The 262,612-nt window shown below is 38.0% G+C and overlaps 23 protein-coding genes, 4 long non-coding RNA genes and 1 pseudogene across 34 annotated transcripts; 10 read left to right on the forward strand and 18 right to left on the reverse strand.

Moving 5' to 3' along the window:
• Positions 1-23,061: 23,061 nt before the first annotated feature.
• LOC138128216 (dehydrogenase/reductase SDR family member 11-like) lies at positions 23,062-23,733 on the reverse strand. The gene is made up of 3 exons (XM_069044405.1): positions 23,638-23,733; positions 23,379-23,583; positions 23,062-23,333 (listed from the first exon to the last, which is right to left on the reverse strand). Exons 1-3 carry the CDS (start codon positions 23,731-23,733, stop codon positions 23,062-23,064), a joined length of 573 nt encoding a protein of 190 aa, XP_068900506.1.
• On the reverse strand, positions 23,453-25,570 carry LOC138127836 (gustatory receptor for sugar taste 43a-like). Its single transcript, XM_069043911.1, has 5 exons — positions 25,371-25,570; positions 24,611-25,320; positions 24,183-24,560; positions 23,638-24,132; positions 23,453-23,583 (listed from the first exon to the last, which is right to left on the reverse strand). The coding sequence occupies exons 1-4, from the start codon at positions 25,561-25,563 to the stop codon at positions 24,049-24,051; spliced, it is 1,365 nt and encodes a 454-aa protein (XP_068900012.1). The 5' UTR covers positions 25,564-25,570; the 3' UTR covers positions 23,453-23,583; positions 23,638-24,048.
• A 690-nt stretch (positions 25,571-26,260) lies between these two features.
• On the reverse strand, positions 26,261-28,089 carry LOC138127834 (gustatory receptor for sugar taste 43a-like; annotated as a pseudogene).
• Positions 28,090-31,414: 3,325 nt separating this feature from the next.
• Positions 31,415-33,602, forward strand: LOC138127835 (gustatory receptor for sugar taste 43a-like). The gene is made up of 6 exons (XM_069043910.1): positions 31,415-32,597; positions 32,648-32,745; positions 32,794-32,964; positions 33,011-33,079; positions 33,131-33,220; positions 33,273-33,602. The coding sequence occupies exons 1-6, from the start codon at positions 32,057-32,059 to the stop codon at positions 33,354-33,356; spliced, it is 1,053 nt and encodes a 350-aa protein (XP_068900011.1). The 5' UTR covers positions 31,415-32,056; the 3' UTR covers positions 33,357-33,602.
• A 7-nt stretch (positions 33,603-33,609) lies between these two features.
• LOC138128217 (gustatory receptor for sugar taste 43a-like) lies at positions 33,610-35,532 on the reverse strand. Its single transcript, XM_069044406.1, has 4 exons — positions 35,355-35,532; positions 34,842-35,309; positions 34,527-34,795; positions 33,610-34,232 (listed from the first exon to the last, which is right to left on the reverse strand). Exons 1-4 carry the CDS (start codon positions 35,530-35,532, stop codon positions 34,074-34,076), a joined length of 1,074 nt encoding a protein of 357 aa, XP_068900507.1. The 3' UTR covers positions 33,610-34,073.
• A 1,421-nt stretch (positions 35,533-36,953) lies between these two features.
• LOC138128219 (gustatory receptor for sugar taste 43a-like) lies at positions 36,954-46,689 on the reverse strand. Its single transcript, XM_069044409.1, has 8 exons — positions 46,090-46,689; positions 42,843-42,943; positions 42,541-42,763; positions 42,217-42,491; positions 41,952-42,159; positions 38,375-41,892; positions 38,236-38,325; positions 36,954-38,175 (listed from the first exon to the last, which is right to left on the reverse strand). Exons 1-6 carry the CDS (start codon positions 46,547-46,549, stop codon positions 41,846-41,848), a joined length of 1,314 nt encoding a protein of 437 aa, XP_068900510.1. The 5' UTR covers positions 46,550-46,689; the 3' UTR covers positions 36,954-38,175; positions 38,236-38,325; positions 38,375-41,845.
• Positions 39,036-39,482, reverse strand: LOC138128218 (uncharacterized). The gene has a single exon (XM_069044408.1). It carries the CDS (start codon positions 39,480-39,482, stop codon positions 39,036-39,038), a length of 447 nt encoding a protein of 148 aa, XP_068900509.1.
• A 3,359-nt stretch (positions 46,690-50,048) lies between the features above and the next one.
• Positions 50,049-50,495, reverse strand: LOC138128220 (uncharacterized). Its single transcript, XM_069044410.1, has one exon. The coding sequence runs from the start codon at positions 50,493-50,495 to the stop codon at positions 50,049-50,051; it is 447 nt and encodes a 148-aa protein (XP_068900511.1).
• Positions 50,496-51,565: 1,070 nt separating this feature from the next.
• On the forward strand, positions 51,566-52,546 carry LOC138127855 (uncharacterized). The gene is made up of 2 exons (XR_011158452.1): positions 51,566-51,879; positions 51,936-52,546. It is a non-coding gene; the product is annotated as an uncharacterized lncRNA (long non-coding RNA).
• A 4,528-nt stretch (positions 52,547-57,074) lies between these two features.
• LOC138127845 (gustatory receptor for sugar taste 43a-like) lies at positions 57,075-67,096 on the reverse strand. 4 transcript variants are annotated; one of them, XM_069043925.1, is made up of 10 exons: positions 66,785-67,096; positions 60,670-60,767; positions 60,182-60,613; positions 58,575-60,127; positions 58,069-58,524; positions 57,917-58,014; positions 57,552-57,722; positions 57,432-57,500; positions 57,291-57,380; positions 57,075-57,236 (listed from the first exon to the last, which is right to left on the reverse strand). In XM_069043925.1, the coding sequence occupies exons 4-10, from the start codon at positions 58,735-58,737 to the stop codon at positions 57,168-57,170; spliced, it is 1,116 nt and encodes a 371-aa protein (XP_068900026.1). In that variant the 5' UTR covers positions 58,738-60,127; positions 60,182-60,613; positions 60,670-60,767; positions 66,785-67,096; the 3' UTR covers positions 57,075-57,167. The 4 variants fall into 4 exon arrangements, with proteins under 4 accessions (XP_068900026.1, XP_068900025.1, XP_068900024.1 ...); XM_069043924.1 differs by having other exon boundaries at positions 66,743-67,096; XM_069043923.1 differs by having other exon boundaries at positions 62,632-67,096.
• Positions 67,097-67,292: 196 nt separating this feature from the next.
• Positions 67,293-72,941, forward strand: LOC138127851 (GILT-like protein 1). Its single transcript, XM_069043933.1, has 4 exons — positions 67,293-67,526; positions 67,967-68,101; positions 72,080-72,356; positions 72,408-72,941. The coding sequence occupies exons 1-4, from the start codon at positions 67,440-67,442 to the stop codon at positions 72,659-72,661; spliced, it is 753 nt and encodes a 250-aa protein (XP_068900034.1). The 5' UTR covers positions 67,293-67,439; the 3' UTR covers positions 72,662-72,941.
• Spt5 (Transcription elongation factor subunit Spt5) lies at positions 72,927-77,025 on the reverse strand. The gene is made up of 8 exons (XM_069043912.1): positions 76,744-77,025; positions 76,022-76,327; positions 75,832-75,969; positions 75,331-75,781; positions 74,556-75,282; positions 73,922-74,506; positions 73,471-73,815; positions 72,927-73,420 (listed from the first exon to the last, which is right to left on the reverse strand). The coding sequence occupies exons 1-8, from the start codon at positions 76,899-76,901 to the stop codon at positions 72,942-72,944; spliced, it is 3,189 nt and encodes a 1,062-aa protein (XP_068900013.1). The 5' UTR covers positions 76,902-77,025; the 3' UTR covers positions 72,927-72,941.
• A 93-nt stretch (positions 77,026-77,118) lies between these two features.
• Positions 77,119-78,501, forward strand: LOC138127846 (E3 ubiquitin-protein ligase CHFR-like). Its single transcript, XM_069043927.1, has 3 exons — positions 77,119-77,370; positions 77,420-77,530; positions 77,585-78,501. The coding sequence occupies exons 1-3, from the start codon at positions 77,305-77,307 to the stop codon at positions 78,446-78,448; spliced, it is 1,041 nt and encodes a 346-aa protein (XP_068900028.1). The 5' UTR covers positions 77,119-77,304; the 3' UTR covers positions 78,449-78,501.
• LOC138127841 (neutral amino acid transporter 9-like) lies at positions 78,455-82,650 on the reverse strand. The gene is made up of 10 exons (XM_069043917.1): positions 82,290-82,650; positions 82,006-82,237; positions 81,678-81,786; positions 81,451-81,530; positions 80,297-80,622; positions 80,026-80,244; positions 79,774-79,970; positions 79,617-79,721; positions 79,310-79,566; positions 78,455-78,708 (listed from the first exon to the last, which is right to left on the reverse strand). The coding sequence occupies exons 1-10, from the start codon at positions 82,294-82,296 to the stop codon at positions 78,534-78,536; spliced, it is 1,707 nt and encodes a 568-aa protein (XP_068900018.1). The 5' UTR covers positions 82,297-82,650; the 3' UTR covers positions 78,455-78,533.
• Positions 82,651-83,469: 819 nt separating this feature from the next.
• LOC138127847 (putative tricarboxylate transport protein, mitochondrial) lies at positions 83,470-90,804 on the forward strand. 2 transcript variants are annotated; one of them, XM_069043928.1, is made up of 4 exons: positions 83,470-83,686; positions 84,126-84,312; positions 89,398-89,605; positions 89,923-90,804. In XM_069043928.1, the coding sequence occupies exons 2-4, from the start codon at positions 84,201-84,203 to the stop codon at positions 90,548-90,550; spliced, it is 948 nt and encodes a 315-aa protein (XP_068900029.1). In that variant the 5' UTR covers positions 83,470-83,686; positions 84,126-84,200; the 3' UTR covers positions 90,551-90,804. The 2 variants fall into 2 exon arrangements, with proteins under 2 accessions (XP_068900029.1, XP_068900030.1); XM_069043929.1 differs by lacking the exon at positions 83,470-83,686 and having other exon boundaries at positions 83,755-84,312.
• On the reverse strand, positions 90,663-92,133 carry Snr1 (SWI/SNF related, matrix associated, actin dependent regulator of chromatin, subfamily b, member 1). Its single transcript, XM_069043922.1, has 3 exons — positions 91,452-92,133; positions 91,190-91,401; positions 90,663-91,139 (listed from the first exon to the last, which is right to left on the reverse strand). The coding sequence occupies exons 1-3, from the start codon at positions 92,029-92,031 to the stop codon at positions 90,816-90,818; spliced, it is 1,116 nt and encodes a 371-aa protein (XP_068900023.1). The 5' UTR covers positions 92,032-92,133; the 3' UTR covers positions 90,663-90,815.
• A 12-nt stretch (positions 92,134-92,145) lies between these two features.
• On the forward strand, positions 92,146-93,531 carry PIG-L (phosphatidylinositol glycan anchor biosynthesis class L). Its single transcript, XM_069043931.1, has 4 exons — positions 92,146-92,612; positions 92,662-92,952; positions 93,005-93,098; positions 93,175-93,531. Exons 1-4 carry the CDS (start codon positions 92,294-92,296, stop codon positions 93,347-93,349), a joined length of 879 nt encoding a protein of 292 aa, XP_068900032.1. The 5' UTR covers positions 92,146-92,293; the 3' UTR covers positions 93,350-93,531.
• Positions 93,532-93,541: 10 nt separating this feature from the next.
• CHOp24 (transmembrane p24 trafficking protein CHOp24) lies at positions 93,542-94,407 on the reverse strand. Its single transcript, XM_069043936.1, has 3 exons — positions 94,188-94,407; positions 93,856-94,137; positions 93,542-93,804 (listed from the first exon to the last, which is right to left on the reverse strand). Exons 1-3 carry the CDS (start codon positions 94,312-94,314, stop codon positions 93,614-93,616), a joined length of 600 nt encoding a protein of 199 aa, XP_068900037.1. The 5' UTR covers positions 94,315-94,407; the 3' UTR covers positions 93,542-93,613.
• On the forward strand, positions 94,405-95,752 carry unc-119 (unc-119 lipid binding chaperone). Its single transcript, XM_069043934.1, has 3 exons — positions 94,405-94,844; positions 94,894-95,066; positions 95,115-95,752. Exons 1-3 carry the CDS (start codon positions 94,495-94,497, stop codon positions 95,231-95,233), a joined length of 642 nt encoding a protein of 213 aa, XP_068900035.1. The 5' UTR covers positions 94,405-94,494; the 3' UTR covers positions 95,234-95,752.
• LOC138127849 (sn-1-specific diacylglycerol lipase ABHD11) lies at positions 95,682-96,928 on the reverse strand. The gene is made up of 4 exons (XM_069043930.1): positions 96,386-96,928; positions 96,115-96,344; positions 95,939-96,070; positions 95,682-95,886 (listed from the first exon to the last, which is right to left on the reverse strand). The coding sequence occupies exons 1-4, from the start codon at positions 96,788-96,790 to the stop codon at positions 95,745-95,747; spliced, it is 909 nt and encodes a 302-aa protein (XP_068900031.1). The 5' UTR covers positions 96,791-96,928; the 3' UTR covers positions 95,682-95,744.
• A 70-nt stretch (positions 96,929-96,998) lies between these two features.
• Positions 96,999-98,517, forward strand: Rab35 (RAS oncogene family member Rab35). Its single transcript, XM_069043935.1, has 4 exons — positions 96,999-97,204; positions 97,269-97,443; positions 97,496-97,620; positions 97,675-98,517. Exons 1-4 carry the CDS (start codon positions 97,153-97,155, stop codon positions 97,926-97,928), a joined length of 606 nt encoding a protein of 201 aa, XP_068900036.1. The 5' UTR covers positions 96,999-97,152; the 3' UTR covers positions 97,929-98,517.
• A 47-nt stretch (positions 98,518-98,564) lies between these two features.
• LOC138127838 (PHD finger protein 12) lies at positions 98,565-102,475 on the reverse strand. 2 transcript variants are annotated; one of them, XM_069043913.1, is made up of 7 exons: positions 102,174-102,475; positions 101,931-102,115; positions 101,622-101,878; positions 100,820-101,067; positions 100,194-100,764; positions 99,514-100,058; positions 98,565-98,993 (listed from the first exon to the last, which is right to left on the reverse strand). In XM_069043913.1, the coding sequence occupies exons 1-7, from the start codon at positions 102,219-102,221 to the stop codon at positions 98,634-98,636; spliced, it is 2,214 nt and encodes a 737-aa protein (XP_068900014.1). In that variant the 5' UTR covers positions 102,222-102,475; the 3' UTR covers positions 98,565-98,633. The 2 variants fall into 2 exon arrangements, with proteins under 2 accessions (XP_068900014.1, XP_068900015.1); XM_069043914.1 differs by having other exon boundaries at positions 99,514-100,016; positions 102,174-102,473.
• A 72-nt stretch (positions 102,476-102,547) lies between these two features.
• LOC138127842 (bleomycin hydrolase) lies at positions 102,548-105,189 on the reverse strand. Its single transcript, XM_069043918.1, has 6 exons — positions 105,028-105,189; positions 104,100-104,500; positions 103,913-104,050; positions 103,384-103,859; positions 103,213-103,333; positions 102,548-102,846 (listed from the first exon to the last, which is right to left on the reverse strand). The coding sequence occupies exons 1-6, from the start codon at positions 105,035-105,037 to the stop codon at positions 102,622-102,624; spliced, it is 1,371 nt and encodes a 456-aa protein (XP_068900019.1). The 5' UTR covers positions 105,038-105,189; the 3' UTR covers positions 102,548-102,621.
• Positions 105,190-106,639, forward strand: LOC138127843 (WD repeat-containing protein 18). Its single transcript, XM_069043921.1, has one exon. The coding sequence runs from the start codon at positions 105,396-105,398 to the stop codon at positions 106,620-106,622; it is 1,227 nt and encodes a 408-aa protein (XP_068900022.1). The 5' UTR covers positions 105,190-105,395; the 3' UTR covers positions 106,623-106,639.
• Positions 106,640-107,529: 890 nt separating this feature from the next.
• On the reverse strand, positions 107,530-220,049 carry LOC138127840 (uncharacterized). 2 transcript variants are annotated; one of them, XM_069043916.1, is made up of 11 exons: positions 219,695-220,049; positions 198,476-198,603; positions 111,969-112,110; positions 111,846-111,913; positions 111,530-111,790; positions 110,930-111,473; positions 110,734-110,876; positions 110,590-110,685; positions 110,413-110,538; positions 110,104-110,364; positions 107,530-108,903 (listed from the first exon to the last, which is right to left on the reverse strand). In XM_069043916.1, exons 2-11 carry the CDS (start codon positions 198,552-198,554, stop codon positions 108,806-108,808), a joined length of 1,818 nt encoding a protein of 605 aa, XP_068900017.1. In that variant the 5' UTR covers positions 198,555-198,603; positions 219,695-220,049; the 3' UTR covers positions 107,530-108,805. The 2 variants fall into 2 exon arrangements, with proteins under 2 accessions (XP_068900017.1, XP_068900016.1); XM_069043915.1 differs by having other exon boundaries at positions 110,413-110,541; positions 219,695-220,048.
• LOC138127857 (uncharacterized) lies at positions 112,753-121,500 on the reverse strand. The gene is made up of 2 exons (XR_011158455.1): positions 112,927-121,500; positions 112,753-112,876 (listed from the first exon to the last, which is right to left on the reverse strand). It is a non-coding gene; the product is annotated as an uncharacterized lncRNA (long non-coding RNA).
• LOC138127856 (uncharacterized) lies at positions 121,670-122,835 on the forward strand. Of its 2 annotated transcripts, none has more exons than XR_011158453.1 (3): positions 121,670-121,805; positions 122,365-122,634; positions 122,695-122,835. It is a non-coding gene; the product is annotated as an uncharacterized lncRNA (long non-coding RNA). The 2 variants fall into 2 exon arrangements; XR_011158454.1 differs by having other exon boundaries at positions 121,686-121,810.
• Positions 220,050-241,394: 21,345 nt separating the features above from the next.
• LOC138128744 (uncharacterized) lies at positions 241,395-245,184 on the reverse strand. Its single transcript, XR_011158895.1, has 2 exons — positions 244,229-245,184; positions 241,395-243,879 (listed from the first exon to the last, which is right to left on the reverse strand). It is a non-coding gene; the product is annotated as an uncharacterized lncRNA (long non-coding RNA).
• Between the last annotated feature and the right edge of the window lie 17,428 nt (positions 245,185-262,612).

The raw sequence follows: 262,612 nt of genomic DNA on the forward strand, positions 1-262,612 counted from the left end.
TCCGGAATTCCAACAGCAGTTGGGAGACCTTCTCTCCTACGTATATATGATAGATAGCCGTGGCGTAGTAGGAAAAGGCCAACAACACACGTGGAAATACGAGCCCGGGAATTTCTATTTGCAATATGTAATTGAGTTAGGCTCTCCACATTCATTTGATCATAAGACTCGGAAATATCGGGTAAGCAATCTCCTTGAAGCATACGTCGAATCATCTCGTTGACCTCATCATTTTTGAAAAGATTATCGAGACATTGAACATTACCACTTTCTTGCCAATAATTTTGTAAACTGGCATCTCCCCGCATGTGGTTTTCCAGAAACCTGACAATTGCATATGGATTAAAGATCCCATGATCTCCACGTTTGGTATAGTAACAATTATACTTGGTGATTGCCTTCGTTCTTAAACCTTCATCTACAGAAAAGATTTCAAAAAGCTTTTCCACTTCTTCCAAATTGAATCCATAATACTTCAAGCACGGGTCATCATCTCCAAATCTGACTCGATCCATGTTACTCAGCAAGGATAAAGAGAAGGAGTCAAACAAGTCCAATATTCCTGTAATTAAGATTCCAGCAAGGTTGTCTTCATTACCTTTCACAGTCCCGCCAATAGCACCCATAATAACCCCAACAATCTTTCTTAGCTCATCTTTATCAGCCACAGTGTCAACTGCTTTTGAAACAATTGAATCAAATTCATCAATGAGGAGGAAAACTTTCCTCCCATGGAACTTTTTCAAATATTCAGACAAATGTCTCAAGCCGTTAATTACATCTATAGGTTCAAACTGCTGGTAATTGCGATTTCCATCACTTCCCTCTTCTGTACACCATTGCTGACACACACATCTCGCATCAACTTCCAATTTTGAGTCTGGACTTTTATATAGGTAGGGGTGTTTTTTAAATGCCTCATGTATACTCTTTTTACAAAGATTCACAGCATCAGTTTTGCTTGTGACGTCTTCAGAACACAGGAAACTGACATTGATGATCGGATATTTTCCAAAATGAGTTTTCACAAACTTATCATGTGCCATGATCTGTAAATGTATTTCTTCTGAATTTTGGTTTACAGTAAACAATTTGTAATTTGGTGTATCACAAACAGTCTCACTTTCCAGATTAACTGTAGTTATCTGCTTTCCTGTCTCCTTATCCACTTCCAACTCTATAAAACGGCGGAACATGTCCAAGTTGACACTTTTCCCAAATTTTCGAGGTGCTGTTATCATTACTTTTGGTCTAAGAAGTCTAACGAAAACTTCTTTTATGAACAGCGTTTTGTCCACAAACGTAGATGCTTTCAAAATGCTTTCAAACGATGAGCCAGTGCTAACTGTTAAATTCTCGTTTGTCCCCTGTAATCGCAGAAAATTTGGTAAGTGACCACCCAGAAAAGTCACACTATGACTGAAAGAAGAATATAAGGAAACTCACTTTCTTATGTGTAGCAGACAGACCTTTTTCCATTTTTGATTTTTTCGATTTTGGTTCGCTCTGAAAATTTTTTTTTAATTAGGTATGCATCATTAATTGAAATAACATAATAGTAATTAGTAATACACATCCGATTCAAACCTTCCACTGTTTAGTAACTGTTACATACAGAGAATTGAATTCACTAACAGAGCTAAAGTATTTCAAGGAAGGCAACAAAAGCAGTAATTTGCAGTTGAAAAAATTGAGTAAATACATTTGCAATTATAAAGCTAGTGTGACACGGCACTAATTTTCACAGAAAATTTACCAGTAAATGTTTGAGAAAATTTAGTATGTACAAAATTTATCAGAAACTGGCAAGTAGTCTGTTTGCAACGTGTTCTAAAATTTTGAGTAAAAATGTCAGAAAATCTGCGCAGAAGCTACAAATTGGTACGGGCATCAGCTGATCGTTATGACTACACAATGCGAAAGACCCAATAAAATCGAACGAATCTAAAGTTTCAAAGGCAACGCATGCGTTCTGGCTCAACTGTTGTCAATTTGTGGCTTCTGCGCAAATTTTCGCTTATTGAAGTGAAAACTTCTTTAGGCGCGCCACATTACATTTTATTCCCGGGCAGTGAATTAGTTTCATGCGACACGGTAAAATCGTCCGCAGCACAAGCGAAAATCGTTCGCAGAACAACACGACAAGCTAAAATCAAGGGAGTCGAGTTTTTTAGCGGAGCGAGCGAAAAACAATCAACTGTGCGTCACTTGTCAATTTTAAATTTGCATTGTACGCTGTGTTGGGACCTGACTGTAAAAAATTGTGTAGCAAAATGTGAAGAGGAAAATGGACAAATTATTATAATACGGGGTATTGCTATGAAAACTTATGTTGTGTTCAATATCATCGTCAAGAAAATAAAACTTAAACATCCAAACCTAACCTCACAAATTTTGCCAGAGCGTACCTCTAAAAGCGGACGTATTTGCAGTTTCTATTGAAAAATACAGATTTTTGATGTTTATTTAAAAACAGCATTGGATTTAAATAATATTAATTATTTATGCCTTGCTCCTTATTCCTCCAAGTACCGTGCGATCATTTAAATTATAAATTAGAGTAGGCGGGATTTTTTTTATACGATTGCCCAGAATGCCAATTGACTGATTAAATAAATGTGAGGTTATGGTTAACTTTATAGCGTTTATGGTTCCCATATTCAATCGTTTTAATTTAAAGGAAATGAAAGCAATAAAGAATAATGTAGTTTTATTGAGAATTACAGAAAGTGTTCAAAGTGTTCTCCCCCAGCTTCAATGCAACTGTTAACCCTCCGTTGCATATTTTCAAATGCATTACAGAAAGTGTTCAAAGTGTTCTCTCCAAGCTTCAATGCAACTGTTAACCCCCCCTTGCATATTTTCAAATGCATTTTCCAACATCTGAACGGTTATAGCGTTGTATGCCTTAAATAGTGCCTAGAAATAATCTAAATTAGAAATTTAGATGATTCAAAAACCACTGACTGTATCTTATTCGCGTAGGAAAATCTCGTGGGAATAGCTCTTAAACGACGGTCATTTTATAGTAATGAAGATTTAAATCTTGTTTTAATATTTTGTGACGAGTTCCATTTCAGAGGTCCATCTCTTGGGCTAACCTGCGGTGAGGCTTTTTTAGGAGACTGCTTCATTCTTGCTGAAACATCTGCCACAATCTCAGGAATTCTTTTTTTGGGCGCTCCGCTATCGGCTTTTTGACCAACAGTCCCAACATTACGAAATTTCGCCACACATTTATAAATTTGTTGGACCAATTTTTGGTAATCTACAGGAAAATTAGGGAATGTGTTTTGAAAACCATTAACGCAGTGCTCTACAGAATACTTCCATTCGCCATTCTCTCGTTGTTCAACGTTTATAAAATAATTCTCAGTAAGAAAAATGTTCTGTTCGAAATAAAAAATTTTGAAACGTCACTTTGACAATTCAAATTTTAAATCATATTTACAACAGTTAATAATGCCAACCTTATTTAAAATTCACAGCCCGCTCTAATTTATAATTTAAATGATCGCACGGTACTATCATCCATAATGATGTATTTTTTATAGAATAGATACATATTCATATTACTTGAAATCAGTAACGAGCATCATATGTAGAAGTTTTCACTTCTGTCGTGCGGTCTTAAGCACACACTCTTTTTTTTTACTATTTGGATTTAGAACACGCAGTGGTAAATTTATTTAGTTGTTTTGTGTATGACACGGTGTTGTAAATTTTCGGTTGTAATTCCACGAGAGCTCTGAAATGATCGATTTTTAACACGAAAGCTCTCCTATAGTCCATTTTTTTATTATAGTCCGATGAGCTTAGTCCGAATCAAGAAATCGACATGACCTGCGTCTGCTTTCGACATTTGACAGCAGTGCTTGGTGCTACCAATATTTGATAACTATTTATCAACTAATAGGTAAAATATATTAAAAGTTGTTGAAAACAACACTAAAACAACTTAAACAACTAGGTTTGGACTGTCTTTCTTTCTTTCTAGATTTTGTTTCGGCATTGCCACGTAAGGTCAATGACCTTACACGCTAATAAGAAATTTGTTAATGTATTTTACACGGGAACGAGATAATAATGGTCCGCTTCTGCCAGTGGGTGCTGTTCAGGAAAGAGTTGCGCAGCTTTTCCTTGGCATCATACGGCGAAAATTTCAAGCAAAATTAAACAAAATTATCACAAATGTAGTTACGACCTAACCTAAAAATTTGACGTCGCTAGTGGAATAAACGTACAATTCGCGTCTTGTTCTAATCGCACATGTCAAAGCGAGATGCATAGTGGGACGGACTTAATAAAATACGTACAAAAATCCAATAGCTTGTTTTACATTATGTTGAAAAGAGATAGCAGTATAACAGTTGCTCTGCTTATTAATTGATCCATCGGACTATAATTAAAAAATGGACTATAGGTAACAACGAGTGTCACTTTGACAGTATAAATTATGTCAAAGTGACACGAGTGGTTACCTTTTGAGAGCTTGAGTGTTAAAACCACGGCCTCCTAGATTCATAAGAGACTCGTCTCTTATCCGGCCTGTCGCATTCGATAAATGTCCCGTATAGTATGTCCATCTAGCGACTTTAATGTGACCCATATATTAGTATATGCAACTAAAAATACGTATGAATAATGACATTTTATATAATAAATTGTCAATTGGAAAAACTAAGTGCAGTCGAAACATTAAAAAATGCCACAAACAAAGAAAAAATGTTGTATTAGTTCACGACATACAGTTAACATTTCTTATCATAATCTACCCAATGATATCACTTTAAATGCGGCATGGAAGATAGGACTGAGAGATCACACTGGTAATATCATGACTGCCCCAGAATATGCAAGTAGTAAAATTTTACCAAGATTCCTAAATTTAAGGACCAATGTAAATATTTCAGGCCCCTTGCAAGATAGTTCTCTGGAAAAACTAGAAAAATTGTCTTCTTTTACTTATTCGCCAAGTACCAATTTTCAAATTGAGACGGCGGCAACAGCTTTTTTATGTGGCTACTTAATTATGAAAATAACGGAGCCAATCCATGGATGTGATTATTGCTTGTCACATTTACAAGATTCAAATTCGAAAAAGAAAATCCACTTACTGGAATTAATTTATTACTAAGATAGAGGAAGGCTAAGTTACCCCAATGATCAATTTGTGGGTCTTGTATGGTTTGGGAATGACAAATTGGAATTTTAGCTTCTTCACTTGCAATGGGTTTTGGGAAGGTTGAACATTATAGATTATAGATAATAATGAAGATTTACTACTATGAGCAGTTTATTCCAGGAGAGACAAACAATCTGCATTTTGCCGATATTCGGCATCCCTTTTTAGTAACTAGCAGGTAGATAAACTTACCACTTTATAAATCTTCATTATTATAATCTTTATAATCTACCCTAAACCCATTGCAAGTGAAGAAGCTAAAATTTCAAATTCCTTCACAAACTATACAATTTACAATATGTAATTTCAATAATAGTAGAAATTCAACCAAGCATTCCAAAGGAAAATATAAATTTTGTTTTGAAGAATATCTTGGCCTCATATCTTTCGGGAAATCCACTAATTCATTGTCCTGTTCGTGGTAAAATGTGAGTGAGACACTTATTTAAAAATTAGAACTTCCTGTCATTGTAAATTTTTGTAACTTGCACTCACAGACAAATAAAAAAAAAATAATAAAAAAGAAAATTGTTGAAATTAAATTTACCGTTTATAAAAAATGTTTTTGATTTGAGATTTAGAAAAAGTGTCAGATGTATGTGTGCGTTAAAACTGTTGAAAAATGTTGAAAACACGTCTATAAAACAATAATTTCCTGCAAGGCAGGCAACCAGTACAACACATAAGCCCCGTATTGTGGCGCACCCTATAAAACAAAAATAATGCTTAGAACTACGAATGCGGCAGGCCGGATAAGAGACGAGTCTCTTATGAATCTAGGAGGCCGTGGTTAAAACAGATCATTTCAAGAGCTAGAGTGTAATTCGGTTGATTATTTCATGAATTAAACAGTACCATTATTTTGACAACAGTATTTATTTTATTACTTTAGCAATAGGATTGAAAACATCTGGGAAACCTACTTGACGAATTATCGAATTACCACTATAATCCAAAAAATAAAGCCTTACGATCGGTCGAAAACGATGATGAATAAAATAATCTCAAAAATTTACTACTAAATTTTCTGTGAAATTTTTTAGTACTAGCTTAAGAGTGTATGTCAGAAATGACAGAATGTTAGCATCCGTAGAAAGTTGTTTTCAAATTAAAAGATGTGGACTTACTGCTATTTCATCACTACTGGTAGATGCAACTGCCAGGGCAGATGGCTCCTCCTCTTTCTTGGCTGATGATATTTTCTGTTTGCGTTCTTCTTCTTTATCCTTGTGTGTTTCTCCTTTTTTGTTGCATGGATTCATTATGTTTTATGCTAAAAAAGAGATTCCAAGAGTCAGACATAAATTACATGACGTAACACTATTGCTAACAATCACTAAAGAAACTAACACAGCCAAAAATATTGTTTTTGGTACAAGCACAAAGTGGTTTTAACAAAAATTATTTATCCATTTCACAGGAATCGCATGAATCGTCTGCTCGATTTGATTACCACAACAAAGCTAGAAAACGCACGAATGTAAAACTTTGCAGAGGACCATTTGAAGGTTCCTTTTAAAATAAAATGACAGAATTATGGCAATGGCAAGGTTGGTAGAACTGACTAATTTGTCTTTGCCAAAACCAAATAACCACCAACATTGCATTCTACCCAGAAAATCAAAAGGCAACGTTGTGTACTTATACAGGGTGTTTGAAAATTGCTAGTACAAAAAAAAACTGTGAAGCCCTAAGAAATCCAAAAAACCAATTTTTAATTTTTTTAAACAAAAGGGATAAAGTAACCCTATCCCAGCATATTTTCCGCTTTAGGCGGGGAAGTATTTTTTAAACCTTGGTAACCAAGCGTGATAATGAAGGACTATACAACAATATGAAAAATAAATATTTTTTTGCAAGATTTTGGCAACTATCAATGGTACTAACAATTTTAACCCAATTTTTAGTAATTTTTATCTCGAAAACTAGAGGACTTTTATTAAAAAAAATTTTTGCCGATGACTTTAACTCACCATCACCAATTACCAGTATTTTTTTGTACTAGCAATTTTCAAACACCCTGTATACATTTGATTGGTCTAGCATCCTAGTAATATCAAAAATTGCCATTATACATTTAGTGTAATTTTGTTATCACCAACCGAATTCAACAGGTGGTGGTTATTTGGGTTTGACACAGCCTATAGGTTGCCTCGTTGAAAATTGGGAGGCGGAGGAAAAAGAAAGTCGCGACGTGAAATCGACCCAGAAATTATTTCGGTATATATACAGTGCGTCTCAATATTATAAAAACACTAAAGTTATGTTTTTTTAAACGGAACCTACCCAGTTTGATTTTATTTTTAAATTCTATGCTAAATTAGGAATCAAATTTATACAGGTCGTTTTTACTTATCTGCCATCGTTTTTGATCAGTGGCGTTTTTTTTACCAGAATTTCGAATTGCAGGGGCCCCTTCGAAAATTGGTACCTTCCAAATCGTTGCACATAAATTAAAATGATTGACGCTGTTTGATTTCTGAATGTTTGCCGCATCTGCTGACTGTTTACTCAACAACCTGCTCAGTCGCATATGCCTACTGCGATTTTTTAAACATAACGAATTAAAAATGTTAAAAACTCATTTTTTTCAAATGGCACCCCGTATTTATTATTGCACTGGTCGAAAGCTTTTTTGACAAGCTTTTGAACAATGTAAGGTTTGTATAGTTGAGTTTGAAAATCTAGGGTGCTATCCTAAAATCGCTAAATTTTTCCGTTAAAAAGACAATACAAAAATCTAATAGGCCTAACAAAAGATAATCACACAATATAGTCACTCCATAAAGATGAATTAACCAACAAAACAGTGTTTAACAATTAAACATTTAATTATTTTAGTGATTTTAAGATAGCATCCTAGATTTTCACATTCGACTGTACAAACCCTATAGGTACAGTTGGAAAGCTTGTCAAAAAAGCTTTCGACCAGTGCAATAATAAATGCGGCGTGCCATTTGAAAAAAATTAATTTTTGACATTTTTAATTTGTTATATTTAAAAAATCGCAGTAGGCATATGCGACTGAGCACGTTATTGAGTAAACACTTAACAGATGCGGCAAACATTCAAGAATCAAACAGCGTCAATTATTTTAATTTATGTGCAATTATTTGGAAGGTATGAATTTTCGAAGGGACCCCTCCAATTCGGAATTCTGGTAAAAAAAGCGCCACTGATAAAAAAGAATGGCAGATAAGTAAAAACGACCTGTGTAGATTTGATTCACAATTTAACGTAGAATCCAAAAATGAAATCAAACTGGGTAGGTTCTATTTAAAAACATAATTTTAGTGTTTTTATAATATTGAGACACCTGTATTTATATCGGAATATTTTCCGAATATGCGGTAGAAGCGTAGCTATCATCTAGAAAAAAGAAAAAGTTGATATATTTAATATCAAACAAGTTATGGAGCTTTTTCGCATCTCTGGGACACCTGTATGTTATATCTTATATCATATCCCAGTGCAGTGATAAGTTAATTTCTCACGGGCACCATCCCGGCCGAGCAGTAACTGACTGACCCAGTGAACCCAATAATTCAAGTTGATTTATCTCTTTGCTTTTAATGTATCGCACTTGATCTTCTTTACTCTAATTTTCTTTGGTTTAGCAAATATATCGTCATCAAACTTAAATATTTGGTAATTGTTCACTTTAACTACTTCTGGAATTTTCGCGGTTTTTCTGGCTAGCATCCTCAGGGCGTCCTCCTAGATCGTGTCCCACCATTCAAACCTTGTGCAAATGCCTTTTTTCTTTCTTGTTGTGTTTCAAGGTCGCGTCAAGGTCGCGCCAAGTCTTAGTAGAACTAAAGGGTAAGGAAAATTTTCATTTGCACAAGGTTTGAGTGGTGGAAAACGATGTAGGAGGACGCCCTAAGGCTGTCTAGCCAGAAAAATCGGGAAAATTCCAGAAGTAGTTAAAGTGAACAATGACCAAATATTTTTAGGCTCTTTTTGTTCTCTTTCTCTTTATGTAATTGCATTCGAGTGTTTTTGACATATTTTCCACATATGTAACACTTGATTTTTTTAAGTCTCTTTTTCTTTTATTTAGCAAATAAATCATCATCAAATGAAAATATTTCTAAATTCCGCGAAGCGCACTCCTTCATTTTAACCCCCTTTAATTATTCCGAGTGAACGCTTTTGTGTACTAAGTATCGGGTGTTTTTTTAAATTTCATCTCGTAGTAGGCGTTGAAGATTCGATTATGAACGCACAACGCACCACACCACTCGTGTAAAATGTAAGATTTAAACAGCTAATCCGTGATCCGTAACCTGTATAGTGCATTCACAATCGACTCTTCAACACCTACTATGAGGTGAAATTTAAGAAAACACCCGACACTTAGTACACAAAAGCGTTTACTCGGAATAAGTAAAGGGGGTTAAAATGAAGGAGTGCGCTTACTAAACGTGAAAAGCCACAGACCAACTCTAAAACTTAGTGCCCCTTTTCTTTTTCTTTAGGAAAGCTAGTGAATTGATAAACCAAAGGCACTGATTTGACATAATAACCTGGTTCGTACTAGTGGTTGGCCAAGCAATGGTAAAGCGCGCTAAACGGATTCTAATTATTTTTCCACAGTTTTATGTTTGAAGCTATGGTGACTATATTTTTTGTTAAACATTAACGTATCTCACCGGGCTACTGTCTCAGTTTTTTGAAAAATCGCTTCATTCTTTATAAAAAAAATTAATAATGTTTTTCAGTAATTCTAGTTATTTTTGCTCAATTTTTCATTTAGAGACTATTTAAAAAGTGCATTGGATTCAGAAGAACGTATCTCATGGGGCTTGTCTTTGACCACCCACATTTTCTTCATATTTCGCACAGATGGGGGGTTTATGACCGCTACCAACCGCTACCCTTGCAGCTTCTTTAGGGGCTGCGCAAAACTTGTACGTCACTTCTACTTGAGCAGCTAAACGTTCAAGACGCCTTGTAGTTGTCACCAATCCGTAAATAAATTCATTCCTTGTTAAGTTTAAATCCGTTTTTATTTTATTTAATAACAACATTCATATAATCGTACCGACCAAGCGTACGATACAACACATTGGTCCTTCGAGCCGGATTTAAACCGAATTATTATAAAAAAGTGATAAAGTTCTCGAGTGAGTGTCGTCATCGATAATTCCGACCCTTGGTTCAAGAAGCGTGGCAGCATCCAGAAGCTCGGTAAACAAACCCAACGCCATAGTCTCCACCCAGGAAACCAACAGGCAGTCAAGGACAGCGAGACGTACACCCTCATCGTGGACAACGAATCCAGGTCAGAGATATCTGTTTCCTTTTATCAACCATCCTCACCCGTTATTACCATATTGTTCTTTTTGTATTGTCATTACGCGGCGTGAGAAGTTTGAGTTGCAAGTTCGAAATCAGATTTAATAATGCCGGAAATGGAAAATCCAAAAACTAGTCGTCCCACGGCAAAAGGTAAATTAACGCGAATGGAAAAATACGTAAACGATGACACAATCGATAAAAAGATAAACGACCTAACCGTAGGTTTAAAATTTTTAGACGAAATTCTAAAAGATTTCGACAAAGCACAACTCCGTGTTGAAATGATGCCCGGTAATGTTTTAACAGACGAAGAGAACGACAACGAACGTGATTCCTTCGAAGGGCGTTATTGCGATGTTGCTTCAAAAATTCTCAGTTTGATTCAAAAAATTCAAAATGAGGAACAGGAGATCATTGCCGCTACAAATTTCCGTTCCCGAGCAGAGTCAAATTCAATCGACGACAATAAAACATCTGTATTCCATTTCTCGCAACAAAAGCTCGACCTTCATGAGCAGGTAGACCAAGTTGTCACCATTGAAAGTGTAATTTCGGTCGAAGACGAACTTTCACCGGAAGAAAGGGAACGTAAAACGCACTTTTTTGACACCATAAAACGGGACGCCCAAGGGCCGGTTATTACAAATCTACCACCTCAAAATAACCCAACGGATTTGGGAGATTTTCACGCCGGTATTGTAAAACCTTTCCGGTCATTGGAAAGCGAGCCCAATAAACAACAACAATTCAAAGAACAAAATTCGAATTTTATGACGGAAGATCTTCAATCGAACCAGACGGAATTTGTAAAAGATCCAAAATTAAAACTTGAAAATTCGTATTACCTGCCGCACGACGCGGTTCTTAATAAGCAATCAAATACTCGTAGCGCGATGTTCGACGTTTCGTTAATTACAATGAGCGATAGTTTACTTGGGGGTCCAGCTGATGATCTTTTACCAGGAAGCATTATCGCGACGCGTTGTCCCGTCGAATTGGTCACGCAAAATCAAAACGTCAAATCGGTAAAAAATCACAGGAAAAGAAGCATCGGACTTGCAACTCCAACGTGCGAAGAGATGTACACGCTCCTCACGCGAATCGAGGCAATTTTAAATTCTCGCCCCCTTACACCAATAAGTAACGACCCCAATGACCTCGAACCAATGACCCCCGGACATTTCCTTTCCCCAGGTGAATCTCTGACCGCAGTCCACGAGGGCGACATCACCGAAGTTAAAACCAACCGACTGTCCCGTTGGCAACTCATCGAAAGGATGCGCCAACTCTTTTGGCGAAGATGGACTCGGGAATATCTCTCGCGACTCCAGGCGAGATCTAAGTGGAGAAATCCCGACACCACACCTGCCGTCGGCTCCCTGGTGTTGATTGCCGACGACGATCTACCTCCATTGCGGTGGAATCTGGCGCGCATCACCGAGCTGCACTTGGGAAAGGACGGGTTACCAAGAGTGGCGTCGTTAAAAACAAAAAACGGTGCTACGAAACGTTCAGTGCACAAACTGTGTGTGTTACCCCTAGAACGCGAGGACGTTCACGTGTTGACTCATTACGAGTAAAAAACTGTAAATTGTTCCCCCGTCTTTTGTGTAATTATGTATTTTGATTTTTTTTATGTACATATTTAGATTTAGTTTGATTTTTTTTAGAGTTAGATTTATGTATTACATATATTAGGTTTCTCATATTCGTCTTTTGATGTATAAAAATTTTATCTTATTTTTATGTTTGTACCATTTTTTCTTATCTCTAGTTTTATATCATCTTACTTATGTTCACTTAATTTCATTTTTCTTATTTTTTATATTTTATCATTTTTTTTTTCTCTCTTGTACTTAATTTGCCTTATTTTATTCATTTGAAATTTATCATTTGATTTTGTTCATTAATTGTGTTAATACGAAATTGATTCAATTTAGTGTTGAACCCTGGAAGGCTTCAAGGCCGGCGGCATGTCTTTGACCACCCACATTTTCTTCATATTTCGCACAGATGGGGGGTTTATGACCGCTACCCTTGCAGCTTCTTTAGGGGCTGCGCAAAACTTGTACGTCACTTCTACTTGAGCGGCTAAACGTTCAAGACGCCTTGTAGTTGTCACCAATCCGTAAATAAATTCATTCCTTGTTAAGTTTAAATCCGTTTTTATTTTATTTAATAACAACATTCATATAATCGTACCGACCAAGCGTACGATACAACACAGGGCTACTGTCTCAGTTTTTGGAAAAACAAATTAGATTGGAAGCAAAAAAATAAACAAAAGCCTCAACAACATAATCACTACTTAAGGCTGTTGCCTAGTGGTTGGCCAAGCAATGGTAAAGCGCGCTAAACGGATTCTAATTATTTTTCCACAGTTTTATGTTTGAAGCTATGGTGACTATATTTTTTGTTAAACATTAACGTATCTCACCGGGCTACTGTCTCAGTTTTTTGAAAAATCGCTTCATTCTTTATAAAAAAAATTAATAATGTTTTTCAGTAATTCTAGTTATTTTTGCTCAATTTTTCATTTAGAGACTATTTAAAAAGTGCATTGGATTCAGAAGAACGTATCTCATGGGGCTACTGTCTCAGTTTTTGGAAAAACAAATTAGATTGGAAGCAAAAAAATAAACAAAAGCCTCAACAAAACGCGTAAAATTCGGTTATTAGGCAGTCCACTATACTTCTGAACTACCTGCAGCCCCTGGAGGTCGTAAACTTGGGTTGACATAATCACTACTTAACGCCCGCAATGCAACTTTTGTTGGGAAGATAAAGTACTTGCACTGAGCTCACGGGAACACCCTCGGGGCAGGCCCGGCGTGCCGCGATGGTCAACTTATGAATCCCATTTTAAAAATATACCTGAAAGGAGATGGCCGGATTGCCGCGGTGCGGTATCATAACCTTTTTATCTTTTTAACAAAGTAAACCAATCACTAATTCTAATAATAGCGAGTAATTAAAATACCTAATACCTACATATAACACTTTTTTTGATCGAGCACCAATTATACAGATGTCCCAAAAAAAAAGACGAGTCCATAGCTCCCTTATTTATCGGACGATTTTAATTATCTATACACCAAATTAATTTGTTGTGAGTAGGCTACAAAATGGCCTACTAAATTCACGTAAAGCCCTAACGACTTCAAGGTTAAACTGTCAAATATTTTTTGTCTTTTTCACTTTTCAATATCAGATTTGATGTATAAAAATAAAACAGCCCGTTAGGTGTTGCTTAGTGACACTTTCCGGCTCTGATATTGTTATTATAACTTACTTACCGGACTCAAATTAATGATGCAATTGAACATCCACCGGATAGTATGAAATAAAAATTTAAACTATGTACCGGGTGTCCCATCACTTATGACAAGCACGAAAATGACTTTAAAATTAAATTATATTTATATGAAAGTATTATAGATGCATAAATACTGTTCACCGCCACAAAAATTGGGTATTACTTTTTTGTTAAAATTAATTACCTAGGTACAGCAGTCAAAAAACTATCACTTTAAAAACTAAATTTTGTTCGATGCAGTTCAAATTTGGTACACGTTATGAAACCATAATACATAGAGAAATAAAATCCGTGATTAGAATTTAATGAAAATGTTTTGATGTAAAGATATTTGGTTTATTTAATTTGGGGCGTTTTACTTTATGAAAATGGATTTAAAAAAATTAAATTAAGAAACCTAAGTTAAAATAGGTATATCATCTAATTATTATTAACCTAAAAACTAAATACATAATCTCAGAATGTGACACTCAAACTTTTCTGTTCCCATCCATTGACACGTGTCAACATGTGAAGCGAGGTTATTCGTTCCTAAAGGTCGCTTTATAGCATATGTGAGTGGAATGACAGTGGACGAAATTTTTTGTCCGCCATTGCACGGCTATTTTGTTTTTTACTCTTTCTGTCGTTTCAATAGAGAGAAAGCGAGGAAGGAAATCGTGACGTCACCTCAAAAGGGTAAAAATTGGACTATATACTCCATTCTTTATCTTGGTGAGTGGTCGATGCGATCAAGCAAGCCATGGGTAGCTTTGTAAGTTTTACTTTTTCCACCAAATTTGTGTGTCGTGTAAATCAAATATTAACTGTCATCGCTGTCATTCGAATTCAGAATCTTCGTCAAGCATTCATCTCCAAATCTGACAATCTTATGTCGCGAAATGTAAATATATAAGCCGTACACATCGATTCTTAAATTTAACCGTTCCCGATATGAAAATTATCGGCGCCCGTCGTCGGTCAATCCGACCGTCGACCGAACATTATTCCCGTCCCGTGCCGGGCAATATTGCAAAGAAGTTTGGGTGTGAGAAATTAACCGAATTCTTAAACCATAAACCGGACCAAATTTGACCGGAAAGTGTGTGGGCGGTCTAGAACATTTTGAAATTCCCAAGCAAGTTATTAAAATTTTAGAAAACGATGCGATATGAAGATGACACGTTTGAGGTTATGTGTCGGTGGTCTCGGTCCATATGAATCATGAGCAATTTAACCAGGAAAATAATAAATAGAAAGACTTTGCGGCGTCTCTGTAAGTACATTATTGTAATATTTGAATATTTTTCAACAACTACCAACGCACTTTTCCATTGGAACTTTTAAAAATCCCTAAATTCAACTTGACGGCTGAAAATTTCCCAACGACCACTCACCAAGATAAAGAATGGAGTATAGTTCAAACATATAATTGATTTCATATAAATGTTCATCAAGTGAGCTGTGCATTTGTACCTTTAATTTAGTTACATTACAAAAGTCACATTTATGAAGGTCATGTCCAATAAATCTTTACTTGGTAAAAATACAAAGACAAAAACAAATAAGAATTACTTTAATTTAATCAGTAAAAAGACGTAACGTTGCTTTTGAAATCAGCGATGTTAAAATGGACAAAAACTGAAAAATTAGTCAAATCGGGTTCGCGCAGAGCAAGCAACTTTGAAAGTAGAAGTCACTAGCTTTAGCTTTAATACCAACAGAAAATCAGATTTTCATGGCTTGCTTAGAATTAAAAATTAAAGGTGCTTTTACAAATGCACAGCTCACTTGATGAACATTTATATGAAATCAATTATAAACATAGCAGAGATACGAAAAATCTGACACTGTCAAAGTCATAGCCTTTACATTTGTATTAATCATTGTCCGTTATTTTCTTCAAAAGAATTTTCTGCAAGTAAAAGATTCAATCACTAAAGTGCACAGATAAATACATCCAAACTACAAGAAATAAGAAAATCTAAAATTTGTTCACAATACGAAGATTTAATGCTCTTGTAAAATGCTAATTTTATGACTGACGGGTCTCGAGAGGGTACCTGCTGCAGTGTTTGACCGATCCAAGAATTCTGAATACTTCTGCAACTTAAACTACACCTCGCCCAAAAGTTTTATTACTGTGCAACAGCCTTAAGGGTGCTGTGAAGTAAAATAAAATTCTGGTTTCGTGCAATGTGGGTTGCATACTCTGCAAACGCTGGATCTACCATGACGTCTGTCAAGAATGGGTTTGCCGGGACCCTTCTCAGCGGGAGTTATTGTCACAAAATGCACGTAATAAATACAGCGGCACTTCGTATTTTTACAAGGGTAATCTCCAAGCCTTACTGTTCAACGCCTGAATTTTGCTCAACGTAGGACTGTAATGGCAGTAAAATTAGAATAGGATGCAGTTTATGCTAATCTGAATACCTACCTGCCGGAGAAGAGGATTATAAACCTCTTTTGTTGAATTCAAGAAAAGTATATTTTTGCACAGTACACAAGTTTTCTGGCAAAAATATTGTTCAATGTTGAACCCACATTACCCTCGAAAAATAAAATTGTTGTATTGAACATGATTGTACCTATAATTCCTTAGTTTATTTATCTGCACGTTAATAAGTAATATTTGTACTAGTAAATGATCCATACAAAACTCCTTCAATTTTGATAACATTTTTAAATAAAATTCTTCATCTTGATATATAATTGTTCCTGTACAACTTACAGTCAATTGGAAAAAAATCGAGTACATCAAATTTCCTAAAGTTTAATTCATCCTTTTTGTTGTTAATTTTGATGTTAGCGAGACAAGCAATAGTATAAAAAAAAGCAAATGCAGGCATATGAAATGTCATACCAATGTCAACTATACCACACGCACACAGTTGCCACATAAAATTTCGTACATCATCACTCAATAGTCAATAGTATGAATCGTTTCTTTTGAGTGAAAACTGGTTGTTTTTCAGCTCACAATATTTAATTTTCATATTCAAAATTACTTCCTTCGGTATGAAATTTTTATTTTTTATTTAATTTCCACTATGAATTTATAATACTAGGCACACAAAAAATTTCAATGAAGCAATAGGTATAATGTATTTCAACTTTAAAAAAACGATGCTTGGCCATGACAATCTGTATATCTGAAGAAAAGTTTGGTTAGGAATTCTGAAAATTTTGAAGTCACGATGTTGCCATACTTATGTTACGTTTTTTTACGAATCGATTAAAAGAAATTAATAGAGAACCAAAGTGTGTCCGAATTGTCGAAGTTAAACTGTATACAGTTTAGAATTTAATCGAATACAAATTCATTGTTCTCGCATTGAAAATGTCCATCAATCGCATCGCTACTTAGAATTTACAGTTCCAGTAACCATCACCGAAGTTTCCACGAATTATTAATTCATATTTAGTCAGTGTAAGTGCTTTCCGACAAATTTATGACATTATACCTAGTTACCGTTCCCTTGCCCCTTACGAAGCGGTGCCGGTGGTCGTTGAACAGAAACAGCTGGACTGTAGGACGAAGATACGATGTGATCAAGAATGACTGAATCTGTTGGTAACAATAAAAGTTGGCAAATTTGATATTTACCAAGAAAGGTTCATTTTTGTAATAGCAAAAATATAACTGACATAACCAAAAATGTTCTTAATGTCGTCTCAAGTTACAAAATCCTGTCAGTGCCAACTACGAGACAAAAAACCCGGTACTTTTCAATTGTTTCATTGCCAACAGACTCAGTCATTGTTGATCAGTGATCACGCTGTAGTATACTCCGTACGCTGATAAATTGCACGTTTTTAAATTCTAGTTCCAAAACATCCATTCGAACAAAGTTTCAGGAAACGTATTTTGTTATAAACTGTTGTTGAAATTATGTACTGATTCTTCGAGGAAGAATGTTATAATAAATGTTTTTCTATTTGCGTCGGTGACAGATCTGTTACAATACCAAAAACAGAATCGTAACACCTGAAAGCGGTTCTATAATAGGGGTAGTACAATTTACTAAAGTCTAGAGGATTCTGGCAGCATCAGCAAATACGCGCTAATATCCCAAAGCCGACAAAGGTTTCAATTGTTTTTTGCCAACCATCATAAAATTTTCCAGAATTTTAAAATTCTTACTTTTGATTTAAAAACGGCTCGAAAGGTGCAAAATAGAAAAAATAGTATTAAAAAACCCGTTTCATGAGGCGTTTATTCCATTCGTCCTTTATAAAACTCGCGTTTTGCGACTCGTTTTATAAACTTGGACTCATGAAATAAACACTTCCTTATGAAACTCGTTTTTTAATATAGGTACTATTTTTGGGCGCTATTCTACTTTTGACTGCATTGAATTTATTTGTGTCTCATACCATCATTATCAGAATAATAACTTTGTAATTCGTCGAGGAAACGAGGCTTTCACGACCGATCTGTTCCAAAATGAGAGTTTAGCTTCTGGATATTTTCTGTCAGGTAGAAATGCAAATAGACGGTCAACAATCTTGGAAACCAGCGGAATCTTATAATTCAATTCTAAATAAATTTGTTGGGGGTAAAAGAATAAATTTTTCTTTAAAAGGATCTTATGAAGGTAGATGCTATGCTGCAACAATTAGTTATCACACAAAAGGTCATTTTATTTCTACGATATCTCAGGAATTAAATAATGGTAATATAGGAAAATATACAATGGAATCTAGTGAGAAAGTAAATAAATTACGTCAAAACAGAAAGGTAACGGGTCGAAAAGTTAAAAATCGTGCTTGCAGCACCGATTCAGATTATAGTCAAAACTGTGAGGCATTTAGTGCGATTCTGTTTCAAAATTTAGCAAGATTGTTATTGAACAATATTGATTTTGCACAGATCCAACCAATCAACAGCTTCATATCATAGCAACTGCAACATTGTTATATAGCAATATTGGTAAATTTTAAAACAGAATCGTACCAATTACCAGAATTTCCAGACATGTCTACGGATAAATATGAAAATGCCAAGATTAAATTTTTGAATGAGGTTTCTAGCGTCAACATTTCTGATATAGAACAAAAAACTCGAGGGCAAAATTCAAATCCTGAATGGTATAGAGAACAATCATTTCGACTTATGGTTAGTAAATTCGGGAAAATTTGTAAAATGCGTTTAAATACTGACACTGCAAATACGGTAAATGAAATTTTATATTCAGAAAAATCATCCACTCGAAATTCTGTACCTAAACCACTGTTACATGGAATGCAAAATGAAGAAAAAGTGAAAGAAAAATTCCGCACGTGAAATAATAATTGAAGAAGGTATAAAAAATACTATTATCAAGTACAAGGTCAATTGCACGTCACCAATCGCAATATTTGTTACTTCGTTGTTTACACTCCAACGAAAGAGAAATTCAATTCGGATTTAAAATACTGCATAATTAAAAAAGACGATAGATTCTGGTGTGAAAATATGGAAAATCACTTGGAAGAATTTTATTTTGGGGCTTTACTTCCGGAATTAGTAGATCCTAGACATAAAAGAACACAGCCGATTAGAAGAATACTAAAAAAAGAGTTATAATTTTCCATGGTTTAATCTTCTAAATTTAATTCAATTCTAATTTCTAGTCATTTAGATAAGGAATAAATAAATTTATTAAAATTTTTATATCAGTTTTTGAAAAACAGATTTTTGTTAAAATAATAATACATTTTTTATAATTAAAGAAAGTTGATAAGTCGCACTAATTTAATGGAGATAGGGCTATTGCTGAGGCCTTCATAAGAGCCAACCCATCAATTAGAGTACCTCTGAGGTGGTGCGGAAAACCCTTGTGAAATTATTTTATCATATTGACCAATACCTCCTACTGCGTGCTGTTAGTAGCCGACCAAATTCTAGTAATAACGACATGGATATTATGTACCTCCTTGTTTACGCGCCTTACTTACCGCAAACATTTGGAAGAGTCGTTTCACTTATTACCTGCTGAGACCCTCATAAATCTTCCCTCTTATTGTAAGTTGTGTTGCCTATTTCTTATTTTATTTTAAAATTCGTTATCTATAAATTCTATCTTTGCTTACAAAATATCACCTTAAACAAAAATCTACGATTGTAGCTGAATAGATAACATTAACAGCTACATATTGAGTGTAATTTCAATATAAAAATCTTATTTTCGAGGGAGTTATGACGATTCCCGTTTTTAGCATTGATACGGTTTTTTTCAAATATACAAATATTTAAAAAAATCTGTCAACGTAGCGTCACTGATACAGATATTATCAATATGTAGACACATCGACCGCTTTTTCAGAATTAAAAATGTGGGCTGAAACACGATCCGCGTTTGCACCATTTTCCTCGATTTTGCCTAGTAGTTCACAGCACCCTTAACGAAACTAGAACCAGGCTGCCATACGCTCCTTCGAAGCTTACAAATGTTAAACGCGTGATACATGGGGATGATCGAGATAACTGTGGATTTTATAAATCATGGTAGGAACATCACCAACCCACGTGCGACCCATTAGCGTCTTGTTATTATTGTTACAAATACATTTCGCGCGAAACATAAGTAATTTTAGTCCCGCAAACACATACCTGGTTCAAAAACAAAAAGGCTGGACAACAACAACGTCTAGTACAGTTCAGAAAGCACCGAAAATCACACAATTAGAGCACATAAAAACAGACAGTACTTCTGGCTTCTGCACTCCTCTTTATCTATGGGAAAAGTGTCCCTCAAAAAAAAAACATGGCCGTTCATCCCCTGTCGGCTTCCATCCCGCCTCTAGCGGTTGCTGGTGGTACCGACATCGTTACTATCACGGCTTCCTAGATTAACAAAGAGTCCAAGCCTCTAATACGGCTGGTCGAATTCCTTGAACTATCTGTTCTTTCAAAAGCATGGATTTATTAGTACTAATAAATCCATGTTCCAAAGCAAAAGTATAGAGTGCCAACACTTTAAGGAGAACACACCAATAAAGTTGCGCCGCAGACGCAACTACGTTGGTCGAGTCCATTCTTCGATTTTTAGGGAGGGAAGGTAGAACCGCTTCGCTTACCGGCGTCAGAGGCGTACGTTCATTCGTGATCTGCTTTGCCAGTGTTCGTTTCATTGTTTCGTGATTTCAGGGTTGTTTTCTATTGCAATAAAATCAGTTCTTTTCAGAACTAAATCATTTTTATTTCTTTATTTGAACGAGGTTAGTATTGATAAAAACGGTATCACAATAATTCAAATAAAAACGTATGCCCCCATTTCTGAACGCAAGTGATACGCCACTGGACAAAACTTCACGGACAGATTTGGATGACTCAACGTGTGCGGACTCTAGTAGCGCCGTCTACCAAAAAACGAAAATTATTTAATTAAAATAAATTTTCAAAATTTTGCCCATTTGCGTCTAAACATGCATTGGCTCTTTTAACGATGTTGTCGTGAATGCACTCAAGCATTTCAGGAGTCACCGTATCGTAGAAGTAGATATTGGATTTTTTAAACAATTTTTCAGTATTCCATAACACTTCTAGATGACGCACCTTCAAGGAAACGCGGTACTTTTGGGACACCTGTAATAACATAAGTACATAACATTTTAGTTTTACAATACAAAAATGTCCGATAATAAAATAATGCGGAATCTGGAAAAGTGCCCCGAATGTTTGCAGCGTTTCCACGTTGAATCGAAGGAAAATCGTCTCGAAAAGGAATTTCTTTGATTTTAAATCGTCTGATTCCGCGATAAGTCGGTTTTAGATGACATTAATGAAATCGATGGCTTCTTTGCACCAAGAGCCTAAGGTTTCAAAAGCTAAACCTTTAAATATGTAATTTGACGAAATAATTAAACTATATTTGCTATGTTTGCGTTTGCAAGCCATCTCAGCGGCAAAACCTGAAACTTCAGAAGTTTTTAAAACGTATAACTAAAGTCCATTTAAAAATCAAAAAACCACCATCTGTTGCTTTAGGTTGGTAAAATTTAAAAAACCCTAGGTAGATATTTTTTCATACTACCGGGTGATCAAGAAGGACTGTTTAAGTTGGCAGTACAATTAAGAAATTTTTTAAATTCGGTTATTTATAACACTGCAACCGGATATGTTTTGCTGGTTTATTTGACAAATATCTGATGTAGGTATAGCATTAACAACAGTAAGCCATCAACAACCGAAAGTTACTCGAGTTACACGATTTAAAATACAATTCAGTGTTACCAACTTAAACAGTCCTTCTTGATCACTCCGTATAATAGTAACTATAAATTATCACATTTATTTGATTCAAAATTAAATTCAACTGCTTTGAATTCCGTTCATATTGTTTTATTAGCAGCACGTTTCATTTATTTATTGATTCTTATTATTTTTACTTAAACATGCCCAGAAAAACAAGACATTTAATAAACAATTAACCTCAAAATTACAATTCTCACCAAATTTTACACTAAACAGCGTTGCCGATAGTAATTACATATTGAGGAAAATGCAACGTTGGTGGTTTTTTGATTTTTGAATGGACTTTATCTGCAAGTGTATCTACAGTAGTAAAAATAATATTTTAAAATTGTACCTAATTTTAGGTTAATACAACGTGTTACAACTTCACAGTAACAGTATAATAAAGATAATTATTCTCTTAATTATTACCATGTTTTGGAAATGCAAAACGGAAAAAATGTTCAATATTCGAGCGGATTTACCTACTGTAGAATCTATAAAATAACCACGTTATCTTGCAAATGTATTGTGGGTTGCATTTTCAATTTCGTCATTCAATTAGAAGTTTAGCACATTTATTCAGTAAGTTTTAACAAATTCAAATTAAAACATGTGTTTATTAATGTGTTATAAAATAACTTAAAAGTAAAACCCCCGGTTTTAAATCAGCTCCCCCAAAGGATGTATGAAAATATCATGTACCTTAAACAATGAGTTCATTATTAAAATAAATAATTGAAAACATCTCTTCAGTTTACTTGAACATGTGGTGGAGTCGACAACGTGTAGACAATGGATTCTGCTATATCTTCCGGAAATAGAATCGGACCACCTCTCATAGCTTCCAAGGTACCATCTTTGCAAAAACCTTCTTGAAATTCCGAAATAACCACTCCTGGACAAATACACTGCAAAAACAATTCATACTCAGTCTTCTAAGAGATGCATCACATTCCTTGTTTTATTCGTCAAATTATATTAATCAGAAATGGTTCTAAACCAGGTGTTTTTTTGACATACACATCAACGACCAAAACAATCTTCTACGTTACGTTACGTTACCGTCACTTTAATTCCTGTGTTGTGGTATCTCAACTCCTGCCTCATGTTCTCGGTAAGCGCCGTAACCGCATACTTAGAAGCAGGATAAACATTGAGGTTAGGAGTAGGCAAGCACACAGGATACCTTCCTACGATCGACCCCAAATTAATGACATGTCCAGCGATGCCGTTTTCCCTCATGACCTTGACCGCTTCTCTGGTACAAATGCACATAGCGATTACGTTTACGTCGAAAGTGAACCGCCAGTCCTCAGTGGAGCCCTCTACGACATAACGTAACCACAACATAACTAGTCAAGTGGACTCACCTAGCAGATCCGTGGGTCTTATGAATCCGGCATTGTTGACCAAAATATGCACAGGTCCTACATTTTCTTTGACCCAAGCGAAAGCCTCGAGAATTTCCTCCTCTTTACTGAGATCGCACTTAAGTGCGTAGAGCTCGCCAGGGGCGTCCGTCAAGCTGCACGTCAGTTCTTCAATAAGCTCGACGCGTCTCGCAAGACCCACCACCTAATTGTTTTTTGCAAATTGATTGGAATTAGGTTGAGAAGAGTTGGTACTTACTTTGACGCCTTTTTGTACCAAGAGTTTGGCAGTGGCGGCGCCGATTCCCACACTAGCACCGGTCACGATGGCAACCTTACCTTCCCAACGCTCCATCGTGAATGGGATGATGATCATTCTCCTGTTTATTTTATATAGATTTATGAAAGAATCAATTTTGTCGTAGCAACAGAACCAAAACAGAATTTTAAGCGTGTGAAAAATACACTTTACCACTTTAGGGGTTTTACATAATTTAATATGTTATTGACAGACGATGCGAGGATACCAAGGTGGTAATAATAGGTTCAGTGGAGGTTTAATATTAGAACTAAGTCAAGGTCAGCGTCAGGATCGAAACAGTAAATCTGTAAAAGTTTTTGCAAGAAAAAGTGTCAAGTTAGAGAATTTATTGTACAAGGAGCAACTTTGTTAATCTCTGGAATAGTACACGTCACTTCCGACGCTCCCAAATTGGAACAAGATCACCAAAAACGTAGTGATGGAGCCGCCAATCTTCAAAGTGTCACTTTAAAAATCGTCGTTTGTTAGGTTAGGTTTCTTACCGCTGTCAGTAGCGACCTGTTAATCTTCATCATCGAAAACGACGAGAACTTTACTTTTCTCCCGGACAACTGCAAAGCGAAGACTTTCAGTTGATCCTTCACCTCTTCTGGTAGCTCACAGGACAAGAGTTTGAACACCAGATCCACAGTTTTCTGGTGCTGGAACACACGAGTCAGTGCTCTGAGGAGGTACTTGTGGAGTCCCACCTCGTCTAGGCAGTACTGGCAAGTCTCCACGATGACCATGAGCCGGCCGCAGTGCAGCATCGTCCAAGAGAACTGCAGAAAGATGAAGATGAAGTAGCCGTTGTTGGCAACTTCCACTAGGAGGAAGTACGGAGTTACGACTAGGTGTAGAAGGCAACTGAACATTATGAACTGAAAGAGGTTAAATAGAATTGATTGTAGTGTGGGGGTTGGGAACTGACCAAGATGCTGACGTTGCAGAAGTCGTTTGTTGCGTCGACGGAGTCACCGATTAGTTCGTACATCTTCATCAAGTTGACGACGCGGTCGTAGCTAAGAACTGCACAAATGGGTGAAAAATGGAACAAAATGAAGGGTAAGGTAAGTGTTTTACCACCAAAACTCTCCGAGCTTCTTTTATTCCTGTCTTTGGTCTTGACGGGAGTGATCCAGAGCTTTGTCAAGTTCTTGAAAACTTCCAGTCCCGACTCGAGGCACTGATTCAGTCCTTCGATCCTCTTCCTGATTAGACTGGCGAAGTTCCAGTACGGCATCTCCTGGATGAAAACCATGAAGTACGTCGAGAACAGAATGAAGTACCGCTTCATAAACACCCACAACAATCCACTTTTATCCGAGATTTCTCCCCACAAATACAACTCGTAGGTCAACACGAACAGCACACAAGAAATCGCTATCAAAATAGAAACAATCGTGCGTCTTCTCTCCTTCTTGACAGATTTCTGCGGTACCACAGCATCGATTTTGTGAAAACACTCCAGGATCCTCCACAAGTGCTTGAGCTTGAAAGGGGTGACCAGGATCCCGATGTAGACCGTCACGATTATCTCCCCTAGATCGATCAGAGTCACGTACTTGACAGTGGAGTTGCCCATTCTGACAGAATCTGCAGAATGCAAGTCCTCGTGGAGTCCGTTCATAGAGACCATCACTACAAAATAGTGAAGAGAGACGAGAAGAAACACAAGGATTGTCAATTACTCATGAATGATCCCAGAATGTAACTGTAAACTGTGTAGAAGAGAGACCAACGGAGCTTGTAATCTGAGCCAGATTTCTTGCAGATTATCGGCAGGAATCCGAAGGTCCTGGTTACGAAAATAAATGGCTGAAGGACTTGGTACAACTCGGCCGTCACCAAAACCTCGCCTTTCGTGCCACCTTTGGTGACCATTTTGACGGAAATGACAGCCGTTTTGTTCGTTATTTATTAATAAGAGTTTTTAATAGTAAACACGTGAATTGTTTATGAAGGTCTACGAAATAAAGGAAGCGGTCATTAGTCAATATTAATTCAGAAGATAAACAGTTTCAACCTCAAAATCCGACAATAATAAAATCAACATTAAAATGATAAATGCGATCGTAGTGTTTGCTTTCATTCGTTTAACATGTTCGCCATAATTGCTTTTTTTCTTGGCGTTATCACAAATCAAATTGTGCTCAATTAGGTGGGAGTAATGAGGACGGTTGGAATAATAACTGTGTGGCGCGGTTTTCACATAAACATTTATTTACAAAGTATGTACAAAGTTATACATATGGAGCAAACTAAATTCTGAGACCGGATGGACCGAAACAGTGCTGAGGTCAGGTCAGGTCAGGTGCTGGGGGTAGATTCAGGAGAGACCAAGTGAACCGTCTTCAGTGCCGTTCAGTGCTCCTGACCTTTCGTTAGGGTGCGGGTGGCGCACTGTCAAGGTCGAGTGCGTGGTCACTGTACCAGCATTTGGTTCCTTGTGGATGAGTCCACAGGACTAGAGAGGAAAACTTGTGAAAAAAACCCAGAGTCTTGCCAGGGATTTGAACCCCGGACCTCTCGAACACAAACCGGGCGCGCTTCACACACACCCACGGTGCTCGGTTCTGGTCTTTCCTCGCGGGATGGTTTTAAATGACATTGATAAATCTGTACTTTTGCGTGTTTGTAATGTTCAATAAATGAGTTTTTCACTTCTAACTGGCGCTGAACTGAATGAAAATAATCAGAAAAGTCGTAATGGAACTGATAACCTAAAATGAAACATTTTGACAACAGGTTAATTGAAAGAAAGTCGCTACCGTAGTCAAAAGAGATCGATTGATTCGAGGAATGGCAAACGATGAGAATTTTATCTTTTTCTGGGTCAACTCCAGAGCAAAATTGCTTAGCTGAAATGAAAAACTTATTGGACAAAGTACACCAGAACGTCACTGTTATGTACCTCTTTTTTGATCTTTTCGTGAGTAAAACACGTGATCAAGCTCAACACTAAATTAAAAGTTTTCTGATTCTGAAACAAATGGTAAGACTTTTTTGATCGAGTTTGGTCATGATCTTCACCTGGTTCTCACACATCTGGCAGACTTCTAGAATAATGAGGAGTCTACAGAAATGGATAAATATCCAAGCTAGTTGCACCAAGATTAAAACCAAATCTTCTCCACCTGTCAGAGTAACATATAACATATACAAGTCGAGAACCAGTCTTAAGAAGCAACTCAAGATGATAAGCTGGAAGTAAATGGTTTCAGGATTGTGACAACAGCGATTTGTGTTAGTCTTACGGAAACGTGTACGTTAAATAGATTGTTGAGGGTGTTGATGGCGTCATAAATGCACTCATAAGCTCTGATTGCATTTAGAATGGTCGCGTGGTTCTGCACTGCAAAGAAATTATAAGTTATGGTACAATGTTTTAAGGGTCAAAATGGTTTCTACCTTGCAAGTCGTTCACATTTTTCTCCAACTCTCTGTTGACCAATCTCATTCGCCTCTCAATAAGATACACCAACTGCCAGTACTGAATTTCAAAAACGATCACCACGAAGTAGATTATATAGAAGGGGTAGTCCTTGAGTCCCAGTTCTGAACCCGAGACGTTGCTCCAGATCACGACCCCATCAAAAACCACAACCAACGAGAAGACCAACAGAACGACACATCCGAAAATAATTGTCCATCTCCGGTCATCCTCGCTTTCGCTGGGAGCCACCAGCGAATCAATTTGATCGAACCCGTGGAGAAGTGTCGACATCTTCCCGAAACCGAATGGTTGCGAGATCACGAAATAGAATCCAAACATTTCCAGTTCACCGAAGTCCAGAATTGCGAAATAGTTGCTTTTGGAGACGCTCGACCAGATGAAACCTTGCGCGTTTTCTTTGAGGAATGTGTAGAGACCCCAGAAACCCAAAATTGCTAAAAGATAAGGTGAGTTGGGGTCAAGTTTTGAGAGGCGCTTACTCAGTGCTGTGATTGCGACGTGGTTGCAAATGCAGAGGGGCCAAGACCATTGGAAGGAATACATCGATTTGGTGATTTTCTTGTAAGTCAGTGGGCTTAAGCCCACTAGTCTGGATATCTGGAAAATGGGTTGGTAGGAGTGGAAGAATTTTTCGTTGACGGTTACGGTGCGTTGAAACATTTTGATGGAACGAAGTGAGGAAATGTGATGTAACCAGTAAATCACAAAATCGATTGTGTTTAAAAGGAGTAATTATTATGCTGTATCCTGATTGGTAGGTACTAAATTATTCACTGTTAGTTGATTTGACAGGAAACGATTTCATAAGAAGAGATTGTAATTTATTTTCTTTTATTCTCGTCTTTAACTTATTCATTTCTCATTACTTTAAATACATCCTTAAAGGGCGATGAATCCTTAACAAATAAGTCGAATGACACCTTTCTTTTTTATTCTTCCCGAAATTATTCCAGGCGCTACCAAGAGATTCCATGAATATTCGGGAGGGATAAATTTAACAGAGGAAACAATTTAAATCTTAAAATAAAATAGCGACAAATGAGTGAGAGGTGATAAGCAGGAGGCAGCGGCCAAGAAAGAGAGGGCATGCCGAAATCGCCGAAAGTAAGGAAAGAAAGCAGCAAGAGAAAAAGAGAAGAGGGTAGGACGTCTGAAGAAGGCATGAACCCATTCAGAAAGAGTTCCAGAACGGGAAGATCCCCAAGAAGAAACGAAGTAGGAAATAAAAGCAAGGAAATGGATAAGGAAATGAAAACCATGATTAGAGAGATAAGAGAGGATACTGCGGGAATAAGAGAGGAGAACAAAGTACTAAGAAAGGAATTAGCGGCAGTGAGAGAGGAAAATGGGGAGCTAAGAAAAGAATTAGCGACAGTGAGAGAGGAAATGAGAGGAAGAGAAGAAAAATGGCAGACGGAGGAGGTAGATTGGATTGAAAGAGGAAAAGATGGAGCAAAGAGAAAAGATGGAGAGGAAGAATAATGTTATAATAACCGGAATAAGGGGAATGAGAGGAAATATAGAGAGGAGGGTGGAAGAATGGTTGGAGGGGGAGATACGGGTGAAAGTGAACGTAAAGGAAGTATTTTAAATAAATAAGGATAAGATGATGCTGGCAAAAATAGAAAGTTGGGAGCAGAAGAATAGCATAATGCTAAATAAGAGTAAATTAATGTTGTCCATTGAACTTAAAATAGTTTGAAAATGATTCAAAACTTCTGTGTAGACGATGTTTTTTTGTAAAAACTTTTTCATCGTTTGCTAAATGCCTTTGACCGTTATGACCATGTGTAAAAATTGCGGCTGCCTCAATGAAATTCCAATTTTTCGAATGTTGTCATCGCAAATGCAGGTATAATTGGAAATTGCGTTCTTTGAAAGTTAAATGGTAAAATAGGAATATGTTAAATTGATACGTGGAATCAAATTTCTCTTATTGCGTGCGGTTCCAGTTAAAACTTCGCAATCAATAGCATTACGATGAATAAACTTGATGCGCATTCTTGTTCCATTGTCTAACGCTTCCTTTGTATTTACGTTTCTGATCAGTAAAACGATGGAATTAACTTTCAACACTAACTTATGTCGTGGCAAACCACTAATAGTCAAAGAATTTTGTATTTCACTCCAAAGATTTTTTTTTATATAGGGTGTCTCAGCTGAGACTTTCGAACCTAATATCTCGGTTTTTTGCCAACGGATTTTTACGAAATTTAAAATGCAGATATATTTTAGACCGTGAAGGTTCAATTAGTAATAATAAAATTACCTCAAGTTAACAAATGTAATTTTAACACATGTTTCCTTTATCGAAAATTATGCGCGATTATTATTAGATTGGTAAACATTAAAAAATAGGGTTCTACGCAAACAATTAAGTAAATCACTTGTCTGATTCAACGAAAAGATTAGATTTTGTCGTTAAAAATTTAATGTAAAATTTGAAAGTATTTGAGCAGTTACCTTTTGAAACAATTGATGATTAATTACCAAGCAACATTTTGTACACCCTTTAAAGTCTGTCAAAATTGGGCGCGCTTTATTAGAAACGTCAAATTCTGAAAATTTATTGAAAATACTCTAAAAATAGACAGCGGCAGAAATTTCAATATTGTTAAAAAAGGAAAAAAAAATTGCCTGTGGAGAGTGTCGTAAGAACTTCAATGACGCAGTTCGTTTTCTCGTGGAACACTATCGAAATGTAGGCTTTACAAAATGTAAGGTTAAGAGAGTCGTCAATTTATTTGAAGACACAGGAAGCGTACGTGAACTAAATTACCATGCTAGAATATCCCGATCGTGTTTTAGTCCTTTATGGAAGAATTAAAGCATCCAGTATAATAAATTACGTCCAAATGTTGTCTTTAACTTCGTAAGTGTTTGTAAGGTTAGCAAGATAAACGTCAAATATGTCACCTGCGCTTCTGCGAAAAGGGATGACCAAAATTCTGCAAAATTGCGCGTTTGTTTCATACGCGTCTACGTTTTTGCATTTGCAGCCACGTTTAACACAGTTTTTTGCTTTTTTCTTGCAAACCAGAAGTCTTTCTAGGATGAGTTTTTCCCTACAGCATTTGTTATTGACTTTCAATTTTTTATGTAAATCTTAATTGATTCAACATTTTTAAAAGGCATGTAAAAATTATGTTTTTAAGACTTGGATGATTTTATTCTTCACCGTCTAAAATATCTGCATTTTAAATTTCACAAAAATCCGCTGGAAAATAATTGAGTTATTAGGTTCGAAAATCTTAGCTTAGACACACCCTGTATAAATAATCTAAATAAACTCCCTAGCGTTTTTTAATTTTTTTTTTGTATTTTTGGTATGTAAGTGTATACTTGTGATACATTATTCTTTTTACAATAAAAATCTCTATCAGAAAAAAATTTTGTGTTCTCATATTAGGGCCTTTTGTAGCCTATTCACGACCATTTAATTTGGTGTATAAATTATTGTAATCCTCCGATAAATAAGAGAGTTATGGACTCGTCTACTTTTTTGGGCACACCTGTATATTACAAATACTTACATTATATAAAATAAAATAAAACATTCATTGTTTACGTTTATACACTGTAAAACATTAGTGGAGTAAATGCGGAGTGAATTTGGGGCAAATGCGGAGTGGATGATTTGTAATTTATTTAAAATGCGCTTTGCGCAATCTCATTATGTTATTACATATTTGTCATTTGTTTTTCCAGCTAATTTAATTTGGTTATTACATTCTAACGTAATGAATTTTGATAGCTTCTCGCTTGGTACCCGTCATTTGTTTCAAAATGTAGTGTTATTTTTTTAAATTTTTTTCCTATTTGAGGTTATACATGTCATGCATTGTCGTTTTCAGAATAAAAATCTCTATCAGAATTACTAAAAAAAAGTATTTGAAAAACTTTTTTTTTTACAGTTTAACCTTGAAGCTCTTGGGGCTTTACGTGAATTTAGTAGGCCATTATTATCTTTCTGCACTCCTTCTCCTTATAAAATTTAACTATGCCAAATCTCACACTCAATTTGCTTAAAAAGGGGTACAAAGTTTTTCCTTCACGTATTAATACAGTCAGGAGCAAAAATAACGCAACAATTCGATAAATCATAAACTGTTGAGTTTTGAAAAAAGAACAAAAACAAGTCGATTTTAATTTCAATTTCACGTTTATTGACGTAATATTGTTTTAAGTATGACGTAATCATCTATTTTTTTAAATAGCAATCTATATTTATTTGTCATCATTTTGATATGTCTTTTAACTGTCAACATGACAGGATTTTTCTGAAGTAATTTTTTGTTCATGTTTGATTCTTGTTGAAAACCTTCAAATGATGCCGTGTGCGCCTTTTTATACCTAATTAACCCTCAAAAACTCCACTTTATAGCATAATAAACATTACCTACATTTTTTGCTCTCTTGAATTTCTTTTTTTGGTATTATTGCGTGTCCCTCTATTTGTTTTACCAAACACGACATGCTTCACACATATAATTATTGGGCCACCGTTACCTCAAACCATATAGCATTAAACGCCAAGTGTAAGAATAAAAACATATTAAACATAACATCTGTTTGTTTAACCTACACATTTATCACAAATTTATACCAAATTATAAAAACCCATTACCGCACAACAACCACTATTTTATTCGACCTGGATATCCAAATCACTCAACTATTGACCATGGACACTTTGATCGCCTCAGACCTGTTTCAAGTCATCGAGCCTGTTGTCCTCCTCGCGAGAACTTCAGGATTTTTACCGGTGACGTACGAGAAACAAGGGTGCAAGTATTTGTTCCAACGATCTCTCAAATATGTACTCTACAACTATACTCTAGCTCTCGTTTTGAGTAATTTTTTAAAATACAACACCCCAGAGCTCTACGCAAGATTTTACACTTTTCAGTGCTGACATCAATGATTGGTCTTTGTGACGACCTGGACGCCGATCGCTCCATCAGAATGCAGAATCCAAACATCAAATACATTATATTCTTTGATTTGGGAGAAATCATCGCGACAGTGTTTGTCGGGATTGTGACTGCACCCTTCAAATTAAAATATTTTTGGAAAATCTTGAACGGTCTAGGACGAATGGACCTGATCCTTGCCCCTCACTATTCAACAGTTGACGAACGAAGGCGCTGCTTGATCACAATCGCGTCTACTTTGACAGTTATCAGTTCAATTCTGATTTATGACGTGATTCTGTGGAGTCTCAACACGTCACAACTCAGTGTTTTTTTGCAAAGATTCACCACACTCTACATCACGTATTTTCTAGTTTTCGTGCAACAAATACCCTTTTGTTTTTTCGCCAGACTGATCAGGCGCAGAATAGAAGGTTTGAACTATGCCCTCGATCTGGGTCTAACCACCGTTCAAAAAAATAACGTCAACAACCAGTGGGTTTCATGTGTCAAGTCACGGAATTACAAGAACGCCAAAAGTGTCGACGGTAAAGACTTGGGAAGGATTCAAACCGTTGCTGATCGAAATCATTTTCAGTTTTCAGCTACGACCGCCTCAACGACTTCATGAAACTGGTCGAAGAAACTGATGATGTTGTCGAAGCCGTCAATGACTTCTGCAGCGTCCACACTCTGGTACTTTCGCAACACAAAACAACCAACTCTAAATCACCCCAATTCTAGTTGATTCTGTTGAGTTGTCTACTACACTTGGTGGTCACTCCGTATTTTGTGCTTTTGGAAGTAACTAATCGTGGCTACGTTCCCTTCATAATCTTGCTAATTGCTTTGGCCGTTGTGCACATTGCCAGATTAATCACAATAGTCGAGACCTGCCAACGGTGCTGTGACGAGGTTGTCAAAAACTATTTTTCTTCAAATTCATAGAAAGCTGTTTCAGTATCAGAGAACTGTCAATCTGGCACTCAAGCTACTGACGTGTGAGTTGCTTCCAGAAGTCAAGGAACAGGTGTGGGTGTAAATTCTTCTTCTTCTTTTTTTCTCACGCGATCTCTTCTAGGTCGAAATTTTAACAGTTCAGTTGTCAAGCAAGAAAATCAAATTCACGTCATTCGGGATGATAAAAATAAGCAGATCCATTTTAACAGCTGTAGAGTGTTTGTCAACTGACACTTCGCAATTTTAATGTTGTTATGTTGCAGTTTGGAGGATCTGTCACCACTTTCTTGGTGATTTTGTTGCAATATGGAGGTCTTAGGGGTAACGTGTTCAACACAGAAAAATAATTTCTTGTAGGAAAGTAATTTGGATTTGCCTCATCAAGATCAAAATATTTAATTTTTTGGCAGTGTGATTTTTACTTCGATAATATTTTAGCTGTGCATGGGCTGATTAAGTATATAACCTTGTCATGCGTAAACTGTAGAGGTTATGTTATTCGCTGTCAACAATTGAACTTGATAGGCATTTTTCAGTAATGCAATTTTCAAATTAGCTGTTAATAAAACCTTCTTTTTTCTTTCCGCCATGGTAAAATTACTCAGGAATAGAATAGGAATAAAATTTTATGAAAAAAATCTGTGTCTTTATTTCACACGTTAAACTAACATTTAAAATAAAAGTATTAAAGACGTCAAATCGGTCTAACATGATAACGTGAAAATTACTAGGAAAGGAAGGGCCGGTTTGCAATGTGACAACAACTTGACAGACAAAATCCAACGTGATTGACCTGCAAATACTGTTTGGTGCAAAAGAAACATTCACGTATTTATTTATACATATTATATAAACAAATACATACATACAAGAAATAAATTTATTCCCAAAGTAAAAAATGATAAACGAAACTCCTAACCACTGCAAACATCTTGTTTTCACTGTCAGTGATGTCTATGGTACACCATAGAGATCGGTGCTTGTTTTATTTGCAAAGTTAGTGTATTGTGGGTTGCATTTTCTCTGTTACTTCACTATATTGCATCAGAAATATCCAATATGTACTAATAGAGCCTACCATCTGCAAGTATTTCAGAATTGAACTGTACATAAAGATTTTTAACTTTACTTACGGAAAGTATGAGTTGTCTGCTAATTTTGGGCAAAGCATATGCTGAAAATACGATTTTCCTTTTAATTGCAACAAATAATAAGTTAATCATCTAAAAAAGAAATTCTAAATGCGCCCACCGTAAATACAGAGTGATTCACGAGTAATAATAACGTAACGAAATTTGTGATGCAACCAACAATACACGACCCCCATATCATTGCACATAATCACACATTTTGTTAAGCTCATTATCACTCATGAGTCACCCTATATGGTTCAATGACCTCCTTTCTCACAGCTGCAGTCCTTCTTTTGGTAACCATTCGCGAAACAATCTTAATAAAATTTTGATTCTGAAATGAACGAAAATTAGCACAGATTTGCAATGATTCCAACAACAAACTTCTCTTGTGCATCTGTGTGACACTTCTACAATCACCAGGAATCTACAAATGTGCAAAGAGATCCATATTAAATAGGCATAATTTAAGATTTGTGTTTCGTTGCTCGTCACTATCACATAGAGTTGATAAGGGCAAATTACCAAGTGAAGGTAACAACTCAAAATGATCATTGCAACATCAATAGCGAAACATTTGTTGATTCTTACTATTGCTTCTGTTACGTGCTGATAACTTTGTGTAATGGCGAAAACTTGGTCCAAGTGTACTCCTGCAGACAACGCATGAGAAGAAGAAGAAAGTGTCAGAGCTTGTACCTTTTGTTAAGTTTCTGTTCACGAACTGGTTTATTGCCAAGAGTCGAACTCGAGTCATGGTCACGAAATGCCAGTATTGCAGTTCATGCACCACCACGATAAAATACAGAATATAGAAAGCAAAATAATTGTTCACTCCTGACCAAGAGTTGTTCCCCCACATGTACAAATCGATGACGCAGATAGTCGGAAAGAAAACGAGCAAGAACCGCTGGAAAAACTTGCACAACTTTTGGATTTCCTCGTCAAGAATTGGCTCAATCGCGGCGTCAACTTGGTTCAAGTTGTCGACAGCGTCCAAAACGTGTTGCAGCTTAAAAGGAGTCGATGTGACGAAAACCAAAGCACTGAAGATGACTTCGCTGACGTCGAAAGATGCGATGACAAAGTCAATCTTTCTTGTGAAACCTAGAGCTCCGAACGAGGCCATTTGCATGTCGTTGACGAAGCCCCAAATCGACCAACTCGCTGAAAAGAGTTGTCAGGGAGTTGCAACGATTGGAGTGGACGTACCTAGAATGATTGTGACCGTGACGTTTACAATGTACGTGTTTTGTGACCACTTAATTATGTAGGAGTTCTTGTGTTGGTGATATGTTGCAGGACACAACCCTAAGATCCTGAGGAGTTTGAAGGGAGGTCGAAGAATGTCGAAGAGTTTTGGGTTTACAAGAACTTGCTGGCGAGACATGGTGAGTGTATTTACAGAATTCTCAGATTAGTTAGAACATTTCAGAAAGAATTGAGACCTGTGAGAAAATGAGGTTAAATAACTTTCAGTGGCTATTTTTATCACAAGACGACGATTAACGTCGAGAAATAATTAATACCATTTACATTTCATTACGAATTGTCTCTAAGAATTCTTTTGTAGTGAATAATTATTAAAGATGAAGATTAAGAATAATAATTTTCGACATTGTCGATGTAATTATTTACGATCATTCAACATGAACAAGTGTTACAGAAATGTTTGCAAGAAAAAGCCCTACGACTGATTCCGAGGTAAGAGGAAAAATATTTCATAGATGTTCAGAAATAGACAGAAGTGAAGAACATTCCAGTGAAAGTAATTTGTACAATTCCATGGCCCCTTCTTAGATTCTTTTCTTTTCCCTCTTATCGAATTTTCACCTCGGATAAACATTCAAACGGCCATAGCTCCCTTATTCAATTCAATTTTGCAATACTTGCAGATGGTAGGTTCATTGGATAGGTATTTCTGATGCAATACAGTGAAGTAACAGTATAATATGTGATTTATTGGTTGCCTAGTTATGGCGTTTTAGTATTGAATTTGATAGTGTGGCAAGAGTCAGTGTTGGAAACATCAAGACCTTCTGTGGTGATATTCTTTACTGTAAGTTGTGCTACTTGAATCGTTATTCTTTGAGAAAAGCTACGTGGACATCCAGAACAAGTTGCACCACCAGATCTCTTCGGAAATGTTTGTTGAAAATACTGATAATTTCTTTTACATCTTAATGTACAAAAAACAACTAAGAAATTTCGAGAAAGTCTTCCAACTAGTTTGTTTTCTTTAAAAACTCAAGTTAAGAATATACATGAGCACGACAAACCTTGAATTCATGTGAAAATATGTCAAGCTAAACATAACCTCACTAAGACTTGAAAGAATAAAACAAGGAGTAATTTGTGGTATTTTATTATAAAAGGTACTGAAAGTGTCCAACATATTCACATTTTAATGTTTTGTTTATAGATTTGCTCTTGTTAGTAACGATAAATCCAAAAAATCATTTTTTGATACTTATGTAAAAATATTAAAGTAAATTTTCTACAGCCATAAACCAAGAACAAGTTACTAATTGTGTATTTTTTTGATACATATTAGGTGGGTATCTCCGTATCCATTACTTATTAGATTCGTAATAGTTTTTTAATTATACAAATAAATTTTCTTATCTCTCAATTAATCCACAGCAAAAATAATAAAGGAGACAATTAATAATTGATGTACAACAAGCAGTAACCTGAAATTAAATGTGTAACAATAAGCTAAGCACACCTTATTTTTTTGATTTTAGAAGTATTTTTTGCTTATAATTGAATACCACAAATAGAGGGAATAGTTAAATCAATATTAATAAATAGCGACAAACAAACAACAGTTTATTATCAGTGAAATAGTAAAAAAATAAGACATAAGTAATTAATAACGAATAATGTGAAAATATAACCATATCATTTCTAATTGCTAGAAAGGAAAAATAACACTGAAATTGCGAAAGATACAGTAGGTACTATGCCGGCCAAAAAATTTTGGCCGTCATTGTCTGTCAATTCAAAAAAAAAAATTGTAATCCGTACTTTATTGTCATCATGATTACCGTCTTGATTATGAACGTTATTTTGTGGGTGGTAAATTTCAAAACTCAAAATTATTTTGTCATTTCTACTACGCAGAACGTTTACCTCAGGTTATCTATGTACGATTGCTCTAATTTTGTTAATTCATGTCGGATTTTTGGAATATCTGAGCTTCAAACAGTTTAAATTGATTGTCAAAATGACAAGAATCGAAAGTAGGGTTACGATTCCTAAAGGTTTATTTACACTTTTCTTGAATGTCAAGAAAGTGACGGCCAAAATTTTGTGGCCGCCATAGTACTACTATGGACTACTATTCCGGACACGAAATTTTGGCCAACATTTTTTAGACATTTCTAAAAAAAATATGTAAACCAATCATTAGTGTCATTAATAAATGACAATAATTATTCAAAATCACTTTGAATTTTTCCTTGTGACATAAAAAAAGTAGGGAAATGGCATTATCGAGTCAAAAGTTGGGTTATATTCAATAAAGGCCAGTTCAGACATATTTGTCAGTTAAATGTCAGTTGTGGCCAAGATTCCGTGTCCGGAATAGTACAGTTACGATCACGGAATTTCGTCAGTTATTTTACTGTCAATTCGAAAAAAGTGTGTAGCCTAAGCTTTATTGTCATTATGACTGACATTCAAAATTTTTGTCACTCATAATAAAATTAATGACAAATTGACATCCATGTCAAAAATTACAATGTGGGGTTAGAAATATGTAAAGCCTGTTTTACAGCTAATGTCAGTTGAATGACACCGACTGACGAAATTCCGTGATCGTGACTGTAACATGTAAAAAATATAATAAGAAACTGATTATTGCACCTTGAAACAGATTATAATGCAGCACATGGTAGGAATATTTTGTTTTATATCTAAAGTCCACACTTGCCTTGCACGTTCTTAAAAAATAAAAAAACTAAAAGTGAATGGTTCTTGCAGTAAACTGTAACACTACCATCCAATAAGTGCAGATCGAATCGGTAATCTGCAAATAAATGTGGATCTTACGAAATACAAAAGTGTAAGTAGTGAAACTACAACTTACAGAGAGAAAAAGCCGTCGACTTATTTTGGAAATGGCAAATGCAGAAAAACTTATTTTTCTTTTAGTCACTATAAAAAACAACGTGTTCACCTAAAAAATGCACATTTAACGTCACGTTTTAATTGTGATCGCGGAATACCTCTTTTTTCACACTTTTGTCCAATTTGCAAACCAATAATTGAAAAACGAGACTTTTCGTATTGTCGATCTAAAACCCAAGCAAAGTGCAAAAAAAAATACAACTACAAAATAATTGGGGTATCGTAGGGTGCTTGAAACGGAAAAACTAGTTTGCCACATAAATAAAAAATAAAGTGAAATGATGCTTTGGATTTAAATAAACCTAACCTCTCTTATACCTGTCATTTTGACGGTTTTTAATAGTTGATATCACTTTTCTAGTATGCGTCAAAATTCAAAACACTCAAATTGTCAAAACCTACTACGATACCGCAGTTATTTGGGGACACTTTGTAGCTAAGAAACTCACCTCTTGCTGACATTTATTGCAAGTTTCAACAATGACAAAGAGTCTGCAAGCATGCAAAACAACCCATATAAAAGAGACAAAATTTAAAGCGTTGGACTCGTTACTGGTCAATATCACAAAAAGTTCGTAAGGGCATGTCACTAGGTGAAGATAACAACTGAAAACTATGACTGCAACGCTACCACTGAAACACTTGTTAATCTCGCTGATGGATTCAGTTAAGCAATCGTAGCTTCTAACAATATTCGAAATTCGGGTGTGCGAAACCTCTGAAACTGCACAACGTTAGATGGAAGTGATGAAACACAAATCAGAACGAGTTACTTGATAAACTCTTCTTGATGAATCTGTTGATGGCCAAAATGCGAGCATGAGCGAGCGTTACAAAATTCCAGTACTGCAACTGGTGCACGTTCACGACGAAGTTGAGCACATAAAATGCAAAATAATTGTTGACACCTGGCCACGAGTCATTTCCCCACATCAGCAAGTCAAGAACGTACATAGTCGGCAAGAAAACTATTAAAAACATTTGGACAAACTTCGATCGAGTCCGCATTTCTTTCACCAGAATCGGTGCAATCACCGAATCGATTTTATTAAAATTATCTAGTATGATCCGCATGTGGTTGTATTTGAAGGGGGAGGTGAGGAGGAAAAACATAGCACTTAAGATGACTTCGCTGACGTCGGTAGCCGAGATGGCAACATCGATGGAACCTTTGAAGCCCAAAGCGGTGAAGGTGGCTATTTGCATGTCCTGGATGTATCCCCAAGCAGCCCACGAACCTGAAATTATTTTTAGAGGCATACAATAGTGGCTGTGGAAAACAAAGGGTTTGAAAACGTTTAGGTGGCTGTTATGTGCTCTGCGCCACATGTTTTCGATACTCTTGTTTTTCATAGCCGTTCTTAATCATACATATTTTACACTTGGAGTACTACTACCATAAGTCAGAAACCAAAAACAAAATAGTGAGTTTTTAAATTAAATCAATTTTTTTTGGAAAGAACATCTGCAGGCTTTGAAGCACAAATTACGCAGTGTGATGGTTTAATTGGCATTATCTGCTTCTGAAGTAAATCTGCAGTACAATGTAGATTCTGCTAAACCGTCAGAATGAGCTAGGTATTTCTTATGTGTCTATGCAAGAGCTTCTAAGAAAAAACATTATCCTAAGAGAATGCTTAAACTGTGATAGATTAATTCAGAAAAATATCTAGAATATCTAGAATCTAGAGATGTGAATTAGTACAATACAAAAACATTGGAAAAAGATATTTTATTCAACATTCCAGTGGCAAGGTAACTTTGGTGAGCTTTCTCTCGAGGAGAAAAATATTCCAAGAAGATTTTTAAAAGTTATGGAATAATTTTAAGTCATTACAAACATACCAAAAAGAAGTGTTGCTATTAAATTAAAAATGTACAAAGCCCATGACCAATTTAACACATACAAATTTCCACGAATGTAGTATCTGACAGGAAATAAACCCACTGCTCTAAAGAACTTAAATAAAGATGCAACAGTTTGGAAAAGAGCGGGGTTTAGCACAATTTGATGATGCATATTTAAAAGATCATATAACTACTACAATATGGTAACGATATTTCTAGGGAATAATTGCTTAATGCGTTTTTAATGGAAAATATAATAACAGTATGCTGAATGTCATTGTGAACTGATTTATGGAAAACGAGTCTAAATAAAAATATATTTCTCGGATACGCACAACAAAAAATTAGAAGTAGTAAAAACAACTTATTGATTGGATAATATAAGATTGAAACAAATAAAAAGTTTGACACTGTCAGAATTTGAGAATTTTCTCCTGTGTGAATGGATTTTGATAAATGTGACAACTTGTCAAAACGAAACGTCAAGCTAATTTTAAAGATTTTAAGCGATTTGGAGCTCATTAAATAAATAACTATTTTCTGCTTGATTATGTCTAGTGTCAACTAAATATCAAGTATAGGCACACTGAATTGTAAGGGTTCTTTACTGCACACAGCTCTAAGCAAAATAACTTTAAAAGCAATATGAAAAAAAATAAAAAATAAAATTGAAATGAAGAGTCATCAGGTGTTGTTATCACCTCAATTATGTCATCTGCTGTGTTGATGTAAAGTATTATAGGTATAGAACAATCTGTCTTAAAAATGAGAAATTTACTCAACCGGCTTGAAGTTTGCCACCAATGATACATCGATAATTTCCGGTATAGTTCAGCTATTGTGTAGTAGATGGCGCGCCGATTTCATAGATAAGCAAATAACATGACGTGAATAAAACTTACAAGCTCTTACGACAGGCAACAGCACCTTGTCTTGACTCCTAACGTATCTCTTTTTTTGAGTTTTTGTTGCTCAGTTTAACACAATACTCCTCTGTTAGACTTTGTTCACGACAAAAACAGTCGCTTTCGCTGTTCTCCGGCCCGAGCCTGACGGCCCGCTTTGAGCGTGACGATTTTAGCGTGTCGCGTCGCATGAAACTAATTCACTGCCCATGTGGTGCGCCTAAAGAAGTTTTCAATGCAAAAATACTAGTCTAAACAATGGAAATACATTAAAGTGCTTAAATAGGCGTTTATTAAATAATACACACAATTATTTTTGCCTTATGCAGTACTGGAATAAAATGACCCAGTAAGAACTAATGAATCTTAATATCTGCAATGAGTTTTCAGATTTTAATTTGTTTACGAGTTAACTCCTTACCTTAAGTACAAGACTTCTGTCTATTTCTTTTATTGCAAAAGAGGAAAATTTTACTTTACTTACAACTGTTAACATAAAAATTAAATACTTAACCTAAGTATGAATTTACTTTGACTTATTGTTTAATATCAGTTGACAATTTTTTAAATAGTTATTTATACAACTAGTTATGAAAGTCATACTTTTTTTCACGAATTTGCGGATTGATTAACGAGGGCGTAGCCCGAGTTAATCAAGCAAATAAGTGAAAAAAGAGACTTTCATAACGTGTTGATTATAAATGCAGCACCTGGTAGGAATATATATATATATATATTTTTTTTTAACATTTAAAGTTCACACTTGTTTTGCACGTTCTTAAAACATAACAAAACTAAAAGTGGATTGTTCTTGCACTAAACTGTAACACTACCATCCAATAATTGCAGATTGAATTGGCAATCTGCAATAAATATGGATCTTACGAAATATAAAAGTGTATGTACTGAAACTACAACTTACAGAGATAATAAGATTTCGACTTATTTTGGAAATGGCAAAAGCAGAAAAAATAGTTTTTCTTTTGGTCACTATAAAGAAAAACGTGTTCACCTAAAAATGCGCATTTAATGTCACGTTTTAATTGCCATCGAGGAATACCTCTTTTTTTCACACTTTCGTCCAATTTGCAAACCGATAATTGAAAAACGAGACTTTTAGTATTTTCGTTCTAAAACCCAAGCAAAGTGTAAAAAAAAATACAAACTAGACAAGAAACGAAACTCACCTCTTGCTGATATTTATTACAAACTTCAATAATCACAAAGGGTCTGCAAACATGCAAAGTAACCCATAGAAGATAGACAAAATTTAAGGCGTTGGACTCGTTACTGCTCAATATTACAAAAAGGTCGTAAGGGCATGTCACCAGGTGAAGATAACAACTGAACACTATGACTGCAACGCTACCACTGAAACACTTGTTAATCTGGTTGATGGATTCAGATAAGCAATCGTAGCTTCGAACAATATTCGAAATTCGGGTGTGCGAAACCTCTGAAACTGCACAACGTTAGATGGAAGTGATGAAACACAAATCAGAACGAGTTACTTGATAAACTCTTCTTGATGTACCAGTACTGCAACTCGTGCACGATCACTATGAAGCAGAGCACATAAAATGCAAAATAATTGTTGACACCTGTCCACGAGTCGTTTCCCCACATCAGCAAATCAAGAACGTATAATGTCGGCAAGAAAACTATTAAAAACATTTGGAGAAACTTCGCTCGAGTCCGCATTTCTTTCACCAGAATCGATTTTATTAAAATTATCTAGTATGATCCAGATGTGGTTGTATTTGAAGAGGGAGGTGATGACGAAAAACATGGCACTCAAGATGATTTCGCTGACGTCTATGGCCGAGATGGCAACATCGATGGTGCCTCTGAAGCCCAAAGCTGTGAAGGAAGCTATTTGCATGTCGTTGACGTATCCCCAAACAGCCCACGAACCTGAAATTATTTTTAGAGACTTACAATAGTGGCTGTGGAAAAAAAAAAGGGTTTGAAAACGTTTAGGTGGCTGTTATGTGCTCTGCGCCACATGTTTTCGATACTCTTGTTTTTCATAGCCGTTCTTAATCATACATATTTTACACTTGGAGTACTACTACCATAAGTCAGAAACCAAAAACAAGATAGTGAGTTTTTAAATTAAATCTTTTTTTTTTGGAAGAACATCTGCAGGCTTTGATTGGCATTATCTGCTTCTGAAGTAAATCTGCAGTACAATGTAGATTTTGCTAAACCGTCAGAATGAGCTAGGTATTTCTTATGGGTCTATGTAAGAGTTTCTAAGAAAAAAAAAATGCTAAGAGAATGCTTAAACTGTGATAGATTAATTCAGAAAAATATCTAGAATATCTAGAATCTAGAGATATGAATTAGTACAATACAAAAACATTGGAAAAAGATATTTTATTCAATATTCCAATGGCAAGGTAACTTTGGTGAGCTTTCTCTCGAGGAGAAAAATATTCCAAGAAGATTTGTAAAAGTTATAGAATAATTTAAGTCATTTCAAACGTACCAAAAAAAAGTGTTGCTTCTAAATTAAAAATGTACAAAGCCCATGACCAATTTATCACATACAAATTTCCACGAATGTAGTATCTGGTAGGAAATAAACCCACCGCTCTAAAGAACTTAAATAAAGATGCAACAGTTTGGAAAAGAGCGGGGTTTAGCATAATTCTTTGATGATGCATATTTAAAAAATCATATAACTACTACAATGTGGTAACGATATTTCTAGGGAATAATTGCTTAATGCATTTTTAATGGAAAGTATAATAGCAGTATGCTGAATGTCATTTGTGAACCGATTTAGGGAAAAACGAGTCTAAATAATAGCTATTTGAATAGTAAGGGAGGTAAGTAATATTTACCCAATCGAGGACTTTTTTGCACCCGAGCGTCAGCGACAGGTTTGTCGAAATAATAAAATACTGGTTATTTCCAGTTTGAACACAATAATACAGGGTCTCTATAAATGATTGTCGGGTCCAGCCAGCCATGGAAAGTTGTCAAATTTTGAATGTGCCGCTTTGTTCGGCAATTAATGAATGTCACATTTTCAGGATTTCAGGTTAGGTTGTTGGCTTTTAACCAGAGACAAGTTTCAACTGTGCTTTACTCTTGCTAACATTAATGTATTTATTATTTAATATCAACACCAACAGGGGAACAATTATTGCCCCCATCGTACCGCCACACACTGTACAGGAATTGGTATGAGAACAAATCCAAACAGATAAATATTGAGAACACCTTGTCCCCGTATACCACAATACAATACTTGGTACTGCCTTTTTGTCTGCTTTAGTGCTTTCACATTTCTTGTTTTATGCTAGTGGTAAATACGACCTAGACTGAATTGTCGAATATGGTATTGACTCCCATTTTTTCTTCCAATATAAATAACAGTGTTTTTCATAACAAATTAGTCTTACTGGTTTTTCAATAAAATCAAATGTATTGAACAACATAATTTACAACACTAAATAACGATAACAAATAGGTATTTTTTTATAAAATAGATTGAGAATGTCCCCCATTAACTTCTAAACACTTGACAATTCTTCATTTATTTTCAAAAATATTTTGCAGCATTTCTTAGTTAAGGGTACAGCAACACTGCTATCCACAGGTCCACACACCAATTTTCAAAACATGTAAAGGAGTCTCTACAAATTGGTGTGGATTCTCAGCACTCCAAATTATGAAATTGAGGTGATTTTCAAACTGAATACATTATTAAACACAACTTTGATAATCTGCAGGTTGGAGTTCTTGTACAACACTAATTTTATAAAGATGCAGTTGTAGCCTATTTTTAATGATTTTGTGACAAGTGCATCGTGGTACACCAGATTTTGAGATAAACAGGCTATGGATATCTGTAGAGTCTTTTCCACCATTTCTTTCAAATCCTCGAGTATTTCATCAGATACTGGTGCTCGTCCTAATGATTTACCCTTGCTAATTGTTCTGATTGTTAAAAATCTGTTCACAATGTTGTTCAGATATTTTGATGGAATTCATTTTTACAAACAGATAATTCCCCATTACTAAACCTTCCATTTCGAAAGTAAAAAACAACAATGAACGTGTTCTGTTCAACAGAATAAACCATTGTAAAGAAAATAAAGCTAAAATAAAACATAAAACATTAAAGCATAACCTCACAAATTTTGCCGGTGTATTTACCTCTAAAAGCGGACGTACTTGCAATTTTTATTGAAAAATACTGATTTTTGGTGTATATTAACTGTGATTAACTGCGATAAAACGAATATAAGGAAGTTAAGGAACCAAAACTCGACTGACAAGCGCAAACGAAACGTCAGTCACTAATGTCAAAAGTGACCGTGAAAACGAACTAGAATTTGGCATCAGTTTCAAAAAAGCGGAACAGTAAAATTTTTTTCCAAGGCTGGCTTGACCAGACAATCATTTATAGAGACCCTGTAGTTGAATCCAGGAAATGGAAAAATCGTTGAAACTGCTTTATCTTCAAGAACAGTAGCGATTTTAATGATTCTTTTTTAAATATTTGTTTTTATAGGTATATTATTTGAAATCAGTAACATTTTGGTTAAATATTTATATTGTTTCAACAATAATCATGCTATTGAAGAAAATGGAATGGAATGGAAAAAAATCTTTTTTGACACACACAGCACCGTTGGCAGGTTTCGATTATTGCCAATGTGCACAATGGCCAAACCAATTAGCAGAATTATAAAGGGGAAGTAGCCACGATTAGTTGCTTCCCAAAAGCTGAAAATAAGGAATGACCACCAACTCAGTAGAATCATCTGAAATTCCACTTGATTTAAAGTTGGTTGTTTTATGTATCGAAAATGCTACCAAAGTGTGAACGCTGCAGAAGTCATTGACGGCTTCCACAACATCATCAGTTTCTTCGACCAGTTTCATGAAGTCGTTGAGGCGGTCGTAGCTGAAAACAGAAAATCATTTCGATCAGCAACGGTTTGAATCCTTCCAAAATCTTTACTATCGGCACTCTTGGTGTTCTTGTAATTCCGTGACTTGACACATGAAACCCACTGGTTGTTTACGTTATTTTTTTGAACGGTGGTTAGACCCAATTCGAGGGCATAGTTCAAACCTTGTATTCTGCTCCTGATCAGTCTGGCGAAAAAAAAAGGGTATTTGTTGCACGAAAACTAGAAAATACGTGATGTAGAGTGTGGTGAATCTTTGGAAAAAAACACTGAGTTGTGACGTGTTGAGACTCCACAGAATCACGTCATAAATCAGAATTGAACTGATAACTGTCAAAGTAGACGCGATTGTGATCAAGCAGCGCCTTCGTTCGTCAACTGTTGAATAGTGAGGGGCAAGGATCAGGTCCATTCGTCCTAGACCGTTCAAGATTTTCCAAAAATATTTTAATTTGAAGGGTGCAGTCACAATCCCGACAAACACTGTCGTGATGATTTCTCCCAAATCAAAGAATATAATGTATTTGATGTTTGGATTCTGCATTCTGATGGAGCGATCGGCGTCCAGGTCGTCACAAAGACCAATCATTGATGTCCGCACTGAAAAGTGTAAAATCTTGCGTAGAGCTCTGGGTGTTGTATTTTAAAAATTTACTCAAAACGAGAGCTAGAGTATAGCTGTAGAGGACATATTTGAGAGATCGTTGGAACAAATACTTGCACCCTTGTTTCTCGTACGTCACCGGTAAAAATCCTGAAGTTCTCGCGAGGAGGACAACAGGCTCGATGACTTGAAACAGGTCTGAGGCGATCAAAGTGTCCACGGTCAATAGTCGAGTGATTTGAATATCCAGGTCGAATAAAATAGTGAATTGTGCGGTAATGCGTTTTTATAATTTGTAATAAATGTGTAGGTTAAATAATAATATATTAAAGAACAAGTTTTATAAGGGTTAATTTAGCGCACGAGTCCCAGATGTAGAAAACGAGTAGGGGAGTTTTCTATGGGACGAGTGCGCCAACGCCCTTATAAAACGAGTTTTTTTATGTTATTTTTTCGAATATGCACCTTTTTTTTATTTTTAAATAAAAAAATTAAAATTTCAAATTCTAGGCAATTTTGTATTAATTGGTAATTCAAGGTAACGGATGCAACTACATCTGCAACAGATGTTAAGAAGTAGAGTTTGAGTGTAAATGACAATAATACACTCAAATATTGATAAAAATATTCTTAGGGATCTATTAAACCTGCAACTCGAATACAATAATAGACCTATTAGAGACCCAAATTTGAAAAACACATGTTATGTTTAATACGTTTTTATTCTTACACTTGGGGTTTAATGGTATGGTTAAAGGAAACGGTAGCCCTGTAATATAACAATAATTAAATATGTGAAGTATGTAGGTACAATAAATAGAGCGATACGCAGTAATACCGAAAAAAATTTCAAGATATCAAAAATTGTTAATGATGCAATAAACTGAAGTATTTGAGGGTTGTTAATTATAAAAGGGGAGCACACGGCATCGAGGCCGGATTTTATTACACAGAGTGGTTCACGAGTAATAATGAGCCCGACGGAATTGAAAATGCAACCCACAATACACTTGCAATCTAAAATACACTTTACAAATGTACCTATTGTGGTTTAATTTATAATTTTCAATGGTAATTCCTTTGAAAGCAATGCAAAGCGATAAAAAAAAATCAGAGCAAGCGTTGCAAATATCAGTCATGTCGTAGCGGAATTCTGTGCAAATAAGCGTTCAATGCATGGGCGTAGACAATTTGTGGTCTTAAACGCTACTTTATAATAAATCATACCTCATGAATTTTAGACGTTAGAATTATAATTGTGCATTTTATTATTATTATCTGATAATGGAGAAAATTTATAAAATAAACAAGACAACAACAGCAACATTTTACATTCGTAAGTATGCGTAATTTACTAGCTTTATTACGAAACGCGACGCCACTGGTAAGCAGATTTTTCGGTGAAATGTCGAACAAACGTCTGTTTTAAAGCAACGGTAATGATGTTAACCTTGAAAACAGAAAGGCGCGTTTCGAATTTGCTGATCATCGAACAATTGATATCTAGAAGAAAGTAGTCTTCAACAAGAAAAATATCATTTTAATATGTATAATCAGTTTCAAATTCAAAAATCCACCAACATTGGATTCTACCTCGAAAATACAACCTTCAACGTCGCCAACTTTTGTTTTTAGTGTGTCTGCAAGTGTCAGAAAAAAGTGGGGTTATGAAAGAAAACTGTTGACCGTCGTTTTGGTGGTAGTTCATCGTGTTTTTTTATTCTCATTTTATTATTTCACTCAAAAGATACGATATGGTAGGTACAACCTTTCTGTATATAATTTTTTAAATTATTTTGGGTTACGTAAACAAACTCAACAATTCAATGTCAAATTTCGGCGGAATTTTGGGCCAACCCAAAAAGAGGAAGCTTATTCTAGGGATTTTTTTTCTGCCAACATAATTCAACAGGTGGTGGATTTTTGATTTCGAAACAGATTATATAAGAAAAACGATCAAGACACAGCGACACACTCTTGATTTGTTTTCTTGTTGATCACTCTGTATATTACAATTGGATTGGAAATAGTTTTTTAATTATACAAATAATTAATCCACAGCAAAAATAATAAAGGAGAAAATTAATAATTGATGTATCGTGCGTTCATTTAAATTTGTCCTCAAAGTTGGTGTTGAAAAGTCGATTGTGAACACACCATTGATTACGGATCATGGATCAGCTTTTTAAATCTTACGTTTTTACACGAGTGGTGCGTTCATAATCGACTCTCCAACGCCAACTTTGAGGATAAATTTAAATGAACGTACGAGTCAACAAGCAGTGACCTGAAATTAAATCACAATAAGCTAAACACACCTTTTTATTGCTTATAATTGAATACGACAAATAGACGTAATAATTAAATCAATACAACAAAACAAATAACAGTTTATTAATCATTGAAATAATGATGAATAAGACATAAGTAATTACCTAATAACGAATAATGAAAAAATTGAACCATTTCATTTTTAATTGTTAAAAAAAAAACACTGAAATTGTTAAAGATACAGTACATGTAAAAAATATAATAAGAAATTGGTTACTGCACCCTGAAACAGATTATAAATGCAGCACCTGATAGGAATATATTTTTTTTAAATATTTAAAGTCCACACTTGTTTTGCACGTTCTTAAAACTTATAAAACTAAAAGTGGACTGTTCTTGCACTAAACTGTAACACTACCATCCAATAAGTGCAGATCGATTTGGTAATCTGCAAATAAATATGGATCTTACGAAATATAAAAATGTACTGAAACTATCGGGTGTTCATTTAAATTTCCAGTCAAAGTTGGCGTTGAAGAGTCGATTGTGAACCCACAACTCGTGTAAAAACGTAAGATTTAGCTGATCCGTGATCCGGGTGCGTTAACAATCGACTCTTCAGCCCCAGATACAACTCACAGACACAATAAGATGTCGACTTATTTTGGAAATGGCAAATGCAGAAAAATTCATTTTTCTTTTAGTCACTATAAAGAAAAACGTCTTCACCTGAAAATGCACATTTAATGTCACGTTTTAATTGTGATCGCGGAGTACCTCTTTTTTTCACATTTTTGTCCAATTTGCAAACCAATAATTGAAAAACGAGACTTTTAGTATTTTCGTTCTAAAACTCAAAGAAAGTGTAAAAAAAAATACAAACAAGACAAGAAACGAAACTCACTTCTTGCTGACATTTATTGCAAGCTTCAATAATCACAAAGAGTCTGCAAACATGCAAAGTAATCCATAGAAGATAGACAAAATTTAAGGCGTTTAACTCGTTGCTGCTCAATATCACAAAAAGGTCGTAAGGACATATCACTAGGTGAAGATAACAACTGAAAACTATGACTGCAACGCTACCACTGAAACACTTGTTAATCTCGCTGATGGATTCAGTTAAGCAATCGTAGCTTCGAACAATATTCGAAATTTGGGTGTGCGAAACCTCTGAAACTGCATAACGTGACATGGAAGGATGAAGCACAAATCAGAACGAGTTACTTGATAAACTCTTCTTGATGACCCTGTTGATGGCCAAAATGCGAGCATGAGCAAGCGTCACAAAATACCAGTACTGTAACTCGTGCACGATCACGATGGAGTAGAGCACATAAAGTGCAAAATAATTGTTGACACCAGTCCACGAGTCGTTTCCCCACGTCAGCAAATCAAGAACGTATAGAGTCGGCAAGAAGACTATTAAAAACGTTTGAAGAAACTTCGATCGAGTCCGCATTTCTTTCACCAGAATCGGTGCAATCACAGAATCGATTTTATTAAAATTATCTAGTATGATCCAGATGTGGTTGTATTTGAAGGGGGAGGTGATGACGAAAAACATGGCACTTAAGATGATTTCGTGGACGTCGATGGCCGTGATGGCAACATCGATGGTGCCTCTGAAGCCCAAAGCTGTGAACGAAGCTATTTGCATATCGTTGACGTATCCCCAAACAGCCCACGAACCTGAAATTATTTTTAAACACATACAATAGTGGCTGTGGAAAAAAAAAAGGTTTGAAAACGTTTAGGTGGCTGTTATGTGCTCTGCGCCACACGTTTTCGATTCTCTTGTTTTTCATAGCCGCTCTTGATCATACATATTTTACACGTGGAGTACTACTACCATAAGTCAGAAACCAAAAACAAAATAGTGAGTTTTTAAATTAAATCAATTTTTCTTTGGAAGAACTCTGCAGGCTCTGAAGCACAAATTACCCAGTGTGATGGTTTAATTGGCATTATCTCCTTCTGAAGTAAATCTGCAGTACAATGGAGATTCTGCTAAACCGTCAGAATGAGCTAGGAATTTCTTATGGGTCTATGCAAGAGTTTCTAAGAAAAAAAAATGCTAAGAGATGCTTAAACTGTGATAGATTAATTCAGAAAAATATCTAGAATATCTAGAATCTAGAGATATGAATTAGTACAATACAAAAACATTGGAAAAAGATATTTTATTCAATATTCCAGTGGCAAGGTACCTTCGGTGAGCTTTCTCTCGGGGACAAAAATATTCCAAGAAGATTTTTAAAAGTTATAGAATAATTTAAGTTATTTCAAACGTACCAAAAAGAAGTGTTGCTGCTAAATTAAAAACGTACAAAGCCCATGACCAAGTTATCACATACAAATTTCCACGGATGTAGTATCTGGCAGGAAATAAACCCACCGCTCTAAAGAACTTAAATAAAGATGCAACAGTTTGGAAAAGAGCGGGGTTTAGCACAATTCTTTGATGATGCATATTTAAAAAATCATATAACTACTACAGTGTGGTAACAATATTTCTAGGGAATAATTGCTTAATGCATTTTTAATGGAAAGAATAATAGCAGTATGCTGAATGTCATTTGTGAACCGATTTATGGAAAAACGAGTCTAAATAATAGTTATTTGAATAGTAAGGGAGGTAAGTAATGTTTACCTAATTGGGGACTTTTTTGCACCTGAGCGACGGCGACAGGTTTGTCGAAAAAATAAAATACTGGTTATTTCCAGTTTGAACCATGACCAACTTCATTCATATCCGCTTCGCTTCTATATGGCCGTTTCAATTTTGAATTTTACATGCAATCAAATGTTCCCATTTGATGGACATCTACTAGCGACATCTCCTCAACAAACAACCAAACTACAAATGAATTTGACATTAACGTCAATTAATTAACGTCAAGGTCAATGGCCTCATTTTTATGTTATTACTGGTTATTACTGTTATCAGCCCATTAAAAAAAAAACAGGAAGACGAAAATGTTGGGTTTAATTTAACTAGATGACAACACCCCTGACAACACAAACAAAACACATTTTTAAAGGTAAGAGCACTATTTATAACTTCAAAACTTTTCAGCTCAGTGGTTTACTGTTCAAGCTTAGTCTTCAAAGAATCCGTTTATTCTACACAAATATTACTAAGGATTGGTTTCGCAGCCGTTTTAATAATAACATTGCATACTGCAGCTTTGTGGTCTGCACAGGAAAACGCTGAATTTTGAAGGAGGTGATCATACAGCAAGTCATGCAAATGAATACATGGTTTCTCATATTGTAGAAATGGTACCTAACAGTTTTTGTACTATATTTACAATTCTCAATAATGCCTACAAATGAATCACTGGAATACAGCAAATGACTCTGATTTTGAAGGGCTATTAATCTTAATAAAGATCCTAGTATGATGGTGGATAAAAGTGACATAAAAGATCACTTTGACAAATATGTATTGTATATGTATTGGTTTTCAGGGAAGAAGCAGGTTCATTTTCATCTGGGGACTGGGTCAGGATATGAATTCGTACAAACAACAACAGGGTTCTAAAATAACTAAAGAAAACATTTTGCATGTTGTATATTTTGGATCTGAATTCTTACAAATAGGAATGGGACAGCATCTTTAGTGAGTGTCACTTTTTTTGAAGATGATCTGTAATTTTGTTGAGATCTATAATACCATTTAATAAACTACCTACCTTCTATAAGAAATTTTATTATTCAAAAAATACTACAAGATCTTTTAAGAGACTTTAACCATTTGTTTCTCTGATCGGGATCGCTTGGAAATTGGAAAAAAGGCTTCAAATTTCCACAAATAAAACACTTTCTGCCCATTTTGTTAAAAAAACAACTAAACAGTCCCAAATTTATTTAAACTTTAGAATGAATAAGTTGTCAACTTGACGGAAGATGGCGACACATGATGCACGTTTCATGGACTACTTTGCGGGAACAAATTTTTGCTAAATTGAGACGGCCATATAGAAGCGAAGCGAATATGAATGAAGTTGGTCATGGTTTGAACACAATAATTGAATGAAGGAAATGGAAAAATCGTTGAAACTACTTAATCCTCAAGAACAGTAGCGATTTTGATTATTCTTTTTTAAATGTTTGTTTTTTTGAAATCAGTAACATTTTGGTGTGGGCATTCAACAATAATTGAAAAAAATGGAATGGAATGGAAAAAAATCTTTTTTAACAACCTCATCAAGCACCGTTGGCAGGCCTCGACTATTGTGATTAATTTGTTCTTATTTTTTAGTACAGTGATGGCATCGTCTTCCGTTTCAAAGAGAATCGCCCTCAAATGTCACATGATTAATATTGACAAATCACAACTCCGAATTGTTTGAATAGCAACCAATCACAATTTAATAATTATCATAATTTACCTAGGGAAAAATTTTTTCGGGCGATTCTCTTCCGACTATACCTCGGGACAGATATACAGGGTGTCCCAGAACTCGCGGATCAAACTTAGAGTGCGTTTTCCTTGGTGATAACTGAAAGCAATAGCGTTTAAAAAAAAGTCCAGGGTATAATAGATTATTTGTAATGAATAATTAAAGTTGACCAATCAGAAGGACGCTGTTAATTTGAATTTCAGGTAATTTTAACCAACAGTTTGAATTGCCTGCAACATAATTCTAGTAAGAATGGTATGGAATGTCCAGTAAATGTTTAGGCAACTGTGAAGATTTTGACAACGTCATGTTATAATTTAATTCGAAATTGTCAAACTTTGTATTGAAATAATGTATACAGCTGCAGAGTATGCCGAAATGCTCATACTTTATGGAGAGTGCGGCCGCAATGCACGTGAAGATGCAAGAGAATATGCAATACGTTTTCCACGACGTTTGCCATAACGTATTTCTACGGTTTGTGGATTGTGCTGGAGACACTGAGTCCTTGGTGCCTACATGACAAGAAATTGGTGGTCTCCTGCGAGAAGTTAGAACGCCAGAGACCGAAGATGCTGTTCTTCAGTCCTTTGATGACGACGGTAGAAGAAGTATATTTGAAGAACTATATTTACCGGGAACCTCTCAATATTTTAGAAGAACGGAATGACCAAATTCACGAAGCACTGGCTACCGTTATTCCTAATATGTTTAGATTGGCAAGGGAAAATTTAATAAAACGAGCTCGCCTATTCCTTCAGATGAAAGGTGGTCATTTTGAACACTTGTTATAAATTATTCTTTGTATTTTGCATTTGTTGCATTCTACATCGGATAAGTTATAAAATTTTATCTTAAATAATGATGATAGTTCAATCCAGTTTTGTCTTCTTTCTTTCAGAGCTGCCACTGTGCTTGATCTGTTGTTCAAAACGTACGTGTAACTCCAGCTTTTTGCAATGTCAAGAATGTTCCTAAAAGTCTTTTCTTTCATTTCGACGATGACGCGTCCCGCTCGTGTAGCTGCGCTAATACGTTACAGATGCAGAGTGTATGCACAGGAGTCAGGATAAATTTCTTGTTTCTTGTGATTCCAATTCACTTCACGGGCCCTGCATATTTCACTTTTTACTAAGATTTTTAAGGTAGTAATATTACTCACTTAACGCTACGTCGCCATTTTACCTTCCATCAACAAAGGTTCAATTCATCATATCCCTCCCGTCAATTTCTCATACCCCTCAAGGTTACAATTGCTCTGGAAATTTTCAATCATAAGTCATAACAAACCATATTTCACTCATAGCCGGAAGAAGAAACTTCTTGCGTTCCTTGATGAAGATTCTATACATTTGTTCGCCTGGCTTTGGCGAAATTATCCCATTTTTGGTTATTTCAAAAGTAGCTGTCACTTTTGACGTCTATTCCGACAAGTCGACCAGATAAATATTGAAAATATGTTTATTATTCATACGAATTACACGTTGCTTAGCAATTGAGAGAAGGTACTCAATTTTCTCGTAAAGGGAAAATTAGATCGAGCTCTATTAGTCAATTTGATTAATTCATAACTAAAAAGCTGTTGCACCCTGAATATTTTTCTAAACATTTTTTACCTTCATTACCATCAAGGAAAACGCACTCTAAATTTGATCCGCGAGTTCTGGGACACCCTGTATATCGCCAGAAATTTTTTCTTGCAGTCCAACACTCATGTTTGTCGCTCAAAATTACCCACGGGCTGGCGCCCTCGTGTAATTTTCTTGCTACAAACACTCGTGTGTCAGGACTGCTCGAAAAAATTTCCGGCAATACAGGGTGATTTACGAGGAATAATGAGCCCGACGGAATAGAAAATGCAACCCGCAATTCATCAGGAGAAAAACCCGGACATTTACCGCTTCGATGTCCGGCTTTTTGTTGCAATGTATTGTGGGTTGCATTTTCTATTCCGTCGGGCTCATTATTCCTCGTAAATCACCCTGTATATCTGTCCCGTGGTATATTAGTATATTACATATGATAATTTTTATAAGGCGGTTATTCTGTTTATTAAATTTTCCTAGACGATAAACTTGAATCCTGTCCATTGTAATCCTTATAGGTGAAAGTATTTTTATTAGCGTGTCTTTATCATCAGTTTTTCTTTCATGTACTACGTTCACTTTTTGCTCTCTTTAATGTTGGCTATGATAACGTTTTTACCTCGTTTGCTTCTTTCCTCAATCTCGTTTATAATATCATGATTATTTTCCATATCCTTGTTCGGATCATTTCCACGTGTCAACGATGATCCTTACAACTTCAACACCTCTTTCCTTATTTCCGAGACTGCCTTTATTACCTAATACCGGTAGATACTTCACCAAGGCCATTTTTACATGCTTCACACAAAAACAGCAGTTTTCTATTTTTTTCCTCGTATTTTAACTTTTTCGTAAATGTCTGTTGTGACAAATCAAATTATTGAAGAAAAGATATCATGGATCCATAATTTAATTTTAAAACAATACGATATTTAAAATAGCCTTTGGAAATGTATTGTGGGTTGCATTTTCAATTCCGCCGGGCTCATTATCACTCCTGAAATACCCTGTATTAGTAGAATATATAGAAACTAGGCAGTCCGCAGTAGAGCATACGTTGGCACGATTTAGGATGATCTATTGGTCCTGAAATCCTCACAGTGAGCTACCAATCCTGTCGGGTCTATGTTGGTTACGAAAGAAATAGTTTAATCACCCACTCATGCTTTTAATATTCGTACGATTCTTTTGTGTATTAGAAACAAATGAAAGGTTTAGTAAAACCTCCTTACAAACAATAGTAGTTTATTTAATGAGTTCGTGTGTAAATTGGGTTTTTTTGGCCCAACTTACACACGAACGAGTTGAATACAACGTTTTTTTGTTCGACGAACCCTTTAAAGGCTCCAAATCGCTTAAAATCTTCAAAATTAGCTAGACGTTTCATTTTGACAAGTTGTGACATTTATCAAAATCCGTTCACACAGGAAAAATTCTCTAATTCTGACAGTGTCGAACAAAAAAACAAATTTTTCTATTTTGCGTTCAGAATAAGTCTATTCTATCACCAAAATGACGTCATTTGAGTGCTTTAATAGGTCGTTGGCGTGTTAGAATAGACTAGTAAAATTTACTGTATTGATGTTGGTAGCGTGAAGTGTCAACTGACAGACGTCAAAAAATAAATTTCGCGGAGAACAAAGCAAATTAATAAATAACAATGAACAAAACGTCTAATTGTCATTCTGGGATTTGGACTTCTCCGGCAGTAAATTTTCTAACGTCTTTTGTGCAATTTGCCAAATTTGCGGCGGCGTTAGTGATAAACTTTCTTCAGCATTCATTTTCAAACATCAAATGCGAAAATAAAAAAAATCTGACGTTTTCAATTAATTTTTTTCAGAGCCGGCTAAAATTATGCCACATAAAAAATGTCACCAACCACCGCAAAATTCCCTACATTTAAAATTTTTATTTTTTTATTTATAAAATGGTATAAAGGGGCAGAATAGAAAAAATAGTATAAAAGATTCGTTGCAGAAGGTCCTTCAAGCACTCATTGTTGTAGAAAAGCATTACTGAATTATTATTGGAGCTCACATTTTTATTGGTTAAGAAAGAAAGTTATGTCATGATGCAAAATCCGTTTCAGTTTTTTGATTTGAAGCGATGTAACTATTGGTGGTGAATAAGAAGAGAAAAACTTTATGTCTGACGAATCAGGCAAACTAAATACCTGTTCTTTATACAGAATATTTCATGGAGTGATAGTGAGCCCGTCGGAATTGAAAATGCAACCCACAATACATTTGCAGATTTTATTTACATATCATCAATCAAAGTTACATTATGAAATTCTCTATGCTTTGTCAGGACTCCTCAAATCTATTCTCTCTTTCACAAATGTACAGCTCTTCTGCTAAACTGAAGCAAAATCATCCAGTACGTACTGATAGAAGCAATCATCTACAATCAATTCAGAACTAACAAAGCACCTAATAAAAATTGTTTTCTCATTACATTCGGTATTAGCAACCTACTAATCTTTGGTAAAGCGTACGACGAAAATTTGATTTTTGTTTTCGTCAACATAAAAATAAAAGTTCTCATCTGAAAACAACAATTACATTTTACAATCGTATCTACAGATTAATCAATCACCTCATTTTTGGCGTCATTGTCTTGACAACTACACAGCAATTTAAATACGAGCCTTCCAGTTTTTTTATTCTATTAAAACAGAGAATCTAGAGAAAGATTTATTTATTGTTATCACGTTACCTCCTCCGAGAAGCTATGACAAACTTCAATGATTGCCATAAGTCGAAAAATGTGTACAAAAATCCACAAAAAGTAGACGTAACTAAAAATGTTCTTGTCATTATTGCTCGCGATGACGAAAAGCATGTAAGGATTTAGAGCCAAATGGACATAACAGCTGAAAAGTATTATCTAAAAATGAAACTTCAGTTTATCAAGATTGGTAGAAGTTTTGGATTTTCTCATGGGCTATGAGTCATATCTGCGCAAACAACGAATATATATATAACGTTTTTCACTGGTTTATCGCTCCCCCTTCGCGCAGATATGTCCAAGGTCACAGCCCATGAGAGAATCCAACACCTCTACCAATGTGGTGATCGTACTGTGATACTGACACCAAAACATTTATTGATCTCGTCAACAGAATCACACACGAGATCGTAAATTTGCACAGTGCTGCCAATAGAAGTGAAGGGTACGTCTAAAAAATTATCAACTGATCAAAGAAATACGTACATTTTTGAACGCCACCTACTCCAGTCCAGTTTTGTCTTTATAGCAGAATTCATCATGTACAATCTCCTTCTGAGCAAATTGACCAGATGCCAGTACTGCACTTGATGAGCTATCACAACACAGTAGAGAATATAAAATGGACAATAATTATTAAAACCCTCCCAAGAGTTGTTACCCCACATGAACAGATCCAAAACATACAGTACCACCATAAAAACACTAAAACAAATCACTCGTTTTCGTACACAATCTACTGAAGTGTCTCCCAGTAGAAGATCGATTTTGTTAAAGTTGTCAACGATTCTGCACACAGATCTAGCCTTGAAAGGGATGGAAACGATAAAGTAGAACGCTGCTGCTACAACCTCGCTAAAATCGAAGGACGCTATGAAGAAATCGATGGAGCCTTGAAATCCCAAAGTCAAGAACGAAGCTGCTGTCATGTCCTTGACGAAACCCCAAACGGACCAACACACTACAATTGAAACAATTTTGAAGATGATGGTGTGGAAAATGATCAGGTACCGAGAAGTGATGTGAGGGATACGCCACAGATGTAAGTCTTGCGAGACCACAGCACATTGTGGATGTTGTGTTGACGGCGGTAAGTCCCCGGGCACAAGCCGAGGACTCTTGAGGTTTTAAACAACGGCGAGAGTGATTCGAAAAGTTTGTCGTTTATTAGCATTTTGCCCTGAGACTGCTTTTGATCAACAATGATTGGTTATTATAAACAATATATTATTTATGACGTAATTTTGGAAACGGTGACAAAACATGAATAAAATAGAACGTCGTCCATTACAAGCATGAAATGTTTATGATGCATCTGCATAGTGGTATCAAACAAAATTGTTTTGTTTGTCTGTTTGTTGTTTGCTCAGAACAGCACCAGCACTTATCGTACTTAACATGAATATGTCAATGTAAATAAAAATCTTATTTTCAGATTCATATTTAAATGTCTGCGTAAAAAATGTGTCAATTGAGTACATGGTCCAAAGTAAAATACAGACTGTCTATAAAAGAATGTAGGATCGTAGATTGCTCTGGAATTTAAATTTGCCACCTCGTCTAAATTCATGAAATACTAATCGCAAGCTGTCAACACAAAGTCATTTCCGCTTTCGGAGTCCTTCTTTGTTGTTTCTTGCGTTCCTGGTCCAGCTTTTTCCAAGCTGGATAATTTCTGGTGGTGTTACAAAGGTATTGTCTTTAACTGTTTTTATATTTTCATTTCATTATTTTTTTCATTTTCATTGTAAAGCACCTATTTTCTCAAACTAGCAACCAGTAAAACCAATTAGTTTTGAGGGTTGCATAGATCATATGTACTAACATTATTCGATTTCTGGTGGGAGAGTCGGCAAACTTTCAACGCCTACTAGGATCCCACATTCATTTATCGACACTGTACAAACAATTAAGCATTCGTTTATAGAAACATTATCTCTGCAGATTTGTTTGAAATATAATAGAAACAAATCGCTATAATTATTAATTATAAGTTATAGATGCTTGAAGCAAGCACCCAAGTTTCTCTGGGTGTAAAGAGGACTCAACGTACAAGTGTGGGTTTTCTGCGCTCCATGTTTGCATGTTTTGTGAATTCACATATCCTGTCTTATAAAACCAAGCTTCATCAGTAAAAAAAAATATAAATTACCTCAGTAAAAAAAAAACGCTTGTCATATTTCTTGTAAAGATTAAAATGTAAAAATAAATTAATGTTTTATGAAAAATGTATTGTTTCATTTATTATGTTTCTGTTGAAGCTGCAGTTTATTATTTATATGTAAATGCCATTGACCTGCATCAAAGCGACTAGCAGAGAGGGAGATGGAACACGTTGCAAACAGGAGAGCGAGAGAGAAAGAGAATTAGTTAACATCTAGAAGATTTTAACAGGAGTAAAAAAACTGCATAATTCAGTGACTTCAAAATAAAAAAAATATATTTCTTTTAACAAATTTATCTGAACCATTTTTTTTTTCACTTGAACCATGATTTTATAAACCAGTTTTCCTTGCACCAAACTGATATAAAATCATCCAGTACGAACTAATCGAAGTAGCAATCTGGAAAAAATGATCAATAAATGTACTTAGATTAAAAATAGCAAGTCTTATTACAGAAATCAGAATTCTCCTGTTAATTTTGGGAACGGCATACGAAGAAAATCTCACTTTGCCCCGAATCACTTTGCAAACAAACAGTTTCGTCTAAAATGATATCTTCAGCGTCACAAATGTAATAGTCATTTCAGCATCACCTCTTTCCGCACAAGTCCTTTCACTTTATCGTGCGCTATGAGTCTAAAAATTAAACGTCGCGTCTTGCCACACTGCAAGTGTAAATGTAAGAAACAACTAAACACTTTCTAGGAAAGCAACCTCATCCTCACAATTGTGACAAACTTCAGTTATCACCAACAGCCTCGAAATGTGGACAAAATTCCAAAGGAAATATACCATGTTGAGAAAGCAACCATCGTTGTTATTTGCCACAACGAACAGTATGTACGGACAGACCACTAAATGGAGATAACAACTCAGCAGTATTATCTACAATTGATAACAAATGCTCAGGAAGTGTATTTTTTCCTCAGGGGAAAAACTACCGAAATGGTATCAGCGAAACTTTTGTTGATACCATCGATGACGTCCATCACGTGCCCATGCATCTCTACAAATTTGCTCATTTCCTGCTGGCTTACATCTAAAATGTGGCAATAGAAAATGTTGCACATTACGCAACGAGTGCATAAAGTAGTACATTTTTTTGGGGCAGTATCATGACAATTCATGAGTTACAAAACACACAGAAAGTATAAGTTTTTTCTACAAAATGTTCCAAAATGATTGTGTAGGGTGCTTGGATCGAAAAAAAATTGTTTGCCGCCTTTCGACGATAAGGTCTCGCACTAGACTACGCTAAACATAACCTGCAAACCTCTGGCAAGTGTCATTCATTGCCAGTTGTCAATATTCAAAAATTTACAAGAAAGGAAAATGACGAAAACTAGTCAAAACATTGTATTATTCTAAAGCGTTGTAATTGGTTTAAAACCTTTACAAACTGATTTATAGTCCAATTTATTTTAAAATCAATTGTCAATGTCAAAATTCCCTCAAAGACCACGCTGTACCACCCTAAAACCTTTCGTTTCGGGACACCTCTATCGTAAAATCTCCCTAGATCAGGTTTGAGGTTATGTCAGTAATTTTCAAATGTCAGAAAAGTTTCAGGTGTAACCAAATTTTATACCAAAAGACAAGAAATAAAGACGATAATAACATTAAAAAGTGCAATTGAACATATACAGGAAAATGGGAATTTATTTAATGGGTTATATAAGCAGTTTACCTATTCATTTTCAGAATCTAACCCCCAATCGTTTTCCGAATATGATTCTGCGGAAGAGGAATGTCCTCAATTGGTAGATTTCCCATCAATTTTTTCCAGTCCTCTCCAATCAGTTCCTCGCAGTGACGAACCCATATATTAAAAGAAAATACCTCGAATATGATGTGTGCATCTTTACTGCAATTTAGCATGGTCGGTTTTTCTGTCTGCATTTCTTCACGTAATCTAATCATAGCCAATTTTTCTCGTTGTGTTAGATCCTTGTTTTCGGAAACTCATTTAACTTTGTATTTTTATTTAAATGTAATTGCGCCTTCAATAGCGCAAGCGCCTTTACATCAAAATGACTGACATATAGTTGACATTTTACGTTGCCAAACTAATAACTATCAAATAACCAGTGGTTTGTACCAACATGACAACACTTTGAAAATTGATTTAAAAAAAAATTGGAGTATAAAGTCCATTCAAAAATCAAAAAACCACTAACGTCGCATTTTCCTCGATAATTACTATCGGCAACGCTGTCTAGTGTAAAATTTGGTGAGAATTGAAATTTTGAGGTTAAGTGTTTATTAAGTGTCTTGTTTTTCTGGGCATGTTTAAGTAAAAATAATAAGAATTAATAAATAAATGAACTGTGCAGAGCAATAATAAAACAATTTGAATAAATTTTATCAAATAAATGTCATAATTTTTTTTTACCAACATAGTATGAAAAAATAACTACCTAGGGTTTTTAAATTTTACCAACCTAAAGCAACAGATGGTGGTTTTTTGATTTTTGAATGGATTTTATACGGGGTGATCAAATAGGACTGTTTAAGTTGGTAACACTGAATTGTATTTTAAATCGTATAACAGGAGTAACTTTCGGTTGTTGATGGCTTGTCGTTGTTAATGCTATACCTACATCAGATATTTGTCAAATAAACCAACAAAACATACCCGGTTGCAGTGTTATAAATAACCAAAATATAAAATTTTCTTAATTGTACTGCCAACTTAAACAGTCCTTTTTGATCACCCGGTAGTTAATATTGTTTGGTTGATAAACCTAACCTCTCTTCTACCTGTCATTTTGACGGTTCTTGATAGTTGGTATCATTTTGCTAGTATGCGTCAAAATTCCAAACACTCAAATTGTCAAAATTTCATCATTTTGGAACACTTTGCAGTAGATATCTTAGTAAGCCTTCTTTGATCTGCAATTTACCTGACGCTTTCTGCAAAGTTTTTTCAATATTCTTGTTGATTGCAGAAACTCTGCGGCGAGCCAGCGTGACCAGAAACCAAAATTGCATCTCATGAATTACCACAACTGAATACAAAACGTAGTACGGGAAGTCGTGCAGCAATCCAACCCACAAGTCTTCACTCCACATGACCAAATCGAATATGTACACAACAGTCATGAAAATCAACACAAAACAATTTAAACCAATCAAGCCGAGATGTCTGATCGGAGGGGACAAGATCAGTTTGTCAATTTTGTTAAAACGGTCGAGCACACCACGCGTATGCTTGAATTTGAAGGGAAGAGAAACAACGAAATAAAAACCAGTCAAGATAATTTCGTTGACATCAAAAATTCCTATGTAGAGATCTATGGAGCTCGTCAGTCCCAACGTCATAAACACAGCTATCTGCATGTCTTTGATGAAACCCCAGATACCCCAAATTGCTACAACAACAACTGAAAGATTGTAAAGCTAAAGACGTCGTTGCGCTTACTGAGAATTGTTGCGACGACGAAGTTGAAGGTGTATGATTTCCAAGACCATCGTAAAATGAAGAGATTGTCAATTTTGTCATATGTCATAGGGCAAAGACCTAATAGTCTTGACAGTTTCAGTAAAGGTTCTAGTGTTTTAAGTAGATTGGAATTGATTTCGATTTTTCTTTTATTACACATGTTGACTGGTACAGTTCTAGGAATATTCTATGGTAGGAATAGAAACCATTCTTTAAATATTTATTGATCAGTAAATTATTAGTTATTACGAGTAGATAACAATCAAGGCGATAAAATAAATAGAATGAAATAAATAAAGCTGTTTCTGGGTCAGAATAATAAAATATCAAAGCAGGAAACGTAAAAATGGATATTAAGTAAAGAGCAACCATTTTGTATACAAATACAAAGCGATCAAAAAGAAGACAAATCAGAGCAGGCGTTGCAAGTCATCGGTCATGTCGTTGCGGAATCCTACGCAAAAAAGCGTTCGATGCATGGGCGTAGACAATTTGTGGTAATTTACCAATTTTATTGCCAAACGCGACGCCACTGGCAAGCTGATTTTACGCTGAAATGTCAAAGAAACGTCAACGATGTGCTGTTGTTAATTGTAATGTAATGATCAGAAGTATCAAACGTTCAAAAAATTAGTGGGCTGTGGTTTGCCCCTTTCTTCGAAACGTAGATCGTCTTATTAATTTGTGTGCATTGACATTTCCTTCAGATACATAACCTAACTGTGATCATTAGGTTACATAATTAAATTACATGAAAACCATTGCGTCACAGCCAGGACAACACCGGCTGAATAGTTCTAAAAAGAACTAATAAGAAATAATTCACACCACTGCTTGGTCGCTCAATAAATAATGACGTTTAGTATTTAGTTATTTAGTAGGTTTTGACAATTTCAGTGTTTTGAATTTTGACGCATACTTGAAAAGTGATATCAACTATCAAGAACCGTCAAAATGACAGATATAAGAGAGGTTATGTTTATCAACCAAGCAATATTAACTAAATCATTTTGTAATGGTTTTAAACCGATTACAACTCCTTAGAATAATAAAATTTTTGACTAGTTTTCGTTGGGTAAACCCGAGGCATCGTTTCACTTTCTTGTGAATTTTTGAATATTGCCAGAAATGATATTTGACACTTGCCAGCGGCTTGGAGGTTATGTTTGGTGTAGTATCGTCGAAATGTGGCACACTATTTTTTCCGAACCAAGCACCCTACGATACCACAATCATTTTGGAACGCTGTAGTTATTTATGTTAGTAATGGGATAATGCCACTGGGTGATTCAAAATAGTTGTGGATAAACATGGCAACCATGTACGAAAATGTATGTGGCAATTGTGTGGGTAGGATAGAGTTGACATTTCTTTAACAATTCATAGTCGCGCAATCAATGTGCAAGGGTATATAAAAAAAAACAAATGCACGCATATGAAATGTCGTAGAAATGTCAACTCTACCCCACCCACACAGTTGCCACATACATTTTCACACATAGTTGCCATATTTATCCACAACCATTTTGAATCACCCAAGATAATACTGCTGTGGATTGGAAATTATTGTCAAACGCGATCTTGTCCGGCACCAATTTGTCTAATTGCAAAAAATATAATATTTATAATAATAAGTGTTTACATACACAGTGCCTTCAAAGTAATTATCATTATTTGATAAAAATATCAGTAATGATAAATACATCCGGCCTCGATGACGTGCCTCCTTTTTATTTTTGTTTTGTTTTGTTTGTAATTTTGTTTTTTTTACTTGCTTTAAATTTCAATAAGTTTTAAAACCTTTTTTCATTCTTTGAACTTCAACAATGTTATTACTTAACGCAAATGATTCTCATAATAAGACCATATGTATGCAGTCGTAGATAACACTCAATTACGATATAAGTACCGTAACGTGTCATTTTGTGATACGAAATGGGAAAATGGTCCGAGGCCGAGTCGAATAATAAACTCATCGAATATTGTAATATAAAGTTACGATAATAATTTCGTACAAGGTTTTATGGATCATTACAAAAAGAAATCATTATTAAATGAGAACAAATAGGTAATATTACATAAACCAAAATAGTTTTTTTTATTAACACTGCCAAAATGCAGACGATAATAGGCGATACAGCCAAACAACTAAGTGATACCAACAAGATCACAACAAAAGTATAAAAACTATACCTTGCTAGACGCTTTATCGCACTAGTGCGGTTAAGTAGGTCATTATGAAATTCAAATTAATGTCATAAAATTTGACATTCAGTAAAATGGTAGGTCAAAGTGTTAAATATACTACGTAAGTAGTCCAATTTTGAAAACATTTATGAACTGGAGTTTTTCTCATATTTTCTACTAGAGCATAGTTTACAATTTTTGTTTTTAATAGCTGTGCATAAAACTGTTTTAGTTCAATGATACAACCGTCACTCCACAATGCGTTGTAACTCGTTTTATTGTGATTTTTGTTTTACGTACAGTTAAAGACACGGAATTTCGGGCATCACTGTCAATATACTGTCAAAAAATTTAAAATAGGCTTTACTTTATTAACCTCAATGATTGACATACGACTGACGTGAACAGAAAATAAATTTCAAAATTTGACTTTTGAATGTCACGTTGCCAATAAAGAGTGATTTACATCGCAATTTTTTGAAGTGACAGAAAAATGATGCCCGAAATTCCGTGTCCCTAACTGTACTATTTTAAATCATAAAATACACAGTATAAAGCTCATCCATTATAGACCTGAACTGTCAAAGTGCTGTTGGGTTGACACTAGCAATACAGTCAACTGCTTTTTTGGCATTAAAAAATTCAACACTATGAACAGTTGGCAGAATTTATTATGGAAACATTGGGGGAAGTACATGGAAAATACGCCCTTCCTCTCCCTCTGATAATCATATCGTTTGTACAATCACTCACACTGTTTCGTTGTCATTATTGACAGCTGATATAAATTTCAAATTTAAACGTCTCGGTTTTTGTAATCTTTTATTGATAATTGGGAGTCATCTGGAGCAGCATCTTTAAATGAAATGCCTTTTCCTCGCTCAAACTTGTTTCTTTTAAAAACTCCTCATTTTTCAATAAACCGTTGCTTCGCATCACACATAACCTAATTTTCGGAGATCTATCAAATTTACGTCATTTCCGGTGACAAATTTAGCCAACAGGGACGCAAAAAAGTCACCATAATTTTATTGCCACGCCGTACTTATTCTGTCGTTTTTCGTTTCTCATGATTATCATAACTTCTTGGGTTGATATCGTTAAAACACTTTTTATGAACAAACCAATTATTATTAAAGGTCGCATAACCTCACATATTGACACAAACGAAATTTTGGTACCTACTAGATTATTATTACTGTCGGCAAAAGTTAAATAAAGAATTAAATAAACTACATTTTGGCCGACATGAATTTGACAATTCAGCTCTATAACGAACGAGCTGTATCTACACTATTAAAAAAATGTCATTAATTGAGCCATTAAAAATAGTGTGCTTTTGGATAACACGATTTAAAATAAAAATATTGTACAACGTATCGCACGTGGTAGACAGTCTTGAAGACTTCTTTGGTGCGTTAACTAACTCAGAACACCGAGCTGTCAAATGTCTAATTAACAAGTCCGGCAACTACCACGTTAGGAATATTTATCATAACTCTTTGTAAACGGAACACAGTCACGCCAGCTCAACAATAAAACAAACACAAATAACATAAATAACGTCTAATAAACACCAACAATTTGACAGTCTTTTAACGACCACTTCCACGGCCTACCAAGAACAAAGAAACAAAGAGTGCCCTGTTCGCTCTCGCAGGCCTACCAACATTTTCAAATTAAAATTTACACTCTACCTACATTGTCATTATGTTTTGTAATTTTCGAGGGGGTGTAATGCTAATACAGGTTATAAATAACTGTAGCGATAATCGTGTGTTGCCCCCCTACCTACTTGTCCGTCGTAAATCGAGCTTTGATGTCATTTTCAAGAGAAAAGTCCACATCGGTTGTCAACATTTTGCAAGTACTCGAACAAATTCATTCGCAATTGTGACGGTCGAATAGCCTCAAGACACTCCCACCAAGGCAGGGGTCAGAGCCGAGAGCCTCCGTTTCCAGCGGTTCAGTCGAGAGCCGAGCCGAAGCCCACTTGGAAGCGCCGCGATAGCAACAGAAGTTCCGTTACGTAGACCAAGCCAGGTCCATTCATTTTCACCACACCTAATCCGCGACACAACAATGTTGAATGTGCGACAAATTGTGCTCTTTGTGGCCTTCCTGTTTCTGGGAGTGCACACCCAACACGACAACCACGAACACCACAGGGTGAGTGATTTTTCCCGTTAAAACGAGCCGAAAGAAAAACGCAGGTGACGTCATGCACGGCTATTGGAAAGGTAAAAATAGAAAGTAGTGCAAAACAGAAAGCTGCCGAATAAGCTAGGATTTTGTCATTGTTGTTTGGGAAAAAGATTTTTCCATGGAGATCTGCGTCGCGTCGTACCGAATTATCACGGTGTGGTGGTTCAGTTCAAAGAAATTTTCCGGTAAGATAATCGGATTTTACGGCTCGGTCTGCAAATATTTTATTGGGTAATAGAGGAAAACACCTCTGCATAGACGCGACGTGTGCGTACTCGCCCGTAAATAATCCTCTTCTGCCATCAAATTTAATTGAAATTTATGCAAACCTTAATAACGGATTCGTGACTGAATCGCCCAAATTAAACCGGCGCTGATTCAAAACGCTGACGTTTCTTTTCCAGGTGAACGTGGCAGTCTATTACGAATCGCTCTGTCCCGATTCCATCAAGTTCTTCACGCAGCAGTTGTATCCGTCGCTCCAGGGGAATCTCTCCAAATACGTCAATCTGACGCTGTTGCCTTACGGAAAGTCTACGGTAAGAAGCGGCCGGAAAATTATTTCCTGCACTCGGATTTGGGTCATCCCGCACAGCGTTACATTTTCGCAATCCTGAGACAATTTCCAGTGCGCCTCTACAATTTTCGGGAGTTTTTTAACTTCAAATCATCGTCAAGCCTACAACACGAGGTAGGCTATGCTTCCAACAAGATGGAGCTTCACCCCGTAATGCTCGAAAAGAACTACTACTTGGTACGTAGGTTTGGTGAACAGGTCGTTGAAACAAACGGTCATACACGTTGACCCCCACGTTTCCCTGATCTTACGCCCACAGATATTTTCTTATGGAGCTGCGTAAAAAATCGAGTGTGTCTAAAAACTCACGAAAATTGTGCAGGCGCACTCAAAATGTGCTCAGTTTTACGAAAATGTAATAATACGAAGGTGTGTCATTTGACAATCAAAAATTACTGCTATTTCTGACGAAACCGGAAGTGTGAAAAATCAGCCAGGATATCAAAATGTAGCATCTCGCGTCTACTGTGCCGATTTTTGTTTTGATAGTTTGAAAAATGGAGGGAAAAGAGAGCGACACTAGTGATCTCGTTGACATCCTATACAGGCTGTCTCAAAAGTACCGCATGGAGTGCTGAAAAATATTTTTTTAACGTCCGTCAAAAAAAGTGCAAGTTTTTTCATTCGTTTACGTTCATAAAATATGTGATTTTTGAATCGGTCAAGAAGCGTTAAAAAAAGTGCTATAGCGGTTCATTTTTGCACGCATGTTGCGTTAAAAAAAGTGCCGTAGCGTGTCATTTTTTAACGCAATTACATATAAAATTTTTCATTCATAATTAGTAGTTTTTTTTAACGAGGGATTTTTTTGGCATGAGTGGGCCAATTTAAAACGCGAGTAAAACGAGCGTTTTAAAGGTCCACGGTTCACACAGGAAATTTTGAGTGTCGAAAAAATTGTTATTAAACCTACAGGCGCCAAAAAATTTTTGCATGCAACTCGTTAGTAAAGTATCTTTTTTTTACTCGGCGAATTTGCACACTCGCTTCGCTCGAGCGGCAAATTTTCCTTCTCGTAAAAAATTTATTTATTTTTGAAGAAGTGAGCCTCTAAAGACTTTGAAGGGTTTGAGGTAAAAAAAGAATGTTTATATTTCCGAAATAGTCAGGATTTATGTTTTTCTAGTTCTCTAAATAACGTACCTTGAAGAAAATGCGGTAGTTTTGGGACACCTATAGGTGTCGGACTTCCTCGAAGTTGAAGATCTCTCAGAAAACTTCGCGACAAAAATATGTACCGGGTGATCTTTAATGATGGAAATTATTTTTCTTTTGTTGGCAACACATTTACGATTTTATGTTGGAATGTTGGAACAGAGTGTCAGCTTCAAATATGACAGTTCGAAAGTCAAAATAAATCAAATTGTCATCACGATTTATTAATTTGCAAAAATCTTAACCTAGAAAGTTCGTGACTCTTTTTGACAAATGACCAGGCGTACCAATTATTCTGGAGTGCCAACCCACTAAATTTGTTTCAATCATTAAAAGTCACTCGGTACTTCTTACTGCCAGAATTTTTTTGGCAGAAGGTTTCCAATTTTTAAGCTGTCAACTTCGTGCGTTTTTTACTTGCTTTTGTTTCATCCTCGCTCAAAGCAGGCCACGATAAGAAGTGTCTTAAACTTGCCAAGTCCGGAAAACGGAAAATGTTTTGGGGGATTGGTATTTATTAAACATGCAAATTATAAATGCTGCACTGCAGAAAGCCTTCAGTAACAATCACAACGTTCTCGTCCATTCTTTTTGCGATTTAGTTCAACAATCGCCACAAACTTTCTCAAGCTGAGATTTTAAAATAATACTTTTTCCCACAAAGAATCAGATTAGTTTAGCTCCGATCTTTATAAAGATCTTCAAGAATACGTTGTTTTTGTGCTGAACAAGAATCTCTAAGAACCATTTTGGGAAGGGTCCGTTCTTCCACAGAAAAAAATTGTCGCAACACGTAAACAAAACCTCACTTACTCAGTATTGCACGAATTTTTTTTTTTGTTCAACACTGTCAGAATTTGAGAATTTTCTCCTGTGTGAACGGATTTTGATAAATTTGACAACTTGTCAAAACAAAACGTCAAGCTAATTTTGTAGATTTTCAGCGATTTGGAGCCTTTGGGGGCTCGTCGAACAAAAAAACGTTGTATTCAACTCGTTCTTGTGTAATTTGGTCTTTTTTTGGCACTCGTGGACCTTTAAAACTCTCGTTTCACTCGAGTTTTAAACTGGCCCACTCATGCCAAAAAAAGGCCAAATTACACACGAACTCGTTAAATAAACTACTATAATGAATACGTATTCAGGCTCGATTAATTAATACAAGGCGCCGGATAAACATTATTTCACAAACAGACATTTTAACTTTGTTTTAAGGAATGCCAACTGAAACCCTGAAAATTCAAAATTTTAATCAATGCAAAAATAAGTAAATAAGTTTTGATCATCCATGATGTCTAACTAGATGAATTACGTACTTGAAATGTCTCTGGTAGTATCAATTCGACGAAAAAATTGTTGAAAAAGATGCAATAATAATAAAACACCGACGAACTTAATTTCTTCGACAAATGACATTGAACTAAGTTTATCAGAAGTTAGGGTGATATTTTTTTACGGTTGGCACTACATTGGTTAGCTTATTAGGTGCCATTTAATTTCATTTTTGGTGTCAATATATCATTTAATCTCTTACATAATCTTTTCGCAGTAAATTCACATAAATGTTTCTTAATGAACCTACACTTTGCACAACAATTTTTTTATTGTCGATTGCTAGACATCACATTCCAAGCTCTCGCCAAAGGTTTATAACGAAGGACAATGAGGCAATCTGACGGGCGTCCTGTCTTCAACCAGCCAAATTTCACTTAAAACTCGTCACATATCTGGGATTACTGCCATCCGTCCACCCTTGCTACAAATTTCATAAAATTTGCCCCCACCGCCCACCATGCAAAATTGTGTGGTGCAAGGCGTCAATGCCAAAAACGTCAAGTGGAGTCGTAAATGTAATTGCAGTAAATTGCATAAAATTTGGTTGAAAATGTTTACAAGCAATTTCAATGTCTCAACAACAGTAACTCTGGTTTCTATTTACTACCAAAATACTTTTTAGTTTTAAACGTTACAATTTTTCACCAGTTTGTCAACTTTCCAACACCAAATTTCTTCTGATAAAGTTACCGTGCCTTCTGTTTTCTCTTTTGACCGCCAAATTGTCATCTCAGATAGGAGTTTCACGTGGTAAGTACCCACATAATGAAAGCTCGCAGGGCATAGTTATCACGCAAAGTAGGATTTTTGAGCGTTAACGCAGGATCCATCAATAAACTGCAAGATACGCCTGGAAGTTCGACTGTGCAGACAATAACCTTAGATCTAAAACCCATATTAGGAATGTCGTGAATAATCTTATGTCGCCTTAAAGCTTTTATGTTGCAATTATCACATCGTTAATTTTGAGCTGAGAAAGAAACGTTATGAAACTCTTCTATCAACTTTCACGAATTTTGCATCGCTTGTAAAATAAATATTCGTAGAACGTGGCCGGCTAAAAAATAAGTGCTACCTGGATTTTGATTTGTCACCAAATGATGAGTGGTGGTGATTGTTGTTACCACGGTAAATATTTTTCGCAACACCGAGCGATGATGCAAAAGCATAAATAATCTTGGTGATTGTTGTCTGTAGCCGTCAGTCTTTTTATGAATAATTATCGCCCCCGGAATTTATTACCACGTAATGATGAAAAAAGCATATATAATCTTGGTGATTCACACTTGTCGTTTGTCTTTTCGTGAGTAAACCTGCCGTGAACTTCTTGCACACGTTGCATCTGTTTTTTTTCCGATTAGCGCACACCGTGAATCACTTTATTGCGTCGATAATATTAATCGAACATTGTTCGGTCGTGACGCCAACCTAATAATTATCGCCGTTACAGACCACTCAAGAATTCGGTCACTACGAGTTCAGTTGCCACCACGGTCCCGGTGAGTGCCGAGGAAACAGGCTGCACGTGTGCGCCATCCGCTTGATCGACGACGGCAACAGCAGCGAAGGTTTGGGCTACAACAAAGTCACCACCGGATTCATCAACTGTCTGATGGACAGGGTGGTGCCCAACGGCAACCAGACCGACTTCCCGACGAAAGAGTGCGCCACCATCAACTACGTACCCAAGTACGCCGAGATCGAGAACTGTGCCAACGACGTTGAAGGTGAGCGTGTTTGTATTTTTTTGGTTTGTCTCGACTCACGTTTCGGTGCAGGTTCTCGATTCTTGAACGACGTGGGAGTGCAGACCGCCGCTCTGAAGCCTCCGCTGACCTCGGTGCCGACCATCGTCTTCAACAAGCAGTTCAAACAGGACGACAACGAGCTGGCCCAGACCAATTTCGTCAAGGCGCTGTGTCAGTACGTCCACGGGGAAAAACCGGCAGAGTGTTCCAGGAACTCCGCACATTCCGCCAAGCTCCATTTCGGACTTCTAGCCATAGTTGCCGCGATTATCTTCCGTAATTAAAATTATTCCCGTAGAAAACCAAAATTCCCACGATGTACCTTTGAAAAAGCCTTCAAACAACGTCGCTTCGTTGTATATTAAGTATAAAAAATGTTAATTGTTCTTAGGTAGTCGAAAAATCGGACGTAGCCAAACCGCGGGCCTAGATCCTTTTTTGGGCCACCTGGTACACAAAACCAAGCAGAGCTACTTATATTTTACCGTTCGACGATTTTTAAGTTTTCTTCAGTTTGTGTATGTGGTATTTTTAATAATAAAACGAACCTTAATTACAACACTACTAATGATCTTTCCGCATTTTACACAAATTCTGCAACGGTAACATTTTGATGTCGTTCTTCATTTTGACGACGCCTTCGTGGAGGTCGATCGAGAGCAATTCCCCTGTCGCTTCCCTCTCTTCGCCTATGATGACCTTGAAAGCGTCTCCTCGCTGCGGCCTCACCGGCTCGAGATGGTCCGACATGATGTTGACCACGCGGTCTTCTTCCGGCAGGAATATGGAGCACATCGCCCCCGAGATGCTCCGGATGATTCCGGCCTGCCCCGCCAAGCCCGGATCGTCGTGGCTGTCCCGGATCTTGACCTCGATGTCGATCGTGTGCCAGTCGGTCATCGGCAGCACGTCCAGGCCGGCTCCGGGCGTCTGCGGGTTGTACGGCATGTTGGGGCTGTACCCGGAGCTGGGCGTGTTGTAGGGGTTGTTGCTGGCCGGGGACTGGCCGTATCCGGTGGCCGGACTGGGCGTCGAGATGGCGCCTGCACAAAACAACCAACAATAGTGTAACAGCGCGGGCGACGACACTTACTCTGGTAGCCGGGACTGGCTTGGTACGGGCTGTACGTCGAGTCGTATATAGTCCCAGGGGTCTGCGGCGTGAACGGCCCGTTCATCTGGTAGCCCGGAGTGCCCGGATTGTACCCCGGAGACGGATAAGTGTTCGACACTGCCGGATCCCACTCCGAGGACGCGTTCGGCGTCCTGGAACCGTCGTGTATCGGCGTCATCGAACCGCCGTAGTGGAGCGGAGTGCGGGAACCGGAATCACACATGGGCGTCTTGTTTCCGGTGTCGCGGTACAACGGGGTCTGACTTCCGGTGTAGGCCGGAGTCCTGCCGTAACTCGAGATGCTGCCGTCTCTGCTCGGAGTACCTACAAAACACAATTCGATCAATTGACAGTTCAAATCTAGTGACATCATTTTTGACGGTTGGTAGTACGATCCGAGTGACATTAGCGACAAGTGTCACTGACTTACCGACATCCGAAATGTGACTCCTGTCGACGCTGATAGTTTGGCAGGAAGTGTGCAGCTCGATCCTGGCCGTGGATTGCGTGGCGTCCTTGACGATCCCGATGTTTCCTTTGTAAGGGCCCTTGGTGATTTTGATCGTGGTGCCGATGATGTCGCGGTCTCTTGAGATCCTCCCGCGCCCGCCTCCCCCGCCTCTGGGACTGCCGAACCCTCCCATTCCACCGCCGCCGCCTCCGCCACCACCACCGCCGCCGCTTGACGGGTGCATCGGGCTGCTTCGCCTGGGCGACATGAATTCCATCCCCGTCGAGATGTCGCTGCTGGGGACGCTCTTGTTGCCCCCGGCCAACTGGAGATGCTTCGTTTTGCAGACGAAAATTCCGCCGTTCTGGAGGAACTCGACTGAATGGAGAAACGCGAAGTTTCTGTAGAGGTGTTTTATCTCGCCGGAAAAGCCCGAATGGGGGCCGTCGATCACCTTCACCATGTCCTTGCGGTGGAGGTTGTTGCGGTAGGAGTCCAAGGCGGCGGTGAAGCGGTTCAGGCGGCGCTTTTGGAGAGATCCCGGACGACACTCCACCACTTTACCTGGGAACGAAACGTCATAAAACGAAGAGATTGACAGATGATCGGTCACCATGCATGTTGAGCACGTGGAAGTTTTCCCTTTCCAGACGCACGATCACCCCCACGGTTTCCGCGTCCAGATTGACCAAATCGCCCCACTCGAACTTCCCCAAGGAGTCGACCCCGCTGGCCATGTCCGTGCAGAGCTGCAGGTCTTTGGGGAGGATCTCCATTTCGTGCATCGTCAAGTCGGAGATCAGGACGACTCTGTTGTTTTCCACGCGGACCACCAGTCCGGTGTCGCCCTCGTACCGCCCGGCGAGAACCTTCACGTGGTCCCCCATCTTGAAGAACTTCTTCAGCTCGGACGCTTGAAACACCAGCGGCTCCTTCAAGTCCTCGTGTTTCGGCATTATCGTGATCATGGCCCCGTCGATGCTGATGATCTTGCCCTGGAGGTTGATCAGTTCGCCCTCGCACACTTCCACGTTGTCGCCGGCGCTGAACGAGTGGGTCACCGCTTTGTCCTCCTTCTCCGTCGGCAACTCCAAATCGATTCCTTCCGGCTGCTCCTCGAACCGCTCCAGCTCGGCCAGTGTCGGCTTGACCCCGTCGATGATGACGGCGCTCAGGGTGAAGTTCTTGTAGAGAAAACCCTTGCGCGAGTACCGGTTCCCTTCGAAAATGAGGAAGTCGCCGTCGGAGGTCACCTCGCCTCCGATGGAACGGATCGCTTCCGGATCAAATGGCTTGCTCGGTGGCCGACGTTTCTTCTTCCGTTTCTCCGCCTCAGATTCCTGCAACTCTCAATCACACTACAACTCTCCAACTTCCTTGAATCGTACCGATTGAGTCGTCCGCAGCGCCCCCCTCAGTCGCGTGTAGTCGATCCGCGGGAGCAGCTTCAAGTGGACCTGGTTCTGAGCCATGTCGAAATAATCCACCTGCGCGATGTCGTCCTTGTACAATCCTCGCTTCAAGCGCACCCATTGCTTCGATTTCAGACCTGTTTGTTCTTTGACAACTCGCAGAACGTCCGTCATTTCTTTGATCGGCACCATCTGCTGCTTCCAAATCCCCATTCTCAAGTTACCGACATTTTCTATCGCCGCCTTGACGTGGGGCTGCTTGTACGCCTCGATGTAGATGTACCCTTTGACACCCTCCGGTGCCACCACAGACTTGATCTGCAGAGGCTCATTCGTATTCTGGTACGCCAGGTATTTGCGCATCAGCAACAGAGCCGTCGCTTTTTCTTCGCCGATTCGGCACTTGACCATCCACAGATTGGGATCTCTGCACAAAACAACTGCGACTCGAGACAAACACCGATCGGGACAACTTACTTGACCCCCGGGAGGAGCGTCTGTTGCGTGATCTCGTCGGACATTTCTTCGCCCCCATCGCCGAAATGCTTGGCAGCCGCGCTGTCGTCGGCGTACTTCTTCCTCAAATACTCCTCGATTTCGTGCTCCTTTTGTGCGCTGGAACGGATCGCGTTCGATCGCAAATCGAAAAGGGGTGTTCAATACTCACTCCCAGAGGTTGGTGCCTCGCCTTCGTCCTTCGATCTCCCTGGCTGTCGGCCCAAATTCGTCCACTTCGTTCGGCACGATTCCGATTTCTTGGGCGCCTTCTTCCCATTCGTCTTCGTCTTCGACCTCATCATCGACTTCCGCCTCGTCGATGATGAAACCACCGTACCTGTCCTTCTTCTTCTTCTTTTTGGCGCGACCGGAGTCACTCTCGTCCTCCTCGCTGTCGTACTCGTCGAGGGAGTCACCTTCCGGTTCTTGCTCGTCCTCTACTTCTTCCTGCTCCGAAACTTCGCGTGCCTCCGAACTTGAAACACGATTCGCAAATTACTCAAACCAATTACACTTAATCTCCCTAATTTTAATTGGACGCCAAGCAAAAACCACACCTTGTGCCCAATACAGTTATCTTCACGCGAAAATCAACCACAACGTGCAAGAGCGGTGTTTTATTAAAAGAACAAAATATTTTACCAGCTGGGGATGCCGCGTGTGCATGTTTTGCAAAAAAAAAATCAACACATTTCCAAACCAAACTAATTTAATATTCAAAATCATCACAACGACGTCTGAGTTTCTTTTAGTGTCGGGAAGTCTGTTACGACGCGATAAAGAGCGAACTTTCTTCCAGATTGTCTTAATTACAAAATTACCGTCCAACAGCTGGTGGGCCGCAAAGGTGTCGAACACGTCTAAGACGTGGTAAAAATTGTCTCCACGTACCCTGAACGTGCTGAACGACTTCCAGATTTGGAACGGGACCGTGACCGGGACCTGGACCGAGACCTCGAAGGAGATCTGCTCCCTCGCGAGCTTCTGGAACGGACGGAACCGGCTTCCGAGGCATTGTCAGAAAAAACGCTTGCCTCTGAGTCTGACATGGCCGAAACTTCTACACAGTTCCTCGACCTGGTGCTTTGCGATTGATTAATAATGCACGGCCACCATCAAGCTAGATCACTGTTGACAAGACAGACGACAGGTTGCCAACTGACAAACTACGTCACCAACTAGGAAGTTTGGGGTTGTCAGGTTGCAGGCAATACCAACACTATCAATAATTTAATTATGTCAATACGTAAAATAAATACATGCGTCACTCACCGAACGAGTTATCCAGTTCTCAGAATTCTTGCTGCAGTACACGTTCTTTATTGTTGCAGTTCGATTTTAATTTTAAAGTTTTGATTGGACAGGGCGATCGAAATTTGTTGTGAGGTAGTCCTAGTAACAAAACGAAATTTCCCTGTTGCCTTCTTGTTTGTCAGTTGAAAAATCAAAATAATGGAAGATTTTCCAAAATTAGTGAATTCGCACGATGATTCCGTCATTACAATCAACAATTCATCGGTAGTATTGCCCAAATAGAGAAGTAAAGGTTTAAAAAAAATGTTTTCAGTTTTCTATCGGACGGAGTCTCAGCTGTGACCACATCATTCAGTCTTTAGGTGTTTCTCGATTCCATTGTATAATAAAGAAAATTGACGACAAATGGACACTCTTTGACAGGGTCAGTGGTCCAAAGGTGAGTTTTCCCACAGGTTTCATTGGTATTTTTTTGCAGAGTACGAATGGAACTCTTATCAATTCAACTTTGTGCAAATTCAATGAAAGTGTAGACTTAAAACATGGAGATGTAATCAAGTTGGGTACAAATAACTTAAATTTCGTCTTTATCAGTTCGAAGCAAACGTCACCGAAAGATTCCACAGTTGAAAATCCTGTAAACATAACCTCACAAATACCTCCAGATGATGAATCATCGTTAGAAACGCCTTCAATAGTGGAAGGATTTGAAGAACCTTTTGAATTGGATCATGTCAAACCTGAAACGCCAACAGAAGAAAATAAAATTCCGCCGAAAAACGACGAACAGAATCTTGAAATAATGGAAACCGAATTAACTTGCAGCATTTGTTCAGAGCTCTTCATAAAAGCCGTCACTCTAAGCTGTTCACACACTTATTGCAAATTCTGCATCGAAGAGTGGCGCAAGAACAAGTCGAGCTGTCCCATTTGCCGCAAATTCATCGCGACCGTCTCGCCGACTCTAGTTCTGGACAACTTCATCGACAAAATCATAAGCACGCAGAGCGATCAAGTGAAAGAAACCCGCCAGAACATCATCAAGCAGCGAGAAGAGATGGTCGTGAACGTGGCGAGCAGCTCGACGGTGTCGACCTCGGCTGTCGTGGAAGGTGGCCAAATCATAGAAATCTTCTCAGAGGTCGACGACGACGACGACGAGGACGAAAGCGATTACAACTACTTGTCCGACGACCACGACTATGACTCTTATGAGTGTTACTACGGCAACAGGTGGTCGTCTGGAAGGGGGAGCAGATACTACGGGGGCTACGGAAGGTGTTACATTTGCGACCAGGAGGGTCACTGGGCCAACAGTTGTCCGCTAAAAGGTCAAAACTGAACGCTCTTTAGTAAGATTTTTTTTTATATCTTTATTAAATCAGTCGAATACAATTGGCAGTCCTGATTTATAAATATCCCTAAAGCTACTTGTCGTTGATAAAAAACTGCAACAACAAATTGAAGCTGCCGAGCACTATCACGGACACGTGGAAAATCAGTTGCGCGGTTGTCAGCTTGTCCTCTTTCCTCAGACTCGCGATTTTCAGCAGACTTGGCAACATGAATATGTAGACTAGACCGCTCAAAGCTCCGGTGTATCTGTTGGTCAAAATTAATCAATAGTTGTTTACATTACAAATGCGGTAGGCTATATTTTACAGCGCGAGGTTTTTAGACTGAAACACAACTGCGAAGCGGGACAAAAACCGAGCCCTGTAAAATGTCTACCGCATTAGTAATGTATTAATCTTTTTGGCCCACGATTCATTACTCCTTTTCTCAAATTTGAAATTTGTTATAATCAATAATTTTGCAAAACCTGTCAAAGATTGACATTTGATTAATGAAATTGCAGAAAGATATCTATTATACCGACAACTGACATGCTTACAACTTACACCACAAGATGGTGCCAACAGACTTAAGACGGAAACAATTAAATCATGTTAATTTTTGAAAACTGAACGGATCAATAGTAGTGGTATCTGGTCTTAGTACAAATGGACTTCATTTTGATAAGCTAAGAGTTTTTTTGGAGGTCCTTGAAAGCGTACAATTTTCGTGTTAGTTTACACACTCCGTGCGGTAAAATGACAGATTAGTGTGTAAAAATCAAGATACCGTAGCTGTGCAAAATGTGTAAACATGTCATTTAGAGTTGAGGAGGCCAAAAAATCGATTTCCTTCGAGTTTGTAGTACCTGATCAGAGTCCCGATTCGTGGTAGAAAACACGCGAACAAGATGCACACCAGCAGAATCCCCAAATTCAGAATGATCACCCTCGGGTACGTAAATTCGCCGAATCTGTAGTTCTTGAAGATCATGTTGATGTTGTTGAAGATGTCGTTTCTCAACATGTACGAAATCAGAGGGAAAACCGTGAACAGTTGAAACAATAGCAGAATTCTTGCTATTATGGTCAGGACGTCGAACTTGTTGAAGTTGTTGAGCAGATTCTGCAAATGAGCTTGTTACGGATGTGACAAATCGAAAATGAATCGCTCACGTCTTCTATGCAGAATTTCGGTAGTGGGAAGCAAATGTAGAAGACCACCCCGATGAATAAATAAGTGAATGTTACCAAGCCGAACGCGATCGACAAATCTCGCCCCTGGAATCGTGAAATGTGAAAACAATTACAGAGATCTGGATGAAGAGTTTACGTTGTGTTCTTGGTGTCTGTTGTTCCTCATGACGGAGATGATGATGTTGTGGATGAAGTAGCTGAGCGAGAGCATGCCGCTGAGGGCGCAGAAGGTCGGTTTCATGTAGAACTCGACGTTCCAGTCCGGCATGTTTATCCCCCAAGTGCTAGCTTTGGCAGCAACGAAAATAATTAAGTACAAAACGCTGACAGTTCCTGCAATCAAAAGTATTGTAAATCGTTGCGGCACAATCTAACGCCGAGTCCATACCCATGCTGTTAAACTTCGTGAAGAACGTGATGCTCCTCCAGTTCAGCATCGGAAACATGATCAGCCCCAATATCACAGGCACCGTCGAATACAAGTCCCAGATTTTATTAAAAGTGTACCCAGACGTCGTGTCCGCACGGGTGAGATTGACGGTTTCGTTTTTGGGACACACCACCGTGGCGTTTGAGACGGGGGCATCGCCCATGTTCAGGACGATTTCTGGAAAAGACAGTGTTCGAATGGAATGCGTCGGGGGTTGCGTCGGCGTTACCGTAGAAGAACTGGACCGAGTTGTAGAAGAAATTCGACATGAGGATCCAGTAGACGATGTTGGCGCCGATCAGCACGACCAGCGAGAAGATTTTGGCCAAGATCTCGGCCCATTGGCCGATCAGGGCCTTGCACAGGTCGCACACTTCGCCGGCTTGGCCTATCACGCCGTGCTTTTCGTTCACCTTCAGTAAGGTGTAAGTCGTGTAGAGGCAGATGGCGGCGATCAGGATGTTGATCAGGACGGCCGGGAACAGACCGGTTTTCTCGATGCCCCAAGACATCGACAAGAGGGAGGTGCCCACCGTAGTGTTCCATATCGCGAATCTGGAAAACACGGAAATTTCAAGTCCCGAGAAATGGGAATCGTAAAAAAAATAATATGTAGCTTGTTCGAGCTATCCGGCTCGAAGGACCAAAATGTTCGCGTTTTCTCGAACGACCAGATTTGTTGCGGTTCGAAAATGAGTGGACTTGTTTGCTGGATGCTTGCTGGTTTATTTCTAGTAGTAACGGTTACAAGTACAGCCTATATCTACGGGTTAAAGATAGGGGGTGGTAACCCCCACCAATGGTAGGGCTAACGGCCTGACCAAAAAAAAAATCCGTAATGATTAATAAAGTCTTTCATCTCTAAAAATTCTATACCGTCCATTTCTTCGTTTCTTTCTAGTCTATGGAGTTTGCAATTGTTTAATTTTTCAATCAAGATCGCTATCGAAGAGCTGATCAATGTCATTTGAAGTCATTACACGACATGTTTCGAAAAATATTTGTCGGTATTTGGAAACCATGAAGAAGAAAAAATATTAGGCCATCACGAGTCGAGATAACGTATTTTGACACCATCTTTATGGCTATTATTGAAAAGTTGTTTTATTTTTAAGAACTCTTTGCACTTTAGCTCGAAGATTATAGTTTTGTTTACTATCGCCCAGCTGATTCAACTTCTCTGAATATTTCATCAGATTTCCTATTTTCATCATTGATAAACGCGTCGAACAAGGACGACACCACAAACAAACGAAACCGAAGCATCCTCCACTTCCCCACTACCTACGCCACTGCTATCGCGACTTAACAATAACAAACAAGAAAAAACCCAAGCGCAGACTAAACCAGATAAAGAAATATAATCAATAGACATTATCTTACATGGTGACTAGCGAGCTGTTCGTTTCCGGTAATTCCGGGTCCCGATAGTCGTAGCTCCGGGGGGGCGCATCTTTGCCACTCTGAAAAACGAAATGCAGATAATTTCGGTGTTACCAAGAGGAGAACGAGGTCGAGTTCAGAACTGACATAATAAGTTTGCGAAACAATTTCGTTTTATCGTATTGTTTGGTAACAACAAAACAGGAGATAATTTGACAGGTGCATACCAAAGTTTTTTCTCCGGTTAGAATCTCGTCCAAAGGTCTGCACGCGTTGTCGTGGGTGCCGCAGAAGTCGAATTCCGGATTTTGGTAAGCTGAGGGATGAAGCAACCTCCTGAAAAGCACCAAATAATAATTATTGTTCTTAAACGCCACCGACGCTTTAAATTTTAATAATCTAGTAGGTAGTCAGGGTGGAAGACGCTACCAACCTAATAGTAAAAAAATTACCAATGTTAAATTATTTACTTTTTAAATTTTATCTTTCAATATTTTTGAGTTATTCGTTCCAGAAAATATTGTACAGTCTTTGAATCTGCTTTGAAACCCTCACCTGTCGTGTCTCTTTTGGAGCAAATCCGGCAGCAACGGCGCCAAAACATGTCCCTTTGAAATCCTGTTGTTTTCGACGTCGGTGTCTGAGTCATTTTTAAAAATGCAAGCGTCGTTGGTGCTCCCGAAACTGTGACACGGCGACGACGAAGAGCTCATCAAAGGCTGCGACTCCGTTTCGGACTCCGTGTCCGACTTCCTCCGCACCAGCAGTTTGTAATTGCGAATTAAATCTAAAGGAAACGCAACGGTCAACACTGGAAATGTGGATCGGTCGAGACTCACCCCTCATGGTTATGTCAGAAGGAAACAACGCACAAACGAATTAATTCAACAGTTCTCACGAGACAAACACCAAAACAATTGTACCGCGAGGTGAAACTTTCAGTCATAATTACACTGTATCCGAAATAGTAATTTTCGAAAATTCACAGATCAAAGGCGGCACTAGAGGATTGAAAACTCGCTCAGAACTCGAGACCAACTGGTGGTGGACACTTCTTCACCGTCCTTTAAATATGCGGGGCGAGATAACAGAACAGATGCGTCACGACGAATTCGAAAGAGTAAAGATGATAGTGCACGGTTTTTGTTTCAGGCTTATCAGTGGTCTTGAATTTTTCAGACTCCGCTGCTAAATATAAACGTTAAAAACCCAAGAGGGAAATTTGACTAAGTACGTTGAGTAAAGATTGTTTTTGTCAGGTGCTACAGCATAAGATGCAAAATATTTTTTGTAAACAACATCAGAGCGATAAGGAATTCCAATTAAATGAGCACGATCAAAATATACTTAAGACAATTTAAAAATGATTTGGGAGAAAACCCACGCCAGAAGAATGGATGTGATCATGGTATTGTGCTTTCAGAAGGCATAGAATATTATTAGAAGCAGAGTTTTTTAAATTTAAATTACTTTATCTATATTTAGTGTAGACAACAACAACAATAACATAATTATGTGGGGCAGAGTGGTCATCCAAGCTATTTAAAATTATCTTGAATTTGAAACTTATCGTGTTGATTATCTTAAATCGTTAGACTTGTCTAGTCTAATTTCAAAACTGCTAGTTCTATCTGAGCATCCTCCCAGATAACACTAACAATTACCTAATTTTTAGAGAGTTAATCTCGTTGTGATAAGAATAAATATATTTTCAAACTGTGCATAAATTAATAACGCAATTTTAATAAAATGTTTTCAATTTCACACGAAAACATTCGAGTTTCGAGTAAATACAACAAACACTTTAATCCTCTTACGCAATTAGTCACGACATCATTGATTTCGCTTCGAACGCGTTGATATAATTTACGTCAACATGTACTGTGACTAGACCACCGACGAACAATAATTGTGAAAGATAAAAATGCAGGAAAATTGTCTGAACCAAAGATGGGGTTTTGAATTTGGCGCCGTCACAAATATTGACATAACCTTCAAATTGGGAAAAAAACAGGAAATCTGTAAAAGGTCGATCAGTCCTCGATTTCTATGTATTTTGCATGTAATGTAATGACCCATTGTTTACGATTTTTGTACATAATTAAAAATACAGGAGTCAGGGTGCTGTCAAATTCTGGTTGTAGTTTTGACGACAGAACTGTCGGGTCATGTTTACTTGATAAAAACAATTATTCTGGGTGCGATAACGTTGCATTCACGCGTTCGCCGCAAAAAGGTAAGAGTCTTATCAAGATCAAGCGTAATCCTCAACAAAACATTTAATATTTGTAGAGAATGAGCGAGGTTGTTTTAGTTGTACTCGAGATAATCACCGTGATTAATTAATTAGTGCAAAGTGCAAATAAAATAAAATACTCCCGATTTAAACGTTTCGTTTACTCGCATCGATTTGATTTCTTTGAAATGGTGAAAGTAAGATGCAAAAAGACGCCACCACGGTATTTTGTTATTCACCCTTGATTTTGTGTCCGTTGTGTTGGCAACGGTAATCGTATGTTGTAAGGCGGCGCGTTTTTCAAAACGGTCGGCGAAAAGGGGTCATCCGATGATTGCCGGCAATCGTCAGTGGACACGATGGAGCTTATCGTTTCGTCTGATAAAAACAGATTCGACGTCATGAGGTCGCGTAATGTAATAACAACCTTTGATTTTAGACTGTCCACTTCGCCCGTGCCCCTTCCAAGGTTGAGTCGCGTTCGACTCGCAAATCGTGAAGAAACCCCAGTGAGATGTTTCCGAATCGGAGAGATTTTCGCAACCCGTTCCCCAGACCTTGGATGAGGGACACGGCGGCGGCCGCCCCCGCTAGCGGCAACATCGGACTCAAGGGTATAGTCGCAGGTGAGATCACACAGCCATATGTACTTAAGTCACATCACACGCATTTATAAAATGTAAACACCTAGAAGGAGTAGGAGCTTGACCATTTTGTTGATTCTTAGCAGCACTTTAAAAGCGAGGACAATTCGAACGAAACTAAACTATTTATCGTTACGATTACTTTTTTCTCTCCATTTTGAATTATCTGTTTGCAGAGTGTTCGTGCAGTTGTTTTTACAATTCTTGTGTTTCTGAAGTGTTGACAAATGCCAACATGGCATTAACGAGTGTAGAGCGTAGTGTTTCGAGAGTGTTGCAATGTGGGGTCAAGTTATCTGGTGTCTTCCGCATTTGGCCATCTTCGAAGTACAGGACGTAAAGATCAAGGGACAGGTTTTCGATACTCAAGAGATCAGTTGAATGGTTTAAAGTTCACAATGTAGAACTTCCGTGGTGGCTGTTTATCACAGAATACGAGCTTTTGGGATTTTGAGATGCAGACCATTTCTATGGCTGCTCTTAACTCCCATATATTGTGTTCTGGAGTGGTGTTGCAAGGGAGCAAACTGGGATCATGAACAGAGGAATCAGGTGGTGTTCAATGAGGAATCCTGGTTTTTTCTTTGGGCGTACGAAAGAATGAATTTACAGAGGTGAAATAACATATTATAGCGGTCACCTTTAGTTTTTATTCGTGGATGTTTAAACGTCGGTTACGTAACAAGTACGGCAGATGGAGCCATAAAGTAGCTACTAGTCAAATATTTTTTTTCTCCTAAAATTAAATAGAACAGTCAAGGACGACTGTTTTGTGTTATTACAGTTTGGACGCGGTGCGCCGCGAAATACATAGGTACTGTAATTTCGCGTGACTTAGAGGTGCAGCGGTTCCTATCGGCTAAATTGAAAAATGAGAATTTGCCTAAAAATAAAAAACAAACTACGTTGTGTATTTTGTACAAAATAGCGGCAGACTAGCTCGGGATGCAAATGGCGGACCTGCAGGATGGGAAAAAATGTCGAAATAAAAATGCATAAATCGGTGAGAAGACGCCTGTATTTATTTTATTGATACATGAATAAATACATTCTCGTTTTCATTTACAGTGTTATTTGATCTGCCGACCGCTTGAGGAGGGTAGAAAAAACTGTTCCCCCTTTTTTTTTGTTGGAACGAAACTATACAATAAATAAAATAACAACAACGGTTGCTCAGAACCTAAACCCGTAATACAAGGACAAAGCGGCACCGTGAAACAAATGATATATCTAGAATAGACACTGTAAATGGGATGAGTAAAACCCCCAAAAATCATCCACAAACCATGGCGCACCATAATCTTTTCAATTGCCAAAGTTACACTACAGGTTAGATAAAATTGCGCAACAAGACTCTGGATTACAATAAATATCGTCCCAGCTGAATATAACGCTCCTCAAACCCTCAGCTCTTTCTGATAACAAGCGGTTTCCGATCGCGAAGTTAAACTAGCTTTCGCCCCCCTGTCTCCTAGTTCCTACCCTAGCATCGTGGTCGTCCAAGTTCCTGCGACACCTAACTCGTAGTTGGTGCAGTGCCCTCCGAATGGCCACTGCGAAGACTACATATGATGAAACCGAGGGCGGTCGAGAAGCTCTACGGTCAGGATCACACGTCATGAGAGAGCTCCGCGAAGACTACGTCGGCAATCTCACGTCCGACCCCTTTGGCAGGCACTCATTTTTCATTGCAACGTGGTAACTCTGCACCCGCGTCGACAACCTAACTTCGGCCAAACACGTGTACATGTTTTTACTTGTGGCAAATGGATAGCCGTTCCCTAAATGAACTCCCGTTTTCCCAATTTAAATGGCTGATGCAATATCGTCTGTTAACAGTTCCTACCTTCCTAGCCCTACTCTGAAAATGGACTCGCCCAACGGATTTCAACTGTTCGCCCCTAAATAACTCTGATTTTAAAGACTGGACGTGACCAACGGATTCCCACGGTTCACTCCTTACTCACTCTAACTTTGAAAATGGGCTCGTCCAACGTATTCCGACTACCGGATAACTTTATTGCAACGTTTGTCTCCAAGCGTTTTTACTTTACTACAAAAATTTCCCTACACTTACAATCCCTACCTCTTCCGAGCTTGTCAGAATAACAAAGTGAAATAATATACCTGCTAGACACTACTTGTTGGTAAGATCATACCTACTACCTGAAGTCCAACGCGCAAACTGTCGGCGACACACAAGGTTCCCCACCTGTTAGCGACCAACACGTGTCTCCTCCGCGATTGGTGAATGTTTAAGCAGCACGGCTCTGATTACATTGTGACAATACACAAGAAAATGAACGACTCGAGATTCATAACAGCCAAAACTACATTTTCAACCAAAACAATGAAAGTGACTGGTTCACCAAACACCACCGCTCACTTTGAGAGGTGAAAGTAGAGTGCCCAGAGCAGTGTTGCCAACGTAAGAAAAACTTTTGTACTAGATTTTACCAGAAATCGTAATACTAGATTGTCGACCATGGTAATAGATTTTTTCTACCGAGTGACTATAAATGATTGATAATTATTTTGTTATGTTGGTGACACATTTGAAATTTTTAGTTGGCAACATCGTTGGCATGACACACGCAATTTTTAAAATTGAAACAAACGTCAAAAAAATCTAAATCGACAATGTACTTCGTGACTTAACCTAACCTAAATAGGAATGATTGACAGATGATGCACGACAAGACTTGCACTACCAACTGCATCAGTGTTGCCAATCCACTATTTTCCTTCAATCATTTATAGTCACTCGGTATTTTGCGTTTAGAATTAGTACGGGGTGATCAATAAGGACTGTTTAAGTTGGTAACACTGAATCGTATTTTAAATCGTATAACAGGAGTAACTTCCGGTTGTTGGTGGCTTGTCGGTGTTAATGCTATACCTATTTCAGATATTTGTCAAATAAACCAACAAAACATATCCAGTTACAGTGTTATAAATAAAAATTTTCTTAATTGTATTGCCAACTTAAACAGTCCTTCTTGATCACCCGGTATATTAAAAGACAAGTTTCATAAGAGCAGTCTTGAAGCACGAATTCAAGATTAAAAAACAAGTGGCGTAGCCACGAGTTATTTTAAAGAATGAGCGTTTCAAGGTCTTATGAAACGAGTTTTTTAATACTATTTTTTGTAATTTGCTCTTTTTAAGTCGTTTTTAAACAAAAATGGCCACTTACGTCGATTTAGGGATTTTTGTGGCGGTTGGTAATGTCTTAATTTTAAAAGTGAAAATTTGATCAAGTCTTCAAAGTCGCCTTTTGTTTTATCCAAATTCTGTCACAAAACACGAATATGGAAGATAATCTTTCATGTATGCTCGCTGAAATACGTGAAATTGCCAAAAATATGGTCGCGAATTTGTTCCCTGATAAATCCTGATAAATAATTCTTCGCATATTTTGTAATTTAAACTGACACGCACGACGGATCAAGCTATGCCAACCTAAAAATTTTCGTAAAATGTTCCGTGAAATAATGGCTATAAGGACATCCCAGATGATGACGTCGCGTTCGTTAATATGTCTATTAGAGAATCAAAATGGAGGCAAATTACAAAAAAGTTTATCATAGCACCCAAACGACGTCATTTGAGTGCTTTAATAGGTCGTTGGCGTGTTAGAATAGACTAGTAAAATTTACTGTATTGATGTTGGTAGCGTGAAGTGTCAACACTGTCAACTGACAGACGTCAAAAAATAAATCTCGCAGAGAACAAAGCAAATTAATAAATAACAAAATGAACAAAACGTTTAATTTTCATTCTGGGATTTGAACTTCTTCGGCAGTAAATTTTCTAACGTCTTTTGTGCAATTTGCCTAATTTTCGGCGGCGTTAGTGATAAACTTATAAACCCATTTTGATAAACTCATTTTCAAACATCAAATCCGAAAATAAAAATATCTGACGTTTTAAATTATTTTTTTTCACAGCCGGCTAAAATTATGCCACATAAAAAATGTCACCAATCACCGTAAAATTCCCTACATTTAAAATTTTTATTTTTTTATTTATGAAATGGTATAAAAGGGCAAAATAGAAAAAACAGTATAAAAGATTCGTTGCAGAAGGTCCTTCAAGCACTCATTTCAGATTCGTGCTTCTGCAACTTATACCGAGTGACTATCAATTATTGAAAATTATTTTGTTATGTTGGTAACACATTTGAAATCTTTAGTTGGCAACATCGTTGGCATGACACACGCAATTTTCAAAATTGAAACAAACGTCAAAAAATCATTTTTTTTTCAACGCCAATGTACTTCGTGACTTAACCTAACCTAAATAGAAATGATTGACAGATGATGCACGATAAGATTTGCACTATCAACTGCATCAGTGTTGCCAATCCACTATTTTGCTTCAATCATTTATAGTCACTCGGTATTTTAATATACCGGGTGATTTTAAATGATTGTGACTTTTTTTCATAGGTTGGTAATATTATTGTTGGTTATTCTGCTTTTTAATGTGATAGTTGACATAAACATAGGCGTCCTCGCCTATTTGACATAATTTATTAATACATAAAATGTCAAAATGACGTACGTACGCCAATGTGTTGATGAAGGTATCAAGTTTGCCAAAATAATTAATGAAAAATGTTCCCAACTTAAGAAAAAAAGTCACAATCATTTAAAATCACCCGGTACTATTTAAACTGTCAGCTAGAATAGTGTAAAAAAAAATGACAATAAAGCTTGAACTACATCGAATTTTTTAAAACTGACAGAAATTTGATGTCCAACTTTTTATGCTCACAATGTCACAATCGTGTGCTCTCCAAGGTCACTGCTGTGCTGCATGCTTGCATGTTAGCAACTTCACAATAAAATCACACCCTACTCTTAATTCCTAATTTATTTGAAGGCACGGTATTTAACAACCTGACGCTGTTTTTATTTTATTCTAATGATTATTTTACTTTGAATGAACGTTCTGGAAAAAAATCAACGAAATCGGTCAACTCCTAGGTGTTTACATTTTTCATTACATAACAGATCACGAAAAACTTCTTGTAAAAACCGGTACAAACAAAATAAATTGCAGGTGGTTTAACCGGCGGTATCGAAATCTGCATTACATTCCCGACTGAATACGTGAAAACTCAACTGCAACTCGACGAAAAAGGTGGAGGGAAACAGTACAATGGTATCGTCGATTGTGTCAAAAAAACTGTCAAAGGTCACGGATTTTTCGGACTTTACAGAGGCCTCAGCGTTTTACTTTATGGCTCTATACCGAAGAGTGCTGTCAGGTAAGTGTTTTATTGTTTGTCGACCCCTCCAGTGAGTAAAGTAGGTAGCCCCTGCTTGCTATACTTCGTTCACTTGCGCCGTACACACGTATCACGTGATCTTCACCTGGTTGCTCAGTATTGGACAAGACTAAAGAGATGTAACGATAAAAGACAGACAGGAACAACTGATCGTGTAGATACTGGGTGGTGTGCACGTGATTACTACATCGCCCAAGTGAATACAGTATAGATTTTTTCTTAATCGTTTTAATTGTTCAACATTTATTGACTACTGACTACTCACGTGTGACTCTTTTTTTTTCTTCGACTCCCAGATTCGGCACTTTCGAGAAACTAAAAAAATACGCAGTCAACGAGAACGGCGCCTTGAGCCCCTCCGGCCGTCTCCTGTGCGGCCTGGGTGCGGGGGTCTGCGAGGCGATCTTCGCCGTCACCCCCATGGAGACCGTCAAGGTGAAATTCATCAACGACCAACGAAGTGCCACCCCCAGATTCAAGGGCTTCTTCCACGGCGTCGCCATGATCGTGAGAGAGGAGGGCATCGGCGGGGTCTACAAGGGCCTCCTGCCCACCATCCTGAAGCAAGGATCCAACCAGGCCATCCGCTTCTTCGTCATGGAGACGTGCAAGGACATGTACAAAGGGGGAGACCCCGACAAGAAAGTCCCCAAGGTCGTGGTGGGAGCGTTCGGCGCGCTGGCCGGGGCGGCGTCCGTTTTCGGCAACACGCCGATCGACGTCATCAAAACGAGGATGCAAGGGCTGGAGGCGGCCAAGTACAAGGGCACGTTCGATTGCTTCCTCAAGATTTGGAAGCACGAAGGGCCTGCGGCGTTCTACAAGGGCACGGTTCCCAGGCTGTCGCGGGTTTGCCTCGACGTTGCCATCACGTTCATGATCTACGACAGCATCATGGAGGTCTTCAACAAAGTGTGGCCTTGATTTTTGCAGGGACGGGGAACACACTTAGCCAACGCCAACGTGTCATGGACGAGGACGAGATTTGTATAGGTTTTAAGCGAATTCTATCCACTCGAGTGGGTGGCAGGCCCTCTACGGCTTAAATTATTTTTTTATTTATTTTTGATAACTGTACATTCCAGACAATTCCATATTTTGTGCTACACGTTATTTTCTACGAAATTTTACTGTTTAATTATGTTATTGTATCGATTATTAAATGCATTACGAGGTGACTGAAATTTATCTACCAGCCGGGAGTGGTATTGGCTAATCGCCGAATTCGCCTCGTGTTCCTGTCCTGATCCCGTATCTTCTTCTCCATTTCGGCGTCCGTCAGCGTCTCCAGGAAGGGCGCCCATTGATCGCTCTCGCTCGGCGTCCGGAACGGCACTTCGACCGTCGGTAAAGGGGCCTCGCTGTATGCGTAAGTCCTCTGGTGCCAAGACAACTGGCCCCTTATGGAATACGCAATTGCAGTGACGAACTCTCCACCTAGACCCAACTCTGAGCAAAGAATCAACGCGAACTCTTCCGGGTTGTTCTGTTTCTCCGACATGTCCCACTCCACCTGAAAACCTTCTCTTGAACCAGTCCCGAACGCAACAACCCTCAGCAAACCTGGTCGACCAACGACGTGTTCCCCACGTGGATGTTCAACTTGATTATAACCCTCTGGTCGGATCCTTCTTCGATTATCCCCGACGGTTCCGCCGGAAAAGCGTCCAACTGCTGACGTATCGCTTGCGCGATGGCCGGGACAAAAGTGAGCGGATTCAGATCGAGATCGTCGCACAGGACCTCGGCGAACTGTTCCGGCGTGATCAGACTCTCTAAAACCGAAATATTGACGCGACGGAGCGACAAGACGCAAAATTACTACCGTTTTTGTTCCAAGTGAAGGTGTCTCTCAATTTCTGCCCCTCGATTTCCATGTCCAGCCTGATCGGTACCAAGAGCTCGCCCTGAGAAGCATTCTGACTGTTGAGCTCCGGGTCTGTATCGTCGAAACACAACGGAAATGTGCGGACTTTCTTCGCCGCGACGCGGTTTCTGTTGATGGGGGTCGCTTGGGGGACGGCGTCCAGGTGGCTGGAATTCGGGAGAGAGGGGACCCACTGCATTGACTTCTTCGATTTGCTTTCGCGCGGCATGGGAGGGTCGGACGTGTGGACAGAGACGGCTTTGTATTTGTCGTCGTTGCCTTCGATTATGTCTTCGACTTGAGAGGCGCGCAGCAGGGAAACACTGCTCGCTAAGACGTGCTGACTCAGTCCTAGCTCGATCAAGCGCTTTCTCTCTTCGTTCGTGATGGAACGCCTGAACATTCCGGGGTACTTCTTGTACAGAGAGCCCCGGAACAGGCGCAAGTAGTTTCCAACCTCTGAACCGACACAGTAATATTCCCCATCTTCTTCCAGTTGGAACGTGATCGGTTTTTCGCCGAAAGTCCGCACGGCCATCGAGATTTTCTACGAAGCTCTACTAAAGAAATATGTTTCTTGATTCGGAATAATAAACACACCGCACGACACTTCGTTGACAGCTGCTGTTGCCAACCTGCGGAACAACAAATTCCCCACAAAATGGAGAGACACGGAACACAACCTCAAAATTATGTCTTGTGCTGTTTTGACATAAGAAAATCTATTTATACCGCAAATGCACGGTAAATCTATTTCTAGAGTTAATTCATGACTGCGATGTGCCAAGCTGCGCCTTGGCATGAGTCTAGGTTCCGAATCATTGGTGAGCGTCGTCGCGAACTTCTGGAAGAATTTCATTGTTCGAGTCCAAGAATATACAAGAGAAACCGTGGAGCATTTAATTTTAGCCGTTTCCGTGTACATTCTAGTATGCGTATTCCTCTACCTTTCCATATCCAGATGGAAAATAATCCGGTTCAGAAAGGACGTAAAAAACCCGACCAGAGTTCTCTTTGTGATAGCGCACCCTGACGACGAGTGCATGTTTTTCGGCCCCACAGTTTTGAATTTCACCAAGCAGAACCATTGCAGAGTTTATCTAATGTGTTTGTCTACAGGTTGGATCAGATTCCGCAATTTTCTACAGTTTCTGATGGCGATTTTTAGGGAAAAATTACGGAATGGGAACAGTGAGGAAACATGAGTTGTACAAGTCTTGTCAAATGTTGGGGATCGACCCGAGTTGCATCATTGTACATAATCACTCGAATTTACCTGATCAGATGGAGGCCAAGTGGCCCATCGAGTTGGTCGCCAGGTTGATACTGAACCACATTGAAACGTACAACATTAATACGTTAGTGACTTTTGATAAACACGGGGTCAGTTATCACTTAAATCACTGCAGTATATATTATGCCATTGCCCATCTTAGCATAGAAAAAAAGTTGCCCTGTGGTAATGTCACCAAAGCGTTAAAAACAAATCGTTACAATATATTTTTTTTAAGATTGTTCTGTATATGTACTGGAAACGGTCAACGTTTTGAGGAAATATTGGCTCCTTTTAGACATCCCAATATCCTTTTTGTTATCTAGAATCAGGTTGGTCGTTGGTCTATTTACATAACCTAAAAATATTTTGACATAACCTAAAAACTTTCAAATTCTTTTATTTTAGATACCTAGTGACAACAACAGACCGTGCCCTTATTCACAAAGCCATGAAACAGCATCGATCTCAATTAGTTTGGTTTAGGCGCCTGTACATGCTTTTCTCGAGGTATATGTTGATTAATTCTCTTCAGTTGATGGAGTTGTCCGATATAGAGTTAGATTTAGAAATAGATGACTAAATTTACATTACAATAAAATGACAAAACATTCGTTCAGTATCTTGACAGATCTCTGACAGTAATTACATTTGATATGTCACGCAATTTGTAAATACAAACTACCTCTTAATTTTGTTGTTTTTGTGCCAAAGTTTATTATATGCTGATTATGTAAAATTTTTAATAAAATTGTTTATACATTACAGTACTGACTAATTTCGACATTTTTATTAAAAAAGACAAATTAAATTACAAAACTTATTCACAACAAAAATAGGAAGTGACTTAAACAACCCTCCGTACCTCAAAAAATCGCTTTAAATAATAGACTTGTCCTAGTGTCATCGCGACTAAAATCAAAGCTTCGAAAAATGACCACATCACAACTCGCGAATTTGTGTTTTCATTTATACTCCTGTGGATGCGATCCCTGACCTGCATATACTCTTGTTCTTGTTTGACACCAGTCAGTGAAGCTTAAAAAACATATTTAGGCACTTTATCAATCAAATCCTGCTACAAAGTACCACTCAATTCTCTTATCATGTCCTCCAATTTGTTGGCATTCTCCCCTTCTGGAGCTTCAGCTTTTGGGGACTCTCCAATCGCCATGTTGAACATAACAACTTTGGGAGTCATTGTGGACATTTTGTTCGAGAAACAGTACGTGTAGGTTCCTGCAGTGTGAGCTGCAAATGTGTATTTTCCTGACGTTTCCCTGTCCCCTTGATAGATCACTCTATTGTCAGGTCCTACAATCCGCACGTCTATGTCTAGGAAGCCGCCTTCAGCTATTTCGAATGTTAGACCTGGAAACTGTGTTTCAAATATGGAACTGTTGGGTTGTTGTGAAGCTCACCCATTTTTGTGCCTGCCTCGACTTTATCGAAAAAACACTCTTCCGCATGAGCGTCCACTGTTATAAAATACGCAGAACTCGAGGCAAAGTGTAACAAGAAGATGAAAAGAATAACATTCGAACACATGTTGCGATTTTAATATAAAAAATTGACTCGTCGGCCACGTAACCTCTCTCGGTTGACAGATGATTTGTCGCCAGTGCCAACCAAACCGGCCAAAACACCCCACTCGATTTCATTACGTTTCGACTGGTGCTTTGACAGCTGTCAAAATTTGTTTATTTCTCAAAAAATATCTGTTTGAGAATGAGTGTAGTCCGCGAGAAACGCGAAAGCATCCCCAACAAACCCGTAGCGCCTTTAGAAGCATCAAAAGCGATAACACCAGAGGACGTGCTCCGATTGACGAAGATCACAGACACTTATTTATGCGACCCCGACGCCAACATCTACGACATAGACTTCACCAGGTTCAAAATAAGAGATCTGGAAAGCGGGGCCGTCCTCTTCGAGATCGCCAAACCGGTACCGGAAAATGTGGACGAAAACTCCGAGAAGAACGTCGAGATCGACGAGCCGATCGACCCCAACTCGGGCCGCTTCGTTCGGTACCAGTTCACTCCGCAATTCCTCAAACTGAAAACCGTGGGGGCCACGTGAGTACGACCCGCGCTCCAATCAGCGACACTCGTTTTAATCTTGCAGCGTGGAGTTCACCGTCGGGGGTAAGCCCGTCAACAGGTTTCGCATGATCGAGCGGCACTTCTTCAGAGACAAGCTCTTGAAAACGTTCGATTTCGAATTCGGATTTTGCATTCCTTATTCGAGGAACACGTGCGAACACATCTACGAGTTTCCCGTGTTGCCGACCGAATTAGGTGAGTCATCCTCGTACAATGCAACAGTTTAATTGTGGTGGTTTGCAGTTAACGAAATGATCGCGTCGCCTTTCGAGACTCGCTCCGACAGTTTCTATTTCGTCGACGATTTTCTAATAATGCACAACAAAGCTGATTACGCTTACAACGGCGGCATGTCAACATAACCTCAAACGGTCATACAGGGTTGTTACAATAAATTTTGGTGTATACTGATTGAATTCTCCAAGAGAGAGTCACTTTATTGTACTACACATTCTTTTTTTACGTTTGCACTTGATAGCTTTGCTGAATTGTAGCACGCTTTTCTTACGGTTTGAGAACTGTCTCAATTTGTTTGTAGAAAAGCAGTTCGAGTGAAAAATTGTTAATCAAAGTGAATATGCAATAAATTTACAGCGCAAATGCACAAATTTTGTATCTAGGTAATGAGTTTCTACTCAGACATGTTGTGCAGAGTGAAACCAAGGGATTGAGGTTATGTTGTGTCTAATTTTATTCTACTGTCCTTGGTAGCAGACTTAGAGTAGTTTTTTCATTAAACACCGTTAATTAAGAATAATTTTCCTCACTTGACACCTGTGTTTTATTAGGAATGTGATAAATATAAATGTGTTCTAAATTGTGTAATGTATTTATGTACATTAAATGCATTTATTTACAAAATATATTGACTGATTAATGTTTGTTATTGAGAAATTCAATCGTGTGTTGTAGAAACTCTGTTGGTTTTTCACTGTGCAGCCAGTGTCCAGCTCCCTCTATGTAGTAAAATTCCGCTTTAGGAAATATTTTTAAAATTTTATAATGGTCACTCTCCCTGTCATTGTAATCATGTTAACTCAAAATCGACACAGAAAAAACAATCTTACTGTATAAAATCTGACGCTCCTCCTGCTATGAACAGCACTGGTCCTTCAAACATCAAATCGTTTGTTTTAGGAAATGCAGCAATTTCTTCAAAATTAGCCATCAAAGTAGGAATATTAATCCTCCACATGTAACTACAGTACGTGAGCAAGTTAAAACTTGGAGACATTGTACTCACCTCCCATCCAGCTTTTGTACCAGATTTGTCAACAGAAAATTTCTCAGTCCCTTGTCACTGATAAATCTGGCCATCTGCAAATCTGTCTGGGTACGTGCTGCTGACATGGGCACATTTTTGGGCATGTTCATGTTCTGTAAAACATTGAACAGGCTTGGCATTGTCTTAAAATTGGGACTCGTCCTAACTGGCGATATGTCAGCCACAACCAATTTATCTACAAAATCAGGCTACAAGACATTGGTTACGCATCAAAGAATCAGACAAGTACATATTTCAAGGCAAAATACATCACAGCTCTGCCTCCCATCGAGTGCCCCAAAAACGCCGCCTTCTTGAACTTCAGCTGTGCCAAAAGCTCTTTCAGATCCAGGGCCAGGTGTTCGTACGTGTGCTGGTCGGTGTGGGGGCTGTCGCCGTGATTTCGCGCGTCCACGGCGATTATCTTTCGTTGGGTCTTGTTGTGGTACACTTTGCAAAGACTGTTCCAGTTCGATTTCGACCCGAAGAGACCGTGGATCACCACAAGGGGGGCCGGGTCGGCGTCGTTGCTCGAACTGGTGCTCTCGTACGAGGCGTACGCTAATTTAACCGGTTCGATGCTCGACAGTTTCCTTCTGATGACTTGTATTATTGTGTCCCGTTTAAAAGTGTTTGCATTTCGGAAAAGGAGCATTTTTCTCGATTTTGATGTGTCAGTTTTAGGTTGACATTTGACGTTTCCGATTCGTGCAATTTCAAGCGACTACAATTTTGCAAATTACAAGGATTGGGTTTGGGTCCTTTTACGAAGAATTATTTGATCCGTGTTTGTTAAAGAAAAAATGTAAAAAAAAATAGTGTTTAATTTAGTGGGGAATTAGCGTTCGGTATGTTGGTAGCAGTGTTTGGGGAATCGTCGTTTACGTCATTCTGTCATTTTCCTAGATTAAATAGAGGTTCGTTGTCGGTGGTGTTTTTGATGTTTTTGGAAGACAAAAATACGAAATTAATGACCTCTAGGCCAAGCTGAACTAGTACCGTTCAAAATAATTGAAAATGGCTCGTGATTACGACCACTTATTCAAATTACTTATAATCGGCGACAGCGGTGAGTGTGGGCGGGGTTAACAGTGCAATTTTTGCAACAAATTTCCAAGTAACGATAATTGCAGGCGTCGGAAAAAGTTCCCTCTTGCTGCGGTTCGCAGACAACACGTTTTCGGGAAGTTACATAACCACAATCGGCGTAGATTTCAAAATAAAAACCGTCAGCCTCGACGGCCAGAAGGTAAAGTTGCAAATCTGGGACACAGCGGGCCAAGAAAGATTCCGGACCATCACCAGCACGTAATATCGGGTCCTACTCTTGAAACAACCGGTTGCAATATGTGTATTGTAGGTACTACCGCGGCACTCACGGCGTCATAGTGGTTTATGACGTGACCAACGGAGAGTCGTTTGCCAACGTGAAGAGATGGTTGCACGAAATTGAACAAAATTGTGATGTAGTTAATAGAGTCTTAGGTGAGTTGAGATGGTGGTTGGGGCCATAAGTAACGTCAACTGAATCCGTTACAGTGGGTAACAAAAATGACACGCCCGACCGTAAAGTAGTTTTAACAGAAGACGCCCAACGCTTCGCTGATACAATGAACATTCAGCTGTTTGAGACGTCAGCCAAAGATAACATAAACGTAGAGGAAATGTTCATGGCGATAACCAGACTAGTGCTCAGGTCGAAGCAAGAGATGAAGGAGCGGCAGAATATTGGACAAAACGAAACGGTAAATTTAAGGAAAAGTAACAAACAAGGCAAAAAGAAATGTTGTTAGTAGTTGTTAAGGGGTGTTCTGAGTGAAAGTGTGCGAGTGAATGGTTTTTATGTTGCGGCTAGTTCCTAATGGCTTTAATTGGAATGTAGGTGCTTCCACAAAATTCCAAAAAGAGAGGAATCACACATGGGTGCGTGTATTATAAAATCAAAGCCAAATTTTTATGTTTTAAACGGTCGTTTCTTTCTTATGCTCAATTTATGATGATACTGTCTGATTGAATACCCTGTATATAATGTATAATATGGAGAAATTGTATTTATTTTATAATCAATTTTACGTTTTTAACTCTTCGTTCCAAAAAACACGTGTAGCGTTCAATTTTCTAAGCATATCATTGGCTTATATCTAGTTGGAGATGACAATACACACGACCAATTACTTTTAAAATAACAAGAGCTACATTTGTTAATTGTTGTGCTCTCTGAGAGAAAGGAAACGTTCCACCAACCGTAACCGATCTAGTTGTATAATTTACGATAAATTTCACCATAGCTCTGCATTTATTTAATATTTTTGTACAGATCATATATTTGTATCATGTATGTATTCTGTTTATTTTCCAAGTAAAAATGTATCTCTGTTGTGACCCTGGGTATTTTTATTCGAAGTGAAACGGAAAAAAAATCGATTCGATTATACCAAAAAATAATTTTATGCCATCACAAATTTACAGAATGAAAATCGAAATTTTTTTCAACACACTTACGCGGCACAATCGACAATCGAGAAAACGAAAGAGACGCATCCGAACCTGAGGAGGCTTCCGTGGTTGAGGATCGCCGATCCTTCCCAACCTATCCTCGAGGATTCCCCCACGTTCGTGCAACAACACTCCATCGTGTCCATGTTGTCTATCGCCGTCATCTTCGCTTCGAACGAGTTCTTTCTCTGTCTGACGACTTTCCTCCGCCGGTCGATGATTTCCCGCACTTGCACCTCCAACGGCACCATCTTGCCGTCGCTCTGCTTCGGTCGCTCCGTGTTGGCGTCGTTCGAGAACAAAACGTTGTTGACGAAGGTCCCGTGCGACGAGTAATTGATCAGTTCGAAATTTTTCGTAAACTAAGAAAAAAAATCTATAGAAAAGGGAATTGCTTATCAAAGAGCAGCTGAGGGTGCAAAGCTGTTCTACTACGCCACTGATTCAATCAATAAATTATTTGACATCTTGAAGTACCTCATCAATGCGTTTTTGTCTATAATTCTAACGTGAAACTTAAAAAATAAAGCAACATTATTGTTAATAACCATTTCACTCCTGACAGTTCTGAATTTGACATCTGACATTTGATCCATAGATATAAAAAATGAAATCATAGCCTCCTCTTATGCCAAAACATCGTGAATGGCGTATATTTTGACAGAGAAATATCTGCATATCAACGGATTGACCCTGAAAATACCTCAAAGGTCTGTTCCTGTTAAAAAACGTTCTGATCCAAATATTGTCATTTTATTGATCGAATATCGGTTGCAAGCAACTTTAGTTGTGTTCGTATCTAGTGCGTTCATCACTACTGCCACCCAACAAAGCGTTGCCAACCTGACGCCTTTCATTTCCCCAACCGTGAAAGCCACTCACCTCGTCGTAGAAAATGACGGCGTGCCGCGCCGAGATGTTATTGCAATGCCCGAACCTCTCCAGGTCGACGTCGTTCGACGACCCCTTCCCCACGTTCAATATCCTGTACCTCATGGCGACGGCTTCCGGATACCTCGCCGAAACCGTCGGTCTGAACCCCAGGAAGCTGTCGTCGTGTCTGACGTCGTTCGGACTCACTTCCGACGTGCGAACGTTGTAGAAATGTGGCGACACGACCGGACACATCATCGCTCGGGCCCGCAGCGACGATTTCGGTTTGTTCTTCTTCTTCGGACTGGAGAAGACCCGCGATATCCTCTCGATGTCGGCGGGGGTGAGGAGTTCGCTGGGCATCGGCATGTGGCGCAACTTGTTCTGCAAGTTCGACGAAAGGTACAGATTCAGATTGGTCGAGTTGGGCGGCTGGTTCAAGATGTGCTGGATGCGCTGGTAGGCCAGGAGTTTGAGGAGGCGGTCGTCCAGTTGCTTCAGCTCGACTTCCACTGGAGAAATTGCGCGATTATTGCAACGAATCCACTCGACAACTTACAACAATAAAAATGTGTCAATACGATAAATGACATTTCACCATTATTTCAGACCTACTTGATTCAATTTCATTACACAAATTCAAATCGTGTCGTGCCAAACTTAAGAAAATTAAATCCCCAGGCACTCACCTTCACTGGTTATGTCGGAAACCACGTCCGGGAGGAAAAGATTGTTGTCTTTTTGTTCGACGGACGCCCCATTCACCATCTCGTTCTTGATGCAACCGTTTCTGCACGTGAAATCTTCTTTCAGGTCGTTCTGGGTCGAACTTGAATTTCCCTTGTTTTCTCGCTCGTCTTTTTGAGTATTTTCGTCAGAACTTTTATCACACGTCTGGTCCTCAGGACCGTTACACGAATTGTTGTTATTGCTACCAGTTTGTACTTCGCTGTTTTCTTCGCATTTCAACGCGTCGACCTCTCCGTTGATTTGCTCCCGACACAATACAGTTTCCAATCTTAGGACGTCCCTCAAACTGGGCAGCAGCTTCACCGGTTTCTGGTAGTGAAACTTGACCATCGGCGGTACTTTGACTTTATTCTTTGGTGGCAACTTGACTTTGATCCGAAACGGGGGATTTTTGTTGTGGATTCGTCTAAAAAATTGTAATCTGATGGCATCTTGATCCACTGGTCCGTTGAACTTGTCCCAGAGTTTTATTCGTTCAGTGGCGGAGATCGAAGTGAGCAATTTAGAATCCTACGATCAACAAATAAATCAACGGGTTTTCTAGGGGGCGCGCGACCTCACTTACGAGGTAGTGTTCGACGTGATTCGGACACATCCATCGTCCGCTAGGTGGTGACGTCAGCGGTGGATCTAGACAGTCCATGTGGAAAAAAAGAGGACAAAAATCGCACGAAATTAAGGGAGCTATCCGGCACGACTTTCGACATTCGTTGCATTTTTTCGCAGGGAGGAGGATCGTGGCGTCCTGTTTTTTCTCGTGATCCTTCTGGATCTTCAAATTTTTCCGACCGTTACGAGAATACGGCGCTTCAACTGTTATCGGCGACAAAAAAAAATTATCCTTTTTACGACCAAAAAAGCGTGTTCGAACAAAACAAAAATGGCTGACATTGTCTCACACACCCTCAAAAGGAAAAAAATGGCATTTTAAACAAGATTTTGTGAAACAGATTTGATTTAAGCTGGTCACGGCCATTTTGTAACAATCAGGGGGCAAAATAATTTAGGAGAGGTGACAAATTCTTGTATACCTAATTCATTATAAAGGTGCATCTTAGGTGGCTATGAAAAGCTGATTTTTTTTTGGCAACCCTGGCTAAAGACCTGTATCTAGTGTTTTGTTTTGTTATGATTACCAACCATGTTGTCATCTGAAAATATGCTATAACAATTAATTTGTATTTTCCGTGGAATTGATCAACAATAAACAATTTTTGAATAAAAATGTATCATTTTAAGGTTAGAAGCCATTGTGCCATTACTGTCATTTGTCAACAGTTAGTAACTTTTCTGGTGAGGAGCTAAAGGTGCATTCACACTTCCATTGTCTCTCAGATGCACATTTATAATGTATAGAGTATACGTACCTTTGTCAGTTCCTGGAAAAATGCACGGTACGCTCATGCTGCGGGGCAACTCAAACTGTCTCGGGTTCATAGAATTGGCGGCCTGAATGAGCATGTCCATGGGGCTGATCTTGATCTTTTTGGCGGCTTTTCCTGCAGGCGTCGAGGCCGACCTCTTGTTCCTTGTCTGGGGCGTGACACTACTCTTCTTGGCATATTTACAACTGTGACAGAGCCATTCCCCTGTCGGTATGTCTTTCTCTTCTAAAGGTGGGTCACTACAAATTCAACTTTTAGTGGCACTTATTTTCGAGGCGTCGCTGAACAGACTGGCATTGTAAATGGAAACTTGAAGGACACTTGTCACAACAAATTAAATCACCCCCTTCACTGCACGCGTCACAACTGTCATGGTTATGTCCCTTGCCTGGTCTCTTGAAATATGGATGGTCGGTCGACGCTTTTTTCGATTTGTTCTCGTCAGACTGCGGCGGAGCGATCAGGGCTTGGATTTGCTACAAACAGAGTTCAGTCTGCAACCTCGCAATCCGCCATTTTAGCAACAATTCTTACGTCCATGAGGCCCCCCGAAGTGTCCAAATCGTACTCGACAGAATTCATCGTCGCCAGTTACGACCACAACATTTACGAAACGAAGCGATGAGTCGCAAATCGTCATCAATCAACACCGGATTTTTTTCTTTGTCGCTTTCATGACGATTTTCGCTGAATGAAACAGTCCCCTCTAAAACTGCGAAACTTGCCGTGTATAAAGTTAAAATGTAAATACGTGTGTCAGTCCGGGTAGATTCATTGATAATACTTGAATTTATTCGCGATTTGTCGAGGTTTTTGACAGTGTTTGCCGCGACCTGTCAAGCTGACACTCGACGTCAACAAACTGTCACTCGTTACCGACTGAGAGCGCGAAAATCAAACCACCCGCCTTGCATCAAAGGAAATATATTTGAATATAGATTGAAGTTGGTATGAGGTAAGCAAAACATAAGAATATCTAAAATTAACTGGAAACGTTGGCGAGAGTTCCCATGGGGTCCCAAGCCGGCAAGACGACGGGTTCCTGTTTGAAAACGTCCAACACGTCGACAGGGACGTACTTTTTGTCGACGACCACTTCGAACACGTACTCGTTGAACCAGTCGGTGCTCATGATGAGGTAGCCTTTCTCGCCGCGGTCTTCGCCCCACGAGTTCTCCACCCGAAGCTTGGTCACTTCGCCCTTATCCTGCAACATAACACTCAGCATGGTGACACTGACAGATCCATCTATGGTACCAACTGTTTCAGTTGGCAACAAAAAAAATTACACAACTATGAATTGTACCTATTTCTGTTTGTTTTATTGACATTATTGACAGCTGGCATACATTTAAAATTGTTAAACGCCTTGGTTGTTGTAATCTTTTATTAATAAAATGAATTTTTCGTTGGAACATGACATAAAAGTCACCAGAATTTATTGCCAACTTAAACAGTAATTGTTGCTAACAAAGCACAGATAACCCACAGTTTTTTTAAAACACTTTGTAAATGAAACAAAGAAATTCCAAACACTATAAGGATGTCACTTATTCTGAATTACAATACTCACGTTCAGACTGACCGCGGTGAAAACCATCGCGTGTGACATGGCGCTGTCGCCGTAGATCAATCGGTCAGCCTTGCTCAGAACTTTCTGAACATCGACACCAAACACTAAAGGAAAGTTGTGTCTGCAACATCGATTATCAAACCAAGAGACAATTTAAAAGACTCGACCTACACTTGCGTGTCCAGTATGCCCTGTTTCCCTGCGAAACGCTTCATGACTTCGCATCCGAACCAAACAGCTTCGCCGTCTCTGATGGACTTGGCTGTTATCTCAAGTAACAACTCGACTGGTTGGTTGTTGTATATACAAAGACGCCCCCCTACGACGTTACCTAGACAGTCCACAGTGTATACTTTACCGTACTCGTTGGAAGGCCTAGGATCGGTCACTATGCATACTTTATTGTCGACGTCGAAGACAGGCTTGACGTGTTCGGTGTAAAACGCTTTGGGGGTGATGGGGCCGATGCTGTGGTACGTTTTGTTCTTGTCGTAATAACTAAACGTGAAGGTTTCGCTAGGGACCCCCAAGCAAATCGCGACGATTCGGTAAATATGGCTCATCTGATCTTTGATAACATTTTGTACTTTTAAATCTCCTTCGCCCTTCGCGATCAGGTCTCTGATGGCTTTGGCGTACTCTCTCAGCTGCAACAAAAATTTTGCCGAGTCATCGCCGAGACCTGACACTCGCAACTCACTTTGGTCTTGAGTATCTGGTTCATCTTGGCGCTGGTTTCGCAACTGAACGATTCGGGGAAACACTTTTTCGGCATCAAACCGTGTTTGGTGATCAGGTTAACGATCATGTCCCACTGACCCCCGTCCGAGATGGGGTCCTGAAACAGCAACACCAGTGACTGGGACCCGAGACGAAGGGTTATTTACGTTCAAGAGGAAGGAAACGAGGCGGCCGTCCACCGTTTCGTTTCTTTTGGCGGTTTCCACGATGTTGTTGAGGAAATAGTTGCATCGCTCGATTTTGTCCCAGAAGAACAGGTACGCTTGAGAAAACTCGAAATCGTCGATGTTGAGGGCTTTCATGAACGGCAGGCGGATCACGTTCAGGGTCGCGAATATCCAGCAGCGCCCCGAGTTTTTTTGGTTGCTGACGGGCTTGCCCTCGTTCTCGACTTTGTACTCGTATACGTGGTGCGCCTCCTCGAGGGACTTTCGCGACAGGCAAGCGTCGAACGGGTCGATCCTCGAACACACGTTCTGAGCGAAAAGGTTTTTCTCGCTCGCGTAAAATTTTGTACGGAACTCGGTCAATATTTCTTCGTTTAGTGCTGCAAACGGCGTCACATCATCAGACAATGTTATCTGATAACAACTCGCAAAATCTATTTAATATTTAATTAAATATTACAACAATCTGATTGCATCAAATCAAATAGTACAATACGGAGATAAACGGGAATCACACTTTTTGTACTTTTTATTTTTACTCATACAAAAATAAGAAAATTCCAATCAACCAACAAACAATTACATTCAGTTTTTTTTGCGAATATCAATTATAATTGTTATGTTTATTAGGGGGAAAATATTTTCAACAAACATTTTTGCGATATCTACCCTTGCGGTTTTAAATCCGGAAAAATATGATACTGATAAATACAGAGAAACATCACAAAAGCACAAACAATTCTAACAAAAAATGTTACATCTGGTTCAGTATCTTTTTAGTCCGTCTTTGTTAAATCCAAAATAAACAATGACTTGAAATTTTGACTTCTTCAATGACTCCACCAAAAAATTACAAATATCCTTATAAAATTCATTCGATTTAATTATTCTTTTTAAATTCACTTACACGAATCCATTCTAAAGATTATTTCTAATTAAAACACTCAACAGCTGACCGACTGCAATTTGGAACACCACAAGAAGGACAACACCTGTCACTGTTGTTTGACAGATTGTGTCTGTCTCTGGTATCTAAAGTCTGCCAGGGTTGCCAATCGTCCAACTCCAACGTCACTATCATTCTTATAATTTTTTTATTTCCAATCAATTCATTTAATTGATTCGTGTGCTCGCGGAACATTCACAATAATCGTAAAACACGTGGAAAAATCTATTGCGGTCTCTTGTTCGGTTAAAACTCGAGCAGACAGCGAACGTGTCTCTGCGACCAACATAACCTCACTAATCTCTCCGCATGTGATTTAAATTTAAAGTATGGATACGCGCGAACTGTTATTAACGACGTGTCGACATGTGCAGCAGTGGTCGGCTTGTTTGTGGGACCATTCCTCAGGTAACATCCTCCACTGCTACAAAAACGGCGGAGTCGTGGCCCCCAAGACTGTAAATTTCGTGGGTAACGATTACATTGTGAGTGCGGATGACGACAAACCGATGACACACGTGTGGTTGCTTAACAGTCAAGAGCCGGTCAAGAAGTTGAGTACGATACTCCCGGAGAGTGTGACAGTGATGAGTGTGTGTCCCAAGGGGTGTTACCTCGCGGCAGGAATAGGACTCAAGTTGTATGTGTGGCACCTGTCGTCTGGAAAGTTGTTCACCATCCAGAGAAAGAACTTCCAGGCGATCACTTGCGTGAAGTTTTCCAGTGACGGTGTTTACGTGATAATTGGCGGACAAGACGGTTTGTTGGTTGTGTACGATTTGGCCAGTCTGGTCAGCTTCCACAACAATTACTTGTCCCAAAGCGATATCGGACAGGTGGAACCTCTGTACACCAAGCACGACCACAGCCTCCCCATAACAGACGTCCACGTCGGCGCCTTCGGCCACAAATCTCGCGTCGCGACAGTTTCAAGCGACAGCACTTGCAAACTGTACACCCTCTCCACCGGCACACTTCTCCTGTCTCTCGTATTCGACGAGCCCCTGTCCTCCGTTATTTTCGACGGCCCTTGTTGGAACCTGTTCGTGGGGGCGCATTCCGGAAAAATCCAACAGTTCAGTTTGAGGGAACCCCCGCGATCGTCCGAACACCACGTCGGTGGGGACCTCGTCTTTCAGGGTCATCAGAAGCGCGTCTCCTGTCTCGACTTGAGCCTGACCAGCGGAGTGTTGGTGTCCGGTTCCGACGACAACTTCGTTTTCATTTGGGAAATCGCGAGTCGCCAGATATTGCGCAGGCTGGAGCACAAAGGCGCCATCACGAACGTGAAGTGCGTGCTGAATCATGACCACTTTTTCAATCAGAATTTCAAGCCCAAGCTCGTGATGAAGAATCTCGACAGGGACCTGGCACAGACGGAGGAGTTTGTGGTTTGTGGGGTTCACGATGACGACGTGGAACTGAGTGACGAGGGAAGAAGCGACGGGGAGGACTCCTGCAACGGTGTCAATGCGGAAAATGCGAGGTTGAGGGCTGTTAATAAACAGCTGTATGATGTTGCTGTACAATTGAGTCGGAAATGTCACAGTTTTTAATAAACTATTTAAATTGACTGGTTGAGTTTATTTCAAACAAATCCCACAGCATGGGTGACCCATTTCCCTTTAAGGGTGGCGTGGCTGCATTTTGTGCTCTGCGCCGGACCCTTACCCTAGGTGGCGGAGCATTCCCGACCACGAGAGCTCAAGAAACGAAAATCAAAAATCTTTTATTAAACTGCATACGGTGGTGAAACCACACAAAGCGCTGGATTTACCTAACTTATAAGTAGAAGAGGCCACCATATTCCGAACAATACCGTAAAAGAAAAAAATGGATGTAGAAAATGACATAATAGACTGAGTATAAGAGAAAAGGTTGGTATGGTATCATACACGGTGGAAAACAGATGGTCAAAGAAAATTTGGATTTGGATTCTTACAGGAAAAGGAAGAAGATTCTTCGTTTTTTTTCTACATTGCCTGGGATTTAAAAATGTAAATTTTATCTTGCGCTGCGGGTTTTGGCGCTAGTAAAGTCCCTAGATCTAGCAACTTTGATTGTAGACAAGTCCAGTGCCCTCTGGAGTCCATTTGGTGAATCAGCGCGTGTTTGGTGACTTGTGGAGGAAATAAAAGAGACTTGCATTATTTTCACTTTATTTTCGTAGTCAAAATATAATAATTAACCCTTATAATATGGTAAGCAAAAATTGGACACACTATTATGGCGAAAATTGTTTTCCAAACGTAATAGTTTCGAAAGTAAGTCAAGCGGCAAACAAGAAAATCACAGAGAATCGAGGCCCGCATTTTTGAAACGCACAAACCGTGTAGAATCCACAAAAACTTTTCAACAGAACTGAACGACAAGGTCGTCGTCGTCGTTCGGCCAAAAAAGTGGGGTGTTGTGCGGCGAGGGCTTAATAATAAATAATAAATGTCAGGTTAAAAACAAACGAAATAGAGCGTCACAGTCTTTTTTACATTTATAAATATAAAAACAAGGATAACCACTTATAGAACACATATATACAGTAATATACAAAAAACGGGAACATATCCACAAATATGTTTGGGATGACGATGTGAGAATAGATCTTGGACACAAAGAACTAATTTGAAACGGTCTACGACAGTGTATTTATGAATATGTTTTAAAAATCGTAGCTATAATATTATCATAATATAAACATTATATTACATGAAAAATCTTGGCTTGTGAAGTAAAAAATAGTGTTTAAATACATAAAAAAATATGCAAAAACACTAAAAAACGTCTTTATAATATACCATAATCCAGTTCGTTCTTTATAACATTCTTATAAGTCTACTCTGAACTAGCTTTTTATGTACAACTTTACAATCTTTTAGTTTTTCTTTTTTAAAATATACCTCTTCCCTCTGTATACTCGAATAACGAAACTATCCATGGGTAATGTGTGCCGTCTCGTTTAAATTCGCCTAAAGAGAAATTTGATCGACGATTACCCGATTGTAATTAATTACAAGTATTGGCAGTACCAAATATATAAAATCTTAAGTTACATCTCTACTGATCAGAATACTGTGTCGTGTCCGGTATAAAATGTACGTCTAAATTTACTCTTCTAACAGACAATAGCTTGTTTAAATTCTCCTTGTTTTCCTCTATATTTAGAATTTTTCTATAAGTACGAGGGAGGCCAACATCTATCATATGTATACAACAAATTCACCGTCGAAAAGAACGTTTCTGATTTGGCTACGGTCGTAATGGCAAGAGAAACTAGGTATAAAACATCTTAATAACCACCATTTTGTTCTCAACAAGCTACTTTCCATCACAGTATTTTTCAATGTGTTTTTTTTATTATTCTTAAAACAATCGCAAAATTATATACAGGCAAGAAAATACGTAAATATACAATTTGTGCTATTAGATACCATTTTTCCAAAGTAAAACCTTCATACCGTTAATTACACAAGCACGAAACAAAAACCACAGAAAAATGAAACGTTCGTTGTACCGTTAAGCTCCATATTATTTATTATTATTATTATTATTATGATAAAGTACGTACAGCCATGCTTGTATAATTAGAGTATACACAGTCACAAACGTATAATTGAAGCCAACATTCATGTTAAAAAGAAATCCAGACCGTTGACGAAACAAAAAACAAAATCGAATTATCATACTAAGTCCCTTCGTGAAACACTTAATACTCTGATAAAGTATGCAGCACAGTCCGTCTTCATCATCTTATAGCTAGAGTGGCCAGTAGTGAAGATAGGACGATCAGAAACGTGGGAATCGCAATCGAGCAGGAATTTTCGTTGTCAACAGCGCAGGTTCCTGTAATCAAGAAATCATTAACTCGCTTTACTACGGTTAATTTCGGTTTTTCTTATCTAGATCGGGGTGATTAAGTGCAAGTTGTGCGCCTCCACGGTAAAATAGGGAAACGGCGAAGACCTGTTGTGTTTATTGAGCTGTTTTTTGTTTTCAAGTGGCTTAGTGCGTTTTTATTGCAATTTGGAAGTCTCCATGAGAGACGTCTCAGATTTTTCAAATTGAAAAAGTTTCAAAGGTCGGGGAAAATCACCGAATCGATCTGGTGACGCAAATGTTCCATTCGGTTTTCATAAATTTATTTTTATGATCCGAGAGCAAATGTGAACGTTAGCTAAGTAACGGGACATTTTCTTGACGAAAATTTGCAAGAACAAGGCATTTTTGTGATGATTACGAATTAGTAGGAGGAAACGATTTGGACAATGTTTTCTTTTTCTATTTTTTAATTTTAACTTATAATACAGATTTTGTTACATAATGGTGTACATTTATATTTCGTTTTGCAAAAATGTGAGGTTATGTCATACCATGCCAACTAAAAAGACGATTTTTTTTATTTTTTTTAGCAGTCGTTGTAGTAATTAAGTACTTGTTTTTGTTGTGATCGGTTACATGTATCAAACCATGCACTATTTTTTCTACTTTGCACCTTTTAAGCGATTTTTATGTGAAAATTAGCAATTTCCAAATTTGAGGAATTTTGTCGTAGTTGGCAACACATAATGTCATATTGTTTGGAAGATTCAAATTTCAATTGTTATTAACAAATTAAAACTGGGCACGTCTAATGCAACGATTAACGTTTACAACAATTCGTTCTGTTTTGGCGTTTATTTCGACGTCATGCCAAGATCAGGAATGCCAACATTGAAAAAGCAAATTGCCTAGTTTGTTTCAAAACTCGAATTTTTATTACATCACGCGAAATGGGTTTTGTAATAGCATTCATACAGCCGCAAAGCAGAAAAAGCACCCCTTTGCATCTTTGACAAACACAGAATACCGTAAGTGAGAAATTCCTTAGTAAGTAAGTGAGGTTATGTATGACGTTGATGTTGATAGTTCAACGTTAAAACGACTTCTCCCCCGAGTCTGCGTACAGATTCGTCTTCACCGACTAAAACACGGCCTCGTTGCAAATTTCCACCTAGATTGAGCCACTTTCCTTGGATTTTTCCTAAATTGCTAACACCCCCTTACCGTTACTGGTGAAATTGAACGCCCAATTTCCTGTAACTCCCGGTATGATGTTTCGATGGCAACTCTCCGAGACACCGGACAGGCGTAGAACCGGCGGTTCCACCTTCTTCCCCAACGACCCCTCGATCACGGTCGTTTCCGGCTGGTTCGACAACGTATAGATGAAACAATACCGCAACACGTCCGTCGACTTCCTTGCCACAGGTGACGCAATGACGTAAGAAATCCCGTTCTCTTCCCAACTTCCGTGACAGGAGTACTCTGCCAACAAAGAAATGTTCACCTGCCCCGTCCTCTCCTCGCACTTACCACTTGTGCTTTGCTGGGCGCAAGTCGACCGGAACTCGATCCCGTGCGAACCTCCGCACCCGACGGCCAGCGCTTCGTAATTGTGGGAGTGACAGTCGGTGGAGGGCTGATTGGGGGCACCGTCGCCTTCTGAAACGCACACTTGACGATTGGTGAGTTACCACAACCGGGACGTACCTGTTTGCGACCGCTTCCTGCGCTCGCCTGAGCGGTCGGGGTTGAACAAGGTGTAGCGGCCCAGCTGCGGGCACTTCTTGGTGTGCAGTGCTGTAGCTAGAGAAAGTTTTAGCACGGCGCGTCAACAACAACAACCACACTTACTGATCAGGGTCGTGTACGGCGTCGTGGTCGGATTGAAGTTGGCGCAGGCCTCGTCGGGGTTCTCGAAGTACTTTTCGGACTGCTGCAGCTCGATCACGTTCGAGTCCCGCTTGTAGAACACCATGCAGACGTAGCCGCTGTCGCTGCAAGCGGCAAACCGTCACGGTCGGAGCGACCCACACACTACAATAGTTACCAGCCGGCCGTGATGTGGGCGACGATCTGGACCTTCTTGTGCTCGTGCGACTGCAGGATCATGTGGCACACCAGGCGCATCTCGGAGTTCTGCCGCCGCTGGTCCTGCGACTCGAAGCCGAACTCCTGGAAACCGAAGGCGAAGTGTTGGTGGACCTTGTTCGGTTTGGGCGTCTCGTCGTCGAGGACCTTCAGCGTGGCGTTCCTCTGGCTGAACTTGTACGTCTTGTGGTGGTCCAGACTCAACCACGTGTGGTGGTCGGTGATCCACAGCGGGAACTTGCACCGGTTGTGGTGGTTGTCCACAGTGGTCAGCTTCATCGTCTTGCTGCCCTCGAAAGCGTTCTGTAGACCGTTGCAAGTGGCGTCGCCCGACTGGGCTATATTGTACACGCTCTTATTGTTCTCCGTGTTCCTTTGGTAGATGAAGCACCGGTACTGGTCCTCATCTGACACCAAACTCCTTCGGTTGCCTTGGGAGATGCGACCGATCAGATACCTAGTCGAGCCTTCTTTCCACGTGGCAAGACACACCAGTTCTTCCACTGCAACCAACACAACCTGGTCGAAACCCCCCACACTCTATACCCAAAACACTAACCGTTGCTCTCGGTGGAGGGAACGTCTGGACACGCCTGGTACTTCAAAACAAGACGCGAGTCGTCGGTGCAACTCTCAGCTTTGCTAGGGGGATTGTTGCAATCGCCGGTCCCTCTGTTGTAGCTGAAGGTGAAGGGGGCGCTCTTGAAGGGACACGCCACCGGCTTGGCTTCTGGATGTTTGCGGAACATGCTGTACAAAGGCGCGTCTCCCGTTATCCCGTAACAAACGTCCTGCAACGACGCTTTGCTCTCACAAAACGCTGGAAAAAAATCGTTGTCGGATTTGGGAATTTGATTTCGACTCAATTTGCTCACTCTCTTTGTACTGAAGAACGCTTTGGTGCTGCTCGTGAATGGCCAGGCACCTGTAACAGTCCTCGGATCTGGAACAAAAACGTCGTCACTCTCGTTTACTTAAAATATAAGAAGTTCTCTCACTTGTCGTAAACTAGATACTTGTCGCCTTGCTCCTCGTAGCACTCCCCTTTCGTTTCTATGTGCGTGGCGTTGATGAAGAGCGGGTTCTGTACTCCGCTCAAGAACCACCTACCGATCCAGGACTTCTTGAATTCGCACCCACCTGGAACGAAATGCAACTGTTACGTAATTTGGTATCGACTTCGTGGAGGTATTGACCGGGGGAGTGGGCGCGTTTGTGGAATAACATTTATTAATTTTTCATTTTAATTGCGTTATGTGAGCTAGGAAGGTTTTGTTTTGACATCGACGAGGCACGAAGCACCGAGCTGTATTTAGAGATAATAAAGCGTGTTTTTTTATCGTGAAATTAAATTTTCGACGTTCTCTCAGAATTGAATTATGTAATTTTAAAATATTTTACACGGGCATAATGAATAATTTATCACGGAAAAATATTTAATGTTCGTTGGCCAGGAGCAGTAAATACAAAAGCGTTTTTAAGCTTATTAGCGTATTTCGAGCAGGGGAAAACGTTGAGAACACTTCAGTTAACATTTTTGGTTCATATGGTTTTAAACGCAGCCTCTACAGATAATACGTTTATAGGGAAAATTATTTTCTTAAAGTGGCAATATTTTTGTACCGATCGAGCTACACTAAATCACCAACTGCACTTTGTAGATTTAAGTGTCGTGAATCGAATGCAACAATGTTTCGAAAAAATCGTTGTGGAGGTGCCAGGATATTTCATTCTAAAAATGACAACATTTTGTTTCTGTTGGGGTCAAATCAAATCCACAACTAGTTTTCAATTAGTTTAATTCTAACAAATCGGATGAACAAAACTGCCGATCCTATCTCAAACATTATTTAGTATTCAGTAATAATGACGCGTTGTCTTCGTTAGGGTTTGAACCAGATCCAATCTAAAAACACAGTTGGGTAAATTTAATAATGGCGAATCGAAATAAAAAACCGTGGGATTCTATCTCTGATGATGTCATTGTCGAGGGTACTGCATTTAATCACCATGCACAAATGGTGGAGTGGCTGAAGAGTCGATTGTGACCGCAGCATTCGTCAGTGTGCAGAGTAAAAACACAAACAACGCAAAAAGTGAGGTTAGATTGAAACAGCAAACAGCTGATCCGTGATCTGTAATCCACAATCGATTCTTCAACGCCTACTTTGCAGATAAATTAAATCAACACACGAAATGTATAAAAAAGGTCAAAAGGTGGAAGCTGGAGGTTGTCTTCGTTATGTTCTGAGTTAAAAGCGGGTTATATAAATTACTACATGTTACACTATCTGTAACACAGGTCGGGAAAACTACATTTGTATGGCTCGGAAAGATAATGCATTGGAAGAATATTTTTCCATTTAAAGTAATATCTCCCCTTACGGTTTAAATTAAATTAAATCTGAAAACTGTGTTTTGTAGATATATTCATAACGAACTGAATGTAAAAAACTGTATTATACAGAGTGACTTTGAAGGTTGTGCAGATATTTTAACCTGTGATAGAACCCCACAAAAGGTAACGATTGAGCCAATGATGACTTATACCAATGTTGATATTTTTCGAGAAAAAGGGGCTCAAAGTTTTTCAAAAAAAGTTTGGGAGCCATTTTATAGATAAATGGGTCAAAAATAAATCATAGCAGACCTTTTTTGTTGTCATTTAATTCAAAATTAAGTCACTTTGACAATAACATCAATCTTAACCGCAATTTAAATCACAAATGTCCTTCACCAACCTGGAGAAAACCCATATGGTCTTTGATCTATGGCGAACATTCAGAACTAGCACGGCAAATCTATGGTGAAAAGTTGCCTCAAAGGATATTTCGCAATACGCGAACCTTTGTAAACATTGCACAGGATCTTCGCGATAAAAATCAAACATAACCTCGAATGACAGAAAAACTTGTCATTTTAGGTTAGTCGTTGGTTAAAACTGCCCTCCAAATTTGAAAATTTTCAGCGTTTCCCAAACAAAGTGGTTTCTTTTAACATCTACCACGTCAGCTTAAAATATCTGTACAACCTTCAAAGTCACGCTGTATAGATCAGAAAATGGTGGATGCGCCAGGATATATTTTTTTATGATGCAAAAGATATTTCTTATGGTTTGGCGTTGATCAAATTTAATGTTTTATAGATTCAATTATGACAAATCGAATGCAAAAAACCACACTCTGCTTCTACTTAACACCAGTCAAGCAAACGCCGTTTACATATCATATAATGGTGGATGCGCCAGGATACTATTTTGATAACGATATTTATTTCATAGTTTGGACAAGATCAAATGTAACTGTTATTCATAGATTTCATTATGCCGAATCAGACGTAAAAAAACGTATGACTCTATCTCTAACAGTTCGAAAAATTGGTGAAGGTACGGAATATTGTTTTCTCCCTACCGGTTAGAAATGTAGGCTGTGGATACCTCATTTGAGGTGAGAAAATTCAACTTTCTCGCTAAGGTAAGAAAGTTAATCATGAAATGTTTATGGTAAAACTGTACCAAAATACAAATGTCAAAAGTGTCAAAAGTGAAATAAGTTATTGATAAATGAAAGCCAATTCAATGAAGTAAGTTGGTAGGTCAATCATATAATCTGGAAAATAAACAGATAAGCTAGGTAGGTAGATTACTTTACCCTGTTTATATCAAATTTTCGAACAAACCTCAAATCTTCAAATGCGATGACAAGTTAATTAAACAAATAACACAGCCTACTATTCAATTCTCAAAATTTTCGTTTTAATCGCGAATATAACCATTTTTTTTGACTTTTTTCAACAAAGTTGTGCCGGTAGGGAAAAAAATTGTATTCAAACCTTGTTAAGAAAGTGTCCTTGCAGACCTTAGGCACTTACAAACCTCGTCTACGACTCGGTTTATAATCTTTGCCTGCGGTCTGCAAGAAACCACTTTCTTACCTTGGTTTGAAATATACTATTCCATAAAAATAACAATATCTTCCTTCCGGTTTGTGTTGGATCAAATCTGAAAAGTGCGTTTTATGTATTGAGTTGTGGCGAATCGAATGCAGAAAAAAACACGTGACTGCCTCTAGCATTGGTTAAGGAAACTGCACATACATTTTACCAACATGGAGGAGTCGCTTGGATTCTCACTAGAAATCTTTCTTATTGCTTGAACAGAATCAAATCTAAAAACCGTGTTCAAAAGATTTAGTCGTCATGAGTAGAATGCATAAAACTACACTTTGAATCCTTAACATTATTTAGAAACCGGGTTTTAGATTTAAACATGACAAATCGAACGCAAAAAATTGCTTCACTCTATCTGCAGTATACGTCGAGAAAACTGCATTCACATGGCTCGGAAAATGATGTAATGATATTTTCTCCAATAAAAATACCGTTTAGCTATATAAACGAAGCTGTAAGGGAACTTCTACCGTCTGAGCTGGATGAAATCTAAAAACTGTGTTTTCGTACATTGCTTATAACTGCACAAACGGCATAATTCGGTCTCTACACAGGTTGAGAAACACGCATTTGTGTAGCTCGCAAAAATGGTGGAGGTGCCAGGATATTCTTTTCAGTAAAAATTACAATTTCTTCCTATTGTATTGTGTATTGTGGGTTGCATTTTCAATTCCGTCGGGCTCATCATCACCCGTGAAATATTCTGTATTATAAGAACGGGTAGTTTGTTTGATTCGTCAGACATAAAGTTTTTCTCTTCTTATTCAACGCCAATAGTAACGTTGCTTCAAAGCAAAAAACTGAAATCGAGTGGTCAGGACGGATTTTGCACCGTGACATAACTTTCTTTCTTAACCAATAAAAATGCGAGCAATACTTTTTTTAAGAATTCTCCAGTAATAATTGGTTTTTGAAAACCAATCAATATCGACGCTGATCTCAGTTCGGTAATGCTTTTATTAATTAGATCTACACGTTTAATACATTTGTGTTGTTTGTAAAGATGTTTTCATTCGTTTCTAATACAGTAAAGGATCGAACGAAAATTAAAACTATAAATATAACTATTTCTTTCGTAACGAAAATAGACACGAGAGGATTGGTAGCTCTGTGAGGATTTCAGTACCAATAAATCATCCCAAATCGTGCCAACGTATGCTTTTGACTCTACTGCGGGCTGCCTAGTTTCTATACTCTTTTCTGCTAATATAAAAAAAAAAAACTTTTTTCAAAATATCTCAGATATTTTTATAAGTCATACAGGGTGTCTCAGTTAACACTTTCGAGCCTCATAACTCAGTTATTTTCCAGCGGATTTTTATGAAATTTAAAATGCAGATATTTTAGACGGTGAAGAATAAAATCCCATTAATGCAATCATCCAAATCTTAAAAACGTAATTTTTACATGCCTTTTTAAAATGTTGAATCAATTAAAATTTACATAAAAAATTGATCGTCAATAAAAAATGCTGTAGGGAAAAACTCGTCCTTGAAAGACGTCTGGTTTGCAAGAAAAAAGCAAAAAACTGTGTTAAACGTGGCTGCAAATGCAAAAACGTAGACGCGTATGAAACAAACGCGCAATTTTGCAGAATTTTGGTCATCTTTTTTCGCAGAAGCGCAGGTGACATATTTGTCGTTATTCTTGCTAACCTGACAAACACTTACAAAGTTAAAGACAATATTTGGACGTAATTTATTATACTGAATGCTTTAATTCTTCCATAAAGGACTAAAACTCGATCGGGATATTTTAGCAAAGTAATTTAGTTCACGTACGCTTCCTGTGTCTTCAAATAAACTGACGACTCTCTTAACCTTACATTTTGTAAAGCCTACATTTGGATAGTGTTCCACGAGAAAACGAACTGTGTCATTGAAGTTCTTACGATACTCTCCATAGGCAATTTTTTTTCCTTTTTCAACAATATTGTAATTTCTGCCGCTGTAGTCTATTTTTAGAGTATTTTCAATAAATTTTCACAATTTGACATTTCTAATAAAGCGCGCCCAATTTTGACAGACTTTAAGGGGTGTACAAAATGTTGCTTGGCAATTAATCACCAATTGTTTCAAAAGGTAACTGCTCAAATACTTTCAAATTTTACATTTAAATTTTTAACGACAAAATCTAATTTTTTCGTTGAATCAGACAAGTGATTTACTTAATTGTTTGTGTAGACCCCTATTTTTTAATGTTTAACAATTTAATAATAATCGCGCATAATTTTCAATAAAGGAAACATGTGTTAAAATTACATTTTTTAACTTGAGGTAATTTTATTACATATTACTAATTGAACCTTCACGGTTTAAAATATCTGCATTTTAAATTTCACAAAAATCCGTTGGTAAATAACCGAGATATTAGGCTCGAAAGTCGTTAGATCGTTAGACTTGAGTTTCTTCTCAGATGAAGCATGGTTTCATGTATCAGGATACGTCAATTCACAAAATGTTCTTGCTTTTGGAGTTTTGAAAATCCTCATGAGTTTGTTGAAGCACCTTTACATCCAATGAAAGTTGGCATATGGATCGCAGTTTCGCGCAAAAACTTATTGGTCCTATATTTTTCCATGAAACTATTAATGCTCAGAGATACGGGGAATTAATTTTGGATGAATTCATTAACCAGTTAGATGACAAAGAGCTTCAACACGGTTATTTTCAGCAAGATGGTGCGACACCTCATACAACTCGTGCAAATCTCCAGTTTTTAAGTGACTTTTTCGGTGATCGCATCATAAGTGGAGGTACAAATACGGTATGGCCTCCGTGTTCGCCTGACTTAACTCCCTTAGAGACTTTTCTGTGTCACTGATATTATTTATCTTCTTCTTAAGTGTACAATAAATATGTGATTTGTTGAGTGTTGGGACCTATCAATAATTCATTTTTGTTTTCATTTCATTTTCTTTGTAAAGCACCAATTTTGTCAAGCTAGGCAACCAGTAAAACCAATGTGTTCTGAGGGTTGCATATCATAGATCATACTAACATTACATTACATTACATATTAGATTTCTGGTAAGAGTCTGCAAACTTTCAACGCCTACTATGATCCCACATTCATTTATAGACACTCCGTATATTCGTATGGCCTGGAAAATTAGTGGAGGTGTAAGGATATTGTCTTCAATAAAAATAGTAATATCTCTCAAACAGTTTAAATCAGATTAAATTTGCAAACTCTAATTTATAGATACAATTATAACGAACTGAAAGAAAAAAACAATATTACAAAAATGACGAATACGCCGGGACATTTTTCAAAAATAATGAACTCTTCCCTAGGGTTTGAGCTACACAGATCAAACATGGAAACTGTTTTTGTACATCTGATTATGACGGACCGAATGCAAAAAACTACCCAACTCTATCTGCAGCACATGCCGAAAAAACTGCTCGCAAATTATTATTCTTAAAAAAAAAAAACATCTTCGTATCGCTTTAAGTTAGATGAAATTTGACAACTGTGTTGTATAGATCCAATTACGGCGAACCCAATACCAAAAACTGCATCACTCTATTTCTGGCATTAGCTGGGAAAACTACAAATATAGGATCATTCGCATAAAATGTCAACGCTTATGTAAATATCGTGCAACCAACAATACACATTTTAATTGCTACGTTGGATTCATTTTAAATAATCAAAAGTGCAAATTACTTGAAACTATTATAGTCGGAGCGGCGACTCAATGGAGTACCTAATAAACTGGCGTGACCTTCATCCGATTTTCGGGGGATGGTTTTCTATTGGTTAAAGGGCGCGCGTTAAAAAGCATGGTGCAGCTCAATGCACGCAGCCGAAATTTCCATCCATTCTTAAAATTTTCATGACGTCGCTACGAACTATCACGTGAACACCTCGTGGCTACTCCACTGGTTCGCCGCTCCAAGTATAGCTGAAGTTGTTCAATGTCAATCTTTAAACAGCTTGAATTAAATGAAAAATGTTCACAAACACTGTACAATGTTCAAAATGCCGACCATATTTATCTTGACACGCTTGAATCCTTGAGACTTTGACAGAGACTGACAGAAATGCAAAGTGTTCAGAAAGCCATCTTGTCTGCTACTTTTAATTTTTCTTTATTGAAGTCTGGAGCCATCCAAGAAAACGTAATTTGGGTTACATCCCAAACTCCCTCGGGTCAATATTTTACGCGAATAACGTTGTAAAATGGTGGATGCGCCGGGATATTTTTCACTAAAAATGCCGATCCCTTTGTTATTGCTCTGGTTGGATCAAAGCTAAAAAATGTGCTGAACAGATTTAATTGCGTGGAATAGAACTGTATGACTCTTATTTAGTAAAAGAGTGTTTTTATTATTCTCATCGGCTAAGCACTCGTTCCTTGCACACCCTATTAACGCTTTCGCTTTGATCACTGCGCACTACACTGGCAACGTTCTGATCGCACGTCACACATTTCTGTTTTGCATTGGAGCGGTTCCACCCCCTTCCCCTACTTTAAAATTATCAAATGGGTATCTTAAGACACACGTTTAAATTTGCATGGGCCTTTGGCGAATTCTAATTGGCAAAATGTGAACGGGTGAATTCATGCATGTGAAGGTACTACCTACCGTAATCTCAACACCGTGAATTAGTAAAGGTATAAGGTCCCGGCATCTATAAGACAGTCCCTTATGATTCACTAAGCTGTTTACCGGGGATCCACCTTCAACGTCATTGATAAATTATTAGCCTCTCAGAATCCGGAACCCGGAAGAACACGTCTTTCAAATTTTTTCCTCGGAGAAATTAAACGGCGCTTCGTAAGCGCGAAAGAATGGCTTTCGAATGACCATAATAGTAAAATTCAAAAGTAAAAACACAAATACAAACATAAACATAACAATTCGGCACGGAATCACCCCGCTGAGTAAAATACCAAAGTCCGGGATATACGATAACGTTCCTCCTCTTTACGGTTCCCAAATGTGGTACATCGCAAATCGGACTTACAACTTCCGTTGCATATTGATCCGGGGGGGGGGGGCTGAAATTGGCGAAACGGTCCTGACCCGCACGGAACGAGTCAATACTTGGGCAGAATAATTGGTTTTGTAAACGCAAATTTAATTGGCAAACAACATTGTTGTAAGTAGGGAAAAGTTTGTTACTTCATCTGGGGTCGCAGCTGGTGTCGGCGCGGAGTCATTACAAAGCCAGATTAAAGCGATTTAGCAATGTTATTACCGTTTCTTGAAGGAAGAAAGAATGCGAATCGGCTTCAGAATTATTCCATCAAACATTATCCAGTCGTTCTCGTCGTTACGTCCAAACAAAACCGCTTTCTCCGGCTTAATTTTTTCTTCCAGCGTGACTGATTTTTTGCACGATCTCTGTGCGTTCTCCTTTTGATTTAGTACCGCTTTTAATTGATCCAGGCGAGGTAGCCGAAATGATCGTCGTAGTTAAGAAGATTAGCTTTAACAGTCGGCACTTTGTGCATCGATTTTCAGATTTCAAAAGAGACGAATGAAACAGAGGGGTCGGAGTGACGCACCTAATAATTCGTTGTGACTAGTAGAATCCGCTTAGACGTGTGGTTTGGTCTGTTTTTGTGAGAGTTTGAGACTACACTGCTAATCCTGCGCGATGTTGAAACATCACCGCTCCTGTAACTGAGACTTTTCATGACCTGGATGTGAAATGGAGGGGCGAATCGAGGGGAACTGGACGTCCCGAAAGGAAAATCTCTCGATCCGGACCGGCTTAAAATCACAAATCTGTCTAAAATTGCCTGGGATACAAAGCGAGCAGGGGTGAAGGTTGTGACGCGTCGACGGCACGTCCGTGCTTAATTCGTCCGGTCGGACACGATAATCTAACAAATTAAGAATTCCTCTTTTTAATAATGCGAAAGGGAATGCAAGCGAGAGCCTCAGATTCGCATCCCGGCATTTTTAAATAAAAATTTAAATGCCGACTCAAAACGGAATCCGAAACACTCCAATATTAAATTCACTCCAAACACAACAAAGAACAGTGTCAATAGCGACGAGGTAAAAATAAGTTGGCGGAGATGCCACCCCCGCCGCCCACACTATGCCAAAATCCCGCCAAACAAAGCTACGCTACAACTAATGACAGTCACTTATTCGCGACAAAAGCGCATCGTCGACAGCAATGACGTAAATTGCGTGTGAGATGGAGAGAAGAGAGGGTAGGGCGACTTTTTTACGCCGAGGCACCCTTTGATGAGGAAGATGAGGGTGATTACGTACGTACTGCTTCATTATACAGGTTACTTTTCGGATGTTGTTATGTCAACATCGAAGCCTCGACATTTAAGAGAGAGAAAAAAATCATCTTCAAAGCGAAACGACGAAATGGCGACTATTAAGCGACGCACACTTGGTTTTGTTTACGACCTATCTGACTTTTATTATCGAGTTTTCTCGTTGAAAAAACGGATTTTCCTCTCTCCACGGCGGCGACGTCATCCACTTCTCGACCACGCCCATTCTGTTAAATTTTTAAGGGATGATCCGATAACGTGAGACGTCACTTTACAAAGTTGAAGGTCGCTGTTTTACCGACGCCGTTGTGACGTCAACGGTGACGTATCGTGTTCTACGTCGTGTCGGCCGAGTGGTCCCATTAGAAATGAATTATTCGGTAGATCGTTACCAATTTACAACTATCGATTGATCAGAACCGGTCGTGGCAATGCTCTTGATATCTCCTCCGACTGAACTAGCAATGTTTAAGGGCGCATCGCATAAATCCAACTTAATGCAACGGCCGTCAAGAAATACACATAACCTCACTAAACCTTGCAAGAATTGGGAACGAAACAAGAACAATTTACGGCATTTTATTAGAAATGGTATCGAAATTGTCCAGCATCTTGATTTGAAGCAAATGCGGTGTGGTATTAATTTGTTGATATTTATTCATGACCTCCTAGATCGAAAGAGACCAAGTCCCTTATATGGCCCACCGCATTAGCTAGTTTCAGTGTTTTGAAGAGGGCAGCACATTAAGGGGCTTGGAGGGTTGCCTATCCTCAGTAACATAACCTTAAAAAATGGACACTGTAAGGTTAGAACAGTAAAAATATTAAATTTTGAGATTTCATTGTGCGAATGACAAACTTCTGTTAATTTTTTTATACATAATTATCGAAAAGTCGATCAATAAATTGTCAAATATTTTGTATTTCTCAAAATTAGGCGCCTACTGTGAGCCTCCATGATTGAAAAATAAAGGGACCATAACCTTACATTGTCCACTATTTAAGGTTATGTTACTGAAGATAGGCAACCCCCCCAAGCCCCTTAATGTGCTGCCCTCTTTAAAACACAAAAAAGGCCTGAAACTAGCTAATGCGACTGGCCTTACAAGAGACTTTGTCTCTTTCGATTTAGGAGGCCATGTATTTATTAATTATCGGTTGTCTTGAATCATCCAAATTGTATTTTTTAGGCCAAAAATACGACACAGCTTGAGGTTAAACTGGACGTTTGATGCTGCGACATACGTGACGAAAACAGCAAAGAATATCGTGATGTGTCTGATGGGTAAGACGTGGATTAGTGAGCGCTTGCTCTTAGCTCGTGGAAATAAATACAATGGTCGTCCGCATCGATTTGACTTATTTATGCAAAAATGTAGTAAACAAGAGGCGGAAACCGTCTCGTCGGAGCTAATTAGTTGGGCGATTGATGAAAAACGCTTTCCATACGTGTGTGCGAGGTAAATTAGGGTGTTCATTCAGGTGGACCCCGTCAATTAGTCGTAACAACCTCTTTCTAGATGGCAGGTTTTCCGCGCCGCCTACACGAAGAAATTAAATGTAAAGATCAAAGCAACATTTTGAAACAAGCTCATGTTAAATTCATGGAAAAAAATGCCCACGAAAAAAAAATTACGCGATATATAAAGTGTATTTATTAAGCATCTGCGTACATGTCTAAAAGCAGCAGGACGAGAGAGAGAGTCGTATTTTAAATTTTATAAGCATATTTAATTCCCATTTAAAAGCTTTCTTTTTAATACGTAAATTAGGAAGGGGAAGACGAAAAAACCTGCACGGAATACCTGGAGAGAGATAGTCATCGTGGAAAACTTTCAGACGGGGTCAAATTGAATCAATAGGAGTTGAGACAGCTCTTGCCTAGAACTTTTTACAGAATTATTAACGAGACTCCTGGTTGAGTGCTTCATTCATCCGACGATTTAATATTCGTTGGTATCAAGTACTGTCGACACCAACCCAAAAGAAAAACCGAAAAGAGAGTTCCTGGCTGCGGCTTTTAGAGCTAAACACACTCGCAAATTTTGATGTTTAAGTTTTATTTCTGCGAACGTTTCTAGCGTGATGCGAACGATTTTAGCGTGTCGCATGAAACTAATTCACTGCCCGGGACTAGAATGTACTTCAAAAACCGAAGAGAGTTCCCGGTTGCGCCTCTGCAGCTGTTATTATTTAGTCGAAAAACGGACCGGGTGGAGGCGGGAAGGGCGTCCCGACCCCGTCACGTAGATTGGTACAAAGGAATAACATAAACAAATGAATTTCGAGCAGTAGTTGTAATCATAATGGCATCAGCGATAATCAAATCTGCCGACAGCGCCGTGAGCATGGGGTGTGTGTATTAAGGGCGGTATGTGCGGCGTCCCGACGCGCGCCCCGGGCTCAAATCAGCCACGCTAAAACAATCCCCAACGTTGCGGTGGCCAGATTTTCTAATTACATCAAATGATACACCGAAACTATTTGGGAAAGGGTTGGCTGGCTGGGGGTGGAGGGACGCGGCAGGGGCGGCGCAGATGCGAAGAGATGGAATCTAAAAAATCCAGGTTGGTAGAGGCTGAAACAAATGGGCAAAGTACGAGTATTACTGTTATCAATAGTTACGATCGAGGTAACCACGAAAATCAACGAATAAGTGAATTTAGGGTCAAATCAAAACGTTGCCCTTATTGGTTGGAAAGAAATCAGGTATCCGGTCAAGATGTAACCGAGTGGAATCGATACAGAGATGAGGAATGCCTTTTAGCCATCGAGAGCTCCAAAAAGGGCAAAAAATAAGCGTTGTCGAGTATAATATTGCACATCCCGCACTGTTCAAAATTCCTTTCATGTCCACTATAGAGAATCGATCAAGGCGAAGTAGGAAAAAACCCATCTGCTTAGGCCTCCGCATGAGCAAGCTTGGTTTCTTTTATTCCATAGAGTGATGGTGCCGGTAAGACACTTGTTGTCCGCCGATGGCCGATCGAGCTATGTAAACGAGGTGTTTATATCGCGATTCGCAATCGCCTTTTTTACGACCCGGAGAAAATCTGACCGCTCCTTGAAGAGATTCCCGGATAAATCTTTCCCGTTCCGGTGTTCGCCCTCTCCTTTCTTCTTGCGGGCTCCAACCCTTGTTTGTTTTAACGGTGCGACGGAAATATCTGCTATGACGTATATTTGCAGCGGACGACCGTCTCCGGAGACCTTCTATAGCCGTGGCGGCGGTCGAAATGATCGAGAAAGGACTGTCCCCGGAGATGGCGGACTCCTTTTATATATGACCAACCTGGTGGCGATTTCCGATACGACTATCTTAGCGAATTTCTTTCTCCTCATTTTTCTAATTCCTCTCTCGACAACAAATCTGCAATTTACAGAGCAAAAATGGCGCACGCTGCTCGCTGACGAAATAAGTGTGCTAACAGTCGGCCTGAAATGCAATACAGAAAATACCACTTAATGCCCCGCTTATTGGAAATCTCGAGGCGTTCGCGTCTTTTATAGGCGGGCGGTAAACCACCGATTTTCTCCCTCTATACGTGTAGGTGTGTATATTTTTCCTCTCTGTAATTGAACTCCGGCGGAATTCTTTATGTATCTCCGAGATCCCTAACAAGGCGCTCTTCAATTTGCGTAATGGTCGAGGAATCGCCACGAGGCCTTCACGACGTTTCGATCAATCCGGACCCCGACTTGATTAAAATATCTGCAAGTGACAAAGAGAACAAATATCGCCGTCCGATCGGTTGGTTTCCTTGGGGAAATAAAGAACTGACATCGAGTTTTAAGGAAAAAGGGAATAGTGAAGGACCACCGTAACCGCCTGACACTCGATATTAAACGCCTAAGACCGTCTTAATTAGTAAAATGTCGACGGATGATTGGCCGGACGCTACAGAAATGGCCAATAAACCCGTTCCAGAAACCAGAACGGAACTATCCATAATACCGGAATTGGCCCGGGGGCAAATAATGGACATTGCATTACCGCTTCGACCGCTCCCGGCGTTGCACCGCAAACCCCGGTACGTGAAACGGATGGATGAACGATTTTCAAACGCCGCCGCCGCACAGGGGCGTCCCGCAAAAACATCTCCTTTTCTCTACGAGGTGGTCAAAAAGAAAACAAATCAAAACCATGCACAGTCGTTTTATTGGTTGCCTACACACCCCGTTTCGAAAGTAACGTTCCAATAAAAAGTTGTTTTTTAGGTTAACAACAGCACACGTTGACGTTTCTTTGACATTTCAGTGAAAACTGTTCACCAGTGGCGTCGCGTTTGGCAATAAAGCACAAATTGTCTTCCCATGCATTGAACGCTGATTTGCTCTCCTTATCTACAAGGAAAAGCTAGCTTTTAATTTTTGCCATCCTTCAGCATGATTTCTTTTAGAAGCACTTTTAAAGAAGTAATCAAGGAGGAAAAAAATCGTTGGGTTAAAATTAGCCTTATTAATATTAATGCCTTGGGAAAAACAGTGATTTGATTATGTATACGACCTATAAATTACGCGGTAACACTGACAAGGTAATGAAAAAGGTATTCCTGTAAAAGCCGGAGTAGTAAAAAAGGAGGCATAAAACAAGCTAGATTTCGAGTCTGACACAGAAGTAAGTAGAGCAAGTGAAACGGCGTGTCCTCGATACGGTGGAAATTAGGGAGAAAATCATGTATTAATTTGGAGAGATCGATTGTGGAGGGTAATAACAGCGTAATGTGGAATTGATGGAGTGATAACAGGCTACGTCGAATCGGAATGGTCAAATAAAAAATAATAATCATGGAAGAAGCGCGGGAGGATGTCGGTAAAAAATATCATGTTTTAGTCATTTGCAGTACCTCTACGTATTATCCTTCCCTTGGTGTTGTTGTTGTTGTTGTTTTTCCCTCGGCGTTATCAGAATGTATAACATCGCGCACAGCTTAAATCAAAAAACCATTAATGTTTCAAGAGCACTGAAAGATATAATCTCTATTCTCCGGGGAGAACTAGACGAGCTTCAAAGCGAAATATCGAGAAGTAGGCTTTGCGAGAGTTCGAGGGGGTGAAAGAGAGGGGGGTCGACGCGGTACGAATCAAGTTTTTTTCCCAAAATAAATTATCACTGAATTAAAATCGAACCGAGACAATTCTAAATAAAAAAAGACGCTTTCCTCCGAGAACTTTATCCTCGATCTAATTAGAAGGGATAATTAGGGTTTGGAAATAAAAGGAGACGTTTTTATATACAGAAGGAAACTGTTCTGGCATTTTACTACGGTGTAACGTCGGCTTCCATACAATTTAATAGTCAACTTGTTATTAAAACCAATTGGACCGATTTTATTTCGCCTTTTTACGGCGCACCTTACTTCCTAAGGCTTTTATTACGAAAGCGATTACGTTCGTATCGTTTTGACTTCCACTGGATTAGATTTGGAAATAAGGAATCGATGGTGATTAATAAGATGGGAGGCGGTAAGTGGATGGAGACAACTTATCCAAACGAACAGGACGAATTTAAAGAAGCACCTAAAAATAACAAGCGCGAGACAAATGCAATATCCATGAGACAAAGAAATTAATCGTTATTTGTGTACCAAGGCCAAAAAGTGCACGTTTTTCGTCCGAGGCTTGAAAAGAGGCGAGGACAAATGGCACTTTTTAACCTTGAGCACGGTCACCATATCTTGGAAATTGGCAGCTGAGTTTAAGTTTTAGCTGATGACGAAATATGATTAGTACTACTATTGTAAGATGTCATAAAATGCTGCTTGTATAATATTCCAACTCTGTTATATTATTCCAAAATTATCCTGGACAATTTTTTCTTGTTATTTACCTATTAATTTTAAACATTGTTCACCTATAGGTAGACCAGTTAATAAAAAAGCAACTGTCTTGGCTTCGTACGTGACATTAAAACTTAGGAATTAAGTACCTAGATATGCATTTGGTTATTCGCTTCATTTTACCATTTGTTATGACTAAATTATGAGTATTAAAATGCTCGTATCTCAATATCTGATACAGCTACAGATATATTCTATCCATATAGTATAATGTCTGTCTTTTTACGATATAAAATTCTTCCCGGAACATAAAATTTGTTATCTGTAACGGTCTAAGCGTTATAAACGAAAAGTAAAACATCGGTTGGCATTTTCCAAAATCGCGGTCGTAGCACAAGGTTAATCTTAGAGCACTTTTTGTATGCTCATTAGAAGGCTTAGTACTACAATTCTACCAAATAGAAGAAAACACGAAAGGAAAAATGTAATTATTTATGTGATTCGCCAGGCGAGAAAACGCAATTTTCAGAGAGCAAAAATATCAAAACCTTTATCAGAAAATTTGATTTAATTGCTGCATATAATAAACACACATTTGAATCATTTATAACCCTTCAGACAAGGTAGGTATGAATAATTTATGTGGACATTTTTTCCTGGAGCATTGACCATTTTTGCAAATTATAATTCAAACATATTTCTGATCAATACGAGAGAAATGTGATTTTCCTCGCCGGGGAAATTTATTTATGATACTGTTATCAAAGTGCGACGATTTTTTTTTCGTATCTGGTGCATTCAGCAACAACATATCAAAATTTGCATTGAAAATCCTTCATTTAATACTATCGGGTGTTCATTTAAATTTATCCTCAAAGTAGGCATTGAAGAATCGATTGTGAACGCACCACGAATTACACATTACGGATCAGCTGTTTAAATCTAACCTCACTTTTTTCGTTGTGTGTGTTTTTACTCTGCAGACTCATGAATGGTGCGTTCACAATCGACTTTTCAGCGCCAACTTTGAGGATAAATTTAAATGAACACCCGATATTTATAAAACACATAAATGCAATTTTCTTGATCAATGCTAAAGATGGAGAAATGCAATTTTCACTGGATCTGGTAGTGAAATCTTCAAAATAGGCTATTCAGATCTTGCTCAGTTCCTCAGATAGCAAAAATATGACGTATTCACAATTTTTGTAAAGGAAAAATTTACAAAACTTCGTAACTAGAATTGTGAATGGAATTCATCAGATTTTTTTGTAATTTCCATTATCGATCGCCATCGCAAAGAAATGCATTCTTGAATCCATTTAGATAATAAAAATAGCAAACTGTATTTATTGAAATTTATCCCGGCGCATCCGCCATTCTTGCAAATAATAAACTGGCTATTTTGACTGATATTTGTGCTCTGTTACGACACATTTAAAGACAAAACTGTTCATCACGTTAGCCATTTCTTACAAATTAATTAAGAGATGAAGATGATGTAATAGGATGAAGGAGAGAAAACTTAAATAAAACAGAATAAGCGTAAATAAACTATGCCTAATAACTCAGTTATTTTCCAAAGGATTTTTGTGAAATTTAAAATGCAGATATTTTAGACGGTGAAGAATAAAATCTGATTAATGCAATCACCAAAGTCTTAAAAACGTAATTTTTACATGCCTTTTTAAAATGTTGAATCAATTAAGATTTACATTAAAAAAAATAAAAATAAAATTTGTCATTTTCTCAAAAAAATTGTTATGTAAGTTGTCAATTTTTTTTTCATTGTCGCTTAGCTAGTACGAAGGCGTACAAGAAAAATAAGAAAAAAAATGGAGGTTGTCATTTAAAAAATTTATTGATGACGTCATTATTAGGAGATGACAAGCTGTCAATATAAGCAAAGTACTGAACAATATGCACTTTTTAAAAACGAAGTTCAAGAATTTTTCTCAGAAATTAATACTTTCAGTTTTATCGAATTTATTCCGAACTTTACGAACGCACTGTATAAACGAATCTGTAAGGAAACTTCTACCGTCTGAGCTGGATGAAATCTAAAAACTGTGTTTTCGTACATTGCTTACAACTGCACAAACGGCATAATTCGGTCTCTACACAGGTTGAGAAACACGCATTTGTGTAGCTCGCAAAAATGGTGGAGGTGCCAGGATATTCTTTTCAGTAAAAATTACAATTTCTTCCTATTGTATTGTGTATTGTGGGTTGCATTTTCAATTCCGTCGGGCTCATCATCACCCGTGAAATATTCTGCATTATAAGAACGGGTAGTTTGTTTGATTCGTCAGACATAAAGTTTTTCTCTTCTTATTCAACGCCAATAGTAACGTTGCTTCAAAGGAAAAAACGGAAATCGAGTGGTCAGGACGGATTTTGCATCGTGACATAACTTTCTTTCTTAACCAATAAAAATGCGAGCAATACTTTTTTTAAGAATTCTCCAGTAATAATTGGTTTTTGAAAACCAATCAATATCGACGCTGATCTCAGTTCGGTAATGCTTTTATTAATTAGATCTACACGTTTAATACATTTGTGTTGTTTGTAAAGATGTTTTCATTTGTTTCTAATACAGTAAAGGATCGAACGAAAATTAAAACTATAAATATAACTATTTCTTTCGTAACGAAAATAGACACGAGAGGATTGGTAGCTCTGTGAGGATTTCAGTACCAATAAATCATCCCAAATCGTGCCAACGTATGCTTTTGACTCTACTGCGGGCTGCCTAGTTTCTACGAGTATACTCTTTTCTGCTAATATAAAAAAAATCTCATAGATATTTTTATAAGTTATACAGGGTGTCTCACCTAAGACTTTCGAACCCATTGATGCAATCATCCAAGTCTTAAAAACGTAATTATTACATGCCTTTTTAAAATGTTGAATCAATTAAAATTTACATAAAAAATTGATCGTCAATAAAAAATACTGTAGGGAAAAACTCGTCCTTGAAAGACGTCTGGTTTGCAAGAAAAAAGAAAAAAACTGTGTTAAACCTGGTTGCAAATGCAAAAACGTAGACGCGTATGAAACAAACGGGCAATTTTGCAGAATTTTGGTCATCCCTTTTCGCAGAAGCGCAGGTGACATATTTGACGTTTATCTTGTTAACCTTAAAAACACTTACAAAGTTAAAGACAACATTTGGACGTAATTTATTATACTGGATGCTTTAATTCTTCCATAAAGGACTAAAACACGATCGGGATATTTTAGCAAGGTAATTTAGTTCACGTACGCTTCCTGTGTCTTCAAATAAATTGACGACTCTCTTAACCTTACATTTTGTAAAGCCTACATTTGGATAGTGTTCCACGAGAAAACGAACTGTGTCATTGAAGTTCTTACGACACTCTCCATAGGCAAATTTTTTTCCTTTTTCAACAATATTGAAATTTCTGCCACTGTAGACTATTTTTGGAGTATTTTCAATAAATTTTCACAATTTGACGTTTCTAATAAAGCGCGCCCAATTTTGACAGACTTTAAAGGTTTACAAAATGTTGCTTGGCAATTAATCATCAATTGTTTCAAAAGGTAACTGCTCAAATACCTTCAAATTTTGCATTAAATTTTTAACGACAAAATCTAATCTTTTCGTTGAATCGGACAAGTGATTTACTTAATTGTTTGTGTAGACCCCTATTTTTTAATGTTTAACAATCTAATAATAATCGCGCATAATTTTCGATAAAGGAAACATGTGTTAAAATTACATTTTTTTACTTGAGGTAATTTTATTATTACTAACTGAACCTTCACGGTCTAAAATATCTGCGTTTTAAATTTCATAAGAATCCGTTGGCAAATAACCGAGATATTAGGCTCGAAAGTCTTAGCTGAGACACTCTGTAAGTATAATAACCATTAGTCATATCGTTGAAAACGGTTCAAACCGTTTGTAAAACAATGTAATTGATATTCAAACCGTTTTTAAAGTGGTAATCGGTTTGCAGCGCACTTTTAAATGATAAAAATGGTTTCAAATTGGTTTTTACGGTACCAAATATACAAATGAATCTGAACGCTATCTTGAATCTCCATAAAGAAAAGCATGGGATCTTGGGTAAGAATCTGCACAGTTTCTCTACTACAATATCTTTTCCTTATGCATACGTCAGTTATTGTACATAAAAAACGCCCTTTTAAGAACTTTTGTATGCTTTCAGGCAGAATAGATATAAAAACGTTTCTTGAAAATTCTTCTTAGTGTTTCCACCATTCGCTAGATAAATCCCATTTTATCCAAACATCCAAAAAAAATTGGAGAAATGCAATTTTTTATTGGAATTGCCATGATAAACTGCACGATGCGAAATCAAATGGCTACAAGGTCAAAATATCTGTTGAAAATTTTTCCAGTACGGAAATGTGGAGCTTTTCATTAGATTCTGTCGCGATAAAAATTACTCAACACAACTTTTAGATCTTACATAATTGTTTGTTTGTTTTGTTTGTTCAATTATAAAACAAAAGAAATGTACGAACGTCACTGAAACAAAAATTTATTAACCAGTTAGTTAAATGTAATTCACCTTGACGCAATTTCTGGCTATTCAGACACCGCATTTTATGCAGATTCCCTGAGTGATCCACCCGAATCGGACGAAACGGGGTTCATTATCGTGGAGTAACCTTTAGCGTGTCATTATCGTAGTGTGTATAACCCGGGGGCCAAATGTCTTTTATGTGGGGGTGGAGCAAGGCCCTGGAAAAAGCTCGGCATTTTTGATTAATGTCGAGGACCACGACTGGGAATAATCCCGACCATTTTTTACAAACCCCCAAGACACCGAACAAACTGCTCCCGGTTCAAAGGTCGAACTTCTTTACTTACTTAGCTGATGTTTAAACGATTGTGTCTGATTTCCGTCGGATTGATTCGGAAGTGTACATAAAAAAAAACGCCGACATATTCCAGATCGAATTTGTGATGTGCAAAGTTAAAATCTTTGCTTTCCGTCGTCGTCGTCGTCGTCGTCGTTCTATTTGGACTTTCAGATTGAGTGTTCTGTTTGCGGAAATGTCCTTTAAAACTCTCCACAGATTTCGTTCGTACGCCCCTGTGCAGCTTTGTCAACTCATCGATCAATCGACGTGTCGATTCGCACCAAAATTTCACGACGAATTACATTTTTACACGAGTCATTATTTACGACAGGCAAAATGCCGCCTACCTCATTACTATGCATCAACATAGCTTAATAACATTTGCTTTGTTCTCATGGATACTGAACTAATCCGGAATTTATATTCCGGAAGTTAGTGGCAGATGTTTACACGAACATGCGAATCTGGGCGCATGTTCCGGGAGGATCCGATCGCCGCTTGCTTATTCAGAAAGAAAAAACAAAATAGAAGAAGAAGTCGACCGTTGCAAATTCACTTCTTGGGGGTCTGAGTGCGCAGTGACGTCGTCGGCTAATATTTGCGAGAGACATCATATATAAATTAAATTAGTGTCTTTAACGTCCTGACAACATCATGTTTGATGAGACATTTGAGCCTTTAATGTAATAAGTTAGGGGTGAAAGGATCTCAGAGGTGGCCGTAAACGTAAGAAACACTTTACCCACAAACTACCATTAGCATGATTGTAGGTAAGAAGTAAAGTCCGGGATGGCATTATTAAATTTTAACGCTAAAATGGCGAAGATTGCGTCCTGTTCTTTTCCCCTTGCGACTTAATTGGCTCAAAGAAGAGGTCGGTCGAGGCCGACGCGTGCTCCACGCTTCCTCGACAAACAAACGGATATTTGTTTCGTTCCGACATCCAGTAATTAGCTGGCAATCATTGACAGTATAATAAACAGAAATTTTGTTACGACCTCTGGCGGAGTGTTTTCCGTTATAAAGCTGGTGGGAATCGGGGAAAAGTGCGAAACACGGAAATTGGAAAATTGACGGGATAATAAAGGATGTAAAAGAAGCTGAAGGGGGTGTCTAAAAACAGAAAGATGAAAGAGAAAATAAACAAAGGAAGGAACATTGACTGGTGTGAAGACGACGACCTAATGCTCGCTGTTCGAGGACATTTTCTGGTTAGAAAATGTTCCAAGGCGAAATCTTTTTGGCAAGAGGGTCATTCCACATCATTTTGAAATACTATATCATTTTTATTATGACTTCAAACAGTGCCAAATTAATTGTATTATACAGGGTGTTCGGTAAATGTCCTGCCAAACTTTAACCGAGAGCTACTGGCTTCATGTAGAACTCGGAAAAAATATTTAAAAAATTCTATGTCAAAAAATAAATTGACATTTGATTTTTGAGGTACAATTTTTTTTTAACTGCTTTTAGTCTTCTACGTTGTCCCACAACCTCGTAGGTAAAATTTCGGCATATTTTAAAAATACAACCTCTAGGAAATATGGTTTAAAACAAGGAAACCGCATTGTGTATGTTTTATAAAATATGATATACAGGGTGTATTTTTAAAATATGCCGAAATTGTACCTACGAGGTTATGAGACAACGTAGAAGACTAAAAGCAGTTAAAAAAAAATTTCCTCAAAAATCAAATGTCATTTTATTTTTTGACAGAATTTTTTAAATATTTTTTCCGAGTTCTACATGAAGCCAGTAGCTCGCGGTTAAAGTTTGGCCGGACGTTTACCTAACACCCTGTATTTCAATGAGAAGAAATTAAAACTGCACCAACAATTTTACTAGAGAGACATGCCTCAAGGTTCAGTACTTGGATCAACTTTATTGTCAATAGAAAAAAAAAACATGAATTCCTGCAATTCCGTACGCAGAAGAGCATTCATTGTTTTGTTGACAAATGGAGTTCTCCAAGATAATAAAATAATGTTTTATTTTTTCAGACTCCTGACTAGGTACAAATATAAAAATAACAATTTCAAAAATTATTTTTTTTCCTCCTTTCTTTTTCTATCCTTTTCCTCCCCTTCCATATCTCTTGCAGCCATCTTATCTTCCTTCCGTCTTCATTCTGTATTTCTCCTCGTTCCTCTCTCTCCCTCACTCTCTCTTATTTCGCTATATCCATTTCACGTGTGCTCGATTGTCTCTCTCTCTCTCCTCATCGCACTCTCTGAACCTTCTTTCCTCTCCTTCCGTCCAATACCTGTTTTCTCTCTCTAGTTCCCATATCTAAATCTCGCCATCATTTTTCTTTCTTTTGCACTTTCTCTCTGGATTCTTTGATTCTTTCCCTTCTTTTTCGTTTGTCTGTGTCTTTGTCCCTTTCACTCAGCTCTACATTCCTCCATCTTCCTTTTCTCTTAATCTTTCCACTTCTTCACTGGCATACCTGTTCCTCTGGTAGTACTTCTCCTTCTTCTCCGTGTTTTCTTCTTTTCTCTCTAGCATTCGGTTAGTATCCTATACTCTTCCCTTCCATCCATTTTGTTTTGAAACTTTGCCGCTCTCTTTCCCACTTTCACTCTCACCCTATCCCTCTTGCACTCTTTCCTCACTATGTAATCTGGCGTTTCTCTGTCCATCCCTCTCAAATATTTTTCTTGCACTTTCTCTACCTCGTCTTGTTTCTTCCATCCTTCCCTTCCCAGTTCGACTCATCCTCTTCGCTCTTCCTCTTTCTCTTATTGAACACCATCATTTTCGTCTTCTCAACATTCACTTCCACTTTTTTCTTTCTCATGTGTTTTCCCAGGTTCTTCATCATTTCTTTCATCTCTCTTTCACCCTTTGCCACAATTACCAAGTCGTCCTCACGCACCAGGCTCTAAACTTTCTCTCTACTCCCGCTTATGCTTTCTTTAACATTTCATCCATATCTGCCACATATATCGTAAATAGCAGGGGGCAGCCCTGTCTCACTCCCTTTATCGTCTCAAACGATTCACCTTCTTTCTCTATCACCCTTCACTTTGTTTTTTTTTTTTCTTACGTATATCTTCTCAATCTTCCGTACCATCCGCTTATTCCTCCTCTCTCTCATACACTCAAACATTTTCTCTCCGTCTACCTCGTCATACAGCGTTAAATGTTACGAGAAACGTAGTAGGTAGTTACAAGCCGTTTTTTCAAAGTTCGGTCCTATTAAAAAAAGTTGTAGATGACCATTCCTTATGCCCCAAACTGTCCTCTACAAGATAGGACAGGTCTCATTTAGTTATACCTTTGAATCACTAATAAGAGTCATAGTTGCCGTCCGATTTTACTCCACTAATAGAGCGCGCCCACACTGAGGGTCTTGTGGTGGGAGTTATTCGCTAGCGTTTAACCATTTTTCGCCGGTCTCTGTTCATCATATAACGTGCGTTCAAAAAAATTTATGGTCAAGTAGCCTGGTGTAAACCACTTTTCTTGCAGGAAACAATTCTTTTTGGAAAGTTTCTCTGTTTTTTTAGTGCGACACGATGGTGTTTACTTTAAATCAACTATTTAATCCACATTAGAATCACGATCAAAGTGAGCTTATCTATCTGAAGGAAATGTCAAATCTAACTACGGACCCAGGTGCCGTAATCTGTTTCGAGGCTCAGTAGAATTAGAAACAGCTCTGCTATTATTGTATTAAGGTACACAAGTATTTACCAGCTTCAGTAGAAAGAATTTAAAGAAAGGAATTGTTTTTGTGTCTACAATCTACAGGTACTGAACTGTTGTTATTATTATTTCTTTTTGGGTTTTTCTTTCGGTGTTGGGAGCTGATAAATTGAGCCCAGTGGCTCTTATCTCTGTTTTATCTTCTCATGCGAGACCGTGATAGTTGAAAAAGTTCCTGATTACGACTGTATTCGTCTCGTACGTCGCATCAGAATTACAACCCTTAACGAAATGATCAGAGGGAATATTATAGTGTCTAGTTTGGCGTAAAATCTCAGTTAAACCTCCATAATACCCAATATATTAAGTCTTTAGTTTTCGAGTCTGCAATAATGCCAATTACAAATTCCCTTTGAACGTTAAGTACAGTAAACAAAAGCTCTCTGCAACGTTTTCAGCAGTAATTATTATTACTCCGTTAATCTCCATCGTGACTGGAAAAATGTTATGTTATGTGGCAAAAACTAAAAATGCACCGACGGTTGGTTTGTAAAAAATGCCTGCGGGACCTGGTAGATTAAAAAGAGAGCGAAGAAGCGGTATCTCAGCCCGTTATGATTATGAGTGTACGTGTTAAGGCGCTTATCCGATTTCCAATAGAGAATCTGTGGATAATGCCTTTGGACGGTTTCCAGACATGGTGCCGACTCAATAACGTCGCACAAAATGGTCCGTTTGTTGTGGTTTCTAGCAGTGGCGCCCTTGCCCGGGGGGCATATCTTCAGACTCTATCGATCACGATTATGGATGCAACCGGAACGAGGAGGACGAGATTTGGGACGCTCTCTGGAGACGGCTGACTCCCGACTTGGAGAGACGACCTCCGTCTTTCTTTTATATTTCATACCGGATGTCCTCGTGATGTCGTCCTTAATCTAGACTCAACCGTCAATTTGAATTACAACGGCCTGTCTACATTTTCTTCCCAGGTAAACTGCTCCGAAATGAAAACACTTAATTGTTTTCTGATATCTATTTGGAATCTTGACAAAAAGTACACAAATTGAGACCTGACGCAAAAACTAGGCCGGCTTGATTTGACCAACCAATCAAGAGTAAGTACTATCTCATCTTTTGTCTTCGATTGATTCATACGCATAATTATAGTTGCTATGCACAGTCGTTTTATTGGTTGCCTACCCCTCGATATTCTGAGATTATTGTACAGTAAACGTCTGTAAAGTTTGCCGAAATCGAAAAGTTGTTTTCTAGGTTAATAGAACCACATCGTTGACGTTTCTTTGACATTTCTGCGAAAAATTTGCTGAACAGTGGTGTTGCGTTTGGCAATAAAGCTTTAGGAATGTATCCTTCAAGTTCATTAAAAACTATGTTACTTCTTGTTCTTTAGAGATTTTCTAAATACCTAGTCCTCAATTTAAAACAGTCCATTTTCCACAGAATGATGTAATAATTTATCCTCACGGGTCTTGATTAAATCCTGCTATTGAATTACACCCAGCCTCGTGTACGGTTTAAACTATCAAACAATTTAGATATGTGCAGTGGTGTCTTTTTACAGACAAACAACCGTACATACTCATGTTTGTATAGTGATGTTGGGGTCGTATGATTGGCCGTTCAATTGCTTATAGTTCAATTGTCATACCACCCACCGGGTGTTTGGTTTCACAGACAATAGAGGGTTGATCGCTAAGCTCTCTTGGATCGTTGCCATGATGCTCATCTTTGTGTATGTGTGTCGGGGAACCGATTGTCTACATCCAGAGATATGTTATCTTGAACATCTCGGAATTGTTTGGAGACGTCGAGAGCGTCACTTCTAACCGAAACCCTTATCGCCGACCTAATTGCACTTTGCATTCGATCCCTCTACATTTTTTCTTTCCACCGGGCCGGTCCACGTTCGATTTGTCCTTTTCCACCCTTCGGCGCCGACTGCTGATGAATAAAGTGTCTCCGTTGTAATCTGTGATTCCGCACACGCCCCCAAAGAAATCGCCCTCTCGGTCCCGCCACCCTCTCGCTCCTTAATATCCTCCTTCCTGTCCTTTCTACACCCTTCTTACGTCGACGGCGGCGGCCTCGGGAGAATCGACGCCACAGCGACGACCCGTTATCGGTCGACGGGGACCCCCCCGTTTCAACTTATTTATCCATACAATCGTGATGAGGGAATAGATAATGTTCTACTTGCGGTAATTAAAGCCGGCAATTTCGTGCAAAAAGTCATTAGGGGCGCGGCTGCGGCTGAACCTGTTGGCACAACGGGGAGGGCTGATACAACGCTTCCACGTTACACTAAAAAACACGCTTCGCCCCTCCACCTCAAAAAGATTATAATGTTTGTTTTTGGCCCGTCATGATTGGGACAATTAAGGGCGATTGTGCATCAGTTGCGGCCGGACTAAATTACGACATTGAACGTCCGCTAACTAAATTATAATATCATAGCCACCGTCACGGAAGGGACAGACTCACGTCAGTCCTTTGCCGAATTCTCCACAAACGACGGAACGTGAGGAATCCGGTGGGACCGCCGAAGCGGGAAATGCGCACCCAAAATTCACAGAGGATGGACGCGTTGCTAAAATTTCTCCTAAGAATGTCTTTGACCCTTCGCCGCGAACCAAATCTGGTCCCAATTGAAACCCCAAATCGCACAAAAAATCAAATTTCACCAAATACAATACCGCTTGAGTATGCCTTATAATTAGTTCACACAATCTACACCAGATGTCTCACTCTTAAATGGAATCGCCAACAGACACATGCAGCAAGAGTTGCAGAAAGAGTCTTGCTGCATTGGTAAAACGTGGAGAACGCAGTTTTGCTGTATAAGAATGCAAGATAATACAGAGTGTTTCAAAATCGTTGCGAGAATAGTACGTCGAGCGGCCGTCAAAATAGCGCCCTTGTCGGCTCAACCAACACTTGACCATCTCCACTGTCTCCATTCCAATCACCCACGCTGGACGAAGACTCTTCTTTGCTCTGAACAGAAGCTACCAGACACTGAACAGCTTTGCTCCAGAACGCTCCCTAGTGGCGCCCAACGTGGGGCTCGAGACACTATAACCGCTACAAGTGGTGCCCAACGTGGGGCTCGAGTCACTCTATAACCACTACAAGTGGCGCCCAACGTGGGGTCCGATACACAAACCACCACAATCTTCATTATTCTCGAAGATATTGGTCTTTTTCAGAAAGTAAACTTGGCAAGATAGAACAAGGAACCCAGAACTGCAAGACTTGTACAAAATCGCGAACGGAAATAGAAAGAATTAATATGAAACACACGGAAAAAATTACAATGCAAAAGGCGACGGAAATTGGGAATCAATGAACAGGGCGATATTGACAGCACGTTCTTTTGACACTCACAATGGCATTGTACGTTGTAAGCAACGTTGATTTTAATTCATTTACGTTGAATAAATTTATAAAGGAGTCGCTGCAAATCCTTATAGTTTCGCTGAGACCTTATAGCTTCGAAATTAAATGCATTTTGGAAAAATATCACAGAAAAAAAATTGCGAACGGAGCGGTTTGTGTTGCTGCGTCCACCATATTCACCAGACCTCGCTCCAACAGATTTCTTTTCGTGCAGTTGCAAAATGAATGAATCTGTTGGTGGTTTGCAGGATGAAAATGTGTTAAAAAAAGTGAAATTCGTGAATTAGCTACTTGGTCTGCACGAGCGCTTTTTGTTTATTTGTTCCGGAGTGAGGCAATCAAATTAATTTGTTTCCGCGGACGCTCCACGGAATCAATTTGGGCCGGGGAGGGTGAATCGCACCGAAGAGGGGAACTAAATGGGCAATTGCTTTAAGTTACCTTCACACTACTTAGTCCGCAGACACTATATCTGTATTAAAGTTGTCGAGGGCGGGACGATCAGGCGGGGAGTTTGCACTTCCCAATTAAACATAAAATTTAAAAACAACCTCCCAGCGTTCTCACGTTACTAGGTTTAATCCAATTTAACACGCCACAATCAGCAGTAATCCTTTTTGTGAATCTGCACAATACTGGCGAGCACAAAGAGGCGACACGCGTGTCTGGAACCCTTCCCTCTTCGGACAAAGTGTTGGTCATTCGGCTGCTCCAAGTCGAAGAATGGACAGAAAAACTGATTATCGCGTTCTATTATGACCCACGCAGAGCCGGTCTGGTAATAAGGACCCCACAAAAACAGTGCGATGTCTAAGTGTTTAAACAGAAGAATTCGAAAGGGTAGGTCGGCGGCGGCGATTACAGCGCACTCCCCTCATTTTTAATTAAACTCCCCACTAAGAAAACATACTGGTGTTTTTTTGCCAATTAAGTTGGCACTTATTATTCCGGCGGAGCGACTGCAGCTGGTGTCTTTGCTTCGCCAGAAGAGGAACATTATCGGAACCATTCGAGTTCCTTACTAGAACTAATCAAAAATTAAATTCGCTTTTGGGAATGTATCGTTCCTGTCCGCTCAGATACCTTCATCCCTTCAGCCCCAGCTGGAAGAATTATATTAATATTATTCACAGAACGGGGGAGGTCGTCTCCCCCCGTCATAAATAAAGCCACGCGGCGCAGGTAGAACCCATCAGAATAAGCAGAAAGGCCAGGTAAATGCAGCACAAAACAATTAAGAAACAATCCCTGTAAGCCATTAGCGTCGGTTTTGCCGCCGCCGGATAAAAACGTCAACTTTTTTACCATTTTCCCCCGTCGCAGAAGATAATAACGGTACGGGACAATTTTTTGATGGCGCACCGTCAGAACACAGGTGTACTTCTCTCGCATCAATTTTCAGCGTAATTTAATGCGTCGTCTTACATATTTCAGATTTATGACTCTACATCGAGCTTACGCTGTCGCAAGCGACCGTAAAGCCCCTCGAGTAATTAGTCCGGGCCACGAGGAGGACATGTATTTATGAGGCAAGGAATGTCCTTCGCAAGAAAAAAATACACAACCGAATCATGATTACGACGCAAATTGCCATTACACCTGGTCTAGGTGTCCATTTCTGATCAGAAAGGCAAATGGAGTGGGTCACCCTCTCCAACTGTTGGTGTGATGTTACGATGTTTCTCCCGGTCATAAATCGCCCGTTTTGTGCGTCTGTTCGCCAAAGGATAATACTCATAACAGCAGTAATTACAGCTCTACCCAATCTACGTGTGCAATATGGGACCGCATCATGCGGGAGAGACGATGCGGGATTAAACCGGGTCCTTTTCTCGCTCCCTCGGGGGCAGAAACCGTGGCCGACCACTCTGTCCCCGAGCAAAGCACACCCTTTCACCATGTACTAATCATCGGAACGCACTTCCGATATCGTTGCCTCGAGATGCATTCCCTTTTTTCTCTCCCGCGTCCATCTTTCTCTCCAAAAAACCAACTCGTGCTGCATCCACATTGTTGGCATTAGTTTAGTTTGCAGAACGCCGCCAGGATTATTAACATGCCGCATAGTTTCCCGGAGGTGTGGAAAGAAAAATCGCGGGGACGAAAGAAAATCCGTCTCGGGGTTTTTCTTGCTGAAAGTTCGGTCAGGTCGAAGGATGCTCCCTTCCACCCCGCGCGCTTATTCCGCTCGGTTAGGTCCGTTTTGTCTAAGTGTTTAATCTGTCGTTTCCGTTGGAAATCTGGTTGCGTTTCATCCTCTTACACAGTTTGGGAAAAAAAGTTAAAGCAACCCCAGCCGTCTTTAAATACCATTGTGTTTTCTTGGCGTTTATAAAAGGGAGACAGATCGATGGGGATTACTCACTACTTATACTTTGATTCGTTGCTGCCTGTTTTTCTTCCCATTCAAGGACTTTTTTTGTCTTATTGGAGGAGGGATTTTAAATGTGAATTGTCACGGATTGGACAAACTCCACGGCTAAAGAAGCTTACTATATTTCATCATTTCATTTTCATAATTATTTTACTAAATCTGGCTTCACCACACGCTAAGATCCTGCGAATGCAAAGAGAACATAACGTGTAATGTGGCTTTTATGCACTCGGTGTTTGCATGTTTTGCGAATTCACATATCCTGTGATAAAACCAGGCTTCATCAGTAAAAACGGTTGCATCATCATTATGCGGCGTGTTTTAAAACCATTCACAAAACTGACGCCTTTGTGCCGGATCATCAGCTAACAGTCCTCGAACAGAAGTCATGCGGTGAAAATATAAATGTAAATCCTTTTTTAATATTGTGCGGCACCAAAAGTCTGTATTTTTCAATTGAAACTGCAAATTCCTTCGCTTTTAGAGGTAAACACACTGGTGAGTGACAAGTGACGCACAGGGATTTTAGCTTGCTGCGAACGATTTCAGCGTGATGCGAACGATTTTAGCGTGTCGCATGAAACTAATTGACTACCCGGGAATAGAATGCATGTGGTGCGTCTAAAGAAGTTTTCACTTGAAAAACTGAGTTCTTGTCCAGTAACTTTTTTGGACACACGATATTATTAGTATTTTCTGCTTTTCCTAAACAAGTGAGCGCTTATTTCAGCGGTACGAAATGAACGCCATCCCCCGAAAAATCAGAGCATCGCCTTTGCACCCCGTCGCCCCTGCAAAGGAGAGGGTGAGAGCACCGGTGATTTTTTCCGTAAGACCGTCGATTGTCCGCCGCGCCCTCGGCAATTCCGAGGGTCATCCCTTGTTGTGCCCACCCTTGAATAATTAATCCCCACCGGCCCCGGAGGTTATTGGTGGCGTTAAAAAATACGAAGACAAGATCAGAGAACAACATCGAGTTCGGAAGTTACGAGGAGAATCGATCGGGGAAGTACAAAAGCTTGGTCGTTGGAAATTTGTTGGAATTAATTTAAACGTCTCCGCACTTAATTCGGATTTATGTCGGGTCCGTGTCAATGTGGGCTCACCTTAACGATGGATTTAACGCCCGTCGAAGCCGTAAAAGTGCTGTATATGGGGTTGGAACAAAGATGTCGGGGAGACAACAACTGCGCCGAAAATAACGAAACGCTCGTTCGTCGGATGAATATTAGTAATAATTCACGTATTATCACTTAGTATTTAATTGAAATCCGTAATTCTCCCGTCATATGTAATGAATTTAATATGACTCGTTCGAAATGATTAGAGCAATATGTCGACGGACTGACAGGATTTCGATAACGACAGGAGCGTGCGCAACACACAAAAAAATGATTTAGGGTTCAAACAGGACATTAAAAAATCTATATTTCGCAGTGCACGTTCGGAAAGCGCATTTTCCGTTTTTCTTGTTTACCCAACAGCCATAATCACGATCAAGTGTGTCGTGACAAACAGTGGCGTCCCTCCGCCCCGTTCCTCCCATCATCTGTCTTAATTTGAACAATTAAAAAACAACGTCGTTCCCTTTCGGCGTAGTTAATATCAATTAATTTGAGAGAGCGAGCCGGTGAAAAAGAACAGTTTCATACAGCGGAAGTTCCTCGGAAAAATTCCTGTTTCATTTGTTTTCATCTAGGCAGCCGGTTAGAGTTTTAAATATTAAAAGTACGCCTCTGACAGGAATTACGGCAGTTCGCTAGTTCTTTAATAATGAAAAGATCTGCAAACAATAGAGAAATCGAGATCGCAGTGACAATATGACCCACGTCAGCGGCACCAAACAGTTTGGGTGTCGAAAGTGGGTGGGTGTCGTTTTTTGTCCTGGCTGCGATCCAATGGGTCCTCTTCGGCGATGTGTTTTCGCAGCGCGAAGAAACTGAATTAATTAGATCGTGCGGGTTGTAGGATTATGCTCGGCTATGATGTTGGCGGCGTATAATGATTTATCAAAATCCCGGCGAGCTATTCGAGGACGAAATAAATACCTCACGTCCCACGTTTCGCAGGCTTCGATATTAAACCGGTGTCAGAATATAAATCTAAATTCGCGTATAAACAAATGAAAACAGACCCCTACGAACCGCAAACAATCGGGTAATAAATCCCAACAAGTAATGCCAACCTACAAATTCAAAACGACATTCTCACGTCATCTGAACAAAAGACGCGAAACAATCGTACTTCATTATCCTCTCGTTTGAGGGGCGATGCTCTGCTCTTCTCTCTTTTGCTCCCGACGAACCGGTGGCGGCGAAAGCGACGGAAAAAATTTTCACCCACCGATATGGGTTATTTTTTTATATATATCTCGGCGGATGACAAAGGAGCAGTGCTCGACGTTTCGAGTAACTGGTATTTGAACATTAAGAAAATTAAAATATTTAAATGTCAACAAAGAAGCGGAAGATAGAGCGAGGAACACGAGAATTAAGAAGGGGCCCATGTCTTTGTAACAAGTTCAAGAGAATTAGGCTTAATATGAGAGCATGTATCAAAACATTCTTCAGGAGGTGGAAGAAAAAAGAGTAGAATTACAGCGAAGTACAAACTTGACTTGGCATTTTTTTCTAAATAGTTAAAAAGATGAGACAATTGTGTTACCAGTTCTGTAATTGGGCAAGAGATTGAGGAGAAGCACTGAGTAATGGCAAAGACATGAAGGAATGATTCATTGTTGTGCGACAAAACTGAGACAACATGAAGGATTTCTTGTTGTGTACGGAATCAGGAAAATATAGTGAGCTATGAAAAATAAAAATCGAGTCTTAGATCTGTTCGTACGTATTTAATTGTCTGGATAAAATTAAGGATGAATGCCAAGTACTCGTTACAAATACAGGGTGTTAGTAAATGGTTGGGAATAAATTTCAGGGTGAATTCCTTATGAAAAATGTGGCTTAAAACCTAAATAAAGTTTTTCGTTAAAATGAGTATTTCCTCAAAAAAAAAAAAAAAAAATGTAGTCCACTGTTGGAGAATTTCTCTAATTATGTAGTTCATTTGTTTGCCTAAAATCGCATTAGTTTTGAATTTTTTTTTTTTAAATTAAAGTTTCAACTTTAAATTTTTTCTTTAAACCATTATTTCGCAATATTTCAAAAAAAAATACGGATATGCCAGAATACGTTTATTTTTCTTTTTTTCTTATTTTGAGAAAACTACTCATTTTAACGAAAAACTTTATTTAGGTTTTAAGCCACATTTTTCATAAGGAATTCACCCCGAAATTTATTCCCAACCATTTACCAACACCCTGTATATTTTTTTACAAATACTGAGTTATTATAAACGTTTATCACATCGTAATTGGCTGTGAAATTTGTCACTTCCAAAGCATTGCGTAACTGAACTGTACTGTGGGTAAATTGATGTGATTACTTGGTTGCCTAAAAACCAGGGGCTTCACGACAATATATGTAATTTGAAATTAAAAAAACTTGTCACAATTTTGTCGGTTCAATTGATTAAAATTTTACTAAAAAATTATAAAAATAAGAACAAAAACAAACGTACGAGTATTGTTTTCAATGAAAAAATGTTCACTAAATTCTACATACTTGGCTACTTATTTTTAAAAATGTGTTTGACCAACATTGCAGCAGCAACTTCTTTTAACTTTCTTTAACTTGTTTCTGCAGTCTTTAAACTGTCATTGAAACATTTGGTCTCTAAAATAGAAAAATAAATTTGTGCTCTAGTCGTTCCTTTAATCCTCAAGAACTTCATCCTTCCCATCGATTTTCCTTTATTTACACTTCCAGCTCGAACAAATTTGTTGAGTTCATCTTTAACATTTCTTGGTTTAGAAAATTGGTACATCTTGTCAGGTGTTCCTTTTTGCCGGCAAAGACTGAACAACACTCATCATTGTTGAATATTCCATTTTAGTATAGGTAAAACATTACAATGAAAGTATCGTGTTTCAGGGAATAAACCATTTAGATTGTTGCTAAGGAAAGAGAATGTTTATGTCTAGGTGTACACAAAAAGTTTACTACTCGCTATACAGGGTGTTTTTGAAATGCGTGCAGAAATTTTAACCACGAGCTACATAACGAGCTTCATAAAACTCGGAAAAAATATCTAAAAAATTTTATGTCAAAAAATAAAATGACATTTATTTTTTGAGCTACAATTTTTTTTAATTGCTTTTAGTCTTCGACGTTGTCAAACAACCTAGTAGGTAAAATTTCGGCACATTTTAAAAATACACCCTGTCACCCTGTATATCATGTTTTATAAAATGTACGCCAATGCGAAGTAACCTATAGGAAATACGCTTTAAAACAAGGAAACCGCATTGGTGTACGTTTTATAAAATATGATATACAGGGTGTATTTTTAAAATGTGCCGAAATTTTACCTACGAGGTTGTTTGACAACGTAGACTAAAAGCAATTAAAAAAAATTTAATTGTCATTTTATTTTTTGACAGAATTTTTTAAATATTTTTTCCGAGTTCTACATGAAGCCAGTAGCTCGTGATTAAAATTTCTGCACGCATTTCAAAAACACCTTGTAAATATTAACTAATAATCTACACGAGATAGTTTTGAAATGGTATATTATGTTACTAGTTTAAAAAGAAGCATTTTATAGCACGCACAGGTTTAGGGCAAATAAAAAATCTCAGTTTTCAAATTTGGGGAATTTCATGGTGGTTGGTAACACAAATGTTACGGTTACCAACCTTGAAAAAATAAATTGTACTGGTTTATTACCGCACTCAAATCAGCTCTTAATGCACCTCTTTTGCACACACTGAGCAACACTTATCATTGTTGAATATACATACAAGCATTACTGGACACACCCGTGATTTTTGTTGTTAGTAATTTCTTGATAAGACAAGAAAAAGATAAATTTCGTGTCTTGCGTTGACCTTCCATGGCATCTAGCAGGCATTTTGTTCACAAAAAGAAGTGACGGATTTTGGTGAATGTGAATAAATAGTTATTTGTACAACTAGTTATAAAAATCATACTTTTTTCATGAATTTGCAGTTTGATTAACAGGGCGTAGCTCGAATTAATCAAGCAAATAAGTGAAAAAAAGAGACTTTCATAACGTGTTATACACACTATTTTTTTGTTATATTGAGAAATTTGGTCTAAAAGGATGTATATATATAAAAAAAAAAATAGGTATGCTTTGACAATCATCTCCAAGGAGATGGAATAAAATGATGCAGAAAAGTACTACTTTCACCACGATTTCTTCGTGTAAAAAAGTGCCACTTTCATTACGATTTGCAAAAAATAATAGTTAAGACCGATAAATCATCGATATTTTACAAACGTTTCTATAGAATGCAATAAAATGGTAGCATAGCAGTTTTGTCTTTAGAAATGGTTTCGTTTTAACAAAAAATAATCTTGGTTTACCAGAGATCTGGAAAAAGATACAAAGTGATCAAAAAGAAAACAAAGCAGAGCAGGCGATGCAAATTGTCGGTCATGTCGTAGCGGAATCCTTTGCAAATAAGCGTTCACTGCATGGGCGTAGACAATTTGGGGTCTCAAACGGTAATAAATCATACCTTTTGAATTTTAGACGTTGGAATTATAATTGTGCATTTTATCATTATTATCTGATAATGGAGAAAATTTATAAAATAAACGAGAGCAACATTTTACATTCGTAAGATCGGATCATTTTTATTTTTTATTGCCAAACGCGACGCCACTGGTGTGCAGATTTTTCGGTGAAATGTCAAAGAAACATCAGTTTTAAAGCAACGATGTTGATGTTAATCTTGCAAAAAGTTTTCGATTTCGGAAATTGATTAATTAATAATAGATTTTTCGAGAGGTAGGCAACCAATAAAACGACTGTATACGTATGTGTACGATTAAGCTAAGACAGACAAAAAATGAGGTAGCACACTGTACATTCTGGCATTTTTCTGTGCTGGAGAAAAGACTAATTTCAATCTTTTCAAACAAACACTTGCAAATAACGCATGCAATTTAGAGGAAGATTCTTGGAAGGTTCTATCTAGGAAAAAAGGCAAGATGAGATTGTCACTTATATGAGGATTATTAGAAAGCGAGACTGCAGAATGAAATTCTTCGTCTATTCCTGGAATTGCATTGCATTACAACTTGAATTAAAAGACAGGGATTTATAAAATTGAAGGTTTAAAAACCTTACATGCGAGACTATAAAGAGTTAGAAAGGTATGCTATAGCAGTACAGCACAATTGGTTTGCAATGATCGATTTTAAAAAGCAAGGTCAGATTTTATTTGGTACGTGGAATGCTTTAACGGCCATTAATATACATTTGAAAACCTTTGCACTCTGACATTTACCTGCGAGTATAACTTCAAATAAAAATAAAATTAGTAAATGTCCAAGTGATTCTGTCATCACATCAAGAATAGTCGAATTCGTGTGTTGATTTTACACGTACTAAAAGTCAACAATTTTTCAATTAGAAGAGCCTGACATTGTGAATAAATTTATTTATCCGGGAGATGGCTTTTATGTTACTGGGAAGTGCGTTGTACACTTTCAAAGCTCTGCGTTTTGCTCCTTTTTTATAATAAGTTGTCATGTGTGAGGGTATTCTTAGATCCTTGGCGTAACTCGTAACAATGTATTTCTCCGGCATCTGCCACAGTTCTTTTCCCAAAGAGAAGAATTCTTCTTAACAAACAACTGGAAAATGCAAAGCGATTGAGGCGGCATCATTTGTTACATTTTTAAATAAGGGCTGCATTTCTCTCTCTAGCTGGACTCGTGTCTTTTTTCGCTCATGAGATTGCCGCACTCGCCGGCGGCTCGTGCGATTTAAAAAAAGCTACTTTACACACTTGTTGCGCAATAGTAATTTATTATACCTTTACGTGAACTTTCACCTTTGCATACAGCAATAATTTTTGCGTAAAATTATCGATACAAAGCACAGATTTATTAATTGAGCAATAGGCTCGCACATTTCTCGTGAGACAAATATTACAAGCGCCGAAGGCACTTCAGAGAATATGTTTGTTAGGCAAACTGTTTAGAATTGCTAACACTTTATCTGGGTCAGCAGTAGATATAAAAAAGCAGCAGATTTGCTGATGAAGTCATCTTTGAAATAGTTTTTCGGTTAGGAAGGGTTGGCGACCTCAGATTCAGGTAATCAGAGAAGAAGTTTTGTCTGAACTAGGTACAGACAATAAAGGATAAAATAAATTAGCATTTCGTGATGTAAATGCATTTCGACGGAACAAAGAGGGCACTAGGAATTTTGTACAAGAGTAGAAAATGTAGTAAGCTCTTTACTAAAAGTGATTGAATAGAAGGTAGCCATTTCGTCCGACATCGTTCAACAATAATAAACATGTTAATTAAATTCAGAAGCGGGTCTAGTGTAGCTACTGGAAACAAGTTTAATTTTCTTGCATGTTAGGAGACTGACAACCCTCTCGTAATGATCCCGCGTTTATTAAAATCCGTAATAAACAAAGCGCACTTTCAATTAATTTAATTAAACCACGACCGGATCGGAGTTCTTTTTGCTCCCCGACAAGAACCGACCAAAACGCAATCAGCAAACATGTTATACTGCGAGGCGGGCTTCCCGCTTTATAGCCCATTTCGGAAATAGTAAACAAAGATATTTACTAAAATCTTAATTTAGTGGTGAGAGGGGCCGCAAAAATGACCGTAAACTCCGGAAATTGCAGTCGCAATTGATGGGGTGGGGGGCACGTTTACAATTAACGGTTAAGATCTCGTCTCGGTATTAGTTTGGGTGGTTGTTTGAATTGTACTGGATGTAATAGAATATTAGATTAATTAGCGTTTCCTTAATTAGCACTGTACACAAGGTAATATTTGCATTTCAGCGACGACGGCCGTCTCATTTCTAAACGCAAACTTGGCCCGACGAAAATTGCCTCCGAATAGGTTCAACAAACACAATAAATTTACCCAGGATTACGGCACTCACGTGACACGGAAATAATTTTTTTTTCGAATTCCTGACGAAAAAATGCAACTTTTACACCGACAGATCGATTAAACAATTTTTTGCGCAACCGTACGCGAAACGAGCACTTCGCGTACCTAAAACAGGCCGCGAAATCCAATTTCGCGGCCGTAACGAAATTAAAGTAAACGTCATTTTGCTTGTTCATTTTATAATAATTACAAATTTTCGGTTGCACAAATAATGTTGTGGACACCTTGGCCTGGAGATTGTCTTGCCTCGGCCGCAAGCGGCCTCGGCGATAATTTTTCTCTCGGTAAAAAAAATGCGAATCGAGGACGTACGTGCTTCATAATATCATATATTTTAGTTATGCCAAAGCTAACTAACTGGAATTTCTTTATTATGATGAAGTGATTATCAAAAAATTCTTTTAGTTCATCCAAAATGAGTGCAATGAGACGTCACTCCATCTTGCTGGAAATATCGCCTTTGCAAGCAATTCTCCACTTCCCTTATCTAAAGTATTATCCTTTTAATTTCGTTTTCTTGCAATGACGTGGATTATTATTACCTTCAAAGCAAATTGCTCCTGTTAGTCTTCTACCACTAATGGCTACTCATACACTAAGTTTCTCGGGGTGTAAAGAGGACTCCGGGTTTTCAGCACTCCATGTTTGCACGTTTTGTGAATTCACGCATCCTGTCTAATAAAACCACGCTTCATCAGTGAAAAAAGTTTCGGGGTGCATCATTATTTTGCAGCGTGTTTAAAAACCATTCACAAAACTGGAGCTTTTGTGGTGGATCACCCGAAAAGAAGTCATGCGGTGAAAATGTAAATGTAAATCCTTTTTTAATATTGTATAGGAAAAGATTCACTTGTTGAGATTAATGACGGCGGGAAATGTTTGCCTCATTTTTCGTAATTTCCTCAACTGGATCGACAACTTCTGGAGTATGTTTTGTTGGTCTACCGCTGTCTTTCTTTCTTGTTATGTTTAGTCTGTCGAAACAATTTCACAGTACGGTGTAAACAGTCCTCAAATTGTTTATAATCAACAATAACTTGTGGAGACTGAAGTTCTTGCAAACAATGCTGTACTGCATAGAATCACTCGTTGATGACCTTACGAACGTTGTATGACAATAACTTTTTATCAATAACGCTTTCTGCTCAGTTGAGTAAATCACGAAAAAATACTGTTTCTGTTGTTAAAAAGAACTTGTATTTACATCCATACAGTCATGTTATATACCTTCTTCTTATCAATAATGCATTTCATTATTTTATTTTTATCGGCAACTTTCAACGCCCACTAGGATCCCACATTATACAATAAATAACTATTACAGCTAAAGTCGAGTTCATTGCTATCCGTCTACTAAATAAAAAGTAAGGTTGGCAGAGTTACTTTCTAGTACTTTCTGCCTACAGGGTTGGCACCTTCAATCTTTGTTGTCACAGATATTCAACCAATTTTTACTGCTGCGAATTGCTACGCGTGGTGAAAATAACACCAAGAGACGTCTCAGAGAGGTTTTTTTAAAGACATACTGTAGTTAATGTTTGAAATGGCACCCATTTGTTCAAATTCGATTCCCAGGTAGAGAGGAAGACCAGATTGGCGTTTAATTGCCCCATAATGAAGACATGCAATAATTATTCGTGGATAAGGGCGTCGTGTGCTCAAGTTCGGGTAGGGCTAATAAACTAGACCGGGCGAAGATAATCCACGGTTTATAAGAGGCGGCGACTTACTCGAAACGAATGGATGTGTTCTGGAGACGGGGGCGGTTGTCCCGGAGGGATGTTAAGAATATTTCATGCAACCACTCACCTGAAACAAGACAAACACATTAGTTTACAGTCGGTTACACGTGAGGCATTAAGTATGTTAAACAGAGGCGGCGTTATTTCGAATAGCAATTAATTAATTAATTCCGACAGGCGGCAGACGTTTTCTTGCTAATTGATCGGAATTTGGGAATTGTTGGGGGTGGATTTCGGCGGTGTTTACCGCGCAGACCTGGACGTGGTAACTCGCATTAAGTAAAATAAAAATAGGTGTACGTGTCTGACCTATACGAAAGATCAGTCAAATACTTTCCCTCGAGGGAACGAAGTTCAGAAATTTAATATACGACCAAGTGCCGGGAATTTATAAAAAGTTGGCAAACTATGAGCGAAGTATAAAACGCTATTCTGTTATTGGGAACGGTTCACTCCGACGAAGAAAAAATTACTAAAGAGATTATTTCCCGATATTACGGATATTATTACTCCGCCAGTTCGACTTTTTTCGCTTTTGTTAACTTTCCGACAGGGGAAATTGATTTCTTTTCCTTGCATAAATGCATGCACGGACTACTCAGACTGTCTATTACGACTTCGCAATAAAAGAAAAACTTCACAAAAATGTCTCGGGAAGGTACATCTTCTACAAGAAAATCAAAACAGCAACGACTACACCTCGACAAAAACAGCTTGGCACATCGCTGATGGACGCTTCATCGAGTGTACCGTACTCACAACCTTAGTCATATCCTTGCCTTGCAGACACTCTCTCGTTTCTTCTTCTGCGCATTTTATGTGCCAAGCTGTTTTTGTCAAACTGTTTTTCTGAAACAATTGAACGCGATGGAAAACATTTAAACGGTGTGTCACACCGTCGAAGAATGGAGTCCGTGTGCGTGGTGGCGGCGACGAAGCGATCCATCAATTTGGGCAAAATAAAAGCTTATTGGGTCCTTTGAGCTCGAAAGCTAAATTAGAGGCGGTTTGTTTGTGTGTTTAAGCGATTTTTGCGAACCAACACTTTCGACTAGATTGATTGATTTATTGGTTATTTGCGGGATTTGATGTTTCCGATCAACGCATACTGCCGAACAAGAAGAGCCGCTAATTAAACCGTCCGACCGAATGGATAATATTAATTTGGAAAGCTCCCCCTTTCCTTTCACAATACACCACTTATCAACGTTCTCAAATAATAAATGTGACACAATTTATGAAATATCTCTGATAAAATAGCCGTTCATTGTTTTATATGATGGTCAGTGCACAGATATCGCTTGATTAATGACAATGCTGAACCGGAGTTTTCGACGAACCCTCGACAACGTTTTATTTGCGGTTGGGTTGGTGAACTACAAGACCGAGCTGCTCAACAACTGCAAGAACGCATTCTACGATCAGTCAAAACATTCTGCAACAAAAAAAATCACTTTACACGCTATCCCCACTTTTAAAACGCACGCGCTATAGCAACGCTAGGATTGTAAAACTCACTTTACACACTATCCCCAGTTTTAAAACGAACGCGCTATAGCAACGCTATAGCATTGAAGACTCGAGCGCAAGGTCAAGCTGTTAAAAAACATTCTGTCTCACCCTTTGCAGTATTCACCGAAGCGTCAGTGTTAAAGTTTGCTGTTTGCGCCTACCGCACCCCTAATGATAAGCCAGCTATTGTGTTCTCTCAATCTGTAAAGTAAACGTACTTATCGGACCGATTTAGTCGCAATTGAAGAAGTAGGGCACGTTTAGAGGGCGCTGGCTGACTATCGCAACGACGGAACGCAAGAGACGCTGCCACCGTCTCCGCCGCCACCATTTCATACCGACCGAAGTGAAGATGTTTGCAGAACAAATTGGTTAAATCGAGCGGGTTTGTAATCCGGATGCAAAGTAAAGGATTAGAGGATCCTTTTATTGACATCGTCGGTCGGTTCTCCCGTTCCTTTTCTGTTAGGCCGGAGAGGGGGTAATCTGCATGGTAGCGTTATTCCAACTTCTCTCCCTAGTTCAAAACCATCATATATACTTTATGTCACACGTACGGTGGTAAAAGCAAAAATAAACCCATGCCCATCGGTTTTGCTGTTATTACTTATTGAATAACGTAATGCACCTGTCGCGGTGAATATTTAAAAGAAAAGTTGCCGCCCCCGCGTCCGAAATTATCGCCTTTATTACTATTAAATGGGTAGGATCGTAACGGGAAGGAAATAAAAGAAACTCTTCGCGCCCGGTTTAAATTTTGAACATGGCGGGGACTTTTCGAGCAGATAGTTTACATTAGAGTGGGCCATGAAATTTTAATAACGTGCCCACATCTAGATGGCAGGGAAATGCGAGACTGGCGCAAAAAGCCCCAGGGACGGCGTATAAAGTAGTCCTTTTGCTACACACACGATGTATTGGACCAGACGAGAAGCAATATGAAAATTATTGCCGCGGAAACGTCATATATCATCATACACTCTGGGGTAATGTCATTTTTTATGATCGTTGCCATGAACACAACAATTTAAAATTTGCGAATCGGTCTAGAAACAGGCCTCACGTGTGCACGAAAGGGAAAAATATCGACCAGCAAAGGGATGGGAAAGGGAGAGTGCTTTAGGGAATTTTTTTGGCGACCTTCGACCAATCAGATGCGTGGGAAGGATTTAAATTTGAAACTATTATTATGGACACTTGTATAATGTATTACTGCACTGTATAAATTAGCATAATTGCGCAATCTATCACAGAGCTTCTGTTATTCTTATATCGATTCATTTCCATATTTATTAAGAAAATAAAAAAGTGACAAAAGAAGCCAGTGTGCGTATATCAGCATGGCAGTAAATTAAATGCCGAGTATTGTTTTTAAACGTTGGATACTTTTATTCAGTAAAAATGATAAACGTCCATTAAAAATAATCACGCTCAGTAGAAATAATAAATGTCAAGTAATACATGTTCAGTAAAAATTATAAATGATCAGTGGAAAAAATGATAAATGTACAGCATAAAAAAGATTGTTACATGGGAAAATAAACGTTTGGTAAAAATGATAAATGCTAGTGAGCATTTATTATTTTTGCTCTGCAAGCTGGAGCACAGAATTATACAGGGTGTCTCAGCTAAGACTTTCGAGCCTAATATCTCGGTTATTTGCCAACGGATTTTTATGAAATTTAAAATGCAGATATTTTAGACCGTGAAGGTTCAATTAGTAATAATAAAATTACTTCAAGTTAAAAAATGTAATTTTAACACATGTTTCCTTTATCGAAAATTATGCGCGATTATTATTAGATTGTTAAACATTAAAAAATAGGGGTCTACACAAACAATTAAGTAAATCACTTGACTGATTCAACGAAAAGACTAGATTTTGTCGTTAAAAATTTTATGTAAAATTTGAAAGTATTTGAGCAGTTACCTTTTGAAACAATTGATGATTAATTGCCAAGCAACATTTTGTACACTCTTTAAAGTCTGTCAAAATTGGGCGCGCTTTATTAGAAACGTCAAATTGTGAAAATTTATTGAAAATACTCTAAAAATAGACTACAGCGCCAGAAATTTCAATACATATTGTTGAAAACGAAAAAAAATTTTGCCTATGGAGAGTGTCGTAAGAACTTCAATGACACAGTTCGTTTTCTCGTGGAACACTATCCAAATGTAGGCTTTACAAAATGTAAGGTTAAGAGAGTCGTCAATTTATTTGAAGACACAGGAAGCTTACGTGGACTAAATTACCTTGCTAAAATATCCTGATCGTGTTTTAGTCCTTTATGGAAGAATTAAAGCACCCAGTATAATAAATTACGTCTAAATGTTGTCTTTAACTTTGTAAGTGTTTGTAAGGTTAGAAAGATAAACGTCAAATATGTCATCTGCGCTTCTGCGAAAAGGGATGACCAAAATTCTGCAAAATTGCGCGTTTGTTTCATACGCGTCTACTTTTTGCGCATTTGCAGCTACGTTTAACACAGTTTTTTGTTTTTTTTCTTGCAAACCAGACGTCTTTCAAAGACGAGTTTTTCCCTACAGCATTTTTTATTGACGATCAATTTTTTATGTAAATCTTAATTGATTCAACATTTTAAAAAGGCATGTAAAAATTACGTTTTTAAGACTTGGGTGATTGCATTAATGGGATTTTATTCTTCACCGTCTAAAATATCTGCATTTTAAATTTCACAAAAATCCGCTGGAAAATAACTGAGTTATTAAGCTCGAAAGTCTTAGCTGAGACACCCTGTATATTTATATTTTTTTCCGTTCACTCTGTATTGTACAAAATACAGGGTCATGATTGTAGTCGAAGCAAGCCATGACCGTATTATGGAATTTTTGCCGCTTCGCACAAACATGATTATAGTGTGGCGACATTTTTCATGTGAACTGTCAATAGTGTCAATGTGTATGTTCACTTATTCACATAATTTTGATCATTTTCATATGGAGCGGCAACCATAAATTTTACATTCAGTTCTTACGCCAACTTCGATTACAATCATTTATAATGACCGTGGATAATAATAAAACACTATTTTACACTTTTTTGCTGTGCTGAATGCAGTATGTATATCATTAATCATTTCTCCTTTGTTAATGTGCGAAAATTTGTACAAAACCTATTGATCATTTAGCATTTTTTATTGAACAAAATAGAGTTCATTACTAAAAGCTTTATTTGTATCTGATCAACGAACACCTAACTTCAAATACTGATCCGGAAAAATCACTTTTACTCAGACCGTGCATTTATTATTTTTACTGTGCGTATTATAATAAGCACGGTGCATTTATTATTTTTACCATGCATTTATAATTTTTACAATACAATCCTTTACTGGTCATTTTAAATAATTTACTCTCCAAAATGTACGTGTAAAAATTAATTAAAAATCACTGAATTATTTATTAGTACCCTATCCGGAAAATGCAAGATGAAAGGAGCAAATTCGAAGGTGGAGATTTGAATGGATGAAAGATCGGGGACTAGGAAGAGGACAAAGCAGACAGTTGAGGAGAAACGGTTTAAAACTAGGAAAATGATATGGGTTTAGGACAGGACAACAATCTAAAAACAGAAAAAAAGAGGCAGAGGAAGAAAAGATGCAGACGATGAACAGAAAGATGGAAAAGGGAAGTGACGAAGTGAACAGATAGGACAAGAGGAAATTAAGTTAAAATTGAATGGAAAGTGTCAGCAAATGTGTAGGAAAATTCGGAAAAGTGTGGTGACGAAAGAAATAAAGTTTTATGGTAATTTCAGAAGCGAAATAATGTTAAAAGGAACGACCGATCAAGCGGTAGAATGAATTAAAGACAGACATTTGAGATGATTGTTGCAGACGCAGTGGTCGAAAAAGTAGAACCTTAAAGTAGGTACTGTAGAGTAAAGATGGAAGCAAAAGTGAAAAGAGCAAAAGAGAAATGTTGCAGGAAGTGGAGACCAAAAAATGAGAATTGCAACGAGAATAAAATAGAAGAGAGTCGGGAAGGAAATGTGAAAGCACTAAGCAAAGAACAGAAAAAATAGGAACGCCGTTATTGTAAATAAGGGATAAACCAGGATGTGGAAAGAAGAATAAAAATAAATTTGGCGGACAGAATGTGAATTACTGAAGAGCGAAGAGAAATTAAATGAAGATGATGTACCTAAAAAACATATAAACAAATAAACCATACAGCGAAAGATGTCCCCAGGGACTCCGCATCTCGCGATTGGCCGTCCTCCTCTTTATTTGTGCAATAACGTAGGTTTATTTAAAACCGTTGTCATTTCATTTATCCGTCGGTATTTTTGTTCGGCACTTTCGCCATTTCTGGCCAATTTGAATTTCTATTTTATCGGAATCGGCGTCGGTCGAGCCCTTTCCGCCTCAACCACCGGAAACGGCGCTCGCTTCGACGGTGCACAGGGCCGTCGCGGCGTCACTTTTTAGTTTGCGGAACGCAATTTAACTGAGTGGCTTTCGAAAAACACCCTTGTCGGGACGTTGTAACGCATTTACAAGATTAAGACGACCTATTAAGATAATTATCGTTACATTTTATCCGGAATGTTTTTATCTGTCACGACACTCGGGAAATAAATTCGCCTCGGATGGAGGGAAGCGGCGAATTCTTAAACGATTCGACAAGATCAAACAGTGATACTTTTTGCTCCGCAGACTGTCGGGGCAGATAGGTGATTTTTTTGGCGTCGCGTGATCCATCCCTGAACCGGTCCTGCACATTTTCCACGTCGCGTTTTCCGGTCGCGGAACAACATGCAAAACCGTTAAATAATAAAAAGAAAAACTCCCCGAAGTGTTGCCTCATCCATATTCATGACGCCGACGGAATGTCAAGTTGAAGCTGCTGTCACATTTTTAACTAATACAAGATGGCGTTTATAGATTACTCCTGTCCGAACGAATTTGCGGACTGGGGACGCTTTATCTTTAACATTCACATTATTGTCATTTCAACTGAATTTATTGTCTTTCCTGTTTAATCCACTCCTGCACACAACCCTACAAATTAGTCATGGAAATGTATTACATTTTTATGTACAGGGTGATTTTGAAAGTTGTGCAGATATTTTAATCACGAGCTACTGGCTTCATGTAGAACTCGGAAAAAAATATTTAAAAAATTCTGTCAAAAAATAAAATGACATTTATTTTTTGAGCTACAATTTTTTTTAATTGCTTTTAGTCTTCTACGTTGTCAAACAACCTCGTAGGTAAAATTTCGGCACATTTTAAAAATACACCCTGTATATCATATTTTATAAACCGTACACCAATGCGATTTCCTTGTTTTAAAGCATATTTCCTATAGGTTACTTCGCATTGGCGTACATTTTATAAAACATGATATACAAGGACGTATTTTTAAAATGTGCCGAAATTTTACCTACGAGGTTTTATTTTTTGACATAGAATTTTTTAAATATTTTTTCCGAGTTCTACATGAAGCCAGTAGCTCGTGATTAAAATATCTGCACAACTTTCAAAATCACCCTGTACACAGGTGTTCTACGAGACAGTCTGTTTCGCTCCCCGATTGGTCGGACCCTAGGGGCGGTCCTACCGTTGGTACTAAAGATTACCCAATCGAATTGGACCTCGCGGTAGCAGTAGGAGAAAACCGTTCAATGGCCAGCTGGATCACCCGATCTCACTCCTCTGGATGTTTCTTGAGAGACGAATCCTAAATCTAGCTGATTTAATAAACACACTCTTCGAAGTTGTTCTCGAAAGAGTACAACTAATAAGCTTAGAAGACCTGAGGCTTCTTCGGGAATAAAAAAATTGAATATTTTTCACATTTTTCTTTGTTTGCTAAGATTTTTTTTGAAAAAAATTCTAAATCGTTTTTCATAGTCTGAGTTTTCTTTCTTAAGTACAAAGAAACGCCTAAAAATAATTAACGAGATGTTGCAAAAAATGCAATTAACGTCTCACATTCTGAGACTAACAATGCTCACAATCAAGAATTAGTTCTTGAAGGAAACAAAAGATTCGGGCCATAATCCACAATTTAATCCCACCAGCGGTAATAAAAATGCAACAATCTCGTTTCCATTTCCTGCGACGACAACTCTTCCACGAATCTGCATCTTAATCTTGCAGTCGTTATTTTTGGGTCGTAACGATCGCACCTGGGTCCTGATCTAATTGCAGCACAATTTTAATGACACGGAGCGTTTCCTGGCCGCAACCTCCTCCCTCGATAGTGGCGGTGTGCGCCACAGTGGCAAACAATTTCTTATCAGGATTTTGCCATATTTTTCTGACGTTGACGAATTACACGATTAGCACAAAAATTATTAACGCCACTTATCAAGGGATGTAATTTATTCAAGGTCACGTGCTCAGAATAAACATCACTCCCTGTTTTGTTCTGAACGCCACCTACACAGCACGATTCGGATTGCGGATCGCGACTAGTATTTTTGGGACGCGCTGTAGATTGAAATTCAGCTGTCGTTAATTTTAAGTCGCATAAATTGCACTCATCATTTACGGTGTCGAGAGGGAAGATAAAGAGCGATGCTGGATGTATAATATATAATTCTCGGTGCACCCGCCCATACCTCTTGCAAATTTATGTGGCGAAGACTCTATTATTATCATTATTATGGATGGCGCTCCCCTTTTAAAACATTCACGCGTTCCTCTCATAGTTGATCTATGTACTGATAGACTACTCTTTCTTGGGCAAAAACAATTACTTTGGGGAATAGTTAAATTAAGGGAAAAAATATCAAAACTTAGCAATACAATGAAAATTTGGAAGTGACGCACATGTGACTCGCTCGGCTAAACTGGAGTGAGCCTTTCACCTCGGAGCGTGTGACGTGACGCGTGACGATTGAAAACTAATTCACAACCCGGGAATAATAAATGTATGCGTTTTCACAGGTATTTGCAGCGGGAACTGGCCTTGTAAGTATTCTTTAATATCCGGTGGATCCTGTGGGCGTCGATTTTTTTATTTGAACCAGATAAACAATCTCCTTCCTTATATTACGTTCTTTATTGGGTTTACTATTGACAGGCAGCAGACAGAACAAGAATTTGTCTAAAGTGTGCAATTAGCGGAAATAATAATTTTTGTGTGGCGTCGCTTTTGGAAAGCTCCATAAATTCATAAACAACCAAAAGAAACGTATTTCTCTGGCTTCGGGTGGTCTCGTTAATGTTTAAAGTTCATCCCGTGAATATTTCCCGGTGAAAAATGGTTTCGTTTGTTCAGTTGTTTGTTGAAGTGAACCGAGCCGAAGAAAACCATAAATGCGATTTTTTTTATTTAATTAACTGAAATATCGAAGACAATGCCCCAGCTCTGTAATGAAAACATTCCGCATTGTGCGTAGCACCTTTTCTAAACAGAATATATTATCATAAGAAAATAAGTTGGTTTTTATTTTCCGTTCGAGAGCTTAGCTCGCAGCTAATTAACAAAAGATCAACATTTTATTTAAAAAGCTCGCCGTATGAAGTTTTACCAGTGCCAGCTTTAATTAAATACGAAATTAATGTTATCTTTCCGGGGGCTGAAGTTCTATTCTAGGTTCTGGTAAAAACAACGAAGTTTTCGCCCACTTTTGTACACATTATTACTTCTTCGACGACGCTTATTATTGGTATCACGACTTGAACTTGTCAAGTAATACAAATAGCGCCAATTTCACGAACGGAAAGTGAAATATTTCAAACGAAATTAGATAAAGTGAATTCCGAAAGGGGTGAACGCACCCTTTCTCCCTTGACTGACACGTCTCCGATTCTGACGTCAGCGCTTCGATATCACAATATTTGCAACGTTGTGGCGATGGAAGGATTAATGGATTATTCTTCGCCGAGAGGAAAAAAGCGTCTCGTTAAGAAGTTTCTTTTTTTTTATCATTCGGATAAAAAACTGAAGTCTAGCAAAAAGTTTCGATCAGATACCAAGTTCTGCAGCATTTAATTGAATAATTATAAGTTGCGCCGAGATAGAGCCAAGTTTGAGAAATGGGTGCATCGGAGGATAATTGCGTCGATTTTTACGAGAGCTTTTCAATAATAATAGTTTTACTTTTCTCGGCTGCATTTAACAGTCAAGGTTCATTTGGCATCTTTTCATGCTTCCGTGCCGTTAAACAAAAACTATCCGAGCTGAAAATTACCAGATTTGGCGATTACGTTCGAATTATTAACCACTTCTATGGCTTTATGCCGGCGACGATTCGGTTTAACACCCTCGACCCGTTTTAAACAAAGTTACGTTCAATTAAACTCCAATAAATCGAAAGAAATTGGATGTTTCGCCGAGATGAAGGCGGCTTATAGAGAAGGATTGGGGAACCGATAACATCGAGTGCAAATAAAACGGAAGTGTGCAAACAACAGCCAGACACGTGATCTATATTGAATGGCTGATAAGGCGACAAAACAAATTCTCGGTCACTCACACGAGCTTCACAAAGACAACACGTTTTCCACCTACTCCAACAACGATCACGCAACAAACGAACATTTCTACCAGAACTCAACAATACCCCTTTGATTTCTAAAATACCTGTTTTCAGTACAAGTGAGCAAAGTAGTGCTTTTAATCACGAGTACGGAAGTTGCGCGTCTGAGCCGAAGGCGAGGATTTTTCAATTGAAATCTAAACAACAGGTTACAAATTGAAATAAGTCAAAAATAAGACAAGCTTTAGTTGCTAACACATATTCAAAAAGTATTTTTAGAAACTTTCAGTACAATATATTGGGCCCCCTCTATACACAAACTCTCAAAATATTCACTTTGCTCACTATTATTTCCTCACTAGTGATTCAATTACCATCTTTGCTAACTATCTTCAGTGAGCAAAAACCACTAAAATCCAATGATCATGGAAAAAAATATTTTCCAAACGACCACAAATCCCCCCCCCCCCCTACTAAGTCACCCAGCTTAATGAACTTGGATTCTTCTCTGAACATACTTTTTGGGTACAAAACAATCAATTACTTTTGCTCACATTACTTTTTCCGAAAAAAAAAAAAACAAATCAAGAGTGCTACCTCATATTTTGTTTTATCGAAACGTTAGTCTTGGTTTGAGTCGTACGCATAAATACATTTGCTATGTACAGTAGTTTTATTGGTTGCCTATTCACTCCATTTCGAAAGTAACATTCTAATAAAAATGCTTTCCCTTCAATGGTAAAACCCATTTTACCACTTATTCTGGGATAATTGTTTCTTGCAATTACAGTAAACTTCTGTAAATTTTGTTGAATTCAAGAAGTTGTTTTCCCATTCTTACGAATGTAAAATGTTGCTCTTGTTTGAAAATATTTGTAGGTCCAAAAAGATAGAAATGTGAAATGAAACTTTATTTGGACCAAGCATATATTTGGAAGTCATTTGAACTGTGCTAGTTACTTCTGTAAACAAAACGAATACTATAAAGAAATAGCTTATAATGAGTTCTCAAATATTGCAGCACTGTACGAGCCATTTTCACAGTATCTTTACCGTGTGGCTAACTTATCAAGTGCGTTACTCGATATTGATAGTAATATAGCAGCATCGTTCAATTCAGCAGTAAATAAATTTCGAAGCAGAAAACGAATTAATGTTTCATTGAAAAGCTCATATGAAGACAGGTGTCATGGTGCTGTTGTAAATTATAACACAAAAGGATTGTTTGTTTTGAATACATTAACCAAATTAACCGGTGGGAATTTACACAAAAATTACAAACGTGATTTCCTAAGCCATATTTTACCATATAACACAGAACTATTATCAAGGAGGAGGAACTTTATTACGTAGACAACTTTTAGTCAGATTTGGTATACATTGAATTTATTCTTTTAACTTTCGTCAAATCAAAATCGAAATGGTATTTTTGGGGATTTTTCAATACTTCAAACAGTCACGGCTCCTTTAAGAGGGAGTTAATTCTCCGCAAGAGACTGCACCGATGGACACTGGCGGTAGCTTCCCCCGACCGCGAAGTCCCAAGGAACGAATAATGAATTAAGGCGCTTTACAGTGATTTTAAAATTAGAGAAATAAGTTGCCTTGTCATCGTAAAACACCTGGTCACGAAAATAACTGCTCGAGGTACTGAATCTACCTCCAGTTACTTTGGAGTTTTTAGAGACGAGGCACAAAATAAATTGGAGTATTTTTGAAGACAATCAGAATTTAAAAAACATCTCTGTACCTCGATGAAGGGAATTTCTACATCTTTAGCATCTTTACTAATAAATTTTGAATAGCTCGTCGATCTCGAGAGGGACCAAACATTTCAGAAAATTCTATTTATTCAGTCGACATTCAGTTAAAAATGAATGCATCATTTCGTTAATATATATTTTTGAATGCGTACAGACTCCAGATTGCATTTACGCCAGCAACCCTAAACAGAAACACAGGAAATGCATTAATTTTGAGTTGCTTTATAATGGCGACTGGGGACGATGGAAGCGCCAACAGGTAATTAACACACTGCAGTCAGCATACGTGCACTGTTGACAAAAAGAGTAATAAAGTCACCACTTAATGCTGTTTTACATCCCGACGGTTCCACTTTGCTCGCGAAAAAGTTTACCGACTCGATTGCTAGATAGGTAAGTCCGGAAGAACGGAGAGAAATTGAAAAAAAAATTTTTTTGTTCAAACGTATTTCTCTTAAAAATCTTATAGGAAAGAAATCCTTCAAATGAGTATTGTACTTTACGTGCGATGTTCTTGTAGAATCTGCGTGCGTCTAAATTTGTTCACTTAATTTTCCTGGCTTCTCCCTCATGTTTCTGTTGCTCGGAAATAAGCGCGAGGCGCAGACGACGTCTGCGACTCGTGCTTATAGATATTACACCTGAGAATCGCACGGAAAAGTATCTCTGCATAAAGATTGTACTGTATGAAAAGATGATAAATTATGAACCGGCAATAATGGTATTTTGTTCCATTTAAATCACATATCATGTTTTATAAAACAGAAACCCTCATTCCGCTTTTGTGACATTTATTAGAATATGATGCTCGCTCCCATGGGTCATTATTAATCTAAAGCCCATTAGATTTTTGTTAGTTATTAACGAAACTGAGATGAGAGTTAAAATCCGTCGACTCCTTACTTTTGTTTTGTTGCGTTATTTATTTAGAATACTTTAGATTCTCTCGAGAAATCACAAATAAAAGTATAAAATATGCAATGGAGCAATGGAGTTTTTTCGCAGTTGATGCTGACATTTAAACGAATAAATCATGCACACGAAATCTAATAAATTGTAGACGAGACTTTGACGGTTCAGGATTTGAATCGCACCGAAGAATAAAAAAGCTCTCTTTCTCCATCGGCATGCGTCAACTTCGTCCTCCTCCTCGGTGTGTTTTCATTTAATTTTATTTAGCTTAAATATTTAAGCGAATTCTCTTTCGAGAAATTAACGAGAAAATTAATTTACTTTCTTGTTCTTAATAAGAGCGTCGTCGCTGACGTTCCGACCCGGATCGATAATAATAATCTTTTTTACTTATTAGCTAATCGGTGGAGTGTGCACACGTGTATTTCCTTTTATTAAAATAGGAGCGTTCCAAATTAATCCGACTTTACAGTATACGTAAAATTTTAAAAGGTTTTCAATCCTACTTAAGACCAAAAAGCCAGGAAACCCTTGAGATCATGGTATAGTCACGTACTGAGTTTTCTCTTCGGCTAATAAAATAAATTTCCGGATTTTCTCGGATGCACACTCGACGATTCCTCCTCTAAAATTTAATTTGCTAGTTTAGTCAACGTTCGGAAATAGTGAAAGGTCGCCGACCTGCACCACCCCAAAATACAGGAGAGAAGCGAAGAAACACGTCAGGAAGTAATCAAAATTAAAACTCTGACACAATTTGATTTTTGTGCGCGAAACGGGCACTTCGCGTACCTAAAACAGGCCGCGAAATCCAATTTCGCGGCTTTTAACGATTACCGTTAAAATAAAAAAATGTTGTGTACACCTTGGCCGCGAAATCATTTACGTCCTCGAGATTGTCTTGCCTCGGCCGCAAGCGGCCTCGGCGACAAATTTTCTCCCGGTACGTTAAAGATTGATTTCGCGGCCTTGATATTCAAATACCTATTTCAGAATATCTCAAAAATCTTCGTTCGTCCAGTTGAAGCAGGTTTTTGTTGGTTTTTTAATTCAGGAGTGGAGAATTTTCTTGGGGAGGGCTAATGGTGACGGTCCGAATCGCTCAGTCGCATAATTAACCCTTCAAAGGAACCTTTGGAAGTAGGTATTTACCCTAGCGAAAAAATACCGTAGTACACCTAATAAAATTCGTTTCTCAATTGAATTTAAAATCTAATTTCCACTCCGTAGGTGTTCCCATGCTTTATTCAGTCCGCAACCGGGCCGGCTGAAAAGTTGCCGCACGTCGCCCTTTCCTTACCCTCAGCCTCCCTTATCGATCTCCGTCCTAGAGCACGAAGGGAAAACAAGTTAAAAAAATCCAAATGGACGGCCGTTTGTGTGCCTTAGTGTGCGACATAATGAGAATAAAAGGCAGAATAAACAGGATTTCTACAACAATCCCGCGCTAAGACTACACCTTTACGGTAGTCCATCGAATTCAATAATGCAGAGTAAATGTGCGGAATGTCCGCTTCCTGCCACGCCACTCAAGACCAAATAAAATCAACCAGTCGAGAGCATCTTCGACATGACTGCAATTTCCAGGACGATCATAAAGTGAGCGAGTTGCGATGCACCACGAGTCGGAATTGCTTGCACTTAATTTCTGTGGATTATTTCAGCAAAACGTTCTGAGACGATTGTTATTCAGAAATTTTCGTTTCGTCATTTGTTTGCAAGTGAGCGATCAGGGCGCTTGTTAGATAAAATCGAAGACGTGATGTCAGCACGGTGGCGAAAGCGACGAAAAAGGAAAACAACGGCGAGGGAAATCTAATGAATCTCACGGAAAATCTCAATTATAACAACATCGAGAAAAATGTTGCTACAATTCGCATTAACCCGTCGCGCTGTCACAATACCATTTCGGGTCTAATTCGATCGGCGTCCCGATAAATCAGGCTCGCCTCACCGATGAAATATTATATTGTTTATGTCAGTTTTGGGGGAATGACAGGATCACCATTAGCCGGGTGCAGCGGAGGGCGCCACTGGATGTCCGAACCGACGCAGTCATTACTGCCGTTTAAAATATCAACAAAACTAAGCTGACGCAATTATTTCTATTTTAACAATGTGTTCGAAACACCAAAACCGATCTCTTTTAATGAACACGTCAGTGAGTCAATTAAAATGTCCAATACCGACCGGTAAATAAATTCATTAACAGCTTTGTCCTATCCTAGGACGAGGGAGGTCCTAGTGTTGACATCGACGATCAAAAACGTTTCATGTAGAATACAAGGTGAATACAAAGTTGTTTTCTAGGTTAACAACAGCACTTCGTTGACGTTTCTTTGACACTTAGCGTCGACATGATCGATAATTTGCAACGCCTGTTATGATTTGTTTTCTTTTTGATCGCTTTGTACTTCGCCAGTGGAAGACGACAAGCTCATTCCAAGATTTTCCAAACGTCAAAACTTGACTGGCAGAAAAATTAACACTACAGTTGTTTGCTTGATGTGAAATATAGTCCAGAAAGAGATTTTGTGGTTTGTTAATTGTATTGTTTAGTGTGAAATTACAGATTTCAGACGTAATTTCTTCAGCGAATGAGAAGTGGTGCGAATTAAATACTTCTTTAGCAAAAAACAGTTCTTTCTAGAACTAACCAACAAATTTGATTAAAGTGGGGTTATGTATCCGGCGGAAATGTCAAATCAAATGAACTTTAAAAAAAAGACTACCTGCTTTTGTAAAACAGAGAGCGGGAAAGATTGAAGACAAAACAGATGGAAGGGAAGAGTGCAGGATACTACCGGAATGCTGAAGAGAAAAGATAAAACAGGGAGAAGACGGAGAGAAATACTATCAAAGAAACGGGTATGCCAGTGAAGAAGTGGAAAGATTAAGAGCAAAAGGAAGATGGATGAATGTAGAGCCGAGTGAAAGGGACAAAGGCACAGACAAGCAAGAAAGAAGGGAAAGAATCAAAGAATCAAGTAACAACAGGAAGTAGGAAAAGTGTATGACAGAGGAGATTCCAGAGCACCTGGGGAGAGATGGAAGAAGAGGAAAGAAGGTGCAAAATGTGCTATGAGGAAAGAGGGACAATCGAGGACATGTGGAATGGATGTAGCGAAATGAGAGAGAGGGAGAGAAAGGAACGGGGAGAAACACTGAATGAAGACGTAGGGGAGATAATATGGATGAAAGAGATATGAAAGAGGAAGGAATGGATAGAAAAAGAAAGGAGTGGGGGATAAGAAGAAAAAAATGTTAATTTTTGGAATTGTAGATATTCTTATATTTCTAATCAGGAATCCGAAAGTCCGGAGGGCAAATAAAGCATTTATATAGTATTTTGAGCAAAAGGCAATCTTTATTAATTATTGACGTTAAATATATGATTAATTCCTGATATCATCGTTTCTATCGGGCCTTCAAATAAATATATATTTAGAGTAGGCGTAGGCGACATTCTAATGTAACACAGTGTAAAGTAATTTTTGTAGGTACCCAATTATTCTCCAGAGTTACACAGGTTACATAGTAAGCTTTTTCCCAATTTCATATTGTCATATTCTGTGGAGGGGGAATAGGGAGAATGCAGTACAAAAATTAAAAATATTTTCTAACCTAATTTTATTTCGTTAAAATGTCAGACGTTTCTTGTGTCATTTTCTACGCTGGAAAAATGTTGCAAACAATTGAATTTCCATAGGTTGCCCTAAATATCAATTGATTTGAAGGCCCGTTATATCTTTCACTTCTTGTAGGTACATCCTTTTACTCTTTTCGTTGTTCCATATATGACGATTGACACAGCAATAATATTATTGGATTTTTACTCACTAGTTGATGCGACTCACTTGTACATTGCCAGTCAAATCCCGCACGAATCGATCTAAGACGCGACGTTTATTTTTAATGGTTGCCTAGTGCACTAAATGACTTTGATCGTAATTACGGTGTGCGATTGGTTGAGGATGTATCGGTAGAAATTTGTGTGTACGGTGTAGATATGATAATGCGTCAGATGTTTCCCGATTGGACGATCTGAAATTCCATTTTCAGCATTGTAAGTAAGCAATGCATATGCAGGAGACGTGCCAAGTCGGCAAGTGATCCAGAGTCACTTCGACTAAGAAACCCGCCCCTTCCTGATTAAGTCTAATATTGTAATTAAGAGTCGAACCACCAAAGCACGCCATATCTGGCACGGCAACGACAATCTCCCTTATATCTGATGTTGTTACCTTGATGAAATTATTTACTCTCTCGTAGTCTCTTCTTCGACATGGCACGTAAAACCCACCTTACAAAATTTCACTCCATACCAGAATCGAATACGAAACATCTTCTCTTCTAACAAGCAAAAACTCCACAACTTATAATTGAAGTTATGCGAGATTTTTTTTAAAAGACGTGTTAACTTTTGTGCCTCCTCTTGTGGTGTTACAGAACCGATCGCCTCGTCTTCGGAAACCTTCCCTCCCAGTCTATAAGTCTAAGTGAAACTCTAATAAATTTTGTAGATTATGGCCAGCTTCGTACATTCTATATAACGGGCGCGGGTGAAAAATTTCCCTTTTTTATTGCAAACATAAAAAGTGTAGAGGTGACACTCGCTGATAAAAAATTGCGAGCGCCAGTCCTCCATCTTGCGCATGATCCCTCCTCAGGAAAATCGACAGGTGTGAATCTATGAGCGGCCGAATAAGATAAAAGGGCTAAATGATGTGGGATTATTATGCCGCAAACACCTGGTCATTCCCCGTCAATTAAGCCCCGTCACGCGCCCCTCGGATACAGAAATAATTTGTCACCGGCGGCGGCGTACGCCGAATTAATAGATAATAATCGTGTCCACGTCCGGATTATCAAAGATTCACAAACACTCGTCCTTTTTGGCCGTCCTGTTAACAAAATAAATAAGTTTGCACCGATCTGACATACCTTGTGTCAAAGTAAGAAAGTTAATGTGTTGCCTCCGATGTATAATTTATTCAACAACAGTGACAGCCACTTTTTGAAGTCGCAGCCAACTTTTCGGATGAATTATTTAGTTACTATTCGGAAGTTTTTGTAAAAACATCAGTCAGTGAAACTCCTACATGGACCCGGCACAATAAACTTTAAATTGAAAAATAAATGGCCACGGAAACGCATGACTACACGGAGCCGGGTCGCCACATCCGCAAGACTAAAATTTTCAAAAATAACGAGCGTTCAAAAAGTTAGCGAGCCCCAACTGTCAAATTCTAAATTACAAACCAATTATTATACTTTTTGTGGTTTTCCAGGATGGTTTTGATAATTACAAATTATTTCAAGTAACTGTAGATCGATGTGTCAAAGTGTTTCGTGAAACAGGAAATGGAGGAAGAAAGAGTGGCTCCTCCAGAAACTGTTCCAATAGTTAGGGATACAATAGAAAATGAACGGAAGGCTTCAATTTGTCATTTGTGACACAAATGGAGATACCTTGGGGTTTTGTGTCGTGCAATATTACACAAGGATTTGCATCCTTATCCTTATCAAGTAACTGCAGTTCGTGAGCTTCTCCCCGCTGATCTACAATGTTTACAGTTCTGTCAATGCTTCTTAAACATTTTACATAACAATGACAATGTTCTGCAATATTTTTTTACGCACACTTAGTTTTACGTACTCAGAAGCGGACGAAAAGTAACTCTTTTTCGGACGTGCTTTTTCGGAAACTGACCGTGGCTGTTGGTTTGTTTAGTAAGTTAGCAACGACAAAACCCATAATTGTCCTGTCACCATAAGTTATGCACATAAGTAATTAGTAAATCTCTCGTTTTGTTGGCAAACACTATAAAAAAATTGTTAAATGTATTAATAAATTTGTAATTTTTGCAATGATGTCTTTTGCGTTGTAGTTCGAAAGGTCGCCTAAAGAATTTAATGTAAAAAGTGCCTTTTGTTCTCGCCTGTTTTCAAGCCTCGGCCAGAAAACTAAGACTCGGACGAAAAAGATGCACTTTTTGGCCTTGATACACAAATGATTTTTATTTTTCCAAATCTCTACAACTCTTTTCGGGGGCGCTTTCGGCTCCTTCGCCCAACATTTCTCGTTTTGAACCCTTTCAATTGGACCAATTTGACGCAGAACGCGATACCTCACTTCTATTGGTTTGTCAATTTTTATTTGCTACATTTTTGGAGGAAGAGGTCGAGATTGGGCGGCACTGATGAAGTCAAGCAACCCGAACAAGCCATAACTCGGGTACCTACCCCATATAATAATTTTATAGTGTGTAAGTTTGGCCCCCGCAAAATGTCGGTTGTTTTAGTAGTTGCGTATTAATTATTATACATCCTTTTGACCCTGTACAGGACCCGCCGCGACTCCCCTCTCGTAATTAGCATCTGTTATAAGCAAATTCCATTCCAAGTAATAAGATTCGGCTGGTACTAACGTGTGTGTAACTTTGTAAGCTCTCCGGATTCTCCGGAGTCGTTTAACATCACAAGGCGCAATGTTAGAAATTCGCAATAAAAAGCGACACGTTTCGAAAATTCGTCTTAGTTCTTGGGCGTAATGATCGCGACCAAAACTTTCGCGTTGATTTCGTTTTGGCTTCGTCACTTCGTTTATCAAGTTGGAGCTTTTGTTGGTGTGGTTGACGAGACACCTTGCTCGAGGACTAATGAGGCATAGGATTTCCAATATTTGTCAAACAAAATCGACACAAAACGGGTTTACCTCGACACATTTGTGCTCGAGATGTTTGTTAAAAAAATTACAAGAAGTTTCGTCGGGGCGAACCTGATATCGGAGGTTCTTGTTGTGGGCTCTTCGTCTCTGGCGTTTTTGACGATTTATGGAGCCCCGGCGATAAATTCTCGCAATTATTACGGTCTAGTTTTGTTTTAATTAATTGCCTATGATGTAGGCCGATTAATAAAACAATTCCAAGGTCGGTGGGGATTTTTCGCGCAACCGCCCCGCAATTGGCTCAAAGCTAATGACGTCATTAGGGTGAATTACAGAGCCGGCTTAAAATCGTCCAGATTTGTTACAATTAAGGAACAGGTTAATAGTTAATTAAGGATTTTAATTAGTAATTTAGCGTCGAGCTCTTGCTCGAGTATTAACAAACAATTTGTATGTGGGTTAATTTCTCTCGATTTTTTCTCTTCGGCGACCGCTCCAATTAAACGCCGCCGGATTAATCCGGCGAAATTAAGTTAGGAATGCGTGATTTATTATCGAAACAAATGTCGGACGTCAAAACAAAAGAATCGAAAGCTCCGAAGTGGGGCGGGAGAGGCGAAAGTCGTGCTTTCTTCCCTCCCGAAAAAAAAACTGGTAATTAAGGCTTTAAAACGCAGACTAAACGTAATAAATTTTACACGGTCTGAAGCCAAGACAAGAGGAATCATGAATAAACATTCTTTTGTACACAGATGCGACGAGCAAACGGAGGCGGCTGCCGCCGAACAAAAGGGGCCAATAAAAATACCACGTCACTAACATCAAAACACCCGATAAATTCAGATCTATTATTGCTGATGAAGGATTCTCAACAGATTTAGGCCAACTTTAGAAAAATACAGAAAGACCAAATCAAAACGTTCTCTTGATAATTTGCAATGCTTCACTTGAAGTAATGAAATAAAAAAAATTCTTAATGAAATCCAGGATACTGCATTTTTTCATCGTTTCGAAAACACTTTGTTGTTTTACTTGTCTCAAGCCATTAAACCTTTCACAACAAACCGAGTCCTTAGGGATCCCAGGTGTCACTTTTTTTAAATATTTTTTTAACGCGGAAACAGATCTGCTATCTTCATTACAGATTCATCCAATAATATCGCGCCCGTTTTTAAACAATTAAGTTTAATAATTCATGCAACATAAAGTTTTTTCCACGAATGGGAAATTTACCACACGAGCCGCAGTCGAGTGCGGCAATCCCATGAGTTCCATACAATATTCTTTATGACCGGCTGCAATTAGAAAAACAAGCTACATTAAAACACGCTACGACACTTTATTTAACACTTTTCACTTTTCTAACAATAAACTGATGTTTTACGCACAAAAAATTGCATAATTGTTTTTTTTTTCCACTTAGCAGTTTGTGTTACAAAATGACACCTTTATCATTTCAAGAAACTATGGTCATTGTTCACTTTAACTACGATGGTAATTGTTCACTTTAACTACTTCTGGAATTTTCGCGTTTTTTCTGGCTAGACAGCCTCCTAGATCGTTTCCCACCATTCAAACCTTGTGCAAATGAATTTTCCTTACCCTTTAGTTATACTAAGACATTCACGCGACCTTGAAACACAACAAGAGAGGGAAAAAAGGCATTTGCACAAGGTTTGAATGGTGGAAAACGATCTAGGAGGACGCCCTGAGGCTGTCTAGCCAGAAAAAACGCGAAAATTCCAGAAGTAGTTAAAGTGAACAATTACCGAAACCATAAAAAGGCATCCATGATGTTTTATCGAAGATGTGACACATCGATTGGAGGAAATCCAAAGAAATCTTTGAATGAAATGACCGAAGGCTACGTCCAACAGAATGTCGCAACGGCTCACACGGCTAACCAAACAATTGATTATCCGACAAATTTTGTGGTGCAGAAATTTATGACCTCCAGGTCACACAATTTTACTTAGATTTCTTTATCCGGACATTTAAAAAACACCATCCAGTGGACGCTTTGGAAGAGTTGCAAGCCGGATTCCTCACGAATGTAAACAGATAACGCCACAAGTCTCACAACATGTTTTCGATAACACAAGGAGTAGAGTGCCACTCTCAACAATTCCTTTAACCCTTGAATTAACATTTTACTTTGTACGCTTGAAACAAACGTCCATTTTCCATTCCACATCTCCAGCAAATCAGTCTGGAATGTGACACATATGCAACCGGTCTTACAAACATGCTGCGATAAATAGAGCTACACTGTGAGCAAGATGGACAGTTTTAAGAAGCGTCCTCTAAATTCTTCCAAGCAAGGTTCTGCACGCACGATAATTCCATTTTCTACTTTGAAAACTTCATTTTGTACTGTTGAGGTTTAAACACACGGTTAAAATTTTCTTCTGCTGCGTTAAAAATTCAAAGGCGACTTTGATGTGAAATTTTATTAGACTGCATAATGCATCCTATTCAGCTTGTTATTGATCGCATCAAAGGTAGTAAAAAAACAAAAGTGTGTAGTTAAAAACGGAATTATTGTGGGGCCCCGCTTGGTATAGAGCGTTGTAAAAAATATCCGTCTGGGCTAAGACCTAAAATTTGGAAAGCTCGCTTTGTACATACGCCCCCGATTTTTCTCAATTGAATTGCAAAAAAATCTCTTTCAACGCGGGCGTTTTTTAACGCGCACTGAATACTCCACTTAAAATGATACGCAACGTTCATATCAAAATACGTAATCTCCTCAAATCCCCCTACAACTCTTATGGACGTTGAATTTCAAAGGATTCCGGCTTTAAACACATTTGCGTATTTATTTTCATTGTGTGCCGTCATCCTGCGAGATTTCAGGCGAAGTGTCCGTTGTATCCTTGAGGTTTTTAATTGGATGTAGACCCGGCCTAATCCCAGTCGATATTCTCAGATGTTCCAGCAATGAAACCGTACGATCGGAAAAGATTAAACGCTCGAACATCCGACTCTTTAGTCTGTTTGTTTTCGATAAGATGAATTGAATCAGTGAATTCTCTAAAGCCGGCATTGCGACTTTATCCGGTTTTTAATCTTCGTATTTATTTGACATTTATTACGGATTTATGGCAGCGTTGTTATTTCGCTCGGACGGCACTGATCATATCGCCATTTTAAAAACGCAACAAAAAGTCGAATAAAAATCATGGCAAAAACCGATCCAAGTAAAGGAAAGTTAGAGCCGAATTTCCATCTGGACATGATCAGCTTGGATTCGATTAAACCGCCCTTTGAAGAAAAATCATTCGATCCGAAAAAGGCGGAAACTGCACCGAAAAGCGAACTTATGCAATTTCCTCGTCCCACACCGTCCGCAGATCGATGGCGGCGTTGACGTTTTGAATGATGTTCAGTTGTTTGTCGAGTCGGTACTGTATCAGTCACCGTCCACCACACGGCGGTTCTTTTTTGTATTCTCCATTGTCATTTTTCTCCTTTTACTTGTAAAGACTTCAAAAGCCAGGCGACAGTAATTGTTTGAGACGCTCAAGAATTTATCTTCGGTGGCAGCCACTCCGGAATGGCGGCCGAACAAAAAACGAACTCGCCGAAATGTTCATTTTTGGGACGTTTAACAGCCAATTACGTGCCGAATGAAACATGCAAGTCTTGTATCGACGTTTAAAAATAATTTACGCGGCCGGGGGCGGCGACACCGGGGACGCTAAAGCTTTTAACGGCTTTCTCGCGCCACCCGACACGCCAGGGGCGAGGGGCGGACCAGAGATGTCTAATAGTAAATCAAGACGTCTCTGGAAGAAGATCGGGAAATCTCGACCTATTTAGGAATCAATAGGGAGGCGATAGTGGCGGCGATAACTTGGTGTTCCTCTCTACTTCCCGTAGAAGCAATCAAGGGTCTTCATCGTGTCCTTGACAATCTTTCTTGCTGGCGACAACGGCTCGTACAGCTCCAGTTACTCCTTTTCTCTTGCAAATTTCTTCAAAATCTGTCTCCGAAGAATGTTTTGTTCACCGCACTCTGTTCACTCTAATAGACACTCATTTATTGAACCCTTCAAACCTCAATTAATGGGTGAAGGTGCAATTTTTCATTCCTAGGGCCTGCCCAGGCTTTCCAACACCTTTTCAACCACGATGACAGGAAGATTCGGGATGATACGGTGCCCAAGGGAGGTGAGGGGGGGTGAATGCTGACCCACCATTCGCCTCATCTGTGATGGTGTGGAAAAACCTTTGAAAAAAACCCAGGTGGCAGTCCCGGGTTTTGAACCCGGCACCTTCCGAATGCAAAGCGGCGCGCTAAGCGCTTAGCCACGATGCTCGGTATCCCCATCAAAGATGATGCTTCTTATAAGACACTTGCTCATGGTGGAAACCATAAAAACTCATCCACGATTGTTATCGAAGATGTAACACATCGATTGGAAACAATGAAAGTCGAAGGATCTTCATCATGTCCTTGACAATCTTGTCTGGTAACTTTCTTGGTGACAATTCAGCTCCTTTTTCTTCAAAAACTGTCTCCGAAGAGAGTTTTGTTCATTGTAGAGTCCCAAAGACACTAATTTATTGACAAGAATCGATGTATTGAACCTTTCAACCCGCATCAACCTCATATTATGTTTAACATTTATTCAATAATACCAGATAATGACGGCCGAGATTTACAAGCGAGTACATGGGTTGTTTATTAGCTATTCCTAATCAATTTCCAGCGAGGCAGCCCTCCTGTCCGTCCTTGTTCTTGACGAGGGTCCATCCGCGGTGTCGACAAAGACAAAACGAGCCGACGCAGTCGACAATTTCCATGTTAATAGTACGCCATTGCTAAAGCTACTGTTTAATACGGCAAATAGAATATTTATCCCCCTGTAATAACGTCACGGTCATTAAGCGCGTTTTGCCGGTGGTTAATAAATCACCAAATGAAAACTTCAAACGAGACTCCCTTTTAAAGTACAACCCAGCACCGAAAAAAGAAGTTCTTGAGGTTCGTTAGCGTCCTATAAATAAATTCGGCCATATGTTAATGGTTATTAAAGTTTGGCAGATGCAACGACGACAGCCGGAATTGTCGCGATTCATCCCTTCGGCTCGTAAAAGTTGTCTGAAAAAATGTTTGCGGCGACTCATCCGATCGCACACACCGCCGCCACCGTCGTCGGTTAAGGAGTGATTTAGAAGTTCCAAAGATATATAAGTTGGCACCTTGAAAATATAGCGAAGAGGGTTGTTCTGTTGAAACGCATTTCTGACCCCGCGTCATGGCGTAAAGTTTTTCAATATAAGTGAGGTTATCCGGGGTTGCTTTATGTCGGACCGACCGATAAAACGAAACCGGATCGTTCCGGGTGATGCACGACGAGGTTTGACTGATAGGAATCAGAACTTGCTGCGGAACCAAGAACAACGCCTTCTTAAGACATTTCAAGACACCAAAAGTGCCAAAACACAAATCTAATCCTCAGAAGAACCTAAACGCTCGGTCTCAAGATGTTTTGCTTCTAGGCGATGAATCATCGGTGATTGTTTACTTTAACTACTTCTGGAATTTTCGCGTTTTTTCTGGCTAGAGAGCCTCAGGGCGTCCTCCTAGATCGTTTCCCACCATTCAAACCTTGTGCAAATGCCTTTTTTTTTCTCTCTTGTTGTGTTTCAAGGTCGCGCCAATGTTTTATTATAACTAAAAAGTAAAGAAAATTCTCATTTGCACAAGGTTTGAGTGGTGGAAAACGATGTAGGAGGACGCCCTGAAGCTGTCTAGCCAGAAAAAACGCGAAAATTCCAGAAGTAGTTAAAGTGAACAATCACCGAATCATCCACCATACAAGCCCGCGCGACTCTCTATCTTGATCGCATCTTTGATGAAGTGCTAATGAAAGATACAAACCGGTGTTGCAGCCCAAGAGTGTGATTGGTTAATTTTGGGCCTGGGAAGTGCTCATCCGACCCTTAACGATACAAATTATTGGCATTATATTCTTATACGATTCCATCTCCTAATGTTACCGTTATCGTTGTTGGGGATTATCAGGAACCGGGCTAGGGGGGATGCAGGAATTGCCCCATTAACCCCAACACAGTTCGCAGTTTCTGGTTGGGGTATTAAGAAAGTAACCATATTACTCGGACCCGTTGCGCTATCGACGCATAGCATTGGAATGGGTCTGGAATGAGTCACGTGGTCCGAACGGAAACCCAAAAAAAGACAGAAAAGAAATGCAGTACATGTGGGTGATGACGGGAAGTTTTCTTCGATCTCGTTAGTTCGATAATGGATGGTCGCAGCCGTCGTTGAAATTCTACACCGAAACTAAATTAGAAACATTCAACATCAGACGCGCTGACAACTTTAAAAATGATGTCTTCATTCCGAGGATACCTGATACGGAACGTCAGCGCCGAAATCACGTGTCAACATGTGGGCTTCCTGAGGGATGAGGAATTTCAGTCGGGAGGAGTCGTGTCAATAAAGCGATTAAGCGGGAGTTGCTGTGGTTTTTCTTCTGTTCTATTTCAGAAGCAAATGAGTGTTTTCAAACTGGTAGAAGCGTTTACGCAATGAAAGATTTAAAAGAGAGTGATTTACGCGTGCTTTAGAAGAACACGGGTCCATTGGTGTCGCCGAATATATTTTTTTCAGGGGTAATTTATTTGCATCTTTGTTGGTGTTCTTGTGAAGAATAACGTGTTAAGTGGTGGCGTAAAAAGTGAACGAAAACCCCTTTTAAAGTTGGAAAAGCTTCATATCCTTTTGTATGTAAATTTGTACGTTCGTTCCACAAACAACACTATTTAAAATTCACCGCAATGGTGGAAAGTTGTAAACGTAACACCCTTAATTTCGTCTTATCTGCTTCCATAATTCAATCAAAATGGCTTTATCGCGATTTGCATAAAATAATTACCGTTGCACCAATATCAAAAGTAATTCGTGTCGCTCTTGTTGTTGCTTTTGTATTTTTTCACTTCAACCAACTTTTATCCGGCCTACGACATTTTAATTAGAAATTTTATAACGAAAATGAGTCTCCCGTGGTGTGGCATTTCACTAATGGAAAAGTTGTTGAAACATACTTTGAAAATTTTAAAATTCCAACAGAGTCCTGCCGAATCTACGCCCAAAAAAAAAGTTAAATACGTCGAATACTGGTCCGCAATCCACCTGGCTATCATAATTAAAATTGCGCTTTGTTTCCCTTTTCGTGCCTTCCTCTTTGCCTCACTCGACAGAATCCCGGTACTTCTTCTTTCAACCGGATTCGATGCACATTCTTTTACTTTATCTCGGCAATCAATTTAAAATGTTTTCATAAATGAAGAAATGATAATGAATTGGATCAGTTGAGCGTTGCAAATCGTCCTTTAGTAATTGAAAAATCAATGGAAATTGTTTGACGAGCACCGGGGCACCAGAGTGGAACATTATTAAAAAATTCGGACCAACGCGATGAGAATGAATGTGAAAGAAAATGTCACAAAAATGTTTTCAAAAAATTCGAAACGTGTCCAACTCAAGCAGAGGAAGGTCATACTGGATTTACAAAATTTTACGCACACGTGAGAATAATCCGTGCATATTACGGTGATTGGGTCGGTCTGTACAACATTTTGCTTCATGTTTTCGAGTCCATTAAACCCATTAAATCTCTTATGTTTCTGCATTGGCATTAATACAGGGTTATAACCAATGTTTTTAACATCGTAGAACGTAGAGTGCTGGGAAAATTTCCCGCCTACTGTACCTACACTCTTTAAAAAATATACAGGGTGTCGGAAAATTAACGTATTCCAAGTCGGGAGTCTTGTTGAGAAAAATCTCAGGAATCTCGAAAAAATAAAATAAAAAATATAGGGTGGGTCTTTACAAAGATATATGGGTCTGAAGGTTCAAACTTTTCATCATGTTTTCTTCAAATAAAAGATATAAATGGTTGACATTCATTTTCAAATATGGTGAGGATAATTATGTAAAATATTAAAATATAAATGAAAAGACATTTCTTGAAAAAACAGCTTTATCTTGAAAAAATAAGTTTTATTCTTCCAATTTTTGTTCAAAAGGGAAGTACAACATAGCTAGAATATTAATCAGGTACTTTTGAACAAATATTAGCAACTTTGATATTTTTTTCAGTGACAGCAATTTTTTTTTTAACATTTTTACTTGGTCAACAGGATGTCCCCTACTAAGCCCCGAACTCGGAATACGATAATTTTAAGACACCCTGTATGTGTGATTAATTGGTTGCCTAAAAACAAGGGGCTTCTAGATAATACAACTTACATTTTTTTAAATTTCACAAATAATAACTAATCTCTTTTAAAAAGAAGACTCTTTTGGTGCCTTAACTAAGAAGAGAAGAGGTGACAAATTTATTCCTATACACATAAATCACAGCCAACTACGCTGTTAAAAGATTTATACCAACTCTGTACTAATAATACAGCAGGTTATTAACGATTAAATTTACAGAGACTGCACAGGCATCAACTGTACAAATTAATTTGGATAAGAGCAATTTCCTTATATAATTCTTTGTACTGACGCCCCAGCTACAAGCTGGTAAACTTGTAATTGTATGACATAATACAATAATAGCAGGTGCTATTTCTGGTTCTGCCAAGCCGCAGAAACTCAAGTTCTAGCAAATTACAGTGTCTGGTACCATGATTATGTTCTGACTATTTATAGTCTTTTACGTAATCATGGAGGCATAAAAGACACCGCATTGTATAGACAGGTGGCACAGTTACAATTCTGAGTTTTTTAAGCGAGGCGTGACAGCCGTCACCGTAACCACTACCAGAGCTGAGTCTGAGACACTTCCTCTGGAAATTGAATGTGACATTTGATTGATACAGTTTTTTGGAAATTAGATCAACGGGAAGACCAAGAAAGACGTGGTGTGAGGAAGAGGTTAAGAATCGAAGAAGGAAGAGTCAACTTGCCTACTAACAAGGAAGAAGAAGAAGAAACGAAGAATTGACTCAGAACATTCTGAAAACAAAAAGAGACAACTGTAAGCTGTCAAATGTCAAATTTACAAGTGAAGCGGCAAATTTATAATGCATACCATAAATCACAGCCAACTAGGATATAAGAAACAGTTATACAGGGTGTCTCAAAATTTGCTAATTCCAAATTCAGACCGTTGTAGGGGATCACTTCAGTAGTCCAAATATGAAATAAAAAAAAATCGGCACTGTAGATATGAAAGCTGCTATGTATTGAACAAAATTAAAGTTCTTGTATCTTCTTCAGGAAGTGCGAATTTTTTTTTGGAAGTATTTTTCGAGCTCCACTGGATCCTTCCCTACCACACTCTAAATTCGGAATTCGCGAATTTTGAGACACCCTGTATAATGACCTTGTATTTGTCAGTTGTCAGTACCGGAACGGCTAGAAGCAACGTTGCAAAAACGCTTATTAAAACGATAAGCAGTTACACTATCTAGATCTTGATCAATTTTTTTCCGATTAGGAGGAAACCGTTGCACGTCGGGTCGTACAGCCCCCGCATCTGTCCTTGAGCGTGGCAAAGTGGGATTACACGCCACTCGCACGGTCTATTAGCGCCGCCGGCACACAATATGGAAACAACCCCCTCGTGTTTGTGCTGTACTATGAGTTCTGTGGCCGGCTCTCTGATCTGTTTATTACGCTCGAATTGATGCCGAATAACGAAGTAGCGAGATTGACAGGCCGAATTAAAATGTTGTTAGGTTCGGCAATGACGGCGACGCCGCCACCGCCAACTAGGGAGAAAACAGACTGGGCCGATGGAAATATGCTTACTGTTTTGGCGGATCGATTCGGTTGTACTAGAGATGCAACGGACGCAATCTCTGAAAGGGGGCGGCGAATAAATTCATTAAAGAAATGATCGAGCACGGGAAAATCTAGCCTTCAACAAATTCAACCAGAAACTACTCAGAAACGAGTATGTACTTGTTTTTCAATTTAGAAATATTCAAAAAGACACGTTCTGAACTGGCGTTATTGGGGTTGAAGGTTTCCGGGAGCAAAACTCCTTTGGTGGTGGCACAAGTCAAGTCAATTATGAAAAGGTGAAATCTTGTTTTGTGTTTTGGTGGCAAAAAAGACAATAATTGGAATGGAAGGAGGAAACATAGCAGGACCAGAGAAACGAAAGTTGCAAGTAAAGAATTTAGGTTTAGGAAGAAGAAAGCTCCCATTTGACAGTTATTAACCTTTCGAAAGATTCGCATGTGGGTGTCCAGCAATCGATAATAAAAACTTGTTGTGTGGGTTCTACTTGTATGTATGTATCGAGCGTTCAATTAAATTTCTCCTCAAACTTGACCTTGAAGAGTCGCTTGTGAACGCACCAGTCGTCAGTCTGATTTAAACAGCTGATTCGTCATCCGTAATCCGTGGTGCGTTCACAATCGACTCTTCAGCGCAAAACTTTGAGAAAAAAATTGTGCAATAGATGATATACAGTGTGTGATACTGATACTCTACCACATCCCTAAATGACGTCTCTGCAAGGAAATGCAGCACTTTTGGAACACTTGTATATTGCATCTGAAATCTATTCTATTCTAGCCAATTACGAAATCTTGTTCTAAAATCAGTTGTTTTAGATTGTAGGTTTTTATGAACTTGTTCTTCACCGGAATAAATCTGCTTTCCATCCGGTTACCGTGTAGGCATAAACTCATTAATTCCCCGTATCGTTTCTACCGGACTATAAAACTCCTCCACGGGAGGGGCCGTATGTGAGCTCGAGTCTGGCGATAAGAGCGCCCGTCGTCGGGGAAAAGCGAACAAATTCAACGGGGTAATGGGTCGCCTAGGTCGGGGAACCGCACAATTCTTAGCTCCTAAATCTGCCAGCTTATCTCGTGTCGGCAGCACGTACTTGTCTTATATGCATATCGCTGCGCAAAATATTTAATTCCTAGCAGGAATAAAAACCCACCCTTATTTCCTACTCAGTTTCTATTTTTGCCCCGAACCGCTTCCGAACTGGAACTGACGGCGGAACCGAGTAAGTAGTGTTTAATTAATTGTCTGCAAAGTTGTTGAGGGTACGTGTGTGTATTATTTATACTCGTGCGGTGAAACTGTTGGGATGTGGTTGACGTACCCTCCCGCGATTGACGTTCCGTTAAACTTTTAAACCATTCAAATTCACTAATTCAATCGGGCGCAACTTTGCACCGAGACCTGCATCTGAAGGAAAAAAACCAAATTGACGCGCTCGAAGACTATCATTAACATCCACCGTCGACTAAATGTGTGTACGTTGGAGATGGTAAACTATATTTACGATGTACTCAGTTCCCTGAAGGTATTTGCGCGATGATGAAAGCAGTGGAGCAATTGGAATGCTGCCAACACGAATACTAAATTGATTAAAACATCAAAAACACTAAACAAAACTCTCCTGTTTTATACTCCACGGAAAATACAGATTATCCTTAAAATACTAAACGACACACTTTTCCTAATGCACTATTATTATAAACGTTTCTCACATCGCACTTGCTTGTGATTTATGGCATAACTATAGATTTGCCGCCTCTTCTCGATTTGTACATTTGACATTTGACAGCTCACACTTGTCACTATGCAATTTTCGCTGCTTATCATTTTTCAGAGTGTCAATTAAGTTGTCCTGGTTTTGTCAAACCAACCACACACTTTTTTCAAGGCTGTATCGCACAGGTAGTAATTGCAGTAATTTCAGCCCCTTGGTGTTATGCAACCAAGTAATCACATCGCTTTACCTTTAGTAGATATGTGGTTACGGCGTAAGTCGCGATGTGAGCAATTATAATAAGTCTGGGTCCAGGTTTACCGTTGGGGTACGAAAAGGGGTCCGTCGTCGATGGGGTGAGTTTGTGTATAGGCGCGGACCCAGCCTCAGACAAGCGTGACGGGGCACTCGACGGGGTTCCCGTGATTCATAGGGCGCTCGCCAGGGGTGCTTCAGCCCCCACGGTCAAAAATGGCAAAATGCATTTGTCAAACTATTAACGGTCCGCGTTACTCGGCGATCCTTTAATAGAAAATCAGGCGGTTATTTATTATTGTCCGGGCTGATTGCGGTTTTTTCTCGTTCCTCCCGGAACGCCATAACGGATCAATCACGGCCCGGAACAAATTACCAAAGTTGAAATTCTGCCAGACGGGGGCGGCGCGCGCGGAGAAAACAGCAAATTAATTCCGGAAACGTGTGTAATCCATCTTGATAAACAAGTCGAATTTATATCGCACATCCCGGACCGGTCCGGGGTCAACTCGGAACGTCTCGCCCGGAGTCGTGAGCATTTACAAATTGTCGGGAAGAGACAAATACAATTTATTACGTGATGTTCACTTGTTTTATGCGAGTTGTTGTTGGCGGTGTCGGTTCCGGACGAGGCGGGCTCCGGTCGCGCCCGGAATTTTTCACACTTGGAATTTTTCGGGGACACCCCCGATCGATGTTACGTGCGGCGGCCTTAATGAAACGTCACGATGATTGTGCAACTCGCAAAGTAATTACCGTACATGGCGTAAGCATTTCGGGGCCCATTATCGAGGTTAAATAACGTTAATAATGTCGGAATTACGTACAAATGATGTTTGACTTGTTATAAAATTAATGGGGCGAGAAATTAGAAATTTTATGGACGGTCTATAAATCCCGGACTGGTCTTGTATCGACACGCGATGAAATTGCGGGGGCCCCCTTTTTTACAAAGCCTCCCACGAGTCTCGATCAGGACCGGAACGGCGCGTTTTTTCCGTGTTTTTCTTGTGATTCGACGAAATCGTGTCGCAGAGTGCGACTGTTGTCACAAATAAATAATGAATAATTTATTTTTGTTCCCCTGCGTGCTACCATAGTTGGGGTAGATTATACCCGATCTGTCATACTGTAAACTGACGTCCCTCAAATTTTAAATTTTATTGTGTTACAAAACGCCGGGGTGTACCCTGTTTAGGGTGCTTTTGTGGAGATGGTGAACTTATGGTCGTAATAATGAGTGTTATTATGAGCCGGATCTGCTCAATACCGATGAATTTAAAAGGGAAACAGCAGTAGGAAAACTTTTTTATTTCAATTCTTTTTATCGTCCTTCACTTTCAGCCAGATTCAAATAAATCCCCAGGTCCGGAACTATTAGTTTCTTGCCATTCTAAATAGTGTACTCAATTTAGAAAAGCTTTTCAAGTTTTGCAAGTCTGAGTTCGATGGATCGTGATAAAAACATCCTCATTTCTGGAACACTCTTTACGAAATTGAGAATACTGGATCGTTGGACAAATTCAAAAATAGATACATCTTGGAAAGAATAAAGCGTGGGGAGAGTGCCAACATCCAGAGACTGCAAGGAGTGGAAAAATATTTTCGATGATTTATTGTCTACACATAATGAAAAGGACTTTTTAATACGGATGAAAAATGTCTACCAGACGAAATTTTAACATTCAAAAATGAAAAGTGTTTAGGTGGCAAAAAAGAGAACAAAGAAATTAAAACTGCTTGTTGTTGGAAAATTATACAGGGAAATCTTGGATGACAAGTCCCTAAATTGAACATTTTCTAAATTTTTGCTTGGATATAAAGCCCTTTCGAGAGCTTGGTATTGTCGGTGTCCAACAAACAGCAATAAAAAATTATTGTGTAGGTTCTACAGGGTGATTTTAAAAGTTGTGCAGATATTTTAATCACGAGCTACTAGCTTCATGTAGAACTCGGAAAAAATATTTAAAAAATTCTGTCAAAAAATTTTCTACGTTGTCCTACAACCTCGTAGGTAAAATTTCTGCACATTTTAAAAATACACCTGTATATCATATTTTTTAAAACGTACACCAATGCGATTTCCATGTTTTAAAGCATATTTCCTATAGGTTACTTCGCATTGGCGAGGTTGTTTGACAACGTAGAAGACTAAAAGCAATTTAAAAAAAAGTTGTAGCTCAAAAAATAAATGTCATTTTATTTTTTGACATAGAATTTTTTAAACATTTTTTCCGAGTTCTACATGAAGCCAGTAGCTCGTGATTAAAATATCTGCACAACTTTCAAAATCACCCTGTATTTGTACCAAAGTACACTAAAAAGTGTATGCAACGGATATACACTATATGTAACATGAAAAATTAACAGAAACGGTCCCTACGGAATAATTTTACTCGCCTTAGTGCCAACTCTAAAAAGATATGATTCTGGCTCTCTCGCGACTTCTATAAATGTAAATGATCCAAGAGTTACTGTTATTATTGCATTTATTATAGACATTTTTTCGTGAACTTGATATGCCACGATTATTTGAAATATTCAAGAAATAAATAAATAAAAAATTAAAAATTGTTATCGCTACATAATTCTGTTAAAATATATATATATATATCGGGTGTTCAATTAAATTTCTCCTCAAAGTTGGCCTTGAATCGTCGATTGTGAACGCACCACTCGTCAGCCTGTAAAAATACACACAACGCAAAAAGTGAGATTTAAACAGCTGACCCGTGGTGAGTTCACAATCGACTCTTCAACGCCTATTTTGAGGAGAAATTAAATGAACGCACGATACAATACCTTTCGAATACATATATGGAAGAACTACCCTATCAAACATCTTTCAAGAGTGGAGGTGGAGGTTTAGCAACCAATAAAAAAAATTGATTTACAAAGTGCAGATTCATCGCAAACAACTGATAAGAAAAAGATTACGTTCTGTTTTCAAAATTTAAGAGTCTGTTTGATTAATTTTTCAATAAACTGAATTCAAACAAAGCTTCCTTGAAAGAATATAAGTCGATAGATGAAAATGTCACAAACTCAAGGAGAAATTTTAGAGCAAGTACCAATTTCGGCAAATATGAAGATTTTATTTTATTCGCAAAATATTCAACAGTAATATCCCAAGTGCATGAAAATAACCGATTAAATTTGGAAAATTTACGAGAAATATTTCTTTAAGCAAAACGTTGCGACAACAAATGTCAAAATTTAATCAGGTTATTTTCATACACGCGGGGTATTCGGAATCATTATTTCCTGAAATATTATGAACAAATAGATTTTATAACGAATTATTTGCACCATCTTTGACAATGATTACAAAAAATTCAGAAGCGATTAAATTTTGACACAGATATTCACCCGGCTGAATTTTGACGTTTCAGAAAAACCATAGCAACTACGGATGTATGAAGAAAATAATCATCAATACGATGAGTAGTCAATGTTATGCCGATTATTTTTGTGGTGGTACGAATGTCAACGGCGCTGGGATATGAATTTGACGAGTGCGCAGCACGAGTCGAATTCGAAAACGCCGTTAACATGTTGTATTTATATTATATGTTTTAGCAAAATTTAGAAGTGGCGGTGCGCCTAAAGAAGTTTTCACTTCATCAAAAAAATGTAAATATTGTTTGGCACCACCTAAAACGTTGTACAAGTTAGAAGAGTTCAACGTGACGAGTAAGATAAATGAAAAAAATGTCACTCGGTGTTGTAGTGATTATTGTGCAATTTACAATGAATTAATTTTCGATTGGTTGGAATTTTTGTGTGTTTTAAATCCGTCACGTTCGTACGAATTAGTGAGGAACGGTGTTGCGAATTATATGACAATTTGTGCGTAACTCGGATAAATTGTTTTTGTAGGTGGGTTGACAAGCCCATTTTGATTGATCGTCGAAAGAAAATTGTAATATTTAATCGAATCCGTTGTTGATGTCTTTTCACTTGACAGCGCTGATTGCTTTCCCGATTACGATTTTGCGATTTATTAGTTTTTTGTGTGTCGACGACCGTTGCGGCCCTGGGGTAAAAACCCGCCTCGCCACCCTCCGGTCCTTTTGCATTGAGCGTCAATTTCGCAATACGAAGACAACCATTTCCGGGTGGTAGGGGAGAGGGGGGCACTCTCCGGTCGAATATCAGTCGCACCATGCGCCACTCCCATATATATTTGTCGTGGGGGTTAAGAGAGGCGTAAAGGAACGCCGTCGAGATCATCGGAAAAACGTCAATAAAACGGAAAGAATAGCGTAAAATGTTGTTATTTATCTAGGAGCGGAAGGGCGAAAAATTGCCCCGCGGACGCGTAATTAAGGGCTGGGAAAACATTTGAATGCGGGATGTGGGGACGGCTGTCGTTTTTAATGCGGCCCGCTGGAAAATTGCTCCTCAATTCGCGTCTGACACGTTCGAAAACAAGACAATATCTTCGCCGCCCCCGTGACACGCCGCGGGAATTTGTAAGTGCTTTCCCCTTTTCGGGGGTTTTAAAGAGAACAAGGGGTGCGAGCGCACGTTATGTGTGTACACCGATCTTGTTCGGGAACATCAAAAAGGGGATGTCAATCATCTGATATTGAATTCGTACGTTCTGAATTTTCCAACAGTACGAATTGTTGCTGAACAGAATTCGTAAGAGGCAGTTGCGGCGACGGCCTCAGAGCATCCGCACATTTTTCACTATAGGGGTGGCACTCTTTTACTGCGTGTAAATATTATTTTTTATGAATATAAAAAAGGTTAGGAGTATTTTTTATCGCGCCCCTTTAACGAATATTTTATCATTTCGCGCGACGAAGACGGGGGATTAAGGTAATAAAATACCGACGCTGTGGCTGTGCTGGAAGCGGAGGAACAGCTACAGGTTGAACACCACTACTTCTTTCTAATGAAAATTAAAGAATCGCACTGGATTCCTTTCCACCAACGATATCGATTCATTTAAATAGAGTACTAGAATTATTTCCCAATGAGTGTGGTAATGAAATTATTACCGCACCAGTGCGGTAATCAAATTGATACGAATGTGGAGAAAAAACAGTAGTAGTAAAAGAATAACTTGCGATTCAGAAAATGCCTTATGGTCATAACTTAATAAAATTACGCGCTAAAAAGTGACAAATTATTATTGCCTCGGTGGTCCCCCCAAAGCATTAAGACACTTTGTGGGGATGCTCCAATTAGTCAGAGGATGTTGTGGTCCGCAGTTATAAAAGCTTCACGTAATACCCCAAATACAGCATAAGGGAACAAATAAAAATGAAACGTTCGTACAAAAATCCAAATATTTTTGCAAGATTTAATTATCTGATTATTTCCTTGTTAATAATACGAAAAATAGGTTAGAAACGGTTACCTCCCTGATGGGAGGAAGCATCGCTGCACCCCCAGTCCCTCCCGCTCCGTTCTAATGAAGTTGACAAAGTGGTCGCAATTCAGCGAAAAGAATAGTCCATTGCCATATCGCCAGATATATGTTACCCATTAACAGATCTAAATGACCCTTATATCTCTTAAAAAGCAATACAAGCTGTCCGAAAACGGGTCACATCGTCCAAAATTTATACAATTATTTGCAAGTTCCTTTGAAAAATCACCGAAGGTAATACCTCCGGGCGTCTCTCTCTGTTTGGAAGAGGCGAAATCGGGGCTCGTGGGTGGAAGGACTAATCTGAGCAAATTTCCGAATAATAGAATTTAAATCAGATAGTGGAACCACCTGGTGCGAAAACATAGCAGAGGCAATTTCATCATCAAATAACATTAATCAGTTTGCTTAGCCTGATCTAATATATAAACGAGATATTTTGTTTGTTTAGGTGTCCTAGCAGTGGTGGGATTGTGACCCTGCTCGAACGCCGGGATTTCACTGGCGTAATTGGAGATTAAGAAGGATAACGCCACGATTATATTCCCTGAAATTAAAGAGACAAGAAACTCGAACCCGGCGGGGCTGGGGAATGTGAATATGAAAAAAACGGATCACATGGATGAGTTACACAAACCCGGATTCAAATCCGGGTTATAGAATTCCGACGACCACTCCACGGTCTGGTTCATTACCCCTTCGTCCAACTCGATGGCACTCCACATTCCCTCCCTCACTGACCTACTTTACTAAAACAAATACGGCATTGTTTCCGGCAATCATGCAAAAAGTAACGGGGGGGCAACAAATTTCTGCCCGAACGGTAGGGCCATCGATCGTTGCAAGAAAAAGGACGAAGCGGAAAGATATTACGGTTCTCGTCATGGTGGAGACTTACCGGCTTTCATTTGCACAACATCTGTTCTGTTTTCATGTGACAACATTAATTACTGATTTGGCACGCAGTCGATAAAGCAAATATCGTTCTCGGGCGATGTAAGCCATTGTAATAAAAAAATCCAGAATAAATCTCTTTTTGTGTGTTTTCCAACAGCGGTCGATTCACTCGATCCACCAGAATTTTATGTTTCAATTTGAATTGTTGAATTTGTTGGTGCTTTTGTCCTTCGCTCTTTCTTCCATTCTTATTCTCATAAAGCTCGGTGCCACCGCAACGTTTAAACCGAGGATTTTTCCTTACAATTTTTGATTGTCTTGTATCGAAATATTCCCCTTAAAAAAATAGAGCGACTTTTAAAGGTTTACAACGCTGCATGCCAAGTCTTAAAACATTTTATAAGGAAATTCTACTTTCAAGTCTTCTCCTACACTCATTTTTTCCAACAAAGTCTCAACAGGAAAGCTCCTTCCTGACATGCTTTTGACAAAGATTCCGACTAAAGTTTCAAAGTTAGAATGCTTCCACTCCTCATCAAGAGACTTGTGCATTTGATTATTCATTTACCGAAATATGTAAAATCAAACTGATTTTACCTACAATAATCTAATGTCACAGTTGAATAAACATTATGTTTTACTTCTTTCTGTCCCAATTGGACACATATTGTACCGATCGGATTAATCACCAAACGCCTACACCTCTCCAGAATCCGCACCTGTGTCGCGAACTGAGACGATGTCGTCGAAGACGAGTGACTCATCATCTGAACGAAACGTCTGGCAAGTGTTTCCCTAACGATCAATTTAAGTCAATTGTATTTTTTCTGGGGATTGTGGACACCTAGACTACTGAAACTAGCCCCCCCAGAGAATGCGTGTTGCCACTTTACATTTTCTTCATTATCACAATAAATCTTGATTCGTTGAAAATATCGTGAGAACAAAGTGAAATTGTGAAATCGTTAATCAGTGTTTTAATAGTCCTGAATTGAATCATGCAAACGCATTTTTCTATGTCTGTTTCGGAAACAACACGGCTAAAATGTAAATGATATATGATGTCTATTGTTTCAGCTACATGAAAAAAATCAATGTGGTTTTAACGTAAACACAGTGTTGCTATGACACAAAGTGTAATAATGCCACATTAAGGACAGCGATAATGATCGCGATGTAATAAAAAAAATATTGCTGATTGTAAAATGGTCGAAATTTCGGGTTCTCTGGCTTATCTTCTGCTTGTTTAGTTCACTTCTTCTACTATCAAAAACAGCAGACCATGGTACCTTTCTTCTTTATTATCTTTTCTATTTTCTTACTTTTTACTGTTTGCTCACTCTCCTCTTTCTATTCTTATTTTTTCTTTTCTTGCAAATTCTGTTTCGTATTCTTCGTTCTAGTTCTAGCTCTCTTTCCGCAATCTTTCCCTATCACAAAGATATACGAGCAAGGATATATCTTTCTTGGTACAAAAACTCCTGCACGATCAAATATTATATGATAAAAGAAGAAAAGTTTTCAACAGCAGGAAATATATTTTTTTAATTCCACGTGATCTACTCATTTCTTCTATTGCTGATTATAAAATGCTAGAAATTTTGGCGCTGCTGAATTAGCTTCTGCTCTCATCACAATAAATTTGTTTCTTAAATATTTCTTCTACTATCAAAAATAGCAGACCATGATACCTTTCTTCTTTATTATCTTTTCTATCTTCTTACTTTTTCCTGTTTGCTCACTCTCCTCTTTTCATTCTTATTTTTTCTCTTCTTGCAAATTCTATCTTCGTTCTAGTTCTAGTTCTCTTTACACAATCTTTCCCTTAGTACAAAAACACCTGCACCATCAAATATTATATCGTAAAAGAAGAAAAAGTTTTTAACAGCAGGATTTTTTCTTAATTCCACGTGATCCAGTCATTTCTTCTATTGCTTATTATAAAATACTAGAAATTTCGGCTTGTGTGTAGTACTTTCTGCTTGTTCAGTTCACCTTCATCACAATAAATTTGTTTCTTAAATATTTCTTCTACTTCCAAAAGTAACACACCATGATACTTTTCTTCTTTATTATTTCCTCTGTTTCCTCACTTTCTGCTATTTGCACTGTTCTCTTTTCATTATTATTTTTTCTCTTCTTATATTTTCTGTTTTAAGCTCTTCGTTCTATTTCTTTCTCTTTACGCAATCTTTCCCTTCTGATAATGTTCCAAAGATATACCTACGAAATTTCGGCTTGTCTGGATTATCTTCTGCTTGTTTAGTTCACTTTCACAACAATAAATTTGTTTTTTAAATATTTCTTCTACTATCAAAAATAGCAAAACCATGATACTTTTCTTCTCTATTATTCTCTGTTTCCTCACTTTATATCATCTGCTCACTCTCCTCTTTTCACTCTTATGTCTTCTCTTGTTGTAAATTCTGTTTTATATTCTTCGTTCTAGTTCTAGTTCTCTTTACGCAATCTTTCCCTATCACAAAGACATACAAGCGAGGATATATCTTTCTGACCAGAAAAACACCTACACCATCAAGTCATTTCTTTTATTGCCGATTATAAAATGCTAGAAATTTCGGAGTACCTTCTGCTTGTTTAGTTTATTTTCACGACAAAAAAAAATGTTTCTTAAATATTTTTTCTACTATCAAAAACAGCAGACCGTGATACTTTTATTCGATACCTCCCTAGAAAGCGAGTCGTGTCCGTAGTTAGTGAAGATTTTTCTTTCGTTCACTTTCGCTCATCGTTTTTCGCTCACCGTCTTTCACTCACTGGTAAATTTTTTCAATTCTTTCTGATAACGTAATTTTGATTTTTTAGGCAACATTTGGTACCCCGCGGCATTTGCCTATTCCAGGACATCATCAGGAACATATGACTCTTAATCATCCATTTCCACAATTTCCACAACGTGCACACAACTTCTTTATTGACTTTACAGAACTGTATCTATTTTGTATTTTATTTTTTCCATAGCAAGAGAACAAATGCAGCATTCGAGAGTAAGGCAGTTTTCGTTCACTTGAATTCCATCGCAATTCGCGTGAACAAAAGCTTTGCCTTCCTCACTCTTACAGTAAATAACTACATATTATTCTTTTTATTATCTTCTCTATTTCCTCACTTTTTGCTATTTGTTCCCTCTCCTCTTTTCATTCTCATTTTTTCTCTTCTGGCTTTGTATTCTTCGTTCTCAGTACAAAATCATATCAGAAGAATCATTTCAACAGCAGGAAATATATTTTTTAATTCCGCGTGATCTAGTAATTTCTTTTGAAGTAAACTCCAACCGTTGCACCCGGATTAGCGCCTCTTTATTCTCGGCTTAGCTGTTTATTCGGCAATCAGCGTAAATTCTGGCGATGCATAAAATCACTAGTCCGTGAGGGTAGTTAAATGAGGATATAATGTTCCGGGAGCATTTTGTTTTTTGGTTTTTATCGCACGACGGGACCCACCAGGATGTAGACTTTGGCGCTGCACGCGGCCATTTCGGCGTTATCGATCCGGTTTTCTGGAGCGTCTGTTTCGGCTATGGGATAGCGTGTTGGATCCATTGTTCCGGGTGCTACCGCCTCCTCACGCACCGGTGGAGGTTCACTGCAGAATCTAACTAATTCGGGGGCATTCGGTTTGTTCATGATCAAGATTTCGGCATGTTAGTGGGCGGCGTGGTTTAGTATCTGGAAATGCCCCATCAAATCGCCGATAATGAAACCGGCTATTACACTTTGCGCAATTTCGGACCTTTTATCCCCACACCCCAAAATAAATAGAATACATTTTGGCTAAGGACCTAAAATCACTCCCACACCTTTATTTTTACAAACAACAAAACAGATTCAAATCTCCATATCAAGATGTTGAAATTAATTCAATTTTGGGGAAGTAATCCATCACATAAAAGACAAACCGGCTGCAAAACAAAAGGATAAGACGCGAATAAAGGAAGACCTTAAAATCATAATGGCAGGACATAAAAGAAAACATAAAGGAAACTATTAAAGCAAAAAGCAATTTAATCTCGAGATTATGACGTCAACGATCAGTTCGAAACATCCAGAATGATGAAATGAGGAATGAATGAATCGGGAGGGACCCAAGAGAAGATTCGATCGATAAAACATGAAAGAATAAGTTTAGCATACATATTTTTAGGGAGGGATTGGAGCAACGAGATGAAGAACCGATTAGGAGAAGAAAAAAAAGAGACAGAAATGAAAACTATAAATTATATTGCCTTTCACTTCGAAGCGTGTGACGTGACGCGTGACGCGCGGTGCGCCTAAACAAGTTTTCGCTTCAAAAAAAAAGTGATGCGCTCCTGGAAGCTAGTTATTCTCATTTTGTGTCTAAATTAGCAGGGACTAATTTGTCGGTTGTATCGAATTAGTGCGTCCTACGAGTTATTGTGCGTCGCAGACAAAAGGATTTGCCATAATTCTGTGCAGGAAGCGACCGATCCTAATGAAATCCGATGTTTCCCCGCAGACCTCGCAATATGTTTGTATATACATCGTCTGCGTCTTTTTATGTCCTTCTCTTTCATTTGAATATGCTTTATTCGGTCCGGGAGGTTGCCGTCGTGTTTATGGCCGAATCGCTGGTTTTATTAAAGTGTGCGTCAGCAGGACACACAGGAACTCCGATGGAATATTGATGGGGATTTAAGGAACAATCTGCGAGGAATTCAGACGCTAATTCGGCTGCGGCGACCTGAAGGAAACGAGGGGCGGCGTCTTCGGGGACACGACGAAGAAATTTAGGAGGCGATGTTATAAACTCCCGGTAATTACGCCTCTAATTACGCCGATTACCGTAGGTACGAAGTAATGATCTGTTTAGAATAATCTGGGGACGGGGGCGGCGACGCAAGGATATCGCCGTTGACAACCGACAATTCTACGCAAACTTTCCGCCATACGTGTCTACTTAAAGCGTCATCACCGACAACTTTTCGTAATGCGTCTACGCATTAAAGGCGGCGGGTTTTTCTTTTTTTGAAAAATGACACTCGCAGCGGACTTTTGTCATTAATTCATTGGAGGAAAGTTTGCCGCCGATAAAAGTGAAAGGAACGAGCCGAACAATGATTTGTGCTCGACGACGCCACCACCAGACAGTTTGCACAATTTTTTACGCCGATCATCATTCGATCAGTGAGGTTAAGCAACATCGTATAGGGTTAAAATTTGGATGGGTGGCCCCCAATATTTTTTCATTACGATGATAACGACGCGAGCGGTTCTCAATTGTGGGGGCGGGGAGACGGCGGCGGCGACGTACCGTGTTCGTGGGGAATATGTCAGGATAACGTGTACGTAAGTGTTTGCTCGGTGCGGTAATTTGTCTAGTGCAGGGGCAGCGGAGAAGCAAGACCTACCCCAAGACGCATCGTAATTCCCTTTAGTAGTCGTTCGTTCTCGCACCCTTCGGTCCATTCGCATCGATTGTTTGGGTTTTTCGTTAATTTGCGCCCTGTTGGCACGCAACCCCGCCGCCGAATTACTTATTGGAGGTAGACATCCCATTGTAAAATTAATTCCGACGAGATCAGTTAAGCGCACTGGCTCGCCCGGAACCGGAAAAGTCGAGGGAAATGGAAGGGCACAGGTCGAACTCCGATATCATAAACGGAAATGGTATCGAACAGTCGAGATTAGATGTGTGTGCGATGGTTCGCGACGAGACTGGTGCGCCGCAGGGGGGCACCTGGGTCCCGTGCTGTAAAATTTTTGGGCCGCTGAATTTGTATCGATCTGGGGGAGTGCTGCTAACCGACGAAATGCTCCCGTAATTAATATTTTCGATGGGGGCATAACCGCAAAGTGCCACATCAAAGCGGAGGAATGTCATGAAAACTTACATGCACAGAGAAGAGACACAAAAGCGCGCTTCTTCCTTGCCAGTCTCCTGTAGAAATTTCATTATTTTAAGAGCTGCTCGCTTTTTTACACGTCGTTCGTTGCATGTTTGTCCGTCATATATTTTTTATGATACCACTCTACGACCCTTTCTCGTCTTTTTCTGTCGCGCCAAATAAATCACCGCGAGAGGGATGAATAATTACCGCGAAAAGACGAACCACACAGATTTCGCGGATGCATCATCTATTTTTAATTTCAAGTGAAAAAAAATTAATAAAGCTGCTTTGCAATCTTCTCTCTTGTGTGCAGAGGTGCAATTATGTTCCCGTGGAAAAATTTCGTGAAGACAAATTAAAAATTGATCGAGCCCCTGACGTGGGTCCTACATCAGGCGGTAAAGTGGTCACGCTCTCTTTTCACCCCTTATTACCACCTGTATTAACCTGCGGACGTTTCGGCGTAATAGGAAATGATAAATGTGGTCTGGGGGCGTTATAAATTCGAAGCATTCTGAATATTTCCGGTGATGTTGTGTAAGTTGTGTCACGCTATTCTGCGGTCGGGGTCTATTAGGTCGTCTAAAAATCGCCCCGTTTGTTATTTGTCAGCTGGAGCAACAAATTTCGTTGCGCAATCAATTGCACGACACCGAAGATTTTCGGTCGACTTTCCGGAGCATTTCTCATTGTAGCTGTCATTATAAAGACGAAAAGAGACGCGGCAGAGACATAAAATCCGAAATGCAATCCTTTTATTTGGTTATTTATCATGAACCTGTGCCAAGCGGTGTCAAGTCGGCGGATTTTAGAGGTTGGGGGAGGGTGGCGGTGTTCCATCCACCACCCTATCCTTGCTCCAACTACATACTATGTATGTATCTACGTAGAAAAAAAACACAACACTACTCCACCAAATAATCTTTTTTTTTCTCGATTTCAAACACAATCTTCTTTATTTTTCTTCTTCTTCAACACCTGTTTTTAATTATAATAACATAATGGAAACTGCTGAAAATACACCGATCGAACTTAAAACGTCATTTACCAAAAACCTATAAGATCTCTGAGTCATTTAAAAACTAATGAAAATTTTATTGCACATTAAGTCAGAATTTCAAGATCGTACTTTTATGTGAAGTAGTTTTTATTTTATTTTTTCAACCAAATATTAGTTTAAATTCCTGAACTGCAATGTTTGTTATAGTTGGCGCGGCGAACCAGTGGAGTAGTCACGAGGTGTTCCCGTGATACTTCGTAGCGACGTCATGAAAGACCTGATTTACACTGCCCCGCCAAATTTAAGTTTTGTGCGGGAAATTTAAATGTTACTGCTTTAAGAATGGATGGAAATTTCGGCTACGTGTATTGAGCTGCACCATACTTCCTCACCAATAAGAAAGTTTAATGGTAAAATAGAAATATGTTAAATTTATACGTGGAATCCAAATTCTTTTATTGCTTGCGGTTCCAGTTAAAACTTCACAATCAATAGCATAAACGATGCATTAACTTGATGCGCATTCTTGTTCCACTGACTAACGCTTCCTTTCTATTTAAGTTTCCGATCAGTAAAACGATGGAATTAACTTTCAATACTAACTTATGTGGTGGCAAACCACTAATAGTCAAAGAATTTTGTATTTCACTCCGAGGATTTTTTTTTAATAAATAATCTAAATAAACTCCCACTTGGAGTGGATTTCACTGCGAGGGGATTAAGCATAGACGATAGTAGCGTTTTTTAACTTTTTTTTGTATTTTTGGTAGGTAAGTGTATACTTGTGACCCATTGTTTTTTTACAATAAAAATCAGAACATTCATGTTTACGGTCATACACTGTAAAAAATTAGCGGAGTAAATGCGGAGTGAATTTTGGGTGAATGCGGAGTGGATGATTTGTAATTGATTTAAACTGCGCTCTGCGCAATCTCATTATGTTATTACATATTTGTCATTTGTTTTTTCAGCTAACTTAATTTGGTTATTACATTGTAACGGAATGAAATTTGATAGCTTCTCGCTTGGTACCTGTCGTTTGTTTCAAAATGTGGTGTTATTTTTTTTTAATTTTTTCTTATTTGATGTTATACATGTCATACAGTGTTGTTTTCAGAATAAAAATTTCTATCAGAATTACAAAAAAAAGTATGTGTTCGCATTTGAATTTTTTTTTTTTTTTTACAGTTTAACCTTGAAACCCTTGGGGCTTTACGTAAATTTAGCAGGCCATTTTGTAGCCTATTCACAAACATTTAATTAAAATCTTCCGATAAATAAGGAAGCTGTGGACCCGTCTTTTTTTTTTTTCAGGAACGAGGCGAAGCCGAGTGCCTGTTTTGTTGGAGCGCTGTAATTGATTGTAGATAAAGCATTGTGTGATATTTGTATCATAACTTCATATTACGATACTTTACATGGTATGTACTACTAACTAAGCTTGACAAAAATATGTAATACATACAAAAAAAGTTAGTGTCTTGGATAAGCTCTCTTAAAAAGTACTTGCGAGTGTGATAAGACAACTTAAAAATTGTAACAAACCAAAAAAAAAGAGAATGTGATGTATATTATATGAGATGTGGATTTTTGGAGTTGTGCGCTTCGAGGTACTCCCTGATAAACATATCCGTAGTGGAATATTTGCTATTAAATATTGAACAGTCACGTTAGAGAGGCGTACAGGGCAATTTTCCAAAGTTTGAATAAACTGAATGCGGTTTCGAGTTATTCCGGAATTATAAACTAACATTAGCTAGAGTCGGACCGTGCTACCGGCTCGGTTAGTTAAATTAGTTTGTTTAATACATGTTTCATACTTGTGAATACCGTGTGCATACACTGTGGCCATACACTAGTCGGGGTCAAACGCCATAACAACTTGAAAGCTAATTATTTTGCTCCGTGACAAGTTTGTTTCGAACGATCAATAACCATCACCGCACATTTCAGACATCCGAAAACAAACTATTTCTGACACTTTCCCAATTAATCCCTTATCGTCCCCACTTTTGCCCCGCGATCGTCAAATACCACCGCCGAAGGGTGTTTCCCACAACACGTGTACACCGCAATTATTCCGGACAAAAACACAACACACCAAAAAAATTCACAATTTTTCCCAACTCTAAAGAGTTACTTAAAGAACTTTCCCAAGAACACTCCTCTTGGATTTTGTGTACTTTGCCGAGAAAGTGAAACGAAATTAATTTGTTGGGGTCCCGAGAGGATGAAAGTTAATAAGAATGACATTCCCTCAAAATGCGGACACCGCGGCGGCGCTCCGGTCCTGCTTCCTTCAAATTTCAATTCTCTGCATCCTCATCTTCACTGCGAGCTTTCTTTTTAATAATTCCCTAATTTGCCGATCGAGCCGGCCGAATTTCGGAAGCAACCCTCGTCGGAACAACGTCTCCCACAACGGACATATTTTCTCGATGTCGAAACGTAAAAAATACCATAAATAAATTAGCGGAGCGGGCGCAGATGTTGGACAGATGATTCGCAAAATATGTGTGCGCCATTGACAAGTGGATTTTAATTTCGACTGTTAAGTCGCTCATGACGCTGTTTCCGGCCAATTCCTCCAACAATAATAGATCAAGTACTTTTTCAACGAGTCCACTTAATTGCATTCTAAGTTTCAGCTTCCGTCGCTCCAACTTGCACAGAACACGATTAATTGACTTGGCATGCGGGTAGTGTCATTTATTTGTTACTGTTTCTTTCAGTCGATGCATATTTTATCAGCACACGTTGAACTGTCCAAAAGACGTCGCGAAAATATGTATATTAGAAAATAGAAGAGGTCCAAACGTGGAGCCTTGAGGGACAGCGCGAACAATTAAGCCGTCGCTGAAAAATCCCTGCAATTAGACGATTTCATCGGGACGATTAATTCGAAAAGCGGGAGAAGAGCGGAGATGAAGAACTCTTCGCCGCCTCCATCTCCCGGATTCCATACCTTGGGAATCTGAATTGTTTACGTTTGGATATGGCTCGAAGAGGGCGTTATTGTCAGATCAATTGTTTGCAGTTTGTATTCAGCTGAATATCACTTGCGGGTTCGCGAAGTTTAGTACTCCAACCCTCGGCTTGTTTATATTTGAGTTATTGGATTGTCGGGTCGGCAGCTCCGGCACCGTGATCGGGGGGTTTACGCAGAAATTAAGGTGAGGCGATTTGCGATTTGTTCTGCACCTTAGGTCCCGGTCGAAGATGGAGGGACTTACCTTGTGTGAAGGAAACCGCGACGGCCAGCATAATTGTTGCTGTACAGACCGCAGAACTCAGACTGGTACCGGCAGACATCTTTAACTATTAAAACCTGTTCGTTGACCGCACAAAGCCACCACTGTATCTGTAACAAAGCAAAACAATTACATTAAAACTACGTCACTTCGTAGATAAAGTTAAACGAACAAGGCCGGCAATTCACAATTAAAGCGAGTCCAGAAAGTTTGCCGAATGTTTGCTCGATGAGTGGACCTTCCTCGCAGAATACCGCTCTATCAAACCTAAATCCTGACTTTTTTAACATATCAATACAGAAATTGATATCCACATATTTATTATATACAAAGTGTTCCAAAATAATTGTGGTATCGTAGGGTGCTTGGATCGGAAAAAATAGTTTGCCACCTTTCGACGACAAGGTTCCGCACTACACTGCACCAAACATAACCTCCAAGCCGTTGGCAAGTGTCAAATATCATTTCTGTCATTCATTCCCTGTTGTCAATATTCAAAAAAGATGCCTCGGGTTTACCCAACGAAAACTAGTCAAAACATTTTAGGAGTATTATTTTAGGGAGTTGTAATTGGTTTAAAAACCTAACCTCTCTTATACCTGTCACTTTGACGGTTCTTGATACATAGTTGGTATCACTTTTCAAGTATGCGTCAAAATTCAAAACACTAACATTTTCAAAACCTACTACGATACCACAATCATTTTGGAACATTCATGGAAGTGTTTTGATACTTAATTCCGTATCGAAAATTACCGCAAATGCGGCAAAGTTGCAAAGATCTTTATTGTGGAGCGCAAAATTTCTTACAAAAAAAATCTGCGACGGCCATATTGCAGGTGTTTGAAGTAAGACGTGAGAAAATGCGCCGCGAAATATTCCAGTTTCGCGTGACTTGCAGATCCGTGGGTTCGCGTCGGTTTAGTTACAATTGTTTGAAAAAGTTTAAAGATTATGAAACAATGCAATGTCTAGATACTATAAAGAAATTTTTAGAAGTAATTTTCAACATTAACACTGCAAAACAAAAAAAAAATACATTTTTTACTAAATCTTCAAATACTCCCTCTTAGCTTGCACTATTTATCGTAACTTTAGGATCCTTTGTAAATTTTAGATTTTTTGTCCTCTAAAAAATCGAATAGTACGTTTTTTTTTTTTAATTGAATAGTAGGTTTTTTGTTATAACTGTTTGTTTACAATTAAGAACGAATTTACCAAATTTAGGGTGAAAAAAATAACAAAAATTCATTCATTCAAAATTTTATTATTAGCTAATGCATTTTTGTTTATTTACTTTGAAAAAAAATTATAAACACTGTTACACAGAAATTAAAAGTAAATATTTACAGCATGCAATATTTCCCTAATTTTTGCATATTCAGAGCATATTTGTTTTTATTCCCAAAATTGTAATTACATATCATCGAAATTTAAATAATTGCTTTAAAAATTCCAACATAATAAACGAAACACAATACTCAGCGTTAAATAATTCTCTTTCTGATTCATTCTGATATCATTTTTAGCTTGTTCGCTCCTTTCCTCCTCGATTATTGAAACAATTTCTCAAGTAATATTTTTTCACTTTTTTCGCTAAGGAATAAAATAATTAAAATGTAAAAAAAAAAACGTAGAATTTCAACTGATGTTGTTTGTAACATTGTAACGCTGAAGTGGTTTACAATGTGAAAAAATTGATAACGCAATAGTTTCATATTTACATTAGAGTACGGTAGGATTATTTTACAGTGCGAAAACTATGTTTCGGTCACGAGGCGAAGCCGAGAACCTGACTAGTTGGAGCGCTGTAAAATACCAACCGTACGACATTTGTATTAGACTTTTCGACCGACCAAATGTTTTATTTTGGACTTTTGCAGATTTTTATGAAATAACAAAGGTCAAACTTTTTGACACACAGAGCTGCCAATCCGATGGGTTGTATTTTCCCTATCATAATAATTATAATTATAATTAGGTAAAATAATAAGACCTATTTTATGTGTTGAATTTGGGCATTTTTATTCTGGTTAGGCCCGAGGGCTTTAGCTCGAGGGTTTAACATTTGAAAAAAAATGCCCAAATATCAACGAGCTCCGTTTATGGTCTTCAGTATGTTTGGCTGTTTGTTAGTGCCCCTCAGTAGCCTTAAATACTGAACCGATTTTGCCAAGTCTTTCACTGGTGGACACCTCGTCTATCCAGGAGTAACAAAAGATATATTACATCAAGCTGTCTCATTAGCAATAGGTACAAAAACTAACGATAAGTAAAGAAAGAGTGGAAAGTATATTTTCTGGCATCCGTAAATACCTCTCAAGCTACAAATAACCAATTTATAAACACAATTATAAACAGAATAAACGTTTTATGTGAAAACATTGAGTCATCACTATAAATTTGTTCTTGCACGTATGCGGAGGGTGTGGCGAGGGTGGAGTTTCATCACAAATATTTTGTCCTCACGGTTTATCATCTGATTCCTGTTCAGATTCTTTCTTCCTCGACCGAAACCATGAATTGTAAAATGCGCATTCCACTTTGACTTTATTTGCAAGATTCTCGCCTAATTTGAAAAGAGCGAGCCGATAAAATTTTATGGATTAATACAGAAAAAATATCAGATGCGTAGGCGGATTTTTCATTTTTTTAAATTGTACTTGTTCATATCTTGTGTGTTCCAAAACAGAACAAGAATAATGAACCTTAGTTCTGTATTTATATTAGAGGTCTTGGATTTTCTCGTGGGCTATGAGTCATATCTGCGCAAACGACTCAAGTAGGCGCTGCAAACCGACCGGAAAAGATCGTTATTCGTTACGTTAGTTTCATCTCTCTGTCGTCTATTTTTTTGTATTGGGTGATTCAAAATGATTGTGGATAAATATGGCAACCATGTACGAAAATGTATGTGGCAACTTACTATTATTATTAATGGAATTACCCAATATACATAAAGTAAAATGATGCAAAAAAGTACTACTTTCACTACGATTTTTCGTGTAAAAAAGTGCGATATGCAAAAATAGTTATTTGTACAAGTTATGAAAGTCTTTTTTTTTTACTTATTTGCAAATTCATGAAAAAAGTATGACTTTCATAATTTGTTGTACAAATAACTATGTATTTATGCCAAACAACAGTTTTTCTTTTTTTATTTGTATCTTGTCTTTGCGCTCAGTCCATTTTTCTCTACAACCCACTACAAAGGAGATTATAGTAGGTACGAATCAATCTAAGACTCGACTTTTGTCAGCCCTGTATCGGATTTTTCTAAATCTCTAATTTCCAAACTGATAAAAGAAATGAGTTTTGCATCTTTCGTCGGTTTATAATTTATTTTTGGATGCACGATTGCGATGCTGTATCAAATGGAATAAACAGGCCGTAGATCAAGTGTTCTCCGATTTGTACAAGTTCAACTTACTTTGCAAAATTAATGGATGAGAGCTTCCTCGACGAGACGTGGGAGTCAAGTCGAGTTAAATTACGTCTGAAGTAGGATCGTTTTTTTTCCGTCATCCCTGTCGTGGTGAAGATTTCTGGCTAATATTGAAATGGACGAAAATGATTTAAATTTGGAGGCAGAGCATAATGAGGCTGGCCGAAATTGCACGCATCTCTCTCAACAATATGGTATGCTTAAAAGCATCCATTGTAGGAGGCGAACATAAAGTCTGGATGAATTAAATTAATTAGTACCTACAGCTCGATAATGAAGTAAGTCGCGACGTCGCTCCCTCATAACGTAATTATTTTTGTTAAAATAATACACCATCGGGATGTTAATTTTCGGACATCGATAAAACGGCGCCGGTGAGTGGGCGTCGTTACACACAAACGTCTTAATTCCGGATTCTAGAGCATGTTCCGGTCGAATCCGGGCGCGGCATAAGTGTAGCGGAAGCACGTATCTGTAAACGGTTCCGGACAAATTCCTACGTATTTCGAATACACTATAAAGCCGACGGATCGACTGTTCCGAGGGCATTATGTACTTGAAACACGGGGCCCCCTTTCGACTTTAATTACCCACCCTTAGAAAGTGCGTGCCGGAGAAACTGGAACCGGAGAGGGAAAAACACATAATAAACCCTCACTTTTTTCTTGCTCTACAATTTGCAGATTTGTTTGTGCACACGTTATACGCTCGCTTCGGATTTAATTGGTTTCGACTAATTAAATGCTAATTAATGGGGTCGAAAAATCGACCCAGTCTGGGTGGAGGGGTCGCCGGAGAATGTCGTCGGATCAAGTCGAACGTCGAAATCTTGTTATGAAAAATTTACATTGGCCAAAATCCCGAACAAAGCCTCTTTGGAAAACGGGAGTAACAGGATGAAGTCGGGAAGGCGGGGAGTCGCAAGTGATGCGACTTCAACTTCGACCTGTTAAGTCGGATATCGACAAACATAGGGATACATATTGGATAAAAATGATATTAATGGCCTCTGTGGCCCTGGATTTTCATCAATATATGGATTCGCCGCTTTCCAAAATATAGAACACGGGAAATGTGTGATAGGAATGTCTACGACCTCATCTGTTGTCTCTTGTCTTATTTCCAGGGCCGCACCAGGCGACGTTGCCATCCCGTTATAAAAAATAAAAGTGTTGTCCCCAATAACTCTTTATTCACAGGTTTTTGAAAAGCTCTGGGAAACTATAAACGTAAAATCAACACCGCAGCGATATCGGCCAATGAGCGAGCTCCATTCGTGCCGCGTTTGGTCGCAACTTACCGATAAATAGGTGAGGCCGGTCGAAATTCGTTCACTTTCGTTCACGCTCCAGACGTGTTTGTTTCGTTCACACCTCACCTGTCACTCTACAAAAAAAGACTGCGGCTCCGTAAAAGCGAGCTGGACAAAAAAAACGATGCTCATCTCGAGAGGCGGGACCCAACCGGCTCTTTCCAGAGTCACTCCGGCGTAGAAAAAATAAATAAAGAAAGAAACACGCAGATAGAAAGAATGAGAGAATGATAAAGAGGCGTTTGATTCCAACGTACCGATAAATAGGTGACGCCGGTTCACTTTCGTTCACGCTCTAAACGTGTTTGTTTCGTTCACACTTCTCCTGTCACTCTACAAAAAAAGACTGCGGCTCCGTAAAAGCGAGCTGGACAAAAAAACGAGGCTCATCTCGAGAGGCGGGACCCAACCGGCTCTTTCCAGAGTCACTCCGGCGTAGAAAAAATAAATAAAGAAAGAAACACGCAGATAGAATGAGAGAATGATAAAAAGAGAGAAAGAAACACACAGATAAGAGAGAGAAGGGAGATAGTGGAGAGAGAGAGAGATAGCCGGGGAATGAAACGGAGCGAAGGAGTGGGAGAAAACCACGCCCTGCTTGCCCACACATTTTTTGAACGGTCGTTACCACGTGTTTGCACTTAGCAGAGTTTATGTAGGTACATTTAATGCACTCAACCGTAAAATCGGGTAGTTATTTACTAATGGATTAGAAAATAAAGCAGAATTAAGTATCACAGAGAATATTCAAGATGATATTTAAAACAAGATGGAAATCTTGATTGCCAATTATCCATTCCAGAAATTGGTTTTAAAATATATACGTATTTTAAAAATATCGCTCACGCGGAATCGTCCATGTTGTTGATTTATTTTGTGAATAATTCTCTCGTTTCACACACATCAGACTTTCAATAGTTATCGAATATTAGCACTCTCACGTGAGTTTACTCTTTGTGTTTGATTTTTCCGTTCATTAATCTTCACCACAAATGGATTACTTCCAATGCTTCACGGTTGTAAAAAATCTGTTGGTTTTGGTGCAACAACAAAAGCGAAAATTCACCAACCCCATAATACATTTACATTTTATTCACCCGCGGTGCCTTCAATTGGCTGTCTGCCATTCTGAGATGAAGACGTAATAACAAAATATTTTTAACAATGAAACAAACCGAATACGTCAAAGAAAATTGTTCTCCAGTCTTCTCCGTTGACGACGTTAATTAGTTTTGCAAGACACACCAAGCAAGCCGCAAAACCAGCAACAGTGTCGTCACATTGCAGTGTTGCAGTTCTAACATAACCTCAAAGTTCGCGACCCAAAAGTTTTCTTTCTTAATTTTGTCACAAAGATGTCGATAGATTAGTTCGACAACTATTGACAGTTAGCGGGGGTGTGAATCGATCTAAGACTCGGGTTTTTTGGTCGTGGCCAACTAGGCTACCAAATTATTTTGAGCAGATGGTACGTTGCCCATAAAGATGATGCGAGGAAGATGTATTGGGTGATTTCCCCACTGGACCAGGGACATAACTATGATGGCGACTATAATGTTTTTGTTGTACCGAGTGATCAAAGAGAAAACAAATCAAGAGTACTACATCATCTTTTGTTTCATAATTAATTATTATTATTAATAATAATTAATGCTTTGTCTTCAATGGTAAAACCCATTTTATCAATCATTCTGTGGTAATTGTTGCTTACAATTACACTAAACGTCTGTAAACTTTGCCGAAATTGAAAATTTATTTTCTAGGTTAACAACAGCACATTATTTACGTTCCTTTGACATTTCCGGGAAAAATCTGCTTACCAGTGGAGTCGCATTTGCTAATTAATCTGTTTTTTTTTTTTTTTTAATCTGAGACTTGATTCTCTACATCACTTGCAAGATCTCTTATTGACCTTGCTTCTTGATGGAGAATCTTATCAATGCAAGTACTAATTGTATTAAATACAAGAAGTTACCGGAATCATTTCAAAACTTCAAGAGTATTCATTAAGATATCAGAAGTAATTCCCAGATGAATGCTTTTGTTGTGGAAATAAGCACGGGTCGCAGACGAAGAAATAATTCGCACGTGGGAGATTCTCCAAGAAAATCTCACGCCAACACAAATAATTATCCGAGGAAATGTATTTATTTTTATTTCAAAGGTCAAACCCGCACAGTTTTCTTAGTACATATAAATATTTTTTCACTCCTATTGGATAATACTGTGATTATTATTAAACCGTTTTTCATTGAATAACAGGATTCATTACCCACGGCCGTTGAATAATAATTTCAAAACTCACTGCAAATATTATAGCAACTAGTTTATGAAGTCCAATTGCACCTTTTAATACAATGGTATCAAGTATACAAATTACAAAGTATGTAATAATTTTAAAATTAATAATGAAACTTATTTATTAATTTCTCTTCATAGTCGTAGAAAAAGTATAATATTCTATTCGCGGATAATGGCTACTACCCGCTCGGATGAATTACGCTACTCGCCTGCGGCTCGTGACACAAAATCATCCCCACAAGTAATAATAGCCAATATTATTCAATGAGCGGATAATGATGGCTAATATTACTTGTGGGGATGATTTTGTGTCACGAGCCGCAGGCGAGTGGCGTAATTTATCCGAGTGAGTAGTAGCCATTATCCGCGAATAGAATACTATAAATAAAAATAACAGAGTAATAAAAAGTGTTCATCAGTTAAGATGAAGACGACATACCCCAGCCAACTTCCAAAATTATTTTTGAAGATTATCCACTACTTTACACTTTTCTTTATGTCATAATCTGAAGAGAACAATTTTAAACAGCCACGGGAACGGTTGACATTTCAGAGCGTCTGGGGTATCTTATCTTATCTTGATGACGGCAGGTTTTAAACATGCAAGAGTTCTTGGAATGAAGTGTGTCGCCAACACTTTCGGCCAAAATATTTGCACATTTTATAGTGTTAATAGGTGTCGACATTTGATCAGAAGAACTTTCCATCTCGGCAGTTGCTCCTGCAAAGAAAACTGTCCATTTTCCCCTCTTGTTGTCCCGTGCGCCGCCTTCGTCGATCGGTGTGTCATTGCACCCTCTTCACATTCTAGTGATTTTTTCTGGTTCCGTGTTTGTCGATAATAACCGTAAACAAAACGAGGTGTATGGAAGCACTAAATTAAATTATCTAAATAGTGGCGGTCGTAAATATGACAATTAGCGCCGGAGTTAAACAATGAAATATAGCCGATGTGTACCGGAAACGTTTCCGTGTTATTTGTACAGGACGTCGACGGCCGGAAACGAAAGAAAAGCACCCCGTGTTGGCTATCCTCCCGAAACAATATGCTCGGTGCACTCTGAAGGCGAAATCGATACACCCGAGGAGTAGTTTCTTGGATTGTGTTCTGGAGTGTGTGCATCGAAACAAGGATCAAAAATCGTCTCTCTCTAATAACTCGGGCCGGGGCACTACTGGAACAAATTGAATTTTGACTCTTGTTCTCTTGCATCTCTCTGCCATTACGTCGCCGGGGTTGGCCCCGTTTCCGTCGATACCGGGGAGAAATTTTAATGGGGTAACATGTCTCAAATCGAAACCCGAAATGCTTGGGCAAAAGAACCATAAACCGTCCAGAACGCGCTACATAATTGATGTCAGAGGCGTTTTTATTACCCTAATTCCATTTCTATGGAGTAAATTTGAAAAATGCATGCGAATCTCCAATTACAAACACGGAATAAGATAATACATTTGCGAAAGAAGAGCTTTGTTACATTATTGTGAAATAATCGTAAAACTTTGTTAGGTTTTTACGCTTTTATGGGTTAAAACATGCTAAACATACGGTGGTGGTGGTAAAAACCAAGCAAGCGTAAAATTTTACGTGTGTTTTTTTTTTCTTCCTTCCATACCTACATCTTGTTCTTCTGGAAACTAGTCCAACTTTAATACTTGACTTTTTACAGTTGGCCACATAAAAAACCAAAGTTTTTTCGGGTGACGTAAAAAATCAGTTTGATACAAAACACGAACATAAAAAAAACAATCAATCTAGGAACGCGATTTCCAAAGAAACAAGAACTTTTTGCTTATCGTTGCGTTTCAAGAGAAGGATGACGTATTTAAGACCTTTCAGTGCTACATTACAGGACGATATCGTCACCGTCCGCGAATTTATCTTAGAAGATTTAAACAAAAGTACTTGATGACTCAATCGAGAGTCACCCTCTTCGTACGATAATGACGAGTCGTTTCGGGGGAAAAAAACGCTAAATAGGTTGAAATATGGCTCAATTAAGACGAAACGAAACACTTCGACTTATCTTGAGGTATTGGTGCAGTCGCGCCGAGGACAAAAATAGAACGATTATCGGCAAAGAAAATGTCTGTACAATTTTAAACAAGCGATAACTGAACTAATTTTAAACGTTGTGTGTTTTTCTATTTCTATTTGGGATCACCTGGACGTATTCGTCATCGGTATCGTCCTTTCAGTTTCAGATGTGCTAATTGCGTGGGTCGATCAATCGCCAGCTCCGCATCTAAAGGCCAATCGGGTATTTTTATTGTTTTTCGACAAATAGCAAGTGAAATCAATTTTCATTGGAAACGGCAAAAGGGAATAGGTTGGCACTCCTTTTGTTCTTGGGGAATATTCAAACGCTACGATTCGTCCGCCTGATATGTATAAAAACTCTTTACATTTTTATCGTCCTGTCTATGTAGACAGAAGGGAATGTGAACGTCCGATAAAACTTTACACTTATTGTTTCCATTCTTTGAAGATAAATGGCCCCAACTGAAAATGTATTTTAATTGGATTTTCCCGGAGTCGTCGATATCGTTTGATTCGGGCTCGGGTCTAGTCGGAGAAGACATATTTTATTTGATTTTCTAGCGCGTATTTTAATTGGCGATGAGATTAAATGGCACCGGGGAGAAACACGACGTCATAACCTAGCGCTGAAAGGGACAATTTATATAGGGAATGAACCCATTATGATGATGAAGCTTGAAATCTGCTGTTTCACACAAAGGATAAGCAGTTTCCTTTTTACAAGGAACGAATCGCGACCTGATCGCGTCATTCGAAAAAAAAATAAATAAATATTTGACTTGCCTCGGAAATTCTACTGACTCACACTGATGACTCTTGTCAGCATAACCTGAATTATTATGTTTATATTTTAACTTGATAACCTGATGCACTTGCTTGGAATTCATACGATCATCAGCATTTGCTTTCCACAAGTTACCACACAATGTTATCGTGGTCGTATTTTTTAAAGCACAAGTGGGAAGTTTACACGCACAAGCGCAGCGGTTTTGTAACCTCACGTGGAAAAAAAAATGCTTCGCACAAAAACTGCATACATCATTGCAAAATCACTGTGTCTAGACACAAAATTATTACGAAGAAATTAAGTGACGTAAAATGTTCATACTCTCTACTCTTATTGTGTAACTTGGTTAACCAGCTAAAAGTAAACAAGTGCCATCATGTTGAAGTGTACACATTTAGAATCCTCTTACAATTGTTTCCACAAGCTACGGTGGTGAAGATGGTAATGAAGCACTGCCAACTGTTCTACCATTAATTTTTTTGTATTTTCTTTATTTTTGTAGCACATTATGAAAAATTTTAGTGTAAGTGTAGTACTCCAGTGCGCAATAAAGTTCCCCGAACTGTAAAATAATCGTGTATTATACAGGGTGTCTCAGCTAAGACTTTCGAACCTAATAACTCAGTCATTTTCCGGCGGATTTTTATGAAATTTAAAATGCAGATATTTTAGACGGTGATGAAAAAAATTCCATTAATGCAATCACCCAAGTCGTAAAAACATAATTTTTACATTGCCTTTTTAAAATGTTGAATCAATTAAGATTTACATAAAAAAATTGATCGTCAATAAAAAATGCTGTAGGGAAAAACTCGTCCTTGAAAGACGTCTGGTTTGCAAGAAAAAAGCAAAAAACTGTGTTAAACGTGGCTGCAAATGCAAAAACGTAGACGCGTATGAAACAAACGCGCAATTTTGCAGAATTTTGGTCATCCCTTTTCGCAGAAGCGCAGGTGACATATTTGACGTTTATCTTGCTAACCTTACAAACACTTACAAAGTTAAAGGCAACATTTGGACGTAATTTATTATACTGGATTCTTTAATTCTTCCATAAAGGACTAAAACACGATCGGGATATTTTAGCAAGGTAATTTAGTTCACGTACGCTTCCTGTGTCTTCAAATAAATTGACGACTCTCTTAACCTTACATTTTGTAAAGCCTACATTTCGATAGTGTTCCACGAGAAAACGAACTGTGTCATTGAAGTTCTTACGACACTCTCCACGGGCAAAATTTTTTTCCTTTTTCAACAATATTGAAATTTCTGGCGCTGTAGTCTATTTTTAGAGTATTTTCAATAAATTTTCACAATTTGACGTTTCTAATAAAGCGCGCCCAATTTTGACAGACTTTAAAGGCTGTACAAAATGTTGCTTGGCAATTAATCATCAATTGTTTCAAAAGGTAACTGCGCAAACACCTTCAAATTTTACATTAAATTTTTAACGACAAAATCTAATCTTTTCGTTGAATCAGACAAGTGATTTACTTAATTGTTTGTGTAGACCCCTATTTTTTAATGTTTAACAATCTAATAATAATCGCGCATAATTTTCGATAAAGGAAACATGTGTTAAAATTACATTTTTTAACTTGAGGTAATTTTATTATTACTAATTGAACCTTCACCGTCTAAAATATCTGCATTTTAAATTTCATAAAAATCCGTTGGCAAATAACCGAAATATTAGGCTCGAAAGTCTTAGCTGAGACACCCTGTATAACAAGAAATTAAAGTGCATCTTTTCATCCCGAGTGTAAATTTATTGCAGTAGTGCCGCGAGACCAATAATTACACGACGTATAAAAAGAATGCATTTCGGCACAAGTAACAAATTGCAACAATAAAATACTTCAAAACATTCTTCCTTTTACATACTTTCCGCCGTCCCAGAAATGGTACAAAACCCACAATATAAGATTTATTGAAGGTAGTAAAAGTTTGGGTTCTTCCCACGGTAACCAGATGCGGCCAAGACAGTTTCTTTGGATTGCGGATCGGAAAAATATCAGAAACTGAGATTTTGAAGACAATTTAAAATTTTGAAAAAATAGTAAATAAAAAATTTACGTTAAATAACACTAATTACTTGATTTAGTAAAGTGCCATAAGATTTTTTGAAAATGCCCGTAAAGTACAAGATATGCATATAATATAGAATCCAAGCTTTACAACTCAACAAAAGTTGTTGCTAACAAATAAGAATTTTCTTAACCACAGACGATTCTCTTCGAAAACAAATTCGATGAAGAATTGAAGCACAAATCTTTGTATAACAAAAATGCTTTATTTGCCGTGCGGGCTTTCAGATTCCTGATTACAAACATAAGAATACAATTCCCAAAATTTTCATTTTTTTCTTCATGTGTCGCCCCTTTCTTTTTCTATCCTTTCCCTCTCCTTCGATATCTCTTTCATCCATCTTATTTTTTTACTTCCCTTCCGTCTTCATTCAGTATTTCTCCCCGTTCCTTTCTCTCCCTCTTTCTCATTTCGCTACATCTATTCCACATGATGTGCTCAATTATCTCTCTCTCTCCTCGTAGCAAATCCTGCACCTTTTTTCCTCTCCTTCCATCAAATACCTGTTTTCTCTCTCCTCGTTCCCACATCTAAATCTAGCCATCATTTTTCTTTTTCTTACATTCTGATAGTCCCTGTTATATTTGGATTCTTTAATTCTTTCCTTCTTCCTTGCTTGTCTGTGTCTTTGTCCCTTTTACTCATCTCTACATTCATCCATCTCCCTTTTGCTCTTAATCTTTCCACTTCATCACTGACATACCCGTTTCTCTCTCTCCTTCTTCTCCGTGTTTTTTTTCTTTTCTCTCCTGCACTCTTCCCTTCCATCCACTTTGTCTTCAAACTTTGCCGCTCTCCTTCCCGCCTTCACTCTCAGCCTATTCCTCTTACACTCCTTCACGATGTAATCTGGCGTTTCTCTGTCTACTCCTAGCACCTCTCTCAAACATTTTTCTTGCACTTTCTCTACCTCTTTTTGTTCCTTCCATCCCCAGATCTCTGCCCCGCACATCAATTTAAATTTACTCTTTATCATGCCCTCAAACATCGTCATTCTCCTCCTGAAATTACCTCCCCACTTTGTCTCTTCTTCCTCACATATTTCCCAAAGTTCTTCATAATTTCTTTCATTTCTCTTTCATTCTTTGCCACAATTACCAAGTCGTCCGCAAACGAACAAATCTTTATAACAACATTCCTTTATGTATTTTCTTCAGGAGCAGAATGATCTGTGAAGGATTCCATCGAGATTCATTGGAATTTCATTTTTATAATCTTAGTGTTAAGACGCTTGAGAAAATCTCATTTACGCTTTGATATCCTTGTAATTCGATTAAGAGTTAACGAACCTAATTTATCCCATTTTGAGATGTTTGGAAATCTAACATTAAAAATAAACTCCCCAGTTAGATGGACTTTTGAAGGAAGTATCCAAAATTGCGCGCCGTAAGTTGTGTTTGGATGAAAAATTAATTATTAAGATGAGATCGCTGTCAAAGTATGTTCAGTATCAAAAACGTCAATGCGTAATTAAAGCATGTAATAGTTATTTACGTATAGAGGTACGTACAACGTTTTACACATCAATGTTAATAACAAATTTTAAATTTAAAAAGAATATAATAAAAAAATCAAGGTTGTCTCTGTACCATAAATTTTCGATTTGCGGGCTTTTTGCTTTGGTTTACAGCCCGCCGGACCTGTAAAGTTACTTTACCGCCCGCCAGATGTAAAATTGAAGTTTCGTTCATGGTAACTAAGATGTAAACCAACTTTTCTAATACAGTTGTGCGTAAATAAAATTACAGGCAAATTTGCATCACAGCTGCCAACTGCATACTCGCAGATCCGAAAGTAGTTTTGTATCTAATGAGGCGATAGTAATGCAACATGTGTAAAATTTATTTGGAACGATATAGAATGTGGTGTGTGTGCAGTATCTTTTTGTTTGTCGGCGTCGTGAAAGACACTTTCGAGTCGTTCCCCATTGATGAAGAATTCCTCGTTGATCGGCGCAATTAATTGAGACGAGAAGTGGAACGTCGTTGTTAAATCGTGTCCGAATGCATCTCGATTCGTTTTCTTTTCGTCCTTTTTCCCCCGGACCGGCTTTGTTTTCCATCTTCACGCCATGTACCGTCAGAGAGACTTCGAACGCGCGGCATTTCCAACTCATAGAAAACGTGAATTGCTGTCTTTTCTGACACGAGAACTAAATCCTAATGCACAACTCTCAAAGGCGCAAAAATAAAAACAAAATAGCCTCTAAAGCACTTTCTTTATGCTCGAGACTTCTTTGTTAGTGTTGTCGCTGCGCCTTTCGCAGGGCAATTTCCTGCTTTATTAAAAGTATAAATATGTAAAACGGAATGAAACGCGAATAACACTGATAATATCGCAATGAGAACTTGCAGCCTGTATCTACCCTCGCCCACCACCTTAAATACGGACTCCCGAAAAACAAATCAGAAAACACACAAAAAAAAATACGAGCAATAATAATAACAGTTTGTTAGCAATAATGCTATAATATACTCGTATAATAATAATAATAGTTTGTTCAATTAGCAATAATAGAATAATATTTATATATCACGTTGTACTTCTATAGTTGGTGCGGCGAACCAGTGGAGTAGTCACGTGATTCACACTGCCTGCATTGAGTCGCCGCGCCGACTATAGTTTTGCTGGTTCTAGAATTATCTTCTGATTACTCTGGCATTGCAAAGACCAAAAATTTCCCCCAAAGGTGGTGACGTGGAGCAGTAGGATAAAGATTTAAATTGGAGAAAGGTGTGGAGGAGCCTCGATGCGTCTCAATGATTTCGGTGAGTTTTTGGTGAAAATTCGTAGCGACTGCGAAAGCTGAAATGAATGCAAATATAAAGCGACATAATGTAAGTATTGTTTGTACATCTTATTAAAATTTATGAACTTTGAATAATATAATAATGGAATTAATATTTATGCACGAAGTTGGCTCTGTTCCGTGTGCCCACAAGGCGATGTTTTCCTCCGTCTCTCTTTCGTTCCTCTTTGTTAATAAGTTGCCGTGGAAGTCTTAAAACTTTCGGCGCTTTAAAATATTTCTTTAAAGTATAAAACGAGGTCCCTAAACTATTCACCGCGCTCTGCGCGACCCACCGGGAGAAAGAGCCGTCCCGATCCTTTCGGCAATATTAAAAACAATAATTTATTCCGGTGGATAACCATTAGTGTTATCGCCGTAATACAGCTCGAAAACTATCGTAATCCTGCATAAACCCCCATTGATCAATAACGCGTACATCCCCGCCGCCGCCCCACGAATCTTTGGCGCACAACAGGCGTCCATCCTTCGTCGGTCTCGCCGCACCGAATAAATTAGAAAAAGACGCAGATAGGACGTTGTGGGGAAATCAAACGTACATTTATATGCAATGTAATGAGGCAAGTGACGTGACACGTGCGCAGGGGGTAACAGGAAGCGGGGCCGTGGGGCTGTCCGAGGGTTACTTCGCTATTTTCATGCCTATCTCGCCATAAAGAAATATAATTTCGGAGAGGGAATTTTAATTCGCCCCAACACGTTTCCGATACTGCTCATGAAATAACGAGCCCTTTCACGGCTTCACGTCTGTTTGGCAGAAGTGGAGTACCTAATTGTCAAGTGAAAGATGGGTAAAAACGACTCGGCTTCTGTCTTGGGTGTCGACCAAAATTGAACAATTATACGACCCCACCGCGACTTTACTACATACCATAAAACAATATTTCATGGCTGGACATAAAAAAAAATCGGTTTTTACGATTCGGGTTAAGTCTGGCGGTTTTTCGATCATCGAGTGGTGCCGGTCGACGCCATTGATTTCCCTCCTCTGCGAAATCCACTGGCGAAATAACAAATAAACCCGCGGGTCTTATCGCACCGGTATCTACCAACGTACAAGCCGAAAATGCACTGGAACGCGTTCAGGGGGATTTAGACAGTCATCGGTCACTCTGGATCGCTCCGATAAAAATCCCCAGCCAAAGCTGCGTCCAGATAAAACCAAAATAAGGGTAGAGTGACACCGGAAAGGAGCTTTTTACCGGAGCGGGCCGCCCTTTCGATTCCCCGATATGCGCTCCAATCAATCTGAAATTAACTGAAAAGGTTGTCCCGGATTCTGGTCAATACGACTTAGAGAGTAAAAAAAAAAGAAAAAAAAAAGCTCTTCTAGGTCACTGGTTTTTAATTATAGGTGTTGTATTCAAAGAGTCCACATGTTTTCTGTGGGGTTTAGATCTGGCAACACACAAGAGTCAGGGAGACCTAAAAACCGTCGAATTTGTCCAAAAACCCAAGTGCAAAACATCGGAGCAGTCCCAATGCACCGACGTCATAACAAACCAATATACGCTTAATAACCAATCAAAATGTATTAATTCGGAGTGTTCCGGTCTCCAGTACGTCGGGAATTGCACCTCCAGAGACCTGGCACAACACCGACAACTTCGAACCCTTTCAATTTAAATCGAATCGGTCGGCAGGATTGGCGCCCAATGAAAATTCGGACGTGTGTTAAATTATTAAAATGTCATTAACAAATGCGTCACGATCGATAAAGTGGAACACTGACGTTGCCGACGACCGACGCCGACTACGACGCGTGTCTCCATTAATCGATTTTTTTAAGTAATTAGTTATTATAATGACGTTTTTATTGTTGTACGTGGCTGAAATTGCGGAACACGTAATGTCTCAGACTGTTTCGATACAAAGCCAATATCTTTGTGCTTAGCTCTCGCTAGAGGAACCTGGACTTGTGGCGTTTATGGAAATTGAACAATCGGGTCAAGACTTGTATTAAACATTAAACATAAAGTGTCAAATTATCTTGATATCTTGAAGTGTCGTGTTGAATCAATAATGCAGCTCTTTGATTTTGAAACTATATGCTTAATCCGTCGATGGGAGAATGAAAAGTTTAATATACTACACGCTGCAAAAGCTCTTTCACGTGCTTGGAGTTTTTAAATAACCTCGGCTACGCTTACGCTTCGCCTCGGCCATTTAAAAACACCTCGCACATAAAAGTCAACTTTTGCAGCTGGTAATGTAAATAACTATCGTTGCTTCTGATGAATCCTGTCATTTTGATGATACCATCTGTGTAAATTACCAAAGATCTCAAGAAGAATTATTGGATATTGTACTACTCTTTATTGTACAAAGTGGAGGAGATGATGAATCTGCTGTCACTATGGTTCAATAAGTAAAGGAAGATTTCGTTTCTTTATTTAAAAAAAAATCGTATTGTGCGTTTACCTTTCATCCAAGAAGCACTTTGTTCACCAAAAAAGGTAACAACTGCGATGAATTTGGTCGAGTATGAACAAAGTAATGACAAGACCTACGTCACCGACAATTTTGCAAACGTAAGAAGACTAATTGTCTTTTTTCGATTTTCTTATGCATAATGGAATAAGATGGTTATCTAGACTCTAGATTCTAGAGCAACACGATTTGCAACTTGTCTTGAAGAAATATATGTTTTTTTACACAACGAACAAATACTAAATACTCGGAGTTGGAAAAGGTGGTAGGTGTTGGATTCTCTCATGGGCTGTGACCTTGGAAATATCTGCGCGAAAGCGAAGCGATAAACAGTGAAAAATCTGTAAATGAAAACTGAGGATGTTTTCCGGTCGGTTTGTAGCGCTTACTATCCGTCATGTGCGCACATGTGACTCATAGCCCATGAGAAAATCCAACACCTCTGCAATAAGTACGGCGGTGTTGTCTTTAGAAGTGGTTTCATTTCAACAAAAATTATCTCGGTTTGGTAGAAACCTGGAAAAAGCTACGTTCTAGCATTGTTTTGTGTTGAAGGAACACCAAGGAGAATACACCTGTCACTGAATTAATTAATATTGTGTTGAATCACAAATAACTGCCGAACAAGCGACAGGTTAATTTTGTCTGTATTTGGACTTATCAGATAGGAAATTATCAAAAACTCCCCTCGCCTGAATGTTGTGTGTTCTGTGACTGTTTAAATTGGAAACTTTGAAGGAGTACTTTTATAAATGTTGTTTCATGAGGATACAAACCAATAAGGCAAGTTACGATAACGACTTAAAAACTTTGTAAGGTGAGTGATGATGAAAAACGGGTCAAGTACGATAACGTTATCATCAAAACAATCAGTCTTAACTGCAACTGAATTCTAATATTAATTTTCTCTGGATGTAGTGAGATAAAAAAAAGTTCTTTTATCTCTACGTTCTCCACATTCAACAGCTATCGGGTGTTTATTTAAATATCCGGTCAAAGTTGGCGTTGAAGAGTCGTGTAAAGGTGTTGGATTTTCTCCCAAGGTCACAGCCCATGAGAGAATCCAACACTTCTAAAAACGTAAGATTTAAACAGCTGATCCGTGATCCGTAATCCGCAGTGCGTTCACAATCGACTCTTCAATGCCAACTTTGCCAGAAAAACAGGAAAAAATTTGCAGTGATGGTTTGTGTTGATGCGTCCACGACATTCCCCAGACCTTATCCCAAGGGACTAATACTTTTTCCAGCAGTTGCAAAATGAATTACGTTGAAAACAAACCGTAACTAAGTTCATGAGTTCGTCTAAAAATTCTCACTACTAAATATTCGTCATTTTTACTCCCGGGACATTAAAATGTAACATTTCACCAAAACTGGTGACTGTAAGTGGGATTGTGCTGTGTAATTTTTTGCAACTTCACGTTTTGCTGGCTACGACTCTTACTTTTATACAAAGTGTCTATAAAAGAACGTATCAACAGTCTTGTGGAATTGTGCGGCTTCATAATTTTATTACGTCCAACTATGTCGACCCGCTGAAGCCGTCAAATCAGATGTCAACAGTCAAATGTCAATCGAAGCGTCAGAGTTGATTTTAAAGTGAAATAAAATATGGCATGTGGTGGATACTGTACCTAACAGAAAAAAAAACAAAATCCTGTCATTGTACGACTTACATAACCTGTGTTTTTCTATTTGGTACCACAATATGCCATAGAGCGGCAAGAATCAAATATATTCGAAATTCACAAGCCACGTGATATACATTCTTACATTCTTTTATAGACACTTTGTAGAACTTAATAGAACTGACTTAATAAGTTGTATTTTGAGTTGGGTAAGATCGCATTACATTTCCGAGACAATTTTTACTGTCATAAACACAACCTTGTTCCCGTTGTTTTCTCGTTTGTTGCCAAAAATCAGTCTCTTTTAAAACTACACTTTCGTTAGTGATGAACCAAACTTGCCCCACAATCTTCTGGATTGACCCTTCTTCAGCGACGAAGCTTGGTTTCATCTCTCATTGTCGACTTCAGTATCAGATAAACATCTGATTGTGAGATAAAAGAAGTAGTGAATTGTTGGCGGCGTTGTGGTTATGAGCCGCGTGAAAATTCGCGATACGTTATTCTGCCATCTGCCCGCATTAAGTATCGAGAATTGGCGTAGCAAAAGGGATGTTTTATTTGCGGGTGGGACGACTGGCAAAATCCCGCTTTAATTATATTTTTATTATTTCCGACATTTATCGTTCAATTTACAATAAATGGCGCCGCCATAAAAAAAATATCCGTTTAATTTTCTAGTCGCTTTACGATTCATTTAACGATCTGCATATAGCGAAACACTTTAACGACGACCCCTAAAACCGAACATTAATGAGAATTACTTATCGAATTCTCGGTCGTATTTATGACGTTTGCCGTAATTTATACTTCGTCTTTACTACGCCCATCCCTGTTACGCTGGTAAATCGTCAAGATTTTATGACGGGAGCCACCCCAGTCGGTTACCTGTTCGCCCCGCTTCTGTTATTGTGCAGATTGTTGGGGAATTAAAAAGAAAACAAGCGTTAACGCGGTGCAGTTCATGCGGAAATGAAAATAACCACAACACGACGCGACGCCGGGGGTGGAAATAAGGGAAAACAGGGAGGATCCACCACATGACGGCGACGAAAAAATTTGCACGCTCACCGGAGGAAACATCTCAATTTTCTGGCGCGTTTATTGGGGGGTCACGACCCCGACCTAAACTGCAATACGGCACAGACGACACTGCACCAAAATGCACTCTTTTATCAATTTTAAATCGTCAACAAATCGACACTTTTCCACCACTTGTGCCTCGGGCAAGTTGTCGGAAAAGCTATCAAAACAACGGTCCCAATCTGGAGCCTTGAGGTACTCCGAGAGTGGCACAATGGGAGCAACGTACATTCTATGATTTTGACAGAATTGAGAATTTCTTTCTGTCAAGAGCCCTGCGGAATTCGAATAGATTTGATATTTGCCGCTCTGTAGCATATTGTGGTACCAAATAGAAAAACAGAGATTATGTCAGTCCATTTGACAGGTTATTAAACAAGACTGTTGGAAGATAATTAGAGTATAGAGAAACAGAAGAAAATCACAAGCAAAACAAGTAAGACGTCGAACTCACAGCTGACACTAAGATTCTCAATAATTTGACATTTGACTGTTGACATGTGATTTGACAGCTGCAACGGCTCGACATAATAAAATTATAGAGCTGCACATTCTACTGGATTCTTCTTTAATAGACACTTTGTACTTCAAATGCTACCCCTTTTTGAAAATTCTTTAAGAGAAAGACTAAACGTTAATGAGCCAATCAAATTGCATCTGAAAGAGTGGAAAAAGGGATCCAACCCTAACCTACAAGATGATTTGAATTTAAACGCTTAATTATCATTATCTTGTAGAGAACTGGCGCCAGTTTTGGGTTGTTTTTTGTCTACAAATTGAAAAAATCCCTAAGAATAACTTGCGGGAAGGTGTCATCAGAGCAATCGTAAGTTTTTTGATGGGTCGACTGTACCTCCAGGTGTCCCAGCGGCCTACCTGCCCCTTTTCAAACGGGACAATCGTAGTCGGCCACGCAAAACCCAGCCCACTACGACACGAATGTAATACCTGCGAATTTACTTCTATTTTAAATGCTAATTTCGACACCGCCGCCTCCGGAATTTGCATCGTAATTGTTGACAATCGCAACTTGACGTCGGCGTTCCCTTTTGTTTGTGCGTCGCGACGCGGGTTTTTTTTGCAATTCAAATCACGACACCGAATCTGCATCTTAGACACCACCACGGCGGTGACGTCACGCGCCGTATGAGTGCACCGGAAAGCGGCGAATCGAGTGCGTCTGGATTAAACGGAAAACAATCGAACACTTTGACAGGACAGATTGTTTGATTTGAAATCGGCGCGACTTCTTCGAGGTGGAGCGTCGTGGCTTACCTCGAGGTGTAATCCGGAGGGGCGAAACCGACAACAATTCACTAAACCATCTCACTGTAACAAACAACTCGCACTGGAACGCGTCAAAAATGTGATACTTTGGCCACTATTCTTTCGAATCGATAATGTCATAAAGAATTCACATGTTTGTTTGTTGAAATTCTACTTGTTGTTGACTTTTCGACGGCGGGCTTCGCGGTTTAACGTTGTTGTTTGGGTACGGACAAAACGAGGCCCCGGTTCGGCTCGTATTTGTTCATTAACATTATAAAATTGCAGCCGAGAAAAAAGAACAAGTCGGCTATGACGCGATATTTCACGCACCGACACCGTAAGCAGACTGATATTTTGTTTGTAGTAATGTAGGAAGAGAGAGCGAAGCACCACGAACTACAGCCGAACGCCGTTCGGCTGCACTCGGAGTCTATACCACGCGACAACGTATCAGGTTGAACTGACATTTCACCAGAACCGGACTGGATATTTCTTTCATCGACAAAGTAAAGTTCATTCACGTTGGATTCTCCCTGTCAAATTGTTGTCATGTTGCAAACCTGCGCCTTGTAATTTTCACATTATCGCGTTAGAGCGATTTGACGTCTTTAATTTTGAATGTTTGTTTGACATGTGAAATAAAGTCACAGATTTTACTATTGCGGAAATAAAAAAGAAGGTTTTATTAAGATCTAATTTAAAAAATGTGGCCAAGAACTGAAAAATGCTTATCTCGACCTAACCTTTACAGTCTACGCATCTAAAATGTCATTGAAGTAAAATTCACACTGGCAAAAAATTAAATAATTTGACCTTGACGAGGAAATCCAACGTCAATACACTTTAACAAAATCTTTGGGTTTTAATAATAGAATGCTTTCGTCTAGGACAGCACTAAGAAAATCTGTTTCTGTTTCTTTCTTTCGTATTGTTTTTTGTTTAGTTGAGTAAACCTTTTTGTAATAAGTAATAGATATGATCAGTTTTGAAAAAACATTTTTTTAAATAGAGCACAAAATGAAAGAAAAAGATGTTTAATCACAAATTGGAAGTTGAATTTAACGACAGTGACAACATGTGGAGACAGCTGCAAGGTCATAAGGGGAGATAAAGAGAATTTGACACTGCATTGTTGACTTGTTGACAGATGTTAATTACAAAATCGTCGATATTTTCAAAACAGTTGATCAGACTTGAAAGAAAACTAATAGGTCGTGAATCCTTGTTTAAATAAATATTCTTTACAAAGAAATATTCCAATCGATACATTTTTCCAGAAGTTATTGTGAACGAACGGAATTGCCTAAAATTACGTATATTTCCAGAACCACTGGTCCAATTGGCACCAAAACAGTTAGGCTTAGGAGTCCCGATTACGACAAATCTTTTGTACAAAAATGAATCAAATCGGTGCATTTCTGCGAAAGTTATTGCGAATGACAGTGAGTATTTGGTCGGCGATTTTTCTACTCTGCCATCAATCATATCGGGTATTCATTTAAATTTCCCGTCAAAGTTGGCGATGAAGAGTCGATTGTGAATGAACCACTCGTCTTAAAAACACTGATTTTTCAAACTGCAGATTAAAAACGTACGAAAAGTGAGGTTAGATATAACAGATGATCACTGATCAGAGTTGTAATCCGTGGTGCGTTCACAATCTTTGATGGAAAATTTAAATGAACATCCGATACATCCATTTTCCTGCGGAACATGGAAGTAAAATTGCATAGAAGAAGATACTACAAATTATGGTATCATATGCAGCCAGTACTGCCTTTGCCAATAAATCTTTTTGTAACTGACGTAACAAGTCCAGTTTTTTAGCAAGTTTGATGAATAGATAGTCAATATGAGCCTCCCCACTCACTCATTGATAACTCCCAATAATTTGACAGGTTGATTATACGTTGACACTTTGTACGTATAGAAAATTATTTTCTAGTTTTTTCAATATTAATTATAAGCCAGTTGTCTTTAAGCTATTCATAGATCTTTATTTGTTTATCGAGAGCATAGCCACTCGTACTAAGTAATTTTTTTGTGACTTGTTTTATGCCTCAAAAGTATAAAAAAGTCATTATTCTCCACAAGCTTTGCCTTTATGTCTAGAGCTTTTTATTTACGAGGAGCGATCAAAAACAACCAGAAATTTTGGTTCCGAAATTATAAAAAAGATGGAGTATTAGGTGGCCATGAAAGGATGATAAGTTTAATTATTAGCCTTTAGAATGATTTAGAGAAATTATTGTAGCCAACAATTGTACGTAACAGATATAGAAAGTATCTTTACTGGACTCGTAGGCTTTAAACACAAACTGATGCTCTGAAATAAGTATACCTACTTCTTCGGTAAAGTATCACTTTCCAAACTTGTTACGTAACTACGTATTTACCAACGTCCACTCTGACAATGACATTTACGATACTCAATTTAAAGAAAAGAGTAGGCGTTTACAACACTAGTGATGAAAGTAAATCATTTTTTTCACTAGAAAAGGGAAGTAAAAAATATTTTGATTGATTCTTTGAAATAACACGTATACGTGTGAAAATATACAACAACTCTTTATTATCTATTTATTAACAAATTAAGACATAATAACGATTAAATAACAACTTGTTGGTATTATTGTAATTAATAGTGCAATTTTTTGTATGAATTAAGACTCCAAATTATTTTTTCATTAATTAACTTGCTATGGCTTGTAATCCAAGTTTCATAGTCGTTTTGCAATGATTCCCTTTTCACACTTGTAGTATAATATACTATTATTATCCAAAAACAAACATTGCATTACAAAGTGTTGTTGTACAGTGTGTTCGCGTTATCTCGAAGGACCAGATTTATCGCGATATCGTTTGCGCTTCGATGACGTCAGTGAAATAGTCAAAGAATCTTTTCTAGTTCTTTTGTTATTCATTTATATCGGGTGTTCATTTAAATTTTTCCTCAAAGTTAGCGTTGAAGAGTCGATTGTGAACGAACTACTCGTCAGTCTGCACAGTAAAAACGCAAACAACGCAAAAAGTGAGGTTAGATTTAAACAGGTGATCCGTGATCCGGAATCCGTGGTGCGTTCGCAATCGACTCTTCAACGCTAACTTTGAGGAGAAATCAAATGAACACCCAATACATGTCTCTAATTTAAATCAATACTTCAGATAATATAATTTTCCCCCTGAAATATATATATGATTTTCGAATGTTTTTCTATTACTCCTCGTACATTTATTGCACTTACATTCTTTTCTACTGCGTTTTTTACATTTTTCTGCTCTCATGTCTCAATTTTTATATTTCTACATTCTGTAAGATTCTTCCTCCTGATTTTCTAGCTTGCTGCCTCCATTTTAACTCCATTTGTAATATCAGTTTACGCTTTTTTTCTAGATCTACAGGGTGTCCCTGAAATGCACGGCAAAATTTTAACCACGAGCTACTGGCTTCATGTAGAACTCGAAACAAATATTTAAAAAATTCTATGTCAAAAAATAAAACAACATTTTCGGCATATTTTAAAAATACACCCTTGTATATCATATTTCATAAAATGTACGCCAATGCGAAGTAACCTCTAGGAAATATGCTTTAAAACAAGGAAACCGCATTGGTGCACATTTTATAAAATATGATATACAGGGTGTATTTTTAAAATATGCCGAAATTTTACCTACGAGGTTGTGGGACAACGTAGAAGACTAAAAGCAATTTAAAAAAATTGTACCCAAAAATTAAATGTTATTTTATTTTTTGACAGAATTTTTTAAATATTTTTTCTACATGAAGCTCGTGATTAAAATTTTGCCGTGCATTTCAGGGTCAGCCTGTATATTATCTATTTTTCTAACAACCATATATCTGTCTTTATCTCTATCACGTGATTTATATTTACGTCCGTCCGTTATTCTGTTTCTCGTTCCTTTCTTGTTTGCATCTCTCATTCTTTAGTTCTCTACACCATTATGACACTTCTTATTTTTCATTTTATTGCAATTATCTTCAGCCTTGGTCTTTTTTCTGTAGCATTTGCTGCTTTTTTCTTTTTTCAAATTGAAATTTTCTGTTCCGAACAATCATTTCAAAGATCTGCCTTAAATTCTTTTTGTCTCTTAATGTCCATCTTGGAACTTTCTTTATTTTTCCTAAAATTCTCTCAAATACTCTGTTTTCCTGATATTTACTCCTCACTCCTCTTAAATCCTTTTCCATGCGCTTTTTATTTTTTACTTCGTCTAGTCTCTTCTTTCTTTACATTTCGCAAGATGTACTTCTTCATTCGTTTTTTTAAACTACATAATTCGTTTCTATTATCTGTCTTGACATTTTCCTGCCTTATCAATCTTGTACCATAACCACTGCAAAAATAATTAACAAATAATCTAAATCCCTGACATCGAATTGCAAAATTATCTCAAGTTCTCACAGCCTTGTTTTGGCACAATTAGTGCGTCCTTACCGAACGAGACGCTCCCGCTTTCACCTCCCTAAAAATCCTGTTGTTTTGTCCTGATAAGTTGTCGCTCAGTATAGACAGAAGCGTGCGACGCTTGCGCCCGCCCTGAAAACCGTAAGTCTGTGCTAGATTCCGGCGTCTGTGAAGTAGCCGCCCTATCACGTGACCTATACACTTCATTCCTCCTTACTTGCACATTCTACACGGTCGAAGAATGCGAATAGCCGGCGATAAACAGGAGAATAAAGAAGCCGCGATAAAAAAAATGCAAGTGTGTACGTTTCCATTTTTGTGCGGGCAAGTTTTCGATCATAATTGATCGATCCGGCCCTTGGGGGAATTCCAAGTCCGCGAAGGGAGGCGGCGAGCGTTCGGTAAATGTCAAAAGTTAAGGGGCCGCCACGAGAAATATCGAAAATTAATGTGAAAGTTTCCATGAAAAGATTATTTCGAGCCGGTTATTATGGATAACCTGCGTCGGAGGGCGCTGTGACCGCTGCATTGTCTGAATTATTACAATCGAAAAGTGGAAAAGCGCTTTATTTTGCACAACATGAATTAATAAAGAGTTTTCTAAACCGAAAAAGCCACAAAAGTAATACAGGAAATACGATATGGACTGGCACAGTCATTTATAAAATATTCACGCTTGCCAATACAACTGCGCGCGAGGAGGGGAAAACAAAAATCCCTAACGGCTAACGGTCTAGTGTATTGTTTCGCGGTGTACATTTTTTTTAAATCAATTTAATAGCCGCCGGCGTTTTGTTTACATTAAACATAACGAGTTCAGCATTGTAATATTAAATTTATATTCAAAACGGCGGAATAATGAAATCTTAAAACAATATGTTTGGATCCGGACAAAACCCCAATCCGAGCACATCGACAACGGAATTGAAAACTTTTTTTGCTTTTCTAGTGAAATGGAAAAATCTAGTTCTGCTGGTGCACCCACCTCACCCCACTGCTGCATCGAGCCGTTTTGCCACTTCTGTAAAGGCAATTGTGCAATTTTATCGTCAAATAGAAGAGGTTAAGTGTTTTTTTCTTGACCGAGAGGAATGCATAAATCTGTTTTGGTGCGCTGAACAAAAATTTAAATTTTCATGTATAAATTATTTTCTAAATGCACAACAAATTCAAATTGTCTTCTGCGGGATTTCTATACTCATTCGCAAAAAATTCACCACTTAGGAAATGTAACGAGATGGTAAAACAGCGCTCCTATAGGTGCGTGTGCTGTAGGTGACAGATCGGGAGAGCCAGCTGGCCACTCATCAGGATTGCAACAGTGAAAAAGCCGTTACGTGATGCTACAAATTAGGAATTTTATATCATTTTCATTTTAATTATGATTATAATTATGGTATGTCACATGAAATGGATAATATGATGAACAGTTCTTTGTTAAACAATTTTGCCATAAAAATTATATAAATCAATGAAATCGGGAACAAAAGAGAAATGACAGTCACATTAACTGTTATTTTCACAATTATTTATTGTTGGCTATATTGTTCTCTTTGATCCACTGCGGTGAATCTAACAAAAGGGTCTTTCACTGTTTCTGAATTGTGCTTCCTGGTCGTAGAGTTCTCTTAATAACACTTGATTTTTGTAGACAGTCTTTTATTTTTCCAAATTGCACTTTGTAGCACTTATGTGCACAGTTTTATCAATAAATATATCGCGCCTTCAAATGAAATCCCAGGCTGAGTAGGCTTTGGAAAAATTAAAGCGTTTAGAACAGTGTAAATTTTGAATTTCCCACCGTTTGACAAGAATGACATTTGTTTATGTTTAATCGGAACATAATTGTACCATGTTTGTTTTCAGCAAAGAGTGCTTCGAGAATAGGAATCGTTAAGTTATTCTATTTTCAATGTAAAACATGCAAAGAAAGAAAAAAGAAAGATTTTTTGGCTCAAAATTTTAGGTTAGCTGTCAACATGCTCCAATTAACCTACGCTTTAAAAAAGCACAACAATTGACGGTTTCCAACGTCTTTTCCAGCCCAGGATTTCATTTGAACGCGCGATATCATAGAAGTTTCCATATTCCAAGACTTCAAAACCACCTACTGGAAAGCGGAAAATTGTTTCAATCAAAGAACAATAGTCCAAGAATCTTTCATAAAGTGTCTGAATTTTGAAAAAGAAATTTTTAGTTTTATCTGACTGGGATTTCGGATTCTTGATTACAAACATAAAAATAACAATTCCAAAAATTAACCTCTTTTTTCCTATCTCCCACCGCTTTCTTTTTCTGTCCTTTCCCTCTTCTTCCATAACTCTTTCATCCATCTTAGCTCCTTTCCCTCTTCATTCGTATTTCTCCCCGTTCCTTTCTCTCGCTCTCTCTCATTTCGCTACATCCATTCCACATGTCTCTCTCTCTCCTCATAGCACATTCTGCACCTTCTTTCCTCTCCTGTATCTGGATTCTTTGATTCTTTCCCTTGTTTATCGCTTCTCTGTGTCTTTGTCCCTTTCACTCAGCTCTACATTCATCCATCTTCCTTTTGTTCTCAATCTTTCCACTTCTTCACTGGCATACCCGTTCTGTCCTCCTTCTTCTTCCTTCCTGCGTTCTTCCCTTCCATCCATTTTGTCTTCAAACGTTGCCAGTCTCTTTCGCACTTTCACTCTCAGCCTATTCGTCCTGCACTCTTCCCTCTCTATGTAACCTGGTGTTTCTCTATCCACTCCTAGCACCCCTCCAAAATATTTTTCTTTGTTTCTTTCATCCCCAGATCTCTGCCCCACACATCAATAATTCTCTATCATGCTCCCAAATATCATCATTCTCCTCCTATTCCCCAAACACATCCCACTACCTTGTTTGCTTTCCACACTATCTCTCTGATATGTGCCTTATCCGTCCAAATATTTGAGCTCGTTATCTTGTTCTATTTTCCTTCCTTTCAATTCCACTCATTCTCTTCACTCTTCTTCTTTCTCTTATTGAACACCATCAATTTCGTCTTCTCAACATTCACTTCCAGCTTTTTCTTCCTCACTACTGTCCCTGATTTCTTTAATTTCTCTTTCACTCTTTGTCACAATTACCAAGTGCTTCGCAAACGCCAGGCTCCAAACTTTCCCTTCTACCTTCGTTACCATCCAGCCCCGTCGCAAGTTGATGAATGTTTTGTACTAAATCTTAAGCGAGCTAAATACCCTAACAATGAGTGAAGACCCCATCAAAATCTATTTTGTCGTTATTTAGTTATAGGTGAGCAAGCGATACATACATATGTACAAATAGTATATTATATAGCCCCAACAGTTCTCGAGGAAATGGTGGATCCTTCAGAACATTTTTTTATAAAAAGAACTATGTCTCTCTTGTGTTTTAGAATAGATTAAATCTGAAAACGTGTTTTATACACCCAATCGTGATTAATCGAATAAAATAACCGCACGAACATATTTCTAAAACAGGTCGTGTATATTTACTGTGTACACTTACGCAATACTTATCTATGCAACCATCATCAGAGCGAGTTTTAATAAGGTAAATAATCAAGTTTATGCGGTGCGATAAAAAATAGTAGTCAAAGTAGGCGACGAACATAATTCAACAGTTTTTGTTACAGCTCGGTAAACGTTGTCATAGGAATGATCGACTGCTCATCAAGTTTAGATTGCGAAGGGAGATGCCTAAATAAAATCTTTTCGTTTCCAGTTTCAGAAAGACGAGACACATTTTGAAGAGATATACAGGGTGATTTTGAAAGTTGCGCAGATATTTTAATCACGAGCTACTGGCTTCATGTAGAACTCGGAAAAAATATTTAAAAAATTCTGTCAAAAAATAAAATGACATTTATTTTTTGAGCTACAATTTTTTTTAATTGCTTTTAGTTTTCTACGTTGTATATCATGTTTTATAAAATATACGCCAATGCGAAGTAACCTATAGGAAATATGCTTTAAAACAAGGAAACCGCATAGGTGTACGTTTTATAAAATATGATATACAGGGTGTATTTTTAAAATGTGCCGAAATTTTACCTACGAGATTGTTTGACAACGTAGAAGGCTAAAAGCAATTAAAAAAAATTGTAGCTCAAAAAATAAATGTAATTTTATTTTTTGAAATAGAATTTTTAAATTTTTTTCCGCGTTTCAAAATCACCCTGTATGTCATGTCCAATCAAAACAATTTAAAAGCAAAACTAGTGAATTTCATTCTGAAGGAAATAATCGATGAAGAGTAAATGGGTTGAGACCTAAATTATAGAATATTGTTACTAGTTTGTAACGTGTGGGAGTATAAACTGTAATTTAAAAAAAATGATGGTTTGTAAACTGCCATCGCTGAAGGAGTGTAAATCAAATATTGAAGGGACTCAAGAAATGACAAATGTTGGTGTCATCTCTCGAGAATCTCTAAAAATGGTAAATTTTTAATGAATTCCACAAAAACACAAACCAGTTCCGAGAAGGATGTGTTATTGGAGTTTGATTCGACGAATCGATTACCCAAGTCTTGTGTTTTGTACCGAGCACTAAACCCAAATTGGTGAAGAGTAATAATTCATCAGTCCCCATTACAAAACTTCATTATCGAATGTAACCTGCATTCGGAAGGTCGCTTGTTGATTTTCCAGTCCAAAACAATCCCCCCCAAATATTTTGTTAGTCGGAATGAAATTTTCCGGTTAACCTGTAATAATTTTATTCATTTAAATCCGTTGTTTGGCAAATAAATATTGTTCCATCGGAACGTTTGTTGTTAATTGAGTTTAATTGTATTTGATAATAAGCGGCATAAAGGAGTGCCGAGCTGAACTCAACTTTGCTACCTACGAACATAATTAGAAGAAGAAAGCATCAAAGGACGCACTCTGTGGGGTAAAACACGGGAAGCTATCTAATGAAACCGCAAATTAACCTTAGGCGCATCTCATCATGGTCAACATTGCATTGTTGGAGGGTGGATGCGGGGGCAGAGTGTGCACACAGTGGTCAAGCTGCAGACGCTCGCTCATATTCGCATTGTGGAGGCGCCATTATTGTAACCCCGGAGCTGGGACGGTGCCCCCGAACAATGCACAATATTGAGAATGGGCTCAACGTAACGCCCGGAATATTCTTATAAGTGTGATTAATACAATAGCCGGAAGATTCCGGGGGCATTGTAAGAACCCCATAAAGGACCCTGCTGACGACGGTAATTGAGAAGTGGAGGGTCAAGAACGACACCAAGGGAAGGGGAAGATGCGCCAATTATTATACATAACGTTGCGGGCCGTAATTTAAATCTAAAACGCTTAAAAATTACGTCTCCTTTGCATTCACTTTGCTCACTAGTGAGAAAATATTTTTCCTCACTAGTGATTCAATTGCCATCTTGGCTCACTGTTTTCACACTGAAATTCAATGATCATGGGAAAAATTAATTTTATTATTTTAGTGATGAGGCGTGGTTTCGCTTACAAATGTTTTTAGAAATTACTTACGGGGAGATTTTTGAGAATAAAAAAAATGGAAATGCACAAACCGCGCTTGGTAAATCAAGTGTTGAAGGAAACAGAGTTAGGAAAAAGCTTGAGTCGCCGCTTCTGCAGTATGAAATATGAATTTGGCGTTATTGATGTTTGTTTTTGTTGGCAATGGAATCGATTCGTTGGCCACAATTGGTCGGTCCAGTGATAAATACGGCCAACTTTGCGTTTGTGTACACAAAAATAATTTCATACGCAAGTGGTTCTAGTTATTAAAATTTTTGCTCAACCACCCCGAAAAATTACTTCTGTGCTGGTAAACAAAGTACTCTAAATAAAAATGAAGCACGGAAAGCCCCTGGGTAAATAATATTTTTTAAATTAAACTTGCTTGATAATACAACGTCGAGCGGATTTATATGCCGAAAATATCAGAGGCGCACCCTCCTAATTGTTGTTTTATTACACTTAATTTTCATCATGTCGCGACGTGACATGTAAGGGAAAAGGTGAAACGTTATGTGAGCTTTCGCCGGAAAATGGAAAACGAAAACGGGATTATTCCAAATGATTTTCTTTAAAGGGAATTTAATTAAAAAATTCGAAATGTCAGAGACACGTGTGTAATATTTATTCTTCTGTAATATCCGAGAGAATTCAACAAGCAAAAACACCCACGAGCTAACTGGCCTGATGTGGTAATTGTCAGATCAAAAACGTTTTCTTTTGAAGGATACAAAACAAGCGATTTAATCTGTTTTTAGTCGAATAAACACCGAGATATTAATTCTCGAGTAAAATGATAATTTGCGTGTCTTGGATCAAGAGGTCAAACAAATCAAACAAATAAATGCGAACATTTTTGATACCGGAGCTCAAAAAAAAATGCAAATAAATAGATTCACAGCGTGACCTCTCTTGATAAAATGATTTACGATGTCCCAAGCGTGTTCGAGTGGACACAAATCGGGTTTAAACCGGATCAATCTAAAAACTGCATTTAATAAATTTAATTATGATGAATCGATTGTATAACTTATACGACTTTATCTGTTGCGAAATGATTATTTTTCAGTAAAATGAAACGTACCTCTCTTGTTGTTTGAGCTGGATCAAATCTGAAACTCGTGCCTTGAAGACTCAATTATGGCGAATCGAAGGCAACAAACCGCATCATTCTATTTTTAATATTCCTCACGATAATAGCAAAAGAATTTTTTCAATTAAAATTATTATATTTCGCTTGTCATTTGAGCTAAATCAAATCTGAAAATTACGTTTTGTAGATTTTATTGTAGCGAATCGAGTATCAAAGCCAGAATGGCTCTTTTTTTAACACTAGTTTAGAAAAAAAATTACATTTAGATGGACCGCAAAAATGGTGGAGGCGCCGGGATAGGTCTAATAAAATTAGCAATATAACGGGCCTTCAAATAAATTTATATCTAGAGCAACCTATGGAAATTCAATTGTTTGCAACATTTTTCCAGCGTAGAAAATGACACAAGAGACGTCTGACATTTTAACGAAATAAAATTAGGTTAGAAAATATTTTTAATTTTTGTAGTGCGTTCTCCCCATTCCCCCTCCACGGAATATGACAATAGAAATTGGAAAAAAGCTTACTATGTAACCTGTGTAACTCCGGAGAATAATTGGTTACCTACAAAAATTACTTTACACTGTTAACAGAATTAGAATGTCGCCTACGCCTACTCTAAATATATATTTATTTGAAGACCCGATATAGTTAATGGTTGGAGTTAAATCCAACACCATGACCATATTTTTTAGATTAAATTATGACGAATCCAACGCAACAACCCCAGGATTCCATCTCTAATCCTGCTGGTGCAAACTGCATTAAAATAACTTGGAAAATTGTGAAATCGGTATGATGCTATTTTAATAGAAATAACTAGATCTGCCATATTATTTGAGCTGGATGAAATCTGAAATTGTGTCTTGCAGATTTAATTATAATGAATTTAATGCAGAGAACCTCTTCCTAACAAGTTGAAAAAAGAATGCATTTAAATGAATCGCAAAAGTGGTGGAGGCGCCGGGATGCTTTTAAAATAAAATTAACAAAGTAATATCTATAATTATGAGGACTGTGTTTTTAGATTTAGCTGTTTTCATTTAGGAATAGAAAGCAAAAACTGCTTGGAGTTCTCAAAAATGTTGAAAGCACGATGATACTTCCTCAATAAATATAACGATATATTCCGTGTTGTCTGATCTAGATCAAATCTAAAACTTATGTTTTACAGATTTAATTATGACGAATCGAATGCAAGAACTCCATGACTCTATCTATAACATCGGTCGAGAAAACTGCAAATGTTTTTGACAGCGAAAACTGAAAACCAAAGTGACAAAGTAATTTACGCAACATGTGTATAAAGACTACTTTTTTCATGTGTGTTTTCCTGATAATAAAACACCTCCACGTTATCCTTTTTTTGGCAAATTAGACAAAACTCAATTCAGTACAAGTACATAAAAGTGTAAAAGAAATTTCTCCGAAATATGAGATACAAATAGTTATTTAAGACATAAGTATGGTAACGTGTCATTTTACGATACGAGATGGGATATCCTACCAAGTATCGTAATATGAAGTTACAATACGAATATCGTACAACATTTTATCTACTATCAATTATTATTATTATCGTATTACGACATTCAAATAAATGTGATTAAGTTTGATTTGAATTTTTTTAATAAACAATTGTCAACATTTTTTTAATGTGACTGAGCCTGCGCCCTGACGAGCGAGAGTTTTTTTCAAATTTGAAAAAGATTTTCCCGATCTCATTAATTTTGTTTTGAAAATGAATTCACGGAAGAAAAGTACGGGAAGTGAAGTGAACATAACCTCCAACTATGATTTGGTGTAAAATTGTTATACAACTGGTTCATATGCGCACATTTTAGGGTGGTACAGTGTGGTTTTTTTACTTAGTTTTGACACTGACAATTGTTAATTAAAAAAATTTCACTATAATGTATTGATGGTAGATAATAGTATATTAAAAAACAAGTTTCATAAGACCAGTCTTGAAGCATGAATTCAAGTTTAAAAAACGAGTGGCGTAGCGACGAGTTACTTTAAAGAATGAGTGCTTCAAGGTTTTATGAAACGAATTTTCTTATACTATTTTTTGTAATTTGGTCTTTTTACGCCGTTTTTAAACAGTTTTTTTTTTACTTTAGTCGATTTTAGGGATTTTTGTGGCTGTTGGTAATGTCTTAAATTTGTGAAAATTTGATGTAGTCGCCTTTTGTTTTATCCAAATTCTGTCACAAAACACGAATATGGAAGATAATCAAGATAATCTTGCATGTACGCCCCCTGAAATACGTGAAATTGGTAAAAATACGGTCAAATTTTTCCACTGGACACTTCCTGTTCTTGACACATTTGGTAATTTAAATTGACAAGATAATTCCGCATTAAGCTTAGTCAACCTAAAAATGTTCGGTCAATTAATGGCTATAATGACATCGCAGATGATGATGTCAATTAAAGAATCAAAATGGAGGCAAATTACCAAATAGTATATTACGACACGAGTCTTATAAGAAGCATTTTGTAGCACGTACGGGTTTAGGGCACGACCAGGAGTACCATGAAGGAGTAAGTGCTACAAAATGCCTCATCATACACTATTTGTTCTACTCGTACTTTGCACTTTTTTATGAAAATGAAAAATCACACTAAAATTTTAAATCATGGTGGTTGGTAACACAATTGTTACAGTGAAGCATTTGAAACTTCAATTTGAAGTGATTGTTATATCGTTTGTTTAGCATGATTTGGCGTTTGGCATTTGATATTTGACATTGAAAGTTACCAACCTTGAAAATATAAATTGTACTGGTCCATTACAGCACTCAAACCAGCTATTAACGCATTCTTTTCAGTGCTGTAAACGATTGGGTAATGATGGTTATTACTCATGAGGATGATTTTGTGCTGCAAAGAAACTTGTTATATTCTTTATGTCCCCTGCTTTGCACATTGTTTTGTTGAAATCTTGTAAACAAAAAAGAGAACGAGATGAAACGAAATGGAGGTTCCTGATCCTCCTGTGGACCGTACATTCATCACATTTGCATATGATGACTACCCGACTGTAAGTCGAGCGCAGTACACATGTTATCAATTATATCATTACCGGATTTATGTAACCATGGATAATGCGATTGGAATATGCAAATACACTTTAAATGCACCGCACTCTAGATTCAAACGAGCCCCAAAATCGATATTTCAATATTTACGTTGTTTAATGGTGTACTTTATTAAAAATACAAACCCCGATTATTATTATTTGTGTGTCGAATGCGCAGCCGCGGCAAATCGTCCAATTGTTTTTTCCTTTCAATTTTTCGGCCTGTTTTTTCATAAAGACAACGCGAAAACAATAAATCTCGTATTAAAATTAAACGTCAATGTTGGCGACGGGGCGTAAAAAGTTTTCACATTCAATTATCTTGTCGAGCTTTTTCATGTTTACAAAAACAAAGAGTTTTAATTAATTTTTTTTACTTGAATGTGTTCTGCTCTTGTTTTCCTCGACACCCAACGATATTGTACGAATTATTGTGTCTAATTTCGCATCGATGGGGTCGACTTGACTGTATTAATTACACTTCGACGAAATCACGTCGATATCTGAACAATGCAAAAGGGGGCGAACAAATACTCCGTTTCAACTCAGCAAAGAGAAATTATTTTGTTAGCGGAAAGTTTACAATAGCACCGGGGCAGAAATTAAGTTTCAAAAAGAAAAAAAATCAAACCAGTACTTTTTTTAGTTTTGTTAGATCAAAAATTTTCAAACGACCCTCGTAGTTCAATTTTTGAGACCAACACCGTTGCCAAATCGTCTCATTCTATGCAAAATTAAATACGCTCGTGTACAGTATGTTGCATAACATGTAGGTGTCTGGATCAACACTTTCATTACTTGTTCCAATTATTGATCTGTTTCAAATGTCGTACCAATTAATTTCCTTGACATTTATTTTGTTTTTTTTTTCTGTTGGTATTCCTATGTTGTTTGATGATGTCTCGTATTTCGTATTGTTGTGTTGTACTGGCAAAGTCCGTGTGTACGCCTGGGGCCATTTTATAACAAACAGGTACCAGACATGGTTAGATGTGGAATAACCAGTGGCGTGCATGTCCTGATGATCCAAAAAAAAAGAAGTAAAAAATTGGATCCGGGGTAACGACGGTCCATAAATAAATCAAATAGCCGGCAAAGTGCGTCGTTTAAGAAATAAACGAGGTCTTTAAGTTAAAAAGGGACGGCTATCTCCTTCACAACAAGGCTAACAAATTCGCTACAGGGGGTTAGATTGAATAAATAATGTTACGGTTTCTGTTTATTGAGCCGAATGAAGTTCTTGACAAGTTTATGTACCGGCATGAATAAATGATAAAGTTCTGATAGATAGAAAGCTTATCGGTAGTCTTCGTAGCGGAATTCAAGAACATTCCGAATGTCTAATTTAACTTTGCAGGTGCTAAAACTTAACTGGGATCGATCGGGTTGTGAAGGGCGAGCGGCGAAAGAACTTTATTTATGATCGAATTAAACTTGCACTGAAGTTGGTCGGGTCGAAGGAAATTCCTTTTGGAAAAATGTACACAGACGGCGGACAACGCGTAATTCTAGATTGCTAATTTTTAATACAAATTTGATGGATTGGGAATATTGGTTTACTCGGGGGAATTTTAAATGTAACGCGAACTTTGTTACAAATACTAAAATATGTAGATCCATTAGCTCCTAAAAGCCATCGCAACGGAGAGACCGGATGGTTCGATCAAATCGAATCAAAATTTTTCCTCCGAGCTTTACTTTCAAAATTCATTTCCACGCGCCTGATGCGCGTTCTTCTGCTCCGGAATTACAACAAATCGACCATCAAATATTTACCCCTCGCGACTCACGTCCTGCCCTTCATAGTTAATAAATAAGCTTTATACAGGGGGTCCCAAAATTGGCGTACTACTTACTACTTTATCGACGATGTTTAAAAGCACATGAAAAAAATACGGAAAGTTATTATTATTAACGGTAATACAATGTAAATAAAGATTACCTTCCAGTGTTATCGTAGCATCAAAGACCGGAAAATTAGCACAGAATTTTTTTAACATTTTTCTGACGTTTACGATAATCTCTTCTACACCGTAGTGCACCGTTAGTACGCACTTTTTGGGACACCCTGTATAAAAATCACAATTCCAAAAATTACATTTTTTTCTTCCTATCTCCCAACCCTTTCTTTTTCTATCCTTTCCCTCCGCTTCCATATCTCTTTCATCCATCTTATCTCCCTTCCGTCTTCATTCAGTATTTCTCCCCGTTCCTTTCTCTCCCTCTCTCTCTCATTTCGCTACATCCATTACACATGTGTTCATGTCTCTCTCTCCTCATAGCACATTCTGCACCTTCTTTACCGGCCATTTGCTTATTCCTTTCTCTCTCTGTCTCCCTTGTCAAACACTGCCCTGAAGTCTACAAACAATACACATATCGTCCTTCCTTTCTTCTTTAATTCATTCTTTATTAAATGATCCAGGATGTATACATTGTCCATAGAACCCCTTCTCTTCCTGAATCCTGCTTGACTGTCCGATATCACTCCCTTTTCCTCGATCTCTCTCTTCATCCTTTCGTTCAAAATTTCGCCCTTTTGTAAATAGGGCAAATTACAGCCTCTCTCAAGTCTACCGGGAATCCTTCTCCTCTCCATATTCTTTCATTACTTCAACCAGTCTCTTTACCATTCTTTCTCCTTATTAAATAATATGTTTTCATTCTATTTGTATTTTTTATCACAATTATACTCACTCTCTCTAACAGGTTATGACGTAAATCGTAGGACCGCCCATGTACTTCTGGATTTGAACGCACTCTACAACACTCCTGTTATCCTCAATCAGCCATAGTAATATTTTTCTCTTCTCACACTCGTCCAAATCGTCTTCAGAAATTTACATTCCGTCTCTCTTTATCTGTCATCTTACAAATGACGTTTAAAACATGAAATGTCCATTCGGGTAATTTGCCACAGCCTCAGCAAGCTCAGAAACGTTTCATCAAAAATTACCTAAGATAATTGCTTTCAGAAAATACTTTTAACAACAAGGAATTCCCAGTCGCATAAAGCAACATCTCGTCTGTCGTTTTAATTTCATTGTGAGAAATGACTGTCAGTTTCTAATTTCACGCATGACGAAGCTTTGCATAATTGTCTTAAACAGAAATTTCTTGTGCCTTAATATTATGGATTCATCACTTATTTGCTCTAATTTATCCGCGCTGATCTCAACTTGTGAGTACAATCTAATCCCGTCTGACAGTCAAATAAGGAACACACGTTACATAATCCCATTGAAAATTCCTTTGTTCTTGAGCAACGCATCCGAATGGTGCAATTTTTTCCCATAAATTCTTTGCTTTCGCGTATAGGTTATGTTACACATCGAACTGTCAAACTGCGTCCAATTTCGCACGTATAGGCTCTGCCATTTCTATTGAAACACCACGTGTTGGATTTTTCCTAACATTTAGCAATGTGTACAGTGACGTAGCTAGACTTTTTCCTTAGGTGGGGCACTCTAAGGGCACCAAATATTTAACAGGGGCCCGCAAGAACTAATTACTGTTGCGGCCAAACAAAAGCGACCACTAAATTGACATTTTATGTCATCTTTATAAGTTTTGGTAATTCAGGCTATTAAAATGAAAGTTTCTCGGGTAACAAAACAAGAAACCCATACTTGTGGCACAAGATAACACTGACGGATGATGTCAATTTGAAAAAGAGTTTTTTATTACAATAGAAAAAATTGCTGCTCTTTTTTTTTGGCCGCAACAATACAATATGAGCATTTTTGGAGTTCCTATATAGTAAATTGTGAATCATACTAGGTATATCTGTGTCTGGTCAAGTATGTATGTACTGTCGCGAGCAAAAAATTCTGGTCGTCAATGTCATTTCAAAATTTGGTTAGAGTGTCACAAATTAAAAAAATTCCCTGCCTGATTATGACCAAGTGTCAAAAAAATGAGAAAAAAATGATAAATAGTGTCAAACAACAACAACAATGATGATAGGTTATGATATTTACGACCGTTTTACAATGGAGCATTTTCCATTGCGTCAAAGCATGATTTTGACGACCAGTTTTTTTTTGCTCGCGACAGTATATACAGTGTGCACCCGGATAGGTGAAACGACTCTTGTAAAAGATAAAAAATGTTTGGTTTAAGTTTTAATTTTTTGAGGTTTAGCCCTGCTTTTTTAACATAACATATTTTTAACATAATTTTAGTCGAGTGCGCATCATACACTTCAATACGATACAAATATTAATTATATATGTAGTACCTATTTACTTACCATAAAAGTAGTCAATGAAGGATTATTCGACGATTTTCATGACAAGCGTCAAATTCATCCACTATTTTTGTTGTTTCTAAGCGTTTGACAGCCGCACGTTCAATATTAATAATTGCTAGGTGACCCAGTCTTTCATCCGTCATTCGGTTTCTTAAGTAAGTCTTTATACGTTTTAATGAGGAAAATGTTCGTTCACAAGCTGCGCTAGACACTGGTATTGTAACAACGATCACAGCAAGTTTTAAAGTTTCCGGAAACACTAAATCGTACTTAGTTAAAATATCTATGAAGTCCATAATATTAGCCACTTTCGTTTTAACTGTTTCTTCATATTTTTTAATAGTTGTAGGAAGTATCTTCAGTTCGCATTGTAAAATATCCATGTTACATCCATAATGTTCAGCCATTGGTTTCAAATGTTCAAAATTAAGAAAATTCGCATTTTGTGGATGCAAAACATCCATAGCACAAATTACTGATGAATTTTTTTTGAAACGTCTGTCCAATTCACTTAAAATTACGTCCACGACTGGATAAAATATTTCCACTTTAAAATGATCCTTATTTGTTTCAGTTGAAGATTCTAGACTTTTAATTTCTTCGGTAATAAAATAGGAAGCAAATTTTTTTGGTATTTTCTTTTCTCTTGTAATAGGTCGTATGTTTATATTATTGTCACTACATATTTTTTTAGCCTCAGAAAATAGTTCAAGGAATACCATTGAATTTTAATCGGTTCTCATATCGCTGAATGAGCTAACGATTGATTCAATCAGTATATTTGCCTCTGTTAAATTAAAAGTGACTTTTTGGAGAAAGTCGCTAACTTTTTTGAATATTGTTAAAATTTTTGAATACAAACACAAGTTAAAAACGAAATTAAAATCCATTTGATGTAAAAGTCCAATTGCTTCAGAGGCACGATCATCCCGATTCAAAATAATTTTATTAAGTAACACTAAAAGTTCTCCCAATACTGATTTTAATGATATGCAAGCAAAAACTTGGGCTGTCCACCTAACATGACAAATCCGTTTGAGTTCAATCACCTTTTTGTTCGGATTAAGGTCTTTTTGAATTTGCACAAATTTAGAATGCACTGCCGAACCCGAAATAAAGACGTACAAATTTTCTACCAAGCCAAAAAATGAGTTGCCACTCGGCAAATTTTTGCAAATGTCCACCACCACCAAATTTAATCTATGGTTATAGCAGTGTACGTATAATGCATTTTCCACTTCATCTCGTAGTAGTTTTTGGACTCCATTCACTCTTCCACTCATAACATTGGCACCATCATACGTTTGTGCCACACATTTGTTGATATCTATTGAACACCTTGCTAGCAACTCTTTGATATATTCAAGAAGAGACTGTGCATTTAATTCCCGGGCTGGTCGAAAACCAATGAATCTTTCATGAATTGCCCCTTCTAAATAATATCTAATTACGACAGATAACTGTTCAGTTTTGCTTATGTCTTTTGTTTCATCACAAATTACAGCAAAACATGAAACTTTTCTAATATCGTCCCCAATTTGATCTAAAAGCATTTTAGATATAACAAATAGTAATTGATTTTGTATTAGCGGGCTTGTGTATCTCGCATTTTTAGCAGCTTCGTCGGCCAGAAATTTTTTCTTCACAATTTCGTTATATTTTCCGAATAAAGTCAAAAGTTCCAAAAAATTTCCTCTGTTGCTACTTTCTATTCCCTCCTTGTCTCCTCTTTGTGGTATGCATTGTAACGCTGTATAAATTAATATATCCACAATAATACCAAGGTAAGCTCTATTTTCTTTTACCAAATTTAAATGTGCCTCATTTACTTGAGCAGCAACAGACTGGACATTAGTATCTCGAATTTTTATTTCTTTAAATGAGGCCCATTTAATCATAGAATTTTTATGTTCATGGCTTACATTATGTAATTTTAGACCGGCGTTTTGGTCCATTGCTTTTTTCCAATTTTTAAAACCAACATTTATAAAAATTGTTTTATCAACCTCAACGTGAGTAGAAAAATGTCTGCATGCAAAACAAAAAACGGCATCGGCAGTTATACTGTATTCTACCCACGGAAATAAATTATACCAATTTTTATTAAATTGTCGCAATTTATTGGCAAACCTGGTTTTTGGATAAAATTGGCGGCCTGGCTGTTTGGGGCCATCCAGTACAAATTGCGATAAGTCTCCGGGTCCAGGTTTTGCAGGTGTTATTATTACACTTCTTTGCTGAGAAGAACTTCCTGATTGTGATCTTTCTGACATCCATTCCACAAATTGAGGTATTTCAGAATCTGATTCATCATGTAATTCAATATCATCTTCCGTAGTAGAATCATCTGTATCGTCATAATCCTCGTCACTCACAGTACCACTTTCAACTACCCCGGCACTTGTATTTACTGTCACACCACTACTTGTACTTGGCACTTCACTAGTGTCTTCTTTGGATTTTTTAGACGGAACAAAATACTCCGCGATGCTACGTTTTTTTTCCGACATTTTCAGTTACCAACGATCCCGTAACGCCGAATTGCAAAGACTGACTAAATGCTGAATGAGGACTGAATCTGAGATTAAGAAAAATAAAAGAAATCCCAAGTACCTAATGTAAAAAATACCATCTTATTTGGTTTCAAGTACCCACACTCGGCACTGAATTAATATCGCTTTCCTGAGAACTGCGACTCTCAGCACAACTTACGCTATTTGAACTCCAATCTATGTAATTTGAACTGTCACAAATGCAATGTTTGGGTATGGGTATTTAACATTATTGTAAACACTGCATGTCTAAGCTATTTCCTGTGAGATAATTTTTTGTTTCGATTTCTCAAGAAACAATATACGAGTATGTATCTACCTACATAATTAAGAGAAATTATCTGACAATATTGTATTGGATTGGACCTAAAATTTGCAGGGGCACCCGGGGGGGCACAATTATTTTTGGGGGGGCCTGTGCCACCCCAGGCCCCCCCTTAGTTACGTGCCTGAATGTGTAACAGGTTCGGTTGGTTGTAAAACGGCTTGTAGTGAGAAATTTGAAATTTTGACATTTTCTGGTGTTTTCTAGTTCCTAAAACGTCAAAGCAAATCACTGTCAAAAAAAGTATGATAAATTGATAAATCAATGATCTAACTACACATTTTGCAATTATTTATCTCGTCGACGCATCGTGCATTCTTAATACATATATGTATATAATAATTTAATATAAATGTTCATAGAAATATAAAAATTTTACGCCTGCGAGTCCTATCACTGCAAATGCGAGTGAATGGTTTTTAGCGTGGTTATCTGTCGTGGTTAGTGTTCCTTGCTGGAAGGTGGAACGTAAAACCCAAGGGAAACTCAAAGAATTTTAATCAATGAACAAGGAAATTACAAAATCAAAGGATTGGCGCCAGTTTTGGAATCTTGAAGGAATTCGCCTCTCAGGTGTGATTGGATAATTCTGTAGACAACAATATCAGATATCTGGAAAAAGAAATTGGTATTATGGGGGTATGTGGGCAATGTGGGATAAGATTGTAAGGATTAAAAAAAAATCACGAGTTTGAGGAACTCAAAACACATAATTGAATGAATTGGGGAAAAGTTTAAGTAAAAAAATTTTGGTTTATTTCAATGTATTAAGTATTTTAATAAACTAGACTTGCTGAAATGTTTTTATTGAATTTTTCTTATAGTGAAACCACAGAGGATGAACGTAACTTACACGTAACCTCACTTTTCTGCTGTTAAAGTTAAATGAGTTATAATAATTAATAACAAATAAAACTGCACTGAAAGTTTAGCTGAAGAGATGAAAATCAAAGTTACAATTAACCAATTTAGAACAATAATTTAAGGTGTCCCCTCAAGGCGCATGTGCCAAGTGGCGTGTGATAAAAAGTGCGGGATTTAATTTTGATGTTATACCTACCTAAATGTTAACATTGTTAGCAAATATGTTAAATACGTTCTAAGCTGAAGACGCTGACGCTTTTTAGAATGATAGAAAAACACCTTTTTTAACTTACGGAAAAGATTTCTGAAATTTCAACACAAATTTTTCTGACTGACCACATTGGCTGACTTAAATGCAGTTTATCATATAATTTAATAAGAGTTCTCTTCATGTCAGCACCCGTAAGGACTCGTTTTTTTTTTCTATTTTGCTCTATTTTCGCGAAAAAACAATAAATTCTTGATAATTATTGGGTTATAATTGAATGAAAGACGCGTTGAGTCAAATATGACATGACATGACATTCAACAAAAATCAAGATTGGCAATAATAGTCAAAAAATTACTAAACATATTTGCAGCGTTGCCAAACTGTCAATCAACAGGTGGTGTTTCAATAGAAATGGCAAAGCCTATACAGGCATTGCAAAGCCTTAAGGCAGCAATTGTTTTTGATCGTGACGTCACAGTAAAGGTTTCATAGAAAAACGAATAAAACCTCCAGAATTTAATAAAAATAGTAAGATTTTTGGTTAACACTCTTTTTTTTTAATAGAACGATGTGTTTAGGCTTTACAATTACTGCTCCGTGGAGTAAAATGCCATTAATGACGCGAAACTGTGTCATTTAAAAGTGAGGTTAAGTTGTGTATTTAGGTATTTATCGTTCTTGCGTAATTTTTACTTTGTGAATCATTTAAATAACACCAAATCACAACAAAAGCTTCTTACATCTTAATTATATGTCCAGCAAATATTTTTACAACGATTTACAATCACGAAAATGTTGATAGGTTATAAAATTCGCTAGTATCAACTGAAATTATTATATACACTTGCCACCAAGTTTTTGCTTTTCTCACAGTTTTCAATTTCCGATAAGAATGATTAAAACACCGTATTTGATACTTTCTGAGAATGTAAACAAATTTTGACGTTTGGCCTTTCTCGTGACGTCACACGCTGTCTGGCGTTCTAGACGGCAATAGTGCAGGTTATGTCGAACTGTCAAATGGTCCAATTATGCAGCTGTAATCGCATCAAACGGTGAATATTTTAGGTGTTGCACTGGGGTGACTTTGCAAAATGGGGGTGTGGCCGCTCACTTCCGTAATTAAATTGGAATATCGAGAGAAATATTTTAAATTGTAATAGGCATACAACAAACGCCCAAGGCACGGGATCAAGCAGGCTTTGATCTTCCATTTCCACACTGTTGCCAACAGATAATACTAAAACAACTAAAGGCTCAAGTTACAGATGTTCATAACATTTGTTCTTTACGTTTCTTTGTACTAAACATTTAATTACGGTAAGTCATAAACAGATGCTTATTTCTCGAGGCGGTCATGTATTCATTTAAGACGATACTGTGAACATTTACTTTGTCGGACATTACAAAGAGATGTATTCGTTTCCACAGGTGAACTTGATCCGATTACGAAGAAAACTTTTCCCCACAGTGAATCCCTTGATTTTGTTGAAAAATTGTCCGCTGCACAATCAGAACTGGACCCCATTGACAATACATGGTAACAATACGTCTTGGTATTAATGCTGCTCCGGGTGTCGGTAATGAAATGTTCAGAACAGACAGCAATAACTTACGTAACCGTAGGCCATAACGTTACAATAACACCACACATTTATGTTTGCTATAAATAAGTTCGAAGGGCAGTAATAAATATCTCAATGTTTAATATGAAAAGTGCCAATAAAAAATGTCCTGTTGGCGCTTCGGGACAAGAATGTTTCCCCGATGCGGAGGTGGCGTTTTGCAAAATATTTGTGTTCGCAACATCCACAAGTGTTTTTCATTTGCGACGATAAACAATGGCGCTGGGGGTCTTTTGAAGTCCGCCTCTGGAGCCGGCTCTTCGTTCCTATAACAACACTGTTTTAGTTTACTTTTGCGAAAAGGGCGCCGCCCGAAAATTTTAATTAAGTCCGTCTCGATTCGCAAAATATTAAAATGTAATTAAATGCAGGAGGAATTTCTTTTCTAGCAGGTAAATACGGCACGTAAACATAATGAAACATCTGAAGAAGAATTGAATTAGAAATATCTTGGTAGGTACATTTCTGGATATTAGCGTTTGCAATTTCAACATCCTTTGTGCGGTAGACAAGTTGAAATGAACATTATAACGTCACGAATCGTCTGAAATGAAATAGGAAGGAACGTCTTCAAGATGCAGATATTATTTTAGATAATTACAAACACACACTCACGTGCTCGTGCGGATCTCGAGGAAGGAAACATTCCACTTAAAACGCATTTTCTAATTACGACGGGAATTAAGGGAAAGCACACCTGGGTTGCTCTGTTTTACAATCATCTGGATTCGCTAACGCACTTTATGATCACGGTGCTTGCCATGTCAATTAAGTTATTTAGTCTGCACAACTATCTTCTACAGTCACTCTTTCTACTTATCTATATCTGCAAGAGTTGTTATGTGCAAATTCAAAAAAGCTAAAAGACAGTCTTCTAACAAGAACTTGGATGACGTCTTCCAAATATCTCGATCCTGCGCATAGTGCATTTTGCACATAGTGTAGCTCTATTACACATGGGAATGGCTGAACATTTCAAATTTGGCGGGCAGTTGTGACGTACGAGCAACCTAAAATGTCAAGTTTCTCTCATTGAAATGCAATCTTGTCGTAAGCCCCCAAGATGGCGCTTGTTCGTTTCGAAACGCCAGAAATCGAGAAGATGCTGCACAACGTTTACAAAGGTTCGTGCATTGGGAAGTATCCTTTGAGGAACTTTTTCACTGTTGATTTGTCATGCTAGCTCTGAATGTCCACGGGTTTCGCCATAGATCAAAACCACATCGGTTTTCTCCAGGTTGGTGAAAGCCATTTGTGATTTAAATTGAGGTTAAGATTGAGGTTTTCCTCAAAGTGAGTAAATTTTGAATTAAATGACAACAAAAAAAAAAGAGTGTGTCGTAAAGACGCACGATAGAAGTGAAACTTTTGTATTACAGGAAAATCAGAATATTGTAAATTATCACTGATAGATGCAAGAGGCGGTGGCTGAGCCGAGATGCTAGTTGCTGGTTCATTGTCTTTATTATTTACACCGTTTTTTTCACATTCTGAACTGTCACTTCACTCGTACGTTTTCTCTCACGCCACGCTCTTGTTCTTTCTGCGCCTGACTTAAGCATATTTACAACAAAATTTTATATGTATATGTATATGTATATTTTAACGATAACACTAAACAATATCAAAATGCGTAACTCATTGTTAATTTTTAATTAAAAGAGAGGACATTATCGATAAATGCCGTGAGTGTGACAAAGACAGAAGTATGTATACACAATTTTAAGGGATGTTTGTATCGTCTCAAACAGATTTTGACTATCCCACCTCCACCCGGCGGCACGGCAATTTTGCCGGAGTACATACACTATTACGGATATTACTATCAAGTAATAGTGCAGTGCTTATCAACATAATTACCGGCGTCTTGCCTCCGCATTTTGACTTTGTTGTGTATTATGTTCTGTGTCAATGTTAAGGAACTTCCTCACGATGTGACATGAGTATAATAATATACCTTTTTGAATTTCAACTACCAATGTGTTATCTAAATCCAGAATTTTTAAATTTTTAAAAAGAGATTGCGGTACTATTCCCGTTGCTGAAATTACAAGTGGTAAAATCGAAATTTTTTCTAAACACCAAAGATTTCTCATAGCAACGGACAGCTCTAAATATTTATTAATTTTTGTGTTATATGTCTGTGTTATATTATGTGAATTTGGAACAGCTATATCTAAAAGATATGCTTGCTTTTGTTGTTTATTTAAAATTATAATGTCTGGTCTGTTATGCTTAATATAAAATTTGTTACACAGTCTAGGACTGGTTTACAAATCTATGAGGGGCATGGTGACCAACTCAATAGACCGGGACCAATGGCTTAACGTGACTTCCGAATCACGAGACAGAATATAGCCTTTTTTTTTTATTATTTTAAATTTCGCCCTGGGTCGGAATCGAACCCGCGACCCTCGCGTCCCTGAGCCGAAACGGACTCCCTTAGGCTATATTATGCCTAAGATTATTATAATTCACATAATTAATTAGACTCCAAATTAAGTGAGATGGAAATATTGGCGCAACCGTTGTGCGAGACACTGTTTACCCCCACCACTTTTCGTCACACAAAAAGGTTGCCGATCAGAATTTCAAACCCCTCCCATAAAAAGTTTCACTTCAAAAGTTTCACTTCAAAAATTATTTTCTCAAAAAGTATACGGGCTACTGACTTAATTCTTTTTTTAAAAACTTTTACAATATCTTAGTTACATTTGACTCGCTGCATGTGTATCGAAATTTTCAACATTTCACATAGGTCCCAGCAGAGTGAAGTTTGCGATGCGCATTTTTGATTAATCTAAATTTATTAATTATTTTTTTCAAAACTATCGATATTTGCGAAATTTCCGATTCACTATTGGAAGCGCTGTACTTTTTACTACAAATATACAGAAAATCATAATTATAGCTTCAATGGTTGAATTAACACAACGTTAAATGTTACGAGAAACGTAGTTTTTCGGACTACACCTCAACTACGTATAAAGGCCGTTTTCAAAGTTCCGTCCTATTAAAAAAAGTTGTAGATGGCCATTCCTTATGCCCCAAAATGTCCTCTACAAGATAGTATAGGTCTCATTTAGTTATACCTTGGAATCACCTACCCTCAGAAATAAGCGAGCTAGATATGTGATTTTACTCCACTATTAAGTGAGATGGAAACATTGGCGCAACCGTTGTGCGAGACAGTGTTTACCCCCACCACTTTTCGTCACACAAAAAGGTTGCCGATCAGAATTTCAAGACCCTCCCATAAAAAGTTTCACTTCAAAAATCTACCATGATTTTTTTCACCCATTTTTTTCATAAAACCCAGTTGCTCCCAAACTTTTTTTGAAAAAGTTTTAGCCCCCTGTCTCGAAAAATATCAACATTTGTATAAGGCATGATTGGCTCAATCGTTGTCTATTGTGGAGTTCTCCCACTGGTTAAAATATCTGCACAAGTTTCAAAATCACCCTGTATAAATACTGAGCCAATTTCTACCACAAATTGGTTTTCGGTGTATTTGACTTTTTGACTCGTTTCTGGACTACTCGTACGTATCTGCTTCTACTCTTTCGTTCCATCCTTCCTTTTCACGAAATATTTGACAGTTGATGAAGCTACGCCATACGTTAGCCGAAACAAGATCAAGCACCAGCTCTCATGGCCACATTTCCTTTTTGAACACACGTTATAAAATTACTAATTGCTGCGTAGTTAGCGTTGTTAAAAACTACTATTTTGTGTAAAAAGTTTTGGCTCAAAACGAACATTCTGATTCAGCTTAACGAGAGGATTACATTGATGAATCTCATTATTATCGCTGTTGATAAAACATAATTGAAGAACATTACCACTAACATTTTAAACATAATTAAACCGATTAAAAGACAAATTAAAAATAATCATTATTATTGTTTTTATTTTATTAATGTTCCTGTAATTCCTAAAGGTCGGCGTTTTTGTTTTTTGTTTTTGAACGACATCCACATTTCCCCTTTCCAGAAAAAATTAAGACATTTTCATCCCTTTAGGCCAGCTCGCTGCATTCATCACTAATGGAACAAAGCCACTATTAATTTACAACACTTTAAAAGCCACGCTCCTAGCCATGTCTTTTTAGGGCAGCAATTCTACTAAGAAATTACCTTCGAAAAGTTTCTCCTTTAAATAATATTTTAAATTCTGTCCAGAGTTACCAATTTCAAGTTTCCCACCTACACATATTTTTCAGTTGTTACTGCAACTTTAATTGGGGCATTAACGTCGCCAGTATCCTCAAGATAACTTTTTTCCGAAGCACTCTACGAAAACCATCACAAATGATTTGACAAGAAGAAACACAATCCTCACTCGAAATCGTCAACAAAGAAAATACTGATGACAAAGTTGTAACAGTCAACAGCGATCGATGTGGTGGCGAAGAAGATTTATTTGTTATTGTTGACAGATGTGACATTGTCTTTCATAACTTATTTCTTGTTGATACAAAGTGTTCCAAAATGATTGTGGTATCGTGGTAGGTTTTGATAATTTGAGTGTTTTTAATTTTGACGCAGACTAGAAAAGTGATACCAACTATCAAGAATCGTCAATGTGACAGGTTAGGTAGAGAATGCTTTATTTTGCCGTAAACATAAAACAGCAATTCCAAAAAAATAAAAATAAACAGTTCCATTCCTGTCCCCCACCCCTTTCATTCTCTGTTCTTTCCCTCCCCTTCGCTTCCTCAAAGCTATGTCGAGATGGTCCGACTCTGCTCTCTCTCCTATTCTGAATTCATCTACTCTTTCCATGCTTCTTCGTTCACTATTCCATAATCTAGCACTGTTTCCCCCCTGCTACCTACAGTATCGGACATAAGTGAAGCAACAAAGTTTATTTTTGAAATATACGATCGTTTTTTAACTTCTGTGAAGCAGTAGAGTAACAATGCGTCTAGTATTTTTTACATAACTTATCAATAGTCCACTTCGGATGAAAGAAATAAAATTGCAACAAAAATTGTTTTCTTTTTAATATTCGAAACAAAATGTTGACTTTCACAACACGACAAAACTAAAGCAACAACTAGGAAATGTATGCAATTAATTTATAGTTTAAGTTTATAACAGCTATTGTAATGTTTAGTATTCAATATTTAGTAGGACCACCTTTACTTTTTATCAAAGCGGCGTACCTTCTTGGCATAGAGTCTATTAATTTGTCTAACGTACTCTGTGGAATTTCGTTCCATACATCTTGTATCTTTTCCATTAGCTCATTTTTATTTCTTAAGTTTTGACATCTTATTCGCCTTTCCACTTCTTCCCATAGATGCTCAATGGGGTTTAAGTCTGGAGATTGCGACGGCCACATCATAACTCTAGTCAGGTTCTCTTGAAGCCATTCTCTGACTAGTAATGAGGCATGTTTAGGTCATTATCGTGCTGCAACACAAATCTCAGTGGCATATCTAGCGGTTTTATTTTTTTTGGAAATTAGTGGTTTTCTAGCTGGACGTCTTCCAAATAATTTAGCTTCTACTAATCTGCGTTGAACACTTCGAGTGCTCAAGTTGAAGTTTTCTATTTCGCTTTTTATATGAGGTGCAGGGTCGTTTTGAGATATTCTTTTTATTAATCTGTCTGTTGTTAAAGAAGATTTTCTTGGTCTTCCTGTTTTTAAAATATCATCCAGGTGTCCCCGCTCTTTAGAATTTTGCAATATGCGACAAACAGTATACCGCGGAATAACAAAACGTCGACTAATTTCGGCTTGACGTTCTTCATTATGAAACGCCTCAAGAACTCGTTCTTTGAGTTGTTTTGATGTTTTAACACCCTTCGGCATTTCTAAATGTTACAATCGTCTAATTACTTGCCCAAACTGTCATTGAAATATGACGTTTTGTTTCCACGACACTCTTTGATATTTGTTGCTTTACTTTTGTCGCGACACCTGCTCTGCTGACAGAGGAAACTTTTGGGAAAAAAATTTATAACAAAGAAACAAAAGCATTTTAAGTTATTCATTCCTCACAGCAGTTTATTGTGGTAAATTAAGAATGACATAATTCTAAAAATCCAAACTATTCAAATTATGGTAAATTATAACTTTGTTGCTTTACTTATGTCCGATACTGTATATAGGTCCATTCCCCTTCTTCGTCCCCTTGTTTGTTCCCGTTCAATACCTCCCATCCATTTTCTTCGATCCATTCCGTCAGTCTCTTCCCCTCTGCATTTGACACCTTGTCTTTGGATTTTCTTTTCCCATCCCCCCTCTCCCCTTACCAATTTCTTGTTCCTTTTTCTCCTATTCCCCCGTTGAAATTCCCTCTCAAGAGTATACGATCTTCCCTGTTTTCTTTCATTGCGTCTTCGACACGTCTTGGTGTTTTCTTCCTCTCTTTACTGTATATTGTCATTATTTTCCACCATTTATTACCTATATGAACTTTTCTTTCCATGCATCCTTCTTCTTCTCCCTTTTCTTGTCGCTTTTCTTTAATCCCCAATTTCACCCCTGTTATTATTCCCCCGGTAGCTTTTCCCTTTTTCTTTTCTTTTTTTGCACCTTGACCTTCCCATTTGTACTCTTTCGGTATAGTGCATTCATTTTAAATGTTGGGTTTTGTAATAAAACTTGGCTGCTTTGACACTTGTCCGAAACTCAGTGAATCTAAAACTGTGTTTAAAATATTCGGGTCCAAAATTAAAGAATGGTGGGATCGAGATCAACTTTTAGAAGACCAAGTGAAACCATTAACATTTGTTGCCAATACTGGTGAATCATCTAGTGAATTTGATTCAGATGACGATTAATTTTTTATTTGTTTACGTATTTTATTACTTATTTTTTACTTACTTTAAAAGATACATGTAATGGATACTTTACTAATTACTCTTATTTCTTTATTAAATAATCTTGTTTGTCAAATGCATTATTTAAAATCAACAATCTCTTTACATTTTTTTGGTCACTGATCACAAAATGTGTTTTAATTTTATTTTACTTGTGGATATTTTAACGTCTCTTTCTTTTGCTCGTCGATAAGATGGTGAAAGTACGACGTGGTACCAGTTTTATATGAACAGAGGGATTCCTACTTTACGGTACCGATACAATGAAAATTTGCCGCTTTCGTAATTTCTGGTGTTTTGAGTTTACAACTTTACCCAACGTTTAAAATGAATGCCCTATAGTGACTTTCCCCTTTGTGTTTCTTTTCGGTTTCCGTTTTCTTTGTCCATCTACCTTTTCATTCACCTTCTCTTAGTACCTTTTCCCGCCGGTTCGTTTTCTCTTCTTCTAAAAATTTTCTTCAGTTTCTCCTCGCTCTCATCCCATATAAACCATTCCCCGTTTATCAGTATCTTCCTGTACCCTATTTTCACCCTTTTTCCTCTATCTCTCTCTTCTCTAGCTACCTCTCTTAACTTCTTTTGTGTTTTTCTTTCTTCGTTTGTCAAATTGTCATCTAAACATCCTCTCCTTCAACTGACTCTTATTTAGCATAATGTTCTTCTTCTGCTCAAAATTTTCTATTTTTTACAGCATCATCTTATCTTTATTTGTTTGAAATGCTTTCTTTGCGTTCACTTTCACCCCTATCTCCCTTTCTAACCATTCTGCCACCTCCCTCTATATTTCCTCTTATTCCCCCTATTCCGGTTTTTGGAACATTACTCTTCCTTTCCTTCTTTTCTTATTGTTCCATCTTTTCCTCTATCATTTTCATCCTTCTCATCCAGTCTGCCTCCTCCGTCTGCTATTTTTCTTCTCTTCCTCTCATCTCTTCCCCTTTTCACTGCCACTAGTTCCTTTCTTAGTACTTTGTTCTGCTCTCTTATTCCCGCCGTATCCTCTCTTATCTCTCTAATCATCGTTTTCATTTCATAATCCCTTTCCTTGCTTTTATTTCCTTCTTCGCTTCTACTTGGGGATGTTCCCGTTCTTGAACTCTTTCTTCTTCAGACAGTTAGGTTTATCAACCAAACAATATTAACTAATTTTTTTTGTAATGGTCCTTGAAAGACGTCTGGTTTGCAAGAAAAAAGCAAAAAACTGTGTTAAACGTGACTGCAAATGCAAAAACGTAGACGCGTATGAAACAAACGCGCAATTTTGCAGAATTTTGGTCATCCCTTTTCGCAGAAGCGCAGGTGACATATTTGACGTTTATCTTGCTAACCTTACAAACACTTACAAAGTTAAAGGCAACATTTAGACGTAATTTATTATACTGAATGCTTTAATTCTTCCATAAAGGGCTAAAACACGATCGGGATATTTTAGCAAGGTAATTTAGTTCACGTACGCTTCCTGTGTCTTCAAATAAATTGACGACTCTCTTAACCTTACATTTTGTAAAGCCTACATTTGGATAGTGTTCCACGAGAAAACGAACTGTGTCATTGAAGTTCTTACGCGACACTCTCCATATGCAATTTTTTTCCTTTTTCAACAATATTGAAATTTCTGCCTCCTGTAGTCTATTTTTAGAGTATTTTCACTGCTCAAATACCTTCAAATTTTACATTAAATTTTTAACGACAAAATCTAATCTTTTGGTTGAATCAGACAAGTGATTTAGTTAATTGTTTGTGTAGATCCCTATTTTTTAATGTTTAACAATCTAATAATAATCGCGCATAATTTTCGATAAAGGAAACATGTGTTAAAATTACATTTTTTAACTTGAGGTAATTTTATTATCACTAATTAAACAATAACACCCTGTATAATCGACAAATCTTTAATTCGACTTGCGAACGATTCATCTAAATAAAATGATGTATTTTCTTGGAGTTCTTCGTAATTCAGCTTATCTCCTTAATGAAGCCTCTGTGACATTTGTCCATATTTCATTAATTTTGTTTAAATTTGAATCTTTTTCTTCAAACAAAATCCAGTTTTGATTTTTATTAAAGCATTCTGACCGACATAGCGAGTTTCTTCCAAGTAATCATTGGAGAAAAACGAAATATTTTTGATGACCTTTATGATGCCACATCTTGAAACTCTTTTTACGCACAACTGCATTAGAAAAGTTGGTTTACATCTTAGTTACCGTGAACGAAACTTCAATTTTACATCTGGCGGGCGGTAAAGTAAGTTTACAGGCCCGGCGGGCTGTAAACCAAAGCAAAAAGCCCGCAAATGGGAAATAATGTTTGTATAATAATAATGATATAATATAATATAATAATGTTGTGCGTAAAACGTTGTACGTACCTCAGGCCGAAAAACTTTTACGCCCTTGGACGAATAAAAAAAACTTCGTCCGCGGGCGTAAAGTTAATCTTTCGGCCCTCTATACGTAAATAACTATTACTCCTTTATAGATAATATTTTACGCAGAGGTGTTTCATGTTTTAGTGAGACCTGAGATGGTAGAAACGAAATATTTTGGTTATGTAACATGATAATCTAGTAATGAAATGTTTCATATTTATTAAACAACAAAGGGTGGATATTCCCCGTGTTGCATTTTTTCTGTCCAACTGGTTGAAAATACGAAATTGTTTTAATTATGACTATTATTTCACATACAATGAAACGTTTTTGTGCAAAACTAAATTCACAGCTTGTTGTTAGTTGTATAAATTTTTTCCATGGTCTGTTTATATTTCTGGGCGCGTTTATTTTGGCGGTGGGTTTGTTTTTTACGATTTGCGAGTAATTTCCCCGCGAGGGTCTCGTAAACCATAATGACCGTACGTGGCTGTAAAAGGAATAATTTTTGTAGTTACCTGAATGATAATGACCATTTAATGGTTGAGTGATACAATATTAAATATCGCATGTCAGTGGATCGTAAACGGAAAGACACAATACAATCATTACAATAGCCGCTATGTCCACCCGTCTATGGCCCTTTAACACGACAACTCTTACCCTCTTGTCCTTTGTCGGAGGTCTTTCGCGTTTTGTTCTCGCCGCCCCCGCGTGGTCGGCGGATTTTTTCGTTTTTAAAATTAATTACTGAAACAAACCGAGAGCTGTGTACACGTTCCCGTGTGTTACGCAATTCGGGCTCTTTATGTTTCCTTACTACAAATAAGAGTATTAAATAAATATTGGCTCGCGTTATGCACACGTTTGTAAATAATTCGAGGATACGCTTTTAACTGGTTTTTGTTCAGTTGTAATGAATTAGACAGAATAAGAAGCAACAAAGCACAAGTCGTAATTTAATATTAATGGAAAATATGTACGTTTCCGAACCGGAGGGGTGCTTGTTTATAGTTGGTGGAGCTCCCGTATGTCTGATCCCTACGACCCCTTTGGGTAAATACGAAAAACGAGCCTCTGATTTCGCCTCTCTCTAATTAATTGTCGTCAATTCGGCGGCGCTCCGCTTCGAATTAAAAAAAAATTAGACGGACGGAAAAATTTCGGAGCCCCACCAAGGGTGCAAATTAATCCCGATGAATAAACACAAAAATTTTTAATTGATTCCACGCGCCCACACACGATGAATAATTATTCGAAGTGCGAAATATGTGATCTTTTTAACTATTCGTTCCTTGGGGTCTCGTGGGCGGGGATGCTCCGGCAAAATCCACCGTACTCAAGTAGCTGTGGTCCGGCGCAGAGCACAAAACGAAGTCATGCCACCCTTAATGTGACAGCTGACACGTCAAAAGAGTTTCTGATGGCACAAATAACGAGATATTTACAGAAAATTGTGATAGCTATCTGGGAGAAAATATCTGAGGAATCAAGTGTAATTCCTGGAGCTGAGAGTGTAGGATTTCGTGCTTCACCTATAATACCTAATTAATTAAGTCCCGACTTAGACACAAATCGGATTACGTAAACAGGAAACAAATCGATTTGAAATTTTAATAATCGGACTTGATTATTGACCGTGGCCGGCCGGAGGTGTAATTTTTCTTCGATACCATCCAATTACAACGAGACCCAAGCAAATCCCACTAAATAATTCAAAATCCCATGATGTTTTCTAACATTGAGTAAATGAGCGGATGTCGTGCCGCCATATCGATTTGTTTGGATGTCATTATTTATTCAATACACAAATGATTATTATTTGAACCGTTTCGATGTATGTGCCGCTGATTGCGAGCAAACGGAGTAGAAATGCGAACCGTCAAACTAATTAGTCGACGTATCAACACAAACATGCGAAAAAGAGTGAAATCGAAAGGGTGGGAGAGGCAAAAGAAAATTTTTTTTACTCCGACATTATCGCTGTTTGAACATCAAAATGGCGGTTTAAAGCATCTCTAAATAACAAAGAGGATCCGATGATAGGAGATGGGCTATATTGATTAACGCCTCCGGCTCTTCGCTGACGAAACATGGGAAATTGGCAGATCGGTTACCGATACACTATTTAGAAACAATATAGCGAAGGGCGGGGCGGCTACTTTACACAACAACCTCAAGCTTGCCTTGTTTTTTACTACATATAAAATACAGTGGAAACATTAAATGCACCAGATTATGCATGCTGCATGCGCTTAAAACAACAATCGAGGCGATGCTGTTTTTAAAATTACAACAAAGTTTGACTCCAAGCACGAATCAAGGCAAACATTTGGTTTGCAAATTTTCGTTGCAACAAAAGTTATAAAAAAATGATATACGATAAGTAGTGCAAAAAAAAATTGTTTAATGTACATTCAATACTAACTTATGAAAAATTATGACAAGCACCTGTCACAACAAAAGTGGAAAAAATATTATATACAGGGTGTATCTGAAATACGCGTGTTAATTTTAATCAGAGGAAGAACTGGCCAATTTATGAAACCTTTCTCCATATCATTTTGCAAAATTCGCAAAAGTTGGAAAACTTTTTTTTTGCCCCCCAATTTTTACGAAACGAGTCGTTTTGTGAGATTAACTAGTCTCTATTTTTTGTAACTATGAGAATTTTAATTTTAATTACTTATTTTTTCTATGACAACATAGATTTTTTGACAAGGCTTCCGTTTCCATCACAGAAAATTTTCGCCTTTACCCATAGACGGGTATACATTTCGATGGCTAATTTATGTCAAATTTTAAATCAAATTGTAACGCTTTTTCGTAAAAAATTCAAATAGAAAAGATGTTTCATTTAACAAGCTCTGCTACGTGTTAATATTAACACGTGCATTTTAGATACACCCTGTATAATAAATAATACAGGGTGTCTCAAAATTCGCGAATTCCGAATTCAGAGCGTTGTAGAGGATCACTTCAGTAGTCCCAATATGGAAATTTAAAAAAAATCGGGACTTCCCCCACAAAGATACATTGGTCTGAAGGTGCATTCTTTAAACTGCGTTTTCTTCAAATACAGGCTGTTATTTATGGTGTAGAATGTAGATGATTGTGGAAAATAATAACGTTAAACAATTTTTTGAAGAATAGCTTTACTTTGGAGTACAAAAAATCTTAAATTTTTGTAATTTTTCTTAAAAATGGAACGGCAACAAAACAAAATTAAAGTGCTTATATCTTCTTCAGGAAGAGCGATTTTTTTTCCTAAGTACGGTGCGATTAAATAAAAAAAAAATCAGAGTAGGCGAAAATGGTGGTTTGAACCAATCAAAGCATCAGAATAGCACAATTCAGGTAACTCGATTTTTTTTTTATTTGATCGCACGTTATTTACGAGCTCCACTGAGTCCTTCCCTACCACGCTCTGAATTCGGAATTAGCCAATTTTGAAACACCCTGTATATGTACATATTCATTATTTGAAAGTTTATGAAACCTGAGAGTTGAAACCAGACTTCGTTAGAGTAAAGGGTGCAATTGAGGTTTAAAAACATAAAGAATGCTGTAATAGACCAGAACAATTTACATTTTCAAGGTTGGTAACTTTCAATGTCAGCAATCAAATGCCAAACGTAAAATCACGCTAAACAAATGATATAACAATAACTTCAAATTGAACTTTCAAACGTTGCACTGTTACATTTGTGTTACCAACTATCATAAAATTCACCAAATTTTAAAAATGCAATTTCTCATTTAAGAAGGGCGCAAAATACAAAAAATAGTGGATGATATCTCGTTTATAACACATTTTGTAGCATTTACTCTTTCGTGGCACTCCTCGCAAGCTCGTCATGCCCTAAACCCATGCGTACTACAAAATGCTTTTTATAAAACTAGTATCATAATATATTACCTATTTCAAAACTGTAACAATTTTTGTAAACTGTTTTAACAATTGCCTGAGTATTTCTTCTTGAGTAAATGTACAGGGTGTCTCAAAAATGGCGCCCAATCTCTTGAGTGGTTAACATATTTGAAGAGTTGAGTTAAATTTCGTTGTGAAAATTTTTTTCCTTTGACTAGTTTCCAAGTTATACACAGTTTAAAGTAAGCAAATGTGGCAACATCGGTTGGTATGCCCATTCAACTAAACCAATTCTCCTTTGAGGTCAGTGTTGCTGCTGTTATTTTAGCGTATTTTGGTAGGTCATTACTCTAAAAAGAAAGACTTCTGTGTTGTTCCACTACCCAAAGGAGTCTTGGAAAAATAAAACAGTAAAGTAATTAATAATTCACCCGTAAAATTTGTTAATAAAGGAGATACATCTCTTTGAAATCAGCATATTTAAGAGCAAGTTGTACAAAATCTATTGTTCCGATCAAACTTTGTATTGAGATTTACCTTACCAGACTACTATTCTTTAAGACCCTTAGGAAATTGGGCGCCATTTTTGAGACACCCTGTATAACAGAGTCTACTGAAGTAATGCCGCCAAAAATTTTATTTGACTGCTTTATAAAACACCAAGAAAAAATTGATTATGGTGGTAAAGAGAAAACAATTATTTCTGTTAAATCATCTTAATAAACATTACGCAAGCATTAGTGTTTAGTATCCCTGCACATGACAAATTGAGCATGTTTATTTGTCTTTGTCAAATATTCCAAGATCATTGATTTTTCCAATAAACCACTTCTATTTTAAATAATTATATTATACAACACTGGACTCACAAAATGTTAAATGACTATTTTTTTAAACGATTATATCCTTTGTTGTCATTTTTTTTTCGATAAAAATACCTTGAAGCAAATGTGTGTGGATAATGCGTTAAAAAATAGAAACACTAATTTGTGTAATTTAACCTCGCAGCTAGTACCAGGTGACTTTTAATGATTGAGACAAATTTAGTAGGTTGGCACCCCAGAATAATTGGTACCCCTAGTCATTTGTCAAAGAGTTGTCTGTTGATTCGCTTTCTAGGTTAAGATTAATAATTTACAAATCCTGACAATGACAATTTGATTTATTTTGACTTTTGAACTGTCATATTAAATTTGATAGTCAAGTGTACCAACATAAAATCGTAAATGTGTTGCCAACCGAACAAAAATAATTAGGGAATATTCACTCATATTTATTTTCAGCGAGATTAACAAGTAACTCTTTTGGTGTATCTTATTGCAATATTAAAATACAGTGCAAAAGCTACCATGCGATCGAAAAAAAATCGAGTCATCCATGACTATCATCATTCAGTTGGCAACACTATTTGGTATATTTAATAATCACCAAATATTAAATATGTTTCTTTGACAACAGCAATATTTAAACTAAGGCTGCCAACAGAACTATGACAGTCATGAAAATTGATCTGCGCGCAAAGGTGCCCGTGTGGCGTGGCGTTAACTAACGTCTTGCCCGTGAAGAAATTTTTGCGTTATTAATCTTTCCAATTATTTGTCCAATTTATGCCCTATTTCATTCATAGTAAGGTTTTGTGATTCTGTTTTTAAAGCCTTTCATTTATTCATGTTTCGATTTATTAGAGCTTCCAGAAGCGTCTCGTTGGATGGAATTAAGTTAAATTGTACTTTATAAATTCAAAATGTTTATTAACCACATTTTCGGTTTATTCACTCATTGAAGATACTCTGGTTTACATATTACGAAGTTTTTCAATTTCACCCTGTATATCAAAATTTCTTTAGCTGGAAGAAAATCCCTAAGATCAGTGCTTACCTAAAGAAAAGTTGAGCGGATTGGTGGGTTAAAATATTTATAACGTGTCCACACTGTATAACAGAATTGTTACCTGCGCTATTCGTGGAGGAGACGTTATCGACTGCTTAAATAATTCGCGTTAAATATGAGTTTTAGTAGGACGAGCCGGTAGATAATTTAGGGCATAGTTTCAATTACAGAAGGTCTAATAACACACCTGAAATGCAGGCACGTAACTAAGGGGGGGCCTGGGGTGGCACAGGCCCCCCCAAAAATAATTGTGCCCCCCCGGGTGCCCCTGCAAATTTTAGGTCCAATCCAATACAATATTGTCAGATAATTTCTCTTAATTATGTAGGTAGATACATACTCGTATATTGTTTCTTGAGAAATCGAAACAAAAAATTATCTCACAGGAAATAGCTTAGACATGCAGTGTTTACAATAATGTTAAATACCCATACCCAAACATTGCATTTGTGACAGTTCAAATTACATAGATTGGAGTTCAAATAGCGTAAGTTGTGCTGAGAGTCGCAGTTCTCAGGAAAGCGATATTAATTCAGTGCCGAGTGTGGGTACTTGAAACCAAATAAGATGGTATTTTTTACATTAGGTACTTGGGATTTCTTTTATTTTTCTTAATCTCAGATTCAGTCCTCATTCAGCATTTAGTCAGTCTTTGCAATTCGGCGTTACGGGATCGTTGGTAACTGAAAATGTCGGAAAAAAAACGTAGCATCGCGGAGTATTTTGTTCCGTCTAAAAAATCCAAAGAAGACACTAGTGAAGTGCCAAGTACAAGTAGTGGTGTGACAGTAAATACAAGTGCCGGGGTAGTTGAAAGTGGTACTGTGAGTGACGAGGATTATGACGATACAGATGATTCTACTACGGAAGATGATATTGAATTACATGATGAATCAGATTCTGAAATACCTCAATTTGTGGAATGGATGTCAGAAAGATCACAATCAGGAAGTTCTTCTCAGCAAAGAAGTGTAATAATAACACCTGCAAAACCTGGACCCGGAGACTTATCGCAATTTGTACTGGATGGCCCCAAACAGCCAGGCCGCCAATTTTATCCAAAAACCAGGTTTGCCAATAAATTGCGACAATTTAATAAAAATTGGTATAATTTATTTCCGTGGGTAGAATACAGTATAACTGCCGATGCCGTTTTTTGTTTTGCATGCAGACATTTTTCTACTCACGTTGAGGTTGATAAAACAATTTTTATAAATGTTGGTTTTAAAAATTGGAAAAAAGCAATGGACCAAAACGCCGGTCTAAAATTACATAATGTAAGCCATGAACATAAAAATTCTATGATTAAATGGGCCTCATTTAAAGAAATAAAAATTCGAGATACTAATGTCCAGTCTGTTGCTGCTCAAGTAAATGAGGCACATTTAAATTTGGTAAAAGAAAATAGAGCTTACCTTGGTATTATTGTGGATATATTAATTTATACAGCGTTACAATGCATACCACAAAGAGGAGACAAGGAGGGAATAGAAAGTAGCAACAGAGGAAATTTTTTGGAACTTTTGACTTTATTCGGAAAATATAACGAAATTGTGAAGAAAAAATTTCTGGCCGACGAAGCTGCTAAAAATGCGAGATACACAAGCCCGCTAATACAAAATCAATTACTATTTGTTATATCTAAAATGCTTTTAGATCAAATTGGGGACGATATTAGAAAAGTTTCATGTTTTGCTGTAATTTGTGATGAAACAAAAGACATAAGCAAAACTGAACAGTTATCTGTCGTAATTAGATATTATTTAGAAGGGGCAATTCATGAAAGATTCATTGGTTTTCGACCAGCCCGGGAATTAAATGCACAGTCTCTTCTTGAATATATCAAAGAGTTGCTAGCAAGGTGTTCAATAGATATCAACAAATGTGTGGCACAAACGTATGATGGTGCCAATGTTATGAGTGGAAGAGTGAATGGAGTCCAAAAACTACTACGAGATGAAGTGGAAAATGCATTATACGTACACTGCTATAACCATAGATTAAATTTGGTGGTGGTGGACATTTGCAAAAATTTGCCGAGTGGCAACTCATTTTTTGGCTTGGTAGAAAATTTGTACGTCTTTATTTCGGGTTCGGCAGTGCATTCTAAATTTGTGCAAATTCAAAAAGACCTTAATCCGAACAAAAAGGTGATTGAACTCAAACGGATTTGTCATGTTAGGGGGACAGCCCAAGTTTTTGCTTGCATATCATTAAAATCAGTATTGGGAGAACTTTTAGTGTTACTTAATAAAATTATTTTGAATCGGGATGATCGTGCCTCTGAAGCAATTGGACTTTTACATCAAATGGATTTTAATTTCGTTTTTAACTTGTGTTTGTATTCAAAAATTTTAACAATATTCAAAAAAGTTAGCGACTTTCTCCAAAAAGTCACTTTTAATTTAACAGAGGCAAATATACTGATTGAATCAATCGTTAGCTCATTCAGCGATATGAGAACCGATTAAAATTCAATGGTATTCCTTGAACTATTTTCTGAGGCTAAAAAAATATGTAGTGACAATAATATAAACATACGACCTATTACAAGAGAAAAGAAAATACCAAAAAAATTTGCTTCCTATTTTATTACCGAAGAAATTAAAAGTCTAGAATCTTCAACTGAAACAAATAAGGATCATTTTAAAGTGGAAATATTTTATCCAGTCGTGGACGTAATTTTAAGTGAATTGGACAGACGTTTCAAAAAAAATTCATCAGTAATTTGTGCTATGGATGTTTTGCATCCACAAAATGCGAATTTTCTTAATTTTGAACATTTGAAACCAATGGCTGAACATTATGGATGTAACATGGATATTTTACAATGCGAACTGAAGATACTTCCTACAACTATTAAAAAATATGAAGAAACAGTTAAAACGAAAGTGGCTAATATTATGGACTTCATAGATATTTTAACTAAGTACGATTTAGTGTTTCCGGAAACTTTAAAACTTGCTGTGATCGTTGTTACAATACCAGTGTCTAGCGCAGCTTGTGAACGAACATTTTCCTCATTAAAACGTATAAAGACTTACTTAAGAAACCGAATGACGGATGAAAGACTGGGTCACCTAGCAATTATTAATATTGAACGTGCGGCTGTCAAACGCTTAGAAACAACAAAAATAGTGGATGAATTTGACGCTTGTCATGAAAATCGTCGAATAATCCTTCATTGACTACTTTTATGGTAAGTAAATAGGTACTACATATATAATTAATATTTGTATCGTATTGAAGTGTATGATGCGCACTCGACTAAAATTATGTTAAAAATATGTTATGTTAAAAAAGCAGGGCTAAACCTCAAAAAATTAAAACTTAAACCAAACATTTTTTATCTTTTACAAGAGTCGTTTCACCTATCCGGGTGCACACTGTATATACTGTCGCGAGCAAAAAAAAACTGGTCGTCAAAATCATGCTTTGACGCAATGGAAAATGCTCCATTGTAAAACGGTCGTAAATATCATAACCTATCATCATTGTTGTTGTTGTTTGACACTATTTATCATTTTTTTCTCATTTTTTTGACACTTGGTCATAATCAGGCAGGGAATTTTTTTAATTTGTGACACTCTAACCAAATTTTGAAATGACATTGACGACCAGAATTTTTTGCTCGCGACAGTACATACATACTTGACCAGACACAGATATACCTAGTATGATTCACAATTTACTATATAGGAACTCCAAAAATGCTCATATTGTATTGTTGCGGCCAAAAAAAAAGAGCAGCAATTTTTTCTATTGTAATAAAAAACTCTTTTTCAAATTGACATCATCCGTCAGTGTTATCTTGTGCCACAAGTATGGGTTTCTTGTTTTGTTACCCGAGAAACTTTCATTTTAATAGCCTGAATTACCAAAACTTATAAAGATGACATAAAATGTCAATTTAGTGGTCGCTTTTGTTTGGCCGCAACAGTAATTAGTTCTTGCGGGCCCCTGTTAAATATTTGGTGCCCTTAGAGTGCCCCACCTAAGGAAAAAGTCTAGCTACGTCACTGCTGAAATGG

Source organism: Tenebrio molitor, chromosome 4 (assembly GCF_963966145.1).
Source record: "Tenebrio molitor chromosome 4, icTenMoli1.1, whole genome shotgun sequence".
NCBI classification, from domain to species: Eukaryota; Metazoa; Arthropoda; class Insecta; order Coleoptera; family Tenebrionidae; genus Tenebrio; species Tenebrio molitor.

Coding starts and splice junctions, on each gene's coding strand:
- PIG-L (XM_069043931.1), top strand. CDS start 92,294: ATGAGTCTAGGTTCCGAATCATTGGTGAGCGTCGTCGCGAACTTCTGG. Junction 92,953..93,004: donor AGAAAAAAAGTTGCCCTGTG/GTAATGTCACCA, acceptor ATTTTTTTTAAG/ATTGTTCTGTATATGTACTG. Junction 93,099..93,174: donor TTTTTGTTATCTAGAATCAG/GTTGGTCGTTGG, acceptor CTTTTATTTTAG/ATACCTAGTGACAACAACAG.
- Rab35 (XM_069043935.1), top strand. CDS start 97,153: ATGGCTCGTGATTACGACCACTTATTCAAATTACTTATAATCGGCGAC. Junction 97,205..97,268: donor ACTTATAATCGGCGACAGCG/GTGAGTGTGGGC, acceptor CGATAATTGCAG/GCGTCGGAAAAAGTTCCCTC. Junction 97,444..97,495: donor TTCCGGACCATCACCAGCAC/GTAATATCGGGT, acceptor TGTGTATTGTAG/GTACTACCGCGGCACTCACG.
- LOC138127849 (XM_069043930.1), bottom strand. CDS start 96,790: ATGCTCCTTTTCCGAAATGCAAACACTTTTAAACGGGACACAATAATA. Junction 96,345..96,385: donor TGTATTTTGCCTTGAAATAT/GTACTTGTCTGA, acceptor AATGTCTTGTAG/CCTGATTTTGTAGATAAATT. Junction 95,887..95,938: donor GGAGCGTCAGATTTTATACA/GTAAGATTGTTT, acceptor TTACAATGACAG/GGAGAGTGACCATTATAAAA.
- LOC138128219 (XM_069044409.1), bottom strand. CDS start 46,549: ATGATTGGTCTTTGTGACGACCTGGACGCCGATCGCTCCATCAGAATG. Junction 42,160..42,216: donor GTAATAAATATCAGCAAGAG/GTGAGTTTCGTT, acceptor CTTGGGTTTTAG/AACGAAAATACTAAAAGTCT. Junction 41,893..41,951: donor GTCGAAATCTTATTATCTCT/GTAAGTTGTAGT, acceptor TATTTATTGCAG/ATTGCCAATTCAATCTGCAA.
- LOC138127835 (XM_069043910.1), top strand. CDS start 32,057: ATGATTGGTCTTTGTGACGACCTGGACGCCGATCGCTCCATCAGAATG. Junction 32,598..32,647: donor GAACGCCAAAAGTGTCGACG/GTAAAGACTTGG, acceptor AATCATTTTCAG/TTTTCAGCTACGACCGCCTC. Junction 33,221..33,272: donor GCAGATCCATTTTAACAGCT/GTAGAGTGTTTG, acceptor GTTATGTTGCAG/TTTGGAGGATCTGTCACCAC.
- LOC138127838 (XM_069043913.1), bottom strand. CDS start 102,221: ATGAATTCTGTCGAGTACGATTTGGACACTTCGGGGGGCCTCATGGAC. Junction 102,116..102,173: donor CTTCGGGGGGCCTCATGGAC/GTAAGAATTGTT, acceptor CTCTGTTTGTAG/CAAATCCAAGCCCTGATCGC. Junction 100,765..100,819: donor ATCACGTCGAACACTACCTC/GTAAGTGAGGTC, acceptor TGTTGATCGTAG/GATTCTAAATTGCTCACTTC.
- LOC138128217 (XM_069044406.1), bottom strand. CDS start 35,532: ATGTCTCGCCAGCAAGTTCTTGTAAACCCAAAACTCTTCGACATTCTT. Junction 35,310..35,354: donor CACGGTCACAATCATTCTAG/GTACGTCCACTC, acceptor AACTCTTTTCAG/CGAGTTGGTCGATTTGGGGC. Junction 34,796..34,841: donor GAACAGAAACTTAACAAAAG/GTACAAGCTCTG, acceptor CGTTGTCTGCAG/GAGTACACTTGGACCAAGTT.
- CHOp24 (XM_069043936.1), bottom strand. CDS start 94,314: ATGTGTTCGAATGTTATTCTTTTCATCTTCTTGTTACACTTTGCCTCG. Junction 94,138..94,187: donor CGAGGCAGGCACAAAAATGG/GTGAGCTTCACA, acceptor CACAGTTTCCAG/GTCTAACATTCGAAATAGCT. Junction 93,805..93,855: donor CATGATAAGAGAATTGAGTG/GTACTTTGTAGC, acceptor ATGTTTTTTAAG/CTTCACTGACTGGTGTCAAA.
- LOC138127851 (XM_069043933.1), top strand. CDS start 67,440: ATGTTGAATGTGCGACAAATTGTGCTCTTTGTGGCCTTCCTGTTTCTG. Junction 68,102..72,079: donor TGCCTTACGGAAAGTCTACG/GTAAGAAGCGGC, acceptor TCGCCGTTACAG/ACCACTCAAGAATTCGGTCA. Junction 72,357..72,407: donor CTGTGCCAACGACGTTGAAG/GTGAGCGTGTTT, acceptor GTTTCGGTGCAG/GTTCTCGATTCTTGAACGAC.
- LOC138127843 (XM_069043921.1), top strand. CDS start 105,396: ATGGATACGCGCGAACTGTTATTAACGACGTGTCGACATGTGCAGCAG.
- LOC138127840 (XM_069043915.1), bottom strand. CDS start 198,554: ATGTCTGCCGGTACCAGTCTGAGTTCTGCGGTCTGTACAGCAACAATT. Junction 111,474..111,529: donor TCCCTCCACCGAGAGCAACG/GTTAGTGTTTTG, acceptor TGTTGGTTGCAG/TGGAAGAACTGGTGTGTCTT. Junction 110,542..110,589: donor CAGGAAGCGGTCGCAAACAG/GTACGTCCCGGT, acceptor TGTGCGTTTCAG/AAGGCGACGGTGCCCCCAAT.
- LOC138127842 (XM_069043918.1), bottom strand. Junction 104,051..104,099: donor TCGTTTCCTTCCTCTTGAAC/GTAAATAACCCT, acceptor TTGCTGTTTCAG/GACCCCATCTCGGACGGGGG. Junction 103,334..103,383: donor GGCATACTGGACACGCAAGT/GTAGGTCGAGTC, acceptor TCGATGTTGCAG/ACACAACTTTCCTTTAGTGT.
- LOC138127847 (XM_069043928.1), top strand. CDS start 84,201: ATGTTTCCGAATCGGAGAGATTTTCGCAACCCGTTCCCCAGACCTTGG. Junction 84,313..89,397: donor ACTCAAGGGTATAGTCGCAG/GTGAGATCACAC, acceptor AATAAATTGCAG/GTGGTTTAACCGGCGGTATC. Junction 89,606..89,922: donor ATACCGAAGAGTGCTGTCAG/GTAAGTGTTTTA, acceptor TTCGACTCCCAG/ATTCGGCACTTTCGAGAAAC.
- LOC138128216 (XM_069044405.1), bottom strand. CDS start 23,733: ATGGAGCGTTGGGAAGGTAAGGTTGCCATCGTGACCGGTGCTAGTGTG. Junction 23,584..23,637: donor TGGTACAAAAAGGCGTCAAA/GTAAGTACCAAC, acceptor AAAAACAATTAG/GTGGTGGGTCTTGCGAGACG. Junction 23,334..23,378: donor AAGACCCACGGATCTGCTAG/GTGAGTCCACTT, acceptor GTTATGTCGTAG/AGGGCTCCACTGAGGACTGG.
- LOC138128220 (XM_069044410.1), bottom strand. CDS start 50,495: ATGCAAATAGCTTCGTTCACAGCTTTGGGCTTCAGAGGCACCATCGAT.
- LOC138127841 (XM_069043917.1), bottom strand. Junction 81,787..82,005: donor CTCCAAAAGAGACACGACAG/GTGAGGGTTTCA, acceptor GGTGCTTTTCAG/GAGGTTGCTTCATCCCTCAG. Junction 79,722..79,773: donor ACAGACACCAAGAACACAAC/GTAAACTCTTCA, acceptor TCACGATTCCAG/GGGCGAGATTTGTCGATCGC.
- LOC138127836 (XM_069043911.1), bottom strand. CDS start 25,563: ATGGTCACCAAAGGTGGCACGAAAGGCGAGGTTTTGGTGACGGCCGAG. Junction 25,321..25,370: donor CATTCTGGGATCATTCATGA/GTAATTGACAAT, acceptor ACTATTTTGTAG/TGATGGTCTCTATGAACGGA. Junction 24,561..24,610: donor TCTGCAACGTCAGCATCTTG/GTCAGTTCCCAA, acceptor AACCTCTTTCAG/TTCATAATGTTCAGTTGCCT.
- Snr1 (XM_069043922.1), bottom strand. CDS start 92,031: ATGGCCGTGCGGACTTTCGGCGAAAAACCGATCACGTTCCAACTGGAA. Junction 91,402..91,451: donor CTTCACTTGGAACAAAAACG/GTAGTAATTTTG, acceptor TTTCGGTTTTAG/AGAGTCTGATCACGCCGGAA. Junction 91,140..91,189: donor ACACGTCGTTGGTCGACCAG/GTTTGCTGAGGG, acceptor GAAGGTTTTCAG/GTGGAGTGGGACATGTCGGA.
- LOC138128218 (XM_069044408.1), bottom strand. CDS start 39,482: ATGCAAATAGCCACCTTCACCGCTTTGGGCTTCAAAGGTTCCATCGAT.
- Spt5 (XM_069043912.1), bottom strand. CDS start 76,901: ATGTCAGACTCAGAGGCAAGCGTTTTTTCTGACAATGCCTCGGAAGCC. Junction 75,970..76,021: donor CGAGGCACCAACCTCTGGGA/GTGAGTATTGAA, acceptor GATCCGTTCCAG/CGCACAAAAGGAGCACGAAA. Junction 74,507..74,555: donor CCACGTGCTCAACATGCATG/GTGACCGATCAT, acceptor TTTCGTTCCCAG/GTAAAGTGGTGGAGTGTCGT.
- LOC138127845 (XM_069043925.1), bottom strand. CDS start 58,737: ATGCTAATAAACGACAAACTTTTCGAATCACTCTCGCCGTTGTTTAAA. Junction 57,501..57,551: donor GTCATAGCTTCTCGGAGGAG/GTAACGTGATAA, acceptor CTGTTTTAATAG/AATAAAAAAACTGGAAGGCT. Junction 57,381..57,431: donor ACAATGACGCCAAAAATGAG/GTGATTGATTAA, acceptor TGTTGTTTTCAG/ATGAGAACTTTTATTTTTAT.
- unc-119 (XM_069043934.1), top strand. CDS start 94,495: ATGAGTGTAGTCCGCGAGAAACGCGAAAGCATCCCCAACAAACCCGTA. Junction 94,845..94,893: donor CTGAAAACCGTGGGGGCCAC/GTGAGTACGACC, acceptor TTAATCTTGCAG/CGTGGAGTTCACCGTCGGGG. Junction 95,067..95,114: donor CGTGTTGCCGACCGAATTAG/GTGAGTCATCCT, acceptor GGTGGTTTGCAG/TTAACGAAATGATCGCGTCG.
- LOC138127846 (XM_069043927.1), top strand. CDS start 77,305: ATGGAAGATTTTCCAAAATTAGTGAATTCGCACGATGATTCCGTCATT. Junction 77,371..77,419: donor TTACAATCAACAATTCATCG/GTAGTATTGCCC, acceptor AAATGTTTTCAG/TTTTCTATCGGACGGAGTCT. Junction 77,531..77,584: donor AATGGACACTCTTTGACAGG/GTCAGTGGTCCA, acceptor ATTTTTTTGCAG/AGTACGAATGGAACTCTTAT.